This window comes from Tetrahymena thermophila, assembly GCF_000189635.1.
Source record: "Tetrahymena thermophila SB210 genomic scaffold scf_8254406, whole genome shotgun sequence".
NCBI classification, from domain to species: Eukaryota; Ciliophora; class Oligohymenophorea; order Hymenostomatida; family Tetrahymenidae; genus Tetrahymena; species Tetrahymena thermophila.
The window spans coordinates 178,414-466,771 of NW_002476188.1; the positions used below are offsets into that span (position 1 = coordinate 178,414).

A 288,358-nucleotide genomic window follows, 5' to 3' on the forward strand; every position below is an offset into this window, starting at 1 on the left:
AAAATCAATATTCCTATATATCTATCAATTAATAAGTAAATGAATGGAAGAAAGGTTATCAAATATTTACTTTTTGATATTATCTAAGAAATTTTTGAATTGAAAATTAATTAATTAATTTGTATAAATAGGCTTTGCTAATATAAAAATATTCAATTACATTTTATATTATTATAATATTCTCATTATTTTTTAAAGATAAATTCATTCTTATTATAGACTGATTACAAATGAATAGTAGCAGCAGCAACTAGAAAAATGTTATAAATTTTACAGTGCAAGTTTAGCAAAATAAAAATAGATAGTCTTTAGCTGCTTCTCCATTGCCATCAATCCGAAAAAATAAAAATGAAAATGATAATACCAATAATTAATTCCCAACATAGACGTTGAATAAATCAGTGCAGAACTCGCCTGCAAGAGCTGTAAATAAAAGAAGCAACAGCAGCTAAGCGAAAGAATAAAATCAAAATGGAATAATGTTTGTAAACTAGCAACATCAATTGCATAGGTACCAGCAATACTTTCAATAAGATAATAATAAAAAGGTGAACAGTTATTAAAATTCAAATAGAATAGCCAAATAGCTATTTCAGAATGATAGCGGAAAAAACATAGATAATGATCAGCATAACATAACTTATATTAATTTAAATACTACTTGCAGCACAAATAAAAATCAAATCACTCCAGCTGCTGCTAGCAATTAAAAATACCGAAATTCGTCTTAGAATAATTCAATAATTAATTTTTTTAAAGAAGCACATCCTATCCACCTTTAATCTAACTACAATTCTACACACCAAAATAATACTTTTGTAAATCACACTGCAGGAGGTAATCCGAATACTAACCGAAACAGTAATATAAAAGGCAGTAACTTGATAAATTAAAATAAAGAATATGAATTTTATCTAAATGGATGCAATAACAACATTAATTTTTAATAAGACGATAATCTCTTTTATATTCAACCTGAATTGGATGAATAAGGAAGAATCCTCTAATCAAATTCAAAAGAATCTTTATTAGATCCAGAATTATTTGTAACAAATGAAGTTTCAACAGAAACAAAATCTCAGATAACAAACTCAAGTATACAACATGATAAAACTATTATAAATGACAGCTCTCCAAAGGATGAGCTACTAAAACAGGAAGCATAAAACTAATAGAATAATCAAAAAGATGAAAGTAAACTTAAGAATCCATAGTAGGTTAAATACTTGGCTGAAATACAAACAAACTAAATCCTTCTTGATAACTTCAACAGCAACAACTGTAGTAATTAAAAAATTAACAGCACTACTAATCGTATAAATACTAGATCCTCTTCATCTTAGGCAGAGTGTGTGCCTTAACAACTCCAAGTGCTAGAAGGATAAAAAAAGAAATCTTTAAACCAATTAACACAGTAGCATCACCATCAAAATGCATTTAATTCTTTAACAAGTAGCAGAAACAGCAACAATAACAACTAATTCAATAATAAATAAATTTCATATAAATAATAACCTTATATAGATTTTTTATAAAACCCTAGATTTGAGTAACAATACCTTAAAAATGAGAATAACATAAGATAAATTATAAAAAACTCTCTTGTAGGAGGAGGAGATAATGTTTAATAATAACAATAATAATAAAACAGAAATATAAAAAAGTTTAAAATTGAGAGGAAGAGTATGAATTCTAATTATAACAACCTAAGCGATTATATTGAAAATAGTAATATATAGACTTTATAGGATTAGCCTCCATAGTAGTTTGAGGAAATATCATGCAGTATGCCAATTTAAACAGTTAAAAAAGTAAAATCTCCTAACAATTATTTGAGTATCACTCAATAGTCTATCAATTCTGATTCATTTAAAACAGGATTTACTCCTTCTGAATTATAAACAAATGGTAGATCTTCAGTCAACGCAGTTTACTATTAAAGATAGTGCAATTCCGTCAACAGGTCTTCTGTAAGAAACTCTTCTACAACAAAAGCAAGATTTCCATCCAGAGCAGCATCTCCATAAAGTCATTCATTTTCTTCAACAAGACCCAACTCGAATACAGACAAAGCTTTTTAAAAGATGTTTAGAAGGTAATTTATTTGTAAAAAATAATAATTTCCTAATTAATAAATCTATTAATAGGAGAAACCCAGAACATATTTCAATAAATAGCAATAACTTATTTGAAGAAAATAGTGATTCAACAGCAAGATCCCTAAACGTTAAACTGCTTTCTATTTTCAAACAATATGTAATATAATAATTGTTAATTCAAGATTATTATTATTTTTAGATGTTCACAAATTATTGAAATACTTTTTAAAACTTTTTTAGTTATGAATAAAAATAAAAATTATTAGCTAAAATTTTAATTCTAAGATCTTTCTTTCAAAAAAAATTAAAAAAATTAAATTGTGAAAAAATATGTTAATTTAATCAAAAAATTAATAAAAACATTGGCAAATCAATACAATGATATATTTGGTTTTTTTTAATTCTTACTAGAGTATTTTATGATTAAATTAGTGAATAAAAATATTTTTTTAACTTTAAAAAAATGAAAAAAATATTTTATTATTGATAGCCAACTTTTAAAAATTAGTAAAAATAAATTAAAATTTAAAAAATATCTATTTTTTAAGTAAAATTAACAATATTTATTTTGTTATTTTAATCAGAATAGTTAAGATATAAATAAAGTTTTAGTTAGCAAAAAAAGTTTTGAAAAATATTTGCAAACATTTGATCCAGAAAAAGATGAAAGTAGCAAGATGATGCAAAGCACAATAATAGAGTATTTCTAGAAATGGTCAGATAAAATAAATAATTCAGTTATTTATTTGAAGAATCAGTTAGAATCTTTTTGGAATGAAAACAGTGATTTCCAACAGAGGCAATAAATTTTAAAAAGAATGCCAATAAAGACCTAAAAATACTATGATGATTGCAAAGAGTTATGTGAATCAGCTCAATTATTCTATTTTAAGACTGATTAAAAAGAAACAATTGCACAAATCGTATAAAAGTGTTAACACTCTTTAGATATTATTAATTTGCTCAACACTTTACCTAAGCTTTATTAAGAAACAGAATCTTTTTTTATTAATCCAGAGCAGTAAAACAATGGCTAAAAACATTCATTTGAGTAGCTTCATGAACAAACTTAATTTATTCTCACAACAATGAGATCTTCTATTTAAAGTGATGAGTTTCTTAGTAAATTATCTTTTATTAAATTTATGCAGAATTTAAATGTTATTTTCCAAAAACAGCAAACATATCTAAGTAAATTGTTCTCCTTTAAGAGTAAAGTTAATTTGCTTGGGAGACCTATATGAAATACAAATAATGGAAGCATGATCTTCAAAGCCTCCTCTCTCAAAATCCTGCTAATCAAATTGGAAAAGTAGATAATTCTTTAGTGTTAGTATAGATTAAATCAAACTTAGAGTTAATCAACTAAAGTTAATTTTTATTTGAACATTTAGGCACCATTTCTAACTCAGATGTAAATAAAATTATTCTTCAATTTTTTATAAGTTCTTATTTTTAAAAATATTTTGATCAATCAACTCAGATAATAATTTTGTAAAGATTGTCATTGTTGAGAATTTAAAAAAATTTATAGATCTTTTTTAATCAATTTGTTTCTTGTTCATTAAAAAAAATTTTTTTGCTAAAATAAATTGAATTATAACAAGAAAAAATTAATGTTTAATAAAAATATTAAAGCAACTTCCTGAGGCTGTGAAAGACCTAGCTTTTAAATTTATGTATGAGCATGAAGAGGAAAGAAAAAAAGCAATTGTTAATATAAAACTCATATTTTAGGAAGTCATAACTACTTTTGAGGAGTTTTTGAGCGAGAAAATTCATCTGGATATTTAAGCCTGAGTATTTCAAGAAGGCAATGATTTCATCAACCAAACATTAGAAATTTTAAAAGACAATTAACCTGAAAGCTGCAAAAAAGACGAAGCTCTTTCAGATTTTTTTATCAATATTTAAAAGGCTAATATAACATTTAAAACCATGAAGGATGATATAGATGAAATGCATAAAATATTACCAAAATAAATTATTCTTTGTGATGAATAGCATGATAAAAAGAGACTTCAAAAACTTATCGATGAATGTGAGGTTTTTCAAAACAATTATAACAGCTTAATTGATAGACTTGCTGAGATGAAATCTAGTCTTAATACCTCTAATACTATTTTTAGTAAGAGCAAATAACTTCATAGCACATCTACTTAGCAAATAGGAGAAGTAAAAACTCTTGCAGGATCTTCAACTAGCGGATCATAAAATTAGTTATTATAATCCTAGCAATAAGCATAAAATCAAAAGGATACTTTGGTTAATGGATCTTCATCTTAAGTTTCAGTAACAAGCCCATAGAATAGAAAATTCTTGAAAAAACATAAAGATAAAGATTAAAAAAAAGAAGAAATAACATAAACTGAAAACAAAAGGGATTTGAAAAAGAATTAACAAAAAAAAGAAATGAGTGCTGAAAAAAACACTTCAAACAAATAAAAAAATAATAAAACCACTCTTTAATAGCAAAGTATCCAAAAAATATCAACAAAATCATCTGGTGAAGAAGCAGAGCTTAACAAAACCTTTGCATCTTAAGTAATAAATTTAAAGGGTAAGGAAAAAATAAATCTTTAAATTAGATATCTAAAAGATATTTATGAATTAGTCGTCATGCTTGTCAAGAGTAACTTCAACAAATTAGAAATATTTTAATCTAAACCCCCTGTTTTAGATGAATTTGATGATTTTGTAAAATTCAGAAAAATTATTGAAATGGACCGACATATAATATCACTTGTTGATTCAGAGAAGCATAAATGCTCTACACTAGGAAGTGATATTGTTCTGTCAACTTATATCAAAGAAATTAAATTATCTTAGGAACTTATCACATACACTCCTTAATTTTTGAAAGTTTTAGGGGATTTGATTCAAACATACCAAGAGTGCTTGACTCCTGATTTAGAAGCATATGTCACTTCTTATAATGAATTTGCTAAACTAACACTTAATGCTAAGAGTATTCAACTATTAAGGAATCTTTTTTACAATTTACTCTGCTTTATTGTGAAAAAGGAAATCATTTACATTAAAATACCTTTCTTCATAGAGAAAATAGAAAGAGCATTCAATCAAATTACAAATGACAGATTTTTTTTCATTAGTCTTAACGAAGAACAAAAAGAAATACAAGAAGACTTACAGTAAATTAACATAATAATCACTACATTCTAAGATAAAGAAGAAAAATACAATTAAATCACATACACTCTTTAGAGATTACAGCTGATTTATCGAAGAATCAAAGATTATCACACTATCTTTTTTAACAGCAACTCCGTTCTCCCAAGTTATAGCGAGTTCCATCCTTTTTTAAGAAAGCTCTACGACCACATATTCAAAGGAGGAGACGAAGAGCCATTGATCCAAGAATCATCTCTATTAATTAAAATGCTTGAAAGTGGAAATTATAAGTTAGAAAATGATTTTCACAACGTCAGCGAAAAGCCTAGGTTTATTCCTGTGTTAGAAAAAATGAATGATATAACAGAGAATCTCATATATATGCTAAAGACTATAAACTAATCAAGGGAAAGTATTAATTTTTTTAGTTTACTATAAGTGCTACACACAATTGGGGAGTATTTTTTGATAAAAAAAGAACCAGTTGTTCTAGTAAGAGACTCTAAGAATTTAATTGTATTTATATAACCTTTAATTAGAAAAGTAATATCTGATTTTTAGACTCAGTTACACTAAAATTCTTAAAAAGTTTAAACTGATTTTTGGAAAAGTTAGAAATAATCAATGGTGATTTAGCAACAACATGAAACAATATTGAATAACTAAAGCAAGAACTTTAATACATCAATGGTAGCTACATTAAACTAATCTCAGAGTATTTAGCACATGGATGAAATCATCAAATAAAAATCAGATATTTTGTAATAGAGCTAGATCATGGAAGATGAAAATTAATTTGTACTACAAAAAACATCACCGCTAGTACTTTAAATATAGAAAAGTCTTCTCTTCAATGAATACTTTGGTCTTTCTAAAAATACTAATCGAAACAGGTAATCATCAGAATAATTCTAGAACCAGAATGATAGTGATGAGTCAGAGTAAGAAAGGGAGTAAAAGTAAGACATAATTGATTTTGACTATTCAAAAGAAATGGAATGGTTTGAATATATGGAATAAATGGATGAATCTCGGATTATTACAGACGAAGGAGAAATAAACATGATCTAAACATGTGTTTCATTTGTCTACACTAGAAAGCAGCAAGCAGTGATAATTCTGATTCCCCAATCTCCTTTTTCTTAGTTCAACTATGAAATAGCAGATATTGATACTAATTAAATTATTTTTAATGGTTTTATTTAAAACAATAATCCCCTTTCTATACCTCTTCCAATCAGCTCGCCCTATGGCTTGTTTAGCTTGAGATTATTTAAAAAGTATTAAGAAGATAATTAAAATAACTTGTAAAATAACGCTTCAATTGCTTGCTAAAATATCTCAAATAACAAAAATAATAACAATTAAAATGATAATCTATCAAGATCACTTTACATAAAAACCATAACAAACAATAATGCTACAAACTCATTAGAATCTAATTATGCTCAATTCAATAGTTTAGAAACTAGCTAGTATTAATTTACTCGTTTTGAGCAAGATCAAGCTTTACTTGTAAAAAGTATGCTAGTAAATAAATACAACTTGTTTGAATTCCCACTGAGCTTTAAGCCATAAGAAAAATACGCAATTTTAATTCAAAGAAAAGCCAAAACTTCTGTTTAATATTTCATTTAAAACTCTAATCATGAAAAAACTAACATTAAATAGATAGAGTTTATTCAGATAATACCTGATAAACTTTAAAGCAATGCAAATTAAACAAATAAAAATAAAAACTCTCATATAAAAATAGAATAATAATAAAATTAAAAAGATATTATACTGGATGATTAGACTATAAAAAGCTAAAATGAGGATTTAAATGAGTAGTTGACTACAGATTTAATCATTGTAAAATAAGCATAATTTGAAGATTTTGAATTTATTTTAGAGTTATCTAACATCTAGTAAGTTTAAGATTTGGCTCTTCCTTCAATATACATTTACAAAAAGCAATAAGAAGCAAATACACCAGATCCTATGCCAATAATAATTTAGAATAATGTAAAGAATATCTAAAAAAGTATAAATGAAGATTAAAATAGTAATTTTGGGTGGAGAATAGCTTCTATTCAAAAGGAAGAAGTAAAAATAATTAACTCCTTTATTCCATGAATAAAAGAATAATTTATTTATTAAATTAATTAATCATTTTTATAATTTATTTTGTAAAAAAAATATATATTTATAATATTTATTTTTCAACGCTTTTGTTTTACTATTATTGTAACTAAAATGCTAAAAAAAATTTTAATCCAATTATTTTTATTATACTGTATATTATTCATTTTTGAGGCTGATAAAAGCACCTATTTTTTTATTTTTTACAAAATTATTTTTACAAAAATTTTTAAAATTCTTGTTTGATTTATGCTTTAAACACTAAATAGTTACAATATCTATTAGGATTATTATATCACTTGCAATAAAAATCACTTTACGAATAAAATAAATTGTAAATAATTTTAGTTTGAGTTTGTAAATACTTTGATACATTAATTTTGACTATCTTTTGTTCTAATGCGGAAATTTCTAAAATCTTTTTCCCCTGTATGATATATTTTTTTCTTTTGAGATTGTAAAACAATTTAGAATCATTTAATAATACTTTTTATTATAATTTATAAAATTTAAAAATTAAGATATATTTAGATATAAAAATGTGATATTTTAAATTCTTATTCAAAGCATGAACTTAAAATGAATTATTAATAATATAAATTCAGTCTTATTGCTAATTATTCCCTTCTTACTTACTAAAGTTTGGAATTAGAGGAAATTAAATTAATTTGGTAATATATGAGAAAGTTTGAAAAATACAATTTGATAAATATATTAAAGTTTAAGACTGACATTGCCAAAATTAATAAAATTACGGATTATTTATATTTGATTATATTCAAAATCATATTTAAGGAAATTAATTATCTCTAAATTAGTGAATTGTAATAGTAAATTTATACAATTTACATTGAGCAAAAATTAGTAAATTTGTGCTATTTTTTAATTCAATTTCATAAAGGAAATCAAAATTATTTTCTAAATTCTGTAAAATAAATACTTAAAATTTATATTAATTAGATTTATTTTAATCTATGATAAAGTAAAGTGCTAAAATAATTAAGCTGATGAATTATATTTTTCTAGAAACTTACTTGATAAAATCTGTTTTTGGAAATAAATAATTCTTTTTCTGAAGGTATTCTATAATAAATTAGGAGCGCCTACCAAAGAATTTATATAGAAGAAAAGAAAAATGATCAATGAAATATTATTTTTTAAAAATCGACAGAAAGAATCAAATCAAAATTAATGAAATAGAAAGAATTTTTAACTGAAAATTAAGCAATTCTTTTAATAGTATTATTACCAATTTTGTATGAAATATTCCTTTTGAATAAAAATAAATTAATAGCTATTTTTAGCATGCGAAATATTATTAATATTTGTTGACTCTTATTGTTAACTTTCAAAAAAAGTAAAAAATACTACTCTATTTTACAAAGCATGATTGTGAGTATATGTTATTTTAATATAACACCTCCTACTGAAAAGAATTTATTAGATATTAATTAATTTACATAAAATCTTTATTAATTGTAATTTATTGATTAAAATTTTCACTGCCAATGTAATTTATCTGATATTGTTTGTTACTAATTTATCTTACTAGCAAGCACCTTTCTATTATTTGCTACATATTTTCAAATTTGCACAATATAAAAGCTATCAACCTTATCTATGTTTTTGTCATTCTTCATGCATATTTCACTTACATTTTTTCTTTCATTTTCTTAATTATTTTCAATTTTTTTCTTACAAAAATTATCAATATTTAAAATATTAATTTTATCATTTACAAAAAAATTTTTTATGTAAAAAAAAATATGTGGCGAGATATTTTTTGGAAGTCAAATTGCGTTAAAAATTTTTATAAATTTTAATAGAAAGTAAAAATAATTAATTTTTGGTTGAAAATTTTTGTAAATTAGACGATATCTTCTTAATTTACAATGAAAAAAATAAGCTTAGTTACAACGCTATTTTACTCGTGTAATTAATTTTGGCTGCATTATTCAAATCCACAATTTGCTTCATTAAAACAGGCTTTCTTAAAAGATTACTTTTTACAATTAACAACCGCAAGTCAAACAAAAATGATGGATTAAAATTTTTCACCTTTTTGAAGGAAGATTCTTGTTGAATAAAATAAATATATTTGATTATGTTAAAGCTTACCTTAGATTGTGTAACCAACTTGAATACAAAGCAGTAGAAATCAGCTATTACTCAGACTTATTCGTATAGTAATTAATTTTTTTCGTGAATTTGTAAGCAAATAAAAATTTTTTAGAGAAAACGAATAGATAGATAAATCTTTTTGATAAATCAAATAGACTAATTTTTTATCTTGTGAAATCTTCAAAAAGAAGGAGGGGGATAATTACTAGAAAAATAATTTAAATACCTAAAAAAAAATTTAATAAAAAAAAAAAGATAAAAATAAAAAGTTAAGTCGATGAAATTAGTTAACTCGGAATACCAGATCTTTAACTAAGATGATACAAGTTAAACAATTGATAATCTTAGGTAGTTCTACTCCCTTGAGAGAACAATTTGTTTTGAAAAAATGTTTGTAGATGAACCTACTCATTACAAATTATTTAAAGCAATTGATTTTTTACTAAGGATAGCAATTATTATTTACGTTAGTGTGAATCAATTGGAAGATCCTATAAGTTTAGGCTTAGGTATAGTAGCAGCAATTTAAACTGGATTAAATATTGCGATCAATTACTATTACTACTAGGCATACTAATAAACTATGTTCTTAGGTTAGAACTCATTTACTAAAACCATTTTGAACATAGTTTCTTCACTTATATAAGTTGACTGGGTGCTATTCACAAACCAGTGCAAATTCAATTAAAAGGGCTAGCATGACGTTACTAATTATGATTATTCAACTGTATAGTGGGTTTATATTAAAAGATTAGCTATAGCTGCAAGAATTCACTTGATAACATATTGCTTTTTTTACTTTTCTTCTAGCATCAACAATTTCTCTTATGTTGTCTTCTCTCTTTCTTTTGTGTTGATGATATACTATAACCATTTGAATTCAAATAAATTTATTTCATCTTCTCTATAATCCCAACAACCTAAATTAGATTAAATTATCACAAACATAGAACTCATTATATAATTTCTCTAGTCTCTTCTCTTTACAATTTACATTGGTGCTGCATCTCTAGCCTGGGTAGCAGTTTTCCTTCCTTCTACAACTGTCCTTTTTTCCTTCCTTTCATTCATTGATTCAAGGTTCAAGTTCGAGCCCTTCACAATTGGAGTTATTGAGTACATTTTCTTAGGATCTAACACCTGTCACTTGATGCCTATCTTAAAGAATGACTTCTCCATGGCCCAAATTCATATTAGCGGCGTTTTGAAGTTATTCTTTTTAAGCATATTTTGTATCGCTTAGGCATCTATATAAGGATTGATAATTTCTTAAGGCAGAGACAAAATGCCAGAAGGCGCTTTCGAATTATAGGTGGCGTTGGTTTCAATAATAAATCCTATTATGCTGATTAAATCTACTAAAGTAGTAATGCATTTTTTCTAGTAGATCACCATTTAAACTAATTCATTTAAAGATATTTCTCCAAATTAATTTAAAAACTAACCTAAACAAGTAGTTTACTATCAAAATAATAAAATTTTATCACCTGAAGATTTGAATGTTTTCGAACAGCTAATTAACAAGGACGTTAGAGAGTACTATATCTTCATAAACAACTCTTTCTGCATCTAAACCTATCATAGACATGCTTAAATCACTGTATCTAGCATGAAAGATCCCAAAGACAACGAAAATTTAAACATAATATGCCTCAGTCTTCTAAACAAAGCCAAAAGTTTAACCATTAAGTTGAATATGAACCCCTTAAGTCACCAACATAAAGATATAGACAGATTCTTTATTTTTTTACTAAAAAATATGATGAATCCAAGTGAATCAATAATCTCATTTGATCAAACGCTATTAATCAATTTCATTATTGAGGGTAACAAAACAAAAAAATTAATTAATATTGATGAAATCTTCAACTATCCAAAAAAATCAATTCTTGAATTTATTGTTTTCGAAAAATATCAAATGCCTTTCCTGCTTAATAATCATCATTAAATTTACTACGACCTCTTTGAGGAAATGTGATGAAATAATAATCCTTGTAAAGTAAGTAACTTCACAAATTTAAAGGTTAAAATATAAAAACTGTAAACAAAAGCAAGCTTGATAAAAAAATGTAAATTATTTACGCAATAAAAAATACTAAAATAAACCACAAAATTAAGATATCTTACATCATATTAAATATAAAATAAATAAATAATAATTATTATCTTACTTCTATTTAATTAATTAATTTATTAAACCAACAAATAAAAAATATTTCCTACTCATTTTCTTGTATATATTAATTTAAAGCAAGTAATATTTATATTTACATATAAGTATTCTTTTAGTTATTTATTATCCAAAAAAAAAAAATTATTTACTCTTTTCGAACGAACACCTTTTGTTTCAAATTTTTAATTTTAAATTCTTCTGCACTTACTTATTTTATTAATAAGATTACTAAAAATTTTTAAAGTTGAATTCTCACCACTTCCCGTAAATAAATATTTTTAAATTAAATTAAAAATCTTTAATCCATCGATGTAATTTCAAAAGAGCTTTACAACAAATCATCCTGAGTTATCTAATCACTTTACACATTAAAATTAATTGAATATATTCTAATTTTTTATAGTTCATTACTTATGTAAAAAATATATATATTTCTCTACTTGAAAATCATTAAAAATATTTTTACATCTTTAAGTTACTTATCAATTAAAAATCCTTTATATTGAATTATCCTAATTATTTAGTACATATTTTAAATTTATTATCCTTGTTTTTTTAAATTTCTAATTTTAAAAATTGAAATTTTAAATTCTGCTAATATATAATTAGTGTTAATAGAAATATTTATTTTATATAGTTTATACAGTACAATTTAAAAATTTTCATATGAGCTTATATAAAATAAAATTAATAATGAATTTTTTATTTTTATATTTAAGATTAATTTTTTTTATAAAGTTTAAAAATAATTTTTTTGTTTATTTAATTATTAAATTTAAATAAAATTAGAAATTTTCTAAAAGGAATTAATAAATATTCTATAACAAATTAGAATAAAAAAATAAGAGTTGAATTTTCTATGATATTTTTGCATTTAATGAGTCCAACGAACTCATAATTTTAATGATTCTCGCTTTTTAGACTTAATCAATCATCAGATTGGCAATATCTAATCTGATAAATATTTATAATTATAGAGACAGTATTTTAGTGAACCATTTGTCATTTTCTTTAACTTGTTTGATTGATTAATTTTTTATATAAAAAACACTTTACTTAACAAATTATTATTTGCAGTCATTCATGATTTAGAATAAATTTAAAAGAAGATTTAAAGATAAGCGAAAAATAAATTAATATATTAGTAAAAATTTAATAAGAAATTCTATCCTAAGCATTAATTAGTAAGATTATAGAAACCAAAATTTAAGAAAGCCAATAGGGAGATAGAATATCAAAATATATAGGTTAAATCATAAAAAGAGAGAAAAATGAGCTATTCATATTTGTTTAAATATATTATTATAGGAGATTCTAGTATAAATATCATTTTTTATCAAAAATTTGAGTTAACCAAATATTCTTTCATTATTTAATTCAGGTGTTGGAAAGTCTGCCATTTTGCTTCAATTTATGGAGGGTAAATTTAAGGCTGAGCATGATACAACTATAGGAGTTGAGTTTGGTTCTAAAATTATATAAGTTAAAGGGAAAAATGTCAAATTGTAAGTTTGGGATACTGTAAAACGATATTTTTATAAAAAATATTCAATATCGCTCATAAAGAATTATTTTTTTATTTGATAAATAAAGGCTGGATAAGAGTCATTTAAGTCAATAACTAGATCATATTATAGAGGTTCAATTTGTGCTTTCCTCGTTTATGATGTAACAAATCGTGAAAGCTTCACAAATATTTAAAAGTGGTTAGAAGAGACTCAAAATTATGCAAATGATAAAATTACTCTAGTGTTAGTTGGTAACAAGATTGATCTTGCAAATAAAAGGCAAGTTTCTTATGACGAAGGACACGAATTTGCACAAAAATAAGAAATTCAATTTGTTGAAACTTCAGCTAAAATGGGATAAAATATTGATCAGGTAATGATTTAGCCCTTAAAAAATAATTTTAGAATATAAATAGTTCCTAAGAAAATTTTTTCATTCATTCAACACAAGATTTTTTTACGTTATTGAACTCATTAGGATTACTTTATTTATATCAATATCCAAAGAACTTAGAATAAATAAAATGATTGATTGATATATTTAATCGATATAAAGCCATTTATATTCTTAGCCGTCTAAAATTCAAAGGATGAATGCAAGAAAAATAAAAATTAAAAAATAACTACTTGAAAATTTAAAATCAAATAAATTTTTTCTACTTTTTCACATATTTTAATTTGAGTGTACTTTATCTGTTAAAATCTAATTCTATTAATTTTAAAATCTATTCCTTTTAATACAAAAATATATTTATTTTAACTATAAAATTTTGAATTAAAACAGACAATAGAGTACTTCAAATTTTCTAAAATTATTTTTTAATAAATAAATAAATTTACTTTTTATCTCAAAGTCAATCTTTTTAACTAATAATTCTAAACCAACTTATTAGATGGTAAATTAGAAGTTGTAGTGATTAATTTAAAGCCTAAAAATGAATATTGATATCATTAATCTTTTATTAATTTATAGGTTTTCAGAAAAAGTACAGAAGATATCTTGTAAAAAATAGAAAATAGATAGGTAGATGCTACAAATGAAGTAATATTTAGATCTCATAAATTAATTTACTTATAAGTTTTATTTTAAAATATTTATAGTCTCTTGGAATAAAGATAGGACCATAATTAACAGAAAAAATGGTTTCAGATACAAAAAAAACTAAAAAAGAATGTTGCTGATATAAATAAAATCAATTAATATTATTTTATTAACATATGTATATATCATTTAATATTGTAACAAATAATTGTTAATTAATTTTTCTGCTAATCAATCAATCTATTTACTTTTTGATTGCTTTTTTGCTTATTGGATTTTCTTAAATAATACTTTAATCTAAAGCAAAACAAATTTATAGAAAATCTCAATCAAAATTTTCATCTTAAAACGCTTTTTCTTTTTTTACAACATTTAATACTGTTTTTAGCTTTGTTATTTTTTAAGAATAAAAACGTTTTTAAAGACAAACATGAATTCAATTAATCCATTTTAGAAATATCTCACCAAATTAAAAGTAATTTTTTTTTAAAACTTTTATTTGATTATTTGATTATTTTTAAAAAATTCATTTCTACTACTGCAAATAATTAATTATAAGCTATTATTGCTTTTGGCTATTACTATATTTTTATATAATAAGCTATTTTTAGGTTTTTAAATGAATAATATTTGCAGAAGAAATATAATTGATAAATTAATATTTGTAGACTATTTGTGGAAAATAAATGTTTTAATTGTTGATAAAGATATTGAATTAACTAACATACGAGCATAATAATTATATATATATATAATGAAAAATAAATAGATAGATAGATTCTCTAAAAAATTATGTTTGGAATGGAATAGCTTGTTTGTTTATTATACTAAAAATTTAATGTATGTATGAATGAATGAATGTAATTATGAATTATTTAAATTAATTAGTTTTTTTATTAAGTTGATAAAGCTTTCTATTATATTTTGTTTAATTGTCCATTGATTTTTTTATTGGTTTATAATTTTTATCCAAATATTCATTTAACAATTGCTATGATAATGTAGAGAGCAATGCCTACCACGATTAAGAAGAAAATAATATTGAGCTTATAATTACGCCATTTCATAATTGATTCCAAGTCTTTTGCTTAACTTTAAAGCTGTTTTGATTAGAGCTACATTTTTTCACTTTTTTATAATGCGGTGTCAGCGTGATCCATATTGTTAATAGCTATGTTAATATTTTCTTTCATGGCTGACTAAGTAGCATCTATTTTACCCTAGATTTATTTCAACTTATCAACTCCGTCTGAATTGTAATGAATTAAAAGATTTTCAGCAGTGTTCTTGCCATGCATTTTTAAAACTGTATCTACCTCTTCACCATAATTATCGCTTATCTTTAAAAAGTGCTTTTTCAACTCCTAGATCATTTCGTAAGCATATCTCTCAGGGTAATCGAGAGTGCAAATAGTCAAATAAATAATATCTTAACTGTCGCACATGCAAAACCATTGGTATTGACCTCCTGTATTTTCTAAAGTAATTTTTTATCTCTCATTTGCAACAAGCCTTATTTCCTTTAGCTTTTTAATTACATACTCGCTCTATTCAATAATGCTCTTTTCTTAAGATCTTTCGTTAGATGCAATGTGTAAAATCTTGCCTGAATCAAAACGTCCATATATAAAGGCCTTTATTTTTCCCATTTCTACTCAATATATTTTATTATCTTATTTATTTATTTTATTTTGTGATATTTATTAATATTTTTTCTGTTAAAGCAATAAATCGCTTGCTACTCTTCTTTTACTATGATTTTATAATTTAAATGTTTTTTCAATAAATAATTCATATAAATAATAATGTATGCACAACTATTTATATTATCAAGTAATAAAACAAACAAATAAACATATTAGATACAGTACCAAATAACAAATAAAAATTTCATTTAATAAATTAACAAATAAATAAATTAATTGGTTTGTTTTTGATTAATCGCTAATTGATTTGCATGCATAATTAATAGAGTTACTTGCTGTGCTTATTATTATCTCTATATAGAATCTTGAAAATAGATAAACAAATATTTATTATCTAACAAATTATTATTACCTAAGATTTAAATTTTTGAAATAAATAAGTCTTCTATTTTCAAGGCAAACACAATAAGAATTAAGATTAACTTAAAAGTTAAATGGCTGGTTAATAAAGTTAATTTAATAAAAAAAGATACAAAAAGATGAAAATTAGAGAATATGAAATCCATATTTAATTTCCTTTTGAATTTAAAGTAATTGAGCTATTTATTTATGATAAGCCTTTATTTAAAATACCATAAATAGAAAGTTTGTCTATAAGATATTTTTTTGATAATCACAACTGATTAAGTAATTATTAATGTAAAAAGAGAAATAGTTAGATCAAAAAAATTAACTAAATATATTTTATTAAAACTCAGTGTCATATAATCAAAAAATATAATTCTCCTTCCTTAATTTAAATAATTTATTTATTGATTGATATTCTAATTAAAATTAGGATATTAATTTTAAAAATATTACTGATATTTCTAAAAATCGAAATTAATCATTAAAAATGTAAATTATTTCATATTTTAATTTTTTGATGCATATATTAATAAGTTGATCAAGTATTTATTATTTTGCATATATTTATTAGTTATTTTTTAATTAGATAAACTTATTAATAATACATAAATAGACTAGCAGTTTGCAAAAAATTTAAAAACAAGATTTAAAAATAATATATTATTAACTAAAATAATTTTTATTTAAATGCTAAGCTTGAAAATGATGAAATAAATAAATAAATAAAATATTTATTTTTATAATTTAAGAAACACTTTTAGCAGCTTAATCTTAAAATAATTGGACTAAAATTAATTTTTGAATGATATGTATATTTGAAATAAAAATGGATAAAACGATCTTGCAATGCTTATTGATATTTAATAAGACTTTAAATATAACAAAAATATTTTTCTTAAAATTTGTTTATATTTTATCAAGGATAATATTTAATATGTAAATCAGCTAATAGTAATACATTTATGAATAATCAAATCATTTATTTGTTTACTTAATTAATTAATTTGATTGAAATTTTAATCAACTAAATAAAATACACATAAAAATTATTTTTATTTTGTTAATCGGAAAGATTTGCTTTTTTAGCTAAAATATATTGAAGCCAACATGAAAATTTTAAAAATTTATAAAGTTTTTCATATTAATTTTACACTTATTTCATCAACAGTGCTTTTTTTCCAATAAATTCTAATTTAATTTATTTGAAAAAAATTATTATTTTATTTTAAATTTAAATAATTAAAAAAGAAATTATTTATCTTAATATCTAAAAGATTTTGACCACTTGAAATGTAAATTTTCCTTTTAATAATTTAATGCTATTGTTTCTAATTATTGCTACTAAAAAAAATACCTATGAAATAAATATTGTTATAAATATAGATTTTGAATTAAACTCTTCTTTATAACTAACTATATAAATAAATAAATTCACACTAACTCACTCTTTCATTTATACTCAAATAATTCTAAATATCTATTTTCAATATATGAGAAATTCTTTGTTTTTAGAGCTCTTTGGGCTTCAAGCTCGTCTTCGAATGTAACGAGAGCTGATCCACTAAATTTGCCAGTATGAGAGCAAAGAAGATGTATTTCTCTTTCATTGATGTCAAATCCTTTGAAGAACTCTAAAATCTTTTATTTAGTTACACTGAAAGGCATTCCCATAACCATGAGAGTTGATTTTCTTTTCTCTTGTGGAATATTTGGCATGTTATCTTTACTATAAACAGGAGCAGAATTAACAAAGTTATGTGCCATATAATTTTCGAATTCCTTAACTGTGGCTAAGAAAACTTCTATAAATCTGTTGTGAATTTTTTCCATATGAAAATTAAGAGCTTTATGAGCATCATCCTTGTTTTAAAATATTACAAAACACTCTCCTCCAGGTCTGCCACCAAGAATAGCTCTCTTAATACCTAATCAAATCAAACATAATATTTTAACAAAAAAAAGAAAAAATGAGTAAAGTATATTTATTTACCTCCTTGTAAAATAGTTAATCCTTTAAAGAATTTTTTAATATCTTCTTCAGTACAAGAGTAGGGTAAGCCTCTAATTCTTACTACTCCTGCTCCTTCAGTGACTATTTTATTGAGATCAAATTGAGTTTCATTTGGTAGCTCATCATCTTGATTTCTCTTTTCTGGGAATTAAGAAATTTTAGCTCTATTAAATTCATTTTCTGTAGTTTCGAAAATCTCAACAAATCTTCCTTCAACCTTATTTAAATTGTAGCACAAAGCTTCTTGTTTATCTAGCTAGCTGTAAACTCTTACATATGCTTCTCCAGAGAATTTACCTTCGCTATCATAAAGAAAAGCAATATCCTCTTTATAAATCCTAATATTTTTAAGTAATTCGTAGATTTCAGGTTCTCTTGCAGAGTAAGGAAGGCCTCTTATGCGAATAAAATGTTATTGTGAAAGGTTTTTAAATGGTTCAGGGCTTCTGCCTCTGACATAATTATTTTTTGACTTCTTTTCTCTTGATTGAATATATCTAGTCTTAGAGTCCTAATTGTCTAACACAACTTGATAAGAGTTATTGATCAATTTCTATTTATAATAAATAAAAAATATTAGCAATTATTGATGAAATAAATTTCTGCTCTTCTTGATATTATTTGAATTTGAAAATTGATCATTTTCTAATCATAAACAAGAAGGGCAATTATGTTGTTTTCAAGTCAAGTCAAGAATATAATTTTAATAAATTTAAAATGTTGTTTTAAAAATTTAAATTACAGGATGATTGAAGACATATCCGCTTCTTACAAGCATATTTACTAATCTTACTATGTTGCTCATTTCAAATTACCCTATAGATTAGTCTAAAAGTGGTTTTTCTTGGAGATTAGTGTATGTTAACATTTCATGTAGTGTTTTGATAGATATGGCATGAGAGAAATTCTTTTTGAATTCATTTCTTATGTCAAAATAAGTGAAAAAGTGGGAAGCAAGTTTCATTTGATTAAATTAAGCTTCTCTGGGTAAGATTCTAGTCATGAGAGCATCTCCGTAAGTGACTATGCAGAAACTCTTGTTTTAGCGTGTGAAATTAGTATATGTGTAATCATTAAACTCCTAAATAAGCTTGCTAAATAGCAATGCACCATCGAACTTGCTAAGAGTGATTTTATTTTTGGTAAGAGTCTCATTATTAACTAAGAAATCTTCTCCCTTGATGAATCTTTAGAACTATTCAGTGACGATTTACTTTTTAGTATCGTAAATGCACCAATTAAACTCTATCATCCTTCCAAGCTACTCAGTAGAATCATTATCTTCTTGGAGTTAATTTTAAAGATTGTTGCTTGTGCTCTATTTCTATTCCTCCTAATTGTTTCTCTCCAATTCTTTTGTTTAACCTGATGTTAATACTATTAAATAATCAAAACCTTGATTCATTTTATTTATTTAAAACTAATTATTATTCTTAAATTTCTAATTTCTAAATTTTTGTGAGAGATCTGCTTTTGGTATTGTCTAATTAATTAAACTAATTTTGATGTTTTTTATAATTTCAAAATTTAATTTTTTTTCAAAATTTTGCGGATACATGATTAAGTTTAATTATCTTCTCATCTTTTAATATAAAAAAGATATGTATATAAACATCAAGTTGCTTTATTAATTAAGAATAGCTTTAGCATTTTTTATAAAGAATTTAACTAATTGCTAATGATTCTAAGCTTTAATAATGCAGATTGTTCCCTCCATCTTATATTTTGATATTTCTGCATATAAATATATGCATCAATATTATATATTAAGTATATTGTTAAATATAAAATAAATAGTATTTGCTTGCTTTATAAAAATATTATTACAAATTATTCTGAGCTTAATAAAGTAAACACTCCATTTTATTTTATGATAATTTGATGTATAAAATATACATTAAGTTGTCTTAAAATTAAATAAAAATAAAAAGAATAAATGGTATAAATATTTATTGCAAAGAATTTAATTGCTAATTCTTTTATTCAAGTTAAAAAATGCAAACTCTCGTTCAAAGAATAGATAGAATTTGTGTGTTTTTCATATTGATTATTTTAAATAATTAGCTTAGTAATTTAAAAATAAATTAGAAAAAAGATAGTTAATAAATAAATATATTTGCATATGTAATATATTTAATTTAATAAGTATTTGGAAATATCTTATAATTTTTCAATATAAAAATACATTTTTTATAAGAATTTAATTAATTGCTAAGGATTCTAAATTTTAATAATGCAAATTAATTGTCCCCTCCATCTTATATTTTGATATTTCTACACAAAAATATATGCATCAATATAATATATAAGGTGTATTGTTAAATATAAAATAAATAGCATTTGCTTACTTTTTAAAAATATTATTGCAAATTATTCTGAGCTTTAATAAAATAAACATAATTTGATGTATAAAATATACATTAAGCTTTCTTAAAATTAAATAAATAGTATTAATATTTTTTGCAAAGAATTTAATTGCTAATTATTTTATTCTAGTTATAAAATTCAAAATCTAGTGTGTTTTTTCATATTGATTTTTTTAAATAATTAGTTTACTAATTTAAAAATAAATTATTGAAAAGATAGTTAATAAATAAATAGTTTAAACATATTTGCATATGTAATATATTTAATAAAATAAGTATTTAGAATTATCTTATAAGTATAAAAAAGATATTTGTTTACAAATGATAAATTAATTTAACTGATAATTCAATAAAAATAAAAAAGATAAACAGCATTAGCATTTTTTAATCAAGAATTTAATTTCAAATTATTATTTTTAATTAAGAATGCAAATCTCTTCAAACCAATTTATTATTAGAAGAAGTGTTTGTGTTTTTGCATATTGATTATTTGAAATAATAAATCAATTTAATCATAAAAATGAATTAAATATTTTCAATAATAAATAAATAAATCAATGAGACGTAGTTTGTTTGCAATTAATTTTGTTTTCTTTAAAAATAAATTTAATGATTCTTATTTTAATTAAAAATTTATTTAATTGTTTTATTAATCAAGCTTAATAAGTTGCAATAAAATTTTGCAAATAATTATATAAATAATTTTTCTCAACCAAAATAATTTTTCTGTAAAAAACTAATTGATAAATAGAAATTCTATTATTATGAAGTAAAAAAGCATAAAGATGATTTTGCTTATTTATTTCAAGCATATTTAATAGCAAATTTGTAGAGAATTATTTAATGATTTGTTATAATTTATTAAGTAAAGTAGATTGATTGGATATACATCAAATAATATTTATTTTTTATAAATCAATTTATTAATAACATTTTATTAAATTAATTTAATAATATGAATATCTCATTAAACGAATTCATCACCAAGACTCATTCTTGAAATTCTAGCATTTTTGTTTTTTGGATCATAGTCTTTAGCTTAACCGAAAAGGATAAGAATCCAAGCTAACAAGCCAGATGCACAAGGAATAACAACTGTAACAAGACGGATAAAAGTAGGATTGTTATTCTTATAATAACTACTTTCAGTAATAGCAAATAAAACAATACCTGTCATAAGCTTATCTAGGAAACTGTAAGCACCAAACACAAAAGCACCTCCAGCACCTCTAAGACCAATGACTTCACTAATTAAATTAATAGCAGTATTTAATTGAAGGGCTTGTGCTGCACCAACAACTAAGGCTAAAGGATAAATTAAGTTCTTTAAGAAAGAATTATCAGCTTGCAAGAAGCCCATAGGAATCAAAGAAGCAAGCATCAATACAACTCCTAAAGTGTAAGTTTTCTTTCTTCCAATTTTTTGATATAGCAAATTAAGAATAGAAGAAGCACCGACTGAAGAAATGTACAACAAAAGAGGAACCAAGGCCAAAGAAAATGTCATTTTAACTTCATCATCTTCTTATACCTCTCCATTAATTTAAATAACATAATACAAATAAAAGTTCATCATTGTAGTTACAACATTGCAGAACAAACGAGCTAACATAAAGACTAATCCGTATTAATAGAATTGCTTTTCCTTGAACCATTGCCTTTAATTTATAAGAAATTAATTAATAATCTGATAATAAATTATGCTTATTAAATTAATAAGTCTGAAAATTTCTTAGCTCATTATATTAATTTCATTAAAATGAATTTTAATTTAATCAAAAGAAAGGAAAAAATGAATAATTGATTATGTAATGTTTAAATTTAATCTAAGTTAAATTTTATTTATTTAACTACATCCTTTTCTAAAGAGTGTAATGAAAATAACTGATTATTTCTGCATTAAAGAAGATTTTTGTTACTTTTTTAAAAAAGATCTAAGCAGCATTCTCAATAAATTAATATTAAAAATAACCTAAAAAAAGTAGGAATCTTTCAATTTATTTTTAGATCAAAATTTTTAATAAAATTAATCACATAAAAACCTATTTTTTTTGGAGAAATTTGAATCTTATTATCTTTATCAAAGTGATAGTATTTAAAAACTATTAACAAATTTTTTTTAGAATCAAACAAAATGAATTTATTTGTTTTCTATTTATTTTCAATTTAATTTCTCACAGTGAAAGACTTAACTATGAAATAAAACTAATTATTTAATTATAATGATGATGATAATGATGATTTTAAAAATTATTTTAGTTTTATTAATTTATTTCCATTATAAATCTAGCAATTTATTTATTTATTTATTTTTAATATGAGAATTAATTTCAGTTTTTAAATTGATGAATTTTTCTAAACTAATTAATTAATTATATCAAAAAAGAGAAATTTAAAAAATAAAATTTATATTTTTACTTCCAATTAACGATGCTTTCAGACAAAGAACCTACTCTGCTTCCTCTGAGAACAGATGCTTTAACTTTTACTTGGCCATTATTTTATTAATTTTCATCTTCTTCGTCGTCTTCAAATTTATTATATCCTTCTTATTGATCTTTGTTAAAGATAACATCATCTATTTTATTACCATACTTATCGAAAACTTCTGCCTCTTCTACTTAACTTGTATCAATTTAATCATTTTCTTCTTCACTTTTCATTTTATTTTCTTAGCTTCCTTTAATTTAATTTTCTATGACTTCTTTTGTCTTTGAATTCAATACGACACTTTATTCGCTTTCATGATGAGATGAAGCTTAATTGATTTTTTCTTACTTGGTTTTACCACCATCTTCTAAAAGTAGAGACTACCTCTTATCTCCTTCTCTAAGCTTCAAAACATGTTTAATATTTTTAACAGCTTCATCACAGGCCTTGGTAAGAGGGACTTCTTTTACTGTTAATAAAAAGATAACTGTGCAAACAGAGCCAATAACTGCAACGATAAGGCCTAAAGCTTAAAATTGCTATTCACTAGTGTCAATTATTTAGAACAAAAGTAAAGCAATTAAGAGTAAAAGCATTTATGCAATAAAAGTAAAAGTATTTCTGCGAGCATTGAGAGTATCTCTATTAACTCTAGAACAAGTCATTGAAGGAACAAGTGAAATATGAGCAATATAACCAAAAGCCCATGTAAAATTAAATATAGAGGGGAAGAATATATAGAAAAAATTTCTAAAGTTATCATTATCCATAGGCAAAAAGGTGTTTAAAATTGGGTAGCACCACATAGGAACGAATGTGAGCAGCACAAAAATATATGATAAAATATACCATGGAATACGCTTTCCAATACGTGTATTGTATTTATCTGACAGAATACCAGCAGAAGGAGTACCTAATGCATCGAAGATCTGTCCAAATAACATTGAGTATGAACTATTTTCAAATTTCAATACTTTTGAAAAGTAAAAGAGCAGGAAGCTATTTATATATAAAAACAGTTGAAATGAATGAATAAAATTCAACAATCAATGGCTTTTTTATTTTTTTTATATTTTTGAATATTCTTTTAGCTCTTTAAAAATAAATAATCATTTTGCTTTCATCTTTTTTAAATTTAAAAATAATTAATTATTACTTGAACCAAGCTGATGCGCAAAGATCGTTAAAAACATGACCTACAGAGTAACCCCAATAAACCTTTGGAGTTAATCCATCGAAAATCATTCTTTGGCTCTTTTATGGTTATTCATTTTCGTTTTAAGGATCAATAAGTGATTCTTCAATTTTGTTACCTTATCCCATTTTTTATTACTTTTGTATCTAAAAAATTTACTTGCGTATCTTTATTATAAAATTTAATTAATTATAAATAAAGGAACCTTCAAAAGAAATATAAATATGCAAACATACAAACACTATTAATAATGATTAAATGAGTAGAATTTATGGGAATTAAGCTGATTTATATCAATCTTGCTTATATTTTTTTAATGATAAAAAAAAGTAATTAATTTATATATTATTAAGTGATCGAATATTAACAGATAATAACTTTATTACGTATTTAATTCTTTTATTACTCTGAAACATATCATATGGTAATACAATAACAGCTTTATAGATTCAAATTTAGAAGACTTAATCCATTTTACTCTATCATTGAATATTTTTATAAATATAATAATTTGTTTACAGTTATTTACTTTATCTCCCTCATTAAAATAACTACAAAACTATTTATTTAGATATTTTTACTTAAGATATTAAATAGAAATTAAATTTATATAATTTAAGTAAGTAAATTTGAAAATTTAAGAAGTAACTTAGAATTTTCTTGCATAAATAACAAGGTTGAATTTCACCATACATTTATTTAATTGTTGTATAGAATTGTAAAATAAAATGAACACTTATTTTATAAAAAATTAAATTTGAGTAAATTATTTCAATTTAACATATCTTACGAAAGTTAAGTAAAATCAAAAAATTTACAGTTTATATAATTCTTTTACTATGAATATACAAAAAAAAGTAAGAAATGCTTTCTCTTACTCATTGTTTTGAGTATTGAAATTAAATATTTGCATTTAATATGTAATTTAAATAAGTTTAGCTTCAAAATTTTAACAAAATATTTTCCCTATTAAAATTCAAAACAAAGTTAAAAATAACATTCTTTTATTTTTTCTTTAGAAAGTATTTATCCTTTAATACTTAGATTTTTAGTTTATTACTGATATTAGAGGAAGTATTAATATTTAGTTAGTCAGTCAGTCAATCAGTCTGTTTTCAAAGATTAAATGATTCTAAATTTTTTTATTTCTAATAATTTTTTATCAAAAAATATTATGATTCAAAATATGAATTATATACTCAATTTGTTACATCATAAGTTTTTCTGGAATTATTCTAAATAAAAACAGTACTTGCGATATATATAATTTCTAAGATTTAAAATTCATATTAGAATTTTCAAATGTGAATCAATATTAGCAAACAAAAGTTATTTTTACTAGAATTACATTTTATTTATTTATTTTTCTCCTTATTCTTAAATAAAATTCATTTATGCTTTCAATCAAATATTTATAAATAGATTCAAATAATTGTGTTTATTTATCAAATTTAAAAATAAATAGATTAAAAATAGTTAATTATTTTAACTTGATAACATTATTTTCTTGTTATTTTTATATTATATCAATTTTAATTACTTATATTCTTAGAATACATTTATGTTTAATAAATTATCTACTTAAATCAAAAACTAACAATATAATCCATTATTTTAAATATATATTCATCATATCTATCTTATTTATCTCTTTACTAAATAATTATGAATTTAATTAATTCATTTTTTTATTAAAATATAGAGTAATATATATTGTATGTTAAAATTTGTTTTATATATTTAAAAATGTTTCAATAAAATGCAATATTAAAGTATTAATATAAATAAATATACATATCATTAATTTTATATTTATACTTAATTTTGTTATATATATCTAAGGTAAAAGTATTAGAGGTGTTTGTTTGTTTAAACCTTTTAATCTTAAAAAATATCTCACTAGCAGCTTAAAAAGTTATTTTTGATTTTTGAAACTCATATTCATTATAAATTAAATAATATTTTAAAATGAACCATATCACTACATAAAAACTATAATAATAATTATTAATTGGTAAAAAATAAAATTAAATATTAATATAATAATAGCCAAATATTTGATTGTAGTGATAATAACATATATTAAATAAAATAAATAAGTTAAATACAAATTTTATTAATTTGGTTGAAGATAAATTTATATTTTAAAATAATTTTCAATATTTTTTGCAAATTGTAAATTAAAAGCTTAAAATGTAATTTATCATAAAAAAATAATCCTTTTAATAGAAATTAATAGAATATTTCTTATTTTTAATATAATTAAATTTATTTAAAACTAAGCTTACTATTGTTATAATTTTTATTCAATTTTTAGAACAAACAATTCTAGTTAAGCAAAATAAATAAATTTGATTCAGCTTATTATGAATATTAAAAATAATTTATACTCTGACTATTTTGGTTCTTATTCTCTTAGTATATTAAAATCACATACTAGTTAATTACTTTTACTCTTTAAATAAAATTTTAAATCTTTCTTTAAAAAACAAAAACAAAAATTTTAATTGTAAAATATTAAAATCAGTTAAATTTGCACTTATTTTTTCATAATTTTTTAATTGAAAAATCAATAATTATATTTTTTTAGCTTGTTTGTTTGTTTGTTTGTTTGTTTGTTTGTTTTTGCTTATGTGGTTTATAAAATTTTTATTGTATTCAAAAAAGCTGCTTTAATGTTTTTACGATTATTAAAATTTCATTTTCATCCTAATCATTGAATTATTAGTAAATAATTGAAGTGGCAAAATCTGTAGACTAGGTGATGATGGTAGAGAAATAAGATAATTACTTAATTTTTATTGGGATAAAAACTAATTTAGAAAGTTGTGGATTTAATGTATTCTGTGATTACTAAAAAAATACTTAATTTATAATGTATATTATTAATTATTGGTTATGGATTTAATTATTAAATTTATAATTGAAAATTGCCTTGCCTCTTTTTTAATTTATTGTTACATCTTCTAAAATATATCTTCATACCTTAATTAATAAAATCTGTCATAAAATTAATAATTTATCTCAAAAGGGCTTTTAAATATAAGTATTATTTACTTGTTATTTCTGAGAGTAAATCAATGAAATCAGGTTCTGAAGAGGAAAAAAAGCCTAATGGCTAAGGAATTTAAAAGATTTTAATTTAGGATATATTTATAGATGGTTCCAATACTAGTTTAAGCAAAGGAAGCAAGCCAAAGACTTATTTAGACAAGTTTAAAGATCAATTCTAAGAAACGTTTGATTAATTTAGTAGCAGTAAATTTAGGAGAGGTAGTCATTTAGTTAGCAGCAATTTAAATTATGGTCTTTAGCATAATAACGAAAAAACTTAGACTTTCAACAAATGCGATTCAATTATTTATCCTAGCTTTACTAGGGGAAGGAGCTAGTCTTTTAACTAAAAAAAGGAGTAGTTTGTAGATAATAAATATATTTTAGATTTATAAAAACAAGAGGATTAAGAAATACTCAAAAATACCTTGTAACTCAAAAATTAAATGTCTGAGTTCCAGATTGATATGCTCAAGAGGACGTTTGCAAATCTGAAAATATTTATAGATCTAGAAAAGTAGATGAAGAAAGATGAATATATAAAAATGATTCAAAATTTTGGGTTTTTGAAGCTCCAAAAGGGATCAGTAGTTTTTGAGTTTGGAGATTTAGGAGAGAAGTATTTCATTATATTGAAGGGTAGTGTTTACGTGCTGTTAAAAACGAATTATGGTGAAACAGTAAGAAAAATGAAGCCCATAGATGACGAATAAAATATCCTAGAAAAAAGTAGAAAGGTGGAATCTGAGAATAAATCTGGTAATCTTAGTCCATTCGGCAGAAAAAACACAATTGAATAAATTCAATCAGGAGATTAGAAATTACATGCTGAACTTTTTACAAAGAGGAGTAAGTCCACGATGGCTGACTTCGAAATAGATTCAGAGCCAGATTTAGAGTGTAAAGGAATTACTTTGAAATAAGAAATTAAATAAAAATACCCTCATTTCAGTATTGTTGCTAGTCATTACGAAGGAGAAGGATTTGGGGAGTACTCGCTTATAAAAAATATAAGAAGAACGGCTACAATAATAACATCGTAAGATACAGTTTTTGCAACAGTGGATAAAAATGAGTACAACGAAATTATGAAAGATCATATAGAAACTATTTTTTAAAAGAAAATTTAATTTTTGAGGTCATTTAAAATATTCGAATCCTAAGAAAAGAAATTATCGAATTTAGTTATGTGCTTTCAGAGTATTTTTTACCAGCGTGGAGATATAATTTATAAAGAATAAGATGATTCAAATAGTATGTATTTCATTTAAAGTGGAGAAGTTGAAATATCGATGTATGAATCAAACCTAAAAACCTAAAAATAAGCTGAAAATGAAGAGGAGGAGCTTGATGATTAAACAATTCAGATGAACAGATTATTTTTAGTTTCTTCCCAAAAGCTAAAGAGAATTAAAAAAAGAGTTACTCTCGCTATACTTAACGATAAGAGTTATTTTGGTGAGGAAGAAATTGTATAAAAGTAAAAGAAAAGAAAAACTTAAGCAAAAGTAATTTCTGCTGAGTTTTCAGGATTAAAAATCAGTCTAAAAAACTTTTTATTACTTTGCAGATTCACTGACGTAATGAAAAAATTACGCTTAAACTATAGAATGAAACAGGAGTGGAGAGATTCTTATCATGTAAACTGTGTAGAGACTATACAAAAACTTAATTCCAGCAATTTCTCTTCAATCTCACCTCCTAGATAAGAGGAAGCTCATTTCTCATAAGTAAAATTAGAAAGTCCACAAAAAACTACTAACAATGTAAGCTTTAGCTTTAATTCAAATAGTAAAAATTAATTCAAGACTCAATAATCTCCAATACTTAAAGGGAATAAATTTGGAGTTTCGTAAGAACTTATCCTTTAATAAAAAAAGTAATCAGGGTAAAATTAAAATAATTAGCATGATAATTAATAACAACATGATTAAAACTCAAGTTTTCTCCTTAAAAAAATTAATAAAAACACAATTCATCTAACAGATGAATTTAATAAAAGTTAGGTAAATATCAATTCGATTCCTAAAGACAATATAAATTCAAATGATAATGGTAACTTAATCAATCTTTAAAGCTTTCTAGGAAATTAAGAATAAATATCAATTTTTGGGCATCTATCATCAGTTAGCAATAAATTTAATTTCTCACAGTCACTTTCTCCAGATTAAAAAGCGAAAAATTAGGTGACTTCTGATTAAAAATAAGAAAGTTTTTTGTAATCCGATCTCAATAAATCCACCTAATTTTAGTCAACATGCTTTAGTCCTATCTAAAGAAGTCATATAAACTCTCTTGTTTCTAATAATGCAAAAAAAAGTAGTAATTTTAAGATAAAACAACCACTTTCTCTTCTTTCTTCTTATGATACAAACTAAGTAAATTATTTTTTCTCTCACCATAAAAATTTATCACTTTTGAAAATTTAACTTTGGGGATTTTTTTCTTTCCCTATTTTTTAAGATGTTTTTTGAATAAATAAAAGTATTTTAAAGCTTAAATGATATTTAATTTGAATTTAAAGTTGTTTTTTAAATAATAAAATTATAAAATTATGAGTTTATATAATTAAATTAATTTTATATAAATTACATATTAAGTTATTTTAATTGTATAAATAGAAGAACTTTAAATTGAATTTGCAACAATTTGGACACAGTAGACCGATAACTCCTCATCAATAAGAAGATAGAGGTGAGAACTAAATATCTTTTAATAGCTAAGATAATCAAGAAACTACTAAATTAAAAGATAGATTCTTAGATAAAAATTATTAAGCCAGCGAATTTGAAAAACTAAAAACTATGCCCTCTCGTGAATTGGTTTCTATTAGTAACGAAGATAAAATACCTTTTAGAAATGAAAATAATATGAAATATTTTAATTCCTTAAATTAGTCATTTTATAATAGCAGTAACATCATTTCTCCTTAAAAGAATTAAAAGTAGATCAGGGCTTATTCAACTGGGAAAAAGAATAATATTTCTATGAATTTAAGTGATTGTAATTAATAAAACCTCTAAAAAATATTTTAAACAAGTAACAGACTTTAAACATCTCCATCTAACAATACTGAATCAGAAGATATTTAGGAGGAGACGCGTGTTTAGTAAATGAATTAAGGCTTTTCTTATTACAAATATTTATAGTAAAATGAAGAAGGTCCTATAGGTAAGAAAGATAGAAAAAAGAAGGACCCAATTTCAAGTAGTGATAAGATAGATGAATAATTTCTTCTTTAGAAATATACATAAAAATTTGACAATACACAAGATATTTCAAGTCAATTATTTGGAGTATAATTATAGAATAACTCTCACTTAGTATATAATTACCAAAAGATACACCAAAAATTGATGGTTAATTCAAATCTCATTAAATCTAATGAAAAGGGCAGGAGAATGATGTAATATTACAACGACGTTTAGAAATGTCAGACAGGCACTTTTAAAAAATTTATTAGTCCATTCATTTTCTATAAAGAAAGAAATAAAGAAGTCTCAATATTATAAAATGATTATAAAAGGTTAGATGAAAGAAAATCATCTCTCAACAGGACAACCGACTCTGCATTTAAATAAAACAAGCTTAGGAACAAAAGCATGGATGCATCTTTAGAAGGAATCAAAAGCGATTAATTAAATATATCTTTAAATTAACAATATCCAGTGTAATAAAATAATGAAAAAACTGATTATAAAATGATCTTTTTAAGGAAAAAAGTAAAGAATTATGATAATAAAGAGTAAATTACTGATCAAAATAACCTAGTTTTGAGAATTTCGCCATTAAAAATTTAATCATAATAAAATAATTAAGTGAAATCATAATAAAATAATTAAGTGAAATCATAATAAACCAAATAAGTTTAATCCATCTAAAAACATTCTTAATAATGAATTATAAATAATTCGGCATTAAAAAAGCTTACTCAAAATTTAAAAAAAAAGAGTATTTTGTAAAAAAAATGTAAATATATTATCAAGAATATATAAAATAAGTAATTTAATAATATTGAAAATCAATTAAATTTATATTAATTCTATATTAAAATAATTTTATAACTTATTATTGGATATCAAATAAAGTAAATCGAGCTTTTTATCATGAAAAAAACTTTCTTTTTACTATGATAAAGCAACAATGTTTGATTTTATTCTGAAAGCTGTAATAAAATAATAAAAAATAGCTATTTAATTAATTTATAAAATATTTTCTAAGATAAAAATTAAAGAATTAAAATAACAGTTAATTTTTATTTAATTGAGCATTTTGCCAAAATAAAGTTAGTCATAGTAAAATATCAATTAATTTTAACTCTATAAAATTATATATATAAACAAATAAAATCAAAAAAACTTTATTTAGATGTATGTATGGTATAAAAAGCTTGTATTAGAAATTTATTTTTAATTATTAGGTAATAAGCAAAGATATAATTACAGTGATCTGTAAATTACAACCAAATTTACTTTAATTTTCTATTTATAGTAAAATAATTAAATGATCTTAATAAATTAAAAGTAAATAAATATAGCCTTAGAAATGAAGATTACCTCACTACTATGAATTACTTTTATCTTATTAATAGTAAAATAAAATTTTAAGTAAAGTATCTCAAAACAAGAAAGAATAAACCACATTTTTTTAAAATATGGAATTAATTTTTGTAAGTAAATTACTCACTTTGATTACATTCTCTTAAACTGTAAAATTAAACACCACAACTGGAAAAAATAAGATTGTTTACTCTACTATTCTTACTATGTAATCATTACCAAAATTAAAAATAAAAAGTAAGTTAAAGTCTTTAAAATATTAAAATAAGTAAAAGAATTAAATTAATTTAAATCAGCAAATTTTTAATAAAAACCTAATAAGCACCTCTTCTTACTTTACTTTTTGACAAAAGTAATACAAATTATAATTTTTCTTTATTATTTATATTTGCATATCCTTTATTTTCTTATTAAAATTTTTATTAGATTTAATTCTTTCTTTTGTGAATACATAATTCAAAAAAATATTAATCTATTAATTTAATTTATCATAAAAATTATTTCAGTAAATTTTTTTAAATACAGTTTTTTTTTTAGTTAATTAACAAAATTTAGTTAAAAATACACTTTTTTAAAAAAATTCACTTGTTATAATGAATTATTAAATATTTATTTCTCTCACAAATATTCACATTCGATTATTAACATTACCAATTACTTTTCAAAAATACTGAAGATAAATATTTTTTTTTTTTTTAAGTTAAAAAATAGATTACACAAGTACTAAACGCATTAAAATTTATTAATGCTGAGTAAATAAATTTATAAAATACTAATAACAAAATTTGAAAAGGCGCTCAATAAATATTTTTACTATGGAATATTAAATATTTATATTTTTACACTCAATTCATTTTTTAAAAAGCTTAAATGACGTAAAATGAGATTTATAGAAAAATAGAAGAAATGAAAGATTGAAATTAGATAATTTTATAGATAATTGAGAATAAAACACCTAGCTATTTATGTACTAAATAGATTAGAGTGTGTCATGATTTGGATTATCTGATTTGACAAGACGTAGGAAGTGTTAAATTTTTCTTTTAATTTTCTATAAAAGATAAATTTGTATATCTCTTTATAAACTTTAAATTTTCTCAAATGAGGCAATTTTTAACTAATTCTGAGAAGCAATTTTTGATTTTCTTTTAGATTTTTATTTAAAATAGTAAAATTTTAATTTAATTACTCAAAAATATCTTTAAATTCTGATGAAAAAGCATCATATATTTTCTATTTATGAGAAGTCTTATTTAATAAAAATTATTGAGTTAATTAAAATGTTGTAAAAACAGGAATATTTATGTCTAATTCCAATAACTATTTTGAATCAGAATGAAGTAGTTTTTTTATTTTTTTGATATCAGTATCTATCTATCTTATATCTCTCTATTAATAATCAATTTTGTATGATAAGGTATTTGAATTTCAGAAAATTTTGATAAGTAAAATATCCATAAATCTTTTTTTCCTTAGAAGTAATACGATGAAAATTTAACCTTTTCTAATTAATTAAAACCATCAAAAACCAAAAGAAATGCAATCAAAAATAGAATGAATCCTTCTTTCATAATTAATTATTACTCGCAAAAATTAATTAAATTAGCTTCTAAAAATCAAGCAATAAAAACCTAAAAAATTAAGATTAATGGCCATATCAAGCCCTTTCGCAAAGTTGCCCTTTAAAACAAAAGGCTATATTACCCTAGCAGGAGGTTTCTTAATTCACTTCATTTTAGGTACTTTCTACTTATGGGGTAATATGGGTTCATATATTGCCTCTTACCTTTAAAATGATGGCCAAGATTATACAAATAATGATGTAGGAGCTGTTTTTCCATTTATGATGCTTGCAATTAACATTGGTATTCTTTTCGGTGTCACAATTGCAAAAAAAATAGGATTTAGATTGCTCTGTCTCATATGTTCCTTTTTCATAGGCGTAGGTATTTTTACCAGTTCCTTCGCTCTCAAAAACTTTGCCCTTTTTACATTCCTTTATGGTTTCGTTTTTGGTGTCTTCAATGGTTTAGCTTACATGCTTCCCTTTAACTTATGTTATACGTAATTAATTATATTCACTATTGTATTCTTTAAATTACATTCATAAAATAAGATAACTTTTCAATTTTTAAAAGAACTCGAAAAAGCATAGGAATATTACTTTATATTAACACATTTTTAAGCCATACAAATAAATAAATTGGATAAATTAATTTTTAAGTGATTTTAAATTTTCAATAACTCCTATCAGCTTTAATATCACATCGAATTTTCAAAAAAAAAAAAACAATTGCTTATTCATAGGTTCAAATTTAGATTTACTTATATATTTATTTAGTTAGCTAATAAGTATGTTCCTTGATTCAATCATTCAAAAAAATAATTTAGAGCAAATATAATTTAATCTACATTCATAATGATTGAATTTATCTTTATATTTATTAGAATTAATAAAAGATCAATTAATTTTATCAAGCAATAAATAAATAAATAATTTATTATGAATATTTGACATTTCAAATAGAAAAATAAATAAAATTTTATTTAGAAAAAATAATTTATTTATTAATTTATATTATTTATAAAAATTAATTAGATACTTCCCTGAAAAAAAGGGTATAGTTAGTGGTGTAATTGCAGGCGCTTTTGGTTTAGGTGCAGCTGTGTGGATTTGGTTAGTTAATGGATTAATAAATCCTGATAATATAGATCCTATACATACTGATCCTAATGATAGCGATTCACCTAAATACTATCCTGCAAGTGTAACTGACAACCTTCCAAGGTCTATCAGAATATTTGCTATAGTTTATTTTTCTATTGCAACATTTGGTTCATTGTTGATTGAAGAGCCTACAAAAGAAGAATTATAGCAAATTGAAGAAGAGTAAAATGCATAATTTGAGAAACTTATTGATGGATATGAATAGCATAAAGAAGTTGAGTGCGAGAATCTTAAGGATGGACTTAAAACTCGTTTGATTTACATTACATTTGGCTTGGCAGCTATGTATGCCAGCTTCGGAGCTATGTTAGTTGCTAATTATAAAAACTATGGTCTATATTTAAATTTTTCTTCCAGCTTTTTAAGTATTGTATCAACAGTTGGAAGTATTTCTAATGGTTTATCAAGATTTTTCTGGGGTGCTGTGTATCAAAAAGTACCTTTCAAATGGATTGCTATCCTCAATCTTTCATTATAGTGTGTTATTAGTTTTACATTGAGATGGGCTTCATAGGTAGAGGCTGTTTACTTAATATACATTACTTTTATGTACTTCTTATATGGAGGTTGGTATGCTGTATTACCAGCCACTATTACCAAAATTTATGGCAAAAAAATTGGAAATATAATTTATGGTGTCACTTTTTCAGGTTTTACTATTGCAGGTTTCTTCTAGTTCTTTGTCGTAACTAAAGTTCAAACAGCTATTGGTTGGGGAAATATGTTCTGGGTCTTTACTGGTGTCTAACTACTTGCAATTATCTTTACATTTTTTGTAAAATTCGAAATTAATTGGAAGGAAAGATACGCTGCTCTTAGATAAAAAGACGAAGAATTCGAGTATTCTTCAAAATCTTTAGACACAAAATGAAAGCTTGGTTTTAATTATAAATTATAATAGATTTGGTATGATTATTTATTGTATTAAATTTACCTTTTACTAAATACTTATTTTTATGTTATTTTATATCTGTAATAAAGTTTCAAACTATTTTCAAATTTAATAAATAAATAAATAAAAAAGTTGCAAAATACCTTCATTTTTTCATTCAAAAAATCAAAATCTATTATTTCTTGTTATAGATTTAATTGTGGATAGTTAGAAATGGCTTTAATTTACTAAGCATATAAACGAAGCAATATATAAATTATTTATTACTATTGTTGAAAATAGCTTCGGTTTTTTTTACGTAAAAACCCAAACAACTTTTGAAAAAAATTTGAATAATGATTTGATTTTCGAAAGGAATTAATTGAAAATAATTTTTTTTATTTTTGCTAATTTTGCTATTTTAGGAATAAAATCAATTTATTTTATTCAAATAGTTATTTTTTTATGTTCAAATTTTTAAATAAAATAAAAATTTTATTCATTTTCATCCTTATTCATTATGAATAAACAGATAAAAATAAAAATTAGATGTGCTATTCACTGAGCAAATTTTAATAAAATTTATATTTAAATATAAAAAATATTTAAAAATTGAGCATTAATTAATGAGAATTTACAATATTACATATATCTAAAAAATATTGAACTATTCATTTAAATATAACTACCCTTTACAACTTTCTCATAATTCTAGGTGCTATTTATTTTTTGAATTAAAGATTGAATTTGAAAAAATACAATTATTTTATATTTTTGATGAGATCAATAAATTAATTTAATGCTTAAATTCTTCCATTATCTTAGTTGATATTCTCTTCTTCTTCATCATCAAAAATAAGATCAATATCCAAAATTTTAATAAATAATAGACCTTCTAAGCACTATCCTAGATAAGTTATTTAGCTAAAATTAATTTAATTAGAATATCCTATCTTAATTTAAAGCTAAGTTAGCTACTTGTTATACTTTATTCCTTCACATATTGATTAAAATCCTTAGTTAAGAATATTGTTGGATTCTAGAACAAGTTTTAATTTTTTCAAAATTCCATTCTCTTTTATACCTTTTGCTATGCCTTAAGCTCCTTTGGATTATATATTATTATCACATATTATGCACTCTAAAATTTCAAGCTTTTTTAAGCTTAAAAAACAATTTCCTAAAGCTAAAGCTCCTTGTATAAATATGTAATTATCATTTCCTATCTAAATATGAAGTTAAATTAAATTGTAAAGTTTGCTAATACTTTCTAACAAGGATTTAGAACCTTCTTATCCAATTTCATTATATTCAATAATTACTTACAATTTTGTTAAATTGAGTAAATTTTTTAATCCAAATCCCAAACCTATTGCTCCACTTGACTTAATATTGTTAAAGCTTCTAATTATCACTGATAAATCTACTAAATTACTTAAATGAGCTAATCCCTTTCCTAATTCGATTGCTCCTTCTTCTCTTATAAAGTTAAATTCTATTGATATATGAAGTCTTTTAAGCTTTTATAAATAAAGAAAACTTTTAGCTATAAATTCCATGCCTTCTGAATAAATTTGATTTCCACTCTTTAAATCTATACTTAAATCTTCTAAACTAGTAAAAAGCTGCAAACCATCTGATATTATTTTAGACCCGTGCACTCCTATTTTCTTTTGATAGCCAATCTTAAAGGACAAAGACTTTTGATAAGAAAAGCAATCTATCGAGTTCTTCAAATTACTTGAATTTTGTTCCTCACTTAAAAGTTAATAAAATTTTTAAAAGCTTTAAATCATTTTAATTCAAAATGTGTTTTAATTTTGAAAAACAATTCCTTCTGTTTTAAATATAAAATGTTTTAGATCAGTTTCTTTTTTAATATTAATTTTTTCTGTAAATTTATATTTATTCATTTATAAATAAATTATTTCAATTTTAAAACATCAAGCTTTATTGAAGTATTTTTAATACTCTTTAAAAATAATTTTATTCACAAATGGAATTTAAATTTAATATTGAAAATTATTATTTTAACTTTTTAAAAAAAAAAATTCAATTTTAACAATGAAAGTGAATCATAAATAATTAAATTCTAAAATTAAACCTTAACAACTAAAATTAATGTGATATGATGAGAATTATCTAGCAGAACCTACACAATAAATAGATACTTTGAATGTTTTTTATTGATCCTAAAAAATAAAAATTATCAACTGGATTAAAATTTTTCTTTTGTGTTAATGATTGATTGATGATCTGCAAGAAAGTATAAACTTAAAATCCTTAATTATGATAAAGTAAAAATATTGTTAATAATAAATATCTAATTGAAAAAAAATAAAATCACTTAAAATAAAATTAAGTATTTATTTTTAAATATTTTTATTAAAAATTATATTAAGAGATTTATTTTGAGAGATTTTTATTTAATTTTCATCATTTTATTAAATTTAAGAAGAGTTAATGAAATTTATTTATTGTTTTAAGAAAATATTTTAAAAATTTATTATCTTTAAAGATTTTAATTCTTTTAAATAATTTGGAAAAATATTTAGAATTTCAAGTTTTGAAAAATTGAAATAAAATATATTTGTATTTAATTATTTAAATTAGTTTAATAAAATAAAGAGTTATTTCAACAAAAAAAATTGCTAAATAAACAATAAAAAACAAAATTTTTTGATATCTTTGTGAATTATGTAAATATCAAAGCCATTTAATAGCATAAATATGTATTTATTTACAATTTATAATTCATAAATAATGAAAATATGAAATTTAAAATGAGTAAATTATTCAAAGTAACTATGTAAGATTTGTTTACTTATTCTTTTATAAGAATAATAATATTTCCAAAATTAGATTTTGAATATTAAAAATCTATCTATACAAAGGAAGTATTTGATGATAATAAATAGATATTTAAACATTTTGATTAACATATGTGTGCATTAATTAACTAGTTTCGGAAATTATAAGAAATCAAAAAAGAAAATTACTAGAAACTATCTTGATATCTTTTGAAAGAAAATCTAGAAGTAAATTATGGAGCTAGTTAGCTAAGGTTTAGCAACTAAATATTTTTGTATTTTTATGGCAATATCATAACAACATGCAATTATCTAATATTCAGACTAAAATTTTTGTGAAAAATGTAACAAAAATAAAAGAGGATTAATTATAAATTGCTATTATCAAATTTATTTTGTTTATATTTTATTTTGTTTCTTTTTTGTATTTTAATATCTAGAAGAATCCTTTAAGAGATAAATGAGTGGTATAACAAAATTATGTAAATTTGTAAGCCAAAATATATGAATGTTCTACTTTAACAGGATTTTTTATAATATTTTAGTTTTGTTTTAAATTTTACGACAACTTAGTTATACTGCATTGTAAAATAATCGATGCAAGCTAAATATTGCTAAGTTTAAATTACATTCTCGAATACGTCATAGGAAAAGTAAAATCTATGTAATCAGACAGGAAGGTTAAAATATTAGTTAAGTCAATGCAATTAATAAATAATCTGTACTACAAATAGTAAAATTATGTCATTTAATTATAATAAAGAATATCTTAATACGTAATTCAATCGGATTGATGGATATTTTCACCAAAATTTTATTCTATTTATTGCTTTAAAGGATTAACTTGGCATCGAACGCTTTGATAAATAATATTATATTTTATAAAAAATACAAAAACTTAACTAACTATTTAATATGGTCTCTCTCAGTATTCCTAATCCTTTAAATAAACTTTCTTTTAAGACGAGAGGCTATATTGCTTTGGCCTCTTCTTTTTTTTAGCACCTCATCCTTGGCTCTTATTATGTATGGGGAGGTATTCTTACTTATGTCACTTCTAGTCTAAGACACGATGGCTAATCATACACAAAGTAAGATGTTGCAATGCTTGCTCCTTTTGTGACTCTTTCTCTTAACATAGGTACTCCTTTTGGACCTATTTTAGCAAATAAAATAGGATTCAGACCTCTCATGTTCATTAATTCTACTTTGATGGGGTTAAGTGTGATTGCGAGTTCATACTTTGTCAACAATTTTCCTGCTTTCGTTATATTATACGGAGTCTTATTTGGTTTACTTTCAGGTGCTCTATATATGGTTCCTTTCAACACATGTTACTTGTAAAAAATATAATTTTTAAATTTTAATTTTTTCATATAAAATCTTAAATTATAGGTACTACCCAAACAGAAAAGGTCTAGTAGGAGGAGTTATTACAGCAGGATATGCTCTTGGATCAACTGCTTTGATATGGGTTATGTTTGCATTGATTAACCCAGAAAACGAGAAACCATCAGTCAAAATAGATGGTGATACTTATTTCAGTGCAGAAATTTGTGATAGACTTCCTTTCGCATTAAGAATTTTAGGAATAATTTAAATTTTCAGTTTCTACATAAGCACTCTTTTTCACCAAAGACCAAGTAAAGAAGAAATTTAGGGAATCATGAATTAATCAAGTCCTAGTACAGCTCCTTACTTATAACCTAAATACTCTGTAGCAACTTAAAATGGATTACCTACTTAAAATTAACTTAATAAACAAGAATCTGAAGCTACCAAATTAAATCAATTACAAACAGAAGTTAATCCTACTAGCAATATTATTTCTACAGATATCCTTTAGGAATAATAATTGGTTATTCCTGAATCCTATTATGAATATGATACAATAAAAGAGTGTTTAAAAACTAAATTTATATATATGAGCATATTCTTGGCAGCCATGTTTACAGTCTACGGGTCAATAATTACTTCCAATTATAAAATTTTAGGTGAAAAATCATCTTACAGTGACTCTTTTTTAAATGCCGCAGGCACAACTGGATGTGTAGTTAACTGCATTTCAAGAATCTTTTGGGGTAATCTTTTTGAAAAATATACTCTTCGCAGAATAGCTACTGTAAATCTTTCTTTCTAGATTTTGTTGAGTGTTACTTTCTATTGGTGCTCAAAAGTAGAACCTTTATTTTTCATATAAATTATTCTAGCTTTCTTTGCTTTGGGAGGCTGGCTATCTATGCTACCTGCTTAGATCGTTAGAGTTTATGGAAGAAAAATAGGAACAACAATTTATAGCGTAACATTTGTTGGATTCTCAATTGCGTCCTTTTCAGCTTTCTTTATCTTAAAATCTGCCTCCAAATCAGTAGGATTCGCGTATATGTTTTATATTTTCACAGGAATATAGACATTAGCTTTAATTATAGTTTAATTTATTGATTTTAACGTTAAATACAGGAAAAAACAATTAAGTTAAGAAATATTAAACTAGTTTTAATAAAAATAAAAAGAAGTAAAAATATGAAATTTAAACTGAATTTAAATATATTTATTTCTTTATTTATTTTGGTTGTTTACATTTCATCTATTTATCTAAATGCTAAATAAAGCATTTAATAATTAATTTATTAATAAAATATATAATAATGTTTAACGAGGGTTACAAAATAAATATATATAAAATGTATTGCTCATAAAAATATATTTTGAGTAAATATTTTATAATTACTTTTTTCTAGTATCAGGTTGGAAGCCTGTTTTAAAACCTTTATTTTATTTCTTTTAAATTTTTTTATTTATTAAATAATATTTATTGTCCTACTAAATATATTTATTTATTTCTTACTCACATAATATTTATCAGAGAATAGCTGCATAAATTTAAAATTGATTATAAAAAAACAGATAGATTTAAATACTTTTGAGTACTAACGCAAGATGTTAGGTATGAAACATGTAAAATAATTGAAAAATATAATTTGAAATCGTTTAATTTTATAAAATAATAATTTAGCTTATTAATTTTAAATTTTAATATCAAAAATTTAATTTACAAATTGCAATAATAATTAAAAGTAAATTAATTTTCATAATATTTAAAATTTAATTTAGATTTCTCTTGATATGCAAATCATTCAAAAGTATTCACAATTTTATCGATGCAAATTATAATTAATTTATCATAAATGTATACTAATTCTTTTAAAAATATTTTTATAGAAAAAGTTGTCTAATCAAATTTCAAGCATAAAAAATATAGGGGAATAAGTTTTTAAATCATTTTAATAAAAATAGATGCTTAAGAAATATATTTAGTATTTTAAAATAATATAATAAATATTTTCGAACTATTTTAAGTAGACAATTTTACCTTAATTTACTCAAGATATCTAATAAAAAATAAATTTAATTATTTTTTACTCTTTTATATTGATTATTCAGCTTTTAAATAAAAAAAGGAGATAATAAATGTTTTTGAATGATTTCTAACATATGAAAGAAATATAATTAATTTTAATTCTATGATCAAAAAAATATTTTTTTGTTATTTGATTTAAATGTATTAATGAATTATATTTCATATTTCAATTAGGCTTTAATAAATTCTTAATTAATGTTATTCAAATATTTAAATTACATATGAAGCGTTTGAAAATTATTTTAATTTATTTTAAGATATTATTACATTTTATAATAAAAATGGTAAGTATTAAACATTTTTAATTCGTTTTTAGAAAGTTATTTAAAAATAAACTTCAATAATTTTCAAATTAGGATAATGTACTTAGAATGTGGTCATAAACTTTTTTAATATTAAAAATAATCTGTAATAAAAATTTTTGATATTTTTCACTCTAATACAATTTGTTTTTTGTGTTAGAAATAGAAATCAAAAATGGTTTTTATGATTTTTAATAGAAGACGCTGGAAAAATACCGTTATAAATCAGGTAGTAATATTTGCTTTTGAGTTATTTTCATTAAAATTTACTAAATTAATATTTTATATCTTTTATAAATTCAATTATATTTTTGAAGGTTTTTGTATGAAAAAATATAATAATATTTCTTATTAAACATATGAAGGAATCTATTAACAATTTTAAATAAATTTCATTCAAAAATACTCATTACCTTTATTTATTGAGTAAAATAAATTTAATTTAAATTACATTTAAAAATGTTTAGAATTATTTTTCTTTTAAAAAATATTAAAAAGTTAAAAATTTTGAAAAGTTATTTTTTAAAAGATGTTTTTAAATTATCTTTTATATTTAAAATAAGTAATATTAAATATATTTTAAGTTGTTTTTATTCAAAATATTGATAGATTATTTTATATGTTATAAATAGAAGTAGTAAATATTATTTCATTACTTGAATTAAAAGATGCTAATGATATCTTTATATTTAAAGTATGAAATAATAATCTATTTTTAATGAATTTCATTATTAGATACTCCTCAATCAATTAATTTTTTTTAAGATAGGGAACTGTAAAATTTGTGAATAAATTTAATAAGAAAACTATTATGCATTATCTTTTGCACTGTGTGCATTAAATATATTTGAATAAACTCTATGAGATTATGCTCATAAATTATATTTTGTAAAAATGAAAATATGATGCTACTTTCATATTCTTATAGTAAAATTTAAGCAAAATATTACAGTAACTAAATAAAAATAAGACAAGTATATGCATTATTTAATAAAATAAAACAAGTAAATTAGAATTAAAACAAACAATTTAATATTTAAAAAATATTCTTTTTTAAAGTACTATCATTCATTTATTAAGGTCGCAAATAAATAATCTAGTTTTAAAGAATATTCTTTCTTTTAATTTGAAAAAACCTAAATTTAATACAAAAGTTTTTTCATTTAATAGATCTATAAAATAAGATTTAAAATATTTAAAAATATTAAATCTAAAATCAACATCCATTTACTGATATATTTTTCCCTTCTTTCCCTTAATTTATTTATTGATTGTTGATTCATATTTAAATTAAAATTTTGGAAAAAAATGTACACTTTTAATGAATGTGTATTAACAATAATTGAAATGCTAAAGAAGGATATCTTTCATACTTACTAATCAAGTATATATACATGAATAAAATGAACCTATTATGGTTAAGCTGATCACTATTTGAGGTAATAATAGAAAATTTTTTTTTTTAGTAAAGCATTTTATAAAATTTACTTTTCTGATTTGGTTTTTGTAAAAACAATAATGGTCTTTAGCAAATTTTTTTTGTTTATACTATTTTTTGAACAGAAATGTAAATAACTATGATTATATTTGTGTGTTTAAGAGCAAAAATAATAGCAGAAATAAACACAAGCGTTTGAATTTAAAACTATTTTTTACAGGTGAAAATTTAAAAAAAGTAAAAGATGATCGATTTTTGGTTGTTCTGATAAGTGTTATTATTGTTAGATGATTAGTTACTATTCTTATTAAATTTGTGTATAATTTGGATAATTCTGTAGCTTACAGAGTGAAAACTGATATATTTAATAAATTTGAAATCTGATAAAATCAACTATTTTGAATATCCCTTAAATTTTTTAAAGACCATGTAATCTAAAAATAATAAATATACTTTGTTAATCAAATGAAATTGGAGGCATTAATGTATTTTTATGAATTTAAAATTTGTAATTAAAAAGAAATGTATGAAATTGGTTTATAGTTTATAATTTTGGAGAAGTAAATTGAGCAATATTTAAGTGTAATTATAAATTATAAACAACAGGATAGCCAGAATTATAAAAAGAAAACTCTTGAAAATTCTTAGCTATAATAGCTTTAAAGAAGTAATAAATATTTTTTATAATAGCTTTATTGTCAGGAAAAGCAAAAAATTTGAATTCTAATTTATTATATTATAAAATTCTTTTCTAACGCACTAAAATATCGTCAGTATTTTAGTTTTATTCTAAAAGGTGACTTCCAAAGGTTAATAATGTTGTAATTAAACAAGTTAGAAAAAAAATAATAATTCTTTTTGATTATGCGAAGAAGTCACAAGCTGTATGTGTGTAAATCATTTGAAACTTAGATGCAAAAATTGACTTAATTTGAATAAAAAGTCTTTGCACCGTTAACAACCAGATATTATTTCTTTTCTATGCTTTTTATTAATTGGATATAGTTTTGAGTTGCTATTGGCATCATTTAAAGAAAAATGACTTTTGAAATAAATTAATATGAATGATTCCCAAGAAATTCCAATATTAATTGGATGAAAATGAGATTATGTGGCGCGCGAAGCTGTGGAATTATTTACTCATAAAAAAAAATGCAATTAAAATAACTAATAATAGAAATGAAAATGACTAATCAAAAAATCTTTTGAGTGGGTGGCAGCAATAAATAAATAAATAAATAAATGATGAAGACTTCTAGTAGGAAAAAGATAATAAGTTTTGATTATGTTTTATTAAGAAGTAGAAATATTCAAAATCAAATAGTATAATTAAGAATTTTTAATTAAATATAAGGACAATCTGTTAATAATTACTAGAAGAATACTACCGACTTGATGATAGACTTAAATATAGTCATATCAATCTAACTATCTAGCTAAAAAAGTATATAAATGATTCATTAGAACCTTTTCATTTTCCTTAATTATTAAAAACATAGATTTTAGCAGGCTTAACTCTTAGTTATACTCTTGTTTTATGCCGAATATTACTAAATATTAATTGGAGTGTTACTGAATTCATGTTCTTTATATTGTATTCCATGCAGGCTCAGGTACACATTTCAATCTTATAAAAATTAACTTTTTAAATACAATGAATTAAATTATTATTTTTGTAAGCCCGAAAAATTATATTTAGTTAAGAAAACCATCTAATTATGCTCTTCGATTAATTCATGTTCTTCGAGTTATTTGAAAACCAACGAAGCATGTTGACGTCAGGATATTCATAAATAGGCTATTTGCGACTTACAAATAATTAACTTACAACGCTTAAACATTGGTTTTATAAATAAGGGTCAAAACTTACAAAATAGCCATCCAATTAGCTAGATGTTTTTTAAAAAATAAATTTACTCAAACAAAGTGCTTATTTATCAACAAGCAGAGCAGGTATGCAACAGTTAAGTGAAAAAAGCCGGATTAGAACGAATTTTGTAAAATGTTATATTTTTAAAAAGCATTTTTATATTTTTTGGATTTTTTACTATTTTTAGTAAAGGCAAATTACCTAAAGACTAGCTGATTAATTTTTGACTATTACAAATAAGTGATTAATTAGATCAATCAGAATGATCAAAAGTAAAAAGTAATCGCATTAATTAAAATCACCAAAATAAGATTTTTGAGCTTTTATAAAAATCCTGGTTAATCAAATCTAAAGAACATATATTCTTTTCTAACTAACTAACTACCTACAAAATCTTAAATCAAAGTTTGCTGAATATAATTAGAGTTTAAATCAACCTAATTAATTTTTTTCTTTAAATTCTGTCTACAAAATCATTTAGATCATATAAATTAAATAATCAAAAACAATTACTTTAATTATAAAAAAAATAAAAACAATGGCATTTGAAAATCCCTTAAGAAAGCTTTCTTTCGAGACTAGAGGCTGGATAACTTTGGCTTCTGGTTTTGCTCTCCACTTCGTTTTAGGTACCTTTTACCTTTGGGGAAGTATCAGTACTTATACTACTTCTTATCTCCGTCAAGATGGTTAAAACTACACAAAAGAAACTGTAGGAGCTGTTTTCCCTTTCACTTTCCTTGCATTAAATATAGGTACTCCTTTCGGTGTTTACTTAGCTAGAAAAATAGGATTTAACTTGCAAATTTTCATAGGAAGCATCCTTATTGGACTCTCTACAATTGCTAGTTCTTTTGTCGTCCACATCTTCCCCTTGTTTGTCCTATTTTACGGATTTATCTTTGGAATTCTAAACGGATTACTCTATATGTTACCATTCAACTCTTGCTACTTGTAAATTTTTATAAAAAACTTTTACATTAAAGCGATTTTTCTAAAAATTTTATCCCTCTAAATGAAAGTTTAATTTTATTGCTTACGCTTTAGCACAATTTAAAGTTAAAAATTTAATAGAATAAAAATCATTAGGATTAAGATTTTTCTATTAATTAATTAATTAAATTGAAATGCATCACACAAATAGATAGATAGCTTATTCCCACTAGGCAAAATTAATTAGATAATTTCAAATTAGTTAATTACTGCATATAAAAATTAATCTAATGAATCCCTATCCCATAGCAGCAATAGATAAATAAATAAATATAAGATTTCAATTATCGCTTTTATATTTAAAAAACTTTCAAATTTTATAATGATTATAATCTTTTTAAAATAGATATATGCCTCATAGAAAAGGTCTCGTTAGCGGTGTAATTGTCGGAGGATTTGGATTTGGATCAACTGCATTTATCTGGTTAATTTATTCTATAGTCAATCCCAACAACGAAAAACCCACTGACTTGATTGATGGAGTTAAGTATTTTTCAAAAGACGTTTGTGATAGATTCCCTGAATCTTTAAGAGTTTTAGGCTTAGTTCAAATTGCAATTGGTGTCATAAGTTGTTTTATTCACATTAGACCTACCGAAGAAGAATTAAAGCTTTAAGAAGAAAAGTTGAAAGTGAAAACATTAGAAAAAGCCAATGAACTTGAATTCTGTGAACTCAAAAATTAAAAAACAGAAAGCAATAATTCAGAAAAGCAAGAATAAGAAAAGGTAGCTTCATCTGATTTAGAAAAAGGAGGCTGCTCAACTGAATAAGAAGCTTTATAGGTACATACTAGTGCTATAAACAAAGATGCTCGTCCTCATTTCGAATTTTAAGTTGAGCTTACTCAAAACGATCCCAAAATAAATGATTAATAAAAAGATAAGGTTGAAGATAAGAAAAAGAAAGTTGAAATCTATCACGAATTCCAAACTTTTAAAGATGGTATGCATACTAAATATATTTACATCTCAATCGCATTGGCTTTGATGTTCACAGTTTATGGAAGTATGATTGTTTCAAATTATAAATTGTATGGTGAATACAACAGTTATGATGATAACTTCCTCAGTACAGTAGGTACAGTTGGTAGTATATTCAATGGTTTGTCTAGATTATTTTGGGGAGGTATTATGGAAAAACTCAAAATTGAATAGATTATCATTATTAACATAACATTTTAAATGGTAGTAAGTTTTACCTTCCGTTGGGCTGCATAGTATGCTGCTTTGTATTTAATCTATATCGTTTTGTCCTATTTCCTCTACGGTGGCTGGTTCTCCATATTCCCAACTCTTTCAGCAAGAATTTTTGGTAAAAAGATAGGAACTTAAATTTATGGTATTACCTTCTTGGGTTTTTCTTGCGCTTCTTTCATTTAATACTTCGTCGTCATGGAAGTTTAAAAAGCTATCGGCTGGGGAAACACTTTTTGGGTTTTTACTGCCGTATAATTGATCGCTTTAATAATTGCATAATTCGTCAGATTTAATGCTGAGCCTCCAATTAAAAAAGAGGAAGTTAAATAAATCGAAAATTAGACTGAATAAATATAAGCTTGAAAGATTAATAATTTATTTTAAGAATGATTAAATTAATCTTAAAATGCATTAGAAATACTGATAAATTTTATTAAAATAACTAAAAGAAAGACTATCTTTCTTCTAAAAAATCAATTAAATATATTATTATTACATACATACACACTATCACTTTTACAATTATTTTTCTGTTTTAATATTCCTACTAAATTGTAACCATCTTATTATTAATGTTATATTATTACATAATCTCATTTGTACAAATTAGTTTGCTATGTTTTTATTTCATTCATTATTCATTTCAAAATTTAAATAAACTAATAAATACCTCATTTTTATTTTCTTTCTATTTATTTATTATCAGCTCTACAAGTTTATTGATTAATGCATGTAATTTTGAATAGAAAATATTTGCAGTTTTTATTCTATTTTGTAATTAGCTGATAAAATACCAGTATAAATAATTTGAAATTGTAAAATAGTATTTATATGAAAATAATTTAACAGTAATTGTTTTTGTTTGTTTATAATAACTTTACAGATGAAAAATGAAGCAGCAAAAATTTTGTAAGATTTATCACTGCTAAAAGTTTTCATTGAATTAAAAATAGTTTTCATTATTTAAATTGAAGCATTTTGCTTGTTATGTTTACAATAGCATTTAATACTTATAAGCACATTATAAAGAAAATATCTCGGTTAATTATTGTTACTATAAAATAATGTAAATTCTTAATGTATTTCAATACATTTTTACTAAATTATGTTTTTTTAATTTATTTAATATTAATTTAAGAATATATTAACAGTACACTAAAAACCTAATCAGCTTACTTGTTAAAAGAACCAAATTACAATTTATTACTCTTCTTATTTAATAATTCATTTTGCAAAAAGAACAATTTTTATAAAACTAAAAAGCCAAAATCTTTTCCATATTGGTTTAAGAATCTAAAATATTTACATATGATGAGCGAAAATGTTTAAATTAGTATTACATATTACATATAAAACTTATTAAAAAATATAATATTGTTTCCCATAATTTAATACATTATCTAATTTTGAAAATTAACAATCGAGAAATAATAATTTTTAATATTACATAATGGAAATAAAACATCTTTTTCTTTAATTAAAATATTAATTATTACAAAGATCAATGTCACACTCTAAATTAAAAGATTTGATAGATGAAATTTTTTTAAATAAATATTTTACTGTTTTTTTTTTTTTTGCATATTTAATAATCTCAAATAAATAGTATTTTTTTGTATTGGTATATTATATTGTTTTGATTTATTATATACATAATTAAATTACTAATGAATTTTAAATGGAATTACTTAATTAATTTCTTGCTGGTTTTCAAAAAAAAGGAAATTTATTTTAAGAAACAATTTTAAATATGGTATTATCATCATTCATTCATTATTTTTTAGAGTTTGTTTTTATTTTTAGTAATGAAAGGTTATTTGCAATATCCAAATTATAGCGTGAAATTTTACAAGAAGAGATTTAAAATATCAGTATTTTTCACACAAAATTATCCTTCTTGAAAATAATGAAATAAATGTAAATTTAGAACAATAACAATTTGATTAGGAATTTATCAAGTATAAGTTGCATATTAAAAATTCGTCAGTTTTTAGATTGATTATTGAATTGTGATTAATTAAATAATCATACAAATAATATAGTCATTTAATATATATTGAAATTAAAAGTGATGCAAAAAGCAACTAAATCTCATACTGGTTTATAATTTATAAAATTTTAATTTATAATTTATAAATACATTTAATCCTTTTTAATAATTGCTCAATAAAATTACAATAATAAAAGTTTTTGGAGAACAAATATTGTTTTAGATATGAAAATGAGTCAATAAACTAGGAATTTCGTATAAAGTTTAAAAAATACACTCAAAAATTGAAGTTTTGGATTATTTTTAGTTGTGATAATTGAAACTAATTTAAAAGTTATTAATTAGAATAAATGATGAAGTCTTCTAGTAAGAATATTAATCAAAATTTAATTTATAAGCAAACAAAGATTTAAGAGTAAAGTCCATTCTAAAAACTCAAGGATAATTTTTTAAGTATTACTAGAAATGCACTTGTTATTTCTCCATAATTATAATCCTAAAATGGAAAATTAATTTTATAATTGCTATTAATAGATTTCATTTTTACTTCAAACCTTATTTAATTTGATCCTTCGATTTACGATAAAAAGACTTCTTATTTGCTTCCAAAATTCATTATAAAAAAATAATTTATTTTTAAAGGTTTTTAATGGAGAAGGATTTATTTTTTTAATTTGCATGAATTATTGAAATCTAAAATTTAATTGTCTTTTAATATAAATTTCAATAATTGCTACTATTTTTAAAAAATAGCCAAATTATGAAGCTCGTTAATACTTGAAATTAATCTGATTTGAGTCTAAAAAATACCTTTTGATTTAGTCAGACAATAGTTAATATTCAAGCTAAACAAACTAGCTTACAGAAAATGAACTAAATATCAAAACAGTTTAAGCATAGAATTTTAACAAACAAATGAATTTTCTTTTCATTCTAATAATCACTCAGTAGACAATATCATGATGGAAAGCTTTGGTTAATGACTTCTATACGTATGTATTATAATCAAAAATAAAAAGGAATATTTTAATGATACAAAATGTAAGGTAAAAAATACATCTGTAGTGGCCAAAGGAATCGATTATTATTTTTTACTTCTAATTTGTAAAGTTATCAAACAATTATCAGAAAAAATAAGAATCTATTTAAAAATATTAATTTATTAGGTCTTACCCCTTATTATATATATACATTATGTATGTACTTAATCAACATATTTAAAAAACTTTATTTTTTTCAAATTTTCTCATGATTATGTTATAAGCAACTAAATTGAATTTTTTTCTAATACTATTTTTATATAAATTTCCATTTGATTTTGCTATAAATACTTTTTTCTATTTACATATTTAGGTATAATTAATAAATAAAAAAAACAATAAACATCATTATTTAAAAATGGCTATTAAAAACCCTTTACGTAAACTTTCCTTTGAGACTAAGGGATGGATCACACTTTTCTCAGGATTTTGTTTGCACTTTGTTCTAGGTACTTTCTATCTATGGGGAAGTATTAGCACATACACAGCTTCTTATCTATAGTAGAACGGATAAAACTATAATGCAGAAACTGTTGGTGCTGTATTTCCTTTCACCTATCTTTCATTGAATTTAGGAACTCCTATAGGTGTTTACTTTGCTTCGAAAATTGGATTTAATCCTTTCATCTTTATAGGTAGCATTCTTATTGGAATTTGCACTATTGTTAGCTCTTATGTGATAGACATATTCCCTCTTTTTGTTCTATTTTATGGAGTCCTCTTTGGGTTTATCAGCGGCTTGCTTTATATGCTTCCTTTTAATTCATGCTACTTGTAAAAAGCTATTATTTTTTGAAAAATACTACAAAATAAAATTGAAATAATTTAGCAATTTCTTTATTTAATTACAAATTAATTTAATTATCTAGAAAAAATTTTTTTAATCCTTAATAAGATAATGAAAAATTTATTAATAAATATTAAACAATGCTAAATTGTTCATAAAATTATTCAAAGAGCATTTATTTTATTTCAGTTTTATGTTTCCAAAAATAATTGTTTTTATTATTTTATTAATTAGATATATGCCTCATAGGAAAGGTTTAGTTAGCGGAGTCATAGTTGGTGGTTTTGGGTTTGGGTCAACTGCGTTCATCTGGCTGATATATTCTATAGTTAATCCTCACAATGCTAAGGCAACAGACTTAATCAATGGTGCTAAATACTTTTCTAAAGATATCACTGACTAATTCCCTGATTCACTTAGGGTTTTGGGTATTGTTTAAATTTTTATTGGAATATTTAGCAGCTTCCTTCACATAAGACCTACATAAGAAGAATTAAAATAATAAGAAGAAAAAAATAAGATCAGAGCAATAAACTAAAACTGCATAGAAGAACTTCAATAGCAATAATTTATACTTATCAAGGCTTAAAGCTCTATTGAAACTCAAACAAATTAGAACAATTAAAATCAAGCTATTACTGAAATGAGAGGTACAGCAACTGAATCTGAGATTTTAAGAACAGGAACTATTCCATAAGAAAAAAATAATTGCTAAGCTTTTGAATAAAACTTAGATTAATAAAAAATTGTTGATAATTAATCATAATTAGCAGCTTAAAAAGGTGCTAAAAAAAATCAAAATGAAGAAGTTTATCACGAATTTTAAACCATGAAAGAAGGATTAATGACTAAATTTATATATATCACTGTTGCTTTGGCTTTGATGTACACTATTTTCGGAATTTTGATCATTTCAAATTACAAGGTTTATGGTGAATATTAGAATTATACTGACAATTTTTTGAGTACAGTTGGTACTGTAGGAAGTGTCTTTAACGGTTTGGGAAGATTCTTCTGGGGAAGTCTTATGGAAAAACTAACGATTCGATAAATTATTATCATCAACCTCATTTTTTAGATCATAGTAAGTTTCACCTTTAGTTGGGCAGCTCAAAATGCTGCTTTGTACTTAATTTATGTTGTCTTAGCTTACTTCCTTTACGGAGGTTGGTTCTCTATTTTCCCTACTTTGGTTGCTAGAGTGTATGGCAAAAAGATAGGAACTTAAATTTATGGAATTACTTTTTTTGGTTACACAATTGCTTCTTTCCTTTAATACTTTGTTCTTATAGAAATCAAAAATGCTGCTGGTTGGAGAGCTACTTTCTGGATCTTCACTGGTATCTAAATATTTGCTATTATCATTTCTCAATTTGTAAAATTCAATTCTGTTCCACCATAAAAATAAAAGGAGTTCATATAAGCTGAAATTGAAAAATAAAAAAGTAACGAAATAATGTAATTACCTTGATTTAGTCATGACAGTTGACTGTATTTAATTGATATAACTTTAATACAAAATATTCTTATTACTACTTTAAAAAAAATCAAAATTAAAATACCAAATAAAATATAAAATCATAAAATAAATTTATAAATATATGTAGAGCAAATCCTTGTAATTCATTCATTCATTCATTCATTCATTCTTATATATATTTATTTTTGCTTACAAAAACCTTATTAAAAAACTTCATAATCAATTCAAAGTAATCTTTTATAGCATTTATTTTTAAATTACCTATTTATAAACTGATATTGCAAATATTTATTTATATTTAAGCTTAAAATATAAAATCACAGAGAGTACCATGAATGAGGAGGAAAAATGATGTTAAAATCTATGCAAATTGTCTATTTTAAAGTTTTGCAAAGCATTATAAAACAAAAAAGAAAAGAAATTGTTAACATTTTTCCTAATTTTATTTTCTTGGTGAATGATACACACATACATATCAACCAACAATATTTTGTAAATTCTCAAATGTTAGACCCAAGGAATCTAAAAATTTTTAGATAATTTTATTGATTATTATAAATATAATAACCATTCATAAAATACTTTAAATTTAATATTTTAAATTATTTAAAAATTTACTTTTTTTATTTTCATTTAATTTCATAAACTACTAACTATTTATTGAAACTAATACTTTAAAAAGATTGTAGCAAAGACACATATGTTAAGAAGCAGTTTATTTACTCTTCCTATATCGTTAACTAAATTTTTATGAAAGCTAAAAAGCTAACTTATTTTTTATTTAAATAATCTTTTAAACATTTTTAAATTTTCTTCTTTGTTTAAACTTTTTTCTATCGATTCAGACATCAATGCTTTTAATTGTTATAGTTATTTCTTATAAATATTTTCTAACTAATAAGTTCAACATTATAATTATATCTATAAAATTTGTAAGAAAAAAATAAATAAAATAAAATTCTATCAAAAACAAAAATTCAGTAATATAATATGATTGTAAAACCCTTTTTGTAGTATTTTTTTTAGTGAAAAAATAGATAATTGGTTCTATTTTTCTTTAAATAGAGCTTGATCCTCCGATAGGAAATATTAATTTATTTTAGTATTGTTCTATAATTAATAAGCAGAAGCTAAAAAAAGTTAATAAATGGATAAAAGTATGCATTGATATCAAAAAAAGGAACAATTTTAAAATTATAAGAATAAAATAAAAATCAATAAAAGTAAAATATTTTATTTAAGAACATAAATTATTGAGAAAAAAAAAATTGTTTTTTTTGTAAATTTGAAAGTAGAAGAATAAACACTATAGAACCAAAAAAACTCGTATTTGCTTTGAAAATAAAATGAATGTAAATTAAGTAATAACTAATATACATAGTAAAAAAAACACAAACATTTAGTTAATTTTGTTTAATTGAAGAAATAAAAAGTAGATTTTAAGTTTATTTTAAAATTATTATTCTTTTATTTTCAAAAATGTTTTAAACTAAAAAAAATTTAGTTGTTATTCGTTTGTATACTATCCTGTATCTACTGGGTAATTATTAAAAAATTAATGTTCTAAGGAATAAATTAATATTGATAGATAAATTTTTATACGAAGGTATGGATGAGCCTTATTTAGAAAAAGCTTTGGAATGGATTTATTTGTTCTAAAATTTAATTAAAGATAAGTAACTATCCTTTAACACCTTTATTTGTAAATATTTAATAAAATTTATTATAAAATGATTCCTATTAATCCATCCCATAACGATGCATATAATCCTTGTAACATGTTTTGTTTTTATTAACTGGATCTATTCCATTAGTTGTTCAAATTTTATTTAAAATATAAAAGCAAAAACGTAGGAGTCTCATACAAAAAATTATGCTAATATAACAAAATTTACAACCCTCATTAATTGAATGATATCAACAAAAGTATAAGGATAATTTTAAAAGATTAACAAAAAAATACCAAAAAATATATCATGTAAATTTTACAGTTAAGCTATTATAAACTATCTTAATTTTTTATAGTTTATACTAGAATCTTATAATAAATCAGTAGCAACGCTATAGTAATAATAATTGGTATATAATTTTTACACTCTTTTAGTAGATCTATTTTTATATTTAAAAAAGCGAGTAGTTTGGAAAATTTAATAACAGAAGTGTAAAAAATGTAAAAAACTATTTATATTGTCTTTACTTCATACAAATTATGAAATAAAACTTAGATAAAATATAATATTTTAAGGTAAACAAAAATGAATTTTTATGTTAAAAAATTGAAGGTATTCAATCTATTTTTTAAGTTTAAGTAAACTTTAAATTTAAAAAAATAGGAATATTTAAAAGGAATTCCTAAAAAAAGAAATCAAAGGATAGCTAAAAATTTTAATTTAATGCTTTAAATATTCTGTCTCTACCAATTAATATAATTCTGGGAGAAATTTAGATAAAATTTTTACAAAATTTGTCATTTAATAAATTAATGTTTTTTATTTAGACTATTCTATAAACTTTGAATGTAGTTTGAGTTTACGTTCTATAACAATAAAAACTTAAAAATTGTTATCTACTCAAATAATATTGATGTGATAACCATTTTATCTTATTATTAAGATCGTGGTAGACCTTATCATCATTTTTAGATAAGAAAACAAGAACATATTTACAAATAAAAATGTGTTTGAAATCTGATACAACATTTTTAGAAATGAAAATTAATTAATTGTGTATTCCAAAAAAATCAATTAATTTGTTAAGCTGATATACAAATTTTAGTACTGTTTATCAAAAATGTACACTGGATCAAAACCAATTTTGAAAAATATAGGAGGGAAATTAATTGTAAAATAGTTCACGCATACCTAATTATAAAATAAACTTCAAAAGCGTTAAGAATAAAAATTGTGAAAGTAAATTAACAGAAATTTAGTAAGTATTAATAGCAATACTTTTAGAATGCCTATTTTTTTTAAATTTAATGTAAGGGCAAATTTTAAGTGAAACAAGCATGCATTAATAATTTATTATATTATTTTATTTTAAAACTCTCAATGATGATGTATTAAAAATTAATAGGTAGATGATAAATCAAATAACAACATCTATTAGATAATAACGAATTGGAATCTTGAGCAAAAATAATTTGACTCTCATAACTTTTTTTAAACATAACGAACAACTAGTATACATTCTATGCTGATTGATGAAACCAGATAGCTGCCATTTCTTATTATTGTTTAGTAATATTGTGCTATTTAAGCATGTCAAGATATCGAAAATATACAGTAATAGTGTGTATTAATTTTAAATTTAAAAGAAAATGAATAATAACTTCTTTAATAAAAATAATAATACTTAATTTATATAATTGTAAAAATAGGCTCAATCTGCTAGTGCTTTTAAACACTTTTCAGTTTATTTAATACAATAAAATGAATAAATAAGAGTTACAGAACATTTTAAAATTTAATAGAAAATTTTTAGCTTAATTTCTGGTTTTTAAATACTAATAAATGAATGAAGTATTTAGCCCTTTATTTAAGATGGTTATGCATAATATCTTTATTTACTTTTGTTCGAGTAAGAAGACTCTTGAAAATACTGGCGAAATTAATGGGCATATTCAATCTAAAAGTTTATATTTAGCACCAATCTTTTATTCTGATTAAATTTTACATTTAAATCCTATTGAGTAAATTATTTTTGTAATTAATTTTAAACAAGAACGTACAAAAATTTTACTTAAAATAAATATTTAGAATAAAAACAAATAAACCTCTTTGCATTCAAATCAATTAAGATGGTGCAGTTTAAGAGTCCATTTAGAAATCTCCCTTATTAATAAAGAGGGTATTTAACATTAGCATCAGGCTTTCTTTTGCATTTTATCTTAGGTACATTCTATATGTGGGGTAGTATCAGTACTTACATTGCTTCTTATTTGCAGCATGATGGATAGGATATTTCAAAAGAAGTTGTCGGCGCAGTATTTCCTTTTACTTTCTTAGCTATTAACATTGGAACACCCCTCGGACCTGCTTTAGCCAAGAAGATTGGTTTCAGATTGTTTCTCTAAATCTGCTGTACCTTACTTGGACTTATTGTAATCATAAGCTCCTTTTTTATAGCTAAATTTTATTTATTCGTCTTCCTCTATGGCTTTTGCTTCGGTCTCCTCACTGGTTTGATGTACATGGTGCCTTTTGTATCAGGATACTTGTAAAATATTTAAATTTTTTTCTATCTATTTTCAAACACACTGATTGCTTTTTTACCCTAAAAGAAGTGTTTCAAACAAACTGAATAAAAAAAAAGTATAATTTTTAAACCTACTTTTAATCATATAAAAATGTACGATTTAGTTTATTTATATAACTATTGAATAAGTGATAAGCTAATTTATGAGAGAGCACAATAAAATATAAGCTTTTTTATTAACATCATTTTTAGCTTCGATGCCAGCTAGATCATTCAAAATTTACATTTGAATATTTTTTAATTATAAATAAACCTCTACCTTAAGTTTTCTGTTTAAAACGCTTTTTTTAATTTCTTTATTTATATTTTTTGATAATATCATGCATAGCAATCAATCAATCAATCAAACAAATAAATTAAATTAAATTGTATCTTTCTAATATCTTACTTAATTATTTATATAGATACTTCCCAAAAAAGAAAGGCCTAGTTAGTGGTATTATTACAGGGGGTTTTGGTTTTGGAGCATGTGTCTTTATTTGGGTTATGTATGGTTTAATCAATCCTAATAACGAGAAAGCTACCTTCCCAATAAATGGTTAAAAATATTTCTCCTAAGATGTATGCGATAGACTGCCTAACGCTATAAGAATTTTAGGAATAATTTAAATCATTGGTATTTCACTTTCAAATCTATTGCATGAAAGACCTTAGCCAGAAGAAATTATTGAACACGAAAAGCTAGAATGCGAAATGTCTCATCAATAAGTACACCATTCAGAATCAAATTCTCCACCTCTTGGTTCTGCAGGTATCAATATCAACATGCACACTGATTAGCTCCATATAGATTAACATCACTCCCATGATAACCACGATCATCATGGAATTAACGATGATCACCATCATGATGAACACCCTATTAACAAAGATTCTATGAAATCAGATCATCCTAGCTCATAGAATCCAGAAAACGGAGCAACAATAATAAAACCTTCATCTTCATCAGGATAAATGAGTGAACAATAATTGTAAGTAACAAAATATGATGGAGAGGAATATTTTGAATTTTAGAGCTTAAAGGATGGATTAAAAACACCTTTTATTTATTTGTCTGTTTTATTGAATCTCATTTATGTTGCATATGGAGCTATGACTGTCTCTAATTATAAACTCTATGGCGAAGACTTAGGCTATTAAGATAACTTTTTAAGTGCTGCAGGTACAGCTGGAAGTGTTTTCAATGGTATTTCAAGAATGTTTTGGGGCAGTCTAATGGAAAAGTTCAAAGTTAAATAAATTATATTTGCTAACCTTACCTTACAAATAATTGTGAGTATTACTTATCAATATGCTGCTTAAATTTAAGGATTATTCATTCTATATGTTATCTTGGGTTACTTTGTCTATGGAGGTTGGTACTCAGTTATGCCAACTCTCATTACTAGAATTTATGGTAAGAAAATTGGAACTACAATATTTGGTGTCACTTATATTGGTTATACACTCGCATCATTTACTTAATTCTTTTTAGTAGCTCTAGTCTAATAGGCTATAGGTTGGGGAAAAATGTTCTTTGTATTTACAGGTATTCAAGGCTTAGCTGTTATTCTTACTTGTGTCATAAAATTTAAAGCTATCCCTCCTCAAGCTAAATATCAAGCTCAGTAAAGGCAATAAGTAAAATGAAAGTGAAACTAACTAAACTATTTTAGGCTATTTAGTCACAATTTATGTTTTTTTCAAAACAGATCTCTTCTTTGTTTTCTTATATATCTATTAAATTGGTTTCTTAAATTTAAATATCTACTTTTTAATGTAATTGAATGTATTTTAATAGCTTTAGTAACTATCTTAATTATCTTCAAATTATTAATATAGTATTTATTTATAATCTCTTTAACACCGATTATACATACATATATACATACATAAAAAATAATTTAATTAATGATATTTATATATAGTCTTAATTTATATCAATCTTTATCATCTTTCAATCAAATTTTTAATATTAGCCTTTTTTAAAAATTAAAAATGAATTTTTTATTTATTTTCTCTTTATAAATTTTTTTTTCGAAAATTTTTAAATAAAAATTAAAAATATTCAATAATAAACTGCTTTAATTTTTTTAAATGTTTAAGTTTTAAAAAAATTATTTAAAATATTTTAAATTGATTAATATTTATAAGAAGAATTAAACTAATAAAAACAGCTAATAAATAATATATTTTATTCTCAAATAAAAAGAGTTTCTTAATTAATTAATTAGCTATTTCAATTCCTCATTTTTTTTTCAACCTTAAAAAAATAAAATCAATCAATATTAAATAATAACTTTCAATTTCCAAAAATTATACAAACATTTGAAAATAAAAATATATGATAATAAAATTATTTAAAGTAAATAATAAATATATTTAAATATTCAATTTTTTTCAGAAGTTATTTTTTAAGAATTTATATGATGAGTACTGTAAATTTTAAATTATTATTATTTTAAAAAAAAATGCCTGCGGAGGGGATCGAACCCTCGGCCTCGAGATTATGAGACTCGCGCTCTAACCAACTGAGCTACACGGGCTTAGTACTGTTTATTTTTGTGTTGTAAATATAGATTAAAATGAATTTAAAATTTAATATTGTTTCTACCTATAAATAAATAAATCAGTTTGTAAGTATAATGAGAAATTAAATAAATAAAATAAATTCTACTCATTGATAACATAATTTACTTTTATAATTAGCTGTTTGGAATGTGCTATTCAAAATTTATTTTAAAGTAAAAATAAGATTATAATTTATTTATTATTCTATTTTTGAAGATAAAATTTAATAAGAATTAATTATTGAGAATTATGGAAGCAATTAACAAATTAGACTTTAGATCAAAAGGGAAGCTTGGAGTTTTAGGAGGATTCTTAATACATTCTGTGTTAGGATCTATGTATATTTGGTCTAACTTGTGCGAATATGTTTCTGCTTATTATGTTTAGTAATAGCACCAAGACTTAACAACAAAATAGGCAAATATTGTATTTCCAATTTCTCTTTTATTCTCCCCATTAGGGATATTTTTTGGTGTTCGTTTTGCTGATAAGTATGGTCAAAAAAAGGTAGCATTTTTGAGCGCTCTAGGAATAAGTCTTAGTGTTATTTTAAGTTCATTCGCTACTAAATACTGGGTATTTGTGATCTTTTATGGGATAACTAACGGTATTTCCATGGGATTTATTTACATGATTCCACTTGATAATGCTCAAAAGTTTTTTCCAAATAGAAAAGGAACTGTTTATGGAGTTATCATATGTGGCTACGGGTTAGGATCTTTAATGTTTAATTGGGTATTATATTATCTCATAAACCCTTCAAACATCAAAGCAGAGTGGAATGAAGCGTATTAAGAGTATATGTATCCTCCATAAGTTAGCGTTAATCTGCCTCATGCTCTACTAGGGTTGGGTTTAATGTATTTCGTTATAGCTTCGATAGGGTCATTATTAATTATCAAACCCTCTCAAAGAGATTTATTAGAAATCCAAGCAAGCATGGTTAGCCTGCAAAGTCTAGAATAAAATGCTAATTAATTCAAAGAAGTTGCTTTTGAAGTAGCTAGTCCTGACAATAAATGTGACGAAAAAAACTCTGAAAAAAATAAAAATTAATAGTTTTAAGAATAAAAAAAAAATAATTAATAGAGTATTTAGAACGAAGTAACGGTTATCACTTGGTAAGCTGGACCAAGCACTTAAAAAAATGATTAAAAAATTGAAAAAATGAGATAGGATTAATTATAAAATTTAGGTGCAAATGAATGTAGTAGTTTATCTGTAGCTTTGAAACAGAAAGAACTTTATGTATCCTTAATACTAGGTTGCATAGGTGTATGCTATGGCCTTGTGATAGCCTCAAATTACAAAAGCTATGGTCTAAATTATCACAACGATGACAAATACTATTACTATATTTCCACAATAAGCTCATTTGCCAACGGCTCTTCAAGATTTTTTTGGGGATATATGATGGATAAAATAAGGATAAAGCGCTTAATTATATTAAATTTGTTAACACAAATATTAATTAATATAACTTTGCCTTAAATTGTGTAAAGCTAATTATTATATGCTTTCTGTATAATATGTGCTTTCTTCTGTTATTGTGGATGGTATGTTATAATGCCCACTCATTGCTATCGATTGTTCGGATCAAAGATAGCATCCCAAGTTTATGGTGTGCTTTACATGGGATTTCCTTTATCAGGAATGATTCAGTAAGCTGTAGTTTTAAATTTTAGTTGGCAAAATATTTTTATAATTATTTTTGGCATCTAAGCTTTTGGGCTTATGATAGTAAATGCATTTTCACTAAACATAAATTGGAGAGAGTTGGCATTATTGGAAAGTATCAAAGAATCCTGCCAAAAAAATACTGAAAACGCTCTAGAAGCTAGAACAAGCTCTTAATCAACATAAAAAGATGAATAAACAAATAAAATTTAAAAAGGATTTATCCAAAAAAACGACTACCAAATAATGGATTATGAAATATGAAACAAATAAGGAAAATACTAAAACTAAAATCAATTAGGAATTTATCAAATCAATAAATTTCACTTAATAAAAGAAATAAAATTAATTAATAAATATAAAATTCATTCTCATTATTTTAAAATAAAGTAACGTTGGATGAAAACAGGTTCAATACCATTTAGGTTATTTTTTAATAATTTATTTATAAATTTTATTTTTTAGGTGTTAAAAAATTAATTTACTTAGATTCATAATTTGAGAGATTATATAAAAAATGTTTTCTTGGAAATATTATTCAAATTTAGTGTATGTAAATATATATGAATGAGTTTATTTATTCCTAAAATATTTTAAATTAAGATAAATTAATTCTTGTGACTTTGGTTGGTATTTGTATCAAAAAAATAAATAAATAAATAAATAAATAAATAAATAAATAAATAAATAAATAAATAAAATATAAACCTAGCTTTTTTGTTTACTTTTAAATTAATTTGTGTAAAATTAATTTTATTAAATTTTGAGTTGAAATAAGTAAAAAACAGTAAATTATAATTTAAAAATAACATAAAATTAAATAAACATTTTACAAAAATTTAAGACAAAATGATTAACAAATTAAATAGTACAAATAAATTTTTTACAGAAAACAATAAATAATTATAATTTTTTTTTTTCAAAATAGATTTCTGAAATTAAAATAAAAATTTTGTTAACTTATAAATTATTTTAAGCGGAAAAACGAAGTCATCTGAATGACACCATGGTTTATTTAGCATATTAGGTATATGTAGATTTTTGTTTAACTTTTTTAGTTTTTCTATTTATCTTGAGATAGTATTAGTACCATCTTTTCAGGACATTTTACAAATTATAGTATTAGAAGTAATGGGTAAAGTCTTACTGTTGGTCAATTTTCCAAATATAAGAATCTTTGTCCATCTCTAAGTATTAACCTGACTCTACTCTCTATTAATAAATCATTTAATTAAACATCATTGTGTTTCCTTGTCTCATATATGTTTAAGGGCCGTCCTTTTTCCCAGCTTCATGCAGATGTAAAAGAGAAGCACCTTATTTATCGTTTTTTTGTGCATAAAGCTAGCTTGTTGGATCTAGAGAAGAATGATAATGTTTACTTTCTGACTTTTTGATGTCCATTTTTCCATAAGCTGACTAAATATTGTGCTAACTATCAGACTTTTACCTGCCATTATTATTGTTCGAACCTCTCCTTATATTTTAATTTGTTGAAATAAGTTTGCTAGAATGTGGAATATTCCTATCAGAATGACTTTCCCTGCCCATACCAAATTGATTTCTATTTAAATTATCATCTGAGTGATAAAGTTAAGGCGATAAAGGTGCTCTATCATTTTGTATAGGTGCAGGTGACTAAAATGTTGCTATTGTTTATTTAATAATAAATTTAATTTTTATAATGAATTTAATAAAAAGTTTTTTTACTTTTTTTAGTTTATTTTTTTTTGTCATCTCTTTTGGAGAAAGCCTTTTAATTTAATAATTTTATTTTAATAAATTTAATTCAAATACTGATAAGTTTTTAGAGTATTTTTTTATAATCGAGAACTTTTTATTTTTAGAGTTTTGAATCTAAATAAAAAATTATTTCAAAAAAACTTACAAAATTATTTTTAATTTATTCATTTAAGCTGTAATTTTTTTTTTTTTGAAAATAAAGGATAAAAAGCTAGTTTGGATTTATTATGAAACGAAAATGAAAATATTTAATTAACTGATTTATCAATTAAATATGGTAAAACAATCCAAATATAAAGAGAAACTAGATATATTTACCTTTTTTGCTCTTGGAGGAGAGTTTATAATATGGTTATCATAGTCTATTTCTTCGTCTTCTTTTATAGCATTAGATCCAAAAAATGTTTCTATTACTTAATTCTATAATTGATCGCCATAGATTTGATTTGGAGCTACTGAAAAAGTTTCTAATGGAGTATTCGCTCCAGCTGGATTTGTTTTGGACTCTCTTCTTTTTAGACTTTTTTACAGTTTTAAAGAGTTTGCACTCTCCATAACATACTCAGAATTTGTGTTATTACCATTATTTTTATGACTAAGACCCATTTTATAATTAATACTTGTTTCGTCATCTGAGTTTTACTTTTCTTCAATTGACTGATTGTTAACTTCATATTTTTTACTGTACATGTCTTGCTGACTCATTTATTATTCATAATAGGATGATTGAGTTTGTTCTGTGTAATCTTCACAGTTGGAAGATCCAAAATCATTCATTTCTTAATATTGTAGAATATGATAAGCTAAGTTCCTCTGTAGAGATACTGAATTAGTGCTCCTTAAAGGATTTCTATGGTGGCCTTTGCTTCTTTCTTAGTCAGTATTTCTTAAGTGTCTAAATATAATATACGGATTTAGCTTATCAAACTAAACTTTGTTACACTCAGAAAAAGTATGTTCTTAACTTTTACATACATAACAAATAATCTTCTTACCAATCTTAGTATTTTTATCTAAATAAACTTTATCTTTCAGTTCCATAAACTTTTCGAAATCTTCTTTGTTTTCCTTTATAATGTTGAGGAATAAACTTCTTTAAATTTTAATCACATGGGTATATTTCTTAGACATAATATTAGCAATTTTATCTGTTCCTGTTATAAAACTATGCAATCCAAATGTCTCCCCATCTTTGAGAGTCACAAGGTCTTTTTTATTTTGGACATTTTTTTTCATGTTTATATTAACCTCAGATCTAATATCATAATAAATACATTTGAAAATTAGATAGAATATCATCTAAAAATATACTTAATATAATTATTTGAAAGTAGTTTTTATGCATCGTCGTTTTCTTATCCTCTGACAATACCTTATGCTCCTCTTTCAATGTATAATACAACTTTTTAAAATAATAACTTTTTAATCAATGTTTTATCTATAAAAATAAGTAAGCAATATACCACTTCCTTTGATAATTAAGTAAATATTATCATTAAGGGTCTCTGCATCACAATTAAATATAATCTGATTAGGTGCATAGACTTCCTCTTCCATAATTGAGTAAAGTTTTACCATAGTATCTTCACTGAATAAATCATAAAAAATTGGGAACATCTTTGCTAGTTTCTAGTTAGATTAAACTAAGAGTTCAGATTACATTTACTCAGGTAGTTTATTAATAATTTCTTTTTCTTAACCAACTTTATCTTTACTTTGTTACTAATAATAGTTAAGTAAACTTAAATTAGCTCTCCTTCTAAGACTCCTTTTTATAAAATTATGTAAATAACATTTTGCAATTAAATTTTTTAAATTAATTGTTCATAAAAAAAACTAATCTTGAATAATATTCTTAAAATTTAAGCTATTTATTTCTAAAATATATTATACTTTTTATCTTAAAAGATAACAATTATAATTTTTTAAAAATTGGGATTTCTTGTTTAACATTTTTTAGACTTTGCTTACTTATTCTTTTCATTTTAAAGCATTTAGGAAAATCTTATTTGTTTGAGTAAGTTAAGCATTTATTTAACATTTTTTATTTTTTTAAATAATATATAAATGATTGATTACAGGTCAATTTTTTTTCTTTTCATAAACTAGTTTAGAATGTTGAGATCTTTTTTATATTCTTCATTTTATTTGTCAATTTCGTTGAGAATTTCACCAATTGAATTTAGTAGATAAACAAATAGAAGGCTGGAAAGTAACATTATGGTTGATGAGTAAGCTAATTCAAGTAAAGTAACAGGCTTTTCTTGGGAATTGTGCACTATTTAAGAAAAAGACCAGTAAAGAGCTTCTAAATAGTAAGTCTACCAAGGAAGAGTAGCATTTGCATCTCCGAGATGCTATTAATTAATATTTTAAATCCAGCATTCATCATCTTCCATAAAATGCTCTTCAATAAGTCCAAGACTATACCAAGAGCATGCAATAATGTGCCCGAATATAACAACTTACATACAGAGTTTAAATAGAGTAAGTATATAGGGTCTTTATAGGACTTGTAGAATGTAAAATTCTAGTTTCTAAAGAATAATCATCATACCTTTTATCTTAAGCAATAGAGGTAAATGGAGCAAAATATTTACTAAGTTATTTGGGGATTTGTTTCCTTCAAAAAGAATAGGAATAATTTCAAAAAAGAAGTATTCTTTGAGGTAAATTTTCATAATAACCTTTCTATCTGTAACAAATTTATTGTCATGATAGCAAGATGTATTCATCTAAATCAGCATTTCTGAAATCCAACAAAATGTAGCTATTGAATTAAAAATATTGTAATAAGAGCCAAAGTGAGCCTCGAAGAACACTTCTACTGACATAATAAATAAATAAAAGCAGTTATAAGCTACAATTATGGTGTTGATAATTAATTTGATAGGATTTTCAGGGTTTATCAAAGGAATTTTATCTATTCTCAAGCATCTTAGAATTAAAAGAATAAATTCAATTAAAATATTAAAAAAGAAAGAAAAGTTCAATTTTCTCTTCATTAAAAACTATAAGTCATCACTAAGATCATTAATATACATTCTTATATTAGAATCTAGATATCTTACTTTACCACTGAAAGTTTTGGTTTCTAAAAACTTTCTCATTTTAGGGAGGATAAAAGTAACCATTCTTATCTAAGTCTAAAATTTTTTTGTTGTTTCATTCTTTTTTACCATATATCTAGTGTTATCATCTCCTCCATTTCTATTAAATGATAAAAAATTTAAAAATAACGAAAAATTAAAAATTATTTCTTAAAAATATTCATTTTTTAAATTAAATTTGGAAAAACCTTTTTATTTTTAACTAAATTAACAGTTCACTATTTTTAAACAATCAAAACATATCTCTATCACTAATTAAAATTTATTTGATTTTAAGAAATAACTTTAAAATTGCAAATATTCAATTATTTCTATAGAGTAAATTATTATATACTAATAACCATTCATTCATATTAGTAATAACTATTAATAGTAGAGAGTTCACTCGAAAAAAAAAATAAACTTTTAAGCAAATATTTTAAGCTAAGCTACTGCAAGACAAAGTTTTCTTACATATATTTTTAGAAGGGAAATTTCATAGCTGAAAAGTAGAAATATCTAATTTATCCTAATGTCAATTTTATTGTAAAAATGCTTACAGGTTTTTATTTTTGAAAATGTCTTCGTTTAAAGGAGTTGCGCCTAAATGCATAGAACTATCGTTGTGGGCATTATTTTTTGTATCTCCATTAATTATTCCAAGGTTTTTAATCTTGAACAAATTGGTATTATTCGATCTACTACGCAAAAATGACATAGAAACATTTGATTTCTATGTATTTGGGTTGTCTAAAAATTTTAATCCTCCTAACATATCTTTATCTGTATTCTATTTCTTATCTAAATTGATGGTGTTAATTGAAATTTTATCATCAATATGCATTGAACTTCCTATATCTTGCTTTTACGACTTTTACATATCAAGAGACTTTATGAATGAGCTATCTCCTCCCTGATTTTGATGAAAGTGGTAGCTATGTTTACTTGAATCTGCATTTTCATCATATCTTTCACTATTATCTACAGAGAATGGAGTATCTTTTCTCATATTCATCATATTTAGTTCTTTGTGCTCGCTAATGTTAAACACCATACTTTTGTTCTAACGCTCAGCAAACTCACTCTTTTTACTAGAGTTCATATCTTATAGAGACGTGTTTATTAAATTTAAAATTTCAGAAAAACGTTTGTTTTTCTACTCTCCTACTATTTAATATTAACAAAAAACTAGTTAAAGTGATATTCTTATTTAATCTATCTATCTTTTAATTCACTTAAAATTTATAAAAGTTATTTACAGTCTATAAATAATATTTTCAAGACAAGCATAAATCTAAAAATATTATAAATCCCACTCTACTTTTAATAATAAATTTATTATTTGTCACTAAAAAATTACAGATTTTTTCAAGTAACAATTTCGTTTAAACGATAAAAAAGCTATTACCTAGCTGATAATAATAATTTATTTTGATTTAATTCTAATAATTAAATAAAATTACAAAACAAAATTCACTTTTGGAGTATATTTTCAAAAATTTGGTATCGATTTATTTACTCATCTTCAAAGACCTTACAAATAAATAAATAATTATAAGTATAATTTAAAAAAAATTTATTTATTTCTATTTGTTTTTATCTAACCAGGATTAACTTTAGTAATAAAAATATGCTGTTAAATCACAAAAACAAACGAAAAAAATGAATTTTTTTACAATAAAAAGCCTCAAAAAAGATAAAGTATTGCAAATATATATTTAAGAACAATACAAATTGATTAAAAATTAAGCACTATTTATTCATAATTTTCATTACACAAACCTTCCTAGCTAATTATAAATTAAATTTATTTCTTAATGAAATAAATATACACTTGCTGAAATGAATAAATTTAAGTAATATTTTATTTCATGATATATTTTATCATTTTAAAGTATCTGAATTTTTTAGGGTGGCTATAAATAGATTATGGAGTTTGGCTACATCTATGATAATTATAGCCAGCGTTGAAATTTGAGTTTGTATTTTCAATAGTGGAGATTTTTAAGAAAAAAAATAATTTGGAGGTGAGTCTTAATTATTGAAGAATTAAAGTATATTGTGATTTATTATATTATGAATCTTAAATTGTAAAATTAAATTCTTTGGTTATAGTAGTATAAGAAAGTAATATCTAATTTATAATGATATATATGATTTTAAATATTTAATAAATGAGGTTACAAATTTATATTTATTAATTCATAAACTGATTATGCAATTTATTGAATATTAGCTTATCAATAATATTTATTATTATAAATGAATACTTAATCAAAAGCATGAGCGATTTATTTTATTTTACAAATTTATTATTTACAAAAATTATTATTAAAATAAGTAAGCACGTTTTAATTAAATAAATGCTTACTTATTTTTGTTTACAAAATTCATTTTAATACTATTTATCAATTTAAATCATTTTCACTTGTTTTTATAATGCGATCATCTTATGGCAGCTAATTAATTGACATGCTAGATTACTAGCGAGATCTTTGCTTTGATTCTAATTGAATTCCAGAGGGCCTTAGTAACTTAATTCCAGAAATGGCTTTTAGCTTAGTTTTAGTTGTTCTTAAAGTTTTTTTTCTTTTACCATTTCTAACATATAAATTATTATTAAATCTCCTAATTACATTGATATAATTGTAATAGACATAATAATTTTGAAATTCGTGTACTTTATCAATCTTCCACTCAAAATACTCATCAGTTTATAGGTTTTCTTAAGTTTGCTATTGTTGCTAGCTATAAAATTTTTTAATAAAGTTTGCATCTAAAAATCTAATCGAATGACGATGCCTTCCGTGAGTATTCATAGTGTTAATATTAGAAGTTTTGAGGAATTGATTGTTTGATGCTTCATCTTTTTCTTTTTCATTATTTATTATTAAGATAGATTTTCTAGGAGCCAAAGCAGGTGTAGCCCCGGCTAGTTCATAAAAAACAGAAGGTGATTGAGGAGATCTTTCCTTAAAAGTGTTAACATTTGATTTGGTTTTTTCATAAATGCTATCCAATTTAGATTAAGGAGTAAAATCTACTTTTTATGATTCAGTTTACCCTTTTGGAGAAATTACATCTTGTTCACTGCTTAATTTATAAAGTGAGCTTTTTTTGACATTATTTGTCATATTGTGATGCGACTTAGTCCTTGATCTAAAGAAATTACTTATCTCTTCATCTCCTATGTACTCTGATGCAAATTCTTTTTCAGTCTATTTTATTTTAATAAAAATATATTTTAAAATGATTTTTAAATTAAATCTAATTCACTTTATTCAATAAAATTTTTTAATTAAAATTAGAATTCAAATTTACTTGTTTTGTTGTTTGTTATTTTATGTTATATGGATCTTCTAAGTTTTCTGACTATAGAGAAGTGATATCGAAGGACTTTAAGGCACTTAAACTATATTTTTTTTTTATTATTGACTTAATCATTTTTTCATCTTGAACATTTTAAATTTAATCTTTTAATGATGATTAAGATTTTTAATCATTATCTTCTTAATCATCGCTTTATGACTCAGAAGATGAACTTTGTGAATTCTAAATAGGGTTTCCTTATGAATCAAAAGAAATATCGTGATCACTATCTATTAGACTATTATCTTCAGCATAATTTTTAGCTTTATCTTCAATACTTCTTTTATTTTAGAAGCAATTAAGCTTTTTTAGCTTTCTTTGTAAAACATTGTTATTTCGTATTTAATTTGGACTATAGTTAAAGTGATGAAAAATATATATATTTTATTTGTCAAAGAAAGTTTTGTTGCAAAAATCGACCATGTGATCTTAACTATGACAACCAGCGCAAGTCAAATCTTTTATCACTTTATAATTTTTATCATAAAGTATCTTATCTTTTATTTCCATAAATTTTTCATAGTCAGCCTTATTTTCTTTGATCACAGTAAGAAAGTTATTTCTATTTATTTTTATGATTTAGGAAAATTTATTACTCTGCGCACTTATATTTTTATCAATTCCAGTAATAAAGTTGAACAAACCAAATGAATCTCCGTTTTTCAAAATTTGCAGTGTCTTTTTAAGCTTATGAATACTATTCTCTGGTTATTGCTACTTCTTGTTGAAATATCTTTTTAAAATAAATTTATTAAATTTACACAAATAATAATAATTATTATTTATATTCAAAATCTCAATTTCAATATAAAAAGTTAAATATTTAGTTTGAAATTTCCAATAATATTTTAATGTTATAAGCTAATTATTTTTAAAATTTTAAAAATCAAGGCAAAGATTTTTTTTTTTAATTATAAAATTAAGTACATTGAAGTAGACTGAAAATTTATTGGCTGTCCAGATGTTTAGATTTCTTCTCTCTCTACAAAAAGGGTAACTATAAATAATAAATTAATTTGAGTTTCATTCATTTAATTATGATTTTGTTAAAATACCTTAGCCTTGCTAAATCAAAAATATGCTGTCTTCATGCCCTTAATATTAACTAAATATCATTTAATTAGGTGCATAAATGACTTCTTCCATAATATTATATAATTTAGATATTGTTTCTTGTGAAAAGGTTTAGTAAAACAATGGAAATTGCTTTAGAAGCTTATGGTTAGAAGAGTAAATAAGTTCATTTTAGATGTATGGACTCAATTTAGAGATAGTTTCTTTTTCTTAAATTATTTTGTCTCTTGATTATTAATGGTAATACTTGAGAAGATTTGAATTCACTCTTCTTCTTAGACTTCTATTTATTATTATAAAATGTTTTATTATAAAATTATTTTGATTTTTATAAAATGTATTACAAATCTATGTTTCTTCTCTTCATATATGAGTTTAAGATGTTAAGGTCTTTTTTATATTCTTCTTGCTACTTTGAAATGTCTGCTAGAATATTTCCAATAGAATTCAACATAAAACCAAATATAATGCTCGTAAGCAACATAATTAAGCATGAGTAAATCTATTCAATATCATTACTCGGTTTTTCTGACAAGTTGTGCATCATTATTGCAAAGGACCAATACAAACATTCTATATAAATTACATGCCATTCCGCTGATTGAAACTGAGCAACCCATGTGTTTTGCTCTCCTAATACATGTACCTCAAAGCTAGATATTATATTTCTAGTACAAGCAATAATATGTCCAAGGATTATAATATTCCCACACAGTTTAAGTAGGAATAAGATATAATGCTTTTCTAACATTTATAGTGCATAAAACTCAATTTTTTTTAGGATAATCATAATTCCCTTAATTTTCAGAAGCAGTGGCAAGTGCAACATAATATTTATTGGGATAGAATCCGAACTTCTCCCTTCAAAAAGTAGGGGAAGAATTTCAAAAAAAATATACTCTTTAAAATAAATTTATAATATTAGTTTGCGATCTTTGGTAAATGTATTGTTATAATATGTAGCTGTGTTCATTTGTAAAAGCATTTCTGTTATCCAAGCACCTAAAGCAATAGAATGGAATATATTAGCATAAGGAAAATGGGCTGAAAAACAAACTTCGATAGAAGTAATGAATAAAAAGAAACAATTATAAGTTACAATTATAGTATTTATTGCTAATTTGATCATGTTTTCAGGATCAAAAAGAGGTATTTTATCAAGCCGAAGTAATACACATATTTTTTCAATTATTGAAAGAAAGCATTCCAACATTTTAGCAAAATAATTTTTTGAGTAGCCTTTTCTCTTATTAAAATCACTTTAATCATCAATCAAGTCTCTTATTCTTTCATTCAAAAATCTAGTTCTGCCAAGATATGTTTTTGTTTCTAAAAATTTTCTCATTTTTGGTAAAATTTAGATGATAAGTTTGAATGATCCTTTGATTGTTTTTTTAATTTCACCTTTTTTTGAATAATCAATGTTTCTGTTTGTCATTTCTCCACTATTTTACCTATTTGATATGAGTAAATAAATATTGAGATTAAATAATTGAAGGTTTTAATTAGGAGTCAATAAATAAACACAATCTTTAAGATATTTTTAGACTCTAAAATAATCAATTCAGTAATTTATTATTGCAAAAATAATTCTTAAATGATAATTTGAGTAAGATTCTTAATAATGATTTTATTGTTATGTGGAAAATTATATTATGAGCTATTTAAATATGCTAATTCATTAATTCTAAATTATTTAGTTTAATATAGAAAAAGTGTAAATCTTTAAAAAAAATATGTATATAAGTGATTGCTAGACTTTTCAAAATTTGATAAATTGGATGGCTAATTATAAAGTATTCACTAAATTTATTGTAAATTTGATAATTTTTGTTTTTACAATTAATGATTGTAAACTAAATTTTTTTTAATAGTTTTTAGTTAATTTACCTCTCCCTTCTGTTTTAATATTTATCAGCTTCAATTAACTATATTTGCTTTTCTAATCCTAAAGTATTTCCATTCATGTTAGAAGATGCTTCGAAAATTGAATTTCTTATTGTACCTTTTTACATCAAATCTCCGTTAATCGTATTTTCGTCCAGCAACTTATTATCAACTGAATTATAATTTGAATTTTTAAACATTACAGATTTGAGCCCAGCATCTTCTTTCATACTCTATTAGCCTGTTTGATGAGTACCATTGATGTTGTTAGCACTTGATATATAATAAGCTTACAGCTATTCTAAATCATCAATTTCATGAGGACTTAAAATCTCTCTTTAGTAATTTCCATTTCTACTATCTAAGTTGAAAATAGGATTTTTTTAAAAATCTAAATGCTCAAATTCTACTATCGATTCTGTTTTTAAATTTATCTTTTTAAGATCCTCATGATCCTATTTATTGAAATTGAGTTTAGATCTATTAACTCGAATCATTCTATCAGATATTGGAGGCTCATACATTTAAGTTTAAATATTTTTATTACTACCTTTAGTAGTAAGGGCTCGTTTATTATTCATATCCTTTTCATTATATTTACCATTCTTCTAATCTCGCTTAACCTCCTTTTAATTTTTTTATCTATCCATTAATTATGCTTTTGAATACTGTTAATAGCTATTAAATTAAAATTGTAGTCAATATATATAATATATTAATAAAGGTCTTTTTATCTTTTACTTAAAATTAATTAAAAATAAGGAAATTCAGTATTTTATTTTTTCTATTGTAACAAAACCCATTCACCTTCACCATTACTATTATAAAAATAAAGCAAAACCTTTAATAATTAAGTCCTTTCACAGGTTATATATCACAACTACAGCATATTATTATTTACTAGTTTATTTTACACAAAAAACTATTTTTTTTCAATCTATTTAAACTTAGCTACTTACTTATAATTTAAATTTTATTACAAACCGAAAAATACTTATTTATTTTCAAAATAAAATTACCGAAAATAACTCACAAATAAAATGTTATAAGATAAAGAGATAAAAACTTAGGGTTTTTAAATGTTTTAAATATAAAAAAATATGGTTTTGAAGAAACCATTATATTCTTAATAGTTGAATATTTTTTAGCAGCGAGTGGAGCTCAAAATATTATAATTAATCACTAAATTAAAGATATATTGTTAATAAATTCTTTATATTTTCTAATTATTTTAATTAAATCAAAGAATGTCAAATAGTCTTTCTCCAAGCAAACAGTCTACAAAAAGTACTCCCTTACAAATCACCAAAAAGGATGATATGAAGTAGATATTTAAAAATTAGGTAGACAGGTAAATTTCAAATAAAAGAAATCAAATAATATGCGAATTATTAAATCATTTTACAATAAAGTCTAAAAATAATTAGACAAACTTTAGGAGAAGTTTAACAATTAAATAAAGTGAGTCAATTAAAATACAAACAAGTAAAAGAAAATTATGAGCTACAATTACCTAATCTCAAGAAAATAAGAAAGGATCTTGATGTTATTCATAAATCAATTGTGAAAGTATTAGTAATTGAAGAAAGAATAGAATAAATTAAGCAGGTTAGAGAGGAATAATCTAAAATTGAGCAATAACCAATACAATAAAATATCTAAGCTTAAAATATTTAAGCTGAAGAAAATATATAATAAATATGAAGAATTCCATAAATTACATGATGATAATTTAATAAATACAACCATTAAATTTAAAAATTGAAATATTTAGGGTAAAATAAGGAGCCCTGCGCTGAACCACTAATTTTATAATATATTAGAACTTAAAGTATTACTTATTTGTTTAAAACAGTAAATTATTATCAACACAAACATTTAAATTTTAAGCTAAATACTATTAAAATAAATTTTATAAATGATTTCATTTTGCATCTTTCTCTTATTCTTATTCTCCATCTTCTTCTTCATCATCATTTTCATCTCCAAATATTGATTAAAATAACTAAATTGGAGGCTTTTCTTTAATAATTTCTTTTTAATCCAATTCCATTTCTTCAATGATTTTTTTGTTTTCTTAAATTTCTGAGTCTCTTTATTACTTTTTATCTAAGTAGGATTTTGAAACATCGTACATAAAATTATTTTCTTCAAACTTATTTTCCTTTTTATTGATTAATTACATTAATTATATATCTAATAAATAATAATAACTTACTTTTTTATTATTTTTTCCTCGAGTGTCTTACTCGAAATCTTCATCTAAGTCCATATCATTTTCATCTTTATATGAGATCAAACCATATTTATTTGATTTAAATTCAGTAGGTAGTCCAAAAGACTGAATACTTTTTGATTCCTATACAAATGCTTTTGTTTGTAAGATATTTTCTCTATCTTATAGTTATTTAAATTCTTCCATTTTCTTATCAAAATACTCTTTATCTTTGTATGGTGGAACTACACCAAATCTTTTACAGAGAAGTTTATCAGGAAAAAACGGTTTAGTTGTACGAAAATTCTTTATTTCATCCAATTTTTTTTAAAGGTCATCAATTTTATCCATGACAGTTTTTTTCTAGTTTGGATTTTTCTCTTGGATTTCATTGTATAATTTTTAAAATTCCTTTTGTTCAGCCTTCATATCTTTGTAGCTCATAAGCTTCATTCATAATTTTAAAAGTTAATATAAAATGTCGAATTAATTATTTAAACTGTTTACTTAAGCCACTTGAATAAAAATCCCTTTTCCTTCTTTTTCTTGCACCCAAGATTAGTAACGTTGTTGTTTTAAAGCATCCCAAGATTTATAAGTTTAGTGCTGGCTTTCTTTAGTGTCTTGCTCATCTTCCTCTTTTGCTTTTACAAACTTCTTTGTCTCAATTTATTCCTTTATTTTATCTTTATAAAATAATTATTTAAAATTTGAGATCCTAATAAAGTTCTTACCCATTTCTTGTTAGCCTTCGAGTATTGCCTATCTTTGCTCTGCATTCAACTTTTAAATTTTTTTCTTTTATTTTTAGAATTCTATCATTTTTCCACCACTCTTAATATACTCCTGCATCTTTTTATATGGATTATAGCTCTCAGGAACGATTATCTTATTTTATCTAAAAAAAAATTAAAATAATAATAGAAATAAAAAGAAAAAAATACTTCAATTATATTTGCAAAGGTTAAGAATCTTTTATAAACAGTAAGTTTAGTCCTTTCATTTTCATATATGAATGTTTCAGCATTTTCTGTGAGTCACCTTATGATTTGATTACTTCCTAATTTTCATCTAGAAATTTCAAATTATTTTATTTAAGCAAGAACATGTAAATTAAATAATTACATTCAATAGCTTTTTTAGATTGATTGGCAAAAACATCATCTTCATCATCATCATCGTAATTGTAATCACTCTTAAAATCAGTATAAATTCTATTAGACTATTTCTTTTTTTCTTACTCTTCTTCTATCTCTTCTTAAGTCAAATATGATCTCTTCATAATCCTATTAAAATCTTCTTCTGCAAACTCATCAATATCGCTTTTCTCTAATATAAAAAAAATAGTCAGTCGATTTACAAAATTTTAATTTATGAACTATCTTCAAATCTGAAAAAAAATGATTCTCATATTTTATTTAGTATAAAGATATAATAAAATTATTTAATTTACTTTTATCCTTTATTTGTTTTAATTAATTTGAGTTGTTCATATAATTTAAATAAAGAGATTTATTATTGAATTCATTTTAGGTGTATAAAACAATAAAATTTGTAATATATTTATTTATTCTTGCTATAATTTTAATAATTACCTTTGCTATCTTTGAAACCAAAGCCATGAAAGTTAGTTTTTATTTTATAGTTTTCCATATTGTCAAAAGTCTGCTTTGAATTATTTTGAGTGAAGTCTTCATCATTTTTATCAAAGTCATCTATATTAATTTCTTCATCTTCTTAATAATCTTAATCACTTTGCTATATTTTTTGTTCTTAAATTTGCTTTATAATTGCTTCTTTTTTCTTTCTCCTAAACTAAATATTATTTAATATCTCCCATCCTATTGTCTTTCTCTATTCTACTAGAAGTTCAGAAGGTACTTCCCCAAAAAAGCTTTTCAAAATAATTTATTAGACAAATGAGATTTGTTGAGTTTTGAGTGATAAAATTTACATACTTTTCTCCAAATTGCTTGGTTTGCATTTTTTCAAATTAATTACTGAAAGTATCATAGTCTTACTTGGTAGTCAAATTTGCTCCTATTACATGGGTTCCCTTTATTATTTATAATAAGTAATTCAAGATTATTTTATTATTAATTTTACCAAGTCTTCTTCATCCATGTAATCTTATATTGACTGAGCATTATTGTTATTATTAGCTATTTTTAGTTTAATTAAATGAATATTTTTTTATTTCTACTTCTGAAGTTTGAAAGTTACCTCTGTTTTATCTTGAAGAAAAGAATGTCTTAGGTACAAAACCTTATTCAGACCCAACTGTTCCTTTATAACCCGCTGAAAATCCTCCTTTAAATAGTTAAAAAGTTAAAATTTAAGATCTTAATTCAAATAAAATACCTGTAAATGCACCATGAAACCTTTTATGTCCTTTTTCATTAACAGCCTTTTGAAAATATATTATTAATAATTAAATCTCCATTAATTTTTAATAATTAAAACCTTTTAATTGTAAAAATTTTATTTTTATTTAATTTCTTCTTCTTCAAATCGTGTTCCAATTAGTATTTTATCCATTTTTTAGAATATATGAATAATGTTAATTTATATTAAATAATTAAATTTTTTATGAATGATTTGATTGCTTGATTTACAAAATAAAAAAAAATATTGATTAGATATTTACTATTAGAAAGATATTGCATATAATCATAAACATATATACATTTAGTGTCTAAATATCAATAAGCTAATTTAAAAATAATTTTAATCAAATCTTAAATTTTTTTATATCAAACAAAATATTCAAAAATAAAAGTGAAATTTAAATTAAAATATTTTTTTCATATTTAAATCAAAATTAAAATGGATTTTCAGATAAATATTCTTATTTTAAAAAAACTATATTTTTATTTATAAATAATAATTTAAAAATCATACTTACGTCTATTTAATTATGTATTATTATTCATTATAGGATGTATAAAATGAATCTAATAATATTTTTTATTTTCTTTTAGATTTATTCAAATGTGAATTTCAGTAGATTTCTTTGATTAAATGAAATATTAACATTTATTCTCATCACATTTTTTTCAATCATAAATTAAACCTTTAATAAACTAGATTGAAATAAGTCTAAATTTATTAATTTAAAAAGAAAAAGTAGATTTTGTTAATTTAACAAAAGTTGAATAAGTTTTACATTTATAATGAGAAAATAAGTAAAACGAAAAGTAAAATTATTTTTTATTTTTGAATATAAAAAAGTAATAGTATGTATTTAATAAAAATAAATTAAAGCAGGATAATCAAAACGAAGAAAATTTAAACATATGTGGAAGGATATGCATGCTTAATTAATTAACTAACTATTAATTCAAAACAAAAAAGGAATTATTTATATGAATATGTATCTAAATGAGTTAATTTTGATATAAAATTTAAATAAAATCAATAATTAAATATATTTAGAAAAATTAACACTAGATAAACAGATCGATTGAATTTATCTTCGTGAAAATAGAATGAGGCAAAAAAAGGCTTAAATCTTAGCTGTTTTAGTTATCGCCTTGGCAATAACTTAAATTGAAGCTAAATATGCCCATAATGTTGGTGTAACTGATTGGACTAGTAAAAATATAGGTGTTATTAGCTAAGCAATTATAGATAGATCATCTATTTACTTCCTTGGCAAATCTGGATTGTTTGGACATATGAGCAGAGAAACAGGTTTGAATAATTAGTTAAGTCAATACATAAATTTAATTTACATTAATAAAAACTTTATAGGTTAAATACAAGTTAGTCATGGTATTGATGATGAAAGAATTATCTCCTGGAAGAGTTAAGATGAAGAATGTAAAATAAATTATTAAAAATTGTATTTAAAAAATGGCGTAGCAACTTCATTTAATTTTACCTATCAAAAGATAATGAAAAGATTTTAGTTTAAGATAAGTCTGGTATTTTCGCATATAATGTTGTTAAATCTAAATTCGATTAAATCAATGTAGAAAAGTAAGTTATTCAAAATATTTAGTCTCTATGACATATTTATTTGATTCCTTTATAAAGCAACATAGCAAAGATGCTTGATCATTCTTTTATTAGTCAATCAACTTTATTGGTACTTACACAAAAAGAGCTTATGCTTGTCTCCAAATCAAGTGCTGAAACACTTTTGTAGGCCTCTGAGTAATAATTTTTAATATAAATTCTTCTTTCATTTAAAAAACTAAACTGATTTTATTTTTTAATTATGTAGAAATTAAGCTTTTATTAAGTTAATCAAATCCTCTTAAAATCACTATGTTTTAATCCTAAGTAACAACAACAAGCAAGTTTGTGTTCAAACTATTTTAAAGGATGACCTCCTTAACAAAAAAATATCAATGCTCTCAAATGAAAAGCAGAAGTGTTGGGAATAATCTTCTGAAGATTTGAAGCCATAAGATCTTGAAAATATTTTAATCAGCGCTAATTATGTTATTTTCAAATCTTAAGCTTACTATTTCAAAGCTAGCAAATTCATTTCAATTCCAGAATTGCAAAAGGAAGTAAATAATAGTTTTTTTGAGTTTGTTTCTTAAGTTTAATAAATTTAATTTTTTAAGGATAAAATTCATTTAGATTACAAGACAGGAGTCTTTGTTATTACAAGAGATAATTAAGCAAGTTTTTATGTTTTAGAAGAGGATTCATTCTATTTAATCTACAAGTTCGATGAATAGGGACTCTTCACTTTTTCATTCGATCATCAAATAGCTAACAAGAAAACTTTTACTTTTATGGCTTACATGCAAAACAACAATTCATGCAAGTTACTCCAAATAAATTTAGAAAATCCAAAGATGTAAAAGCAAGCTGTTTTGATAACTGAATTCAACAACAAAGTCGCTGAATCACAACCTTCTAAAGTAAAATTAAACATAAAATTTCATATAAAATTAAATTATCTTTTATGAATAGTTTTGGTTGAAATCTAAGGATGGACAAGAATTGTTAGTTTAAAATAAAGACTTAAGAACTTATTACTTAGTTTTAGTAAATAATTCAAATTGTTAACAATTATAATTAAATAAATAAATTAATTTAAAAAAAACAGTCAAGCGTTTAACCTGAAGTACCAGGAAGTGGAGAAAAGTGGTTCAGAGAAGATGGATTGGCTCTTTTAGATGGTCTAATTATGATCGATTACAATTAGGTTGAAAATAAAAAAGTTAATTCTTATTACGAATCACTTGGTAAAATTAAAAATTATTTTATTTCAAATTAATAATATTTTTGTTTTAATTTACTAGATAAGAATGGAGTTAACAATCCTATCTTTTTAATTCCTAATTTATTGAAGAGATTTACTTCAGAAATATAAAGTGCTATTACTTATTTCAAATAGAACTCTTCTTCTATCTTGAATTTCTTCTAAAAGCTTATCAATGTAAGAAGTATTTAGGATATAAGTGCCTTAAACAAGGTAAGATTTTGAAAATTTCAAGTAAAAAAATTATTTAACAATTTTAAAACAGCTTATCACTTCAGATGATGAGTATGATGTCACATATGGACTTAAGAAAGTAGTTATAGCTGTTAATAAGAACAGGACTATATATTCTATTGATTCTAAGACTGGAGAAGTTATCTGGAAGTAATACTATACATTATTGAATCAAAAACATTAAATTAATTATTATTATTATTATTTAGGACATCCTTCATTGCCAAATATGTCACTCCCGACTATAACTTCCATGGATTCTTTTAGATTGAAAATAGAAACGGTGATACTATTTCTGAATAGACTTGCTTTATTTACCACTCCCCAGTCACAACTAAGCTTTTCATTTTTACGTAAATTAAATATTTTATTCAAACAAATGCTTACATTTTATGTTTACAAATAGCGCTGATCCCTTAACTGGAAACTTAAACTACGTTGGTAGACATTTAATGAAGTAAGTAAAGAACATTTTCAAGATTCACATCAACACTCCTAAAGTATAACAAGCAATAGCTATCATTGATTAAGATTTTAATATTTATGGATATCCTTCAGAAGTTGCCAACCCTTTAGCTGAAGATGCTCATGATAACATCTTTTACTTACATGATAAAGAAACTAATATCATCAATGGATTCAAATATAATAAGGGAAAATTCTTCAAGATTTGGAATTATTCTCTCTCATCTAAAGTAAATAATTAATAAATGATAAATTCTAAAATAAATTTAAACTTTAAAAGGAATAATTGGTTGATATCCAAAGCTCTAACAAAGAATAAAATCATCCAAAAATTGCATTGTTTGATGATACTAAAGTCATTCTCAAGCATATTGATTACAGTAATATTGCCATATTGACAAAGAAAGAATCATCAGATTCAGTTAATGGAAACGGAATTTTAACTTTGACAATCCTCAACTGCAAAACTGGACGTTAAATTTACAGCTAATACGAAAAAAGTGTTAATTTGAAATACCCTATTAATTTAATTTACGATGAAAACGGTGTTTTTGTCAGCTATTACAACCCTGTTTACTCTATCTTCCAAATTTGGACTGTCGAACTCTTCTCTAAAAAGATGGAAAATAACTTCGTCTCTATGTAAGAAAATGTTTATTTCAAATAAAATGAATAATTTTTTATTTTAATAATTGAACTAAAGGTTACAAAATTATTACTTTTCAGAAAGTGGAGCTAAGTATGAAGATTTTAACTATTTGAATGAAAATATGGACATCATAGCCCTTGAATAAAAATATGGCTATAGTTTAGGTATCAAGAAGATGGCTGTGGTAACTACTAAGTTAAGCTTAACAAAGCGTAATTTAATGATTATCACTCCCAATAATCAAATTCATTCATTGGATCGTGACATCCTTTCAACACGTAGAGCAGTTAAATTACCCAAAGATAATCAGTTGCAAAATGCTTTCTCATTTGAAAGTACTACTTTACCTCCTTACAATTATATGGTCCCAATTGATAGATTGAGTATCATATCTTATCATGCAAATGTAAACATAATTTAAGTCAATGAACTTTAATTAAATTTATTTAAATCTAAAATCAACAGTTAAATGATATCAAAGAAATATATTTCTCTGGCTCTAATTTAGAATCCACAATTCTCTTCGTAGCCTATGGCAACGACGTCTTTATGAGTTCAATTGCTCCAGATAGAGTAAAAATTCAATTTCATTTAAAATAATATTCATTAAAATAAATAATTAAAAGACATACGATATGATCAATGAAGATTTCAACTACATTTTGGTTACCCTTTCAATAATTATTTGTTTTGTGGGTGTTTTCATTGCTAAAAAATATGCATCCTAATCCAATCTCCACAGATTGTTTGAAAACAAGGAAATAGTAACACCTATGTGAAGAAAATTTTATTTAAAAATATAAAGACATAAATATTTCTATTTATTTACTCATTACATGATTTTATGTAATTATTAAGCAAGGAAGCTTTAACATTTTTTTTATAAAATGAATTGCAATTTATTTTAAAAAATTATTTATTTATCTGAATAAAAGTTATTTATATTATTAATAATTAATTAAAAATTTCATTTTATAAATTAACCTTTTGTTTATTTAATTGTTTAGTAGCTATTACAATAGTTATTCTATTACTACAATTTAATTTGATACAAAATAGCTCTAACTTTTACTTTAAAATTTGTGCTTACAATAACCTCTTTAACCTAACAAATATACTAAAATAAAAGAAAAGAATAATAAATAGTTAATCGATTGATTGATATATTATTTGTCTTTCTATCATAAACAATTTTTTCTATATAAAGACTAAGAGTAATTAATATATTTATTTAACTACATTCTTCTTTTTATTGCAAAACTTCAAACAAAATTTACAAAAGTAGATTTCAGTAATTGAAAAGTAGAACAAATTAATTAAATATAATATTTTTAACAATTTTTTTTGTTTAGATTATGAAAATGAACTAGTTAAGCTTTTTAAATGATAAAGAATACCAATATGCTTTCCGTAAAGAAGTAGAAAGTCTTAATGGTTCAAATATAAATATGATTTAAAATGAGTTTACTGAAGTAGGTAAAGGAATGAAATATAAAATGGAAAAATAAGTTATTGATAATGAATTTTGTAAAATATGCTTCAAAAGAGATTCCTTGGTCGTTTCAGATAATTCTCTATATGAAAAACATTAATTTGGTGATTAATTCAAACAAGATAAAAGTTAAATTAGACCTTAAGATGCAAGCGCTTTAAGTTCACAAAATATTGAGAGAATGAATAACCAAAGTAACACAGTATACATAAATGATAATTTATAATTGAGAGAAGTAGAAGCATCTAACTAAATTGAATTAATGAATAATACTTTTTCTTTATTGAAGAAACCATTCAATGATAAATTAGACAACAAATAAAATGAAAATATATTTCACCATGCTTATAATAAACAAGACTAAGAAACAACTATTAGGCCAAAAAATATATCAGATTAAATTAGCTAAAACTCACCTCTTTTAAAAAAATAATAAAGCAAAAAAATGCATTAATAAATAAGCAATCATACAGCTCTTAATGAATCAAGCAATCGCTATTAGAATCCAAATACTCTTCAATGCCCTGATTCTTCGATAATTCAAAAAATTAATTTTGAAAACATTGAGGGTTAAGATAGACATAATAGCGAGCAGGGTTAATAAAAAAAGAAAGTCCCAACTTTTCAGTAAATAACTTAATATTTCTCAAAATTGTTTAAAAAGATTAGTATTAAGAACATATATTAATTTAATATAAAATAATAAATCAAATTTTTTTTTAATAAAATAATTAATCATTTCTTTTGTTTATTAAAGCTCAATTTAAAATGAATTTATTTTTAAAAATGTTAACAATTTTTTAAATTTTCTAACTCTGTATTAACACTCCCTCACACAAAAAAACATTTTTTTAATTGGCTAAATTCTTTAAGAATGAATTTATTTAATTTTTAAGAAATTCTATTTATATCGATAAAAATATTAATTTAATCTTTTCTTTATATAATATTGATCATAAATATGAAAAATATGCATATTTTTTTCAGATATAATTTATCTTTGATTTTTAAGAATAAATTTATTTAATGGGCTGATTATATTTTGCAAATATACTAATCTATCTAATTAATTTACAATACCCTTTTTTAGATATATTGTTAAAATTTATCAATTTTTAAAAATGATATTTTAGTAACATTAAAAAAATTTTTTTATAAATAATTTGCTTAGTTGCAATACTCAAAATCTAACAAAAAATTAATTGCTTTATATAGAAATTTAATCTCTAGTTTTCTTTTTAAATAATAAAAAATGTATTGATTAAGTCTAAAAATTAATGATTTGATGACAATAAACAAATCAACTTCAATTATATTCAATACATTTTTATTTAAAATAAATAAATTTTATAGATTTAAAAGTGAATTTTTCCCCCTAATAATTAATTAAATGAATTATTGATGGATTGAGTTTATACATTTTCTATAGAGTTAAATGAATTTTTATTAAATTAATTTAACTATTGATACTTAATGAATTAATTTAATTTTTAAAATGAGTATTATTATTTAATAATAATTTTATTTATTTTTAAAGAAAAAGTAATGGCAAGATTAAAAAGAATTTTAAATCTGAAAATTTTGTTCGAATGAAATCAGAAATGTTCAAACTGTTTACCTTCATTAAACCAAAGATAAAAAAATTTTTGTTTAATAGGACTATGCTAGGTAGGACTAAATAACTAACTCCCTAAGTTCGTTAACACATAAATGATTATTCAGACTTCACCACTGAAATAGATAAGAGAAATGTTGCTCTTTCTTTTTTGCTTTATTTATTAAATCTATTAGAAATTTTATGCTATAAGCTCAGATTGAATAAAATACCTCTTTTTGACCCAGAAAATATTTTTAAAATTATATTTAACACAATTATTGTCACCTACAATTGGTTTTATATAATTCTTGTTTCTTTGCAAATTTTTTTTGGCGCATACAGCTAATATGACTCTATCTTTACTTACATAGCTGAAGTAGCTTGGATATCTGAAATGTTTGTTTAGATGAATACTGCATGCTACTACAAAAATCAATTTACTAATGACAGAAAAGTAATTATGAAAATATATTTGCAGGAATATTTCTTTTTTGAAGTTATTCCGTTGATATTTTAGTAAAAGACTTCAAGCAATAAATATGTCTATTTTTTACTTAGATTACCATTGCTTTTGAAGTTAAAAGGAATGATGATTATTGTAAAAAAACTAGAATTTTATATATTATTGTCCATTAAGAAACATTATTTACTTCAGCTCTTTAACCTTATAGTTGAAACTCTTCTATTGGGTCATCTTATAGCTTGTATTTGGAACTCAGTTGCTGAGTTTCAAATTGCTGTTTTAGATGTTTAAAATACTTGGAAACAGAACAATAGGATAGATACTACTCATTGGTATAATGTGTATATTGAGTGTATGTACTATGCATTTGCTACTATGATGACAGTTGGAACAAGCCCGACCACAATTATGGAAAAGTCTTTCACAGCCTTATTTATGCTAGTTTGTTCAATGCAATTAGCCTTTATCATCAGTACTATAGACTAAATTTTAAGTGAAATCAATAAATCCTAGAAAGAATATAAGGGAGACTTGAATGTCTTGAATCAATATATGAGAAGAAAAAAGATAGATTTGTAAAAAATTATTTTTATACTTAATCTTCAAAAAAATAAAATTCTCATTTTCATAATTTTCTAAATTTTTTAAATCTTTAAAATTATTTCTCAAATTTATTAATTTTTTTATTGAATCAATTAAGATAAATTGCTTTTTTGTTTAAAATATATAATAAACAATTAAAATTTTGTTTATCTAATTAGATATTTATTTATTTAACTAAAAAATTATTGGTTTATATTTTATTCATTTTAAAATAACAAATAAAAGGAGTTTACAAAGGAGAGTGAATCTACATCTCAAAAAATAATATTAGTAATAAAGTAGGGATAAAATTTTAATAGAGAAAAAGGCGCTCTCTAAGCTCAGCATGTATATGCAAAATGAATTAATTGTGCAATCAAATAAGAAAATTTTAAAAGAGTTTTCTTTTTTCTATAATCTCTTCACAGAGGGCACTCTTTCTAAAATTTATACAATAATGGAGGAAGTTGTTTATGCACCTTTTCAAATTATTTATGGATAAAAATCATATGAAGATGAATCAAAAAGTATTTACTTTATTTTGAAGGGGTCCAGTAAATATTTTAAATTTAAAATATATTTCAAATTATTCGTTTTAAATCAAACAAGGATAAAGATTCCCATTCATTTTTTTTATTATTTTTATTAATTTTCGTTAAAACAAAAAAAAAATTAGCAAGAGAATAAAAGCATAAATTATCATTTAAAAATAACCTTAATTCACTGTGAACAAGGTTATATTAGAATAATTTTTGCAATTTTGGATAAAAATTATATTGATTATTATTTTTGAATTATTTAAAAATTTATTTTACTTTCATTTTTTTTAATAATTCTTATATTATTTTTTTAATTATTAATCAAACGAATAAAAATGAAATAGTTTCTTTGTTTGTTGAGAGTAATGGATATGATAATTAAAAGAAACTGATCTTCTTAGATACTTTGTAAGATTTTTTTTTAAATATAGTCTTATTGATTGGAAATTTTATTGATTAGGTAAGGAAAATAAAAGGCTTTTATGAGCTCAGAATTTTAAAAAGGAAATAAGAAAAAATTAATAACTCTTAAGTAAGGATAGTGCTTTGGGATTTATGGTTTTTTCACTGGAGTAGAGAGATTCGTTAATGCCTACAGCAATAACTTTTCAACAATTATTAAAATAGATAGGAAAAAAATGATTGAAATTCTAAAAGAAAATCAGAGAGATTATGAAAAATTTATGGAAATAAAAGATAAAATATATTTTGATTAGAATTACAAAGATTTGAATTTAGAATGTTTTGTATGTAAAAGCACAGAACACTTATTTGACAAATGTGATAGAACTCATTTTCATAAACAGAATCCAATAATTTTCTACAGATTTAACTATAGCACTGCACAAAAAAGAAAATTCTAATAAAGAAAATCTATAAAAAAAAAAAATATAATGCTGTCTATACCACTTCATTCAGAAAAAATACAGAAATTAAGAGAAGAATATAGCTTGCAAGATGATGAAGATGATGACGAAGACTACGATGAAGAAATGAACTAGTATTATACTTATGAAGAAGATGATGATGACGAGGATTTAGATTTAGAAAATGATCCAAATTCTATTTAGCAAGACAATTTCTCCATACAGCAGCATCTTTAGAATGAAGATTCGGAACTTTATGCAAAACATAATCCTGTTTCCCCTACATCTAACATTCATTCAAATATGTAATGTAATTTTCATTCAAATATGAATTAGAGTAACTTGGATTAATAAGATGAGGATAACCAATAAGAAAAAAATAAAGCTTAATCAGATATTGATGATGTTTTAGATAAAGAAATGAAAAACGAAAGATAAATTTCTAACTCATCCTCATAGGATTTATAATCAATCAGCCGCTCCGAAGAAAGAAATTTTGATTAGGATCAGTTGGAACCTAAAAGTAAAAAATCTTTGCACTATTTAAACAAAAAAGATAAATCTGAAATTTAAGATTTAGCAGAAAAAGTTAAATCTTAAGAAAGTGCTATTCTAGTTACAAAAGTGAGATCAAGTTTGAGAAATGTAAAATAATTCAAAATCATTTTTGTAAATTTATTTTTTCATTTTACATGAAGGATTGTTCATAAATCGATCAAGAAGACACATCGTAGTAGATTGGATAAAAGAAAGTTGTAAAAATAAAAAATCCCCCTTAATCAAAAAGACGGTAATCTGTGTAAAGGACTTTACAATCACTTGATAAGTATGCAGAGTAATAAATTGATGAGCTGTCAAATGTAGCTTAAATTTAAACAATTACAACATTTGCATAAAATCCAAAGATACCGATAAATAATGAGATGGAACCTTAGACGACATAGTCGAGGAGATAGTCTATTTAATAGAGTTTATAATAAAAAATTAAATATGAAAAATCCTAAACTAAAACAATTAAAAGAGCTAGCGTTAGATATAACAATAACAGAGTTTCTATTGTCAGAAATGCTACTTTAAGTAATGCATAAAACTAGTAAATACTTTTTAAGAAAATAGGATCTCACTTTTCAGCTGTCGCTTAAATGCCAGGAGACGAAGTGCCCTTTTATTGGAAGATGGATAACCTTAAAGATTATGTAGCTTACTATCCTGAATATAATAGCAATTTTGTCATTAAAAGAGTACAGATGTTCTAGTCTTCATAGATTAGAAAAAAATTAAGGTTGTAAAAAAAGCTAGCACACTCATTATAAACAGCAAACTTAACTAGACTGAAATCAAATTAATTTTCTCCAAGAAGATAAGGCTAGGCCATATTGCAGTAAAATTAATCTAGTTAAATTCATCATTAATAATCTTAGTAGCACTCTTAAATTATTTAAAATCAGTAAATCCCTTCTACATTGCAATAAAAAACCTTAACTCGAGCTTCCTAATTTGAAAGTGAAATTTGAAATCATTTTTATAATTTATGTAAATAAATAAAAAAAATATGCTATTTTTACATTAACACTAAATTCTTTTGTAAAATTTATAAAATTAAAGTTTCTAATTATAATTTAAATATTTATATACATAAAATTATCATTCAGAAATTAAATAAATAATACATAAATATATTCATAAAACTGAAAAAAATTATGGTTTAATAACATATTTTTTTTTTTGAAAAATACAATTGAAAAATAGTTAACCACAGATTTAAATAATAAAAAGAAAATAATAGAGCATACACCATAATTCCAATAATCAGTTAACATAAGGACTTAATAAATTAATGAGCATAATTATTATTCATAAGACCATATTTGATAAAAAAAATTTTTTTTTATCAACTGGCCTTAATTAATGAGAATGCATGGTATATTTTATATATTCTTATTGTTATAATATATTATTTATTTTAAATATATTTTATGGAATTCAGTTCAATTAATGCTTTCTTAAATAATCTAAGATTAATTCACATAGTTGAAAGCGTTCCATAAAGTTATTTTTATCTCTTTATTGTTCATAGGTTAGTCAGTATAGTTTATTGCATTTTATTGTGTTATGCATTTATATTACTCACACATAATAATATATAAATTAAAAAAAAAAAAAAGCTGAAAATCAGGTTTAATTCAATTAATTGATATTTGATTAAGCTTATTTCTGATTTAAAAAATTTAAATTAATAATTAAAAAACAGTTTGAATTTTAATTTGAAGACTTTTTCAAAATATTTTGATCAAAAAACTAAATTAATTTAAAGACTTTACGTTTAAAGTAATAAATATGAACAAAAAAGGTTTATTTTAAGATTCTATTTAGTTGCTCAAAACATTATTTATTTTCGAAGATGTAGGAATTAAATTGAAGTATAAAAATTTAGTTTTTCGAATTATATTTTAGCCATTAAAATAGTTCGATTTGTTTATATAAACTTATTAATAAAAAAATAAAAGTATAAAATGTAATATTCAAAACAAATTTAATGAATCTAAATTAAATTATGAAATAATGAAATGAAAATAATAGTTTTTATTTGGGTTTAAAAATACTGAACTAATGATAATCAAACATGTATTATTATTAACATTTATATAGATATAGCGTCTTAAAGATAAAATATGTTCGATTCTAGTTAATATATCACAAAAAGTTTAGAAGATTATTGTTAGAAACATAAATTATGTTTATAATCATAAAGTTTTAAATATTATCGATTTAATAAAATTTTTTAAAAAATAATTAATTGATCGTTCAGTACTATTTTAAAAGATATTTAAGATATAAATTGGATTGGTTATATAAATTGTGAAGATACTATTTTTTAGCTGAACTAGTACTGGACAAATTAAATAAAATTTATATATATTTTTTTAATTAAATGATATTTTATAGTAAGAAGAAAAATAATTAATTAGTTTTAATAATACTTTGTTTGATTGTTCGATTTCAAGTAAAGTTAATTAAAATAAAATGTATTTTTAAATGTACTTTACCTTTTTGAGATAGAAATCATGAATTCATTTAGATTCCTTTGTGCTTACAAGAATATTTTGATTACTGCGTATTATTTTGAATTTTTTAAAGATTTTAACTATTTACGATTTAATTTTTTATGGCTAATAATTTAGTAACTACAACTACTATATATAACTAGCTAATAAATATCTATGTGATTGTTTTTAATTTTGATTATTTTTGTATTTGATTATTGGTAGTAGCTATGAAAATCTGTGGGGTAAGAAGAAAAATAATAATGATAACAATAATAATAATAATAATAATAGCTATTAGATTATTAATACATAAAGAAAAATAATCAATTAATTTATTAATTATTGGCAATAGATTTGAAAGCTGAAATAAAAGATAGAAATAGTTTGTATTGCTAAATTACTGAATATCTAAATATTTCATCTAGATGAAGTTCTTTAATAAAGATTAGCATTCAGATGATTGTTTTAAAGACAGCACGAAACCGAATAATAATAATAATGCTTTTTATAACGATTAAGATTTTAGTATGTCCAGTTTGGATAATTAGTTTGGACTTGATTAGCATAAAAAATAGGGGATGAATTTTATCAATGAAGAAAATGAGAAAGTTAGGCAGATGAGAAAAAATTCAGTAGGTTAATCGATTTTGAACTTTGACTCCATGCTTAATTAAGATAAAATATCAAATACACCATAAAGCATGAGAGATTAAAATGGGGATATGCACATAAAGAAAAATATTCATAATATCAGAACAAAAATAAATTAGGATTATTCTTCAATCTAAAGGGACGGAGCAACTAAACTAATTAATAAGTAATAAAATAGGTAAAAAATTCTCTAAAATTTAATTGCGATAGATTAAACAGATTTCAATGGCAATAACAATATTACCTACCTTTAAAACAGTTAGTTGGATTTGAATCCCTAAAGTAAAAAGGACCTCACTGTAGTTTAGAATGGCGAAGAGCTAAACAATTATGATAGAAATATACTGGCCCCAGTTGATTCTTAATAAATGATTATGTCTAAAAGAAAAAGTTTTGATACCTAAAGATCTAAATAAATTAATGGAGCTGGCTTGGATAATGCCGAGTCTGTAGTAAAGATAAATAGCAGGTACGATAACGACTCATAAAAGCGATTCGAATAAGGATTGCTCCGTAGCATAAATCATAACGACACAAATCCTGCCTTAGACTAGCAGTAATACATTTTGTAATATAGGTTTAGTTTACAATATGTTTTATTAACTACTAATTTCTTTATTGAATTAATGATCCAATCAGTTTAGATATTTTTTGTACTGCAGTAATCTAAACAAGTAAATCAATCAATTTTCACTATTAATTTTTTATCTAGTAAATGAATAGCTCTCTTTATAAAATTTACATTGCTTGTTATTATTATCAATTGTTTGATTACTCGATTTTGATAAATTTAATAAAATTTCTTTTCCTCAAAAATAATTTAATGATTTTAATTTATTTTATATTTTGCTTCAAAGACCCTAAGATAGTTATTCAAAAATGTCTTAATTTTATTAATTTGAATCACTAAAATTGAATTTTTATAAAAATCTCCTCTATTGAATTAAATTTTTATTAAAATCTCCTTTTTTGAATTAAATTTATTCTTTTTAACTTAATTAGTAAAGAGAGACCTAGAGATGGTACTATAGTTGCATCAGGACACAGAGCTTAGCCTTCCTTTAAGTTTTTTATGACGATAAAGCCTAAAATTAAGAGATTTTTATAAACAAAAACAGTGGTTGGAAGAACCAGAGTCCTTAACGATACAATAAGAAAATATATTGGCGATTTAAGTGACTTTGGTTTTGTTTTAAAGTAGAAAAATTCATTGAGTAAATTTTTAACTTTGATGTTGCTTTGGCTGGAGAGATTGTTTGTCTTTTTAAAGTTTAATAGATTACCTCTTTTTGATCCTGAAAGCAAAATTAAAATTATACTAAACTCATTGATAGTCACTTATAACTGCTTTTATATTTTTATAATTTCTATTGTTTTAATATTTGATGCTGAATTGGGTCATATAGAGCATCATTTGACGTATGTAGCGATGGCAGCTTGGATTACTGAAATGCTTGTTGAAATGAACACTGCTTGCTACCACAATAATTAATTTATTACTGATAGAAAAATAATCATTCAAATATATGCAAAAGAGTATTTTTTTTTTGAAATTTTGCCGCTGATATTTGAAGGAAAATCTTCAGACAATACGCTATATAATGTGCTATTGCATCTGCCTTTGCTTTTAAAATTGAAAGGAATGTCAATTATATTATCAAAGTTGGAGTTTTACATCTTACAAATACTAGAAAGACACTATATCTTTTAATTATGTAAATTAATTATGTAAATGCTTCTTTATGGGCATTTAGTAGCCTGTTGCTGGTATTTAATAGTTAAAATAGAAGGTAGTTTTTTGAAATCCATAACATGGCTTGATGCATCTGAAATTGATCATAATGAATGGTGGGAAAAGTACATAATTGCATAGTATTGGGCATTTTCTGTTATGATGAATGTAACCACAAAACCCACCACTCCCCTTGAGCTTGCATTTACTAGTTTTGTAATGCTCATTTCTTGTATTGCATTTGGTTATCTTTTAAGCACAGTAGCTGAAGTTATAGCAGATCTTAATAAATAGCAGGAGGAATACAAAAGAGATCTCAATACTCTAAATTCTTATATGAAAAGAAAAAAAGTCGATTTGTAATTAAATTTTTAGCGCTTTTACTTGATACTTTTTTTAAGAGAAATTAAATAGCTTTTTATAGATACTTAACATTACTTATTTATTTTCTTTCTTTCTTTTTGCTTTGAAATATCAATTTTTTTTAATTAACTCAAGGAGCGTGAAAAGAAGAGTCAATATCAATTTGAAAACTTACTACTAATAAAAGAGTAAAGATAATCTGTAAGTTGAAAAGGAGGCTTTAAATAAATTAAGTAGTGAAATGTTGCAAGAATTAAATTAACAATCAAGCTCAAGGATTATTAAATAGTTCCAATTTTTTTCTAAAATATTTTCAGAGTAAACCACATCAAAATTGTATTCCATAATGGAAGAAGAAGTCTATGCTCCTCAATAAATCGTCTTCACAAAAAATCTTTAAACTGTGGATTAGCATTATTTGTATCTTATCATTAAGGGTGAAGGTAGATTTTTAAATTACTTTGATTTAATTTTTAAATTTATCAATTTTTAATAAAAAAGTTGTAATCTCAATTGAAAATTTCATCGCCCCGAATGAATTAGAAGATCAATCTCAAATTTTCAATGAAGAAGATGAAGATGAGGATGAAGACCCCGAAGATTACTTTAACTTAGAACAAAATTAAAAGATATAACCTTGCATAGTTAGGTATTTAAAATTCTTCCAATATAAATTATATTTTAATTTTGCATTAAATGTATTATAATCATTTTATTAATTTTAAAAATATGATACTAAAAGAAAGTATCAGAATAACTAATTATACTTAATTAATTATTAATTCATTCACTTATTCATTCATTAATCTTGGTTTTATAAAAATAAAAATTTAAAAAAGGAAAAATAAAACAATGGAAGACAAAGGAGGAGTGAAAAAGAAAATGGTTCACTTAAAGTAAGGCAATATTTTTGGAGCTTACTCATTTTTCACAGGAAACGATAGATATATTGATGTTTAATGCAAACAATATACAAATCTTATAAAAATAAGCAGAGATAACTTTATCAGTATATTAAAAGAAAATAAAAAAGACTATGAAAGATTCTGTGAAATCAGAGATAAAATGACTTTCAGTAGATAAGTTGATGATATTCCAGATTAATATTGCTTTATTTGCAACTAAAAAGACCACTTATTTGATAAGTGCTGTTTTGGTCATTTCAACAAAGAAAATATGTTCATATACTACAAGTATAATTATAGTAGCACATAGGAAAGAACTTCAATTGCTAATAGGACTGGATAAAAGCTCAACTCTCTTAAGTTAGTTGTAGATATAAATAAAGAAGTTACTGACTTTAGACTTTAGAAGGGAATGCAATATTATACATCTGATGATGAAGAGTAAGAATCTCTAGCTAGATCTCAATCTGTTTATTCTCAAAAGTCTGACTCAAACACTAAAATGAAAAAATCAAAAAACATCAGCAGATTCCATCAAGAAGATGAAAATTCTAAACTAGTCTATTCATAATATCATACCTAAAGCCCTTCACAGTCCAAACTTTACCCTTCATCTGATGTTGAAATAATAGTCCCAGATTAAGAAGGAGGTAGAAAAACAATAAGTTAAAAGCAAGTAAAAAAATATTAATTTTATTTTTTAATAGAAGAATATAAAAAATAAAGATACAAATTAAAACTAATTTTATATAAAATTTTTATTTAAACAGACTCTAGACATAGACGACTAAAGCTTAATTAATGAAGAGAGTCAAATTCCTTTAAGATCTCCAAATATTTAAAAAAGATCAAGTATTGTAAGAGCTACCAAACCTAGAAGATCTTTTGTTAAATTCGATAATTAATCAACTAATGCAGCAACTGGAGTTAATCAAAACAACAATATAGTATAAATCCCTAGCACCATTTCTGCTAACAATACAAATAGTATTAATACTGCTGCTAGAGGTAACGCAGGAGGTTAAGGAGTTCCAATAAATGACTAATCATCAAATAATATCGGAAACAGAAGAAAATTATCATACCTTAATCTAGCTTCGCCTATGATGGGAGCTGAATATGACAATTTGACTGCTTAAGAGCTCATGTAAAAAAGAAAAAGTTTTAACTAGCAAACAAATTATTAAACCTTTGGAACTAATTAAAGCATAGGAAATAATTAAAACTAAATTATCAATAATACTGGTAATAATAGTAACTTAAATAACAACTTAAATTAAAATAACAATCCAAATAATTTTTATAGTCCATTCAATAATCCACCATACTCTAATTTCCACTAAAATAGGAATTAGACCATAATTCTTAACAACTAAACCTAGTAAGAAGTAGATTAATGTGCTTAAACTCAATTTACAAAGCTGTCTAATAACAATAATAACAATAATAACCCAAAAAGTATGAATAATTTGAATTTTAGAAAAACCCTTACAATGCTACCTCATTAAATGTTGGATGAATAACAATTTGTTTGGGGTTTTGATAAATAAAAAGACTACTAGTCCTATTTCCCTTACTACAATTTAACTAATGTAGTAAAAAGGGTTAATAATTATTGGACTAAGACTATTAAGCTTAGAAAATTAAAGTAATCAGGAAAAAAAATTACAGAAATAAGCTTAAAAAAGAAAAAAGTGTAGCAACCAGCTTCCAACGCTAACTTTAATGGAAAATAACCTTCAATGCAATCTATTTCCAGGAAAAAATCTTATAATATAGATATTTAAAAACAGAAGAATGACGGATTTAATCTTAACTTAGTACAAATAGATGTAAATAATAGATCTGAAAGAGCTGGTTCTAATGTTAATATAACTACAAAAGATGATAAAATTTTATAAGATTTCTTCAAACTGTAAGGAGGAAATTGATTTTAAATTAATTAAATTTTCTGTTTTAAAACATAATCTTAAAAAAATAAAAAATATTGAAATAAATTAGTTTTCTATTATTTATGTAAAAATAATAACACTCTATTTTCTCATAATTATAAATTTAATTACATAAAAATTTTTCATTACATTTCCTAATTAAAGTTAAAAATAAAAATGAATTATATATTTTTAAAGGGGTTAATAAAATGAGATTTAGGGTATGCAAAAATAAAATATTAAGATTATTAAAATTTTTTAATTTGGAAAATAATTGATTTACTCATTAAAATAAATAGTGTAAATAAGTGATAGTAATTAGTATTCTTAAATGTATTAAAGATATTAATTATCTAAGATAGATTTTAATCTTAATAATTTATCAAAATTGTAATGGGTAAAATAAACATGAAAATTAATTAGTTTGAGATTTCGAGAAGAATGAAATAAATAAGTAAACTCTATAAATAATTTATGGATACGAGTTGAATGTAGACTAATAAAAAATTGATTTTAGTTAATTAATAAGTAGGGTTTTTGAATATACGATTTTGTATCATAAAACAATCTTTATTTAATGTATTAATTTTAATTATATTTCTTTAATATTTTCAAACTAATTCTTAAAAAAATCGCAAAAAAAAAGCTATTTACTAAAGATAGCTGCAATAATAATAGTTATAAAAAAGAATTATTACAAGAAGCTTATCAGCGCAGGAAATTCAAGAGTGTAGAGAATCCTCTCATTTTTTTTATTAAAAGTTTCATGAAAAAATTAGATAATTATAAAGCTCAAAATTAACATAATAAATTGCGTAATTAGAATAATAATAATGGTAAGTTGATTAATAACAGCAGTTCTGGCTTTTAAAATTATGAAGAATCTCTCGATGATGGTTAGCATAGGTTTCAGTAAATTGCATTAAATAATACAAATGATCACTTCGATTTAGATCGAGTTAACCTGAGATAAGAGTCAACATTAAGAACTGAAATAGTTCATGATTCAGTGGAAGAAGGCCCTTAATATATCTAAATCGATTTAAATGGAAGTAGCAATAATAATAAAAATTTATAAGTTCAGCAAAAAGATGATAAATAATCAAATCAGCAAATGATTCTTTCGACATTTAACGATTATCATTAGTAGTTCCAAACTAACCAGAACATAAATTAAAATACACAGTAAACAACTTTAGTAGATATTAATTTAAATGACTAAGAGTAGTAAGAAAGGAAGTAATAACTTCTTTCTAAAAAAGCTGATAACCAATCTCATAATATAAAAAAAGAGGTAACCTTATTGAATAAATTTAAAATAATTTTATGTAAAATATCTAAAATTAATTAATTTTAGGGAACTGGAGAATTCAAAATTTAAGTAAGTTCTAACTAAAAATATTTGTAATCAAATGCTCATAGTTATTCTCAATATGATGAAAACTCTAATGTTAATAATTAAAACTATGAATTTGAAAGAAATTAGAAACATTAAGTCACGTAAAATAGATATATCAATTTATAAAATACCATAAAATAATTTCGAATATTTATAGAAGGAAATATAATTTCTGTAATCCATAAAGTTTGCAAAATATTCCAGACAATTCCTTAGGAGAACAAAGATCAAACAGAGGAGTGGTTAAGTAACTTTCAAAATTAACTTTAATTAATTTTAATGCATTTTTATTCTTTTATCAATAAAAAAACTCTTTAGAAGCTTTTTTTATTTATTTATCAAATCAAAAGAGAAAAAAAGAAATAATTAAATTTTGATCAGCTTTTCTTATTTTATTTTATTTTCTTCAAAGCTATTTTTGTTTTTGGTGTAACTAGTTTCTTATTTATTCTTACAGTAAATTTTCTATCTTTTTGATATTTCAAACTTGCTTGAAAATCTAATTTTTTAATTTATTTTTAGCAAAAAGCGTATCTGGCATCAACAAAAAAGCTTATTTAAATTTTACTTTTGAAGAATTCAAAAATATTATTTTATACTTTTTTATTTCAATAAATTCAAATAATTTGAAATTATTTTTTTTAATAAAATTATTTGCAAGATTGTCTCATATTAATAAATTAAATATTATTTTTAGCAATATTAAGAGTAGGTAAAGGATCAGCAACGTTACTTTAAGCTACTTTGATAGAATTAAGATCATGGCTCAAATAAAACCAAAAATAAAAAAATTCTTTGATAATAAGACAATATTTGGTATGACAAATCAACTAAATAATGTTATTAGGAACTATATTAACGATTCCAGTGATTATCATGTAGACAAAAAAATAGGATCTAACTTCGTAATTAGCATGTTTAAAAATTTTCTCTACAAATTATATCTTTTTTCTTAATTATACAAATTACCGCTTTTCGATCCTGAAAGTAGAATTAAGGTTATCTTTAACTCTATAATTGTAACATATAACTGCTTTTACTTATTTATTATATCTCTTAAAGTATTCTTTTAGGCTGATTTTGGTCATAATGGAGAAATCTTCCATATTGTTGCCATAACAGCTTGGGTTATTGAAATGGTTATGGAAATGAACACAGCTATGTACCATAATCACTTGTTTGTCACAGATAGGAAAATAATTATGAAGATTTATTTTAAAGAATATTTTTTCTATGAAATTTTACCTCTAATTTTCGAAGGAAGAAGCTCTGATAATATATATATGAACATATTTCTTCACCTCCCTCTTCTTTTAAAAATCAAGGGAATGATGATAAATTTAGAGAAGCTCGAGTTTTATATTTTATAGCTAATAAACAAACAGCATTTCTTTTTATTATTTAAATTAATTATGTAAATGCTATTATTAGGCCACATTGTTGCATGTCTTTGGAATTGTGTAGCCTATATTGAAGTAAATATTTTAAGCAAAGAATATACTTGGTATTAAGCTAGTCGTATTATTGATGGTGATTGGTGGAAAACATATCTTTATGCATAATATTGGGCATTTACAACTATGAAAAACATAGGGACAACCCCTAATACAGAGGCTGAATTAGTTTTCACTTCTATTTGTATGATTTTATCATGCATTGCTTTTGGTTATCTGTTAAATGCAATAGGAAATATTATTCAGGATATGGCTTAAAAAGACGAAAATTATAAAAAAGACCTAAGTATACTCAATTCCTACATGAAAAGAAGAGAAATTAACTTGTAATTTTTAATTTATTTTTAAATAAATTTTATGAATATTTTTAATTGGTTAGAGGTTTGAAAAGAAGGGCAAATATTGAACTTAAAAAATTCTATGAGCATCAAAGCAAAGAGTAATTCTCAACTGAAAAAGAAATAATTGGCAAACTTAACTAAAATATGTCCAATGAAATTTAAGTTCAATCTTCCAAAAAAATTTTATAAAACTTTCCCTTTTTTTACAAGCTCTTCTCTGATTAAACAATCATGAAATTGTATGGAATCATGGAAGAAGTTATTTTAGCACCTTCTTAAATAGTCTTTGATCAGAACAATTACATAGATGAGAGTTACAGTGTTTATCTAATTGTCTAGGGAAGTGGTAATTCATAAAATAATTTTTTTATTTAATATTGAAAAAAAAAGAAAGAAATTTATTAATTTATGTATAATTAATTAAAAAATCTAAAATATTAGTGCTGTACTATGCAGAAACGTTAGCTGAGCATGAGGAGGAAAACTACAATCTATAGACTTTACCTACAATTTATTAGTAATAAATAATTTTAGTAAAGACAATTTATTTATATCAAAATTAATTTTAATTTAGAGAGAAGTCTATGAAGGATTTAAAATAAGCAATTTAACCAATTCCAAATAGACACAATCATCACTACAAAAAAAAGGTGAAAGTGCTAACTAAAGGATAGAGTTTTGGAATTGTAGGCTTTTTTACTGGTAAATAAAGAGTTCTTAATGTTTAAAGTAATGGTTATTCCACAGTTATGAAAATAGAGAGAAATAAATTTTTACAAATTCTAGAAGAAAACAAAAATGATTATGAAAAATTCATGGAAGTTAAAGACAAACTATTATTTGAGGGTGTTTTTGAAGATTTAAATTTATTTTGCTACATATGCAATAGTAGGGAGCATTTAAGTAATGCATGCAATAAAGTTCATTTTGATAAAAAGAATTAGCATATAATTTATAGATTTAACCATAGTGCTTTTTAGTAAAGGAAAATATGTGAACGACAAAGGCTAAAAACAAAATAAACTCTTTTTGAAAGGTCTCACGTATCCAAGGCAGTAGAAAATATCAGAGAAGAATATAGTTTTTTAGATCTTACATAAAATATTGATGAAGCTGAATAAGAATCTTTTTATGAATCAAGTTAGCGACTAGGTGATACCTCTCCTAATAATCAACCTCCACGCTCATTTTCAGCAAATTAGTAAGAAGAGATAAATAGCAGTAATAATATTCAGCAGCTAATAAATAATAATCAAAGTGTAAACAACAATGAATATCAATCTAAAACAAAAATAATAAGTAATGATGAAGAAAATAATCAATTTGAACAGTGTGAAAGTGAATTGATTTAAGCTGTAAACACTTAAATGAATTAGGCTAGATTATCCACATACCAAAATTAAGACACTACTAATGATTTAAAAATGAAGTAAAATGAAAATCTCAAGGTTTTACGTCCAACTAAAGTAAATATAATTTTTTTGTCAAAGAGGGATTTATTTTCTTGAAATTGTTTTATTTTGAGTTTCTTAAATTTTAATTATTTATAAAAATAAAATTTTACTGAATTAAAATAAAAAGATCCCTCTTAAATATAAAAAAATATTTTTTATTTAATATCTTTAAAAAATAAAATTTAGTTTTCTGAGAGAGATGCTATTTGTACTGATAGAGAAAATATTTCAGAAGAAGGGAATAATGATATCTTTGATTAATCTAGACGACTTTCTTAACTGCATAAAGAACATTTAATAAGTAGCTAGAAAAAAATAAATGGATCACCTAGAAAGAAGAAAACAAGCTCATTAATTTTCGAGGATTCTTTAATCCTTGGAGAATAAAAGAAAACACATCAGCAAAAGGATTCATTAAATAATTTTGTAAAAAATATAGTTTCTTCAATTCAAGAACAGCTTATTTATGGTGGTAGCACACAAATGGTTACATTCTAGAATTAGTAAAATAAAATTTAGTTTTCTGATATGGTGTCATTATCAGATAATAAGCAAGAATAGGATAATAAGTACAGAGTTGCTAAAAAAAGCAAGCATTATGCTAACAATAATAATAGCAATAAAATGTTAGATCAGATCAATTACAAAACTTAGCAAACTATGGGTAATGGGATTTAGCAAAATATTTATGGAAATAATAATAATATTCCAAATGGATAAATTTTCAACTAATTTGAAAAGATGAAAACATTAGGAATGAATCTGAATCGAATTGGAACAAACTAATCATTTAGAAATTTGTTATTTTTACAGCATCAGTAAGCAATTTAGGAATAGCAGAGCTTTATTTACAATTTAGATGTTATGAAAAATTATTCTTTTTATTTCCCCCAATATAATAGTTAAGAAGTAATAAAAAGACATAATGCTGCTTTGTTCAAACTCTAAAAGAAAAGAAAAATTGAGAAAAAAAGATAAAAAACCTAAATAGATTTAAGAAAATTAAAAAATAAAAATTCAAATAGAATAGATGCGTTTAATATTAGTTGATTAAATTAACAATATTCAAAAATGTTAAATAATTATAACAAGGCTAAAAATATATTATTAAATTTTAATTTGTAATTATTAAGTAGAATTAAATAATTATTTATTCATTTGTATAGGATGGTATTAAAAATGTATTAAATACATAGTTCTATCTTTTATAGCTTTAACATTAATTCTTCTTTGAGTGACTTATTTGATCGAAAACCACTACTTTTACTTAACTATTTATTTGTGTTTTGTATAATTTTAAGATTAATTTAGATCACAAACTATAGTTTAGGTTATTAAAGTCTTTAAATATTATGAATAAATTAAATTTATTAATTTTGTATCAGTAAAATCTACAAATATTTTGTTTATAAATCAATGGATTCTTATGTATAAAAATTTCACTTAAAATTATCTGTTCTAGATTCTATTTAGCTTACATTTAATTGATAAGTGTATCTTTAGCATTTTAAGCGTATTAATTTATACTATACATAACATTTACAATATCATTTATTAAATAATTATTCAATTTAATTATTTTCTAACGAGGAAAGTCTATGCAATTTTACAAAGAGTGAAATGAATTTTAGATAAATAACGAGACAGTAAGATAAATACTATAATGGATTAAACTTGGATTGAAAACGAAGTGGTAATGAAAATATATGATTTTTCTAAAATAAAAGAAACAAGATCCAGTCAAATAGTAAATAATAGAGACTCTCGATTATGGGTTGAAATTTAATTATCAATAAAAAAGAAATACATTATTGAATTTACCTATCAATTTACTTGGTGGTAAATAATTTTTTCAAGTCTTAAGCTGATTTATAATTAAAATAATTAATTAAATAATAAGTACTTTTCATTCACTTATTTACTAAAATGGCTTATAGAGGTAGTTAAAATGAAGTTAATTCGGATTTGAATGTATCTAGGTCATTCAATAACAAAAGCTACTTATAAAGCTCTAAATTCGATGAATCTATAATCTCATAAAATGACATAAAGTAGGCTAGATAGATTGAAGAAACGTTTGCTTATAATGAAGAAGAAGATAATTTTGATCCAAAGAGATAATAGTTTAACTTTAGAATCAACAATAGAGAAGATTTAAGTAGAGTTAATAAACGAAAAGATACTGAAATGCAATCAGTAGACCTAGCTAATTCTGTTTCAAATAGATAATTAGGCGAAATTGAAAAATCGCCTGCAACAAAAATTAAAAACTATTTATTCATAGAAGAAAGTATGAAATAACTATAAATTTAGAATAGTGCTTCTTAAAAAAATAAGAAAAAAGAAGGCATATTGTAATCTGAAGAAGACGAACATATTTTGAACAAAGGATCAAGCAATCCATAATTAAATAATAAAACGACATAGGATTTGACTAATTAGCCTTCATACAATGTCGTGCTTCTTGATGGAGTGCCATACTTAAAATAGCAATCATCAAATCAAAGACCTTTGGAACCAGCTAAAAATGATTTAGAAAGTTTTTAAAATAGCAATAATAATCTAAAAATTGGAAACAGTTTTCGCAAAAATCTTAACAGCGATATTTCATTAAATGAAAAATCCCCTATTAATTTTGAGAGTTAAAATTTCGATACATTGAATAAGAATATGAAAGCAAGTAATAATATACTTGTTCCGCCTTAAAAAATTAACGAATCTTTTTTGGGTAGTGCTTGTTAAGACACCTTTAGACCTGGAAATAGCTAATAAATCTGCAATACACATACAATATCTAAATCAAAAGCAGTCCTTATGTAAATTTCTATTTATTCTTAAAATTATTAGTTTTTGTTTTTTAAAAAAGATATAAAACAATTTTAATAAATGTTTTGATTCAAAATAAAATAATTATTTTATAGTTTTTAAAGCAAAATTTTTAAAAAATCGAGTAAGAAATTTCTTATATTTAGTATTGAGACTAAACAAAGAGATAATTAGATAATAGGTAGTTATTGCAAAGTGTAAATTTTAGTAATATCAAAAAACAAGCAATCAATTTTTTACTCTTTTTTTGATTTACACTTTCTTTCCTTTTTTCTACAATAACAACCTTTTTTGGATTAAATTTTTTATGTTACATTCGTATGTGTGATAACAAAATAATAATAAAATAGGCAAGACCACTCAAAGCCTGGAAATAAAAAGGATTTAAATGCTCTGCTTCAGAACTCAAGGAAAATAAAACTCATCTCAAAAATAAAACAGAAATTCTGTGCTTACTTATAAAATCACACTCTTTAAGGGAGAACTAAAATATTAGATAGCAACATTAGAAATATGATAAGCGATGATTGCGATTATGGTTACAATAGATATAAAAAGAAAAAATAGATTCATTCACTATTCATAGTAGTTCTAGAGTTTATAATCGAGAAACTTATCTATTTAACACGGTTGGAAAAATTGCCTTTATTTGATCCAGAAAATCCAGTAAAGATTATTTTTAATTCTATCATTGTAGCATATAATTGCTTTTTCCTTTACTGGATGAGTATTGAAGTATTTTTTGAGGCCCATGTTGGTGACATTAATGAAATACTTGGTTATACTGCCTAAGCCTGTTGGATAACTGAAATGCTTTTATAAATGAACACTTGTCTCTATCATGATAACGAATATATTACCGACAGGAAAGAAATTATGGTTATATACGTCCAGGAGTATCTATTTTTTGAAATTTTACCACTTATTTTCGAAGGAAGAAAGTCTGATAATATCGCTGTCGATATTCTTTTGCATCTTCCTCTCCTATTAAAATTGAAAGGAATGACTATTATCCTCGAAAAATTAGAGTTTTATGTACTTTAGATATTAAAAAATCATTATTTTCTCTAGTTGTTTAAATTAATTATGCTGTTATTTATTATCGCTCATTTTGAAGCTTGCCTTTACAATGTGCTTGGTGAAATCGAAATACATTTTATGCACAAAGAAAAGAATTGGATTGACATGAACCCCATTCGTGATGGGCATTGGTGGAATTCTTATCTAACATCACTTTTCTGGGCTTTTAGTGTGATGATGAACACCTCAACATCACCTACTACTGATGTAGAGATTATTTTCACCTGTCTTTGTATGCTCTTTTCATGCGTGTTTTTTGGATACACTCTGAATATGATTGGTAACATCTTGATGGATATTCAAAGATAATAAAAAGAGTATAAAAAAGATCTGAATATACTAAATCAATTTATGAAAAGAAAAGATGCCAGCTTGTAAAAATTATTTAAAATTTTGAGGATTTTTTATAAAATTTAAAGTATTTTACAGCGATATTAAAACTAAAAATACTTTTTTTTTATATATCAAACAAATTTTGTATTTTTACATGAATTTTTATTTAATTTTAATCATCTTTAACTTATAGGAGCTACAGGAGAAAAGCAAATATAAGTCTTTAAGATTTTTACGCTCACAACAGGGAGAAAATTTAAGCTGAAAAAGAAATATTGGCTAAATTAAACCCTAATTTGGTTAAAGAAATTTTGATTGCTGCTAACAAGAATGTAATTTCGAATTATACATTGTTTACAGAATAATTCACTGAGGAGATTCTCGATAAAATATACATAAACTTGGAAGAAGAAACCTATGCCCCAAGATAAGTTATCATAAGTTCTCACAATGTTAACGAAGAGGAACAATGTATTTACTTCATAGTTAATGGAAAAGGTAATTAATTTGTTTCTTTTAATTTTTATTTACATTTATTTGATTTTATTTATAATTTACAGTTTAGATATTTGAAGTTATGGATAAAAAAGAAATACAAACAGTTTCGAAAATAATGAATAAAACAAAAGAAATAGAGAAATACGCAACTAAACACAGGATTACAACATAAAAGAGCATGGGAGAACTACATCATAATGAAAGGATGTTCAAAGAAACCAAAGATAATTATGAAATAAAGACCAAAAAATTTAAAAAGATTATAAATATTCTTACTAAAGGATAAGCCTTTGGCGAATATGGATTTTTTACAGGCATGGGTAATGACTACATGGCCTAGAGCCAAAATTTTACAACCGTTATGAAAATTAAAAGAAGTAAATTTCTTGAAATACTACAAGGACATCCTCAGGAATATGAAAGATATTGCGAAATTAGAGATAAAATTCTCAATGAAAGAGAAGATAACATGTTCTATTGTTATTTATGTGATGGTAATGATCATAAAACGATGGAATGCAATAAAGTATTTTTTGATAAGTATTATTCAAACTTCTTCTTCTAGTAAAATTACTCGAGACCATAGTTAAGAGCTAAAGATTGGATAAGAAATGGGTAATTAATGAATAGAAAGAGATAAAGATACCATAATACTCTTGTAAAAATGAAAAATTTATAGAATTGTATTGATAAAATATAAGAAGATGATCATCTTCGTGATATTTTAGAAAAATACTACGAGGAGATTGAATAATTACACTAATCTGATTCTGACTTGGAAGAAGATGATGAAGATGATGAGTATGGAGAATTAAACCATACAGATTCACTGAGTCTTGATAAAACTTTTAACAGCTTTGATAATCGCAATGAAGAAAACCAATCTTAAATGACAATTAAATCAACTAAATCTGGTGCAAAAAGAAAATCTATTTTAAACAATAATAATCTAAGAGATGATTCTATGAATGAAGATAAAGTTGAATCTCTTGTTTATAAATAAATACCTGTAAATACTTAAAATTATAACAATAATAATGCATAAATATATTTAAATAATGAAATAACTTCAATAAATATTAACTAAATTAATAACAATCTCACATACAATGATGTGCAAGACTCTCCAATTACCAAGAAAAGACATCTTTCAGTAAATACATTTTATTTTCTTATCAATATAAATTAATGAAATATATTAATTTTTATTAGGCACTGTATGCTGAAGATAAAAACTTTCTTGATCAAGATTCTAAAAATCAAATGGGCGAATTTTATTAAAATAATAATTTGCCATCACGTTCCATGTTAAACAACAATAACAATATAAGAAAGCTATCAGCTGCAAAAAAAAGTACATTTTTAAGTGAATCACTAAGTTATAACACAAAAGAATTCGAGGATCATTTCAATAGGACTCAGGATATGTTAAATCAATAAAATTCCTCAGTAAATGATTAACAAAAGGAAATTTATGAAATTTTAAATGCAACTAATTCAAAACTAAAATATATAACTGATAAGTATCGCAATCTCTTTAACCATTATGTAAATGCTAAGAGACAGCTAAAAACTATGAGAGTCGATAGTCCAAGGAATAAAACTGTAAATTAACAAAAGTATAATCACTTATAAACCATGGCTTTTGATTTAAATGAAAGCTAGATGATGGTTGAGTCTCAAGAGAAAAACTAATAGCAACCCTAATCATAATTTACACCATAATAACAAGCTATGAAATCTAAATTTTAAGAAGAAGCCTCTTCAAACGCTTTCCCTTTAAGCTAGCAAAACGCTATCAATAAAGAATCTCTTCGCGATATTGATAAAGTCACTTAAAGATATCCTCCTCATAAGGAGACTATTATTATGAATGCTGCTTCTCTTCAGTAGAATTTTATTTGGACTTTTGATAAGAGTAAAAATTATTTTAAATATTTCCCTGAAAGTAATCTAGAAAAGATGATTAGAAAAACAAATATCTAAATTCAAAAGAATTTAAAGAAAAAAAATATTAGGAAAAAAGAAACCACTAACCATCAGAAAATTAAACAGTTTAATTCTATAAAGAGTGATGGAAAGTAAAATTCTAGTCTTTTAAATAGCAAGTAGGCTAAAATTGATGAAAGTAAAAAATCTAAAAATGATCAAAACCATTAATCGATATTCCAAACTCAAAAATAAAAAGATAGAAATATGCGAGTAAAAGATACAAGCAAATGATTAGGATTAATTTAATTGTTTTCTCCTAATTCAAATATTTATAAAATAAATAAATTAAATTATACTTCTATTAAAAAGCTTTAATTAAATATTCTTTATAAAAAAATAAAAATACCAAATTTATATTTTATAATTTGCAAAATTTTACTACTAATTTTGGTCTTTATTATTAGATATTTTTCTTTTCATTTATCCAAAAATTATAGTATTTACATTTATTTAATTTAAAATCTATTTATTTTTATAGATTATTCTATTAACCATATTTAAATAAAAGATAAACCATATAAATTGGCATTTTTTTATTAAATAATAAAATTTATTTTTGAATAAAAAGGAATTTTCTTAATAAAAAGGAAGAAAAAAATATTTATATTTTATTAATGTAAATAATTAATAGACAAAGCAAGTAGAATTAAATTACCTATTCTAAGTGTAAGAAAAGGTGTAGCATTTAAGCATTGCTTTAGTTTTTATAAAATTAAGTAATCTGAAAAATAAATAATTGCTAATTTTGAGAAAATATATGAAGAATTTATTCTTCATACATTCTTTGAAAACTCCTGATTGGATATTTTAAAAGCTGAAGTAAATTTTACTTAAATGCATTTAAAAACAAATTTAGAAGAAAATACATTACTTTAAAATAAGCTAAGTAATCTGAAAAATAAATGATTGTTAATTTTGAGAAAATATATGAAGAATTTATTCTTCATACATTCTTTGAAAACTCCTGATTGGATATTATAAAAGCTGAAGTAAATTTTACGTAAATGCATTTAAAAACAAATTTAGAAGAAAATACATTACTTTTAAATTTAGTTTGGCTTTACTATTAAATTTATGCAAGAATTTGAAAATTATTTACAAATTAGTAAACATATTTACTAACTTTCAATTTCCATTACAAAAAATAGTAAATAGAACTTTAAAAATAATGTAATTAATAATTAATTTTGAGGTTTTCAATTTAAGTTAGTTAATAATCATTGAAATTAATTATTAGTAATCTTATTATTAATCTTAATATAAGTAAAAATGATAGGGGATTAGCTTTCAAGTTCTCTAAGATAATTTAATTAGACCTTTCTCGATTCGATAAAGCAAACAGGAGAACAGCTGGATAAATCAATTGCAAATAATGATCAGCTTGTTCCTGAGTCATTCTAGCAATAAAGATAGTATTATATAAGCTAGGATGCTTAAGATTTGTAAAATCTATGTTACAAGAGAGAAGCTACAATAAATTCAGAGGAGAATGAGTAAAACTAAAAAAGAAATAAAAATGAGTAAAATATAATACTAGATATCTCAAGTATAGAAGAAAGAAATAACTATAATTATGACAACAAAAATTATAAAAATAAAAAAAAAAGCTATTTCAAATAAATAGAAACCATTTTAGAAAATAATAACGCTACTCCATAAATTGATGTTGATTATTAAGAGCAATATAATAAAGAGTATGTTCCAAAAACATCTCTCAGAAAGGGAATAAATTTTTCGAATACGTAAATAATTAATGAAAGCGCTTCTGAGTAATGCAACATGACGTTTTCTTAGCAGAAAATCTAAAAAGATGGATTTAAGTATTAAAAAAAAGATAACTAAAATGCATTGATTTAAGATGATAGAAAATTACAAATCTTACAAAAGTAATACTTTTTCTTTAGTTAGATTAAATCACATATATTTAATAAATTATCTTAATCAATCAATTAATCTTAAAAATTAATTTAACTTTTTTTTTACTTACTTGATTCGCTTTAATTACAATTAAAATAATTTAATCATTTTTTTTCTCATCATTGACACTATGCTTATTTCTAATCTAATCTAATCAAATCTATTTTATTCTTTTTTTACTTTTTTTGTTTCATTTAAATATTTTTTTTAGAAAAAAGGTCAGTGGAAATGTAAATATCTTGGGACTATAAAAACCGAAATAATTAAACGATGTAATCTAAAAATTTTCTTACAAAGTCAAATAGTTTTTCACGAAGAGGACTTTAAAAGGGAGAGAGAAGTTGCTTTCATCTAAAATAAGATAACAAATTTTGGATTTATCAGATTTTTTTACTGCAGATAATGAGTGCACTTACCATCCTTCGCTTTTAAATAAAAAGATACAAATATTTATATATTTATTTAAGATATTCAGGATAGATAAAATACCTGTTTTCAATCCAGAAAGCTTATTACTGCGTATCTATAATCTGGTGGTTGCTATTTATAATTGCTTTTTCTTATTTATTATAACTTTAAATGTATTTTTTAAATCAGATTTAGGATAAATTTTTACTCTTTTAGCTAAATTTACAAATGTAATTTGGATTTTTTAAGGTGTAATCTAGCTGAATACTGCTATATATTATGATTATAAATATTCTGAATGCAGAAAAACCATTTTTAAAGAATATTTTAAATCGTATTTCTTCTTTGAAGTAGCTCCTATAGTTTTCTTAAATATGTAAGACTAAACTGCTACAAAATAAACTATTTTCGATTTAATGCTGCTATTGAAGTTAAAAACAATTTTAAACACATTTATGCAATTATAGTTTAGCTTTATATAAAAGTAAATAAATTAATTGATTTGTAAGATCTTACTTTTGGTATTAAAATTGATACTACTAGCCCACATATTTGCTTGCTTTTGGAGTTCGATATGCTATTATGAAATCCAATAAAGTGACTCTTAAAATGTTTGGTCAATTCAATAAAACTACTTTGAATAAGATTGGAAAAATAGATATGTTTCGGCATTATACTGGGCCTTTACAATTTTGGCCAATAATTAAATTTTTATGCCCAGCAGTCAAATAGAAATGCTCTATACTTCCTTTAGCATTCTTATTTCATACATTGTATATGCATACTCAATATCATCTATTATCAACATAATTAATGATTACATTAAATCAAACAAAGAATTCCAAAAGGATTTAAATGCTTTGAACAAATTTATGAAGAGAAAAAATATCCAACTGTAAAAAATTAATCAATTATTTATTAATTTATTATTTAACTGTTTTTTTAATGATTTATTTTTAACCTAAAATGTTATTTTTATTCTTAATATTTATAATTTTATAAACTTTTAAAACTTTTTCAAGAGGACTTAAAAGAAGAGCTATTGCATAATTAAGAGAGCATCATGAAACTTAATAAAAAGTTGATCATTTTGAAGAGCGACAATCAATCTTAAAATTAAAGGAAAACTTGAGAGAAGAATTACTGATTTCTGCTAACTCATAAATAATCAATAAATTTTCTTTTTTATCAACTATCTTCTCCTAAGATTGCCTAAATTAAATATAAAACTAGCTCATAGAAGTTTTATTTATGCCTAATTAGATAATTTATGACTATTCTTTGAGAAATGATGATTAATATATATATTTTATCATAGAAGGAAAAGGTATAATTTATTTTCTAAATAAATAAAATTGTTTTGTTTAAGTCTTTTAATTAATTTTTACATTTTATAGTAAAATTAATTGAATCATAAATATAAGACTATGACTCTTAAGATAGATATGAAGATATAAGTGGATTTGAACAGTCATATGCTTATCTTAACTTTGATATAAATCAACCAAATCATTTGAATTTTAGGTAAAAATTAAAATAATTTTAAATTTCATATTTTATGTAAATATCGTCGATTCTTTTCATTATTCCCCAGTGGTTGAATTTTTTATTTTTTATATCTTTAAATGGATTTTAATAAGACAAAAATATGGAGGTTATCTCTTTATAAAAACATTTTCATTTAAATTTTTATTAAATTTAATTAACATTAATAGGAATAATTAAGATTTTTCCCATAATCATAAGATAGAAGATAGTGAAAAAGGAAGAATAATTAAAGAAGGGGAATGCTTTGGAATGTTTGGATTTTTTACTGGGTTTGAGCAAATAAAAAAAGCTTAAAGTATAGGACATACTTCTATTTTAAAAATTGGTAGATCTACAGTGCTAAAAATAATTAAAAAAGAATAAAAAAATTATGAAATTTTTAAGTAAATTGGTGATTAAATATTTTTTGAGAAAAATCTATCATGCCTTGGTATTAAATGTGTAAATTGTAACTCAATAGATCATGATTCGAATGAGTGTGTTTACACACGTTTTGATAAGCTAAATCCTTACATAATTTACAAGTATAATCATTCTCCTTAGCAAGAGAGAGATACTGATTTTAAAAGAAATGTAAAAAATAAAACAAAAACTTATACACTAAAATTAAATACATTCGTTCATTAAAATTCGAATTAATTTAGAATGGAAAACAATTAAGAAAGAATATTTGAGCAAACTCATAAATCAGCTACTTCCATTTAAGATATTCTATAATCAAACAACAACAACAATAATAATAATAGTAGCAATGTTAAAAGAAACTCATAGTCTGAATAACTAGGTAATATTCTAAGTTCAAAACTAAATGAAGATAAAGATAATGCAGAAGAGGAAATACATAATGAATACTTAAACTTCAAAAAAGATTCTACATACTCAAGTTAATCATAAAATTAAAGAGAAGAGTTAAGAGAATAAACGCTTTCCTTCTACTTAAAAACAAATTATGACGCAGTATCACCAATAGAGTTTAATAGGAACTATTCCAACCATGTAAAAACGCAAGAAGTAAATACTTTATTCTCGTTATTGATTATCTAAATTATTTTTGTCTTTTATTTATACCTAAGCCCTTACAGTAAGGATCTTCTTTTGGAGGGATTGAATACACAGGCGAAGATTAATCAAGATACTCTATAGAAAAGAAGATCAAAAAAAATGTTGCCTCAAATATGTCTTAAAAGCTTATTCTAGAAAAATCATCAATTTACAATTAATTACTGCCAAAATCAAAATCACAAATGCAATTAGCCAATGAATTTTCATAAAAGCAAAAAACGCAAGGCTCTAAAGATTATGGTTTTAATTCAAAAACTGTTTCTCTTCTCTTACCACTCTCAAATATCATAAAAAATGTAAATCATATAAATTAAGAGTAATATGAGGGTGGTCCAATCTAAATTAACAACTAGCAAACTGATTTATTATTTTCAAACGAAACAGATACTATTCGGAAGTTCGATTACTACTTTAGATAATATAATTTTTAGAATGTTATAAATAGATTTAACTAGTAGCAAACCTAAAAATCTAAAAAAAACAATCTAAAATCTCCTCTTGCTCTAAAAAGCTTAAAAAACGCTTCAATAATAAATTGAAAAATAACTTGTATATTAAAAATTAATAAATTTAAATAAAAAGTTCTCTTTAAAATTAAAATTATTTCATCAAATATTTTTTGATCTTTAATAAATCTTTGCTTTTAAAATTTATTTTTTATTAAATTAAAAAATTCTTAATTACATAAAACCTATTTTTTTACAATTTTATAATTTATTTTATTTTAATTAGCTTTAATTATTGAAAATTTTGAATTTTTTCATCACATATTTAGTTAATTATTTTATTTATAACTTTAAGTTAAATATTTTTTTTTTTATTTCTTTAATTTAAAATATTTAAATAATTTTACTTAATTACAATAATAAGGTATTTATTTATTTATTTATTTATTTTAATAATGATGTAATTAACCAAATTATTTTTAAAACTCTTTTCTTTTTTGAAAAAGATAATTATTATTTAATTTTAAGTTATTTTTATTAAATTTTTAAATAAAAAATGTTTATATTAACAAAATAATTTAAATTAATTCTTACTTAAATTTATTTATTATATGAAATTAAAATTAAATTACCGTCAATCCTCTAAGTTAAGGTGCCGAAAATAAAAAATAAAATAAAAATTTGTACACCTTAACCATAACCTTAAATTAAAAGCACCTTTACATAAAGAGCACCTTAACTTTAAGAATCAACGGTAATAGATTTTAGGTTTAAGGAATATATATTAGTTTATTCTATTTATTTTTGTCACTTTAAATGATTAGTTATACTTTATAATAATTATTTTTTCAAACAGTTTAAAATTCATTTCATAATCTATTTGGTTAATATTTTTGATATATAATTGCCAAAAATACAGTTATCTTAAAACTGAATGTATCTATCTGAGTTATATTTAGTGTATAAGTGAATTAGTTTTATGATGCAAAATCAACTAAATGTTTATATTTTAAAACAATTTTAGTAAAATAACTATTTTAAAAAAATATTTTTATTTATATTTTACATGTATATTTAAATTTTTTTAAGCTTTTTAAATTATAAATCCCATATTAAATTTACTTGGTTTGTTTGAAAATTAAATTAATAAGCGCATTTAAAAAACAAATTATTACTGATTTCAATTATTATTTTCTTGATGATATTTATCTAAGCTTACACTTTATCACTCATATTCATAACATCTCAAAGATTTCTAAACCAAAAATTTGAAATCATTAAATCATTGATTCTTAGATTTTGCAAATAAAAAGAACCTAAACTCCTTCGCAATTAATACAGATTTTTTATTATTTTTTTAAATATAATTATTTATGTTAATCATTCTTATTGAATATTTTTGTGTAATAAAGTACATAGAATTTACAAATCAGGTAAAAAATATAAAAAATTTATAGAAAGTTTATTTTTTGTTAATAAAAAAAATAGAAAGCAAAATATTAATTAAAAGACTTTGAAATTTATAATTAATTATTTATCAAGTCATAATTTTTTTATTTATATTAAAACAAAATTATAGGAATTAATAAGTCATAAAATAATTTGGGTTAAAAATTAATCTTAAAAATAATAAATAATACTGTACTGGGTGGGTTTCTATCTTAATAACCTTTTGATAAATTTATATTTTTCTTATTTAAAGAAACAATTTAATTAAATGAATTTATTTATTTATTTTCAATAATTTATTCTATATTGTTACTATCTTTAATTCGAATTCCTTATAATTTACCTAATTAAATGCCATTATAATAATCTTCTAAAATATTATTTTTTAATTAATTTTCCATATGATTCAAGCATATACAAACATTATAAATTATGAAATATCAATTAAAATAAAATTATAATTCAACTGATTAATAATATTATTGTTTAAATATTTATTACACTCTTATTTTTTTATCTGAATAAATTAAATCAAATTATCTTATAATTCAATAAAAATATTCAAAATGTTTAATTAGTAAGAAAAATTATTTGATTAAATGTTCTTTCTCATTTGAAAATAAATCAAAGTAAGTAAGTGGTTCTCACTCATAGTTTTTAATTAAATTACTTTAAAATGTGATAATGGTATTTGGTTTACTTTTAATACTAGAAATCATTCATTTATAAATAAATAAATGAATTTATTTTTTTTGTTTTTATACATTAATGTATGTACGTACATATTTTTTACAAAAAATTTAATCTAAATCAATAATAAAGAAAGTAGGTGTTAAGATCATCGATTAGTTTGGTTGATTTGCAAAACTTTTTTTTTTCTAAGAAAACAAAATTAATTAATTGATTAATATTTTAAGTTTTAAGGTAGTTTGTATATTATTCATTTTACGCCATAGCAATAAAATAAAGTAATATGAATAAGCCTTTAAATGCATAAAACGGTATCGATAGTAGCAATATAAGCATTAATAACAAAGTTAATACTACTAAGAAGGATTAAAGTGAAGATTAACTTAACTATTCCGCTCCTTTAGATTAACTTTTTCATAAGTAGAGACATTATATCCAGTCAGATGAAGTTTAAGCACTGTAGAGCATACATTTAAAAAAAGAGAGTTTTTTGAGCGAAAGTGATGCAGAAATTTTATCTTATAAGGGATCAAAAGAATTTCAAACTAGCAATCTTGTAATATAAATTTCACTTTAGTAGATGCCATTTTTATGATTAATTTAATTTGCAATCTAAAATTAAATGAGTATATTTATCTAATACATTGTTTCTTCTTAATTTAATAGGTATTATAAAATGGTGGTCATAATAATGGCTCATCTATAATTGAAGTTCAAAATAATACTAATAATAATACTCCTAATAATAATCATTATGAAATAAAAGCACCTATTTAGTTTTAAAACTTACCTTAGAAGATGTTATTTGATAAGAAAAGATAAAAAAGTATCTTGCGTAATGGAGATGATAAATTAAATTTTTCTTTCGATATCGATTAAAACTCTATAGTTAATTCTCCTAACCCGACACACATAAAAAGTAAATATGACAAATCTCCAGAAAAGTTAACAACCTTTAAAAACCTACAAATAAACGAAGATCCATTGGAGTAATTAAATATTTTTACATAATCTTTTGATATTGATTAATGAATCTATCTTTCAATTTTACTATTAAAAACTTTACAGTTAATAAAAAACAAACAAACTATTAAAGTGAGATTTCACAGTTTATAATAAAATTATTAGCAACCTTACAATAAATAATGTATCAAATTAAATGTGTAAAATAAGTAAATAAATAAATAAATAATTATGCTATGGTTCTAATGAATTTTCAGTAAACATTGAAAAATAAATAAATCTACAAATAATCAAGGTGTTTGTAAAATTACATGCATAAGTTGTCCTCTTTAAAATGAAACAGATTCAAATAAATATTAATTCATTCATATTAAAGTTTGATTAAGATATTTTAAATCCTATAAATAGAATTTGGAAAGCTATTAAAGATATTGATAAATAATTAAAAAAATTGTTAAATCTAGCCAAAAAATTTAAGAAAATAAATATCTAATTTTCACTTTATTATTTATTTTCTACTTTTAAAATAGAATTTAAAATTTCAATTATTTTAAAATAAATAGAAATATCACATAAGTCCAAAATTTAATTTTATTGAAAGACAAATGAATTACTTCTTAATAATTTATTTGATTTTAAATTTTATTTATTTACTTAAATGTTTTTTCTAATAAAAAGTGAAAGTGGTTAAGAATTTTTGAAGGCTGTTGCAGGATTTGGAAATATTTTTAGATTTTATGGAATTATTCAACCTAAGATAAAGAGATTTTTTTATACAAAAACGTATGCTGGTAAGTTAAGACATCTAACTTTACCAGTAAGACGGACTGTAAATGATTCTGCTGATTATGTTCATTAAGAGACGAATAGATCATGCATTAGATAATTTGTCTTTAATGTGATTTCATTTATTGAAAAAGTTTGCTACTTTCTGAAGCTGAATAAAATTCCTATTATAAATCCTGAGAATAAATTGAAAATATTATTTAACACTATCATAGTCACTTATAACTGCTTTTATTTATTTTTGCGTTCTTTATAAATTTTTTTTCATGCTGATTTAGGAGATTATTCTCATTACTTTCACTATGCTGCAGAAGCTGCTTGGGTTACTGAAATGCTTGTTTAGTTAAACACTTCTATGTATTATCATAATCATTTCACGAAAGATAGAAAAATTATTTTCTAAATTTATTGTTCAGAATATTTTTTTTTTGAGGTTCTTCCTTTGATATTTGATGGAAAGACTTCAGAATATAAGCTGCTCGAAATATTTTTCCTTTTGACTCTTCTTTTGAAAATAAAAGGAATTATGATTATATTAAAGAATTTAGAATTTTATATTCTTTAAATTCTTGATAACCACTCATTTTTCTAGCTCTTAAAGTTGATCTTATAAATGATACTCTTCGGTCATGTCTTAGCTTGTGCTTAAAGTGTTATCATTTCTTATGAAATTAACTACAATAACAATGACTCTTATTGGTAAACCTAATATGAGTATAACTATAAAGATTGGATTACGTTGTACCTCCAATCACTATATTGGTCTTTCACCATTGTCATGAGTATGCAATATAATCCTCCATAGTCAGACCTAGAGATAGTTTTTACTTGTATTTGTATGCTAGTTTCTTGTGCTGGATTCGGTTATCTCATTAATTCTATAGGAAGTATTTTAGGTGAAATAAACAAAGAGTAAGAAGATTACAAGAAAGATCTCAATATCTTAAATTAATTTATGAAAAGAAAAAAAATAGAAATGTAACATTTATTTTTGAAAACTTGATTAAAAAATTAAACAAAAAGAATTGAATTATTTGAAACTGAATTTGGTTTTTTTTATATTATTAGAAGCTTGATGAGAAGAGCCAATATTTAGCTGAAAAAGTATTATGAATAGCAAAAGAGAGTTAGGTATAACCAAGAAAATGAAACTTTAGTGAAATTAAATGAATATATGATGAAAGAATTGTTAATCTCTTCAAATTTAAAAATAATTAAGAGATATCCATTATTTAATTTGTTTACCTAACAAACTTTGTTTAAAATTTGTACAAAAATGCAAGAAAAGCTATACGCACCTAGCTAGATTATATTTGATAGAAAAGTAGAGGAGAAAGATGATTATTTTCTTTATCTCCTCGTAAATGGGTCAGGTATATTTTTAAATTAATTAATTAATATTTTAAAAATATTTATAAATCTAAAAAAATAAAAGTTATGATTGAAGACAAATTTAAGTTGAATGTTAACGAAGATAAAAAAGATCAAAACAAATACTACTTCATTGATGACAACAAGTAAGATTTCTTTATATTAAATGAATAAAGAAATATATAAATAAAAAATTAGAACCTTTTATGACCAAGCAGAGGAGGAAGAAGAAAAGGAACACAATGAAAAGGTTGTTGGGAGGAAGCTTCAAAAAGGAGAATTTTTCGGTGTCACTGGTTTTTTCACAGGGAAAGAAGTTATGTCTAAGGCTATCAGCTAAGATTTCTCTACTGTTATGATAATCAGTAAGTCTGATTTTGAAAAAATACTGCAGGAAGAAAAGAAAGATTTTGAAAAATTTAAAGAAGTAGCTGATAAAATTTAATTATATCATGACTATAGTGATTTAAGAGCACATTGTGATTACTGCTAAAGCAAGTTCCACTATACTGATTAATGCAGCAAGGTTTATTTTGACAAAGACCCTTATTTTGTTATCAAAAAAATGAATTTTAGCCAAACACAACAAAGAAAACAGGCTGTGAGAGAGTCAACCAAATTCAACTCTATTGTTAATATTCTGTTTGTTAAGAATTCTACTTTAGATTATAAAGTTAGAAATTAAGATGATTTAACAGATTTTTTAAGTGAATACACATAATCTGATCAAGATTATTCAGATAATGAATTAGATGACTAAGTCGAGACAATTAGAGATACATAAAAATAAAAAACTTATATCCATAAAGAGGAAAGCAGAGTACAAAATGATGGATTATTTGATGATAGAGATTATAAACAAGAACTAATAAAAACAGAATCTAAATTTGTAAGCATTATTCCTTTATTAATCCTTTATTTATAAAAAATAAAACAGTATTTTTTTAAATTTATTCAAATTCCTCCTTCTACAATGAAAAAAAACTTGGTTATAATTTTTAGAGATTTGTTTAAAGGAAAAAACAATTAATTTTTAAGACAAAATAAATATTTATTAAAAAATAACTTTTAACTTATAGGATATAGGACAGAATTATATGGATGGAATAAATCCTATTGTGTTGCAATAAGGTTAAGTTCCACCAAATAATCACTCAGAAGATGACAGCATATATTATGATTAAAAATAAAACTACAAAAATTATATTGGATCTGAAAAAGATGCAATCAATAAAGAATTGGAAATGCAGTAAGATAGAGGAAGCTACCAAACTATTCAAAACACAATTCCAAACTCAATGAAGAGAGGTTCAATAGATGGAACAATATTCAATAATAGATCTTAAGTTTAGACAATTAGTGTAGGAAAAAACGAATATCTTTTAAAGCAGCTTTTAAATGGAGTTTAAGATTTAATTTCTTAATTAAATACAAGAGGAAGTTCTAAGAGAAAACAATCAACTAATGTTAGTAATATTGGCAGTAACTTAGAAATTTCATCAAAGATATAAAATATTCCTAGTAACTTGAAAAATCCTGGTATAGATAACTTTAAGCCAGCTAAATAGAGTAACTTCGATGAATATACTCACTCCATATCAAGAAAATCGATAATGAGACATACATTTAGAAGTACATCGTATGTAACAAGTAAAAAAGATAGATCTTAACCATAATAAGATTATTACAAGGAAATGTCATTCAAAAGTAAGCTTTAATCGAATCAATTCAGCTATGAAAATAACTTTATTTGGGATATTGACAGAATGTAAGACTACGAAAACTATTTTCCTCATCAAAACGCTAGTGAAATATTAAAAAAGTTTACAAATTACTAAACTAAATCCAATAAAAAGAGAAAATCAAAAAGACAAAAAGGTAATGGACAGTCTATAAAAAGGACATAAACATAAAATACCAAAAACAAAGATAGACAGTCTCTAAAAATATTCCTTTGATGTTTAATTTATTTATTAAATTTGTTATATTTTATATTTGTTGATTAATTCGAAAATGTTTAAAAAAGTATTTATTCTTTAAAATGATAAAACTTTTTCTTAAAATTTAATTTATATTTAAGGAATTATTAATTATCTTTATTTAATTATTTAGTAGAAAGGGTAGCAAGCAAAAAAAACAAAATAAATCACTGCTACTCTAACTTACTTTTTCTATTTAAAATAATTAATAATGATAGATTATTTTAAATTTAATAAAACTTTTTTTTTTAAATTAATTTAAATCCACAAAAAGAATTAAAATTTTTAGGATTCGTCTCTAACTAAATTATAATAGAAAGTTTTTATAATAAATGATAAAATATTTATTGAGTTTAAAGTTTTAAAAATAGAGATATTTTTCAATTATTTACCAAAAGAATTTTATTCAATGAATTTATGTTTGATATTAAGTATATTATTTATATTATTAGAAAAGAACACTCAATTATTGAATCTATTATAAAGAAAAATTAATTAACTGATCATATTTTAATTAATTTAATTACTAGGAATTAAGAAAGCTAATTATTTTTGTTAAGATTATTAGTCGATATAATTATTTCTACTAGATAAATATTAGGACTTATAATAGTTTTACAATAAATTTAAACAGATTTGTCTATTAAGCTTGTTCACAAAACGTTCAGATGATAACTAACGATGAAAACAATCAAGTAATTAATAGCAGTAGACTTTTTAATGAGCATAATATCACGCAAAGTGGAATCTTTAGTTCAGAAGACATGTAGAATAATTACATGATATTTAAGAATCAAAAAAAATATTTTTAATCCTAAGAAGTGTCAGATATCAAATCCATAAACAAAAAGCCAGAAACAAATACTAATATCTTTGAAAACTATGTAATATTTATTGGATTTTACTATATTTTTGACTCAGTCTTACTACAATATTAAATTTATAAAATCTTGTAAAATTTGGTTATTAGGATGATACAAGAGATAAGTTTTTTAAAAGAGTCTATAGTAATGATGAAGTACTAGAAAGTTGCTTAGAATAAAACGAATAGCACAAAAAAGATTCTTAGAATGACAGTAATTTTGAATAAAGCAATTAAAAATAGTAATTAAGAGCGAAAATAAAATAAGTGAGGTCATCTGTATCAAGTAGTAGTAATAGTATTAGCATTAGTGAAGAAGAAAATGACTTTTATGAAAAAACTAACAATAATAATTGCAAAATCGATTAGCAAGACTAAGCTATTTAAGCAAAATAATTAGAACATATGATTAAAAACAAGAAAGCTGATATTAGGTATCTTAATTTAAATACCTTTAGACTATTTTTAAAACTTATTTCATTTTTTAACATATTAAAAGCCTTGAATAAGAACAATTCATTAGAGAATTAGGGAAGATAAAGAACTTTTTTAAAATATACAAGTAAGTAATCAATGAATTAATTAATTAATATATCAATATATTCTATTTTTATAAATGATAACAAATAAAAATGAAATATGTATCAAATCAAATGCTTTTTATTGCTTTGCTGACCACTCAACCTACTGAAAAATTTATTTTAAAATATTTAATTAATTGGTCTAGATATTTTTTCATATTTGACTCTGTTTCAATCATATTAATTACTTTTAATATTTAAAAAAATCAAGTTTCGTACTTCCTAAAATAAAAAAGTTTTTTTTCCTTAAAACTATTAATGGAAAAACAAAAAAACTAACAGTTCAAATGAGAAGAATAATAGGAGATAAATCTGACTAATATTTAAATGAAAACAAGGGATTTATAGCATTTTTATCTAAGAGATTATTACTTTTACTAGAAAAGATAAGTAGATACCTCTTTTTAAACAAAATTCCTATATTTAATCCTGAAAATATATTCAAAATCATTTTTAACATCATGACAGTGACTTATAGTTGCTTTTATTTATTTATAACGAGTTTGAAGATATTCTTCGTCTCTACTTTCGGAGTATATGATGAATATTTGCACTTGGCTGCTGAAATAGTATGGGTTTTAGAAATGATCGTTTAAATGAATACTGCTATGTATTACAAAAATTAATTTACAAAAGATAGAAGATTAATTATGAAGACTTATTTGGAGGAATATTTATTTTTTGAAATACTGCCTCTTGTTTTTGATAATTTTTCTTCCAGTAATCCTATCCTTCATGTATGCTACAAGCTACCATTACTTCTCAAAATGAAAGGAATCTTGCAAAATATAAAATATATTGAATTTTACATTTTGTAGAAGCTTGAAAATCATACAGTCTTGTTTCTTTTTAAATTAATATTTGCATTACTACTATTTGCCCATTTAGTATCATGCTCTTTTTCAAGCTTGAATGCCATATCCATTACTTTTTATAACGAGTAAACAGACTGGACTACTATTCAATAAGACTTTTTAAGAAGAGGCGATTGGTTTGAACATTATCTGTGGGCTGTAAATTGGTCACTAAATATTATGTTTAGTAACTACAACAAATAGCCTTAGTCTAAATTAGAAATAGGTTTTACCTGTATTTGTATGATAGTCTCTTGTATAGGATTTGGGTATATTGTCTCATCTATAGGATCAGTTCTAAGTGAAATTGATAAAGAATAAAATGAGTATAAGCAAGACCTAAATATTTTAAACTTATTCATGAAAAGAAAACAAATAGATATGTAATTTTTTTTATTTAACTTATTTTAAGTTTGAAAAAATTTGGTTATCTATCTATTTATCTATGTAAAAAAGTTGAACAATTTTAATATTAATATTAGATCTTTAGTCAGAAGAGTTAACATTCACTTAAAAAAATACTACGATTAAAAGAGAAAAGTTAACTATGTGGAAGAAAGTAAAACTCTTTAGAAACTAAGTGATTATATGTCTAAGGAATTACAAATTGCAGCAAACATTAAAATATTAAGACGCTTTCCAATGTTTGATAATATATTTTCTGATCAAACAATTTATAAGATTTGTACCATAATGAAAGAAAAGCTATACTATCCAAATCAAGTCATTTTTGATTTAAAAAACTAACAGCAAAATAATCTGTATTTGATTGTCAAAGGAGTTGGTAAATTTATATTTTTTTATTTCATGCAAATTGATTTAATCTTTTTAAATGTTTATATAGTTTAAGTTGAGCATCCTGCAAACATGAATTATAAAAGCATAGAAGAAAACGAATCAACAGCGTCATCTATTAATTAAAAAACATAGTACGTTCTTAATTATTCCCAATTTTAAATATATATAAAATTTTAATTTGCTTATTCAAATCCACAATAATTAAATAAAGACCAATTTAATTAAACATCCTTTGATTTTTTTTTTTTAATTTCAATATTTCCAAAAAAATGGCCTATTTGCTCAAACTCACTTTAATATTTATTTCCGAGGGTTAAAGTCTCTAATAAATATAATTTCAAAATATAAATTGGTTCTATTATTTCTATTTTCAAAAAAATAATAATTGATTGATAACTGAAAAAAAGAAATATTAATTAAATTTGATTTTTTAAAATATTTTTTTTGTTTTAAAATAGATTTTATTTGAAAATTATTAATTAAAACATAATTTTTATAAGCTAAAATTAAACTCTAAGCGAAGAAAAGAAGGTTAGATATGGTTTGATGTTAAAAAAAGATTAGTGTTTTGGATAATATGGATTTTTTACTGGTTGTGAATAAATTACTCTTGCTACAAGCACCAAATTTACTACTCTTATAACTATTAATAGAGATGATTTATTTACAATAATAAAAGAAAATAAAAATGAATTTGAAAAATTTATGGAGATTAAAGACAAAATGGCACTTCAAGGTAATTTAATTAACTTAATGATACCTTGCTTATGCTGCCAACAATTTTCTCATGATTCAAATTTTTGTCCTTATACACATAAAGTAAAAGATCCTTACTATTAATGTGTAGGAGTATACTAAAATTTGTAGCAAGTCAGATCTGAATTTCCATGTAGAAGAAAAAAGTAGAAAATAAAAAATATATAATAGTAAGCTATGATACATGAGAAAGCCTATCAGTTTGTGATTGATTATGGCTTGTTTGAATTTTTAGATAATTAAACTGATGATAAAGAATATCTAGATGAAGAAGACAGCAAAATTGATAGCCTAGATGAAGCAGAGTTAGTAATGAATAGAAGAGATCTAAGACTTAAATCAAACTTTTTTAACCAAAAAGTACCAAAAAATAAAAAAGAATAAAATTCTAGTGAAAAAAGAGATGATGAGAGTAGCAGTGAAGAAGCAACTGAACAATCTTAGAAAGTAAAATATTACCTTATTTAAATAATAACAAATATTTATGAAAAAATATTAAAATAAATGAATAAAATAATTTTCTTATTTTAAAAATTACTTAATAGGATTTGTATCCAGAAAAATAATAGACAACTGAAAAAAATAATCCTAACAGCAAAACATATTTTTAAGATGAAGATACATCCAAAGACAAGCGTTCAAGTTTTGTATTAAGATCACCTATCTCAAATTTTGATAATGAAACCAATGAATATAACAATGAAAGTGAGCACAAATCAGTGAGTTTTAAACATTTAAAAAGGTGTTCTATTGAAAAAGATTATACATACCAGAATAGTGTGATAAATCCATTTAGTATATTAAAAAATAATGAAACAATTGCTAAAAATCTTTGCTCTAATCTTTATCAAAATATTTTTTCTATGCTAAATAAGGCAATCCCTAGAATGTTAAATAAATTACCATAACAAAATTCTATTCACAAGCAGAGTTTTGATAATACCAAAAATGAAGATAATATTGTAAAACTTAACTCTTTTGAAGAAGTTATTTAAAATAGATAGTAAAGGAAAATTAATTTTCGAGAAAATAATAACCAAAATCCTTTATGCAGTAACCATAGCAATATAAATTGTTGTTAAAAAGATTCAACTCTTAATCCTTCACAAACTTAACACAATATTAAAATAACAAAATACAAACATCAAAATTCTAAACTTTAAAATTCTAAATACTCTTAAGATAATTAGTTTACTTTTAAAGACGTATTAGACTAGATGTTCATTAATGGAATGGATAGGATGTGTTCATTTATTAACTTTTTCCCTTAGAATAATTATAACTAAGTATTAAGTCAGTTCTAAAAATATTAGGTTAAATTGCTCGAAAAGATAAAATTTAATGTAAAAAAAAGAAAAGTTATCTTGAAAAGGCTAAACTCAAAGAGTAAATTTGGAATTTAAAAAAAATGAGCTTAATTTTATAAATAATTAGCTTTAGTATTCGATCTGTTTTTTTTCATGTGTATATTAATTATTAAAAAATCCTAAATTTAATTTTAATTTTATAAGAAAGAATAAGTAATATTTAAAGTTAATGATTAGAATGATTTAACAAAATTATGTTAAAATTATTTTATTAATTCTTTGCAATTTCTTAAAGTAAGTAGATATTTTATTTATTTATTAAGTCATAAATTGTAAAAATATTGATTAAAATTATATTAATAGTAAAATTAAGTTAAAGTAAAATGTATTAAATGATAAATATGTAACGAAATTAAGAAATAAATGTTTGAATTTATTTAATTTACTTTTTTTCAGAAGTATAAAAACATCAATCAATCTAATTAAAATTTATTTATATTTTTTAGCTAAATATACATGATAATTATGAATAAATGAATATCTAAATTTTGATTTTAATGATATTTTAAATTTGTATATTTAAAGTCAATAATTAGAATATATTAAAAATAATTATTTAAAAAGAATAACCTTTTTGCTGCATTTGTAATATTTATCCCAGTAATTAAATTATTCAAACAGTTATTAATAACACAAAAAATATTTATTAAAATAATATTAAAATGAAAAATAAATCAATTAATAGTGAAATAGATGATTTATGAAGGAAAAAAAGAAAGAATATGATTAAACTATTTTGAATATATAAAAATAATTTTTTTATAATAAGTTAATTTAATTAAAAACAATATTTATATAGAGGATATTTAAATCAAACTAAATTTTTATTAAAAATTGATATTAGATTTTAATCACTTTCTTTTTAAGGCTTTGTCTTCATAAAAATGTACTATGAGATCACTATATCTTTTTAATAAATCGTCAGAGAAAATAAAACTGGGTATAATTTTAATGCCTTATTGCTACTTCCACTAAACTAGATACTAAAACTTAGATGTTTTATAGACAGCTTTAGATATTTCTAAAGGAATGTGTTCTTCAAGATTTCCTAAAATTTCAGGTAAGTGTTTTACCTTATCTTGTGGTTTATCTTATTCCTTTTTGTTTGAATTTGAATTTAAATAATTAAAAATTTTAAAAAATTACATTTTATTCATCAATATCATCCTAACTTTATTCTTCTTTCTTTCTTTTTTTATTGAGACTAGTGTTCTTTTATTATTATTATATAGCATCGTGGTCTTCTTTACTTTCTTTTTATTCTAAGTGCTTGATATCTTATTTTTCTTCATTCTATTATTTCTTTTCTTTCTATACATCTTTACCTTCTTCTTCCTCCTCTATTTGTTTACTATTTTATTATTATTACTATTCCTCTTCTTCTTCTCCTCTTTTCTTGGTGCTTTGCTTTTCCTCATCTACGTCTTCTTATTTAACAACAACTTTGTTTTCTTGTTCTTCATTCTACTCTCCATCATCATCTTTTTTACCCTTCATTGAAGAAATAGAAATATTATGGTGATCTTCTACATCTCTTTTTAAATGAGATCCTTCATCTTACTTTACTTTCTCTGCCTATTTCTCTTTGCTAATAGATATAGGGCTTTTTACTTCTTTTTTTTATATCTTTCCACCGCTTAATTATTGCTTTTTAGATTCACTCCCTTCTTGCAAAGCACTCGAGCTTTCAAGATTTTCAGAATTTTCTTTTTTTCCTTTATCTTTTAAGGTTTTCAAAAAATTCTCAACAAGTTGCTTTACATTTGACAAATTAGATTTGGGTTCCCAAGTTAGCTCTTCGTACCCTTCCCATTTTACTAAAAATAGATCTCTATTCTTTATCTTTTTATAATCTAATATTTTTTCTACAATGTAGAATTCCTCCTCTTCCTCTTCTTCTTCATCTTCGCTTTCATATTTCTTTTTGTTAATAGCCTTCTCTTTCTTCTCAGCCTTATCTTTACTACCTTGTTATTTACCATTTATTTTGGTGTTTTTCTTTGAATTTGCTGTTGTTGTTGTGTCACTCATTTTAATTAATCTTTTTCAGAAATTTATAGTTAGCTTTATAATTACTTTTCTGATATTTACAAAATAAAATAATAATGTCTTTTCGAATTTTAATCAAAAGGCAAACAGATAAACATACTATTAAATTAAATTAATTATAAATAAATAAATCATTTGGCTATATTTTGATTAATATCTAAAAATTAATTATATTTTCTTTAATCAAATTAAATTTGCGCTTATAATTCTAAAAAAGTGAGCCTTTTTGATGAAATATATTCATTTTCCCTCCAAAATACTAAAAAGATATTATTTTTAATTATTCTAAATATATCATTTTTAAAAATAATTGTTTGTTTACAATAAGCACCGTAAAATATTTATCAAATTAGTCATTTTTTAGAAAATTTTACTTTTCAAAATTAAAATTTAGAGATTCCATACATATCACTAAATTTTTATATAGCATTTCGGTATAATAAAACAGTTTTACAGTATATAAACAAACAATAAAAAAAAAAAATTAACACATTATGAAATAAATTTGATTGCTCTGTTGCTAAGGGAAAATTTGATAAAAAATAACTAAAATCAGTGTAAAAAATATAAATGTATGAGATTTAGATTTAATTTAAAATATGTTGAATTTATTAAATAGATTAAATATTCAATATAGAAAAAATGTAAATTTAATCAGAATATTATTATTAATAATATTAATGTTATTAAAATATTGAAATTATTCATTATATGTGAGTAGCTTTTATCTTCTGAATTCACATTTAATAAAATTACATTCTCAATATTATTTGATTCTAAAGGAGTAATCTTTAATTGGAAATCATGCTTAGGTCTACCTTGTGGAAAGTTGATACCTATATTATCTCTTATTTAAAGCACAATTTATTTTTTATTCAAGCAATACACTATTATCTTGTCTTCGGTTTCTTCTTCTATATGTGAAACTTAAACAGAATATATTTTAGGATCAATTTCTGAAATTTTCAGGTGGCTTTATATTAAATAGTATGAAGTATTCTAATAGCTTTCAATAGAATAAAGTGCCACTGTCATATCAAAGCTATCACTTATCAACAAGGTATGCTTCTTTCCTTTGAAACCTGCTTTCAGAAGCTAAAATGAGTCTCTGTAATAATATGCGCCTGCACTACTTAGTATCAAATCTGAACTCTTATCTAAGGAAAAAGTTACATCGAAAATGTAAGAATCTGCAAATTTTATCCAAAATTTATTATCTGAATATTGGATAATAGATAATATTTTATCAGTCTACTCAACCTTAAAATAAGATAAAAGGTCTTTCAAGTTTTTATAATAATACTTTATATTATTGCTGTTACTGAAATTTACCACATTTATAATTCCATCGCAATAAAATGTAAGCTGTAATTTTAGCTAGTTTATTACGTTATAGCTTATTACATTTATTTGAGAAGGAGGGTAATTTGTGCTCATTTTTAGCATTTTTAAATTTTTTTTCATTTTAATTTAATATGCATTATTTGTTTCAGAATTTATCATCCATATCTATTCATCAATTGTTATTATCTTGGAATAGTCTTATAATTTATTGCGATTTAATGGATAAAGAGAGAAGTTATCAATGCTATATTAAAATATTTAGCAATCTAATATTTATATTTTATTAATCGAACCATCACTTCCCAAGTTTAATTAGGCATTCTAAATTTACATGTATTCTTAACCAATTATGTAGACGTTGACAGAAAAGGATGTTGCTTCTATTTACTTGTAAGAAGCTGAGTCATATAGAACTACTTCATAATCAGAGAAATTTTTTTCAAGAACTAACAAATTATTTCCATAAATTAGTTTATCTTTCATCAGAATCACTTTTAAACCATAAAAAAGTGTAAAAGCATTATAATCAATTTAATTTATTTTTGATTAAATTCTATTTAAAATTGTAGCATAACTTGAATCTAATAGTTTCCAACCCAAAATGCATGAATTAATGATTTGCTAATCATCAAAAAATAGAGTTGTCCCATTTTCAATTTTTTCATCTTAAATTTGTGTTCTCAGCTTCTAAATTTAGTCAGAATTTTAATCAACAAATCCGTTTTTAGTAGAAGCATCTCTGATAATTTAAAAATTAACATTTAGCTCTTCTTGATTTTTAAATTTAAATTGCAATTGACTCTATAATATCAGCGAATTTTCGTACACTTATTCATTATGGTATAGGCTATATTCTAAGGAATTCTCTTTAAAGATCACAGAGCATTTTGTGATAGGAGATATTAAACAAAAGGCTTTTGAATTAAATATAGCTTTTATAGAATAGTGATTTCCTTCATTTAAATCAAGCATTGAATAAAATTAATTTTAAGAAAATACATTATTTACTTTGTAGAGATAAAATAAATTATTATCCGTTTTCAATATCAAGTACTCTACTTCTTCTCTAATAGGAATGAATGAAAAACTATTAACAGGAATTGTTGCAAGAGATCTAAGAAAACAAGGTTTATTTGAATTGAAATCTAGATACGAATATTGGGCTACTAGCTTTTATTCTGCATTTTAAACTACAATAAAAAATGTTGAGCTAAACAAGATAATTTCTTACGAGTTATCTGTTGAGAGTTGAGGAATTTCGATTAAATTCTGAGCAAAAGAATTTAATAAATAATTATAAACTGCTATGCTTTAATCATTCTTAATGTATAAATAACTTCTAATACAAATTAGCTACTGATAATCTGAGGCATCGAAATTAAGAACACTCTACTTTACAAAGTTTACAGTTGATTATCTAATTTCAAAATTATATTAAGTGATTTCTTTATCACATTTGATAAAAATAACTCCATTAGACAAGTCAGATGCAAATTAAAAATCTGTGCATTTTGTTGTTATCTTCTAAAAAGTTAATGTTTAACCTTTCTAGACAGGAAAGTAGATACCAGAAGAATCTTTTAAAGTAAATACACCTTGATTATCTATTTTTTCAATAGGAGAATTAAATTTCTATTAAGCCTCATAGGTTAATACTTTTCCAAAATTAGCTGTTTAATTAGCAAATGGTGTCATAGCATAGATTTTATATTAGCTTTCATTCTCTTTTTCAACTATTATTGAAGAGAATAGGCCATCAGTCTTATACTATGCTTAGATGTTTGATATTGATAACTATTCATTCTCAGACATTACAGAAGTCTAAGTAAGTGCAATACTTGCGAACATTTTCTTTTCTTAAAAGTCTGATTCTGCTAATAGATAACTTCCTTCAAAATAGCCATCAATTTAAACATAGTTTTTAGAATTCTTATTTTATTTGAGTTGAATGCTGATTAGATTATTCTTAATCTGAACATGACTAGAGCCAGATACATTTACATTAATTGTAATTTTCTTAAAGTATTACTTTTAGTATTAATAAACAGTTAAATCTAAAACCTAGTTTGAATCACCTATAAGCATTATTGAAGGGTTTTAGACTCTGAAAGGGGTAAAGATTTAAACTGATGGTTTATCATCTAGGTTTACCTTGATTATTACATTCTTTATAAACTTGTAAACATCGCTAATCATACCATCAAATTAGTAAATTTATTAGTTCTTTTAAATATTATAAACGAATGTATACATAAATGGCATTTTATTTAAATTGTCAAAGATAAGTATATCATCATCAATCAAGATAGATTTTTTAATACTTTAATTTATATAGCCAGTTTTGAATATCTCCAAACCACCTTCATTCCCAAATTTATTCCATCTTAACTTGTAAAAGGAAGTAGAAGAAATGTATCTAAAGGTTACAAAAAAATAATCTTTAAAGCTTTAGATACTATTTAGATTTCCATTTTTTATTCCAGAAAATTAACTTGCTATTAGCTTTTAAGTTTAAAAATTTACTGAAAAAATGTAAAAATGATTTTTTTAATCTTGAATAACCATAGTGCCACTATTTGCAAAATCAACTTAAATTTGAATATGTTTGCTTAACATTTTGAATTGATCCACTAAAATCAACTTATTCAAACCTATGTTATATGATAATAAGCTAACACTAGCAGTAGATCTATTAGCACATAACAAGTATACGATATTTTCATTAAATTAAACAGCTACAAATTCATCGAGAGGCAAGTGTGGTAGTTCTCTTGTTACTAGCTCTTAGTTCACATAAGTAAATTATAGAAGTTTTTAATTAATATTCGATATGATAAAACCAGAAACAGAATTATAAAAACAAGCTTTGATAATTCTTTCATTTTATTTTGTTGATCCTATTACTAGATTAGCTAATTCAGTTCTTTTAGGAATACCAGAAATCAGCTGAAGATTAGAATAAATAACAATTATTTATTCCATATGAAATCCAAACCCAAGAAGGTATTTACTATCTTCTGTGTCTTAGAAAGAGCACAGAGCTTCGAATTCGCGACCTTCAAATTTATCGTTAAAATATACTAAAGGGTTTTAAATTTATTGAGGGGAAAGAAGTGAAGGAAAATCAAAAAACCCAGCTGTGAAATCATAATAATCACCTAAATTCAACAAATATCTCTCATTTTTTTGTAAGTAAATAGTATGCTGGGTTATTTATTAGCATCTAGCAAACCCAAGAATTGTAATCAAAATTAACAGAGGTACTATCCTTGAAGGAAGTTTCATTTAAATTGATTTTTAGTTGATTTATTTTTATTTATAAATATTGTTAGTAGTAGCTATTATTTGAAATTATGCCATATATAAATTTGGTTTTTTCGAATCGAAAAAGATTTTTTAAGAAAAAGAAACTATAATAATAAATCTCAAATTAAAAATAAATTTATAAAAGATTTTCATAAGTAGGATCAGTCATTTATTAGATAGTATTTTTGATTCCGGTATTTTAATTTATGATATTTAATACCTTACTATTTCATAAATAAGTTTGACTGATCAGCGCCTTATTAGATATTAAAAAAAATTACTTATAAAAATAAAAAATCTATTTTAAAAATTTTATTAATATTAAAAACTAACTTATTAAAGTAACTTAAATTTAAATCACTAGATTTTAAATAGGTGTGATATTATATTTCTTTTCAAAATGATTTATTTTAAATTTACATGATATTTTATTTACGACTAAAACCATTTTGAATTCTCCTTCAAAAATATAATATCATTTAATTAATTAATTTACTCAAAACTCAAAGAATCCATAGATAAAATAATTTTTCTTTTTACTTAAGATTTAAGCATACACTTTATGAAGAATTTATATTATTTTAAAATAAATAAATAATAGTTTTTGTTTTTGAATATTATTAAGAATTATTTTTAAGTAATTTTTATTGCGTCTAAAACAACAATACCTGTCTTAATATATTTATACTTAAATTACTTATAATAATCATAAATAAATAGATATGACCTAAATAACATAGACGTAGGTAAATAAAATATGATTTAAGAGAAAAAATTTTACTTCTCGCATTGCGTAATTTGAGTTAATTATACTAAAAATAGTAAATTTTTTAAGATTTTTAGTAAAAAGATGACGATCTTTCTATTAATAAATTTTTTGAAATATTAAATTAAGCATAAATTGTCAAATAAATAAAAGTATTTAAAAATAATCATCTATTTTAAATTCAATAATCTATTCATAGTGAAAATAAAAATCTAAAAATTCTATGATTTATACCAAAGCCAACATACTCAGTTTGCAATAATTCAAATATGTAAAGAGAAAACAATAAAATTTGAAGTAAAATTTATTTATCTAGTTTTTGGAATTAAAATTATTTACTAGTAAAAATCGAATGTTCTTAAAACACTATCATGTATCATTCTATTTTTGAAATCTGAAATTATTAAAATAAGTAATTTAAATTTCAAAATTTTTAATTATTGTAAGAAATTAATTTTAAAATGTTAATAGGAAAACAACTAATATTTTATGAATAAACTCTTTATCAACTTTAATGTTTTCACATATTTATTTTTTATAAGATGTACTTTAATCTGTAAAATAGCATAAAATAATTTATTTCCTCAATCCAATTTATATATGACTAATTGAACCATATACACAATTTATTAAGCACTATCAGATAAATTGTTCAAACTGTAATAACTAAAAAGACTAATCAAATAAATTACCTCAATTTTTTAATTTTTTTTTTTTTTTGCATATTAGGTAGCTTACTTCTATTTAAGTGAGTAACAATTTACAAAAAATAAAGTTAAATTCAAATAATAGTGTTTCCTTACTTAAATTTATAGCAGAATATAATTCTTTTTATAATTTTTTTTAATTTCCTTTAAATATAATTTTTCCTTTTTATTATTTTTTAAATACTGTAACATACCATCAAAAAGCTATTTTGTGAGGCATACACTTTTAGAAATCATCTATTACTTAATATTATTTATTTTTAGGAGGGAAAAATTGGTAATTAAGAATTGAAAAGAGAAAATACAATAAATATGTTTGACTATTTTTAGTAATTATTAAATTCAACTAGATTTTAAACATCTTATGTTGATTAAGAGTTTGTATTATTGAAGTATAAAAAAACCATAGCTTAAACAAATTAAATTAAGAGTATTTTATTCTTCTAGTTAAAAGTGTTATTGTATGAATTTTATTAGCATGTTGAGTTTAAATTTGATTGAGTGGAGTAGTTTACTATGAAAAGAGTGGAATGATTTAATTATTTTATAGATTATTTAATGAATATGAGGATGATTCAATGAGTGGCTGATGTATTAAACATATGGAAAATTAATAACTGATTCATAGTCATTCATTGTAGTAATCAAAATGCTAATAATGATGCTAAAAATTATAATTTCAAAAGAATGAATATAAGTTTAGTACTATCAATTAAATTACAGTAATGTGATAGTAATCAAATTAAAAATTGTGGAAATCAATAATTAATGTATTCGTAGATATTTTATTAAATTTTATTATAATTAACACCATAAATAAGTTAACATCTTATCTTAATTGTCAATGCCATTAAATTATTGTATGAGTTTATTTTATCTTAAACTATAAAAGATTCGCTGGCTGAACAAATATTTAATATTTATTAAATTTACATACTTTTACTGATAACAAATAAATATTAAAAAAATATGAATTTTTAATTAGACGAAAGATAACAATTATAATCATCTTAAGTCATAAGTTAAGCTAAAATGGGTATTTAAGCAAACTTAAATAAGATTTATCAATAGCTCAGAGGAGGACAAGATGAGCTCAAGCATCTAATTAGATCAGTTACATTTTTTCGCAAAGGAGAAGATCAAATGTTATAAGCTAAGTACTATTAAAAAATAGAAGAATGTATCAAATACCATTTTGTACCAAAGGATAGCTTTCTTTTCCATCACGAGTAGTAGAGTGATTATTTCTACATCATTCTAAAAGGTAAATGTTCTGTGCTTATTCCAAAGAAGCAAAGTGAAATAAAGTAGGAGATCTCATATTTGAAAGAAATGTCAAATATCTAAGCAGCCATTAGGTAATGCTAAGATGAAAAAGAGTTCTACACAGCCGGAATCTATCAATAAAAACAGAATCAAGTATAAAAAAAGCTTGATGAACTGAGATCAGAGCAATTAATTACAATTGTCAAAGAGCAGAGCAGGTCGATTTAAGAAATTTACTTATCACAAGTTAATAAAAACATTTGTAAATACAAAGTAGCACTAACTCTGTATCAAGGTAAGCTAAAGTTATTTCTTATTTATTCAATACTGCAAATTGAGAATGTAATATTAATTAATTTTAATAATCACCTTTCTCAACATACTATTTAATTAAAACCCAAATTTAAGTCTTAACTCAAAATGATAAGATAGATTTTTATACATTTTTTATTGAAAGCCACTTGATTAAATTTTTTGTAAATATTTTTATTCATAGATTAATTTAATTGTTCACAATAAATTAACAGGTGACTATTTCGGCGAGTCAGCATTCAGTGCAATGCCTAAAAGAAATGGTTCCATTTTCGTTAATGAAGACACCCATTTTGCCTTACTGAATAGAGAGGACTTTCTAAGAATATTTTAGAATGAAATTATTAATTAAAGTGTCTCCAAATAGCAGCTAACAAAACTATTTCCGCATTTGCATAGCAAGAAGATTGATATTTTAAATAGCTTTGTCGAGGAAATAGAAATGATAAAAAATCAAGTAGTATTTAGCTAAAGCTAGAGAAGTGATGGCTTCATTTATATTGTTTAGAAAGGAGAATTCGAAGTTAGATTCAATAAGACATAGTCATAATCTGTAATTAAAAATATATCAGATAATTTAATCGAAGAGTAGCTATTCAAATACAATAAATAACTTGAGATTCCTCTTTTATCTCTGATAGAAGGTAAATAGATATTTTTAATTTTTATTTTCCATCATTCATTTCCAAAGCTAAATTTGATCTTCAAGTGAGAAAAATAAAATTAATTGTTAATTTATAATTAACATTTTTTTTCTATTTTTATTTTTAATAAAATAAATAAATCCAAAATTATTCATAGCTATTATTAGCTTTTAAATTTTTGAGCATTTCTTATTGTTCTATCTAAAGTGACCTTTCTAATACTATCAAAATTAATTTAATATCGTCTGTTTAAAATACTTCTAAAACAATTAAAATTTCAAAAATTTTTAGATGAACTTAAAAATGCTTAAAGCAATTAAATAATTTTTTATTTTAAATTCAAAAAGACCCCAAAATGTGTTTTAAATCCATTTTTTATTTTTCAGATAAATGTGTTAGTTATTTTTTTAAATTTAAATAATTTAAAATGGTTCTAAAGCAACTAATAATTATCGTAATTACTAGTAAAATTACTAAATCTCAAATAGTTCTATAGCAGGGTTTGCAATTTTAAAATACCTTTTTGACTAACTATTACATGGTTTAAAAACTATCTTCTATTTCTTAGCATTTTTAGTTCGATTTTTAATAAATTGTCATTAAAAAAATAATTTAAAATTGTAACTAAAAAAATTAAATTTTTTAAAATAAAAAAAATAATTTTTACTGACTTGAAGTGATTAAAAATCTTTTTTTTGTAATTTATTAAATTAAATTTCTAAAAATAGGAGAAATATTTGGTATTGAAGATTTAAACAGTGAATACAAGTCTTTTTCTGTTATATGCTCTTCAGTTAAGGGGAATTTGTTTCGCTTCCGTATGGCTTTACTATAATAATTAGAAGATTTTGAATCTATCAAGATAATAAAGTAACTTGGATAGTAAAGATATGAAAGAATTCAAAAAAAAATAGAATAATAAATTATTTAAAAATTCAACATATTATCTATACAGAAAATTGACAACTTTAGAGATTCTTTCACTCAGACTAAAAGCTAATTAAGCATGCTCAAAAAAATGGAAAGATGCAACACATCAATTTCCCCATAGCAAAAATTAATAACTAAAAATCAAATAAATAAGTCATTCGTCAACATCTAAGAACTAAAACAAAGTGATTTCTTAGAATAAAACAGTATATCCTTATCAACAAATTAAAACTCTTTGGAGGACTAGGATTTAGTGGATGAAATGTCACATTTTAAGTAATAGCCATCCAGATTTGATATCTCGATGAAAATTAGAGCTTAAAAGTTTAAAAGATTAAGCATCCGCAAAGAAACAGATGCTTAACAAAAAGGACAAACAGAATCAAAATCACCTGAAATGAAAAGTTTAAACACTATTAATAGTTAAAATTAATTTAACAATAGTAACAATACCCTCTTATCAGATTACTTATTTAATGTACCTATCAACCTCAAAAAAGATAGTTCAATAGATAATGAATCTCCTGAATAGAAAATCTTAAGATCAGACGTGTTAAGGGGAAGTTAAAAGTCTAGGACTATGATAAATGCTTCTTAGACTATTTCCCCTCTCAGAATAACCAGTGTATAATTCGTAAGAGATGGAAGCTAATGTTCAGAAATGTATGTTAGCAAATCTTAATTAAAATCTCCATCATTAACTCCAATTAAGAATACTTAACAAGCTGCTTCATAACAGTCATACAATGATTAATAAGAATTTCTTTTAACTACTCCAAAAAGAGTTCATCCGAAACAAATTTTACAATAGTTGAAAGTTAAACCTATGCATAAAAATCATTTTTCTATTTTCTCTAAAGACTACTTTGATGAAATGTGTGAGAAATCAGATCTTAAACCTTCTCTTAATCCAGTCATGATAAAAAAAAGAGCAAAACAAGAACTCTAGTAGAAATCTATTTACAGAGGAATAAAGTAAACTAATTTCTTAAGGTCAAGTTCAAATAATGCAAAAGATCTGATTAATAAGACCTTACTTTCACCTGATAAAATCCAGAAACAATAATTAGAAAACAATAGAGTGAGATCTATTTCTTCATCGATGACAATTGGAAATAATGAGATTAAAACAAACAGGCTAAACGAATCAATTACTTTAAGTATGCCTAAAAGCCGCAAGTAAATTACAAACTACAGACTTCAAATGATTGATTATAATAGAAAGCAAAAAATTTAAAACTATGATTTCCCTAACCTCTTGCAAAACTAGGCTCTAACTAATTATTTCAACTAGAGTCTTTATCCATCATATTTACCCTGTAATTGCAACCAATCTGCTTATTATCAAAACTTCAGTCCAAGTAAAATACCTAAAAGCAGCAACACTCCAATTAACACACTTTATGAAAATAGAAGTTTTACTATTTTACAAGAGTGAACACATGCATAAAATAAATAAACAATCTAATTAATTAAACAATATTAATTAATTCTTACAAATATTTGCTAAATTACATTACTTACTACGATATATTAAAATGATATTTTATTTATATTAATTAATTTATATTTACTGATTTACTTTCTATATAAAAATGGGTTTCCAAATTTATAAAATTTGTTAAAAAAAATTCTTTTCAAATCAAATTTTTTAATTTTATTATTTAAATTTTACATTTTCACTTCTCTCATTTTAATTAATTTAAGTAGTTGATAATTTTATTAATTTAAGAAATATATTGACTTTGAAGCAATCTACTTGCATCCAAATTATTTATGATGAAACTAATAAGTCTATAAACTTTATCTTTATATTCTTGTTCTCCTGACCTCTATTTGATTGAAATATATCTTTGGATTTTTCATGCATGATTGAATTATTACTACAATTAAAAAAGTTCTTCATTTATTTTATATATATGCAAGTGAATTGCTTTCAAGCTCTTTATATTAGTTGTTAATTTAAGAAATATATATTAGTTAGTTGATAATTTTACTAATTAATTTATTCCAGATTTAAATATAAATAAAATTAATGAAAATTAAAATAAAATATTCTATGTGTAATTATTTATAATATGATAAAATACTTTCTAATTAAGTTCAAAAAATTAAAATTAAACTATTAAGAGACATAATATATATTAATTTTAATTTAATAACTATTAACCTTAAATTTTATGTTTATTTCTAAATAGACATTCGAAAGTAAAATTTGTGAAAAAAAATGTATCATACATATTATCTATACAAATATAAATATCTTTGAGAATAAATAATATTTATTAATTTATTTGTTCTTATAATATAGATTAACTTTTTTCCCATTTTGATCAATTAAATTGTTGACTATTTTTGTAAATTTCATATAAATTCAATCGAAAATTTTGTACATAAATAGAAAGGTCCAGTCTTAATTTTAGGGTTATTCGGAGTCATGTATCTTTTTTTAAATGAGGCTTGTTTACCAAAATTTATTTGAAATTTTCTTGGATATAAAAAATATTATAATCAAATTTCTTATGCAATAATTAGTAAAATAAGGATACCTCAAAAAAATATATTAAAAATATAATCTTGATTAAGATTAATCAAATAGAAAAGACTTTAATATATCTATAAATGAGTAACTTAGTCAAAATTTTTAAAAAGAGTCAAAGTGATTGGAGCGAAAAGGATAAGACTCTCTTAGGAAATTATTTAAAGCAATTAAAACAATTCAACTTAAATTAGTAAAGTGAATTGACAGAATAGAAAATACAATAATGCATTAATGAGATGGAATATTAGAGTTACTAAAAAGATGAATTTATTTATCATTCTTATGACTATTGCGATTATATTTACATATTACTAGATGGAACTGCTAGCCAATTAGTAAGTAAGAGTGAATTAGAAATTGAAATGGAAAAGGGCATACTAATGTAAATATAACAATTAGAATAGATGCTACAGCGTAAATAGTAAATAGGTCAATCTGAAAGTGATAAAGCTGATTTGTACATATAAAAGATTAATGATCTTAACAATCAATTAGAACAAGACAATAGATTCAACTTGTCAAGGCGTTTAAAATAGATTTTTGCTAAATCCTCACTTGCTTACTGCTAGAATGAATCGTACTATTTTGACAGCAATTTTAGTAATATTTGCTTATTTAAAGAATAAAGCCAAATAAATTCAGGTAATATTTATCTTTATAATAATTTGCATTGCTTTTTGTTATAGTTTCTATTAAAAACTGACTTGCGACTCACTCATCGTTTGTCATCTACTAAATTATTTTTTTGAAATTTTGTTTGCTAAATAAGTAAAGCAATTTATGATTAAAAAAATATCTTAGTTTACAGAAAATTTACATAGATTTTAAAATTAGTAATTAATTTACATGATTTTAATTTATTATTGATTGATTGATTGATCTCTCATAAACATAATTAATCTTTTCACACAAGTTTAATATTATATTTTTGATGGTTATTAATAAACACGTGATTGTTATTTCAAGTAAATTAAATCTTATGGCTATTTTTTTCAAGCTTTCTTTCTAATTACATCTATTAACCAACCAGGAATTTAATTATTCTAATATTTAGTTTAATATTATTACTTTGATTTATTTACTTACTTATCCCATTTTACATCAATTAAAGGAAATTTGATTGGAGAATATACTGAGGAATCATTAAGAAATCAGTCTATTTTAACTAGCTCAGTGTGCCATTTTTTGAAATTAAAAGCTAGTGTTTACTATAAAATTTATAAAAAAGAAATAGTTCAGCAATAAAAAGTGAAATAATTTTTGAAGAAATTAGGTCTAAATCAAATAAACTAATCTGAAATAGAGTAGATAAGCTTTAATATTGAAAGAATTAAAGTGAAGAAGGATTAAATTATTTTCAAGCAAGGAGACAAAGCTAAATAGATTATATTCCTTGTTTAAAAAGGCTCATTTGAACTAAAATTTTATCTTAATAAATCAATATTAGAAGAGTCCCCTTCTTCTGAGATTGGAAAAACTCTAGAAATAGATGCTGATAATAACAAAAACATTTAAAACTAAAATTCAACTACATAAACTCATCATAATGGAATTAATTTATTTAAAATCAACAAATCAAACATAAGTTGCTAAGAATACAAATTATTTTAAGTTGGTGAAGGTATTTATTTATCATTAAATATTAAAATTATTTATTATCTATTGATATATAAATGAATTCTTTTTATTTATAAACTCAAAGGAGAGATATTTGGATGTGAGGAACTTCAAAATAATTTTAGAAATATTTCTGTTATAAGCAAAGAAAGTAAAGGAGTGCTTTATAAAATAAAAATAAAACAACTTAAAGAATTGCAAGATAAAAGGATTATCGAAAAGATTTATCAATATGGGTAAAACAGAATGGAAAGGATAAACAGGAGAATTCAAGAGCTTTATTCTTATGAATAAAAATAACAATCTCCTTTAAAGCAGATCAACAAATATTATTCGTCTTGCTCATCCTCGCCTTCAAACAGCCATTTTCTGACAAACCAGCTTTTAGAACAGCAACAAAAATCTCCTATGAGCAGTATAAATTTATTATTTTGTTTTGCGATATCATGATAATTTTAGTAGCTTTTTATTAATTAATTTTCAATTATTGATTTACAATTTTCTATTCTTTTGTTTAATTTTAAAATAAATAAAAGCCAAATTTAATTTTTTGCATGATTAATAACATATCATGATTAAATTTTTTTCCTAAATTTGCATGATAATTACATTTTGTTTTTCAAATTTACTTTATAATAATCTTAAAAATCGATTTCATTTACAATATTTAAATTATATTTAGATACATAGACAGATAGTACTCTCTTAATAGGCTAAATTACAGAAAATATTGAAGATGAAAATGATAACTTTGAATTAGGCTCTAATCGTATGAAAAGCATTTAGCTGTTAAGATCTCACAGATTTTAGAAATAAAATAAAAATGCTGTTACTCCTTTGTCTACGAATATGTAAACTAATTATTCCAGTAGAAGAGCTTTATCTATGATAGACTCAACTCTGTTAAAGTCTTAAAATACTTTCTGCATAAGCCCTATTACTTAAAAGAATGTAGACTGTAGCTCAAATAATGGCTCAACCTCAACAAACTTTAATAGTGTAAAGACATCAAAAAATAAATTATATATTATTGGTAATCAACAACAGCTCAAAAATTAATAATTTTCTGATTTTGTATAACTTCATTAACTTTAAGAGAAATAAGATATTTCAAATTATCAATCATATTAAGAAGGAGTTGAAATTGGATCTTAGCTAGCATTTTCGTCTTAGCCAACTTCTCCCACACACTCTAAGAGTATAGAGAAGAAGATTAATTAATATAAAAAGCAAAACAGTTAACTTAAAAACGTTATGAATCCTCCTTAATTTTTCCATAAAAGTAAATCCTTTCTTTAAACTTAAAATCAAATAAAAATTTAGAGGTAAAAGAGTCAAACAAAAACAACTCTCTTCGTAAATCATTCTCAAAATTTAATTGACTCTAAAGCATCTCAGTATGACAGTTTAAATACAAACAATCAGGCTTCTATCATTTAAGATAACTAAATTTAACAGTCTATATTGTATTCTAAAATGCTTAAATCAAGATTGATACACTTTTTGAACAACTAGTCATAGATGTAAAAGAAAAAGCAGACAGATAAAGAAAATTCAAATTCTCAACAAAAAATGATAAAATAACAATAGCTCTCTCTAAACAGACTAAAGCATAAAAACGTCAATAACTTTTCTTACTTGCAATTATAAGAGCTAAATAAACAAAAGAAGCAAATGCAATTATAAAAAACTCCTTGCTCACTGAACTCTTTGCCAGAAGAAAATAGTAATAATATGAGTTCAAACAATATTATTTAAGAAGCTTGTACCATGAAAGATTTAGGCTGCTCTTTCACTGCTAATAACTCTCCTAAACATAAAAATAGTAACAGTAAAGGAATCGTGTATTATTAATTTTAATATTAATAACCTCTCGTAAAGTAAAGAGCTTATTCAATTAATGCTTATAAACAGATTAAAGAAAGTAGAATATCTTTAACTAATTCCCCATAAAAAAATATTCATACAAAAACCATTTATCAGAGTCAAAGTAATTCTAAATACCTAGATATTTCTTCAAGCAATAAAAATAACTTAGTTTCTTTCTAAGAAACTGATACAAAATTTAAATAAACTCAATCATTCAATAATTTTATGGCTGACACTACACTAAATGAAAATTCCAAAACCTAAGGTTTAAATTCAACGAATTACAATTTTTTTGAACCTTAAGCTTTAACTTTAATTAACACTCTCAAAGAATAAGACAAACCACTTTTCAATTTAGAATTTAAATAAAATAGAAACGCTTACTAGCCTAAATATAAAACTTAAAATAACTTTTATATTGGAAAGAACTTTAACAATTCTTCTATTAACCAATCTAATGCAGCTTCAAAAAAAATAAATAACCTATAACAGCAACAAATGCAGTATCTGGAAATATCTCCAATAAAAATCAGAAATACCTTTAGAGGAAATACTTCCTAAGAGCACAACACCTAAAAAGATTTTAAAAAGACTTCTACAGATCCAGGAAATAGAAGTAAAAATAAAATGAAATAAATAACAAACTAAAATATATAATAATCATAACCATAGTGTTTCAACTGAATAGAATATATGTAATAAATTAAATATCAAATTCATACCAACTTATAATAAATATTTAATTTAAATTGTAGAGTAAAAAATTATTTCATAAATCTTTAAAAAAATTAAATATAAATCTTATTAAAATTATAATAATTTAAAACATTTTTCTTTTAATTAAATATAAATAATTGAAAATATTTAAATTAATTTTATTTTTAAATTTTGAGAATCTTTTTCTTGCTTTAAATGGAAGCAAATAAATTATTTTTGACTAAAAAACTCTCATTAAATTTAAATTCAGCATAAAAAATTTCAAGTAATTTTTATAGCAGATATTTTTTTTACCATTACACCTTCAGAAGCATAATCGTTCTTGATTATTGGTTAAGTGGAGCTACTCTCTTATAAGAAGGAAGAGGAAATAATTGTTAGAGTTTATTTAGCGACCAAACATTTTATTCTAGAAAGATTTTAATCTTCGATAAATCTCAATTTCTAATTTATCAAGTTAAAGAAAATAGAATCTCTTATTATTCCTATTAAATTTACAGCAAAATATATAATAAAATACTTAAATAAATAAATCCTTTTTATTTTATATTGAAATAAATTATTCATTTTTTCAATCTATTAAAGAATGAGAATTTAGCAATAAGGAATTCTACAAATTATATTATTTTAATTTATGTAATTAATTTTAAGTAAATTATAATTTTTCCTAACAAAAATCTAGATAAAAAGAAGATATTTTCTTAATTATTGATTCTAGTATTAATTCGAATCATAATTATTTCTAAAGAAATGCTATGGAATTTTTAATTAAATTAGAAATTTGTTTATAAATCTGTATCCTTAATTATACTTATTTATTAATATATTCCCAATTTTAACAAAATAAGGGATTTTTTTATTTGGTTTCTAGAGTATTTTAATTGGTAAATGCAATTACCTAAATTAAAATTGTAAAAAAGAATATTTTTTATTTTTTTCTTCTTTAATAAAATTAATTTATATCATATTAAAAGAATTTTGAAAGTTGGCTGTCTAATTTTTCTTTATTTTTATAATAAAAATGGTTATTTTAAATGTAATTTATTTAGATTTATATTGAAGATATTATTAAAAAGCTGAATTATTCTAAAGAATTTTTCATAATAAAATAAAGATTTGTTCTATTTTTTATATTATGTTTTTTTATGAATGTCTAATTCTAGAAGAAATATCTGTCTTAATTTTATCAGAATTGCTGATATCCACTTTTGATTATTGTGTTTAAATATAATTAATAATACTAAAAACTGTCTTTAAGAGTTAAAGTAAATTTAAAAGAAAAAAGTCATGGATATCCTTTAAAACCAATTAAAAAGCAAATTCCAAAATGTGATTTGCTAATAATGCCATAGTTTGTTAAGCGTGTGCTTAGATGTTTTCTGCAAATCTCAAAGAATATTTTGCAATACATGCTTAGAACAAAAGCAAGATTTAGATTTAGAAAATAATAAATAGACATAAGGATTATTCAAACCTTATCTTGAACAAAACTCCCATAAAAAGCATGAATAATAGGTATTTTTCATAGCTTAATTGTTAGATATGTAGAAGAAGGAAACAATAAAATTCTAATCACACTAGCTAGATGAAACTCCAGTTATTTAATAGTAAAAGGAAATTTACTTAAATCTGATGAATGAAATTGATAATTTTGAAAAATAAGTTTCTCACGAATTAAAGTTAGTAAGGTCGAACATAAATGAAAAGTACAACTTAATTAGCTCTTCTTTTGATTAGTATGTTTAAATTGATATAGATCAAATAAAAAATATCTTGCTGCAGTATAGAGAGGAGTATTAAGTTGCATTTGAGCAAAAGGTTTAAGAATATGTCAAAAATCTCATGCACCCTATTCATCTTAACTTTGCAGTATTTAAGAGCAATTTAGATAATGTAAAGGAGACAGCATTGAATCACATTAAAACTATTGCAAATTAAGTAAAGCTGTAAAATAAAGTAGATGTTATTGATTTGTTGGAAGAAAAATGGAATAGCTCTATTCACGATATGACATGCTACAAAAACTGCTTTGTCCTTAGCGGTGAAGCCCTTAGATTATACACACCCAGTAGCAATATAAATAAATTGTAAAAGTCATTTGATTTTAATATCAATGATACCATTCGTTGTGTTTAAGTAAGCAGAGACGGATCCATTTTAGCTGCAGGTGGAAATGGAAAGTTAATTCTATTTAATACAGAAAATATGTAAATAATTTTTAATCAAGTAAACAGCGCTTCTTCTATCTAATACTATTCAGTAGACATTTCACCTGATAATAAATTCTTTGCCTTTAGTGTTAAGAATAAAAAAACAAGCAATCAAGTTTTCATATTTGATATCTCTAATGTTCACTCTGATCCAAAGTTCAAGTAAGTGCTAGTAGATCACAACAGTTTAATTTTAACCACTAAATTTACTAACGACGGTAAATTCTTAGTTTCATCTGGGTGTGATTACAAGATAATAATATATGCATTCGATGAATAAGCAAAAGGTAAATAAATTTAATTAACTTTTACCAATATAATTATTTTATCTAATTTATTATTTCTAAGAATTTAAAAAGGTTCAAGTTTTGAGAGATAATGATGATATAGTCAACGAAGTATCTCTAAGCTAAGATTCTAAAACTCTGGTTAGTGTTTCAAGTGATGGAAAGTGCTTTATTTACTAAAGAAGAGACGATGAAGCTTAAAAACAAGAAGAAGATGAAGAAATTTTAAAGAAAATTTAAATGTAAAAAGATTTAGAAAGACTTAATTAAGTTCAGTACACAAATACGATTGAAGAAGAAAAACAATAAGATCTTCAATAAAATTAAATTTCAAATAATTTATTAATGAATAAAATTCACTCAAATCCATTCTTAGCTTAATCACTGATTGAAGATAAAAACTACATTAAATACAGACATGAAAATAACAAAGCTTAAGTAGAATAGGCTATTTAGAAGTCTAAGGATGAAAACATTGTCTATGAAAATTTTGAAGATATATTTGAGTTAAAGGGTTGCTTCTAAATGGTTGGTAAAAAATCAATAAGTAGCGTTGACATCAATAAATCTGGAAATTTTATGGCACTAAGCACTGGAGAAGATGTTCTTCTATACGACATTTCTTAGAAGAGTAATCCTCGTCTTCTTAGCTGTATAACAAGCCAATCAATAGCTGTCATAAATAAAGTTAAATTTTCTTAATATGAAAATTCAATATACACTTGCGATTAATCAGGAAATTTCTACAATTTTAAGTTTTGAAGTTATTGTAAAAGTGTAATAAAATTTAAAAAACATTAAACTAATTCTTTTGATTTTTAAGATAATAAATTAGTTCATAGATTAATTGATTTAATGATTGATCTTATTTGTATTTTAATTTGTGCTTCTATATTAGTAATTATGTGAAAATTTCTATATATTACTCATAATTAAACTTTAAAAAAATATAAATTTCACTTATCTTTAATTTTTTTATATTAAATACCATAAAACCTTTTAGTTTTTTTCTTTAACCATCGAGGTTAGGTAAACAGACATAAAAAATTTTATTTAATACCCCACTTTAATTAAATTTAAAATAAACTTCTTTTATTTCTTAAGTTTTACAGTAACTTTTCTACTCAACTTTATTATAAATCAATTATTAGTAATATTTATTTGATGTTTGCAAAAGAAAATATGTTCTAATTAAATTTACTTACATTTTTTTTAAAAATACTAAGAATATTAAATTTTTATATGAATATAAAAACAGATTCATCTAATTTTAGGAAGAATAATTAATTATTGCTATAATTAAAATTGAATAAAAAATATTAGAAATTTTATGAAAAGGTTTATTATTTTTACCTAGTTAGATTAAATAAACAAATAATAAAAAATAAATTTAACTAAAAGAAAATATTAGATAGATATATATGTATATATGTTATTGGAATAAGAATATTTATTTAATATTAAGAAATTTAAAATAAATTTAACGATATTTTTGTTTATAATTTGGTTATTTATTTATTTTTTAATGTTTTTAATTTTTCAACACATATTATAAATTGTGTTTATCTCAATTTCTTTGTTAATTTATTATTAAATAGCTTTTTGTGGTTCTGTATTTTCACTTTTAGCTTAAACGCTAATGCTAGATTTTTTTAACTAGTTTGATATTAGTATACACAATAAAGCAATAAGATATTATAGTATAGAATATTAAATGAGACCTATTTTAGAATGTGTAATCAGAGTAGGATTAAGAAGGTATTGATCAGAAAAAATTTAAGAAAATGAGATCATTATAATAAGAAGTTGTAAAACTCCTGACAAAGTGTATATACCAAAATTATTCAGATTTATATGCCAAAGGCTAGAAATCGATTTATGATCACTTGAATCTTCTTTATTATTTGTTTAGGTTTTGTTATTATTAGGTTATATTTGCTCAATTTTTTATTATTCCTCTGATGAAATATTAATTTTATTTTGATCTTCAGCTTTTTGGGTGTAGGTTTGTGATTCTAAATCTAACATAACCTCCTTTAATTCAATTAATATTTCTTCTTAAGTTTATGCTTTTTATTTTATCTGAGTTTAATGCTTAACAAATCTGACAATAAATTGTTAGATTTGTTAGAATGAGTCTTTTTCGGTTAGAATCATTAAGATGTATGATGGAAGATAGAATATCAAGCAGCAAACTAGCTAATCATTATTATTGAGAGGCTTCCTCATATCGATGAGAATGTTTAAGAAATAGATAAAAATAATGTTAGTGATGAAGAATTTGTTAAAGGAAAGAGTGAGGGAAATAGACTCATACAATTAAATTATTATGACAATAAGGAAAGTGGAACATCCAAATATGAGATATTAGCCTATTTCTTCTTAAGTGCTATCAGTAAAATTAAACATGTATTGGGTTATTATAAGCACAACGAAGCAGAGCTTGTCAGAGTACTTTATCTTTTAGTTTTTTACAACAATTAAAATTAATAAGGCATCTATAAAAGGTGAATCAATATTAAAGGTAACTAATCTAAATGCGCCCACAAAAAATATAACTATTGCAATAAGGATTTGCTTTTTGCTTTAGAAGTCCTTATAGGCTGTACCATATCTCAAACGGAGAAAAAGGTGGAGCCAAAAACCAACTGTAGCTAGTCCTTCTGTAGTTATTTTGTTGGAAGCGAAGTAAAGAGCGGTGATATTCAAAAAGAGTTTTGGAAGATCAAGCTTCTATCTTAAGTATATCACTTCAAATAAAAATAGGCATGAAAATACTGCAACACATATAAAAGCTACTGATTCATTAATTGTTTTGGCACTGTAGAGGTAGAAAACGTAGTAACCAAGGACGGTAAGTGGCAGTATTACAGATAATTATTTAGTTAGATAAGCTATTTTTTCCTTTTAATTGTCGTAAAGATTGGTCATTTATTTAAAAAATTGACGCAAAGCGAATAAAAAGGTGGATGCGTAAATGAAGATGTAAGCTATTGTCAAACCGGTTGTAATTGATTTGTCACCACTAAGCAAATGATAAAGATAATCTTACAAGTCAATAATAAGAGCAAAATGAGCCTTTAGCAAGCTTTAAGCTGACTAAAGCTTTTGCTCCAAATTATTTATTTCTTCTTTAGCTTATTGAATTTATAAAGAGTTCATTTTATTCTCTTCTTTTTAAAGTATTTTTACTTTTTCATCATATAATTTACTAATTTCATCATTTTCTTTTATTAATGTGTTTACAGTATTTTGATTGGATAATATTTACTAGTATTTTTTATCAATTTTTTTAAGACTCTCCTAAGTAAAAAAATCATAATCCTCTTAAAGCTAGTTCAGCAAAGTTATCTATTGTAGCAAGTTTTAATAGCTATTTTCAAATAATTGCATCACAATCTTATTTTAAAGATGGTCATCATCATTTTAAAGGGTTTTTGGCATTAATTGCAAGATGTTTCTACCATTATTAGAGGCTGGAATTTCAAAACCCAATAAAAATGATAAAGTACTAGCAATGCTTTGATCTTAAATATAATCTGATGGATTGCGATCATAAAAGGTGTAATTTCTTTTCTAATTAGTTTTATTTTAGTTAGAATTGAAAATATGGTAATTATTTAAATTAGCTTCACTATCATCCTCACCATCTTCGCTAATTTAGATTCTATTAAGTTAAGATTATCTAATTAGCTTATTTCTTTGTTCAGCAGAGTCTATTTCATCCATCAAATAACTTTAATCAAACCCTTACTTAGAATAAGCAAATAAGAATGATTCACCTTTTCCAAGTGTATTCTTACTCTCTTCGGCAGATTATTTATTTTAATTTGAATTCTCTCCCATTACAATTAAGAGTGTATCGTTGCTGATCTTCTAAATAGTGCTTTAAAGTAAATCGTTCAGATTGTGGTAAATATTGAATACTTGGACAGATTTTTCATCGAATAATTTTTTTATCTTTGCGAGAGTATCATCGTAAGCTTTATTAATAATTATCAAAATAAATTTCAATAAAATATTTATTATTTTTGTTGATCAAATAAAATCATTTATCTAATTGCTTTATAAAGACTCTTTTAAATATAATTATAATTAATCGTTTATAATTTCCTCATAATTTAGAGTGGTTTTAATTTTTTAAATAATGGAGAAAATAAATGTGAATTTTGGTTAGAATATTAGTTCCTTTTTTCAAATTTTTAAATAAGTTCGTTTTTTAAATTTTAAAGGTGGAGTTAATTTATGAATTTGAGTAGAGTAGAGCTGTCCTTTTTTTAAGTACTTGAATGGTTAAATTGAAATAAAAAACAGGGTAAAAATTAATACCCGGATCCTTGTTTAATTTAAGTAAGAAAAAGGAAAGCTTTCTAAATCAGTTTACCTTACTTGAAATTAGATTTAAAAAAAAAACAAAGTGGATAAAAGAGAAAGAGAGAAACAAAAAAGTGTTTTCTTTCAAAAGGAATAAATTGATTATTAATTTTTCTTAAAAAATAAAACTGGGTAAATTTTCAATCTTAATAATATTATTAAGATTGCATTTAAAAATATATGTTATTTTTCCCCCCCTTTTTCACTCAATTTTCTTCCATTTAAAATTAGTCCTTAAAAAAATTGATAAATGCTTAAAATAAAAAGTAAAAATAGTAATTACCTAATATAACATCTTATTTTCCATCTATCATCATATTTAAGATTGCTTGTATGTTTTTCGTGTTGTTCACATAACTAGTTGAATTTTTTCTAAGCTTGGATATATTATTTTATGAATTCAATCTATCTTCATATTTATCAGTATAAAATCTTTTCGATAACAAAATTTTTCTATCATTCAAAGAAAAACCTTAAAAAGAATCTTAGATGATTGAGTTTCCTTCAGTAAAATTAACATTTTTTAGTGCGAGAATTTAGTCTATTATAGATTTTTTTTAAAAATATTCATCAAGATCTTTAAAGTAAGAAAGAGGATCTGCAACTTATATATCATATATCAGTTAACTTATTTCAGATCCTGTCATTAAATGCTAAATTCTATTGAATTAGTCCTCGATGACTCCATTGACTTGAACCCTCTTATAGAAGGAGTTTTAGGGCTCGCTTCTTAAATATTGATTAAGTGCTCTTAAAAAAGGAGAATTGGCTCTATGAGTAGTATTAAAAACACTTTAGGCTGGCAAAAGAGGGTCAATATCATCTGAAGTAGCTCCATATAAATAGAGAAAATAAACTTTCTTAAATTCCCCAGCTATTCCAGAACTATTTTTCATAGCGATGTTACTTCCATCATGCAAATCTCTTGGAAAAATGCTTTCCTAAAGGTCTACTTGAAGCTAAATATTATTCCAAAAAATATGAAATATGCTATTTTTTGAGGATACTTAAATGCTTACATTCTCTTTTGCAATACTTTTAATCATTAAAATAACCAGTAAAAATAATAAAATGTTTCTGATCTATATGCTGCTCATAATCTCAGATAAAGATGTTTATATTTAGCTATTATATTGTGATTATTATAATTCAATCCTTATGTAAATTATTCTGAAAAATAATAATTATTTATTGATCTTTGAATAAGCTTTTGTATGTCCAGTTTATTTTGAATTTATTTAATACTTATTTTACTCAAGATATTAATTACTTGTTATATTAATTAATTTCAATAAAAAGGTGAGTGAGTTATTAGGTATGTATGTATGCTTGCTTTAAGAGAGTAGAAAATTAATCCATCCTAAGTAAATTATTAAATAATTTATTTATTTTCAGTTAATTAATTTTCTTAAACAAATTCTTACTCCATTCAAAATTTAAATAGAAAGAATATTATTTTGATTAATTTACAAGCCTTGTATCATTGACTCAGTCTTTATGATATCATAAAATTTTCTTTGATGTTTATTAATACAAATATCATTTATTAATTAATGCAAAATAACCATCATTTTTTTACCTGAATTCTAAAATTTAAGAATAAGAAGAGCGCCTATAGTTAAGTAAGAAAACTAAAATAAAAAATTTAAGCATTCTTTGATATATTTAATATTTTTATAAACTTTATTGAAAAATAAATTAAACAAAAATGTAATAGCATTAGATATTCATTTTTAAATTATAATAATTTTAGAAGAAATTTTGTTTCATCTGTACTTTAATTTCTTTAATCAATTATTTGATTGGAAATTAAATATTTCTTTAAATACTTCTTCAAAGGTGAGCATCCAAAATATTATATAAAATTTAATAAATGTAAAAAGTAGAAGATAAATAAATGTGCTTTATTCCCACACAAACTAAAATAATGAAGTAATTTCTGATATTCTAAAGTACTTTAAAATATTTTTTAAATTAGATGCTAATATTCTGGATATAAATTAATAATAATTATGGGTTGATAAATTTATTTGAAATAATATCATCATTAAAAACTTAATTTTATTGCATTTTCCATAATATTATTGTATAGAAAAAAAAAATTCAAAATTTTCTCTATCATTAATTGATAGATAACTTAAGTAATATGATGACATTTACTTTTATTTTCTGATTAATTTACTTTCCCAATCAGATAAATAAAAATGATAAATTCAAAACAAAGATATTTATACTATACATCTTTAATAATAAGATAATCTTTGTAACTTTAAAATACCACTTCATAATTAAAGAAAATATTAATAAAATTTAAATTCATCAGTAAAATATTTATTTCATTTTTATTTATATAAAATATTAAGTATTTTAGAAGAGTCAAAATACATTTTATTTAGTATTTATCAAATATTATATTTATTTTTGAAAAATCTTTGCACTCATTTTTACAAATTTCAAATTAAATTTATGTCTTACATGATTTTTTACAATTACTTGTGCGCGCATGTAATAGACATCAAAATAGTAAATTAAAAAGTGTATAGACAAACCAAAAAATAGAAAGGTAGAGTTGTTAAATTTATCTATTTGAAATACTTAAATAAAAAATTACAAATCTTATCTTATAATGTGTTGTGCTCATAGGATAAAATATCTATATGGATTTCTTACCAACTTTAAAGATCATACATAATCAAATTTACTTAGAAACTCTTTTTAAATTATTGATACAAAAAATATAACCAAATTTCCACAAAATAAACAAATTTATATTAAAATAAAAAATATTTTTTTTAAATTTAAAATTTATTGTTAAAATTTACAATTTTTAAAAAGTTTTAAATCAATTTATATTAAAATTTTATAAAAAGATGATGAATACACCAATTTAATTTAAGCAAATATTTTATTTAATTTAATAAAAACAAATAATAGTCTAGATTCTATTTATTTAAAAAAGAAAATTTTTGAATAAACCTGCTAGATATTTATGCATGAATTAAAAAATAAAGTAAATAATCTATAGAAATTACTTTAATTTCAGGTAGTATTTTTTTAATTTTTGATTTTTGTTATTTATTATTCTATCTTTTTAAAAAAAGTAAACAGCTCTTTATAAAAAATTTTATCAAATACAAAAAATAATAATATAAAAAAGGTGACATAAATAGAGAAAAATGCAAGACTAAAAGGCTGTTGAAGAACAAAAATTCTGTAGCTACATATTTAATTTAATTTTAAATAAAGGAGGTGTCAAAATGCACATGTCAATAGCTGATATTACTAAAGAAATGCAAGCTTTAGATCCTAAAGATAGTGTAAATCACTTCAGAAAAAGATTTGGAAATATGGATTAATGCTTAAGAGAAATTTAAAATCCTTTCTATACCATAGACAACCACATAGTAATTACATTCAAACCTCACGATTAGATTATCTAACTACACTCCTAAGGCCACATCAATGAGGAAGATTTCAAGCTATATGAGAAAGTATATCAAGAAAATGAAAAAAAAAAACTAGAAGATCATAAATGAAAGACCTTCTCCGAGATTAATATTATATATATTAAATAATAAATTTATAATAGATTTTTATATTTTTCAAAAATTATTTCTCAATTAATTAATATCTAATTATCAAAATGTATTTTATCTATTGTTAACATGATAATTTAAAACATTTTTATTTTCAATAATTCTACTTTATTAAAATAATAAAATTAATAAAAGTAAATCTTATTAATTCTTTTACGTTTCTGATAATTCAAATGCTAAAATATAATTTATATTTAAATATTATTTTTAAAAATCATTTTACTCTAAAACTTAAACCTTGCAATACTATTTATAGTTTAAAAATAGATGTCCTAATTACTGCAGCTGATAAAAAATATTATGCTACCCTAAAATTTATGATTCTAATTAATATAGAATAAATACTGACATTACTTAGATTTTAAAAATTAAAATAATATTTTTTTACCAAAAAATACTATAATCTAAATTTAAAAATTTAATAGAAAAATCATAAATAAAGATTGATATAAATTAAAATTATTAATATTATTAATTAAATTCTATAATAAAATTATTTATTTTTATATAAATAATATTCAAATGCATCAGCCATTCAAAAAAATAGTGATCTCAATTCACTAAATTTTTGAATGAGATTTTGACTATAATTTAATTATGAATTTATAATATTATTTTTTGTATTGAAATTCAAAAAACACCAATAAAATAATTTTTAAGTTTAAAAAATTAATTTATTCATTTCTTTTTTTTATATATTAGCATAAATTGTTAGCAATATTAAAAATTACATTTCCTATTTTAATATTTTAATTGCTTAATAATATTAAAATGCGAAAAATAAATGACTTATTTTTAAATTTGCTTGATTTTTATTTTTCTAAAATAAAAATTAAAAAATAAATAATAAAAAAATTCAATGATAAAAAAATAAAATATTTTGATTAATGCTACTAAAATAAATGGCAGTTTGCGTTTAAAAAATATTTTTTACTTATTTCAGCTTTTTGAATCTGTTTTATAATTTTTATGACATTAGATATCATTTTGTGGTCAAAACGCATGCAAGATCATTTATGTCTAAATAGTTTTGTAATTAAAATTCTTTAAAATAATCAATAATTAATTTATCAGAAATACAAACAAATATTAGCTTAAGTATCTAAGTGTTAATAAAAATAATATTTATGTAGGGTAAAAGAGCTCCAGGAGAATAGAAATTTTTGACATACATTTTTAGACTTATTCTTAAAAAGGGAGGCCTAAGAATGCTGATGGTTACAGGAGATATAACCAAAGATATGTAGACTTTAGATGCAAAAGACGATATCAATCTTCATAGAAAAAGGTATGGAAATATGGATTAATGTCTAAAGGATATCAAGAATCCATTCTATATAATTGATAGCATGGTAATAAAGTTTAAGCCCTATAATGAAATAGTTTCCCTTCATCAACAAGGTCATATTCTAGACGAAGACTTCAAGTATTATGAGCAAGTGTATGCAGAAAACGAGCTGAAGAGAATTCAAGTTCTTAAGATAAATGGATTAAATGAATGTATAAATTGTGGTTAAGAATACAAAATGATAGTGAATTAAGACAGATCTTGCGAAGCCACCTAAGATAAGCACTAGCCTAAACATAAATATTGATTTTTAGTATATTTCTAATTTAATTTTTATAACTTAAATTTGTTAAAATATAAGAACTATTTGTTTGTTTCATATTTTTTAGCAGGCAAAATAAAATTATTACTTCCAAAACATCTTAATGATAATAAAATCTTCATTCCTCTTTTAATAGCTAGTTGATTTATTTTAATATTTTTTAACCTATAAAATAAAATAATTTTTATCTACATTTATATGAATTAATTGATTTAATTGCTTTATTTCCTTTCAAAATTTTTAATTAAAATACACACATATTCAAATAAAAATCAATAGCAAGTATTTGATTGAATTAAAATGAAAAATATTTTTTATTCCAAATAAATTAATAATATTTTTTTAGATTTTGTTGTTTATAACATCATAAAGTAGTTAGTTAATTGAATATTTATTTTCTCTAAATAAATATTCACATTTTAAATAAATAAATGAAAGAATGAATAAGAGATTTAATTTATTAGTTTAATTATTTATTACTGTCAGCTCTCTTTGATTAGGTGTCAGTCTCTCTTTAAAGTGGATTTTATTTTAAAAAAGGCTTAATTTAAATTAACATTATGGAAGAAAAAAAATTTTTAATCTTCAAAAGAGAGCAAAGATGGTAGTTAATTTATTTATTTTATAATTAATTAATTTGTTTATTAGTTAGTTAATTTAGTGAATGAATTATGAAAGTAACTAAGGTTCAGTCAGACAGATAAATATTATAAATTAAGCAAATACAAAAATTTTTGGTAATTAATATTATTATTTTGGCTGGAGATGTCCAATAAATTTTTTTTAAGTGATTGATAATTTTTTGGTCATCTATATTTGTTTGTTTTAATATTTGGCATTTCATATTCATCATCATAATATGGATTTCCTTCCCTTTTATGCTTATGGCAAATCAAGGAACATGAACACACACAACCTATTATTGATATAATTAATACTGCCAAGCCTCCGTTTGCTAATGATAGTAAACTTGTATCTAAGAAGTTTAAAAGTTCTAGTTTACAGTCTTTGGTTGGTTGACCTTTGTAAGAATTACTAAAATAATAAATAGGCTATTTACTGCAGAATCCTGAACAGTCAAAGCTTGTTTCTACATAACCTAGTAATTTAGTTAAATCAGAAAGATTTCCTATATCACTTGGGATAGTAAAATCAATTGATTAATTAAATGTGGGACAATCTTAGCTTTTAACTTTACCTTGAGTCTCGCTCCAATTCCATGAACTAATTGTATTAGGATTCAAGTAGCTTTGTTTAACCTAACACATACAATCCTTTGAGCAGAATACAGTCTATGCTTTTTCATAGACCTTACGACTGTATATTAAAAAATCTTTTTTCTAACAGTTTGTGTCATCTTTAGAATCTTAAACAATTTAGTAAGCACCTGCAGAAACTCCAAAAACAATAGCAGAGCAGGCAACAACAATGCAAAGGCATACAATATATATTCCAAGTAGGCAATTATTTCTTTTTTTCCATGCAAGTAAACCTAAAGCGCCTACTAACAATAAGATAAAGCCTAAGCCAAGCATTATACCAAACGAAGCAGCTATGAAATTAGCAGAATCAGAAGTAACTTTTTTGTTTTGACCTAGTAAAACGCCACCAAATATAATTGCAAATACTCCTAAAATGCACATGATGCATGCTGAGATTTCAGTAATTCTCCTTAAGGTACTAAAAGAGATGCAAATACACATTTATAATTATAATAAAAGCTAATTTATTTATAATGTGATTAGAAAAGAATTTTAAAGTTTTTTTAAATAAAAAAATACATTTAGAGTAATTTAAACATTCTATCATTTAAAGTTTTAATATATAATAGATTCTGATAGATATTAATCAATTTTCATATCAAAAACACAAGATTTATTTCTTTTGATTTTTTGTAATTAATCTCAAAATCTGATAAATTATATCATCTCGATCAAAATAAATATATAAATTTATAAATTAACCAGAATTAAACAAATTTATTTACTTTTACATTAATTTTTTTAATCCAAATACATCAAAATAAAATTAGATTAATTTTTTTTAATTCTGTCATATAAAATACTATTTGAAAAAAAGCTTAAAATGGTAGCTAAGTAATCAGAATAATATAAAAAAATTGATTGTTTTTTTACAGACGTATGATCGACCACTTATATATTTTTTCAAAATTGAACTTTTTTTCAAATAAATTTATTTATTTATCTACAAAAAACCAAGTAAAATTTAATGATAAATAATTACAAATAATTAATTAATAAATAAATACATATTTACATTAAAATAAAACCAAATATTAAGAGATTTATTTTTTTATTTTTTTTCTATTCTTTCATCTAACAATAAATTTATTAAAATCTGAATCATTTTATTGAATTTTTTTACCATTCTTCCAAATTCCTTGAACAGTTATGCCTTTAGAGTTAGTGTACAAGCCTGCACCATCTTATACACCATTTTCCCAATGTCCTACATATTTTCTTCCATCACTCCATATAAATGTTCCAAAACCATGCTTTTTACCATTTTTATATTCACCTTCGTATTTTGAGCCATCTATTTTGAAATATGTGCAAGCACCATTTGCTTGATCTTTTACCCAGCTACCTGATAAAGTAGAACCATCAAAATATTTAAATGTTCCACTTCCTTACTTAACACCGTTTTAAAACTCTCCTTCAAATATATCCCCATTAGGATAATATTAAATGCCATTACCATTAGGTAAATCATTGCTCCACTAACCTTTATTTTCAGAATTTAAAGCTAATTATTAAGAAAAAAAATATTTTTATTGATACCTTCATATCTTTTTCCTCCAAACTAATAAAGAACCCCATAACCTTACTTTTTATTACCTTCGAACTAGCCTTCATACCTTTTTATATTAAACAAATTACAGAAATTGTATTTTTTTCTACATTTTCTTATTTTAACTGAAATTTAAATTTCAATTTTTATCAATTAGAATAGACTGAAATTACAAAATTTAAACTTGACCATTAAATATGAAAAAGAAAAAAATTATATGTAGACTTATTAATTTCTTAATAGCATTCAAATTGAATTCAAATAATCTACTTTTTGGTTTGTTACTTACTTTAACAAAATATTAAATGAATATGATAATATGAATGAATGAAATTATTACACTATGTCATTCCTACAAACTAATCGACCATTTCCATGCTTTAAATTAGATTTCCATTGTCCTTCGTAGTAGGTTTAGTCTTTTTTAGAATATTCAATTCCATTTCCTTCCCTCATAAAATTTACCCAGTCACCTATGTAAACATTTTCTGATTTGATGTTTTGCTGCATTCCCAAATTTATTGATTTAGGTTTGACATTTTCAAATTTGTATGGACCAAATTTTTTTAATGCTCTGGTAACATGCTGCATTTAAGAGCACCATTGAGGTAACTCTTCTAATCTTTTATGACCAGGAATACCTTTTTCAACCATGTGGTTATTGTTACTGTTAATGACTAATAAACTTTTTGCTGTCCTATTAATGAATTTTTGTAAGGGAGATTAAGAATTTCTATTAGCAGATGTTGTTTATTCCTAAGTACCTTTTTTATCAGGAGTACTGAATTGGTTTACTTTTCTACTTGACACATTTTAAGGCGTAGTTGATCTAGCTTGGGTAGCAACAATATTGTTGGAAGTCAACTTTAAAAGTAGATCATACAAGAGATTATTAGATTACTCTAAACAGTCTTTAAAAATATCTTACAAATCAACATAATAATCATAAACTATATCATCTAATTCTGATAATTACTTTTTCCTACAATTATCATTTATAGTTTGATGTTCAAGAAACTTTTCAGGCGATTTCTAGAAATTAAATAACTTTAAAAAATCTTTATTTGTTAGTGAAAAATAATCTTTTTATTGTAATTTTTATAGCTTTTCTAAGTAATAATTGTATTCTTCATCATAAGAAGAAATATATGAAAGTATATTCTTCTCTTTATCTTCAACAAGCTTTTGAATTTGTAGGAAAGTGCTATCCAAATGTTTTTTGATCTCTTAATAAAGCTAGTTCTATCTTTGCATACACAAATACAATAATTCCTTGTGATTAATTTTGTTAGCATCTTTCTCTTTTTTATCTTGTTCTTACTCTGATTTTCCAAGAATCTTGCTAGATTGCAAAATCTTATACCTATATTCCTACAGCCTCATTAGCTAATGTATATGTTTAGAATGCAATTTATTGCAAAAGCCACAGCATAATCTATACTATGCCTCACAGTAAGGATCCACACAAACCATAATAATCTTTTCTCCATCATGTTCTTTTATCTAACATTTAATTTATATATCATTTAAAATATCTTATTTATCTGTTTCATCTATTTGATCAATTTATTCCTTTCTTTTTTATTAATTTATCTTTTGATCTCTTTGTTACTAAACTTAGCTCTTATTATCTTTATCTTGTGTTTTATCTAAATTTAATTTCTTATTGCTTTTATTCTCATTAACCACCTGTCCATTTTAATTCCCTTCTTTCATTTGTTTCTGAGTCTTATTTTAGTTATTGTTTTCTATTCTTGGACTAAAAGTGTATAAGTTTTACATATTTGTATTCTGTAAGTTTTTACATTATAAATCTGAGTCACTACTCTTCTTTCTTTCTAAGTTTTCTGATTAGCTGTTATATTCAGAAACGACTAGTTCATTGCTTAGTCTGTAATTATAAAGAGGCATTCTATTTTTGTTTTCATTATTAGGATATTTCTCATCTAAAGGACAAGTTCTCATTTTTATAAGCTTTTAGAATTAATTATCATATTCCTCATACTGATTTTGATTTTGGTATTATCTTTGCTATCCTTGTTACTTATTTAAAAAGGGGAACTACTTATTATTATCTTAGTCAAATGTGCTTATTTAATTATTCTCTAATTAATCTTAAGAAACATGCACTCTTTCAGTGACACTATCCACATTCCTAATAGAATCTCTTGCATAAAGTTATGACTGGCTTATTAAAGTGATGCCTCCACTACCTCTTCTTTATTGATCTTCTAGCATGTCATCATACTCTTATGAAACATTCTTAAATTAAAATGGTGAATAAATTCTATCAGAATTTCCATAATTGTAATAATTCTAACTGTTTTTCGAACCGTTATAGTAATCATTTTACTATTTACTCATTTACTAATTTTATTATTTATTTCTATGCGGCGATTGGTCACCAAACGAAATATTTTCATCATCTTCTTCAAGCACATCTGTATGATTTACTGATTTTCCTGCATAATTATTTTCATTCTAATTTTAACCCTAAAAATCAGCTTTTTAATTGTTTGGATTGTTATTATGACTATTTATGCTTGAGTTTGATAAAGGATTTGGTACACTATTTGTGTTGCATTCAATAACGAGTTTATCGCCATGAATATATTTGTTTGTCCCATATTCAGCAAACTAATAACTTTGCTAATAATTCTCTTTGATAAATTAATTTTATTTATTTTTACTTTCGTTTGCCATTTATTAACTGTAAATTTATTCCTCATGAGGTGATAAAGAATTTACTCCCATATTTGTTTGTTCAATTTATTGATTCATTTCTTACTCGTGATTATACATTCCTGTGAACTATTCATTATTTTAATAAACATCTTTTTCAGAATCGAATTGTTTGATTTTTAAAGAGTCCAAGCTAAACCTGCGACTGTCTTCACCTTTTTCCATTTATCTCTTTTCAATTTGGTTCTTTTATCTCAGAATTACCTTTTAATTTATAATGATAAATTCAAAAGCAAATCAATTATAATTAGACCTATTTTGCAGTTAAATTATTTTTATTCAATCAAAAAAGTGATTTCCTACCAAACAAACAACATATACAATTTCATTAAATATTAATTTGCTAAATATTTTATTGTGCATGAATTCAACCCTTTTATCCTTATTCTAAAAAATAATCAATTAAATCCAAAATAAACATCAACATATTTAGATATTATTTGATAATTTTAAATATTCTTAATTACAATTAAATTAAAATAATTATTTTATTTTAAAAAAAAGAATTTATATTAAATATTTTTAGATATAATTCTTAATCTTTTATAAAGCAATTTTTTGAATTAAGCTTTGATATATAATTAATTAATTAATTCTTAATAAAATAAAAAAATTATTATTTTCAAAAGTAAAATAAAATAATTTTAAAATAAAACGATTATATTTTTTATTTTTGAAATAGGATTATTTTTTTCTAAATATTTTGGTTTATATTTTTCCATTTTTTTTCTTTTGAAGAAGATATAATAAATAATTTATCTTTTAGTTAATAAATATTAATTATTATTCATTTATTTTTTATATCAAATTTTATTTCTAGAATTTGACTTTATGAAAAAGTTATTAAGAAATAATAATAGATACATTTTCTAGAATTATTAATTCAAAATGTATGTGATATTATATTAATTATTAATTTAACGATGTATCTATTATATTATTTATCATTCTTCCTAACTTATTTGCATTTATCATAACATAAAACAATACTTTATTGCTAAATTTTTTATTTTTTTTAAATTGTAACTTTTAACTCACAATTCTCATTTGGAAAAAATGAAGCTTATAAAATGTATTTATTAAAAACATATAAAAATAATTAAAATATTTTTTACAACAAATCATAATGTTATTTAAATTAGTCTCAAATTTTAATATCTTATCTTAAGTTTTAAAAATTTGGAGCAATATTAGGAAGAAAAAAGCTTTATTTTGCATACAATTTTATTAAAATCTTGATAGTAAAATTATTTTGAAAAATTTCTACTTAGTTAATATGATGTTTATTGTAGTAAAATTTTTATTTTAGAAAATATTTTTCTTATAAATTTAATAATTTTGAATGAAGAATAGCTTTAAATCGTCTTAATATTTTATCAAATCTATTTTTATTTTTTATAAATAAAAGTGGTATATATAACTATCTAACTACATAATTTTTAACTTATTTAGTGAATTACCCATAATTAATGCTTGATAAATAGTAGAGAGATAGGTAAATGAAGTAGAATTTTTATAACCTTAGATTCTACTGTGTACTTTAAAGCTATTTTAGTAAGTAAATAAGTATATTTTCTTTAATTTTATTTAGCATATTTTATTCAGGTTTTTTTACTACTTAAGCTTTTAATAGAGTTAAGCAAGTAAATAGCTTCAATCTTAAATTCCTCTTTAAAATTATTTAAAATATTAATGCTTTATTTGTATTTAAAAACATCTAATTTTACTCATCTTCACCAAAGAGGTCGTCTTCTCCAAAGATGTCATCTACTTCCTTTTATTCTTTTTTATCTTCATCACTTTCATCTTCTCCTTCTCCGTAGAATTAATCTTCTTCGTAATTGTCTTCAATATATTAATCTTCATCTTCTAATTTGAAGTCTTCTGGTAAATTATCCCTATCTATACCTTCCTTTTTCCTAAAATTCAACAAAAATGGTTAATGATTTGAATGAAAATTATGTATGCAATTTAAGCTAGTCATATTTGATTTTAACATCAATAAATGATAGACTTTATCACAAAATATATTCAAAATCTTCAAAATGAATATATAAAGTTTTTTTATTTTAAAAGATAACAAATTGATATAATTACCATTTTGCTAACTCATCACTTGTCCAACAAAATCCGCATTCTTTGCATATATATTAAATTACAATATTTTTTTCTTCCTTTCCTGCTTTGTAGTAATAAACTACTTCTGAGTCTATTTTGCAATTTCTGCAATACATTTATTTTCTTGGCATAGAAGGATCTTAACCCAATGCTCTATTTTTAATATCTGCAGCCTCTGATTGGAGAATTTATGTCTTTTTAATAACTTGGTCATCTCTCACTCCTTTTAAATTGATGACACATCTTCTTTCACCGCAACTAGAGCAACTGAAAATCATTACATTTTATTCTTATGTGCTGGCACGCTAAGGAATACATAGCTTGCCGCAGTCTTTACAAAATCTAAAACCATTACAGTTTTCTACTTCACTTTCTCCTGACATTTGCTTTGTGATATTAATTTAACTAACTAAAAATTCTATTTAAGCTAAGTGCTATATTTATTTACAAATAATTGTATTGAATTATAAATTAATTAATTAAGTAATTAATATTGCTTTTTATAGATACTCCTTTATAAATATTTAGTTATTTATGTTTATATGAATGACTTTCTTTTTTGTATGATATTTAAATCTAATTATGAATTTCTAAGATATGATTTAGCTTGCTGCTTTTTATTCAATTAAACAAAATCTATCATTTATTTATTTAATTATTTCACACATTTATTTCCTAATTAATAAAATTAACAAAAACCCGCTATTTTTATTCTATTAAAGATGTGTCTAGATAGATATATAAAATAAATAAATACTCATTTTCCAGCTACTTTTCAGTTAATTTCTTATAAAAATTTGTAATTCAAACAGTATTTATAATTTATATAAAATGTTCTTTAGATAAATTATTATTATAAATTAAGCAATAAAATATATTTAATTTATTTTACACAAAAAAATATCAAAAAATAAACACTCAATTGAAAATTTGAAAATAATTCTTTTTTTAAATATCTTGTTATTAATTAAAAGTTTAAGAAAACCATTTAATTTTATTAATAGTGATAGTAGTATTTAGTAGGTATATTTAAATTATATATTTTATATTCATTAATATTTAATTAAATTTATTTTATAATTTATTCAATTTTTGACTAATTTTTGACTCTAAGTTATTCATTTAATCAAATGAAAACGTAATTTTTTACTTTTCAAATTTATTTTTTTCAATCTTTCAAATCTTTTGCAGTTTTTTTATTAAATACTTTCAATATAATGGTGATAAATAAGCATCATTTGCTTTTGTTAATCTTTTAATCTGCAAAAACTATATAAAATCATTATTTGCTATATCTTGGTTAAATAATACCTTAAACCTTAAAACCTTTTTTAATTGTTTTGTTAAGAAAATTGATAAAAGTAGTTTTTTTATATTGATTGAATGATTTATATTAAAATTCAAATCTATTTATTTATCTTATCTCCTATCTAATAATGAATAGTGTAATAATATCTTATTGAATCTACATATTAAATAATGTGAGGATAATGCTATTATAGCTTTTTATACAATGCTACAATTCCTAATAAAAGATCTGTGATTTTAAAAACAACTTCTCCATACTAAGTTAAAATTTGTTTTGAATACATTATTTTTGAATTTTGTTTTAATAATCTTTAAATTTTTTCAAATTAATTGTAATCAAAAGTGCAAATAAACCAAAGTAAATCTTTTTTTTAATTCACTGCATCATGCAAGATACTTAGCTTATTCATGTTTTCTCCCAGAAATAATTTGCTATAATACCTTTTTCTCATAGCTTGCATTCTTGAATTGTCTTCATATACTTGTATAGCATTTGTTGCTATATTTGTATTGAGTAAACCAGAGTTACTGCTATTAAATATTTTACCTGAATAGTTGCTACATGTGTTGTCATTAATTCTATTGCTTTTTTTTTCTATTTAATTTATCATGTTTTGTAAGCCTAATGATTCTCCACTTAAATTATGATGATTGATTTTCTTTTATTTTTATTGAAATAAAATGTTGTTAAAAGTATATATTTTGTTTTGATAAAGAAAGAGGCGGAAACACTCAAGAGTTATTTTTAAGCAAGGAGGCTGAAAACTTAAAAACAAAGGCTGCTACAACTATTGTATCGAAAAACTACACATTGGTCCAAATAATTAATAAATATCTTATGTTTTTGAATTTAATACTTTGTATATCATTTAAATATCATATTTTTTCTTTATTTCTTCAGACTTTTAAGTATCTATCAATAATTAATTTCTGTGTCTCTCTTAAATCACATTTAAGGCATATTTATTCCACGATTTACTTACTTGTCTTGTAAAGCTTAAGTCAGCAACACTCAGGAATCGTGTTATCATATTCCACAGCTCTAAATTCATCTCAACAGGTTTACTTTCTACTAATTTATTCCACACATACTTCTAAGATGGTGAGCTGCAAGTACTTGCTGATTTTTAATTGTAGTAGGATTATCTATCTTTAATTACAACTATACAATTCTTGCCTGTTTCTTTTGTTTATTACTTGCTTTTCATATCAGAGGAAGATTATTTCTTCTAATTTGCACTCCTCAATCTAGCAGAGTACATTCTATCTTTTCTCTCTGTCTATAATCCTTAAATATTTTCCATGTCAAATTCTTTTTATTTTAACTCAGATATAAATCCTGGTATTTCTTCTTTTGCTTTTGCTATCAAAAAAGGGTTTATCCTATTTATTCTGCTCTTGATGTTTGCAATATTCTTTTCTACTTCATTACAAACCTTTTAAGAGACAACATCACTTCTACTTTTATCATACGAAGAATGTATAATTCTACTGCGCTTAGGCTCATCTTTAATACATTCTAACTGAGATAAAGCAGACTAATTTTTAGCTCTTGTAGGGCTATTAGCTGTAGAAGAAAAATAAATTCTTGTATCTAGTTTTTCGATGCTACTTTAATTTGAAGCTTCTATCCTTTATATTTTTTGATTAGTTTTTTATTGTCTCACTATTTATCTTTCAAATTATGTATCATACTTTCTAGTCAAGCTATGGCTGTAATCGTTATTTCCATTTGAATGAATAGTATTTACTTTTGAGGTATTGCCATCAAATTCTTCATTTTTTAATATGTAAATGCTATTCTATATGTTTTAAAACTAGTTTTTTAAATCACATTATTCTACAAATTCATAATAATTAGATTTAAACATGTTTTCATTTAAATTTTCATATTAGTTTAAAGCAGATCCTTTATTTCTCTGTGGAGTTGTCTAACTAATTTAACCACGAAAGAAACTTAAAAGAGAGTTTTTTCTAATATTTTTATTAATTTAATCAGTTGTAGAACTATTTTTTTACTCATTTAAGTTCTATTCTTGAAGCATGTAATGATTTTATAGATTATTTTTGATTTTATCAGAGTTTATTTGTTGGACATGTGACTCACTTAAATTTAAAAAAGAATTAAAATTTAATATCTAGTTACTTTTATTGATATTTTCATTCTTTCTTTCAGTTAAAGATTATTCTATTAATTGCAGCTGCTAATCTTGCTGCTTTCTAATATCTTCAAGGTAGATTAATATATTATCTTATTTTTATTTAAATAACTGAATTTGATTATTCTTTTAAACAGATTTTGGAGTCAATAAATGCCTTTAATTCAGTACATTTAAAGGAGATATTTCCTCTTCTTCAGATGAAGAAGAAGTCAATTCATTTTTAATTTTATTAAGATTTAATTTTATCTCTTCTTAACTCTCTTTTTATTCTTGTTAAACTTAAATTTGATGATTTTTATAATATGAATTTTAAAAGGAGCTATTAATATCTGTCTTATTTTCATTACTTATAGAATTTAATTAATCATTTTTATTCTCTGAAAGGAATTATTCCTTTTTACTATCTGAATTTACTTTTTCTTTTTTATAGTCAGAGTGTGCTTAGATTTAATATTTCTGAGGGCTGTATCTTATTTATTATAGTTTTTTAGTATTTTGTATCCTTTATAAAATTTAATTTTTCTTTTATTTCTAAATATGTTGAAAAGGTGAGAGTTAAGTAGGTTATTATGCTTATTGATATTTTTAACTAAAATTGTGCTATTCATTGATTAAATAATTAGTTTGTTATATGAGCTTATCTTAAAAAAATGTCTTATTTTAATATTACTAAATGTTTTGTAATTAATTATCATCTGAATTGTTATTATTTTTTTAATTGTTGATTACTAACAAATTTTGAAATAGTTAATCACCATCATCATTGATATTTCTTTGTTTTCTATAACTATTATTTGCACTTTTAGTTCTTTATGATTTTTCAGTAGTACTAATTGCACTAGTAGTACTTTAAAGCTACTTAAATTATATTTGTGATGAAACTTCTTAAAATATTTAATGCTGGTGGTATTTCTAATCTTGATTTTCAATTCCTTATTTTTCACTCTCTAAAATTTCATTATTTTTTATAATAACATCTTAGAAATCTTCCTTTTGCTCCTTTAAAAATCCTAATTATTAGTAAAGGCACTATCTAAAAGATTATTATTCATTATAAACATTTTGCATCTTTTGTGGACTTTGTGAATTGGAAGAGTCAAAAACTAAAATAGGTATCTGCATATTACTCCTGTTTTATAATTCTTTAGATCCTTCCTCTAGATTAGCAGGAGTATTCGCTCTAACTACTTTACAGTTTTTCATTCTCTTATAGAAGATAGCTGGGCTGTTTAGAGGCATCATGTTTCGCAAGTAGCAAGATTAAAATTTTATTTCTTGTTGCTGCTCCTTTTCAATTTTTTAATTTTTTGGGCTTTTTTGTAAATTTGAACCAAGCACATCTTTAGAAAAGAGTTGAACTTTGTCTTATTTTTGATCTTAAAATTTGTAATATTTTATTGGCAAAGAACTCCCAATCATAAGTTTTTCTTTGCTGTTTCTATGAGATTAAATACTTTTACTATCTGGTAAATTTATATATTCTCTTGATGAGTTAATCAAAGAATGCTGCAAAAGGCTTTTTGAGTAACTATCATCAGCTTTATTATCCTAAAGATCAAAGATATGGAAATTTTAATTTACAAAAATCTAATCTTTTATGGGAGTTTAATGATTAAAATTCTTAGATTTATGTCCCATTTATTGTTTCAACTATATTGTTTTAATTCCTTTTCGCGGAGCTGATTATGACTAAGCTCTCCTTTTATATAAACCTTAGTCAATTAAAAGATTATAATTATGATTGTTCATTTTAATAGTCTTTATTTGGAAATATAACAAAACTCTTTGTATATATTTTGATTTATTTTATTAATTTGTTTGCTTATATCTAATTAGAATATAACCATTAATTTATTCAATTTATCTAAGTATTCATATATTAAATATCTTCGAGTCTATGTTAACTATCATCTAATTTTGCCAAATTATATAATAAATAAATTTTGATCATTAATTATTAAGCAATAAATATGATTAAAAACTTCAATCATATTAATAAATAAATAAATATTTACAGACTTTAATCTTTAAGTTTGTATAATTCAATTAATTACAAGTAAAATTAAATTGCTCTATTTGATGCTAAATAGCTTTTATTAAATAAAAAATAAGCAATTATCAATTAATTTCATAAATTAAAAATTAAAAAATAAACTTTTGATAGTATTTAAAATTTTTTGAAACAAAATATTTGTATTTATTAATATTTTAGTCATGATTTAAAATAATAATAAGAATTTCCAGCCAGATGACACAGACTTAGATATGATATATAATTAAGAATCAAAAAATAAAATGATTAATCTTTTATTTAATAATAAAATAATGAGACAAAATAATCTTTTTGATAAATTTATTAAATATAATTTTTAAAAATCCAATCAAAATAATTTAAAAATTAAATGTGATTCTTTTTAGATAGTTTTCGTTATCTTTTTATAAAAAAATTTTTTAGAGATTTAAAATTATGTTATTTATTTATTTTGATTTTATTGAGTATGATTATATTTTTTTTCTAAAAAAATTAAATATGATAGTTTAAAATTTTATATTTTAAGTAAGTTAAATATTAAGCAAAAATAATTTTTTACTTTATTAAGCTGAAATGATTTAAAAAATTAATTTTTGTTATTTTTATTTGACATTTAAACACATTTTTAAAAATGGAATTTTATATAATTAATAATACTTCATCAATTTATATAAACAAATTTTATATTTTTATTTATTTATTTTTTAATAGTTCATTGTTCACTGAAGGTAAGTAACTTCTTGACTAAAGGTTGTTAGAATGTTGAGTTAGTACTTACACATGAGCTATTTCTGTATAAGCAGCTATTAGATAATAAGCAAGAAGTCTTATTTAATCTTTGGCATTAATCAATATTTTGGGTATTATTTCTTGTTTGGTTTTTATTGCCAATATTCTATTCTAAAGTATAATTAAAGTTATGGGTATGATTTCTTCCAGAAGTGCTGTTACCTAATGTTAAGTTAAATGATAAGGTTTCATTGCTTGTACTATTTCTTTAGTCAGTGCTGTTATGGAAGGTATGGTTTCTGTGTCCAGTACTATTATGGTGAGTATGATTACCAGTAGTGTTATGGAAAGTGTGATTTCTATTTCCAGTGCTGTTATGGTGAGTATGGTTACCAGTTGTATTATGGAAATTATGGTTTCTATTCCAAGTACTGTTATGATGAGTGTGATTTCCAGTGGTGTTATGGAAAGTGTGATTTCTATTTCCAGTGCTGTTATGGTGAGTATGGTTACCAGTTGTATTATGGAAAGTATGGTTTCTATTCCAAGTACTGTTATGATGAGTGTGATTTCCAGTGGTGTTATGGAAAGTGTGATTTCTATTTCCAGTGCTGTTATGGTGAGTATGGTTACCAGTGGTATTATGGAAAGTATGGTTTCTATTCCAAGTACTGTTATGATGAGTGTGATTTCCAGTGGTGTTATGGAAAGTGTGATTTCTATTTCCAGTGCTGTTATGGTGAGTATGGTTACCTGTGGTATTATGGAAAGTATGGTTTCTATTCCAAGTACTGTTATGGTGAGTGTGATTTCCAGTAGTGTTATGGAAAGTGTGATTTCTGTGACCAGTACTGTTATGAGAAGTGTGGTTAGTGCTATTTTGATAAATCTAGAAACTCTTCAATTTATATGAAATAGTTGAATTAGTTGAGTTTGTTGAATTATTTATCTAGAGAACTGGGACAAAATCAAATCTAGTTGAGTTCACTGTACCATTAGAGGGAATTGTGTAATTAGAGGTTGAATTTGTTAAAATAGTAAAGTTAACAGGAACTGTAGAGTTGGTAGGAACAGTAGAGTTGGTGGGAATTGTAGAGTTTGTAGGAATAGTAGAGTTGGTAGGTACTGTAGAGTTGGTGGGAACTGTAGAGTTGGTAGGAACTGTAGAATTAGTGGGAACAGTAGAGTTTGTAGGAACTGTAGAGTTAGTGGGAACAGTAGAGTTGGTAGGTACTGTAGAGTTGGTGGGAACTGTAGAGTTGGTAGGAACTGTAGAGTTAGTGGGAACAGTAGAGTTGGTAGGTACAGTGGAGTTGGTAGGAACAGTAGAGTTTGTAGGAACAGTAGAGTTGGTAGGAACTGTAGAATTAGTGGGAACAGTAGAGTTGGTAGGTACTGTGGAGTTGGTAGGAACAGTAGAGTTTGTAGGAACAGTAGAGTTGGTAGGAACTGTAGAATTAGTGGGAACAGTAGAGTTGGTAGGTACTGTAGAGTTAGTGGGAACAGTAGAGTTGGTGGGAACAGTAGAGTTAGTAGGAACTGTAGAATTTGAAGTTGAATTAGAAGGAATTGTACTGTTAGTAGTGCTATTTGTTGAATCAGTGAAATTCATGAATATATCTTCGAAGATAGGTTGAGGTTCAATTACATTTTCGACGAAATTACAGACTTAATTAACAAAATTCCATTTACATGATTTTTGATTTTAACATTCATTTGAACTAATTTATATTTACATAAATAAATAAATATTTATAAAATTAAATATCAGAAAAATAAAAATATTTATGATAAGCATGATGAATAATAGCTAAGTTTAATTAGATATAAAAATATAGTAATTATTTAGTTTATGAAAAGTATATATGATATTTTAGTTTTTCATAAAGAAAAAAATGTCTAAAGGACAGCGAGAAAATTTTGATAAATTTAAAAAAATAAAATGAATGAGTATCTTTACGTTTTCAAAAGAGAACATGCAATTTTGTGGTCAAAATTCAAAGGAGAGTTTTTAGATAACAACTAACCGATCATGCTAGTCATAGTGGATTCCCAGGCGCTGACTGCAGCTACCAAGGCAAAAAGAGCGACGATTATTTTCATTGACTTTTATTTTTACTTATAATATTTTTTAATTAATATTTTTTTATAGAAAAAGTGAAAGCTTCTTTTGAATTTAATACCAATAAGCAAGCAAACTATCTAGAGAAAGAATAAAAGAGATGATTTTGTAAAATTAAAAAGAACTAATTAATTTATTGTTAGGCGTAATAAGATTTGATAAAAAATTTAATAATTAAATCCTATACGCATATAGTTTTATTAATATTATATATTATAATGTAAATTGGATAATAATTGATAATCCGTCAGCAGCAAATGAGCAAATAAAAACCCGAATTAAATTCAGTTTTCAAAATAAATTTGGTAAACATAATTAATTGTATTTCAGTCTTATTCAAAAAACTTTTTATATTAAATTAAAATTCTGTCCTTCAGTTAATTCTTTTGATTTAGAAGTGAAGTTTGTTTTTAAATTCAATTTATTCGGTTTTAATCAGTTTTTTCGTAAATGAATTTTATTTTTTAATGTTTGTTTTTTAAAAACATTACTTTTATAAATTTCTTTGGCTATTTAATAGCTTTTGAAATTAATTTGATTGCTCACTTTCTATTATTTTTTCAATAACTAAATAATATTGACAATAGGCAGAGATTAGGTGCCTTATAAATCAGATTGTCTAGGTGAATTCCAACCTAAATTTTCAAATTACAACTATTTGCATCAACTTATACAGCTTAAAATTTATAAAGCGTTTTCCATTTAATACTCACATTAGATAAAATACATGCCTTTTTCATAGAAATTTAGCTTTAAAACAATAAATATTTAGGCTAAAATTATTAGATTTCTAATAAAGAATAATTTGGCCACATATCAAAAAAAATGCCTGATCTAATTAGAAATTGAATCTATAACACAAGTATTATTTTTATATCAAAAACAAGAGTAAATTTATGAATGGGTTTAATTAAGAAAAATGGGTTAGATTTTTTTGATAAAGGAATCGCATTATTTTTAAATAAAAGAATAGGTGCTATATCGATTTAATTAAACTGAGTAACAAATTTATTTGATGTATTCAATGTTGAATAAAACCTTGTAATTATTTTTAAATTAATTTGTTTTATAATAATCAAATAAGTTTAGACATAATATTGAATTTCATTAAATTTTAATTTATAAATTTTAATAATTAAATAGTTTTTAGAATAATTTTATTTTTTTCTAATGAAAAAAGAATTCTTGTAATTATTTTAAAAATAAAATCAAGGTTTAAAATATTTTTAGAAATAAATGAATATTTTCAGAATAATATTTTTCTTTTCATAAGAAATATTCAATTCAAGAGATTTCTTTTATAAAAAGAAAAATCTTATCGAAGTGATAGATTATTTACTGAAATAAATTGATAATAATAGAAATTAACACCAGTAAGATCTTAATTTCTGTTGAGTGTAAATAAATTTTTATTACCTATTAAGCAATATTTTAAATCTTATGAGATACTTATCTATCTAGATATTTAGGAAGTATTATAAAAATTAAATAATTTGTTAGAATAGCGTTGCTGTTTATATCTTTTTTGTTTCTTTTACAAATAAATAATGTGCAAATTTTCAAATTATTGTTTATTTATAATTTATAAAAGATAAAAATATTTTCAATTTACTATTTTATATCTCTTTATCTTTGTTTTTTTTAGAAAAAATATTTAATTATTAGCTGAATTCATAAATATAAAGCGATATTTGAAATAGTTACTATTTAATGGGTATCTAGAAGAGAAATTAACAGAAGTAAATTTTTTATAAAAGAGATTCAATATAAAAACTTTCTAATGGCTCCTTCCTTTATTAATTTCAAATCATCCAAAATTTTTTCAAATTAAAAATCATATTTATAAAAAATATAATTAAAATTTCTTCAAATCTTTAGAGAGCCTTTATAAATATGCATTGCAAAGAAGAGAAAAATTCTTGTTAAAATTAGTTTTATTAAAAAATAAATTAAATTTAAGTAAATTATCTTATTTCATAACCTAAATTTTTTTTCTTTCTATTTTATAGATTTACTTTTTATCATTTTTTAATATGAAAAATTTATTAAAATATTTTTTTCCAGATTATTAGCATAAAAATAATCGAGTAGAAAATTTAAAAATATTATTGAAAGAATGAAATAGTCTTTTAGACTATTTAAATCTATTTTTAAAAAATACTAAAGATATTTAAAAAAGGATAAATAATATATATTATTAAATTTATTTTAAGGTCTTTTTTTATATTTCAGGTATTTTCTAAATTCTTCGAATTGAGTTTCCATTTATAAATTTTTTAAAAAGCGATTTCATTTATTAAAAACAAAAAAAACAAGAATCATTTTATTTTAAAAAAGTTATAAATATTAGATTAACAGTTATCATTTAATGTGAATAAAAAAACTTTATTATATAAAATATTGAATATTGGTATTTACAAATGGATTTTGAAATATTTTCATAAATTTGTCAAATTAAGTAAGAAGGTAAAACAAACAAACATATAAATTTTTTATAATTTTAACAAAACAACAATAAAATTATTTAATGCCTTTTATGTAAGACTATCCCATTTAAGTGAATTTATAATATCTTTTTTTAAAATAAATATTTTGTTTAATTATTCTTATACTCAATCCTATTCGTTTAATTTACACATAATAGAAGGGAGTAAAATATTAATGTATTTGGATTTTAAACAGTTATAATGACAACATAATCATTTTTAAGATCAGAGTTAGTTATATATGAAAAGACCCTACTTTATTTATATTTAGTAGTAAGCAGTTATATGCTTAATATTTTCTTTTATAAAAAAATGCAAATCCATAATTCATCTGTCAAAATTTTTAAATACCGATGTTTTCTTTTTTAATCATTTTTAAATTATGTAATTTATTGTATTTGATAATAAAAAAACTAGTTTTTATAAAAAAAGGATCTTTTCTTTTAACAAAAAACAATACATTAAATTTTTTTTTGAGTTCCCAAGCTCATATAGTTAAAGCATAAAATCATAATTACTTAATAATTTTACTAGTTTTATTTAATATGAGCACTTATTGTTTTTAGTTTATGTTGCATCATAGTTATAAATTTTTTATTTGTGATACGCAATATTGTTAACTTTATTAAGTAAAAAATCTAAATTATTCATTATAATGTATAGAGTATTTTTACATTTTATAAATATATGATAAAATAGAAATAATTTATTGACCTATTTCAATAATATCTCATCAAATTTTATATTCTTTCACATACTCACTCATCACATTATACAAATCATTAAACATTATATACTGTTTTTTATTAATTTTAAATAAATCAGATATTGAATTCTTTGCAAAATACAAATATTAAAGTGTTTCATAATTTTTTATTTTAAGTTATAAAAGAAAAATAAAAAACTTAATATTTTACTAAAACAATTTAACAAATTTAACTAGAATTATCTTTTAAAATTAATCAAATTTAAGCATTCTAAATTTAAAATATGTTATTTATAATTTTAAAGTAATTTAGAAAAATAAATTTTCCATTTTTAGATATTTTAATGAAGCCTGAATCAAGCAGTTTTTAAAATGAGATTTTAAAAATAATTCACATCGTTGTATAATTAACAAATAAACCAATTATATTTTTAAAGATTAACAAATAAAAGTAATTTTAGTTGTAAAAAAGAGATATTTATTGAAAAGTAAATTTTTATTAATATAAAATAAGTATTAATTTCATATGAAATATGACAGACTCTTTGTATAAAATAAAATAAATTTAATGTGTATTATTTATAACATTAAAATATGGAAATATTAATTAAATTATTAGTTTTCTATATATTTTTTATAATTTTGTTTTAATTAAATATTGTTTTATATTCAAAAATATTGAATTATTTATTATATTTATTTTATTGTTATTATTTATTGAATTTAGGATACAAATAAAAGTAAATATTTTTTTATAAAATCCCTTTGATAGCAAAAATCATTTTTGTTTTTCAAAGTTATTCATTCAATCTTCTGATAAAAATGATTAAGTTCACTAAGTTTTTATTTGCACAATTCTAATTTATAATCTATCAGAAAATTAATTAATTAGCTATCCTTTATTATTTTAGATTTAGTCTAAAACAATATATTTATGTTTTAAATAAAATATATTTTTTTACTACTGATAACTTAACTTACCAAAGTAAAAATAATATATTTTACTTAAATTATTAGAATATTCTAGGGATTAAATTGTGGTTAGTTGATTTACATTAGAATTACATATTGTTTTAATTAATTAGTAGTCAAATAATTCACATTTATTTAGAGGTTTTCTAGAATTCGAAATAAATAATTAATTGATAATTTTAAATTGATTTAAACTAGTTATTATTTTATTATATTTTGGCGATTGAGCGATTGTATTGAGTTACATTATAAATTATTCTTTTTCTCTATTTTAATTACCCTCATCTACAGAAGATTGCAGGAGTGCATTTGCTTTTTTTAGAAGAACCTGAGTTCTTTTATTTTGATGACAGATTCTTTTATTTCTAAGAAACCTTTAAATCCCAGTTATTTATCATTGGAGAACTGAACTCAAGCATTTTCTTTATTTAAAAAAAATTATTTAAAAATCATTACCAAATATTTTTGATATTTCAAATTATTTTCACTCAATAAAATAAGAAAATAAATTGTTAAATTTCTAGAATAAAATTATTTTTGCTAAAAATTAAAAAAACTTGATTATTTTGTGATAAATTTGTTAATAGCATAATTCCGCTTTGCTTGATTAACAAATTTAGAGGATATCAAAACAAAATTTTCAAGTTTAAAAGAAATTTTTCAGTTAAAAATTTGAATTAATTAATTTCAAAGACAATAATTAGACAACTAAAAGATATTTAAGAGAAACAAAAAAATAGATTAATTACCTTGATTCCTTAATAGTTTTTCTTGGAAGAGGAAATAGAAGAAGAAGTTATATCTCTCAGAGGAGTTCTATTTGTAGAAGATTGCTAGACTTATTGATTCCTAAAAGTATGATTGGTCTATGATGCGCTCTATAGCAGAGTTTATTAATAGATACTGTTGTTGTTTGAGTTTATAGAATTATTAATATTATTAATGCTGTTAAAATTAACATTTTTATTGCCTTCATCGTTATTATTTTCGTATAAATTTGAAAGGTTTTAAAATCCGTTTGTGGAATCAGAATACTGTGTTGTGTTTGGCTCAAAATCAACAATTGTTTCGAGCTAGTTTTTGAATTTTACAACATGTTCGCTTTATTCTGATTAATTATTTTAAGTTCCTACTTCTTTTGTGTTATGTTGTCTATAAATAATGGATTTTTCTTTGCTTTCGTTTGATGAAATTTAAGAAGCTAGATTAAAATCGAATTCTGTATTTTTTTGAGAGTAAAATACTTCGTCTTAATCCATTTACAGACATTCAAGAGATTGTTTGTGGTGGTTTTCGTTTGAGGGTGTCATCAAGTTTTACTCAAATACATTTTATCTTTTATTATTATGAGCACTCTTTTGATTGAAGCATTAGTGAATTTAATCATTTTCTTCAATATCAAATGCATCTTCATTCACATCAGCTTCCTTTTAAGAGAAAGCTTTTTGATAGTGGAATGGTGAAACTTCTTCTTTTTGTTGGCACTTGTTTTTTAAATCAGCATGCTAACTTTCACCTTCATTGTCATTCTCTTCTTGGATCTCGCTCTTTAATTAATCTTCTTCTGACAATTACCTGCTCACAAAATTGTTATTCATCTCTAGAACTTCGAATTATTAATGAGCCATTACTGGATTTTCTAGAGGGTCTCTATTCTCTTTGTCTTCATCCTCCATTGATTCACCGAAGTTTTCTTCAGTAATGTAAATATTGTCAAGAGAACTCTCAAAGCCAAACCTAGCTGCTATAGGTACTGCACAAGGGAATTGGCTAGTAATATTTCCTTAAAGACCATATTACTGAAGTTTGGAGGAAGTGCTTGTCTTTGTGAAACAATCCTAGAGAGTTTCATACAAAGAGTTACCGAGTACATCGAATTCTATGTCATAAGGAGACATCTTTTCTTTGTTCAAATGACTTTAATTATAGCTGAAGACAGCAGTGTTATTTACTAAGTTGTTGCTACAAGAAGAAGTCTTAACTTAAAACTATTAGTTTTATTGCAATGAAAGCTCTTATTCATCACAGATGAATTGATCTTCTTCGTCTAAACTTTTGTAATTGGAGTAATTTGAGTTAGAATTAGAAAACGTGTGAGAATTGTTGTTGCTCTCTACAGTGGATTTAAGGTGAGTGTTTCTGTTCTTCAATGCCACTATTTTCTTTTAAGGAGTCCTATGAAAATCGTTCTAAAAAGCATCATACACTTGCTAGAAGCTGAGACCGATAGTGTCTTCTCTGCTCATATTTGATTTGGTTTGTTGGTCAATTATTTGTTTTTTACCTAATTGAATTATCTATTGTTTTTTTTCTTTTATTTGAATTAATTACTAAAATTTGCTCTGATAATTAATTATTTTATCAGCCAATTTCAATTATTAAATCTATTGATTGATTCAAAGATAAATATCAGTTTAAAGTAAATTAAATAATCTTACACATTCTTTAAAGACCTCTATTAAAAACATAGTAGCCTGCCTTAATCAAAATATATAAAAATTGATTTATTTATTTATTAAAATTAATAATAACATTCATAATTTTTATTCATCTAGAAGATTTTGAACGTAACTTTCTATTTGAATTTGAATAAAACACAATAGATCCAATTTTTTCACTTTACATAGAAGTATTTGTTTATTTAACCGTCCAAAACATTCAAATTCAAAATTTTAAGAAAAGCAAATTGTTTGTGATTTTTCCCCCGCAAAATATCAATCATTCGCCTTTATTATTGCTTCATTCCAACGCGATATTTACAGATAAAATACTAGAAATTAACATTTTATGAAAGAAATAAATAAAACAGCTAAAATATTTTACAATTAAAACTAATAATTTTTATTTTTAATTTTTTATTTAATATTAAATTAAAAAAATTAGTCATTTCTTTCTAGTATTTGTCTACATAAAACATAATTTCTGTCTAGAATTAATTAGTGAAAACAACCCTTTTTTATTTGTCTAGCTAGTAATTTAAATTCAATTAAAAACATTTAGGATTTGTTTAAACAGATGAATTTATATTATGTTAACTGTTAATACTAATTATTTACTCTATTAGTATGCAGACAAAACTATTTTCTCTAAATAAATGAATAGTCTTATTACATAAATTAATATAAAAATAGTATTTATAAATTTAAATATTGAGTAAAAATTGATAGATTTTCTGATGAATTATAATTTAATTTAAAATAATCAATTGCAAAATATATTTAGAATAAATAGAGTAAAAACAAATTTATTGTCAAAAAAAGATTTTTTTTAACAACAACAACAAAAACTGGTTAAATTAATAAAAATTAAGTTTGCCTTTTTTTATATGCTTCTCATTATATTTTATATAAGATAATGTGAACTATCTAAATTTAAAAGTATATATATATTTTTCTATTTTCAAAAATTGTTTAAAAATTTATGTTAAAATATCTAAGAAACTAGTAAAAATTATTGTTAATAAAATATGTGAAAATAAACAGTGAATAAAATATAAATATTAGGTTTATGTACAGTAAAAATATATAAATGATATAAAATATAATTACTCAAATTATTGTTTTTTATAATTTTTTTTTCAAAATTTATTGTTTAATCTATTGCTAGGTGATACTGTATAATTCATTAACTCTTTAATTGGAAATTGTTTTAAAGATTATTATTTTTAGTGAAGGGAAAATTTATTTTAAGTGCCAAAATCGCTAAATTGATTTTAATTGTAATGATTATTGGAAGATAGAGATTATTAGCTATGATGTGATTAGATATATGATTACAGCTCATCACCTTCAGTCTTGTTTGATGGACGATAAGAATCTCTTTTAATCATTTTTTATTCTAACTCTTTGACTAAATTAGAAGTGGCTTCTAACTGCTATTGTAGTTCAGCATTTCTCTAATTTATTAAATTGAATTGCTTTGATTAGAATTACAAAGAGTTTTATGATGGGGTTCTGTCATGGCGAACTTTGAAAGAATACTCGCTACTCTAAAAGTTAGGATGTTAATTTTCTTTATTCGCATGAGTGGAATTCTAATTTAAATTCAATGATGGCTAAGATTAGAATTATAAAACTAGCTTTTCTAAGTATTGGTTTTTGTTAACCAAAGATTGCATGTTGCATTTTAAAGTACTCAATTCTGTTGTAAGCTATTGATTTTTTACTTTAAGACTTATCAAATTACTTTCATTTTAGCTACTTTCTAGACTTGCTTTAGAGTTATTTTAAGCTTAGATTTATTGATTATCAATTTAATCAATTAATTGTTTAATTTGCAAATCTTTCTCTTTAATTTTGTTCTCTAAATAAGAAACTTTGAGTAAACTTGAAGGCTAATTAGATTTTTATAATTGGGCTATATGATTCTATTAATTGCTAATCTCTTCTTATAATATATCTACTTGATTCAGTATTTCATCTCTCATGAGCTAGAGTCCTTCCACAATGCAGCTAAAGTTATCTTCTTTGGATTTAATTTCTCCTAAGAGGTTTTCTACTTATTCTCTCAACTACTCGTTTTCTTGCTTTATTTCCACATTTTCCATTTCATAATATTTATTTGTTCTTTAAAGATCTTCTTAATTATGAGTTAAATTTTTTAATTCTATTTGCAACTTATTGCATTCATGTTACAAACAGGCAAATTTATTGCATAAATCTTAATTATTGCTTTTTATCTTTTTGATTTCCTCTTCTTTGTCATGAATGGCTTTTTTGATGCTTATTTGATATTCGCTCTATTTAGGCTGTGAAAATTTATCACTAGCTGCTGTATGTCTATTTGATTAACTTTCAACTAAGTTGAAATATTCTTATAAAATTTTGTCAATACATGAGTTAAGAATTTATTTAAGTTGGTTTGATTGATTAAAGCATTACTAAATGCTTTCTACTTAATTCTATTAAACAACTACTTCCCCATATTTATATTCAGATTGTTACTCAGAATCTTAGTAGTATTAATTTTAAACAGTGTTTAGATTATTATTGTCATAATTATTACACAATTATTCATTATTTTAGATATATACCTGTTAAGAAGTTGTGTCATATTGATAGAAGAATTGCTAAATATCTTAAACTGCAGGAGCTTGACATAATTTGTTGATGCTTTCATTCATAGAATTCATAAGCAACTGAATACATTAGTCTTATTCATCTAATCTCTAGTTTAAGCACTGCTTTTCATATTCCAAATCAGATATTTCCTATTTCAATTCGATATTTTGATATGCGATATTGTCATAATCTTCTTTTTCTATTTTTATCATTTGGGAGACCTTTTGTTTCATTAATTCTGCTTGTTCTTCTTCTTCTTTTTTCCTTTAGAGATATTCTAATTTTTATTTCTGCACTATTTATTTGCGTTTTTTTCTTTCTTATTGAACTAAAGTTTGAGTTGCTTAAAAGAAAGCATTTCTTAACAATTGAGTGGAATCTCCAAAAAAACTCTTTGTATTGTTTATTTATTCTTTAATACCTTGAATATCATTGGTATATTTATTGATCAAAAACTCGCAATTAGCTCCATTACTAATTAAAGATGGTGCAGCCTAATTATCTTAGTTTAGCTTAATATGCTGAGATTTACGCAGATCTTCAATCAGAGAGCTGATAGATTTCAATAAAATGGTTCTAAGCTAAGTATCTTCACAAATTAATTCTAAATCTTGTTATTTCTTATCCATCATAACAATTCTAATATACTACTGCTCAGTAAAAGGCGAAGGTAGTTTCCTACCTGCTTCAAGTTTTGTCTGAACTTCTCTAATATTTTTAATGAACACAAGCTGCTTTTTTTCAGGGAAATTATCTTTAGTAGATTTCCAGCAAAAAGCTTCAAGAGAAGGTGAGTAGAAAAATATTCTAAGATTAGCTTTCTTTTTGTTTGCACGGGACACCTTAAAGACAGGAGTTCCCTTAAGAAGCTTATGCAAATCTTAATATTTTTACTCCATCTTTCCAGTGAGATTGTAACAAATCTCAAATTATGCTTCCAAATCAGTAATTCTGTCTTCCATTTATTTGAAAGTAGTTTCTACTTTACCAAGTACAGTTTTATCTACATCAAACATTTTCTCCCAATTTCTTATTTCTTCTAAAATCTATTCATCACATAAACTCTAATTAGTAGACAGTCTCATGGTAGTACCAGATTTACGATTAGAAAATATACCACCTTTGAGGCTATTGTAATTATTATTTTCTTTGTTCACACTATCACTAAATTTGTTAAGATTTCTATTAATTTTTATAGGAGTCACAGATTATGATATTTCTTCTACTTAAATAGGATCATCTTCTAGAATTCTTTGACTCCTTTCGAACTCTTAGTTTATAATTTTAATATTCTAATTGAATTCGTTATTTTGTTCTCTTTCCTCACCTTACTTTTATGAGCTGTTACTGTTTTCCTCTATAAAATTTTTTTTTAGATAACTAATTTGCTGCTAATCAATAGGAATAATTTGGCTTATTTGTGACTCATTAAAAGCTACCCTTTTACTCTTTCTCATTACTTATGGGGTTTCAGAAAGCTCAGATTTTACAGGACTTGAAAATGAATTAGATTCATTGTATCCTGGTTTTTGAGCTTAATTATTCAGTTGCTTTGGTCCTATTGGATTGCTTGGGGCATATTAGTAAGAAACATTATGAGATTGAATATCATAATATTGCTTTATCTGGCTTAAATCTATCTTTTAGTTTTTGTTGAGTTTTTATCTGAGCATACTAGCTATTGAATTGCTGCTATTAGCATTTGTTTTGTCATTTTTTGGCTCATTCTATTAATTTAATACTGATCCATAGTCCTTGTTTTAGATAGAGTTCATTTTGATCAGCCACCTTTTATTTTATTTATTTCTTCAGTTCTTTTTTATTATTTTTTTTTTAAGTTAATTTTAAACACAAAATATCCTTTAATTAATTAATTTACAATCAAATAATTTTTTATCTTAATTAATATATCGTTTTTAACTACTAGTTTATTAAAGGTATATTGAGTTAATGAGTGAGTGAATACCTACTTGAATGCATAAATTTTATTCTAAGATTCTTCTTATTTTGAATTTAAATTTTAATTTCTTTCTTATTTCACATTTTAACACTCACAAATATCTATCTGGATTATAATTATATTTATTGTTTGTTTGTTTGTTTGTTTGTTATTTTAACGTATTAAAATTTTTTGACTGTCACTATTATTTTATTTCTTCAATTTTTAATAGATATTAATGGTAATCTACGCAAACAAAGCAAACCACTTTTCTATTTTTTTTGTCTAATAATATTATAATTAATATTTAAACAATGATTTAATTTCAGTAAGACTATTTTTAAAATTATTTAATTCATCATAAAAAATTTAAATATTTTAAATTTCTTTAATTTCTTTTATTAATAAAATTATTCATATAAACTTAAAAAAAATAGTTAATGTATATTTTTAAATAGTTAATATTAAATAAAAATTATTTTAAAGGTTTAATTAAGATTCTAGAAATGTTTTATTTGCTAAATATACAAACATTTTTTTACCTTCCTTAATGTGGGTTTATGTTATTTGTTTTATTTATTTATATTATTTTTACTATTATTTCATTTAGTATTTTGCATTTTATCTTAATTATTAGCTTAATTTTTCTATTTTTTATCAAAATTAGTTGAAATAATCCACCAAATTTGATAGGTTTATTGAATTATTGAACCAAAGTTTTGAGGGAAAACCATATTTAAAGCCAATGAACTTAAAAAACTCTAATTAAAAAAAATTCAACTAAATGTTAATTTAAATTAATATATTTTCTTTTTAAAAATGGCAGACTAATTAATTAATAAGATTTTACAAAATATTTATTTTGTGATCATAAAAATAAATAAGACAAATTGATTTACAATCAAGAATAATTTATATTTTAAAGAAGAATTATTTTATTAAGCTTGAAGCATGTTGAGATTGATTGATAGGATAATAAGAATGCTTTATCTTAATTATATAATATAAATAATAATAAATATAAAGAAATAAATTTAATGAATATTTTTTATATAGATCAAAAGATCTTTTAAAATATTAACTAACTAACTAGCAATCAATCACTTGATCGATCAGTGAATTATGTTTTTTATAGTTTAAGTTTATCTCTTTGATGACATTGGTGTATACATATCTTACCTTTGATTTTGGGTAGTCATATTTTATATATAGGGATCTTTAGGAACTAAATTAAATATTTCTTATCCATATAATTTATCCTCGAGTTGTCTTACTCTCCTGAGTTAGGTTTCTATTTCGCTTTCTAGCTAGTTTTTATCTCTAGTTAATTTGGCTATTTCTTTATTTAATGAAAATTATTCTGTTTTGTGCTTTACAAAATCTTCCTGAATCTCTGCAGCTATTTTTTAAGAAGTTTTCTTAGCTTCGTTTTTAAAATCATCAACATCCTTTTCATATTTTTGTTTCATCTCCTCTATTTCTTTTCTTAATTCATCTTTCAATTAATTGTATTCATCTCTAAATTTCACTGCTGCTTTATAATGGTTCTATTTATTTATTAATTAATAAAAATTCAAAGGCTATTTAATATTTCAGTAAAATTTATTAAATTCTTTTAAATCTCTTTTCTAAAAATATTTAAAGTCATCTTAATCTTTTATTCTTTGATAAATAAAATAAAAGTCTTCAGTAGTTATTTATCTATTTATGAATATTAAAAAATTGTTTCACTTTTAAGGGAGCAGATTAATAGATAATGGCTTATTAATATTGTTTGAAAATAAATGACTATTTTAGGTATTTTAAATAATAACCAACAGCATTTGTTAAAATCGTATTGGATGGAAAGATAACTTACTTGTTTTAAAACTGCAAATTAAAAAATATTAGTTAATTATTATTTTATTATCCTATTTTCTTTTATTTATTTTTGTATTGATTCTAATTTTATGTATGTACGTATGAATGAATAGCTAATTAATTAATTACCTCAATAAGTGGAAAGTTGTGAGGAAATCCATTTAAAAAAGCAATTGAAGAATTAGGATTTTCTAGTTTGTTAATGTCTGTCTGAAATTAAAATTGATAATCTTCGTTTATTTAATTTTCATTTAAGACAGGCATGTCGTTTGGAAATAGTGGCTTTGTTTCTTACATAAAGTTTTCAAAGAATTATTTCTAGGTTTCATTAAAATTGTTAGTATCGTAATCATCAGAGTAATTAGGTGATTATTCATCTGCAAGTTATTATTTTTGATAAGCGTTTGAAGGATGATGGGTTGAAAATCTCTCAGCTTAGGTAGAATAATAGGCTGTAGCTTGAGGAGTTTAGGAAGATTAAAATTAAGAATAAGTCATATATCCAAAATTAGATAAATGCTATAATGGTGATTCCATGCTTAATCTTCCTCCTACTTTATTTAAATTTTTGACAGAATAGCTGCTATGGCGATGCTGAGGTAATTTAGCAAATCCTTAACCAACATTATGAACATATAAACGTAAAGATTATCTTGAAGGATTTCTGGATTCCATTGGAGACATCATCTAATTTCTAGGTGATATCTATTAATCAATTTAGGGAAAATCAATGTTAATTTTGCTGGTTGCATCTTTTTATTCTTCTATCTCCTTAGGAGTATTCAAATTATGTGAATTTGGAATTCCTCCTCCCAACTTGTTGTTAGGTAGGTTTTCTATTTTTATTTAAAATGAAAAAATTTTTTAAAGCCAAACCTTAAAGTAGTAAGTAAGTTGTTTATTTACCTTCTGTATGCTAGCGTTTTATGAATGGTAGAGTTCTAATTAAAATAGATTAGCGCTATTTACTCTAATCTTATTCCTACTACTAATTACGCTAAAAAATTTCAAATCCTTTATTTAGCACTTGGCTTCCTTTATGATTTGCCATGCTTTTGTTTGTTTACTATGATTATCTCTTCATATTTTTATATGCAATAACAGCTTCAAACTAAATGCTTAGCTAAAATCTACTTCAACCTTAAAATTTTTATATAAATTTGTTGAATTTGTTCAATTTTTTTATTTGGTATGTTTAATAAAATAAATGATATTCAATTTATGACAAAATTTAGTTTGCTAATTTATTAATATACAATCTAATTTATAACTTAGTATATATGTATGTATGTATGCATGCGAGGTAGTTTATTAATCCTCAAACTAAGAATTTATAAAAAATATGCAGACTAAGTACTTTGTTAAAAAGTATAAGAGCTGATTTCTAATGGTTATTACAACAATCAATACATTCAAGAGCAAACATATATTATATGTTTTACATGTTTATTTATCAATATTAACTAAGTCTATTATTTAAAAATCTCATAATCAAATTTTTTATTTATTATAAAGCAATAATAACTGCCAAAAATTTTTTTAATTTATTATTCACAATACATATCTCATTAAAATTATAGTTTCTCAAATTACAATTTTGTTTAATTTTATAATTAAAATAAAAAATAAATAAGTTTTAAATTAATTAATTTTCTCATATTTCTTTAATATTTTCAATAAAGTATTTGATTTGATGACAATAAGTAAACTATAATCAATCTTATTTACAATTAGCTGAATTAATCAATTTAATATTTAAGATTATTCCAAGATAAATATAAGAATGAAAATTATTAACAAAAAATTTATACTTGATATCTGACATTATTTTCATTTATAACAATTTTTTTACATTCTTAAGCTTTTATTATAATATAAATTTTTAAAAAAATACCTTAATTTTATACAGTAAAAAAGAAATTTTAAAGATATAAACATTAATTAATTCATATCAACAATTTATACCTTCTTTAGCAAATAATAATAGAAATCAGTATATCTTTGTTAGTAATTCATTATCATATAAATTAAAAAAAAAATACCTTAATTTTATACAGTAAAAAAGAAATTTTAAAGATATAAACATTAATTAATTCATATCAACAATTTATACCTTCTTTAGCAAATAATAATAGAAATCAGTATATCTTTGTTCGTAATTCAATTTTTTTTTAATCTTGATTTGATAGGAGAGGAATAGTATTTATATAAAATATAATTAAATAATAAATTGATTGCTTTATCTCATTTTAACCTTTCAATTTCAGCTTTTAACTTTTGAATATCTTCATTATTAGGATTTAAATCATCTGCAAAAGAAATGTGCTCAAAAGCTTCATCATATTTTTTAAGTTATTTTTAAGTTATTGCCATATAATAATATGGCAAATAACTACAACTAGGGTTATTGTCTATTGCTCTTTAAAATAGATCTTCTGCAATAAAAAATTCTTGATTTTCTAGATAAGCTTGTCCAAGAGCTAGTGATATTTCTATTTTTTCTTCTACTTCTTAAGCTTCATTTAAAAATTAAATAGCAGTGCCTATTCTATTCTTTTTAAGGAATGCATAACCTAAATTATAAGGAGCGAACCAATCATATGGATCTGCCTTTTACCCTTCTCTGCTGTAATAAATAGCAAAATCATGCTATTTGATACAGTTGTGTGCAAAAGCCCAATAACTAAAAAATGTATTATTTGAAGGATTTTTTTCTTCAATCTCCTTAAAAATTTCGATTGCCTCTTAGAATTTATTAAGTTCACACATAAACTTAGCTTTTTCTGAAGTAACTACATCAATTTTTGGATTTTTTATCTCCAATTCTTCAAAATACTTTAAACCTTCTTCGAATTTTTGGCTGGATCTAAATGACTCGCCTAGTAATAAATAAGGTTGAATTTGATTCGGATTTTGTTCTATAGCTTTTTTTAAGCTATCTATTGCATCTTTATAGCTGTCCTATTACATGAAATACTTAGCCTTTTTAAGATTTAGATCAAAATCTCCTTCCCCTTATCTTAATTCCTCATCACTTACATAAACATTTTCAATAACTCTTTTGTAGGATTTTATTTACTAAGTTTAGGTTTTAGGTATACCTCTTTACATAGAAGGGAAACCAATTTGATTTGGTTCTTGATTTTAGATATTTTAGAAAATCTATTATGTATTTGGAAGCATATTTGTTTATTCCTTTTCTTTGAAATATGTTATTTGCTTAAAAATAATAATTAGTTTTTTAATTTATGTTGGTTTAGATATTTCACTCAAAAGCTTTTTTTAGTTTAGTATACTTCAGATTTTTTTAGTTATTTTATTCTAATAACTATTTTACAAAAAAATAAGTAAATAAGTAAGTAAGTCGTTGCTAAGTGAATTTATGAGGCTGAAAAAAAAACAATGATTTCTAAATATTAAATATGGAATAAATTTTATTCTTATTTTAATTTTAATAGCACAAAAAATTCTAAATATGTGTGTCTAAAATTGTAAAAAAAAGAGTCTAAAAATCCTAATAAATTTGAAACAAAATCACACAAATAGTTCATTTAAAAAATATTTTACTTAAAAAAAAAATAATTCAATAAAATTCGATATTTGTTTTCCAAAGTTAAATTATTTTTTTTAATTGATTATTATATATATAGCACGCTAGGACACTGCCTTTTTCAAGGCTACATACATGAACAATAACTGAATATTTTAATTTTATTTATTTAGTAGTTTTTTATTTCTTTCATGTAATTATTATTATAAATATTTTTATTAAAAAAATAATATAAAATTTATGAATACATAAAATTAATAATAAATAATTTATGTATCAAATTCATAAAATAAAAATTTAAAAGCATTGTATAATGTTTTTTTAAAGAGAAATTGAAAAAATTTAATTATCTACTAGCTCAAAATTTATTATTTTTAAATTAAGAACAAAAATCAAAACAATTCCACAATTTTATTTTTCAATAAATTTTATTTAGTGTTTAAAGAAATTAATTATATTTTTAACCTGATTTGATAAAATAAAATTTAAGATAAAATTTGAATACGAATATATAATATATATATATAAATATATAATTATGTGAATAAGAATAAAGAAATAGATTGCTTGATTATATTGAATAAATAGGATTTTGGGATTTAAGTATAAATGTATTTGAATATTTTTTGATTATCAAGTAGTTATTTATTTACTTGTTTATTTCATCTTTTTTAGAAGAGAAATTTTTAACACTTTAATTTGATGCATAACTTTTTATTTTGTGTTACTGTATTGCTAGATCAATTTTCAAAAATTTCTTTTATGTTATTTTTTTAAATTACTTTTGCTTATCAAATTGGCTAATAAGAAATTTTATGATTGTCAGTCAATTACATGCAAATCAAAAGTTAATTCCTTAGGGTTCATTGTCATATGGTCTTTAATACTTTTTTCATAAGCATACAACATAAGTTAGACTGTTCTCAGGTGGGCTTGCTTTTTCATTTATATTTCTATTTGTTGTTGAACTATTTGAGACATTTTATATTTTTCCATTATAACTAAAATTTGGTTTTTTAAAAGCAAGAAGTCTTTTTCATAATTACTTTTTTGAAGATTTGTATTGCAAACATTTAATGACTCATCTACTCTACCAAGAGCTTATAAGCATAGAATCTTGATTTTGATCGCAATTTATAGAGCTCTCTTGTTGCTCTCATTTAGTGTAGCCTAAGATTCAATAATTCTATTGCAGTAATGTAGAGATTTTTCTAACTCATTTTGAATGTAGTATATTATAGCAAAAGAAGAAAGAGGAACCCAAGAATGAGGTTTTAATTCCATAGCTTTTTCAAAGCATGAACGGGCGTTATCAAAATCGTATCTTGTCATAAATATTTAGCCTTTTTTGATGTTAGCACCATAGCAATTGGGAAGCATTTTGAGATATTTATTGCACTCAACAATTGAAGACTAGGATTGATAGTTTGATGAAATTATATGAAATGCTTAAAAGCATTTTTTATCCTCCTTGTTAATTTTATGGGCTATTAACTCAAGTTGCTTTACCTCTTGCTACAAGTTTGGTGGTTTTTCTAATATGTCATCGTATAGAGGATCAAAAAATTTAATTTTGCACTACTCTAATAATAGCATGGCTTCGTTGTTTGATGGATCTACTTTTATGCATTGCTAGTAGAACTCAGAAGCATTTTTTCTAGAGTCTTTGATCAACTAGATATTTCCAAGATAGAAGTAAGGATGAGAGAAAGTAGGATATCTGAGGATAAGCCCATTTAAAATATCTTCCCCTTTGCTATAATCCTCTAATTAAATAAGACAAATAGCGTATACTAACTAAGAAAAGAAGAAATTTTTTGGAGTTTATAACTATTTGCAAGAAGCCATAATACGGCTGAAGTCTTCAAAGTTTTTTGGATAAAGTCTATACATCAAATCAGGTAAATTTTTGTAAATACTTTTTATTCCTTTGTAGGTTTTCATTTTCTCGTAATGCTTGATTTCATCTAATTTCAATAGCATTTCTTTTACTTCTAATGCTTAGTCAACACCAAAGCTACAACCTATTCCTTAACCCATTATTTTTTGTGATTAAAATTTTTTAAAGTCTGATTAATCGCTTTTAATTTAATATTAATTAATAATACGAACTAGTTATTAATTATTTTTTTATTAAAAACTTAGACTATAAAAATTAATTTCTTTTCTATTTTTCCAAATAATAAATAATTGGTTTTTTGTTCTATTTATAAACTTGTTGATAACTCTGGCTAAAACTAGCTTTCTTCTACTTATTTTCCTACCATTTTTAAAGCATAATGTACTAGATTACTCAATATATTACAACCTTGATATTTTTAAATTTTAAATTAATTTTATACATCTATGAATCAAAACAAATAAACTAAATATGATATTTTGCTTTTATGATAGTTGCTTTCAGTTAGTTGAGAGGATTTTAAATTTTATTGGGTTAACAGAAAATTTATTTATTTTGTAATCACCTTAAAAATTTAAATCTGCAGCAATAAATGTTTGTTTTACAATTTTTAATGGACGCAAATTATAATGAATGAATAATTTATTTATATATTTTTTAAATATTGTAAATTCAATTGTAAATAGTTTTAAAACCTGTAATTAAAATATTTGTTTGGATTATTTTAGGTTCAATTTTTATTTAGTATTTTTTTCTATTTGATTTTATACTCTATTCTATACATTAATTTATTTCATCCATAAAATTCATAAAATTGAAAATTAATCCTCAATTGTGATTAAATTTGAAACAAACAATATATATAAACACAAAATATCTACTCTTTTTTCTTTTAATTTTTTATATTTGAAATAATCTATCTATATATCTATACATAAGACTTTTTTTCGTTTAAAATAGAAAGATAAAATTTAATAAAACGTGATTAAATAACTTATACAAAAATAAAAAGGAAAATTTAGTATAAATTTAAATCTAATTCTTTTTCCACTTTAAAAAGCAAAATAATTTGTCTTCAAAACCATTTAAATATAAATTCCCTTTTATAAGTTTGTATTGATTTTTCATTTTATGAAAACAAATTTTATTTTTTGCAAATAAACTTTTTAGAAAAAAGTATTTTTGAAAGTTGTTTTAAAAATATTTAAATTAAAAAGGGTAAAAAGTGTTCAAAGTTAAATAAGAAATGAATTATGAATCATTCAATTTATCTATTTCACTGTAATTCATATTATCTTTTATTGTAAATTGTAATTAAATGTATCATTAAATTTAATAAAATCAGAAGAAAATAATTTAATTTCATTTTTTTATCACAAATTAATATTTTTAAGTTTGCAAAATAATTAAAAAATAAATAATTTTAACAAATAAAATACTTGCTTTTTTAATAAAAATTCTGATGGATAAAAGCATATCAAATGAAAGTTATTTTAATTTTTAAATAGAATAGATTGATTGAAGTAAAATTTAATTAATTATTTTTTTTAGTGCATTTTGAAAGTACATAATCATTAAAATAGAGGTTATAAACATTAAAATTATTATGAGCTGTGTTTAGATAAATCATAATTTATTTTGCCAATTTTAAGTGTTTAAAAATAATCTAGAACTATTTATTATTGAATTATCAGGTTTATTTTCAATTCATAAAATTTCTTCTATTCAATTATTTCTTTAAGTATTTTTTGATTAGCTTGTTGGGTGTTAAAATGAAATACTTTGTAAGTTTTTTTAGTTAAGACAAATAAATATGCTAGACTAAAGATAAAGATAAGGAATGAATGCATTAAAAAGTAATTGGTATTGGCATTTGTATTAATTTTAATATTAGTTTGAACGCAAGCAATTTATTAATTAATTTATTTAATATTTATCTTATATTGTTGATACAGAAAATAATTAATAAATTGATTGACTAATAATTTATCTTCATATTTTTTTTTGCGTATAAATAATTTGATAGATAGAATAAAATTTAGAAAAAAAAGAGGAGTTATATACACATAAAAATAAATAACAAATCAAACAAGATAATTACGAAATTATTAAAATTTTGTATTAAAATCAGAATAATCTTTGAGGTTTAGGAAATGGCTGACTATATAACTGATATTAAAAACAAAGATAACAAAATTTCTATTTTGTAAAATTTAGTTGAAAAGAATGATGGTCATGTAACACGATTAAAGAGCATGATTGAACAACTTAAAAAGGTATTTAACATAGCATTTTTCAATTCAAAATACTTAGCTTTTTTGGTTGTGTTTGTTTATATTCAACTTTTGCATTATAAGCTTACTAATATTTTTGTTTGCGTTAAGACTCTCTCTTCAATTAGTATAAGCAAGTAGCACAAAAAATAGCAATTTTCTATCAAAATGATAGCAAAATATTTGGAATTCTTTAACTTCATATTTCGAACCACTTTTAAATTATAAAAAGCAATTAAAGTTCGAATAGGAGAAGAACAATGAAATGGCAAAAGACATGAATAAGCTTAGAGAAACCATTTAATAATAAAATCTTAAAATAAGAGAGTTATAGGAATCTCTATTTAAAAGCAAGGAAAGTGAAAGGTAACTTCAAATAAAAATCAAAGATCTTCAAAGCAATAGTCCTTTGAAGAATACAAAGGGAAGTTCGACAACGACAGCTGCTCAATCAAAAAATAGTGATAAATAACACAACGAATAGATTTATAATATAAAAAGTATGATTGATCTAACCAAGCTAGAAGAATCTGAACTCAAGCATCAAGAATATGAAAGAAATTATTAAGAGAGTATACTTCAAAATAAAAGCAGTATGATTAAACTTTTTATTTTGTTTTAATCCTATTTGATTTACATCTGTTTATTATATGCTTTCCTTTTTAAATTATAACCTGTTCTTTAAAACATTAAACTGTCAATAATTAATTCACTTTTATCTGTCTCCCTCATTAACTTTTTTTAAATATTTAGCAAATGATCAATCAAATTCACCTTTATAAAGGTCAGTAGAAAGAAGCTAAATTGCATAAAACGATGAAATAAGTTGGTAAAATTCAGAAAAAAGAAGAAGAAATAACAATTTAAAAGTCGATTCTTCAGTGCTTAAAAACTCAAGTTTTCTTGAATCACCTAAAATACAAAGGACTATGTTAAGCGTAGTGGAAGAAGATCTTTCAAATATCATGAAATCAGCCCAATATCAAAAGGAATTAGGTAATAAAAATAGAGGATATCTTGTATAAACTTGTATGTTAAGGAGTATAAGAATTTGCTTTAAAATAAAGTATCTTAAAAATATTTCTATCGTAGAACAGATAGAAAAAAACTAGTAAAATGAATGAACACATTATAGATTTAAAATAGTATTTTAATTTGTAATCAAAGAGATAAAGCAAACAACAGGTTCATTGATTGATTCCCATTCAAGATTAATAACAAAATATTAAAAATACTTAGTAAAATTAATAAATACGTTAGGTGCAAAATACTTAAATAACTTTGAAAAATACTTTGAATTTTAATTAATTAATTAAATTTAATCATAAAGTTATTAAAATTCATTAGATATTTTAATAAAATAGCACAATTAAAACAATACTTTTTATCTTGTTTTTAAAGTATTATCGAAATAAATGAACACTCTTTTTGCATAAATTGATTTTATTCATTATTAATTGAAAAATAAATAAACAATTAATCTATGCACTTCCTTATTTTTTTCATTACTATGTTATAATCTTTTGTCCATATAAGTTTATCACTATTAAAATGATATTAAATTTATTTTAATTACTTTATTATTACAGATCCTGCCTTATTGAAGACTATAGCTAAAAGTATTGTTGCAATTAAATACACAAGCAAAGTTATGGAAAGTAGCACATGCTCTATTCCATGTGTTTCAGAATAAGGAGATGAGTGTAATGAAATGCATATTGACAAGAATTATAATGCTGATAGAATTTTAACAAATGAAGATAAGAATAGCTTATTTCACATAAAACTTAATGAGGTAAATATTTTTGCAATTTTTTGCTAAGATTTTATTGAAAATTATCTCATCAAGTCTGAATTTAGAATGTTTAATTTGATTTAGTTTAAATTCTATTTGTTCAAGATTTCATAGCAAGCATAATTTCTGTTGCTTTCTGATATTTTTTAAATCAAATAAGCCTGATTTTATCAATAAATTAATTAATCGATGATTTTTTGTAATGATTTTCTTTTGTTTATATTAACTTCCTAAAAAAAATACCTGTTTTCGCTATAAATGTATTTAATTGTTAAGAATTCTAAGGAAGTTGTTTATGTTTAGGAAATTTAAGATGACTAAATATCCCTAATTGCACAATTTGCTCCTGTAACAAAAAAATAAATAAAACAATTTAAATCTAAAGAATCACTTTCTATAAATAGCATCAAAAATATTTAAATTTCATGAATGAATGAATTTATTTGCTATTAATAGGTTGAGTAAGACGAGCTAAACTCTATTGAAGTTAGAAAGAAAAAATCTTCAAGTATGTCAGATAAAGCATCAAGGAGAATTAGCTTTTAACCTAAAGGGATACATTATCATAATCATCATGGTAATTTAAAATCGAATAATAGCTAGTTAACTCCTACCAGCTAGAAAGTTTCATCAAATGGTATTATTAACACTAATTAATCAGACAATTAGTAGCAAAGCACTCGCTAAAAGGGATCTTCTACTCCTAGAATAGATACTTTTGATAATTAAAAGCAATAAGAAAGCTAAACAAGTTTAGGAAGTTAAAATCAGACATCACAAAATGGGGCAGGCAGCTTGAGAAACAATTAAATTTAAGATGAAGATATTATAGAAATTAAAGAAAGTATGGTTTCAGGAGTTTATAGTGAAAGTACATCGGGAAGCAATTCTCCCAAATGCTCAGAAGACGCTGATATGTATTAACCATTTAGTCATTTTTTTGTTTTGGGATGTGATAAAGATGATGTGAAAGAATTTGATAAAATGGGAGTTGATAGAGTCTTACTACCAGGAAAGCTTCTTTATAATTACTCAGATAGAGTTAGCAAATCCAAGAATGACCCTTTCGAGTAAAATCCAAATTCAAATTCAATAAATACATAAAAATATTAATTTAAACAGAATAGTGAAAAAGCAAGTTTCAGAATATGCATTTCCTTATGGGTTAGAAGTTAAGAAAATAGATGGTGATATGGGTTAAATTAAATAGATAATTATTCCTCCAACAAAGCATGGTATGAATGATAAATTTTTCTTTTTTAAAATGCGCAGCCAAGAGAATTTTAAGCAAGTCTAAGTAGAAAAACAAAAGAATGACTTATTGAAGATTGTAAACCCTAATAAAGTTCTTTTCTTTACCTGCCTGTAGATTCGAGATTTCATCGAAATTGTATGAATAATAAATTACATTTTTTGTTTTATTAACAATTATTTGTAATTAAATTAAGACCAGCGATGACGATACTTAAAAGAAAAGCTATTGGAGGGTTCAAAAGATATTTTGCTTTGTAAGTTACTTCCCATTCTATGACCTATTAAGCCGTTTGCTTTAAATCGTTCAAGACTCGATTAAGGTGGAACGACAATTCGTCATGCTGAATGCAGATAATTTTACTGAGCTAGATAAAATAGATAGCGACTCAGTTCAATTACATATCAGTAAAAATATAGAATAATATTTATAACAATGGTAAAGAACAGAGCTTAGAATACTAGGAAAGGAGTATAAATTTAGCATGGATTAGCAAGGATTCTTTCAATACAATTTACCCAGCCATCCTGACTTCCGTAAAAAATCGCTTAGCTGGAGTTTGATTGGCCCTATCAGTTGTCTATCTTTTCAAAATTTCCTTTTCATTCTATTTGCAATTTTGTAGGAATAGCATATTATTTTTGTAAGCACAAATCTTTGTCTTTTGACAAAAGCAATGTAAATAATTTTTAATTCATTAATTTTTGTTTAAATTTGTTTCAATAAAGTCCAATTTTCAATTTGAAATTTAAAAAAACTAGCTTTAAGATTAAAATGTTTTTATCTTAAAAATTGTAAATAATAATTAAATAAATAAATGAATGAAAAATTAGAATTAAGTTGATAATAAAAATTAAATTATTTTTTTATTTAAATAAGTGCATGCTTTGAAGCTTTAATTATGCCTTTTTAATGGCCCTATCCTATTGTTTACACTCTCCCTGAAAATCTAATGGGATTACTGGGATCACCTTAACCTATAATTCTGGGTATTAACAGAAGTGGAAGATATGTTCTCAGCTAGGATTTAGTTGAGAGTAATCCTGATCATATTTTTGTGCTTTTAGATGAAGGTACTATCCTAACAAATAACAACAACTATGTGAAGCAATATTAAAAAAATCCTCCTTCTCTTTCATTAAAATAATAATTAGCTGAAGACTACTCTCGTGTTGGACTCAGCTTAAATGATGCTCTAAAAGTATATAATTAAGCTTAATATTAATAATTTAATAGCAGCGAGCAATACAAAAGATCGTTCCCAATCCCTAAATTCCATGTAAAGAATGATGAAATAGTTGTTCTAGAAAATATAATGTAGACATGCTTTAATATATTTTAATAAAAAATAATTTCTTTGCTCCCAAAGCAACCTATATATGACAGTGATGAATAGGTAATTTACTAATTTATAAATTCATTCTTAATCAAATTATAAACATATATTCATTTTTTTTAATATCAATAAAGCTATTAGATTATGATAAAATTAAGAGTATAATTCTCTAGCAGTCTAGCGAAGAAGATAAACTTTTCCTAAACAATTTTTGTTCATAAAGTAGCTAAATTTTCCTCTACTTTTGTGAAGATTTTTACAATCTTGTTGAAGACAATAATATGAAAGAACATTGATATTTTAATTAGAAAAAATACCATAATTTATAGAATCTATTTTAAAAAAGGAATAAGAGTAAAAACCAAATTAATAACAACAACAAAAACATTTTAAAATAAGTTAAAAAATAATAATAATAATAATAATAACAACAATAATACATTATTTATCAATAAAAATTAGATAAGAAGAGTACTTGATTGATTGAATTATAAAAATAAAATTTTATGATTATAAATTATTAGCTTTATAAATAATTAAATTATGAAATTACAATCACAAATTTCAAGTAAAATAAAAAAACATACAATTTTACTATTTAATTTATAACATTTTAAGTAAAAAATATATTTATTTATTTATGTAAACACATATAAAAATGAATTGAATTTATCAATGAAAGAAAACAAAGCAATTTACATTTACTTTAATTGTGAGAGATATGATATAAAATATTTTATATAAATAAAAATAAATATATAAATTTTAATTGACTTGGCTTCCTTTTTAAAATAAAAAATAAATAAAGGAAAATAAGAAAAGCTGTCTGTCTGATACTAATTCCTTCTAAATAAATCGAATGGGTGGAAATTAATAAAAATAAAATTTTTTTATTCTGAAATAAGAATTTTGTTTCTCTTTTGCTCACGATTATTGTTAATAATTAAATAATATTAATAACCTTTTCATATTTAAGAATTATATAAAACAAACATTTGTTCCATTAAAAATTTAAAAAAAGGAAAATAAGAAAAGTTGTCAGATACTACTTCCTTCTAAAATTAATTGAATGGGTGAAAATTAATAAAAATAAAATTTTTTTATTCTGAAATAAGAATTTTGTTTCTCTTTTGCTCACGATTATTGTTAATAATTAAATAATATTAATAACCTTTTCATATTTAAGAATTATATAAAACAAACATTTGTTCCATTAAAAATTTAAAAAAAGGAAAATAAGAAAAGTTGTCTGATACTACTTCCTTCTAAAATTAATTGAATGGGTGAAAATTAATAAAAATTAAATTTTTTTATTCTGAAATAAGAATTTTGTTTCTCTTTTGCTCACAATTATTGTTAATAATTAAATAATATTAATAACCTTTTCATATTTAAGAATTAAATAAAACGAACATTGTTCCATTAAAAATTTACATATTAATATTAATAATGAGTCATTTTGAAATAGCAATTACAAAATAATAACTCTTATTTGCTTTAAATTGTTTCTAATTTATTATTGTTATAATTATGAATTAATAATAATTTATTAATTTGAAAGTAGGAAACCAACCAAAAAGTGAAAGTAGAAGTAATAATTTAAGTAAAAAACTAACAATAAAAGAAAAATAAATGGTTAATTATTTTAGAAGAATTTTAACAAAGCTAGATATTTTTGGCTCGAATGTCGGTTTAAACTACAACAAAAATAATATGTTTTAGACCTCCATCGGAGGGGTTTTAAGCATATTCTTTTGTGCTTTAGTAAGCATATTTTTTTGGAACAATGTAAGATTTACATAATTTAAATAGACATTTTATATTAAACTTTATCATATTTATAAAATAAATAGATCATAGAATTTTTGAGAAAAAGTAAGTTTGTTTTGATTTAGATAATATATGGAATGAATTTGATTTAAACTATACTCTTTATAATAAATAGCATAAGTCACATCATCAACCACACAACAATATTCGCCAAATCCTGATCCTATAGTAGTTAATGCTTAAAATTTCATGTTCGCTGTGAAAATTTAATAAGACAATTTCGTAAAAAATCCAGTACTCAACATCACTCTTGAAACAAGAGATTATTAAAATTACGATAACGGAACTACAATAAAGCTTAAAGTAATAAGAAATAACTCTAATAGTATTTATTTTATTAAGAGCTCATTTTAAAAAGATAATAAACATCAATATTAATATTTTTTTTTCAAAAGAACTACTTTTTATTTAATTTATTTTTATATTTTAAATAAATGAAAAAAGTACAAATAATACTTGGAACCATGCACCCAATAACATTTTGCTTAATTACCCTCTTATGGAACAAATTGGACTGAAGTTTTTATAAAATATCAATTCAATGACTATTTATGCCCACTGTAAATAAAAAATGTGATATAAATAAATTTTTAAGTATCAATATTAAATTTTTAGATTAAATTACAATTTTACTGTTGGAGGAGACTACAATAGCCCTCATTTCTTCCATTGGAAATTTAGTGTTGGGAAATGTTTTAATTCTACTAATCCTAATGCCACATGGTAACCAACTTGTTAATCAACTGATGCTATAAATAATCTTTTTGCTACAGATTAAAATGTGAGATTTCTTTTGTATACAAGTAACTATATAATAAATCCAAAGAACAGTGAAGGTTATGTTTCTAGTTTTGTAGAAGACTCTCTCATATTTTCAGTATAAAAAGAAGTGGTAATTAAATATTTGCCCACAATAATTATCAATACATAAAACATTTCTAACTAACTAATTAATTAATTAATTAAAGGCATACACAACAGCAGATATATTTTTTACATAAAATACAATTAATACTGATTAAAGCCTTATCCCATTTAAAGATATATAAACTGAGTAATATCTACGCTACTCATTCGGAAATCTCAGATAGCAGTATGTCATAGGATATTAGCCCGTGGTCTATGGAGATTTTTATATCAGAAAAGATTGTATGTCCTACATTCATAATAGGTCTTTCACAAAAATAAGTGAAATTTTGTCTTATATCGGAGGATTTACTTAAGTTTTCATATTATTTACTGCAATAATAGGTAAATTACTTAATTACTTACTTACTTTCTTTAACCTTTGCCTCAAATAATACATATACTTTATAATAATTTTTATTAATTCTTTTTTTTCAATAAAATTTATAAATGAAAAGCTTTTGTTTTGTTGTTGTTATTTTATGATACATTTTTATTCTTATTTTTTGATGATTTTTGTGATTTAAAAAATTTTTACATTTTATAATTTTGTTTACAAACAATAATAGTCAACTATTACAACGATTATATGTACTCTATATCATTGGCTAATAAACTATATGATTTTGAGTTCAGCAATTAAAATGATAGTAAAAGCAAAGATAAGAAAAGTAATCCAAAACCTCTCACTTCTATTTCAAAAAAAGATGAGATATTAAACAGGTATAAGCAAAATAAATTAGATAAAATTGTTGAAGAAAACGATAATGTTATTGTATCTAAATAAGAGCTACCCATTATATAAAAACAAGAAAAAAATTAAAAAATAGTGGAGTAATAAAAAGTAAACAATAATTAAATTTAGATTGATATGTTAAAATTAGAAGATACTTAGAAAGTAAATCATGATGGTTTAAAGGAATAAAATAATCGAAAAAGTAAAAAGAAAAAGGTCACAACAAGAGAAGATGATGGTTTAATATCTCTAGATAAGTTAAAATTCATTTTAAATGAGAGATAGCAAAATCAATCAAAAAATTAGGAAAAAAATCAACTTTTAAGCAAAGGGAATGAAATTTAAAATATCAATAGTGAGATTGATATAAAAAGTCAATATACAAATCAATTTTATGAGAATATGAAAAGAGATAGTCAATAAGTGGAATAAAAAGATGTGATGAACGAAAGTATTACACCTGAATCGCCTCTTAAAAAAATAAAATAAAATAAAAAACAACATCAACAAACAGAATTAATTTAAAAAGCATCGAATAAAGCAGCTGAGGAAAATGAATAAAAGTCTGAGTTTTCCTAAGGAATAGATAGCCAAAGAAATTAAAATTATTTGATGAATTAAGAACTTACTGAGCTGACAGAATAAAGAAGTAAACAAAATTCAATTATGCCATAGGGAAATAAGGATCTGAATTCTCCTAGTCAAACTCCTAGGTAAAACTAAGAATAAAAAAAGCTTTTGGAAAATCTAGGAATTAGAGATAAGAAGCACTTCTTAACAAAAGAATTCGAATATCTTGTTAAAAGGCAGAAGAGTATTACTATGACTTTTAAATTTTTCCTTTACAAAATATCTTTTGGAAGATTTTTCAGGACAGAGCAAGTACTACTTTTAGACAAAGCAGAAAAGTAAATGAAAAAAGATCTAGATGTTTTCATGATATTAAATAGGATTAAAGAGCTAGAAAAATTCAAAGCACTATTTTTAGATAGGAACCAAGAAATACTTTTTAATTTCTTCCCAAAACCCATTATTTCGATTACAAGTATGTCTAACATGCCATCTAGAGCAGAAATGACTGATTTATTCAACTAAATTTCCAAGCAAGAAGCTAAAAAAAAGAACATGACTAACACAATGAAGAAATTAAAACTTAAATTTAAAACTGCTTTACTAGTAACAAGGGCAGTCCAAATTCTTAAAAGACCTTTACATAAAAAAGTTACTTAGTTTGATACGATTTCTGCCTACAGAAAACTATTCGATGCCTACGAAAGCTTGAGATCCTCAAACTAGAATATTTCGTAAAATAAATTTCATCAAATTATTATTAAAATTTATAATCAAATATTTGAAAGTTTAATTATAATTTACAATAAAATATAGTTTTAATACTAAGCTAATAACCTTACTGGGTGAAGAGATGAACAAGATTCTTGAAATAGCAAATTTGTAAATTTTGCAAAATATAAATTTAAAACTTAAGTATTTCTTTTTAACAATAGGATTGAAGTTAAGAACGATAAAAGGATAAAAGAAAGCTCATTTAATAAATTAAATTAAGAAATCCCCAATAGTCCTAAGCTAGGTTAATCATAATTAAGTAGCTTTTTCCATAAAAATGAAACATATAGAGCCAATAATTCTTTCCAATTAAAACCTGAAGAATATATTAATTCGGGAGAAAATCTTTTTAGCAGATAAAACTATAATTCTGAGTTATAATCAGTAGAAAAGATCAATTTTAAAAAGAATTCATCTTAGAATTGAAAATAAATCAATATATTTGAGTGTTAAATAAATTATAACTATTTTATTTGTATAAAAAATTATATATGTTCATTAAAGCATATCAAATAAATTGTCTTTAATTCTTTGAAATAATCATTTCTTTAAATAAATTTTTGATAAATTTATTAAGAATTGTACTATTTTTGAGATACATTTCTTAAATTTGTTTGTTCATTTTTAATAAAAGTTGAATGCTTTTCAAACATAACAATTAATATATTAAAAAGCAATCTACGAAAAAAATAATTACAAACAGTAATTAAAAATAAAAAAAATTGACCATAAACTAATTATATTTTAAATCCTTTTCAGATTTTTATGATGATTTAAAAATAATTTTAAAATTTTATATTTATTTATTTGTACCTATTACTTTTGTCTGTAGTTAAAGGTATTATGGCTATCTAAAAATTTTAAATATATAAAAATTAATTATTTTATTTGATTATTATAACCTCAATACTATTTCTACAATATTTAATTTATTATTAACCCATTAAATGATAGATAAAAATTTTTTTATTTTTTAGAAAAAGACAATTTTAATTTACAATCAGTAATTTAGAAAAAATATTAACTCAAAAAAGATAAATTAGTAAAGATAATGATTTTTAGTCGTTTTAGCTTTATAAAAATATATTTAACTATTTTTAAAAGAATAAGAGGCTGATTAACTTTTGTAAAATTAAATTTTTGATGAAGTTATTTTCTTATCAAACAAACGAATTATTTTTAAAAGATATTAGAAACTATTCTAAAATATTGATTCTTTTTTATTATAAGATTATATACTTTTGTGAAAAAAATAAAATAAGATTAATATATAATTACTTATTACCTATTTAAATAAATTTTGAAAATATCTTTATTCAGATTTCTGAATTTTATTTTATTTTCAAATTACAAGCTTTGATTAGAATCAAATTTAATAAATGATGTAATAATCAATGAAGTATTAGTTGAAAAATTTAAATTATTTTTACTGTTTTTTTTAAATTTAATGTTTTTTGTATCAAATAAATACAAAAAAGTTAGAATAACCTATGAAAATATTACAAATAAAAAATAATTTATTTAACTAATTGATATTAGTAAATATTTATTTTTAAAGGATATTTTTTTTTGTCTTTAAAGTTTAAAGCATGAATTTGAGTCATTAAACGTAAATTGGTATAATAAAAATATTAATTTAATCAGTGGATTTTTGCTTAACAGCTCAAAGTTGAGAGATAAACATGAATCTTTGCTTTTAATTTTAGGGGAGTCTTTAATTTAATTAAAAGGTCTTTTTTTTTCCTAGTGAAATCTGCTAGAAAGATGATCTGTTTATAAAAAAAGATATATTTGCATTTTTTAAATTTATTTTTAAAAACAAATATAAAACACCACACAATCTATCTAAAATTTGAATATTTGCTTCATTTTAAATTTTATCTCATTTAATTTGACTAAATTTTAATATCCAATATTAAAATGCATATTAAAATTAGTTTTCTAATTTATTTGTAACCTTGGCATGGTAAACGATTTGATATCTGATTAATTACTTTTATTGATTGCTGGAGATATTTAAAGGCGTTACTACTTAGTATTTTTATTGAATATAAAAAATTAGAATTGATTGCGAATATGAAAGTTAATTTCTTCTAGATATTAGCTAATTAATGCAATTAGTAATTCTAATTATTTTAAGAGTTAATTTAAGCATTTTGTCAAAAAATAATAATTGATTTTGTAGAAGATTTAAATAATTATTTAGTAAACATCTCTAACATAAAAAGAAAGTAGAAACATGACAAACTTTGTAAAAAGAATTCTTACAAAGCTTGATATATTTGGCTCTAATGTAGGCTTAAACTATAATAAGAATAATATGTTCTAAACATCAATAGGAGGCATTTTGAGTATCTGCTTTTGTGTGCTTATTGGAGTTTTTTTTTGGAGCAATGTAATTTTTTATAGCTCAATTTAATGTAATTTTAAACAAAATCATTTTATATACAATAGATTTTAGCTTTTTTGAGAAAAGGTAACCATTTTGAGTTAAAATTTGAGCATTTTAATTGAAAAAAACTAAAATTTTTAATATTTTTCAAATTTATTGATGAATAAATAGATCAAGTGTTTTCAAATACTGTCAAAACATATTGGACCAACCCTTCACCAATAAATCTGAATGCAAACAAATTCATGTTTGCAGTTAAAATTTAATAAACTAATTTCATTGGTTAGCCTTATCTAAATATCAGTTTACAAACTAGAGATTACGAAAACTTTGAAAATGGAACCCAAATCTAAAACAAAGTAATTAATTAATTGATGATTATTATTTTTTATATTATTTTACTTTTTCTCTGATATATTATTAATTCATAAATACTAATTAAAGAATCAAATAAAAATGTAATCTAAATGCTTATTGTACATTCAAATATTAATATTTAGTTTAATCAGTTTTTGGAACCTTGTACCCTTGAGCATTTCTCTCAACTCCCATCTCATGGAATAAATTGGACAGAAACTTTCTTTAAAATAAATTTTACAGATTTTTTGTGCCCTTAGTAAATCAATAAACAATTAAATATTTTATTTATTAAACATATTAACATAATTATATTTATAGATTAAATTACAACTTCACTCTTGGAGGAAATTATAATAGTCCTAATTTCTATCATTGGAAAATTACTGTAAGTAAATGTTAAAATAATAGCTTGCCAGATGCACTATGGAAACCAAAATGTGCTCCTTAAGACATAATTAATAATTACTTTTAGCAGAACTAAAATGTGAGGCTTTAAATTTATACAACCAATTTTATAATGAATCCTTTGCAAAGTACAGACTATGTCACAAGTTTTATAGAGGACTCTATTATATTTTCTATTTAATAAAATGTTGTAATAAATTGCTTTTTTCTCTCTTCTAATTATTCTTACATTTTTTGATTTACATTTATTAAATTGATATTTAAATTGGGATTATTTCTATTTTTATAATTTTTAAACCTTTTCTCAATATAAAAATTTTTAAGGCTTATACTACTGCAGATATATTTTTCACAGAATCAACTGTTTCAACTGATTAGAGTCTGATTCCTTTTAAAGATATTCAAAATGAATAATATTTGACATATTCTTTTGGTAACCTTAGATAATAGTATGTAATTGGCAACTAATCTACAGTTTTTGGAGATTTTTATATTAGAAAAGACAATATGGCTTACACATATAATAGGTATTTTTTGAAAGTTGGTGATATACTTTCATACATAGGAGGATTTACTCAAGTATTCATTTTAGTAACTGCTATTATTGGTAAAAAATTTTTATTTCATTTTAAAAATTCTTTTATAAATTTCCAAAAAAAATTTGTTTTCATTTTCTATTTTTATAATCTAATTCTTAACTTTTATGACTTAAATAAATAGTAAACTATTATAATGATTACATGTATTCTATTTCATTGGCTAATAAAATTTATGATTTTGAATTTGAGCTTGATAAGGATGCTGAAATTGACAAAAACAAGAAATAAAATAATCGGGGAACTATTAAAGGCTTAAAAGATAAAAAATCTGCTTTTTATGGAAAATCAAAAATGGGTCAAGTGTAAGTAATAGAAGAAAAATAAGAAAATGAAGTGGATATTTCTGATACTTCTTCAATAAAAAATCATCATAACTAAAATAAAGAACTAAAACCAGATATAGATAAGTTTAAACAAATATAAACATAGGCTAATAGTGAGTAGATTAAAATAGAGATTCCTACTGTAAATGCCAAACAAGATAAACCAAATAATGAAATTTTTTAAGACAGAAAGAAGAAGAACAAAAAAATCACAAAAAGAGAAGATGATGGGCTCCTGCCCTTAGATAAACTTAAGCAAATAATTGAATAGAGAGCTAATTATATTTCATCTAAATAAAGTTAAAAAATAAAGGAAGAGGATGAAGTTAGTATTTGCTAAAATGATATAAAAGAAAGCTAAATTGTAGAATAAAGAAACAAACAATACACTCATCAATTTTTTGAGAATGTTGTAAAGAGTGATTTTCAACAGTTAGAATAAAAAGATAATGTTATGAATGAAAGTGTGATTCCTGAATCACCTAATCCATAAGATGTAAAATAAAAAAAGAATATATTTTCAAATGACTGCATAAAAGCTGATGATATTCAAAAACCTAATGAAAAATAAAAAACTTAAGATGAAATTTAGTTATAAAGCTAGAAAATAATTTAGGAAGCCAACACAAATCAGTAAGATAATACATATTTAAAGTAACAGTAAAGTTGGTAAAAAATTTATAGCACCAATTAAATCAACCATATAAATCCTCTCTCTTCTTAATCAATTAATTCTCCTTAGAATAATTAGAATAAGTAGCTCTTTGATGGACTAGGCTTTAGAAATAAGTAACAGTTCTTAAAAAAAGAATTTGAATTCCTACTTAAGCGATAGAGGGGAATCACAATGACTCTAAAATTCTTTTTGTACAAATTGTCTTGTGAAAAATTTTTCAAAACGGAATAAGTTTTGCTTCTTGATAAGGCAGAAAAATAGCTTAAGAACGATCTTGATATATTTATGATTCTTAACAGAATAAAGGAATTGGAGAAATTCAAATCCTTGTTTTTAGATAGAAATCAAGAAATTCTGTTCAACTTCTTCCCTAAACCTATTATTTCTATTAAAAATAGCAATAGCATACTTTCATATGCAGAAATGACAGAACTTATGAAGGAATAAAAATATTAAAGATAAAAATCAATCAAAGTAAACACAACATATATGAAAAAAATGAAGCTTAAATTTAAAACAGCTTTGCTAGTTACTAAAGCTATTTAGTTATTTAAAAGACCACTTAATAGAAAAATTGATAAATTTGATTCTTTAAATGCTTACTAAAAGCTTTATGATGCTTACGAATAAGTAAGATCACAGGGCATAAATAATAAGTAAGTAGATTCAAATTGATAATTCAAATATTTATATTAATGGTTTTAAAAAAAGGATTAATACAAAACTAATTGAACTGCTTGGCGAGGAAATGAACAAAATTCTTAACATAGCTAGCTTGTAAAGAATAAAAACACATTTCATATACTTAATTTTAATATTTAAAATAAATAGGCTTGAGGTCAAGAATTTTAAAAAACCAGAAACTCAGACTTTAATTTAAGAAAATTTTAACTTACCAATGAATTCTAACAGTATGAGATAATTATTTCCACAAGTTTCACCTAGAATAGATTCTTATAGAAGCTACTCATTTTAACAAAAGTAAGGTGAACAATTTCTTTCAGCTGAATGTTTGAATGAAAACAAATAATATCTTATTTATAACTACCCTTCATAAGAATGAACAAATTCAAAATTTAATTAGAAAAATGATCATACAATAAATTAATTCATTTAGATGTATATATTCACACAATCACACATAACTAGTCATATTTTTAATAATCAGACATAGACAGAGGGAAAATTTTTATACTAATTTTATGTTTTGTATTTTATGATAACTTATATGGGAATATATAATATAATAAATATATAATTATAAATATCTGTTCCAAAATTTAAAACTTTAATATAAAAATTATTTTTAATCCATATTTTGATTTGTTTTTACAGTTTAAAAGCTTGTATTTGAGTTATTAAAGTAAGTTGGTTTTAAAAGAATATTAATTTAATCTGATCAAAGTTGAGTTATAAATGTGAATCTTTGTTTTTAATTTTAGAAAAGTCTTTAATTTAATTAATAGGTATTTTTTCCTAGTAAAATCTGCTAAACTCTCTTTTATATCAACCATCACTAAAATTAAAAAAATATTTATGTTTAGAAAATTTTTGATTAAAATATTCTATAAAACTAACTATCAGTTTTTAATATTTATTGACAAAAATAATTATTATTTTTTGTGAAGTAAACAAAAGCTAAAAATAAATAAAATATCTTACTTTTATAATTTGTAATTATTGTTAGAGAAAAGGTGTAAATTAATTAATGGTTTAAGTGTAATTTACTAGATAAAGCGACAAAATATATGAATAATAGAAAATAAAAAACTTTTTAATTCTTTTATTAATAAATAAATGAGAATCTATAGTAAAAAATGTTAGAAATGGGAATAAAGTTAGCAACTTTTTTAACATGAAATAATTTAAATAGAATTTATAAATAAACTAATAAATCTAAAGAAAAATATATATCTTTATTCATGATTTAAGTGTAATTTGATAAGAAAAAGTGATAAATTATATGAAGAATAGAAAATAATAAACTTTTTAATTCTTTTATTAATAAATAAATCAGAATCTATTGTAAAAATAATAGATATGGGAATATAGTTAACAACTGTTTTAATATGAAATAATTTTAAAAATATATTTAAATAAGCCAATAAATTTAAAGAAAAATTAATTTTTATATCCATTAATATATATTTAATGGCATTTTTTGCTGTAAAAGTAAGTATAATATCTCTAAAATTAATTAGAAAAACCAGAATGTTAATTAATGAATTTAGGATTATCAAATAATATCAAATTAATCTTATTAAAATTACAAAAAATAAATTGTTTACCCCAAATGTTCTATTTAAGCATAAGTATGTAAAATTTATGTTATTTTTAGATATATTTTGATAAAATAAAAATCTTTTTTGAAATGTTTCAATCTTTTAATTTAATTCAACAGCTTTTTTGAAAAAAATATGTTCTTTAAACTTAAAAAATAATTTTAAGCATAAATAAATATTTTTTGAAATTATTAGATATTAAATTGGCATTGATAATATAATAATTATTCTTTTAATATTATAGTTGATTTTTAGATCAATAGAGCAGAGATATAATCTAATTTAGTCTAATAGTTTAACAAAGGATATTTTTTTAATTTTTGATAATATTTTTGTTATCTTCTAAATTTAGAATGAGTCTTGGTATCTTTTACAAACTCAAATAATTTAAATAGATAGCTAGCTATTTTTTTAAAGTATCTCCTTAAATATTCAAAAATAAAACATAATCAGTCTTAGCTTTTCATGATTTATGTTGTTTATTTTTCAAAGCCAATCAATTTTAAATAAATTTTTTATCTCCAATGTCAACAAATAATAGAATTAATAGAAAAGATTATTTTTTATATCTTAAATAAATTCAAGGGCTTACTGATTAATTTTAATTTAATTGTTCTTCTTCTTCTAATCTTTAGTTATCCAAAATAAATGTATGAAGAATTAAAGCTTTTATTGCTTATGATTATTATTAATTGTTTTAAATTTTTTAAATATAAAATAAAATAAATTTTTAAATCAAAGGAAAATAAATTTAATTCAAAAAACCATTCCATTTTTTTACTCCAAAATATAAAAACTATTTTTTTAGACTCATAAAAATATAAATTAATGATTTTTAATTCTGATTGAAAAATTGAAGGTATTTTTATATTTTTCTTGTTTTACAAATTTTTTCTAGTATTTAGATCAATATATAATTTTTCATTATTTTTACTGTACAATTTCAGTAAAATTTGATAAGAAGTTAATTAAAAAATAGGAAATTAATTACACAATTTTATTAAAATTTTAATCTTTTTATTGTATGATTTCTAGATCATAAATTTGATTGTAATCTCTTTTCAGGCTATATGAATTTATTAATTTCATAAAGTAATAAACAGTCAGCGCTTATACTTGAATGTAATTTATTCAAGAGACTGAATTTTCTAACCATTTAAATAACTACATTTTAAGGCAAATACTTCTTAAGCTATTCATATAAATTTATGCAAATAAAAAATATAACCTCCATCAGATTATATCGTATGATAGAATTAAAAGCATAATGCTAAATAAATAAATTCAAAATATGTTTATTTTTTTGAAAGTAAATTAGTGGCTGAATTTATGATATAGAAAATATAATTTATTTTACAAAGTAAGAAACAAATTAGAATTGTTTATTAAAAAAATGCTTGTTATTGTCAAATGGCAGAAAAGGCTATAAATTAGATATTATTTCATTAACTTATTTTAATTTTTAAGATGAAATAATTATTAAACATTGTTAAATCTTCTAAATTTTGACACAAATTAAAAAGAAATCACCTAAAAAAGTTGAAGAATAATAAAATTAAAAAAATTAAAAATATTAAAAATTAAAGAAAGAAATGGATTTTTCAAAATTAGATATCTTCGGATCTCAAATAGGATTTAATTTTTAAAAAGATAATGTCTTCAAAACTGCTTTTGGTGGATTTATGAGCTTAGGCTTTATTGCCTTTGTGTCTATTTTCTTTTGGAATTAAGTAAAATATTGATTTTATTCTCATTTATTCAAAAAGCTCTATATTTATTTATCTATAGAAATATTTTCTCTTTGTATAACATTAATTGAAAGGATTTTTAATGTATTTTCTAAAAATAATAGATATTAGATTTCTTCAATAAAAGTAAAATTCACTTATAAAAGTTATATTTGCATGCCTATTAGATGATATTCAATATTTTAATAAATGATTAGATAATGTTACATTCACCACTAGTAAAGACTGGACAACTCATCCTTAAACAGTGAACGTGAGTAGTCACCAGTTTATGTTTGCAGTAAAATTAGATATGCCTAACTTCTTATAAAATCCACTTTTCAACATAACATGGGAGAAAAGAAATTACATCACTTATGATAATGGAACCTTAATCAAAAATATTGTAACATTTTATTTAAAAATTATTAGCTTTTCAAAGCTAATGTAAAAAAAATATATTTATAAATTAAGTAATCAATGTAATTTGAACCATGTAGACCTGACCATTGGAATGGATTACCCGCATATGGAATAGATTGGGATCAAGCATTCTAATAAGGAGGTCTTTCTACTTATTTATGCCCAAGGTATAAGAAATAAATAAATTGACTCATTAATAAAAATTTAGTATTTGTTGCTAATTGTATAATTGTAAACTAATTATTTAATTACAATAGAATATAAGATATTATATCTTTTGGAGGTACATATAGCTCTCCGCCTTATGATTTTATAAAAGTTTAAGTCTCTCCGTGCACTAACAATACTGACCCAAATAGATTTTGGCAACCAAATTGCCAAACCTAAAGTTAGGTTTATAAGTTCTTTAACAAGACACAAAGTGTGACCATAATGTTTAGAATGGTTAACTATGTTGTAAATCCTAACGATCCCAAAAATCCAATTAAGAGCTATATCGATGATACTCTTTTCTTTCCTGTTTAGGCAGGCACTGTAATATTATTTAAATATTGATTTGTTTCATACTAAATAAAAATATTACTTTGATATAATCGCCTACTTATTTTTATCGAGCTTTATAGAAAATTCACTTAGATTTTCTCCTTGCTCTCCCAATCAAAATAATTTATTTGCAAATTACAAAAATTGGTTTTGATAAAAACTTTTACTGAAAAAAAATTGATTTGATAGAAAGAAAAAAGAAAATTTTTTAAAAATGTAAATTTCTTGCAAAAACCACAAAAATAAATCTTTCATAAGAATTATCGACCAACATTAATAAAAAAGAAAATAAATAAATTAAATTTCATGTTTGTTTATTACTGAATGAATTCAGCAAATTAATTTTTTATTTTCTCAATAAAATACAATTTATCTGAATTCAAAATAATATTTTAATAATTTATTAGGCTTACTAAACAGCTAATATTTATTTGACTGAAAACACTTTAAAAACGGATTAGAGTATAATGCCATTTTAAAATATTGAAACTAATTAATTATTGGTTTACAATGGAGGAAATTTTCGTCTTTAATATGTTATTGGCAATACAAATCAAATTGTTGCAGATTTTTATTTCCTCAAAGATCCTATTTCATATACACATAATAGATAATTCACGAAAGTAAGCTAAATAGCATCGTATATTGGGGGTTTTTGCTAGACGTTTATTTTGGTTGCTGCTATTGTAGGTAAATGATTGAAAAAATAAATTTCTATAAACTTACATTTTTTTTTAATTAACTTACAATTAGTGCATCAGTATAACAGCTATGTGTGTGCTATTAAAATTGCTAATTAATTATATGATTTTGATTTAGGGGGTTAATATTATTATAAACCTCGAGATAAATAGATTAGTTTTTAGAGGGATAATTTTAAAGCAATTGATTTAGAAAAATCCCATTTACCCTAAAATACTGTTCGATTCCCTAATTAAACTATTTAGAAAGAAAATGACTAAGAATTGAATGATATACAAGTGCTAAGATAAGAATCAACATAACCTTAAAGATTGATCTCTCATAAAAAGTAACTCTCCATTTTGAGTAAGCCTAAAACGAGAGAAGAAGGAGGACTGCTCTCTTTAGATTAAATTTAAAAGATTGTAGAAGGAAATAGTGTAAATATTAACAAAAATCTTATTCTAAATTAAAATATAAGCCAAAACACGCAAGAGTCTTAATAGTTAATAATTACATAAAACAAACAAGCTGGAACGCTCTTAACATAGCTTGAATAAAAGTAAGAGTCACAAAAAAATTTAGATTAAATTTCCATACCTTAAGATATTATGTAATAAGAAGATAAACAATAGATCATTTCAGAAAAGATAAATTAATCTAAGAAATAGCAAATTGATTATAAAAAAAAAATAGAGTAAATTAGTGTAATTGATGATTCTGTTTAACCAGAAACTCCAATATAAAATTAATAAATACAATTTAGTTCGAGTCATAATAATTAGTAAGCTGAATCAACTCTCTAAGTAAAACTAGATGTAAATTTTGATGATTATGCTAAAAGACTAAATAACTCGATGATTTAGCTTGATTTTACTAAAACAACTACTACTCTTCCATTAAAATAAAAAGAAAGTTAATATTCTAAATAAATTGCATAGAGCTCCACCAATATTGTTTAAAATGACAAAAAACAGTTAACTCAATCAAAATTTAATAATTCTGTTAAATAGATGAGCTAAAGTAAAACAACAACAACAATTGTAGATTTTAAAAATTAACAAGAGTTTCTTGATGAAAAATAATTCCTAAAATAAGAGTTCGAATTCCTAGCTACAAGAGATAAAAGTATTAAGCTTTCAGTAAAGTATTTTATATATAAACTATCTTGTGGAAAGTTCTTCAAAACTAAAGAAACCTAATTAATTGACAAAGCTTAATATCAAATGTCTTAGGATTTGGATATATTTATGATTTTAAATGGAATAAAAGAAGTCCAAAAGCTGAAAGGATTACTTTTAACATAAGAAGAATAGATATTATTTAATTTCTTCCCTAAGCCAGTGATAAGTATAAATGAAAAAGAAGAATTACCTTCAAGAATATAGCTTGAGCAAAAAAAGAGGTAAATTAGTCAATCAATCTAAGTGGAATCTAAAAAAGAAAATGAGTAACTTCAAAATCACTCTAAAAAGCTTAAATTGAATTTAAAAATTGCATCTATTGTTAAAAAAGCTACTACAAAATTTAAATAACCTCTACTAAATAAGAAATAAAAAAATTAAAAATACGATGTTGATGCTTATCAAAAGCTATATCAAGCTTACAAAGCTATCTCAAAAAATAAAAAAAGAGAGTAATTTTATTAAAATATTTAATATTTTATACAATTTTTTTTTAACATTTAGAATGGATGACAAGCTTATTTAACAATTAGGAGATGAAATCAACAAAATATTCTAAATTTCAAACCAGTAAATATTAATTTATCTTTATTTTTTGATAATTCATCTCAAAATTTCTTTTTCTTTTTTAGAATTGAAAAAAATAAAGAAAGATATTTGTCCAAGATTCAAAATTCTAAAAAATAACTGATAAATACTGAGAACTAAAATTTATTGAGCCCTGCCAAAAAATAAGGAGTAGATGGATAAAATTGTTTGAATATATAGTAATTAAATAGTTAGTCAGAAAATAAATCTAATGTTAACAGTTTTAATGGGTACTTAGAATCAAATAGACCTTTTAGATAGAAATTATTTGAGAAAGCAAATTAAAAGCAGTAAAACATAAAAAATCCACAAGCAGAAGAAAATAATGATCATGCTTTGATAGTATTTGATGATCCTTCATAAGACTAGTAAACAATTAACAACAGCCACAATAGGCATTTTTCATAAAATTGATAATAAATACAAAAAATCTAATTACTATATTTAACATTTGATAGTGTAAATAAATAAAAAACTAATAAAAGCTATTAAAAACTATTTATCTTTTAATATAAAATAAGTAATACTTATAATAATTTAATATTACATAATATTTATATGGTGTATTTTACTTGTTTTCAGAGTATAAAAATATATTTTAAGTTGTTCTGATTGGATTAGTTATTATGTTTGTATGAAATTATTTCATATTTTTAATAAATTTAAGTATTACTTTTTTGTTTTGTTTTGAGAACCAAAAATTAGTGAATGTTTTTTTAAAGATTGTTATTTCATTTTATTTGTATTATATTTTAAAAATATATATTACAGTAAAGATTCATATATTAACTCAATTTCAGTTAAGACACCTTACTTACCGGCCCTAATTAAACTACATTTTCAAATTTTTAAAAACCGGCCTTAATATATTGCGACCTTAATATATGAACCTTTACGTATATATGATTTTTTTTAAATAACTTTTATTTTTAAAATTTTTTTTCTGTCATGAATAAAGAATTTATTCATATTCAATTTTTTTATTAACTAACTTAACAAAATCTTACTTTAATAATTTTTTTTGAGGGGAGGCTGGCTGTTTTTGAAGGATCCCATTCGCTTATCACTTAAAAATAACTAATCAATTTTCATCATTTGTAACTTTATTTAAGCTTTTCTTATTTAAAATGAATGAAGAAGTTGATTTTCATAACTAATAACGATGGTAATCAAGCCAATGATAACTAGTAATCTCAAAGCACAAAAAAATATTTTTGCTTTAAAACTCATGGTTTAAATTATTTCTAAATCACATTTCTTCAAGATATAAATATTCCAGATAAAAATCAATTATCTAAAACAATTCTTATAAAAGCATAGACATTATCTTGAAATAGTAATTATCAAAAATTATAAAAATATTTAATAGCTCAGAGTTAGGATATTTAAATTAACTGCATTATCATCAATTTACCCTTATAAAATTTTAAAACTTTAATTAAGCTAATAAATAAAGCTTATTTATTCAATTACTGAAAATAAAATTTTAATTTTAGCATTTTCAAAATTAGATGTTTTATTAGAATTAAAATATCATAAATTAAAATAAGAAGATAGATAGATAGATAGATAGAAAGAAAGAAGGTTTATTAGTAAATTAATATATATTTAGTAATTGAATAGAAAAAGCTACAAATTATATAATAGATTATTGAGTGAAACAAATTAAAATTACGATGAATTATCTGTAAATAAGGAAATTTTAGAAAGCTTTAATAATAATTATTTTAATTAATTTATTAAACTTATTTTAAAATACATTTAAATTTAATAGGTATTTGAGTTGCTTATTTATATTAAGAAACATTATTTATTCTGTGAAATGCTTTAATGTTTATAAATTAGATTAAAGTTAATTCAAAATAAAATATTGTTATAAATATTAAGTTTATTAAGCAATTATAACATTTTTAGTTATAAATATTATTTAAAATAAGTTATTATATTGCTTTAAAAAAATTAGATTAATGTTTTATATTGTGTAATTTTATCCATTTATTATTTTGAAGTAAAATTCATTTTGTATCATATGTAGCATTCATTTATTTTTATTATTAACTATGTTTGGTATTTGTGTTTTTTTTTTTGATTTCTTTATAACGGAATTTTCATTCATTAGAATTTAAATTGTTAGTAAAAATAAATTCTTGATGATGAAAAAGAGTATTGAAAAAAGCCTGAGATAAGCAATAGATAAATAAATAATTGTTAAGAATCAAGTAGATGTTTTTAAATTGTTTTCTTTGATGATCTAATTAAAAATTTTGTTTTTTTTTTTGTTAACAAAAAGAAGTTAGTTTAATTTTTTCTCACTCTTTTATGTTTGTATTAATTTAGCTAAATCTTCTAGACCTTGGCTCTTACTTTTCTTGAGGTTTACTTTGCCTGCTAAGAGAGTTTCCAGGTTTTTAAATTGGAGGGAGCTATACTTTTTTGTTTGCATTCCCATTTTGGATTGAATTCCATGGTTGGTTTTCTTTATTGTCTGCAAGAATTTTTTACTGAAGTAGAAATGCTGATAAGGGATATGGATTGAAATATTCTTCGTATTTTTTAAGTTGATCATACAAAAAGATAAACCATTATGTTTACTTTTCAAAATGCTTTGAGTGGTTGGTTTCCTCATCATACAAAATTTCCATATTTGAATATTATTTCAGAGTTTAGTTGAAAATTTAGTTAATTTCATTAGAATAGTTAGCGCTGTATCTTTTTTTTAATACCTACTATTTAAAATCTAAAGCACAGAGACATCCAATAAGATAATGTCCTTACTCGTGACTTAACAGATAATCAGTTTACTTTCTCACCCAAGATTTATTTGATATCTTCACGCTGACATTAATGCTTCTAACCTTGAAATCTAAGTATCTGTTTTTATTATTTTATCTTTACTCAACTTAATAATTATAGTTTATAAACCAATAAATATGAGCCCAAAAAGACATTTCAGGATCAGCTTTTCCTGGGAAATCGCTCCACTGAACCTTTTTAATTTGAATCCCTGCTATTCTTGTTGGCAAATACTCATTTAATCTAATTTCGTACTGCTTTTATTCACTACTGGTTTCTGTCTATATTTCTACAGAGCCTGAAGAGACGGTGCAACAACAACGGTAGCTTTATAAATTATGTTAAGACTGCAAAATTTATTAATGTGACTAACATGGTTAAGTAGGTATAGAAGAAGATGAATTTTCATTATTCAATCTCTCTGTAGAGAGCTAATTCAGCTAAAGACAAGAAATCTACTTCTAATCTTTATCTACTTTCCTTAAATCTTACTTTTTATTAATATTTTCTATTTTGTTTTCCTAAAGCATCCCTTTAAAAATAATGTTTTTGCTAGTTATTTTTTATTTGATAAGTAATCTCTACTTGCTTATTTTTTAAAAAGGATACGTTAAAGAAATTGCTATATTAATATTAATCTAAATAAATAAATAAAAAAACATGTTAATTTTTCAAAGATAAATTGTTCTAAAAATAAAATTTTATAAAGCCAAATCAAAAACAAACATACAATAACTTTTAAAAATAGTTTTTAAGTTAGTGAGTTAGTTACAACTTTTTAGATAGTTTTTTTTTTAAGTTTTCTTTCTACTTTTTAATTTATAAGTTTTTCTTCTACTATTTTCTTTCAATTAACAAAAAATTATTAATCAAGATTAAATTAACTCATAAAAAAATATTTAAATTAAGCATAAAAATGATTTTTAAATAATTAAATTAGTTTTAATTAATATATTCTAATTAAATTAATATAAATTACTAATAAGCTTATAATAATTTTTATTTCTCTGTCTAAAATAATAAATAATCAATCTATTTGCAAAAATAATATAAGGCCATAATTATTATATAGAGTTTTTAAATATGCTTTTTATCAAGAAAAAATAAATATTTGTTAGAATATTTAACCCAAATTCATAAGTTAGTAGATTTTAAAATCGTTTATATAACTCATACAAAATTTATAATGTATTTAAATAAAATTAAAAATGAAATATTTAAACAATTTGAGTTTGAAAACTAGTTCGATTTCATTTTAAATATTTTATTTGTTAAATACCTTAATGTTAGAAAAATTTTGTATTTTCTACTAAAAAATTTATGTTTTAAAATATAAATTAATAATATTTTTTTGGATTTTTCTGAACTGCCACTCTTGATTTTTGTAAAATTTTATGTAATTTTGATGAGAGTATTAAATCTTTAATATAATACTAGTACTAATAAATATATCAATCAACCTTAAATAATCAGTATAAGGAATTAATACTTATTTATTTTTATTATTGATTTTTTTTAGATGATCAAAATATAAAATCAAAATTAATTTATAGAGATAAAATACTGAAAACGTACAACATAATTAAATATATTTTTGTTGTGTTATAATGAATATATATATTTTTGTTTATTTCTTTGTTAAAATTTATTACATATTTAAGATATCGTATCAAAAATTGTTATAATTGTTATTATTAGGGTTGCTAATTTCAGATTTGGTAGGTTATTCAGCTGGAGTAAGGTCACTACTGTTTTCTCCTTCTTCTTCATTTTAATCTACTATTTTTAGACCAGATTCGTGCTAAGCATCTACCTTAGTTCTATTTAACTCTACTTTTAAGAATTTAAGAATGACTAAGCAGATGAAAAACATGGACATGTTACAAACTTATACAACCGTTACAGTTGCCTTAGTGTCATCTCCTAATATTGCTGAGTAAATATTACCAAAAGCGAATCCAAGTAAGTGAGAAGATCCTAAAAGAATTCCACTTGAAACAGATTCTGAAACTGGATATGCTATCTCAGAGGCCAATTCGAGGAAAATAGGAAAAGCCTACAAAGAAACTAATCCTATGATCATATAAGGAACGAGTACCATTACCTTATTTTCAACAGGCAGAAAAACGAGAGTTAAACCAAATCCAGTAATTGATCCTTTTAATTTAATTAAATATTTTTTTAATTTTAAGAGTTTTTTGAATCATTAGAGATTTTATTTACCTATTATAGCAATCAAAATGTAGAGTCTAAACCTAGGTTTAATTCTGAACAATTTTCCTCCAATTGCTGAGCCTATGATTCCTGAAATAACTATTCCAACACCAGCAAAACTAACTGTATCACTTCCATAACCGTAAGGTTTAAAAATAAAAGACATGGTTACACCAGTAGCTAGGAAATTACCACAAAATAGGCCATAACAAATTAAAGTAAGTAAGTAATTTTTACTTTTCAATAAAAGTTTAATAGAAGGTCCCATATCCTCTCTTTTTTATTCAGCAGTAAAGCTAGGAGGAGTTGGAGGCTTTTCTTTAAAAATAATACAACCAACAATTGCAATTACTGTTACCACAATAGCTTATATTTTCATTAGTGAAAATATATTTGATCTACCTTCTTTATAGCCATTTAACTTATCAGCCTATTCATCATAATCTTTCATCCATAGTCCTGGCAGCAAGCTACTAATTAGCATTACAACCATAGTTAGAACCATCAATATTTAAGTGATCATTTATCTTTAATTTAATTTAAATTATCATTTTTGTAAGAGAATATTTTATAAGAGAAAGCTAAAGTAAAAAGGATTATTTATTTTTTGGGAAATTAGTTTAAAAATTAGGATTTTAGTGAAATAAAATATAATAGTAATATATGGTTTTAGACATATTAAAGCATGAATCTAGTTTGAGTTGAGGTGTTTAAATTGAATAAAGGATTTAGTTACACTTCGTCATAAATATGATGATGTATTTAATTTAATTAAGTTCTAGATTTTTGTAATTAAAAACTAATAATAGAAGAAATTATATCTAATAGTTCTTCCGTTAAGCTATATAAAATTTTTTATATCTAATAATAAACAATTTACAGGCTACTTTAATATTATCATAAAACCTTATCATTTTTGCAAATAAATTTGCATGAATATTCATTTTTAATACTTAAGAATATTATAATTTTCTAAAAATAGATGCTTTTTTATTAAAGACTTTGATTTTCATCTTTTATGAATTTAAGACTTAAGCATAACTAACTATAAATAATAATGGAAATAATTAAAATACCTTTTATCAGTCCTGAACCAAACTAAAGAGAGCTTAGTAACCATGTTTTGAGTGAAAGGAAATCCTAAACCCATCAATATGTGTGCTAAAAGAGTATAGTAATAATTAACATTAACTAAAAGTCTAATCCAAACACTTATTAATATGATAATTGCTGCTATATAAACACTTGCTCGCATTCCAAATTTCTCAAGCACAAAACTTACAGGGAAAGTGACTGGCAAGAAGAGAATATTTTGCATTAAGGAGTTAAGATTAACTACCAGAGGTGGAACATCATAAATATCAGATACGTTTGCACTAATTGGATTAAATACATTAAGTGTAAATAAATAAGAGCTAGCTACCAAAATAAATCCAATCAAAGTTATGATTCTTTATGGATATTCACGGTATTCTGGTTCTGAGAAAACACTTTGCTGTTTGCTATCTAATAAGATTTCTTCTTTGGAATCTAAAATATCCTCCTCTGATTTTTAATTAGTGCTCATAATCTCTATAAATCTATTAATTTTTTTGATAAATTAATATATTATTAAAACGTTGATTTTTATAGAATAAATACTAACTTTACCACAAAATTTATTAATTAATTACTACTTGAATCAATGAAGAAAAAGAAATTTGATGGAAAAATTGTTAATTTATTATAAAATATTACATCGATTTTTCTAATTGAATATACCACTTTGTATCTCATAATGAAAATATTATAAAATTCAAATAAATTAGCTTACTCCTATAAATTATTTAAAATTTTATAATTTAATCAGTTAAGAAATTAGGAAATGCTTTATTTTAAACATTTAGTTATTACAATTTATAACTTATTTAATATTTAATAGTGCAAAAATAAAAATGAGTGCTATGAACTTTTTCATTTGAAAATGTTCATTTTATTTATCCATTAGATAAAACAAAGCTAAAATTTCAATCAGAAATATAATTTTTGAATTATTAATTTTCATATAAAAAATAGTAAATAGCTAAACAAAAATATATAAATAAATAAATCAATTATATACAATATCTAAAGTTCAACTTTTTTATATCAGAAAATGCTGCTCTGTTTTGAATTTTAATTTTAAGATAATTAAGAAAGACTTTAAAATTATTCGAAATACGTAAAAAAGTCAGATTTTTATAGTAATTTACACTGCAATCAATTCATTCTGCTTGTAGATAAAAAATTTAATTAGTACATTAATTAGAAGAACATCAGTCATTAATCAGAGCTGGTAAGCATTTTGATAATCTCAAATTTTCTGGTAAATTTTTTGCTTTTGAATTGTAAAGATATTATGTAAGAAAATTTAATTAAATAAGTAAATAAAAAATGTTCAAACTCTAATTTTTAAAAGAATTGAATTATGACTAATATTTAATATTAGAATTATTACACTATTAAAAAGTAAAATGTATTTATAATATACATTATCTACTCTCATTTTTATTTTTGAAAAATTTTAATTTTTCTAAAATATAAAATTAGATTAAATTATGCTTTAAAAATACTTAATCAGAATGTAATTTTTTATGAGTTTACAATTAATAATTTATTTGATTTGATTTTAAGTTTAACTAAAATATTTTTTAATACTTTTTTATTTAAAAAGGTTTTTCTTATCAATTTAAAAAATATACACTTTTCTTAGTTCTTTTTTATAAATTTCTAAAAAAATAAAATCTTAATAGCTACCTTTGAATTAAAACTAAGTATGTAGTATATATACCTTTCTTGACTCTATCTATCTATATTTGTATTTATAATATTATTAAAGAACTTTACTAACTGAATAAATGTTCAAAATAAATTCTTAAATTAATCACAGAATTAAAATTTAGCTTGAATATATTCTTTTACTAAACATTTTCATACAAAGGTATATACAAATAATACGTCAAAAAAATAATGAATTTGAGTAAACACACTGAATATTTTTTATAATCTTATTAATAGAAAAGCTTCTCTACTAGTAAAATGTTATTAAGAATATATCCTTTTTATAGAATACCATTAAACTTTCTTTTGTCTATTTAAAATTTAAAATATTTTATCAATAATTTTGATTGATGATAGTTTTTTATATATTCAATAATAAAAATAAATAAATAAACTAATTAAATAATATTTCCTTTTTAAAAGTAGAAAATAATAAGAATTTACCTTGAATAAATACACTTATTTGATAACACTCAATAATTAACAATTTTTCCAAGATAAAACTTTAGGAATCGAAAAAATAAATTCAAAAGATTTTGAAAACAAATTTATTGATTTTATAAAAATAAACTTAGTACGATGGAATAAAATGAATAGTTAATATTTTTTTTAAAACTAAGAATTTTTTCAGGTACCAAATTATGTATCATCAAAAAAATAATTACCTAATATTTTAATTTTTTAGAGATATATTTTACTCATCTATTTCAAACCATTATTTCCAAACGATTTTAATGAAAAAAATAAAAAAATTTTTATCAAAACCATCAATAAAGTAAGGATAAGTAATAAAAAATTAAGTTTGATAAATTTATTTCATAGAGGATAATAGAAATCTCTTTATAGAAATGATATTTCAACTCTACATTCCTCTAGTATAAAGAATAATAATATAGAATTTTATAATTATCTTAAAAATATAAATAAATAAAAGTAAAATAATTGAAATTAAAAGAGTAGCTTAACAACGAAATTTGAAAGGAGCTATTGATACTATTTTCATAAGTATATACATTTCCATATAAAAAATTGTATTTTTTTTTGAGATAATGCTTAAAGTATTGTGTTTTCTTCAATATTTATTTTTTATCATTAAATAAAACTATTAAAAATAACATTATTAATATATTATTATTTAATTTATATAAAAATATTATTAACTCTAGCATTTATATTCTAGAAATAACAATATGATAATTAGAAGACAATATTCTGTAATATTCTTTCGAAAATGAAACAATAACCTATTCACTTGAAGAATACACAAAATATGTTGAATAAAAAAATATGGATTATTTTCAAAAAAAGTATATAAATCTTTGGAAAAATAAATGAAAGAAATATAATAAGTAGAAGAAAGTTAAGTTTCATAATCTATCCAATATTCATTAAGATATTCAATAAACTGTTAAATTAGTTAAAAAATTAATTTAATCTCAAATTTCTAATTTAATATAATCACCAAGCTGAATTTCTTTTAAATTCTAATAATAAAAGTCATTAAGTGGTAAATCTACTTCATCCTCTTAAAATAATTTAATTTAAGATGATCAACTAATAGAATTGAATTAAAATTAAAAAAGCATTTCAAAAATTTGTTCACTAACTACTGTATATGAATCTAAATAAAATGACAAGACAAGTTGTTTAAATAAAAAAAATAAGTAAAAATTTAATCAAAAGCTGAATTAGAAGAAGTAAGATTTATAATAAATATTCAAAACTTATTAAGAAGTAGAAATATTGGTGATTGAAAAGTTAAATCAATAAAATTTTTAAATAAATTAATTTAATCATTTTTTATAATCTAAGAATAGATTACAACTTCAATTATTAATGAATACTGAAAATTTAATTTTTTTTTTTTTAGAAAAAGCTGTATTACTTAAATCTATTTTAATTTAATTTATGAGGATTTAGAGTCATGATATTTTTAAAGCTGATGAAAAACGATATCGTAAATATGCTATTTATTTTTTTATAAGTGGTTTTTTCTATTCATTTTTGTTAAAATCAATCAAATCAATTCATTCTAATTATGTAAAAAAGATGAAAACCAAATTATTTTAGTTATTATATTGAACTGATATTTCATTCATTTTTTTGAATGAAAATTAAAATGGTTCTCTCAGTTTGCTTTTAAATTAAAATTTTTTTATTATTTAACTATTCTCTAAATCAATAAAATGTTATTTTTTAATAGCTTCTTTAACATAATTTTTACTTAGAATAATGAAATTGTTGACCTTTACATAATTACAAGAAATATGTAGATTAAAAATTATAATTTACAAGGACCATGTTCTCAATATTATTTATTGCCTTATATAATTTAAATATTTAGATGAAACATAATAATTATAAATATATCTATAGAACTTTAAGTAATTAATTATAATGAGTGAATCTTATGGTTGAAAAAATTTTAATGGACTCGATTTGGATTTTTAAAGTTATTGATAGATGAGATTATAAATTAATTATTAATGTCCATTTAAATTTCACAAAATATGCCAGCTAGTTTTTTATTTTGAATATTGTGTGTAATAGACTATTTAATTCACTAAAAATTCTTTAATTAATAAAAAGAATAAGAGTGAATGTAAAATAATAAGTTCAGTTAACTTAAATAATTTTATGTAACAAGTACGAAGATACTATTATGATTTAGTGAACTAGCTGGTTTACCTTAAAATACATAAAATATTTGCTTATCAAAATCACAAAATACAAATTTAATATAAAATAATAAAATGGATATATGACTTGCGATTGAAGATAATTTAAGCTTTTATAAGTTGACTGATACATTTTAATATCATAAAAAGTAATTTATTAAGGAAAGTTGTAAATTAATGCTACATACAAAAAATAAAGTTTAGGATTTTATGAAACACCATTGGTTTTTTTTACTTGAATGAATTATAAAACAATTTAGAGTGAAAATATTCATTATCAATTAGAGAAATGTCCTATTTAGATATGAAATCCTAGTTAAAAAATCTTGTTTTTATCAATTTTTTAAAAAGCAAAAAAAAAACTTAATAAACATAAGCTTAATTAAACAAACTAATAAATTAAAGAGGAACAAAAAAAGATGCCAAGTATAACTAAAAAAATATTATCAAATTGTGATGTTTTAGGTTCCCCAATAGGCCTTAATTTCTAAAAAAGAAATATTTATAGAACACCTTTCGGAGCATTTATTAGTATTGTGTTTGCCGTTTTTATGGGGTTGTTTTTCTGGAATACAGTAATTAAATTATCTTTAAATTCTACATGAATATATTTATAAATGGCTGTGTATTTAGCCTTTTATTTTATATTATACACAATAATTAATTTTTAATCTAATTCTATAAAATAGATAACTCAATTTCTTTCTAAGGGTAATATATCAATCTTTATTTCAGCATTGTTGAAAGTAAAATGATCAGCTAATATATCTTAAAATATTGAAAATAAATAATTTAGATGTAGTTAAAGTAGCAATGAGTAAGACTTATAGTACTAACCCTAGTCAAATTTAAATAAGTCCTACAGGTTTGATGTTTGCAGTAAAAGTTGACTCTCCAGATTTTATTAATCGTCCTATTTTTAATATCACATTTGAAAGGAGAGATTATGTTAATCATCCAGATGGAAGTTTAGATAGAAATCGTGTAATAAATTATAAATTTTAAGCTTTTTATATTATATTATATTATGTTTAATTAGACATTGCTCTAATTAAATATGTAAATACTCCAAATATTTTGAAAATTAATGTATTCCTAATTATTTGTAGTATCCTATGTATTTGGAGCCATGCACTCTCGATCATTGGACATAACTTCCTAGCTACAATATTAATTGGACAGATCAATTTATCAAAGCAAACTTAAGTTCTTATTTATGCCCAAGGTAATATAAAAACCATTCGTTATATTTTTTTTCCTTCTCTCTTTAGAATTTATAAAATATATTTTAATATAAAAAAACACTTTTAAATAACTGAAAAATAAATATTGAAATTAGCAATATAAATGATTCTCATAAATTAATAAATTTTATTTGTTACGAATCGTCAAAAATATTTAAAGGCTTTGCATTGCATTCAGAATGTTACTTTTGAAATTAAAAATCGAAATATAGGAAAATATACACTTATTTTTGAGAAATGTGTGTAACTATTACGCCCTTTTTATTTTGAATAGTTTTTTCGTTAAATATATGAAAATCAAAAAATAATTCTTGATTGATTTTAAAACAAAAACTTTAATAATTTACTTATTTTTGATTAAACAATACTCTAATTTAATGTATTTTAGAAGACCATCGATTATAATAAATAAGACTATTTAATTAAGAAAAATGATTTTTTATAATATAAATTAAAAAATAAATAGAAAAGATGATATAATAGAAATAGAAGGTATCTTTTCAAGTGAGCATTTTAAACATATAAAGATAGGGATCACAGATTGCAAGAACAATACTCCTTTAAACAATCCTTGGAGACCAGTTTGTGCCTCTCCATAGTTTATAAAGAGTTATTTTGATGCAAATAAAAATGTGAGAGTTGTAATGTAGGTTGTTAACTACATTATAAATCCTCCTGACCCAGTAAACTATATAACATCTTTTCTTGACAATTAATTGTTTTTCACAGTTAATCCTTAAGTAAATAATTTCATTTTTCTTCAATCAATTGCAATCTATCATAGAAATAATTATACAGATTTTCCATAATTTCATTGTTGAAATGAAAGTAATTAAACATGTTAGTTATGTTATCCTAAACTAAAAAATATAAATTGTATAAAAAACATGAATATGATTTAATCTAAAATCTATTTAGTCAATATATTTTTAAAAAATAAATAAATTTTATTAATTGGATAACTAAGGGAAGGAAAACGAGCTTACATATAAGGTTTTCTTAACATTTTCATTACAAATTATTTTTTCATCATACATTATTATAACAGAAAAAAAAAATTTTTTTTTTCAAATCAATATGTTTAAAAATAATGAGTTTGTAATTTATTAAAATAAATATATTTAGAGCTACTAAACAGCAGATATTTACTTTAATTAATATGAATTCATCACAGATAATAGTATAATGCCATACAAATAAATAGAAACTAAAAAACTGCCTGTTTTAGAAAATGGAAATTTTAGAGCCTAGCAGTTCTTATATACTCAAACCTCTTATGGGGATTTCTTTTTTAGAAGGGATCCAGTAACATATACATTAAATAGACAATTCTAAAAAATTAGTGAAGTTATTTCTTACATAGGAGGTTTTTCTTAAATATTTTTGAGCATTTCAGCTGTTTTAGGTAATTAATTTTAATTGTTTTATATAATTGAAATTTAAGGTTTTTTTATAAAATTTTATAAAGTATGCTTTTACAATGATTACATTTATTCTGTTAAACTGGCTAATAAGCTTTATAATTTTGAAGTTTAGGCAAAAGATAATTAAAATACAATACTATAATAATAGCACATAAGTTAAAATATGTACACTCATGAGTCTTCACCGACAATTAAAAAAGGTATTAATAGCAAGAACAATAATTAACATCAAGAGTAAATAAATTTAATGGCATATTAAAAACAATAATTTGAAAATACAAGACAATCATTTTAGATAATTTAAAAGAGCAATAACAGCATAAAAGATAATAATTGTATAATTGAAAGTTAAAAATATATTGATGAATTGAACAATAAAAATTTTAAATAAAGTAGTACTCAAAAGAATGATAATTTATAATTAAATTAGTATGATAATTCATCTAGATATTTATCATGCTAAGTTGAGAATCATGATGAAAAGCTTAATGAAAATAAATTAATTTAATTCAAAGAAGATACTGACAGTTAAAGAGATAATTAGCATTAAGAACCTATATAAAATGCTAACATTTTAAATTTAGAATAGTCATAAGGATCTTATATTCCAGACGAGGGCAACTAAGCATATGTATAAATATAATTTGATAAGAGTTAAGCTTTTATTAAAGAATTAAATTTGAAAAACCTAAGCGAATTCAAATAATAGAATTAGTTAAATCAATCAGATTATAAATAAAAAAATTTAAAAAATGTAAATTTAGAAGAATAGTAATTAGGTATAAATGAATAAGCTAATAAAAATGTAAAATAATATACTTAACATATAATTTCTCCAGCTTCGGAGTAAAATATTTAAATTCTCTTACATTCTGAAATAAACACCGAAAGAATAAAGTTTGAACCTGAAATAGAAAACATGATCATTGAAGATGGAACAAATAACATTTATAAAAAAGTAAATAGTAAATAGGATCAAAATAAACCTGGTTTTTCCATCTAAAATAATCAGCAGAATACATATCTGACAGTTGAAAATAATACTTTTAAACAGACACCATTTAAATCTGATAATAACCTTCGCAAACCTTAATTATTTGATTAATATATACTTCCTGCTCAAAAATCATATTCTAGTTAAAAAATACTAAATAAATAGGTTGAAATTAACACATCTAAAAATTATGTTAAGTAAAAGATCGAAAATTCTCAGGCATTTACAGATAGACAAACTTATTTAAAGAATAAATTTTCTTAAATTCTTAAAAGAGAAGAAAATCTAGATATGACTTATAAATTTTTCATATACAAATTAACATGCAAAAAGTTCTGCAAAACAAAGTAAGTCATGCTAGTAGAAAAGGCTCATAAACTGATTAGAAAGGACCTTGATGTTTCTGTAATATTATACAAATTAAAGGAATTAGAAAAATTTAAAAAACTATTTTTAAATGAGCAGCAGGAAGTATTATTTAATTTTTTCCCTAAACCAATTATAAGCTCAGATGTATAAAAAGAATTACCTTCTCGATTAAATATTTAAGAAAGCTAAAAAGATGAAAAAAAATATTTAAAAAACTTTATAAACAACATAAAAAAATCTAATTTCAATAAAAAAGTATAAAAAACATTTAATATAAATGAAAGAGTAGCTACTAAAGTTTCATTTGCTCTATAAAAGCTTAAAAAACCTATAAAAAATGCTAATTAAATATTTTAATATGACTAAATGAGTGCTTATTAGACGCTTTATCAAGCCTATATAGCCATCTTGCACAAAAAAGAAATCACTGAGTAAACATAAAATTACTTAATTCACTTTCTTATTATTAAATTAATAAATTTAATTTTGTTTTAATATAAAATAAAATCAATTTAATAACTTTTAAATAAATATAAAATTTTTTTAAAAATAGATTTGATAAGAAGCTTATCTTTTTATTAGGTTAAGAAATGAATGGTATTTTTGAAGAATCAGAAAAGTAAATTATTAATTATTTTTCGTTTTTTAGATTAATTTTGTTTAAATAACTAAAGAATCATAGAAAAACCAACAATAATATCAAATAGTAGATTGTTGCAAGCAAATGCAGCAGATAATTAATTTACTAAAAATGATGTGAATTTGATAAAAAAGATGAGTTAATGAAAAAAATATATTTAAATTGAAAAATAAATTAATTAATGATAAAAATATTTCTTAAATAAAAAGTTATTTATTAATTATTAAAAATAAGTTTTCTTTGGTAAAAAGATAGTTGCTTAAACTGCTATGTAATTTATTTACATTTATAATATTAAAATCTATAAATTAGCCAAATAATAATAATAATTAACTTTTAATGATAGAGTTCGACAAATTATAAACATATAAAAATGACTTCAAACAGTAAAAGAGTGAGTTTTATTTCTTTTTTAAATAATAAATTAATAAAATAAAATATTTAAATAATATGTATTAAATTTATTTTCCTTGTTTATAATAAAAATTACTAATTAAGATAGTTAAAAGAAGTAATTTTTTTTTTAATTCTCATTTATGGTTGATCTAAATAAATTTTTACCCTTTTGTAGAAATAATTTCATTTTATTAAAATAAAAAGTAAATTCTAAAAATATTTTATGAACAGAAATTTAAATCAAAAATTCTAAATTAATTTAAATTAAACAAATATAAAGTTTACTTATTTATTTTATAATCATTAAATTAGGTTTAAAAATAAAGCTAGTACTTCTTTAATTATTTAGATAGAATCATAAATATTTAAAAAAAAATTGTTTAGCCTGATTAAGCTAAACATTAGCAATTTTATCAAGTAAATAATTAGAATGAGTATTTTGATTTCAAAAAATTAGATGTAAACAAATTATGTGAGTTAGCTTGTTAAAAATTTAATAATTAATTATTGCTTTTAAACATAAATACTAAATGATATTCTTTATGTAGAGTTAGTTTGTGGCGGTAAATAATTATATTCATAATTTGAATTTATAAAAAACGAATTTGAAAATTGTGCAAAAATAATTTGTTTTTAAATCAATATTAAATAAATTAATGCTAAATAATAATTAGAAACTAATACTCAACATAGATATTTCACAAAAGTAGATATAATAAAAAAGGTTAGCAACTTTATTTTAAAAATATTAAGTTTAAAAAATTAAAAGATTAACTGTTAATAGATCTAAATGATGGTTAGGCAATAAAATAACTAGAATACACAGAGTTAAAGCAATATCACAACCAGTGTTAGTCAATATACATCAGAAGATTCCTAAAATTCTTAGGTTCAAAGAGAAAACAGGAATAAAATAATCTTAAAGTATGATGAAAACATTGCCAAAATAGTTGCTTTGGGCATGGAAGAAAAGCTCATAAAAAATTAATTGGGAAAAATAGATATATCAGATGCACTTGTCAAAGTGAGTAGTAATGTTAACATTTTTAGTGTTAAGTAGAGTGCTAATTTTTTGTTTGCAATATCTAAATTGATAAATTATGGATATCTCTCGCTAAATTAGGAATTAAAAGATTTCTTTGCAAGATTTAAAGATTAGATTATGAAGTAGTAGTAGCAGTAATAGTAAAAAGAAAAGTAACATAGATCTAGCAGAAAAAATTAGACTAAAAAAAGACTCAGAGACGCAGCAAAGGAGATAGCTGATAACTTAAGCAACAGCATTGATGAAAGATCTAACACTTCTATTTAGTAACCTAGACATATTTCTACAGAAGAGAGACTGAATATGCAAGAATAGAATCTGATATCACCTCTCGCTATGATGATTAATTAAAGATCTGATTTAGATTCAGATAATGAAAATTCAAATACAGGTTTTAGCGATAATTTACCTGATCCTAATTAACAAAGACTTATGATGCTTGGAGAGGTAAAAATAAAATATATTTTTTTTATTTAAACTCAAAAAAATCCTTTAAGAACATTCATTTATTATTAAATAAAATCCATGCTTAGTAAATTATTTTTATTAATTAAAAGGATAATTTAGCTGGGATAGAATTTGATGGGGGACTTGGCATGGATACAGGTTTTGATTATGATGGATTTTAGTATGATTTTAGTGAACAAGATAGTTAAAGCTAAGGATTCAATAAGGTTAATGGAAATGCTATAAATATCTCCCAAGAATTAAATTAAGTTGGCGACATCTCTGAAAGATATATAAGAAAAATTACCAATTATGCCAATTAACAATCTTCAAAAAAGAAAAAAAAAACTAAACAAAAATAATAGGGACATAACAAAGAAGGCGAGCATGCAATTCTTAATGAAACAGTAGATATGGATAATTAAGAGTTTTCAAAAGCTATGGATGAAAAATTAAATTAGTTCTATAGTAGCTAATCATAAAGAGTTAATAAAAATATATCACATATTTCAGATATATCTAGATTATCGACCACATTATAATAGCCATCAATATTATCACAAAATTTTAATATCTATGAAGAATCAATCAGCGAAGCACCTTTCTAATAAATTAATATATCGAATTATTTAAATGCTTCCACCCTAGTTGACTAACCAATTTTGAATCTTACTAAGAAATTTGATGAAGCAATAAGCCTAAAAGAAAATGATAATAATGTGCTCCTTTCTGAAGAACTTATTTCTAAATTAGAAAAAGCAATGCAAAATATAAATATTGATTTAGTAAAATAAGACTAAGGTGGAGTGGATATGATGGATTTTAACTAGGATAACTAAGGCGGCTACATGGATTATCCTGATGATTTTGGTAGCTTAGATTAATATAATCAATAAAAAGAAGAATAAGATGGAGAACTAGAAATTCCTGTTCAAATACCAGAAATATAAAAATCTAAGCTAGAAAAAGATAAAAAAATTGATGAAATTGATAGTTTATAAGACTTTGATATTACTCCTCTTGATAAAAAAATTCTTACAGAAGAGGAATAAAGAGTTCTTCAGTAATATGACAAATTATTCACAAAATTAAGAGATATCCTAGACAAAGAACCAACTGCTGAGTTTAACGATGTTTATTAATCATTCAAAAACTAAAAGAGTAAAGCAGAGCTCTTCTACGATATTTTGGAGTTATAAAAGCTTGGTCAGATTTCTGTTTCTTAAAACGATAATATTCATTTTTCACCAATACAAATTCTTATCAAATGAGAATTTCTATATATATTTTGACTATTATTTAATAGTTAACTACAAACCTAACTAATATTTATTCTAAATTTTAATGGAGTTAAATAAATTAACATTTTCTAATACATATTCTGTAAAAAATTAATATGTTTCCTGTTTAAGATAGCTATGGCTTAGATTCACATATAATAAAAAAGAAAAAAAATTACTATTTTATTAAAGTAGATATTTTCATAAAAATTAATTATTTTCTTAGGTTAATTATTTATTATCACCAACATGCATGCTATGCTATTTACAAACTTTATAATTTTTTATTTAAATTTGAGAGATAAACCTATTTATAAATACTAAAAGCAAATAAAATTTTATTTAAAAATGATAATTAATAATCAACAAGTCAAATACAGAATTAGTAAGACGACAAAGAGTAAGAAATTGCAGAAGAAAATGATTTTGAATAAGATAAATCTAGTAATTTGATGCCGTATTTTAAACTTTTTCTAAAAAATAATTATTATTTAATAAAATTTTCAAAATTTATTAAAATAAATTTATATGAAACAAAAATGAGCATAATTGATAAATAGTAAGTAATATATTTGTTTATTTATTTTTGTTAAAATCACTATTTTCTAAATTAATTTATTTGTTAGTTTAAAGATTTTTTATTAATTTATTAATTTGGTGTAAGCATGAATTCGATGTGTGGTTAAGATAGGGGAAGTTATTTTTGTATTATTGGTGGTAATTTTTTAGAGAAGAGGAAAAATAAATGAACTATTTTTACAATATTATCAGAATCAATTATTTTAGTTATTATTTTCACCAAACTACTTATCTGCATAGAGGACATGTGTGATGATTAACGAGCCATACTTGTAAACAGTCTGAGTGATATAAATGCTTGCATTATAAGTGAATAACTTTCTCTTAAAGCTAAATTTATAATTAACATATAGAGCATGTAAATTCTTATTTTTCGACTGATTCAGAATCATCACCAAATACAACAAAATCTTTCTATTTAATTAAATCAGAAGCAACTTCACTTCTGATACTGTTTCTTTAGTTATTATTGTTGTTTGTTTGATTTTGATTAAATGTTTCGTTTAGAGTAGAGTTATTTTGCGATTATGAAGATATTGAAAACCTTGATTAACTATTGATCATCTAGAGATACTACTACAAAGCCATATATTCATTTGGTCTAATCTGGCTTTAAGCGAGTATCCTATTTACAATTGTATTTTTCATTCTTCTTTTTAAAGTGTAAATTAAAAGTAGATTGTTGTAAAAGCCTAATATGAGTTCAGCAAAGAGGATTATAATGCAAGCAATAATTTAGTTGGGAATCGCAACATATTCAGTAAATGTTTTATATCTTTCTTGCAATTGATTATAAGCAAAGTTGCTGATCAGAAAGAATAAAATAAATAGATTATCTATAAAAAATATAGAACAAAATGTGATCATTAAAATTTTTGGTTTTTATGAGTTGAAAAAATCATAATTGTGGCGGATCAGCCTGAATCTTATAGCTTACTAGATAAATTAAACCAAATAAAAAGTCAACTAATTTATGTAAATAGGTATTATTTTAGGCGAGGCATATCCTAATGTTGTTTCTGAGCTACCTGAGATGTGGATGACAAAGACAACTCCAAAGAATAAAAAGCAAATAAAATACAATAGCTAAATTCCATAATGAATCTGTCTTTCCTTTTTGTTCTACCTCAGATATTCTATAGTCAAAGACTCTCTAAAGTTATCTCTCGACTAGATATTACTATTATTTGCGCTATTAGTGATATTTTGTGGGTTTGTGATCAATTAATTCTACAATGAGCCTTGATTTTCTTAATCCATTTATGAATATTATTTACTTCTTTTTTAGTTAAATTAAATTTGAATTTATTCATTAATAATCAAATATAAGTAAGTGAATTTAGAATGAATTAATGATAATATTATTATGTAATAATCGCTAGCTGTTTTTATTGTTTAATTTGATGAAGAAAATATCTAATGATATTCCTTCTTTTGTTTAAATACTTTTTTTCTTTTTATTTATATCTTTAGCGTTTGGAGGATTTGTAAGCTAAATATAAAGTACTAAGTTTCTTATAAAGCTAACTATATTTCTAATCTATTTTTTATTTATTTACATTTCCTAAAAAATTTTTAGATTTTCTTTTCCTCTCAAAAAGAAATCATTTAATTAAGTTTTTAATTAACATTTTTAGCCTTTTTAAATGCTGTTACTATCAGCCTCAATTAAATTTTCTAGCTGTAATTAACATAAGTTTTGAATATTATTCTAATAATAATAATAATTTACAGATAAATATTTTTCTATGTTTAAATTTAATTTATTTTAAATATTTCATTAAGTATAAAAGTAGTTAATAAACATACGCACTAAAAGATTGTTAACTCTTTAGCTCTTTATTCATTCTTAATTCAACTTTTTAAATTAATCTAATTAATTTATAATTGTGAAAAATTTCTTATTTTTAAATAATTAATTAAAACCTCTTAAAATACAAAAAAATTCTAAACTAATTTTTAGTTTTTTTTAAATCTTTTTTAGTAAAAACTTACCGTTTGACAATATTTTATTTTTAAATAAGCTTTTTAAATATAAATCAGCTGCTATAAGTATTAAATATAGATTTAAATTCGAGGATTATTTTAACTAAATTAAATAATAAAAATAAATCAAGTTAATTGTTTCAAAAAGGTTTATTTATTCTCTACATATTTTGTTAGTTGCATATTTTAATTTGAATAAATCTTAATTAAGCATTTAGATTAAAATATTTTAACTAAAAACAAACAAAAAGTAATACAAAATAATGTATTTATTTTTTATCATAATTTAAATCTGATTAATTTAATTATTTTTTTCAAATAATTAGAATATCATTTAATTAGAAATTTAATTTAAGATACATTTTTGAATTAATTAACAAAAAAAAAATATTAATGTATAATTATTTTAAATTATTTTGTATTTTTATATTCGAATTGATTTAATTGATTATTAATATTAATGATTTAAAGATATTTTTGAAATATATATATAAAAAAAAATAGTATTTTAATTTAGCAGTAAAAATACAAAACTTTATTTTTATCAAGCAAAATTATGTTCTTAAATATTTTAATTTAGAGTTAATGTTCAATTTATAATATGTGCTAGATTTTTTGAATTACTTAAAATTATAAAATTTTAACCTAATTTTTTATTCAAAAAACGTTAAAGATATATTAAAAAGAAAATTTTATATATTTAAAAAATTAAATCATTTTTTAGCTAATCTATAAATGTTAAAAATACATTTTTTAAATGGTTTATTTTATTTACTTATCCAAATTATTTACTTATTTTGTTTGTTATTAATCAAATAGATTATTTAAGTTATTAAGGTTAATTTCATATCAGTAAATACATTTAAAAAAACAATTAAAATAGACAAAGATTTCTACTGATAACTAAGTAATTCGCACCAAATTTATGTTTTCATCATAAGTCAAGTATTGATTTTTCTGTTTTTTTGAAAGATTGATTTCACAAACAATCTTAAAAATATAAGATTATATTTTTTTTATACTTTTTTTATTACTTATGTCAGTCAAATTAAATATATAAGATTGACAAACTATAAAAGATTTATAAGATACAAACTATATTTTATATTCAAGATAAAATAATTTAAAAGATTGTATTTGTTTGAATAGAATTTAAAGTATTTACTTATTTTTAAGTTTGTAAGTTTTTTATATTTGTTAAAAGAATAAGGAAGGTAATAAATTTACCGCTTTTTAAAAACATCCTGATTTATTAATTTGTTATGTTTTTATGGTAAAATTTAAGGAATTAGAAAAAAAAATATAATTTTTTTCAGATGATTTTTAAAAGAAAGTATATAACTTATAAAAGTTCAGATCTTGTTTCAAGCAATCAAGGACTGATTTGAATATTTATTTTGTAGTAGACAAATGTATTAATCAAATAGAGTTGTTTTAAGTTGTGCCCATGTATTTTATAGATCATTGCAAATTAATAAGAACCAGTAACGATTGAAATTTTTTATTTTCTGTAAATGAAATAACTGAATCATTAATTTTAATAATTTTAAGTTTTTTTTGAAATTTTTTTATTTTTCTAGATTGATTACAAGGTATTAATTAATTTCCATCTAATGTATTTTTAAAATTATGGTAAATAATTGACAACAATATCAAATTATTTTTATGTTATAAATTATTCAAAAGTGTTTGTTTATATATGATTGATAACATACAATATTTTTAATAATTTATGAATGAATAGTCACGTAAAAAACGTAATATTAATTTTCTAATCTTTCTATTGATAACAAATAAAATCAAATAGACAGAAAAATTAATAGTAAGTTAATTTGTTTCTTCTATTTTTTATTTTCAAAAATTTATGTTAAATATAATATATTCATTTTAAGCTTTACATAAACTATTTGAAAAAATAAAAATAAATAATTGTTATTACTGATCATATTTTTTATTTTTTAGTAACAGCAATATGATGTGATGTACATATGCTTTTCGTAAAATAGACAATAACTCCTTCAGATGTAATTTTAAATTTATTAGAAAAATATGATATGTTAAAAAGCAATTTTGCTATTATTTAGCTTAAATTTTATAAATTTTTTATTTTGTTTTGGATAAAAGAATATCTATCTCTGTTTTATGAAATTGTTGCAATATGTATATATTTATTCAAATGGAATAATATGATATAAAAAATGTATTTTGTTTTGAATACTTTTTAGTAAAATAAGTGTATTATTTAAACAATATTAATTAATATAGATTATCTAGGAAAAATAATAAGTCATATGTTCAATTATTTATTTACATTCAACATTTATAATATAAATAAAAGAGTCCGTCAGCAAATAAGCCTATCCAGCAACTGCAATCTGCAAGAACATCACATGGAGGACATAATGAGGGGTCATCTGAGCAATTGAAAAATCCATCATCACCAGAATCATTGGAGTTAGATCCATTAGAATTAGAATTATTAGGGTCACTGCTGGAAGAACCAGAATTATTAGCACCACTACTGGAAGAACTAGAACTATTAGCACCACTGCTGGAAGAACCAGAATTATTAGGGTCACTGCTGGAAGAACCAGAACTATTAGCACCACTGCTGGAAGAACCAGAATTATTAGCACCACTACTGGAAGAACCAGAACTATTAGCACCACTGCTGGAAGAACCAGAATTATTAGGGTCACTGCTGGAAGAACCAGAACTATTAGCACCACTGCTGGAAGAACCAGAATTATTAGGGTCACTGCTGGAAGAACCAGAATTATTAGCACCACTACTGGAAGAACCAGAACTATTAGCACCACTGCTGGAAGAACCAGAATTATTAGGGTCACTGCTGGAAGAACCAGAATTATTAGGGTCACTGCTGGAAGAACCAGAATTATTAGCACCACTACTGGAAGAACCAGAACTATTAGCACCACTGCTGGAAGAACCAGAATTATTAGGATCACTACTAGAAGAACCAGAACTATTAGCACCACTGCTGGAAGAACCAGAATTATTAGGATCAGAACCAGCATCTTGTAAGTTTCTAAGATTTTTTGAAGCAGCTATGGTAATCATAGCTAATAAAAGTAAAATTGTAATTTTCTTATTCATTTATTTAATTTAATGTAATTTTTTTTTTTATTATTGTGTATTTTAAACAATTTATTATAAAGATTTGAATTTGTAAATTAATAATTTGAGTAGAAGATTTCGTTTATTAACACTGAATAATTAAAAACATAATTTTAACAAGTAATTAAGTAACAAAAAAACTCTATGAATCAAAATTTATAAATTTTTTCAGTTATTTTGTTTTTCCATGGCTGATCCAGTTTTTGGCAATTAAATTAATTAGCGTTAGTTGAAAGTAATAATAGAAACATAATTGCTCAAAATTTAAATTATAAATTAGTTGCAAAGCATTTAGTTTTTCTCTGGTTAATTCATATGCAAATATAGAAGGGGAGATTTATTCATTTAAGAAAATTATTCCTTTACCATATTGATTAATTAATTAATTTATTTTTATTTTTATACTTGCTATTAAAGCAAAATCTTTTGTTAAAGAATTTAAATATATTTTTTATTGGATAATCATTGTTGATGAAGCAAATTTTATGTTATCTATCTTAAATCATTAAATCAAAATAAAATAAATAAATATGTAAACAAAAAAAATATTTAATTATTACATAAATAGATTCAACTGTTTAGATTTAATTAAATCACTCCATTTATTCTTCTTAATTATCTCTAGCAATCAAATTTCCATGCGCACTGCTTATTGAAGGGTTCAAAAAGACATTTGATGTAATTGGGAGTCTTGAATTATATTTTATACTTAGCTAAGGAATATTTTAGTGTAGCTACTTATAGTGATTAGATTTAGATGATGTCGCATTATTTATATGATCGTGCTGTGTGAATATTTATTTTTTTATGACAAATATCTTGAATTCTCTTATTATATAAGAATTCTTGTCAAATATTCTAATTAAATACTAACCTACATCAGATGCCATTGGTTATCCTCCGATTATAATAGATCCATTTATAATTTCAAGTGCGTTCATCCATTAAGGAAGCCCATAATTTTAAGTCTAAGGGCATTATTTAAATCCTATATCTCTAAAACATCTATAACTCCCCCATTTTTATTGAAATGCTTTTTTTATTAATTAAAAGAATTAAATGATTTCATTCAAATTTTAAATGTATTTTCTTACACCTGTTTCTTACTTTTTATAGTATCTAAATAGACTAAATTTTAGTTTTTTCCTTATAAATAGTTTCTCCAAAGCTTCTTTACTTCCATCTCCTCTTCTATTGATAAAAAAAGTTCATTTAATAGTTTAATTAGTAGAAATTTTACTCTTTTTTCTTCGAAGCCATAAGCAGTCGATATTAACGACTCTTTAATAATAATAAGCAAATTTTAAATTTTAAAAGGGAAAATATGCTAAATTATCTAAATAGTTTTGCTAAATACAAATTCATTAACAGTGATGACCGGAATCGAACATTCAGAAACATCATCTAAATCTGATGCAATATTTGTATATGCTTTATACCAATCTAAATTATTAAAATTACTAACAGCCATAGCTTTTATTTTTTCAAATATCAACTACAAATCTTAATCTAAGCTTATGCAATACTTAACAAAAAATCCTAAATATTTTAACAAGCATTTAATAAATAAAATAGCTCTCTTTTAAACAAAAATATTTAAAAGTACACTCTATATATATAAAAATTCAATTTCTATCCTAATTAAAAATGTTTGAATATACTAATCTAAAATATTTAACATGAAATTCTTTTAACAAAAAGTTTTGCTGTTATATCAAATAAATTATTTATTTACCTTAGAGGATTTTAGAAATCTTAGTAGAAGTGTTGATAATATCTTCAGAATTGACTCTTTAACCTAGCGATAAATCAGGTTGATTATTATTTATTTGATCGAAGAAAATAGACATCTATTTCAATATAAAATTGTAGTCAATCTCTCCATTTTCTACAAAGTATCTAAAATTTTATTCTTAATCTTCTTTATTATGCTTTTTTTTATATCTTTCTTATTGAGATTCTTTTAATGCAGGATCTTCAGTAACTCCCAAATTTTCTTGATTTGGTTACAGCGAGCTTTAATCAAATTGATTTCTCTTTAGTAAGCTCTTAGGATTAATATTTTCAACTTGAATCATGTTTATTTTATTAGTTGATAAACTTTTGCTTTCGTTACTTTCATCCTTTATACTTTTCAACTTTTATAATTCTTACTTTAAAATTTCTATTTCTATTTTTTTCTTATATTGCTCCCATATAATTTTTGCTACTCTAAACATCTCATCTCGGAGTATAATTTGCTTAGTATATTCTTTTCCTTTAAACATTTATAAATTTGTTAATTAAAAATGATAAAAATAATAAATCAATTTTATTTATTTATTACCTATTTCTATTGTTTCTGTAGAATAACAGAAATTTTGAGTAAAAAAAAGATTGTAAAAGCTAGATTTAAACTAAAGTAAGATTAAAAGCGCAACTATAGGAACAAGAATAACTAAAAATATTTTTAGAAACAAGCTACTATTGTCTTTTTTAACAGTAAATGTAAAACTATCTACAATAAATGAATAGCTATCAGTTGCATTCACTTAAATGGTGATACTTTATCCAACTTATTCAAGACCAGGCTATCCTGAAAGAGAGTTTGTTGTTTTATCAAATATTAACCAATATTTTTTTGAAAGCTGTAAAACCTAGTCATCAATCAATAAATTGACATTATATTATGTCTTTTATTGGCTTAAATTAATAAAGATACTATCGCTTATTTGAAATTTAAAATACTCATTTACAGGAATTGCTCCATCAGAATATTATTAATTAAATTCACATTATAAATTACATGTTTTGCTTACTTATATATTTTCTAAAATTTTCAAAAAAGATACTTCTTAAAAAGAGTAAGTTTCTTCAAATTAGTAATTTATTTGATCATTAGCACTGATAGTTACCTAAATATTAAAAAATATATTTTAAATTTTAACATATTTACTTTCAGTAATTTCTTTTAGATTTAAAAAATAAAATTTAAAAAATTAACTAAATATAAAATCAATATTATTTGAGATAATACTATATTGTTAATTTCCAAATAAAATTAAAAATCTTCAAATTTAAATGAAAAAAAAAAATAATTTAAATAGAATTAAAATATTTATTTAGATTTTTAACTTAAAAATATTAAGAATGAGGTATATTTTATTTATTTTTTGTAAATTTTAAAATTAATTTGATTAATTTAAATATATTTGTGTATGTTCTTAATTACATTAATGTCTTATGTACGAAAGAAGTTTTAAATATAAAAGCCTTAGGCTACCAACTAATTGACTTGGCAAGTCTCTCCTTAAAGCATGATTGTGGATGAGTCCTGAGATAGCGAAATTAATGCTCCTTTATACTTGATATCAACAAATCTAGCAAAATTAGGGTCTACAGAAATATACATTTACAGAGAAGAAGATTAGCTTAAGATTATATTTGTGGAATCAGAAACATTTAAAACAAGAGAACTATCAGTAGTAAAATAAATTGGATAATTAATAACCTTCATCTTGAGTATCTAATTGATGTACTACTACTCTTTATTATTTTTATGGTAGAATTCATTTAAAATTAATTTGAAATATTTTTTTAAATGAAATATATTAGAAATAATTATTCGATTTAAAATTTATTACATGCATCAGTACCATTAAAACCTTATAAACTGAATTGTGTATAAGGATTAAAATATTCAGTTATAAAGCCTACATTATCAATTATACCTTATGATTAGCAGAGTTTTTTTATATATGCAGATAATTTCTGATTAATATTATTTTCCTAACTAACAAAATCTAAATCTTGAATTTCTTATAAAACTAATAAAATAATTTAATGATTGGTGCGTCCCAAAACTCCATTTATATTTGTGTTTAATGACTCTTTAGTAATCTAATTTTGAAAAAAATTTAAAAAATTGATAATTAATTCATAAATTAAATATTTAATAGATTACTTTCAGTTATAACTCTTAAGCAGCTTATTTAAATGAAATCCAAGAAGGTAAATTATCTTTATTATAATTCTCATAGTAATAGCAAGATTTTATAAAGAGTTTATGGTCAGAAAATAAAGGAGTTATTAGAAACAAAACATCCATTCCAACAAGCAATATATCGTCCATGTGAAGAGTTTGTACATAGATCTTGCCATCACTGCCAACTTAAGTTTAAAATATTTCAGTTTGCAGAATTATTTTACTTTTCAAAGGTATTATTAGATTCTATTTTGTTAAAAAGTTTATCAAATCTTTTATAAAAGATTTTCAAATTGTGTTTTTAAATAATTTTTATAAATTTATTTTTTTTAATTTTGCTTTATTAACATAATTTAAATTATTCAAGCAAGATAAGAGCGAATAATTTAATTATTATTAAATAAATTAATTTTTTATTGGTTTATTGTTGATTATTTGATAAATGTTAAACAATTTTATCAAAATTACTCCTGTTCGACCCATTAAATATGCGATAGATTGATCATCATTCAGGCAAACATCATATGCAATATCTTCTGAAAGGTATTAATACTTCTGTATTAGTAAAGGTTATCTATTCAATTATTATATATACATATAACTTCACCAAGTAAATGAATTTACCCTATCTAAGTAATGTCTACGAGTGCTAGCTATCCCTTCTCTTAAAGTGTAACTAAAATAAAATTATCGTTAAAAATAGATCTAATATGAAGACATTAACCATCTATTTTTACTTCTCCTAAAATTTAAATTTAGTTGATATCTGAAATATCAACTAAAAGGGATAATGAATTTAATTGCTTAATATGAATGACTAAATAAGTAAGTAATTTACATATCTTTATTCCTTTAAATCCATTAGAAAGTATTAAGAAATTCTCATTTTAAGTGAATATTATTGATTCAGCACCCAATGTAATAAATCTGTTTTTAATCTATGGTGTATAAATATTAGTAACATCTATTAATATCAAGCCATATGATCTTACAGCTGCAAATATGTACTAGCTATTTTATGTAATAAGAGCATCTTCGCAAGTTCCAATAATTTAGTAGTCTTAAGGCACAAAATTAGAAATAAGAGTCATATTAGATAAATTTGTTGAGTTTATTATTAGTATTCCTCTCCTACCCGATGCCACAACTAGAATGGTTTCATTTTAATTTAGGTAGATAGAATCAGAATCATTATCAGTAAATCCAAATGTAGAGTTAAAAATAACCTAAGGATTTTTCAAATCCAGATAGTCTACTACTGCCACTCCTTAATTAGAAAGGCCAAGAATTAAATGTCTTTAATCTTTTAATACCTTTAAACCATTTACCCCTGTTTATTTACTTTATTAATTCTTAAATATTGATGAGAGTTGTTATAAACCAAATCCACTCCCTGATATCTGAAGTGCTAAATTTCCTTCTCTACTTCTTGCTCTGTTGTAATAATTAAGATATTTTTATTTATATAGAAATATAACTCAAAAAGTACTAAATTTATATTCATGGTATAAAAACAAATCATTTTAAAAATTTTAGATGGTCATGTTAATATATCCTTCAAATGTATAGAAAGTGGATATCAATATACCAATTAGTTACTATTTTTTCTTTACTTTTTAATAATTGGAACTTTCTATTCCCAACTTTAATGAAATGTAAATGTTTTATCATTACAAAATTAATAATTATAAATCAGTCAAAATCTTGATTATTATAAATTCATTTTTTAACTCAAAAAAATGATAAAGATTGTTTAAATAAATTAAAAATATTTATTATCAAATAAAAAACTAAAGCTAGAATTATTTAAATTTTCTTTGAAAAAATGGATTTCATAATTTAAAAATAAATAAATATTATAAAAAACCTTTAAAGTGTTTAATAAAAATTAATATTAAAAATGTTCTCCAAAATTAAAAAAAGTTAAAAATAAATATTTGAATTACTAAAACAGTGTGTTATTGCTAAATGCACATCTCCAAGACCAATTATCTGTTATATTAAATAAAGTGTTTGGATAAAAGAAAGCTTGGTGGTCATTAAGAATATTTGGCTTTTATAGATTAAAATTAGGCTCTTGTTTTTTGAAAGCTAAAAGACTTTAACCATTGGAATAAAATACGTATTTACTATCTTAGCTTAATTCTATCTTTAGTGCTAATCCATTAATACTTATTTATTGAAAAATAACAAAATTAAATGGGTCACTCAAAGAAATAATTAATAATCCTGTGGATCTAACCCCTAAAAATAAATAAGGAATGGAGAATGAGTATGAATTAATTAGCATTGAAGTAGTTTCTGCTGCAAAATCAATTTAATTTAGTATTTTTAACTAAGAACAATCTTAAGTCAACCAAAACTGCTACAAATCTACCTAAAATAGCCCACTCAACTCTTGTAAGACATACATATACTTATCTTAAAATATTATTACATCGTAAGCGCTTGACCAGCTAAATTAGGCAGAGCACAAATATTCTAACTTAATTAAATTTTTATAAACATTAATAATTTTTTTAATACTTTTATTAATTTATTTACTGATGGATAATTATTTTTGTTCGATTAGCTTATTTTTTAGTTAATTTTATAAATCGAGACTCCCTTTTCATCATTAGCAGCAAATAAAAACGTTTCATTCTTCGCTAATTGAACAGAGAAAAATGCTTATTGATTAATTATTTGCTGTGGTAAAGATTATAACAAATTAGGTTAAAGCACGTTTGATACATCGTAAATTTACAGCTAATAGAATCCAGCAACAAATAAAATTGATTCATTGCTAGAAAATACAAATTTATAAACAAATTAAGTTGTAGCTATTGATATCTTGAATTTTATATGACTCTTATCTTTAAAATCAAAAATTAAAATTGTACTATTGTCTAAACCCACCTATTTTTAAATTAAAAATTTAACTGTAATTTATTTATTTTTATTTTATAGATAACAATTAATTTTTCAACTTTTATAAAGACTATTTTCATTTATTTTTTGTATTAATGCTGGTAGTTAATTAATATTTGTTAAATAAGTTGTTTATTTATTTATTATAATTAAGAAAAATATTTTTAACAACAAATTATTTTGCTAAATCACCTTAAATATTTAAGCAATTTCTTTTAAAAATTTAAAGGTAATGAACAAATTTTATTTTAGAATGAAAATTGATTACAATAAATTGATTTTTTAATATTGAGAATAATATACTTATCAAATAAAAAGGAAATTTATTTAATTTTTACCCAGAGTAATGATTCATTTTAAGTCAAACAAAGAGCAGTAACTTACTAACTGTAGCTATAAAACCAAATTGGTAGGAAATTGGTTATGTTCTATGTATTAATAAGAGCCACTCCACAATTTGTAATACCAATAATTATCAAGTTTTAATTTTCAACATTTTATAACTAAATGATATTATTTATGAGCGCAATTTAATTGCTTGGACATAAGCTATCCAGTTAAAATAAACTATAAGGGATTTAAGAATACAGGGGTAAGTTTTATTATAAATTTGAAATATTAGTTTAAGACCCTATTAGAAAGTCCTTTTGTCTATTCATTTAGCTTTGTTCTATTTAAGATATAACAATAATTTAACATATTTGAAGATAATTAAACCAAAAAGAAATACATAATAAGTAATGTTTTTCAGCAATTTTTGAAGTAGATTATTAGACTAAAGCAAATAGTAATATTATTGAAAATATATAGAAAACTATCATTCTTATTTATAGGATATGAGAGTCGTAGTTATGCTCTTTGATTTAGCAAATTAAGTTTATTATTATGTGAATTCGTAATAAAAATAAGATTAAAATTTTAATATTTTATCTTCTACTTTTATTTTATTTGTTTCATACAATTAAGTATTAATTATTTAGTTAAAAGTCCTAACTTCTTATATCAACTAATTGCCCAATTAAAAAACAAAAATACAGAACCAGTAAAATAAATTCAAAACTAATATAAAGCCTAAAAAGTTAGTGAAAAAACTATCTAAAACAATTTCTATTTTAAAAAGAAATTAAAAAGCAAAGAAAAACTTCATTTATAATTTTTGAGAAATTCATAAACAACTATTGTAATTAATATAAAAATATTAAATATCTAGATGTAAATTAAAAATACTTAATAATATAATTAAGTTATTCTTTAATATTAAAACGATAACAATATAATTTTCGTTTAGTAAACCATACCATATTATCAAAAAATTATTTTGTAATTTGAATAAAAAAATTTAAATTAATATTATTGAAATGCATTAGAAAATAATATGGTAAAGCTTATGGATAATTAATATTATTTATAATTTTTGAGAAATTTATAAACAACTAAAACAATAAAAGAAATGTAATTAATATAAAAATATTAAATTTCTAGATGTAAATTTAAAATACTTAATAATACAATTAAGTTATTCTTTAATATTAAAACGATAACAATATAATTTTCGTTTAGTAAACCATACCATATTATCAAAAAATTATTTTGTAATTTGAATAAAAAAATTTAAATTAATATTATTGAAATGCATTAGAAAATAATATGGTAAAGCTTATGGATAATTAATATTATTTATAATTTTTGAGAAATTTATAAACAACTAAAACAATAAAAGAAATGTAATTAATATAAAAATATTAAATTTTTAGATGTAAATTTAAAATACTTAATCATACAATTAAGTTATTCTTTAATATTAAAAGGATAAAAATATAATTTTCATTTAGTAAACAACACCACATTATCAAAAAATTCTTTTGTAACTTGAATAATATAATTTACATTAATATTATTGAAATGCATTATAAAATAATATGGTAAACATTATGGATTTATTAATATTGTAAAAATATTAATAACTTGTATTACCTTTATTAAATAATTGATAATTATTTTAGGAGATTTTATAATATTAATTTAAATGATCAATATAAAAAAAATAATTAATTATATTTAAAATCCTCAACGTTGATAATAAGTAATGCATAAATGAAAAAAAATATAAATTATTGGTTTTTACATTTAAGTAGAAGTTAATAAAAATAATTAAATTATCATCTAATTATAATATTAAAAGATTAAACAAAATCTATATATTTATATATTCTTTAAATTATCATACAAATACTTATAAAAGAATAGTAATGCTATTTACTCAAAGCAATTTATACATGAATATTCTTCCAATTCCAGAAACTTTCATTAAAAAGCTTTCATGAGGATCTTTTACTTTTAAGTAAGTGTAACCATTCTTCTTATAGAGACCTTAAGCAGGCTTATTTGTTGATATAGCTTTGAGAGCAATAAATTACTTACCATTTGACTTGGCTTCTTATTCTATTAACTTAGAAAGTTGAGAAGCAATTCCTCTTCCTTTATATTTATCACTTACTGACACTCTAGTTAGAGAAACACCTTAGCTGGGAATTTAATTAGGGACTTCAAAATCAACACTATCTTCATAAGAAGTCATTCCTATTACCTCATCTGTATCTTCTCTAATCGCTAAATATAATCTATTTTTCTCTACTGTATAGTATTCTTTCATTTTTGGATAAATTGCTTCAACAAAGCTTTATTTAAGAAACTTCCAAGCTTCTTTTTCCATTTCTTTAGGGATAATGTAAAAGACCAGCAAATGAACAAATACAATATAGACAATCACAGAGTTGAAAAAACTGAGGAAAGAAGAGGTCAAACTTGCAAATGATAAGAAACTAACTATAACAAATGCTAAAACTTTTAGTATACCATGTCTCTTAACTGGACAAAGCAACAGTTCATAACCTTAAACTTTAGCTGTAGTCAAAAAGTTTGACAAATATAGATCTAGGATTTGTTTATTATACTTATCTTCCTCATACTTTTTGTACTTAATATTGAATTATTCTATTTAACTAGCCATTTTATTATTAAATAAAAACTAACTTTTACTTTTTTTAAATGTAAATTTTTATGTTTTGTAATTAATTAATTTATTAATTAATAAATTAATTACTATATAAATTTTAATAAATGTCTTTAAAAATATTTGATAATATTAGATAAAGATACAGATAGTTTTTTTCACAATTATAAACTCATTTATATATGTATGAATTAATCAATCAATACTAGTAATAATTCCTTCAAATCAAAAATAAAAAAATTTTGGTATCTTTTACAAGTTTATTAATGGATATGCTTAAATTAATTGATTCTCTTGCTTTTCAAATAAAATTATTTATTTTTATACATGAATATCCAGAAATCATAAGTAGAATTATATATAGTTAATTAATCATGTAAATTATATACGTTTCAATACATTATTAGTAGGAAGAAATATTAATTATAATTATAATTTAGATAATCTTAATCTTTTTATTCAATTTTTTATAAAAAATTAAAATGTGTTTACTCAATCCTTTTACATCTATATTTGAGTATTTGATAAGATTTTTTCTAAAATAATTGGTTGTATTAATTTTTGTGTTTTCACTAAAAATTTGAGTGAGTGGAAATTCAATGAATAAAAATAATATTTAAATAATAAATATTTTGTAGAAGTTTTTGAAGCGAACGAAATAAATTAAATAAAATTTATATTCTGGAAATATAGATTATAGTCTATCATGTTCTGTGATTCAAAAATGAGACAGACATTTTTTGTTTAAAACATCATAAATTGTATATTTTATATGCACTGTACATTTGATATATTAGCACACCCCTTTATTCTGTTTAATATCATTCATAAGGGTCTTAATATTTTTCAAAAATATTTAATAATTTTATTGTGAAAAAATATTAAGCAGTTTTTATATTATATAAAAATGAAATTTAAAAATTGAAAATTCAATAATATTTTTATTAATTTTAATTAGGGAAATGTATTATTTTAAATATTTATCATATCAAGATTAATCAAAAACTATTTTTGTTCATTATGAGTATTCTTGTTTTGTTATAATAAAAAGAGGATAAACAAAATAAAAATAAATTATTTTTTCAAAATACTTTATATTAATTAAGTTAGATTTTTTTATTTAATTTTCAAGTTTTATTTTTAATTTAATATTGTTTTAATTTTTATATCATAATAATATAATTTAATATTTTTTTAATTTATATATCATAATAATATAACTTAAATATTCATATTAATTTTAAATAATTTTAAATAGTTGAAGTGTTAAATAAAAAATAAATAATTTAGTTTTAAATAATTAAATAAACTTTTATCTTTTTTATATTCTACTTCAACTTTCATGAGATATCAATCATTAAAAAAAGTAAATAAATTCATGCTATTAAATTTCTTAAAAGTTTGAACTATCCATTTTTATTAGTCAATCACAATAGCTAATCTAAGACAAATATAGTTATTATAAAAAATACTAATAAAATTAATAAATCTATTAATATCAAATAAGTTGAATATAAGCAAAATCTATAATAAAGATTGTATAATAAAATATATAGATAATTAAAAAATGATTGATATAATTTCCAATTTATTGAATTGAAAACTTTAACAAAGATGAAGCACTGATTTTATCATATTAGCATTATAATTTAGGTTGTTTTAAAATAAAAAAGTAGTGCATGAATTAATTTTTTATTATTTTATGACAAAGTCAAGCTTTGGAATCTAATTTGATGAGTTTTCAAACTAAAAACGAAAATAATTTTTGACATGGTTTAAAATTTTCAATATTTAAAATATAAAAATTACACAAATATATATTATATTTTTAAAATAATATTTCAAATACTATGCCTTTTTATTTTATGTGTTTTTGAAAAAATGACTTCAGATTAAATTCTTTCTAATTTAAATCCTATATTTTCCTTGTCAGAAAAACTAAATGAAGTAAAATTTAATGAACGTAAACATTGTTTGATAAAAAGACAAAAAATAAGTCTGATTCTTAACAAAAATAATAGAAAGTCATATTAATTAGTTATACTAAAATGAATGAATAAATAAATTAATGAAAAAAATTGTAAAAAATAATTTGCTTATTAAATAGAAAGAGTTAATAGAAAGAATACACAGAATAATCAATAATATATATACATATTTAGATACATTCACAATAGACTTAACTAATTAATTAAATAATTAATCATTCATACATATATAATATAATATAGATAATCAAAATCTTATTATAAATATAATATAACATTGAAATTTAGATAGTCTTCATTCAAAATTGAATATAATATATTTATATATACAATTACTCGTAATCAAGACAATATAAAAGGAAAAATATATTTGTTAAAAAAAAATATTTTAACTTGTAAAATAAAATCAAATAGTTATTAACTCAAGTATATCTACTGATATTTAGACAAACAACATCTTTAGCAATTTAAGTTTAGTTTGAAATATTATTTAAATGAGCAATCAATAAGACATACTCAATAATAATTGTGAATCTGAGGAAGTATTTAGTAAATCTGATGACTTTAATCACTTTGGAGATTAAGATTTCTCAAATTTAAATAGAGAAGATTACCCACCATAGTTTTACGCTTAGAGAATAAGCTAAGAAGGTGATTAAGCAATTAATGATTTCATAAGAGGAGACATTGGATACGATTAAAATTAATTTTTAACATAATATAATTATAGTGACCAATATAATAATAATTATGCTGCAAGCGAAGTTAATCCCGACAACTAGAAGAATATTCTATCAGGCCAAAACAACACAATTCAATAAAATCAATAATATGTTTAAGCCCAGTAATTTGTACCTCAAAATAACAAAAATTCTTCATACACAGCTTCAACTTGTGATTATATGTCTTCTGATTATTGTAATTAATCTTAAAGCGAATCTTCTCACAGTAACTACTAAGCAAATTCTTTTAGGCCTACTAATAGCCTACCTTAAAACTAAAAGAATCAATACTATCAATTTAACTCTAACTCGCACTAAAGTTAGCATTAAAATGCAACTAATATTAATCAAGTTAATTATGGTTCTTCTCCTGAACATTTCAGTGAAAATTCTACATAAGGACATACTCCATACTATGTTACTGAATACAATTCTAAGTAAAACTAAATCTATTATTATTATTATTGAGTTAAATTACAAACAAAAATTGTAGAAATTACAAAAGAGTTTATTGAAATTGTTTGAAATATTAACAAATTTGCTTAAATATTTAAGAAGTTATTACAAAATTTAACTAAATTGTAATTAATTTTATTGAAATTTTCAATAAACGAATAGAAAATATTAAAAAAAAGCAATTATTTTTTTTATGGTTTTTTATAGCAAAAATAGATTTAAAAACATAAATAATTTTCTCAATATAAAAATGCTCCTATTAATAAAATTATATAATAAAAGTTAAAATAGCAATGGGATTGATGACGAAGATGCTGAATAAGAAGAAGGAATTGACAAAAACAGCCTTAATTAGACAGGTTTGAAGATAAAAAAAAATATTGCAAAGAAAAAATATGAGCCTCTTTATGATAATAATTAAGTTTATAGATACGAAGACGACCCACTTGAATACAAAAAAGCTAGAAAGTAAATTATAATTTTATTTTTAAATATTTTACTAGACAATTGAAACATTATTATAGATTTTTAACTATTTTTCTAATTTGAAAGCATCTAATTCAACTAATGCCCTGATAAAGCCTGATATTTATTTGATTTAATATTTATATTTAATAGGAGAATACAAAATAGACAAAGTGCTAGGAAAGTGCGTAGTATCAAGAAAAACTAGACTGAAAACTTAGAAATGAATGTCGATTAGCTAAAATAAGAAAACTAAGATTTAAAAGTATAAGTTGCTAACCTTTCTGCTTAAAACAAAAGACTGCTAGATGAAGTAGAATACTTCAGAAGAATGTATGGAAACATAATTTAAAACTACCACTAAGAAAATAACAATTCTAATGAAATTAATGGAAATGAAGATAAAAATGGTTAGGAGTATACTACAAAAATAATTAGAAATAACCGAAATCATGAAGGTATGCTTCCAACCACTAGAGAAAGAATTAATGTAAAAACACCTTATGGTTAAAACTAGCAATTATTCATATTAGTAGTTATTAGTTGCATTTTGGTGATGTCGTATTCTTCTACCTCATACGAAAATCAAATATAATCCAAGGTAAATGCTTTCTTGAGCATTAGCGAAATCAAGAATATCACCAAAACTGTTTAGTTAGAGAGTGAAATAAAACAAATAGTTTAAGATACAGTATTTTATGATTCGTGGAAAATTATTGGTTGGACTTTAGCGATTATAGCATACCTCACTTACGCTACCTTAACAATATATAAAAATTTTAAATCCAAATTTTATTTTAATAAAAATAAACAAAAAGATAATTGATTGAATGAAATTAAAGTAAAAATCAAAAAAAAAAAAATCCTTTTATTATTACCTACTATTTTAAAATTTATTTATTATCAATTTATTAATATAATAACACATATCAAATGCTATTATTATTTAAATATAATATTTTATGAATATACATACCATCCATATCTGTCTGTAAATTATTCAAATTAAAATAATTAAAAAAACTATCTCCCACATTTTAATTTATTTATTTAACATTCAATAAAATACATTTTCATTCTAATTTGTTCATTATAATAAATTTGATATTTTAAGTCATTCTTTAAAGTGTTTTTAATTTATTAAAAATATTTTAAATTTTAATAAGAAGTAAATATTAAATTACAATAGTAATTATAAAAAGATATTAAAATAGTACAAATAAATTTATTTTGGCAAATAGCTGAATAAAAGTGACTATTAAGCTTATTTAAATGCTTAAACAAAAATTAATAAATTATTTCAATTATTTTTTCAAATTTTGATATAAATTTGAAATTAAAATTGATTTTAAACGATTTTTGTAATCACTTTTTTAAAACAACAAGCCTTAAAGACTTAAAGATATTATACTTTTTTCTATTTAGAGTGGTTTGCTTGATTGGCTCTTTTCTTTTGTATAAAAAAAGATAAAAAAAATGAATTTTTAAATTTAAGATATTTACTTATCGCTAGAAAATTTGAATTATAAGTAATAAAGGCTTTTTAATAGGCTGAAGTTCTAATTGATGAAATTCAAGTCAATCGTAGATAATTAACTATTCCTATAAATTAAAAATTAAATTACAATGTCAAGTTTGTTTTAAGTTTTACGTAAAATTCAGCTTCAATGAATTTAATTCTAAACCTTAAGTTATTAGCTTAGTAAGTTCTCTCAAAGTAATTGAGCTTATTGAATTACCACTATATATAATAATATTTTATACAAATTAACTAAACAAAATTTACTTTTGATAGCTAATTTTATTTAGTCTAAAATCAAAAATAAATTTAATAATAAATAAATAATTTTTTTATTTGTACTAAAATGCAAAAATGTGATAAAATAAACTAGTTTTTACCTAATATCTAAGCTTAAAAACTTTAATTTTGAGCATTTAGATATGTAAAATATCAAATCTTTAATGTCTTAATCTTGCAGTTGGTTTTGTCTAGTATTAAATAATAAACTTTTAAGCTAAAAGAGTTAATTACTACATTTATTATAGTTATCAAAAATTAAATTATTTGAGCTTTTAATTTATTTATCTATTAGTAAAAAACCATATTTTAAATAATAAAAATAATTTTTTATGCATACTGTAACTCTATTGTTAGCTATTTAATACTTGGTAAACGATTTAGACTCTACCCGAGATATTTTAAAGAGCTACCTATTCCTTCATTGTTTCTATAAAAACATTTCTTAATTAAATTTATGTATTTCATCAAATTTAATTCAAAAATACCCAAGAATTAATGTTAATAATTCCAATTTTTGAAGTTAAACAATTTGTTTTGATAACTTAGTCAATTCTTCAGATCCAAGTTAGTTAAGTCTATTTTTACATCAATATAAAATAAAAAAATAATAAACAATATATTATAAATCTTCTTAATTTAAAAACAAAAAATATTTTTATAGTAAAATTATATTAATTTAATTAAAATTTAACACTGAAAATAAAAGGGTTAGAGATTAATTTTATTTAAGGTTAAGCAGTATTCAAAATGTAATTTATGAGATACGTTTATAAAAATTAATTTAAATATTACTTTAATTAAAGGTATAGAATTTATAGATTTTCAAATAAACACACTTCTTTTAAAAGTTTAAAAAACCCTCTTTTTCCAATATTTCCATTTCTAAAATTATAAAAATTACTTAGCTGCTATCTTTTCTATCTAAAATAAAAGATATTGAATACTAAATTGATATTTTTAAACATAGAAGTGATTGGCACTGCCAAAATTCTTTAGCTAAAAGCGATTCATTTCCATTTTGAAGAGGAATTTCACTTTAAATAAATAAATAAAATATATTAAATGATTATATTTTTTTAAAAGAAAAATAACTCTTAAATAAATGTATATGATTGCAGATTCAAGCAAGTGGCTTCATAAACAAACTATTACACATATTCATCCTTATAACTAATTCTAAACTCCTTTTATTCTCTTAAAATAAAATAAATAAATATTTATATTTTTTAGCTTATTTACGTAAAATCTAATTGAAGATTTTTCAGATTTCTACATTGAGATATGAGCTGTTTAAATGAAGTAGATCCTCTTTCAGATATTTAATTTTAACTTTATAAATTTTAAAGAAATTAAAAAAAAATTCAACAAAATATGCATGTTAATTTACCTAAAATCTAAATTCAATAGCTCTAAACAATATGATTTTGAAATTCCTTTACCTAAAATTTCTATTTGCTTATCAGTTATACATCCTTTACTAAATTTACAAATAAATTTAAAATTGTTAAATTTATGAATAATTTAAACCTGAAATCGACTTTTAAATTTTATACAGTCCATCTAGAAATCTCTTTACTTATATTAACAAAAGCTCTATCCTTAAACTAGTTGTGTCTATTTAAAAATTTCATTTAATTTTCGAAACCAAATATAAAATTTACTTAAGGAATAGTGTTAAATTATTTAGATTCTAGCACTTTGATATTTCTGAACTGAGCTTAGAAATTCCTTCATCTTATATGAAGTTATTTATACTAATACAAGTTTAATCTTAATTAATTAAAATTTTCAAAATAAAGAAGCAAAAGCATACTTTAAATTAAGAATAAGTGTTGTTAGACTTTACAACTAAGATAAATATTATGCAATTGACAACAAACCTTAATCACCAATTTAATTTTGGCTATAAATTACATTTATTTATTTAAATTTTAAATTGTATATTTAAGTAAAAAAATTACCTAAGATTGATATTTAAATATTGAAGTTTTTAAAATTTTGGGATTTCTCTCATAACTTCTTAAGCTCCATGCTATTAAATGAAATTGTAGCTTTTTGATTAATTAAATTTTCATAATTGTAAATCAATTTAATTATTATAAAATGCTAGTAAGTAAGTTAGAGCTTTAAATCATATTGAGAAATATTAAATTATATTTTTAAGCAAATATTTACAAATATTTAAATTAATTATTTTATTTTAAATAAAATTATTTTGAATATAGTGTTTTATTACCAAAAATCAAGAGTTAAATATGTAAGCAAAAGACATTGAGTCATTCCTTACAATAGTTATTAAATTCCTTCAGAGTTAATTTTATTAAAGCTTTATAATTATAATAGTATTTGTGAATATAAAAAAATAAAAATATATGTTAACCTAATATCTATACTTAACTTAGTTAAGTTTGCACATTTTGATATTTCAGCTCCCAAGCTCATTAGCCCTTCATTATTTATTTTATTCCTCCTAATTTAGCTTGATTTTAGTTTTATATCAAAAAAGTAAAAATTACTTAAAATTAAGATTTAGCTAGTCTATTAGATGGATGCTTTAGCAGTTATACTTTGATATTAAAAAAGTAATTATTTTCAAGCATTTATTAAAAAAATCAACTTACTTTGCTTAAAAATTTAAAATCATTCCTTTTTTAAGAGGTTTGTTTTAACTAAGCAGTATTTCCCATTGTAAATTATAAAGAATAATAATTATTATAAATAATTTATTAAATGAATTTATTATACTAAAGTGGGATCCTTAAATTATCAAAAGTAAAAATATAAAATTCAAATACATTAACTTCTCTCCTTTAAGACCTCTTGTATTAAGTTAAAACTTCGAAAATAGGTACCTAACACTAAGAATTGTTATTCTTTTCTTTCTGTTGGGACCTTAAAAGAGTTTGTTTGTTGTGTTTAGATATCATTTTATAGAAGAAATTATTAGTTAATTTGAAAAATATATTTATTACAAAGTGAAGATATAAACATAATTAATATAATATAATTAATAAATTGGATATTTATGAAAAATTTATTATCACAATCTTATTGTGTTTGGGTTAATATTAGCACTTATGTTATTTGAAGGAGGGATATTGATTTAATTATCATAATCATTTTATTGTGCTTATTAGCCGTTTTATTCTAATATTTTCAAATCTTTTTCAAACTTAGCATCTTCTTTTGTTCTCTTAAGATCGATTTTCATTATTTTTACTAAGACTAAGGATGCAGCAAAAACACCCATATAGCAAATTAGCACAACCATACACATTCCTCTGTTTTCACCATCTAATAGAGTTGTGTAGATTCCACCGAATATAAATCCACATATCTAAGAGCTTCCTTACAGTAATCCACTTGACATTTCCTCAGGTACTGGATAAGCTTGCTCAGAAGCTAGTTCTAAAAATATAGGGAAAGCTTGCAAAGAACTTAAACCAATTATAACATATGGTAATAGGATCAAGTATACTTTCTCAGTAGGCAGCATTGCCATAGTTAAACCATACCCAATAATAGATCCTATTTATAAAAGTATAAGTTTAATATGTTAATAAGAAATAAATATAATATTTTAATTAATTTTTCAAATAAATAAAAATTACCTATTAAACCAATGAAAAGATATAATTTAAAATTAGGTTTATCTCTAAACATTTTGCCTCCAATACCACTACCAATCATTCCAGAAAAAACAATAACAATACCTGCGTAACTAGTTATGTCTGAACCAAAGCCAAAAGGTTTGAATATAAATGATATAGTTACACCACCAGCCATAAAAGATCCACTAAAAAATCCAAATGCTAGGAAATTAATAAGATATTATTTATTCTTAAATAAAGATTTAACAGATTATTTAAATGTGTCTCTTTTAGTTTCTGCAGTAAAGGAAGGAGGAGTAGGAGGCTTTTCTCTGAACATTAACAATCCAGGTATAGCGAGGGCAGAAGTAAGGTAAGCTTGAACTTTCATAAGCAAAAGTATTTTATCTTTTCCATCCTTGTATCCATCTAATTCATCTTAGTCTTCATTATAGTCCTTCATCCACAAGCCAGGCATTAAACTACCTCCCAAAATTGTAACTAAAGTTGTAACCATGACTATTTGAGTGATCATTTATCTATTTAAAATTATTTTTTAATTTTTGTTGATCAAATTATTTCTAGAAAAAGAGTTTATAAAATAATTTTCTTCAATTTCTTTGAATCATTAAAAAAGTTAAAAAAATAAATAAATTAATTTGGATTTTTTCATTTGAAGATAAAAATGCTAAATTTTATAAGAAAATAAATAAATAAATGAATTTATTAAAAAACAAACTTAAATTACCTTTTTTCAGTTCTAAACCAGACTAATCCTATTTTAGTAACTAAATTTTAATTAAAAGGATAACCAATTGCAAGAATAATATGAGCTCCTAAAACTATGAAATAATTTGTATTGATCAAAGTTCTAATCCACACAGCAACTAACATTAGGGTTGTAGATACCCACACACTAACTGTGAGTCCGAATTTTTCGATGAAGTAACCTATTGGAAAGGATAGAGGTAGATGCAATAAATGAAGAATAAGCATGTTCATAGCTACTACAATAGGAGGTACTCCATAAATATCTGCAACGATAGCGCTTATAGGATTGAAAACAGAAGTTGAGAGAGAATAAGTAGTTGTAATCAAAAGAAATCCAACCAAAACTACAAAGCGATAAGGATATTCTTTATATTCTTCCTATTAAACAGATGGAAGTCTATACGCATTGTCCTCTTGAATACTTCCCTTAGGATCTACAATTAAGTGATTCTATTTTTAAGTAATAGTGGAAGCTATTGATTAATTGGGATTCATTAAAAAAGGTTATTTGTTTTATTGAGCTAACTCGTCTGAGTTACCTTTTTATTCTTCTGGATTAGTCGTTTTTTAAAATTGCTAAATAATATTTTTTTTGAATCAAATGTCAGAAATAATTTTAGATAGAGAGTAGAATCCTATACTAAATATGTACTTTATTTTTGCTTTTTAACTAGCCTTTTATAAGATTGAGAAAATATAGTAAAAGCTTCGTTTGATTGTTGTGATTTTAAGTTTTTGTTTGTTAAAAATTATTTACATTAATAAGTGAAGGTAGATATATAGATTTAAAGAGTTTGATATTTTTGATTGCAATAAGTGATTGAAATAGATTCAAAAGGAATGTAAGATTTTATCAGCAAGCTTTAGTTGGACAAAATCAAATTTTAATTAAAAGCAAGTAACTTCTTCATTTTTTTGAAAATTTTCAGGTATATTTTATTCCTTTAATTAAGTAAGTGGGGTCAAATTCAATTTTTAATCAGGCTTTTAATTTGATAATTAAAAATTCTTTTTTGCAGCGACCTAATAATTTTTGTCTTTTCTAAAATTCAATTATTCAATTTTAAATATATTTTTTATTACTATGTAAAAAGAGTGTATATTCTAAACAATTTCTTATTTACAGCATCAAATAAGACGATTTTATAATAATATTTTAAATCTTTCTATTTTAAGATTTTTAAATTATATACAGATTTTATCCAATTTTAGAAGTTTTAAATACTTCTTTATAATTTCGATAATAAAATAAACTAAAATAACTCAAGTGAAATTAACCTATAATCTTTTAAAAAAATTATTTATCAATTTAAAGCTTTTTGCAAGCTTAATTGAAAAATTATATCATAATTCATAAGACTTTGCAAATGTATTTTTGATAAACTTACTTTTTGTTTGTTTGCCAATAATTATCAGATCTTATACGAATTCACTTGATGTTGTACATTTTTATTAATTGAAAAAAATTTTAAAGTAATTGATCAAATTTTTATACTAAAAATAGTTTAAAAATTAAGAACTTACAGTATTTTACTATTTTATTAAATAAATAACTCACTTTTAATTACTCTAAATCAAAATAAAAATGTTTTGCTATAATTTAAATGAGAAATAAAAGTTTAAAGTTTTAAATTAATATCGCTTTTTTGAACAATATTGTTTTTAAATTCTATTTAATATAATTTTTTATCGTTAGCATTTTAAAATTATTAATTTATAAAACTTTAAATAAATTAGTTTATTATTTACTTAGAATTAGCTTTGCTTTTTGCAAAAAAAAAATGTTTATTCTATCATTTTTAATTTTAAAAATTGTTTATTTAGCTTTTTAAAGTATCAAAAATTTTTGATTTAAATTTTTATTATCATTTGTTTGGTATTTTAAACAAATGAAATTAAATGCTAAAAATTGACAATAAACTCACTTTAAAATTTAAAAAAGAATATTTTTAAATTTTTAACTACTATTTTTTATTGTCGAATTCTTAATAACACCATAAGAGACTTAATTATCTATTTATAATTTAAAAAAAGAGATGACTAATTTGATTATTAAATAAATAATTATTCTTAAATTGTTAAATAGTTAAAATAAAATTTTTAGAGTATTTATTTGCTTTGATTTTTTTAAATTTTTTATTCATATAAAATATTTTTATTAAACCACTTAATATTCTTTTTATATAATTATAACAATTTTAAAATAATATGGGTATAATTATTAACGTTCGTTCTTGGCTCAGATTAACTAAAATTTAATACAAACAGAAGGTATTTTGAAAATAAGTTTGCTTTTGATTATTAAAATTTTCTCTTTATGAATTTTCTTATTTCAAATAATAACATAAATGATTTTTAAAATGATGAGGAAAATAGAAATAAATTTTACAAAATAAAATATAAATTTAATGATAGATTTTTGATATAATTTTGTAAATTAAATACAAAATAATAAAGATGATAGTATGCAAAAAATTAGTATCTTCATTTGAAGATTCAAATTATAAACAATATTTGAAGGAGAAGAAGATATTAACTAATTAATATTTAATTTAATTATGAAGATATTAATGAATGAATGATTAGAGAAGAAATTATTATTTATTTGTAAAATATTTTTTGTAGTATATTAATTATTATTTTTGAGTGATTTAGATTAATTATTGTTTTTTTGAATATTATTTTAATTATTATTTATTGGTCATCCATATTAATTATTATTGTTTCTATCTTAAAAATAAACTCAAAATGTCTTTGATAAAAACAAGAAAAGAATACAATCAACCCCACCAAACAGGACGAGAATATTAAGGATTGTAGTCGATTGAAACACTCTGCATCGAATTTCCGCTGTAGTTGTTATAGGGATTTTTAGAATTTTAATATAAATTAGCTATTCTTGCATAACTATTGATTTGATTTATAGAATTAACTCTGTTTCTTAGTGGATTAATGGAGTTCACTGGATTTGAATACCCTGTATCCTTTTTAGAAATTACAGATATAGTTGGAGAGTTTATTGACCTTGGTTGTTAATCATATCTATTATATTTTTAGGAGTAATCTTCATTGTAGTTACCACTTGAACCATTTTAATTAATTCGCTTTTTTGGCTGTATTTCCTGCAAGTAATTTCTGGAATCACTAACTATGGATGAAGAATTTTCATATCTGTTGCTACCTATTCTAGAATAAATATCATTTTAGCTACCTATAATATTGCTATTATTTTGTTATGCCTGTAACTAGCTGTTACTTATAGGTTCTAATATTTTTTATTATTATGATCTGGGAATTAAAGGTAAAACAACATCTTTTCCTTCCTACTCCAACATTAGTTGCTATTACTATTATAGGTATTAATGCTATTTATGGTTGGTTACAGATTATATCCTATTCATTTTTACAGACATATTCCTATTGTGGTTACGCTCCTTGCGTTGTATTTCTCCATCATATGAATTATTTAATATCTCTTTATCATATTAAGGCTTTGGGAGCTTTTCCTTAAGCTAACGAGGGTTTTTAGGCATTTTGATTGTGTTTAAAAGGTCTTCTGGGCTAAGGGTGTTTTCCTTATCTTATTACTCTTCAGGAGATTCTGCTAAAAATTAGGTATTACGCTTAAGAAGTACATTGTTTAAAAGCTAAGTAACAGAAGGACGTTATACACTACTAACCTAAAGGCATAATGCAATAAACTTCTACAAATCATTAGAATATCTTTATGGAATTCTCTCAAATATACCTTTCTATACTTTTTTATACAATCCTTCCATATCTTTAGCTCTAAATGGTGGATTAAGAGCTGCTAATTCGTATAAAATGCATCCAAATGACCAAATATCGCTTGAACTGTCATATGGTTCATCTCTCTAAAATAAAAAATATAGTTATTAATTTATTTGTATATTTAATTATTTTTCATCATAAAAAATAAGAGGATTTTTTTATTCTAGAATTAATTTATGATTAAATTTCTATTCAGTATATTTAAAAATTTCTTATGAATTAATTGATCTATGCTACCCTCAAAAATAAACTCTTTAAAATTTATCTTGCTTGATTTTAAAATTATAAATTTTTTTATATGTGCGTTGCTTCTCTTTAGTCCAAACAAATTAAGGAATTAATTAGCTTTTAGATTTGATAATGAGTTAAAATTTATAATTTTTTTTGTATTTGTTATTCTATAAAGGCAGCAATAATATATAACATTTCATTCATGAACGATTAAATCAAAGATTGACTGAAAAAAGAAACGCAATTAAGATAATATCTTAAAGAATCTCTTAAAATTTAAAAATTCTATTTTTAATAGCAAATTGAATGGAACGTAAAAAATAGAATCAAAGATTAAATAAGAGTTATTTTTGACAAAGTAGTTAATAAATCAATAGGAATTTGTTGTTTGTTTGTTAACTTGTTCTTTAATTCTATTTATCAAAACTATTACTAATTATTGCACTAAGATGTAAAATGAAATGTACCATCATTCATTTGGTAAGATAACCTTTCATTTATTTGCTTAATATATTTCCATTTTTTTTTTGAATGTTATTGGCTTGATAAAAATTAAAAACATACCAATCCTCTTCAAATATTTAAATCATGATTTGTATAAATTATTTTTTAAACTAAATTACCCAAACTTCAGGTGATGCGTAATAAGGAGTACCAGTTTAAGTGTATACTAGTCCTCTTTTGGCGACTTTTGAGACATTGAGATCACCAATTTTGTATTCATCTTGCTTGGAAATAAAGACATTTGCACACTTGAGGTCTCTGTGAAGAATCTTTTTGGAGTGCATAGCTTTCAAACCTCTTAACATATGCAACGCTACTGTCCAAATTTCTTCTTCTGGAACAAAGCTATTTCTTTTTTTTGCACTATCAATTTTTTTAGAAAGATCACCGTTGACGGCTAACTCCATAACAATGCAAAGTGAGTGAGAAGATTCATCAAAAAAGGCATCCTTATATGCAATCATGTTTGGATGAGCTATACTTGCTAATATTCTTATCTCATTAAGAGCGTTATCTTTCTCTTTTTCGCTTAAACCAGATAATTTAACCTTTTTGAGGGCGTATTCTTAGTTATCTGAGATCCTTCTTACTTTATGGACACTTGAGTAAGAGCCCTCACCTATCTTCTATAAATTCACAAAATCTTTCAAGGACATTTATTTACTTATATTACTTGCTTTAAATTAATCTATATTAAAATTATTATTAGTAAATTGACTTTGATTTTAACTAAAAAATGAATAGTTTCTTCAATTATTGCTATCAAAAAGATATTTTACATTTAAATATGATTCAGGTGTTAGCTTTTTTAGTTTTTTTGTTGCTTCAAATATGTTTATTGCTATTAAACTATAAAGAAATTAATGATTGATCCTCTCTTAGTTATTAATATTGATTATCCTTAGATTATCTTTTTATAAACTTATGTATTTATTATTGAAATTATCAATTTTTTTTTATATTAAAATTTTTCACTGATATTAATTATCCACTCATTCAATTCATTCATGTATGACTGCTTGTATACATAACATATTACTCTAAATAATTAAATTCGTAGTAGCCTTTCAAATTTTATATCAAAAAACAATATTTTAAATCATCCAAACAAAGTAAAATTGAATTTTAAAACAAACATAATCAAATTATAATTTTTTTTTCTTTCTAACGTGATTATTTCTTATATGTTATCTATTATTTGCCAATAAATCTATTTTTTATTTACCAATTCTCAAAACAAAATCACTTTAATTAAATTAATAGGACAAATCTCTATTATTTAGTTTAATTTTTTGATACTTTAGCTGTTATACAAATTATCTTTTAGATCAATCAACAGTAACAAAATTATAATTTTTTTATTGTCTCTTTTTATTTTTATTTATCAATCCTTTAAATTTAAAGCTTTCTATTCCAAAATACTATAGTTTATGTTTATGTTTATTAAACCTTAATAGTAATAATTAAGCAACTATTAAAATGTTTTTTATTTTAATAAACTTCCTTAAAATATTAATTTATAGCACTTCCAGTATTTATTAAATTCTTATGGATGTGCAAAAGTAAGAATTTAATTCCTGTATTTGTTATACATTAGATTAATTAAATACTTTTTATGATGAAATATTTATTTTATGATTTTTTATTATTACTAAATATGTGAGAATTTCAGATATTAAATTTTTAATATATAATATATTTTTATTTTATAATATTATATGCTTACTTCTTTTAAAAGAAAATTTTAATTATTTAATAAGATTTTATTTAAATTAGAATAAATTGTGAAAAATTCTTAATAAGAAGAGGAATCTTAGTAGCTTTTTAACATATTGAGAGAGAAATAACTCTTCTAAAAATTTTATTATTATTGGATTATTTTTATAAAATAATTAGAATTGAATCTAAATGATCTTTTTTTATTTAAAATTATATAGATTTTATGATAAAATAGAATGAAATTTATAGTATAAATTAAGTGAATTTATTTGTAGTTAAGATTTAATTGTTTTTAAATAGTAAATACAAATAAATTATCTTTTAAATTATTTAAATAATTTATTAAGTAAATAATAAAACTTTATTGACATTTTATTTTATTAATAGTTTTTTAAAAGAGAATATTTAGAGTGTAAAATAAACAATATAAAATTTGATAAAATAATTTAATAATATAATAATAAATTTATTAAAAATAAATATTTATTTTGATAGAAAAGTAAGAAAATACTTCATCCCAAATTTACAAGCCAAAAGTTATTAGAGTAATGTTCATACATTAGTGGGAAATTTCTATATCTTTAAGTCTCTCTCTAATTAAAAATATACTCAGCAAGCTTATTTTAATCATAAAAATACCTAACAGCAATTTATCCTTCTACAAATTAGTTTTATTATGTGTGATATTCCTATATAGACTCCTGTTGATTTAGCTTTAAAACAAGGAGTTCTATTTAGAGTTCTTGCAATTCTTTAACCATGCTTTTAAACATGAAGTTTATTTGGCAAATATTTTACTCATCTGTAATGTAAATGATATATTTTTTTCTCAAAGAACGTCTTACATCAGATGTATCTTAATCTTTTTCAATATATTTTTTAGATTTTTAGTGAATTTTTTTGTATTTCTAATTTAATTCATTATTTTAACAAAAAAAAGATGAAATACCTTTTCTTACTCCTTAATGAAAAAATTAATCTGGTTAAATTTATTGCTAATTATCTTAATTTTAAAAAATTCTTTTTTATCTCTCAATACTTTTTGAAAAATATTATGTGTGATATTTGTTTATTAAGTTTTTTTAATTATTTTAATCACTATTGTTTTCAATGAATTAGGTTTTGCTTCTTATCAATTAAAACTTTTATTTGCTTTAAATAGAAATATCAATTATTTTTTTTTATGAAACTTCTTCTGTTTGAGCTTATCTTGACTAAATTTAATTCTATTCAATTGCATCTGGTTTTTACTTAAAAGTTTATCTTCTTTAATTTTTTTGATAGAGATTGAAATCAAAAGAATTATCATCATGAATTAAATAATTTGTTTTTTTTAATTCTTCCTAGCTTATATCTAATTGGGATTCAGGTTATTTTTTTATATTTTAATTATGGATTATTTTTGAAGCTTTTATCCCTGATTTATTTACATTTTGTTCTATTTAATTTAAATTTGATTTAACACCTGTCAGATTTAAGTTTGATTAATCATTTTGATCTATTAAATTAATATTAGATTTTATATCTGTCAAATTTAAGTTAGACTATGGATCGTACAGCTCGTTCCCGTTTAGATTATTTTTTATTTATGGAGATGTCTAATAAAATTGAGGACTTAAATTTCTTTAGATCTAAGAAAAGCTCAATTCATCATCAGTTTATTTATTTTTGATATCTAAGCTATTTTAAGTTTTGCTATTTATGCTTGTTTTTTATTCCTTCTACAAATCTTCATAAATATTAAAATTAGAGTAGCTATTCATTTAATAATTATTGCGGGCATCAAGAATTTTATTGTATTTACTGATCTTTTAATCTAATTCTTGAGGACTTTCTTCTCCTAGGTTGGTTGTGTATTTTATTTCTGATAATTAAGAGCAATCTAAATTTATTTTTTCAATATCTTACTTCGATTTTATGTAAGAATATTGCTAAGTACCAGCTAAAAACTACCTAATATTTTAGTTTTCCAAATCCTATAAACTGCAGGGACCGTTTTTTTATTGAGCTTCGCTTTCGAAGGTTACAAATCTATTATTCGTAAATTGATCATAATCATTAACCAGGTGACTTTCATTAAATAAATCTATCTATTGTTGTTTATTATTGAATAAGCTAATTTCTAACTATTTTGTTTGATCTTGTTTTTATTCTCTATTTGTTTAAGAACGGTCTAAATTAGTAAAAGATTTTGCTCCCTTTTATTTTGTTTTGTTGAAATAATTTAGTTATAAAATATTTCTATCTTACATTTTTAATGCATCTTTGTTATAATTAGATTTTTCATCATTTTTGTATTAATCATTTAAATCTAATATGTTATTAAAGTTATTATCAAATAAGCAGGAGGAACTTAGTAAGTTAAATTATTGGGGGATATATGAGTTTAAGTGATCTAAATATTACTTTTAAGCCGATTTAATCTGCTAAATTGAAACCATAGAGATAATTTCATCAAAGGTTATCATTTAATTTTTACTTTATTAGCATATAAGACCAAATTAATCATTATTAGAAATATTTAGAATTTCATTCAAAAGGACATCAATTAGTATTCTAGTTTTTTTGAGTTAGCTTGTAATTTTACATGTTGAAATAACTCCAATAGAAAAGTCAATTTTAAAATCATAAATAATCTTCATTTATTATATTGGCTGAATCAATTTAGGTATTTTAAATGAAATCTTGTAAAGCATACTAAGCAAATAATATCTGAGTTATCTTGATACAAATTTTGTTTCTTCAAAATAATCAGTCATTATACCTATTGCTTCTTAAAAATTCCTTTCTGATTAGAAAATAAGACTTTAGGTATAAATTAGAAAACCACACAGTAGATCTGGAGTATACTCATACTTAGCTATTGAGTCTAAATCCAAAATCATTTGAAGTTATGATATTTTTATAGGTAAGTTATTTAAATTTATTTGCTGATTGATGTTCTTGATGTCTTCATTTACTTCACTTTTTTAGCTATCATAATTATGCTTGTTACTTAGTTAAATCGTTATGCTATTACTTAAATTGCTTAATTCTTTGGTTAAATTTTACTTTTTATTTATTTGTATGCTATTGTTTTTGCTAGGTTAGTCTTATATTTGTTGGCTTTCATTTTAATCTTTGTTGTTATTGAAGGAGTAATTTAATTCTTAATTATCGTTTCGGTAATTAGCATTGTTAAAATTTATTTGTTTATTATTTGGGATTTATTGATTTATTCCAGTTGTGCTGTAGACAGAATGCTATTGGAATCTGATATTATTTTAAATTGTTAATCTTGGAGCATCTCTTGTACTTAAAGAGTTGTTTTTTGCAATTTTTTATTCATACATATTAGTTTTGGAAATAGCTGAGTTTTAGAAAACCCCGTTGTTAACTTGTTGACTTTGGAATTCGTTTTGATAAAAGCTTGAACGATTATTTGAATAGACTGTGTTATTTTTAGATATTTACTTTTCCAAAACTGGGATATTTTCTAATTAATTGTTGTCTATTGAATTAATTTTTTTATTTTTTGAATCTTAATTATTTTATAAATCAGGGAATTATTGATGATATCTATTTTCTTAAACTGATAAAGGCTAAAGTTTTTAATCATTATTTTAAATAGAATTAACTCTGGTATTTATCTGATTTTTTGTTGAGTTAATCTATATAGTTGTATTCTACCTTCTATTTTCAGGGGAATGCGAACTCCTTTAGTGAGATTTCTATTGCTAATAATATTACCTTTTACTCATATTTTCCAATTTAGGATGTATTTATTGATTCATTAAATAATTGTCCTTATTGTAGAGGTATTTCAGTCCATTATAATACTGATCAAGTACATAATACACATTCGAATAAATATCTGTATATTCAAATTTGTTAAATTTCCATTATCTTACATTAAAAAATTATTTCTAATATTTCTTTTTGTGTAATAATTCTTCTAAGCTCTCTTATGAAAAGATACTAGATAATTAATTATTATTATGATCATTCAATTTTTAATTATTTTTTTATTCCTATTTATTATCATTTATGTATTAATCGTTAAATTAAAATAAGGTCTCTCTATTTATTTTTTGTAAAAATGTCATATTTTTCTTTATTTTTTTTTGATGACCTTGATAAACTTAATTTTTGAATGTATTTTATCTTTAATCTTTCTAAAAAATTTCTATCTTATCAAGAATATTATTAGAAATATCATAGAATATATTTAAATTTTCTTTTTGTTTCTCTTTAGATAGTGAGACGTCATTTATCAAAATGAGAAAGGAAATATAATAAAAATTAACAATAAATGTGCATTCCTTCTTGTTATTCAAGTATTTCCTATTTATTTCAAGCAATTCTTCAAAATAGCAAGAAATTCCATCCCAAATGTACTCTTTGTTGAAATTGTAAAAAAGAAAATATTGTAAAAGAGCTTTGGTCAGATTAAATTTTCTATTAAATAGATTCCAAAATAGTTCCTCTTTATCTTCATGAACTTCTTTTTTTTCAGTTTTTTCTGATTTATAATTATTATTGAAACTTGATGGGAAGTATGTGCTTTTTTGCCTATTATTTTTAGTCGGTAAAAAACTGTTATTTTGTTGGTTTTTTGAGTCAAACGAGTCATTTTAAATTTTCTACTTCACCACCTAAGGTTAATTAAATTCATTTTTAACTTTGTTTTTTTAACATGAAGATTCGTACAAATTGCTATGACTATTCAGCTAATTGCTATTCACATTTTAAGTTTCGACTTTCAAAAAGTTGTTTTCAAAATTTAACTTATTTTAATCATTATTATCATGCTTTTGTGTCCATGCTTCTAATTCATTTTTTGATTTAACGTGCTACTGAACGGATTTGATAGTCTAAATACTTTTTCTCTAGGTCACACTGTTTCTTTTATTATTTTAATTCAATATTTAACTAAATTTATCATTTGAATTTTTGTAGAAAAACTTGGAAATTTTATCTAGAACTCTACATAAAATAGATTAATTTTTCTTTTCAGATTAATTTCCTTTAATTAAAGTATTTTGGGTTTTTAAGTTGTATTTTTTCTTCTCTTTTTTGCTCATACTTTCCTCGTAAAAGGATAATTCATAATTAGAGCAAATAATAGCTTTTTAATAACATTCAACTGCCTCCTTAAATCTTCTATTATTAAGGTGAATATTTCCCATATTATTGTGCAATACTCCAAGAGCTCGATAATTATTAAACCTATTAAAGTGGTAGGCTTACTAATTCAGCTTAAGCAAAGTTGAGCAACCTTCATCATTTACATCAAAAAAATTTTATAAGGTAAAATTAAGAGTCTGAAATAAACTTTGAAAACTCATAAATAGAATTTTCATGTCTTCTGCATGAAAAAAAAATTCTTTTTTCTTTTTATAATTACTATGGTTACTTTATGAGTCCATTTCATCTAAATTTTCATTCCTCTCATAATCTTCTTCTTATTCATCATCTTAATTTTGAGACGACATCTCTCTATCAAGGTGAAATATTTGATCTAATTAGAACATCTGCATGACCTTTGGATTAAGTTTCTTTTCATCGAATTTAATCATTTCCAATATTTTAGTTAAATGTTCTATAGGTGTGTCAATTAAGTTCCCTAAAAAGCAAGAGTAGTAAGCAAATACAAACAAAAATATAGTAAAAACACAATAAATTATTATACTTATAGGTAATAGCTACTGATCTAATTCATTAGTTAGCTCAATTTATTTTTTTGTAAGTAAATTTTTTTATAATATTTCTATAAATAAATAAACGTTTTTTATTTTATATTTAATTGTTCCGTCTTATTTTGATTTATCATTTGCCATATAACTGTCTTGAGGTCTTGATTGAGGATAAATTATTGATTTATCCACAGATCTAATAACATTTAAGATTACATAATATTCATTTTATTAATATTGGTATTCGAATGTTTTTTAGAATTAACTTTCATCAAAAAGCTCAGTCAAAGTAATTTAATCTTTCAATTCTGAATGAAAAATTAGATACCTTGACTTAATTTCATTTATCAAATTATTTAAGAAATCAGCCTAAACTTAATTTAAATAATCTTCCATTCCATGAACTTAGCTTAAATTTCCAGAATTCAGAAAGTAATTTGTTTAATTTTACAATCCTGAATGGTAGACTAATCCATAAGTTTCTGGATTAACTGTTATAAAAGTAGATTGACTCATTAAATATTCATTGAAAAAGTTAAATACTTGCAATAAATTTATTGTTAAACACAAAACAGACTAAATTTATTTATTATACAAATTTCTTTTGCAAAGGACGCTAGCAAAATAGGGGTATTTTTAATCATCATAGAATAACAAAGGAGGGAAAACCTTTAAAAAGGGATCATTAAATGTCTATTTATACCAAAATTGACACCTGGTATCAGGCTTGTAAATTCCAGGCTCGCAGCTTTGATCTTAATTAAGTTAACTATAAGTTGTATTTGTACTAGTTTAATAAAGCATTCCATCTAATTAAAATCCAAATATGATATCTTAAAATTTTATTTTTTAATCATTTCCTTATCTCTATTAATTATTTTCGAATTGTATTGACTTTATGAGTGGATCTAGATGTGTTATGTCTTTTAATTATTATCTAGATTTTTAGTTTAAGTATTACAGTTAAGTAATATTCTTGTGGTTCCTATTTATTTTAATATATAAAATTAGAAAAAATAAAACATATTGCTATAAAATAAATTTTAATTTTATTCAACTTGAATCATATTTTCTTAAATAATCCTTTTTTTTTATTTCTTTTTGATTAGATTATAAACTCTATTTATACTTTTATAATCAGCCACTATTAAATTAGTTATTGGTTAATTTTGCTGTATTTGTATTAAAAAAATAGACTTTTATACTTTAATTATTGTAAACAAAAAATTGAAATTTAGCTAACATACTCTGCAAGTAATTTGCATATTTGCACAATCAAAAGCAAAATAAAGGAATAAATAAATAAACAAATAATATTAATGAATACAAACAGCTTACCAACTGGAGGTGAGTATTTTGTTTTATAGATATAATTTGATTGTTTCTAAATTTTCTAAATCTCTAAAAGTTCTTTGAATGTTTAGTAAGGCTGGTCTGTATCTACCATCAAAAATTTCCTACCCATCAAGTGTTTTCTTATAAAAAGCTAACATAAGATTTATTTCCCAATACTTTTACTATATTTGATTGTTAAACTGTGTTATAATTGCACCATTTTACTTCTTTGAGAACATTTTTTACTACTAATAAAGGTTGTTGCCAAACTCTTGTATGAGGGAGTCACTAAATTGCTTTAAAATATATCTAGATAGGATAGTGAAGATAATTTATATTAACATGGGAATAAAAGTAATCATAAAAATCTGAAAAAAAGTCCTTCTGAATAATGAAATATCTCGATTCATCCTGCTTTAAGTTATTTAATTTGATTCCTGGCTTATTTATTATTACATTATAAAACCTGCTTTCTAATCTTCACTTAATCCTCTATCTAGCTCCTTTTCAAAGCATTATTACATTATATTTATTCAAAATTTAGCGAATATATAAAAACTAAATAATACTTATTTAAATTTTTTTACCTTTAATTCTTTTGATTACCCTAAAAACAATCAATGATCACTTCAACTATAGTAATCAGCTGTATACATCTTATCTATCCTTCTTCATACTAAACTATTACTATTATTTTTTTAAATAGATATCAATTTTTTTGTCACCAATGCTCTACTATTTCCTAATATTATAAATTACTCAAGCCATGTGTGAGCTAGAGATAATTTTGCTTTACAATTCTATTTTATTGATTAATTTACTTACTGTAAATTCCTTTAAACACTACCTCTATATAAATATTCTATATTTAATTTATTGCTAAACACTAAGGCTCTCTACCATTTATATAATCTGGAGGGGATTACAGGCCTCTATTAATGTGGATTGATAGTTTATTTTTTCTATTCATTAAATATCAACCAAAATAAAGATAAATACTTATATAGAAATTGATTGAAATAAAGAAATTTAGCTTACTTACTTACAAACAATCTAATCGATTTTTAAGAGCCTTCATATTTTATCATTGCATAATAAACTTGAACATATCAAAAAAATTTTCAGTAGCTAAATCTAACGAAAATATTCTAGCTTTTAAAAATCAATAACCAAATTTTTTAAATAAAATTTTATTTAAAATTTATAAAAATAAATAAAATATTTTCAAAGATATGAAATCTCATTATGAATATTCGACAACACAAGAATTTTAATTATTAATACTTATTTTTTTCATCTTAAATGAGTAATCAATCTTTTTATGAAAAATATTTTATTTATTTTTTCAAAGTTTTTTTAAAAAATAAATTTAATTTAATATTTTAGTTTTATTTTGGAAATTTAAAAAAAAAAATAAAAAAATAAAAAGCTCCGAGACCGGGAATTGAACCCGGGTCTCCTGCGTGACAGGCAGGAATACTAACCACTATACTATCTCGGATTTTACAAAACTTTATACTTTTTATCATTAGATTAATTATGATAAGCTTTTTAGCAAGGATATGCATTGTCTTAATATTTTGAAATGTAAGATTTAAGTGTAAGTAAATCAAATCGTTAATAAAAATATTAAAATCTTTTTTTATATTTGCTTATACAATATTATTGTCAATTATTTATTTATCTAGCCAATTATCATTAACTAGAATTTAATAGATTTTTTAGTATATAAATTCATTGTTTTTATTATATTTCTTAATATTAAATTTATAAATTTTTATTTGATAGAAGAAATAGTTTAACAGAATGATAGGCACACATCATTGTAAAAATACTATAAAGAACTATTAAAAACTGCTAAATATTTAAGTGAAAATATTTTTTTGCTCATCCAATCTTGGTAACTTTTAGAAATATTAAATATTTTTAATGTTTAGCTCTAAATAAACCTATTATACACTATTATCATCTTTAATTATTATTTGAGTGCAAATTATGAGGCAATTATATCATTTATAGTCAAGAATTTAACTCAATTTTATTATAATAAATCTAATTATATTGTAAAACGTTTTAAAAATATTAATAATCACTGTTCAAAACTAGCAATAAAACGGTGAAAGGAATTTAAAAAACATAATTAATAGACTCATTAGGGAAAATTAATTTCTGAATCAATCTTTTTTTAAATTGATTATTTGATTGGTATCTTTAAGTAATTAAAAAATTAAAAAATAAATAAATAAAAAAGAATCTTATAAGAATAAAGAAAAAATGAAATTAATTTAATAAAGTTTAGACAGTTAGATTAATAATTTAATGTAAGAAATGTATTATCAAATTTAATTTGATAAAAATTAGTAATCCTCCATAATATCTTAATGCTAAAGATAGAACTTATTGAATTCAATCAACAAAAAAGAAATATCAAGATCGATAAGATTATTTAATAGTAATACAGAGTCTTCTAGAAAAGGTTTTAAACTTTTGGGAGGTGGTGGTTGTTGCAGCAAAAATAATGAGCCTTAATTTGGAAATATAGGCATAAATTTTGAGGAAGTAAAAGAGAATAAAAAATAAAATGAAATAGATCCTAAATTCAACAAGTTTTATAAAAGTTAAGTAGAAAACTTATCACATATTTAATCTATAGTTGAAAAGAATGAACAAGTCTCTGAGATCATCAAGGTTTGTGAAAGTGGTCTTATTAGATCAAAAGATCTATTTACTATTAATGTTCACATGTACAGGGCAAGTGCTATTTAAATCTTTAACCTGTGTTTATAGTATATTATTACAGGAGCTTAGAGCATAGATAAAGATGACTAAAATCTAATATTCAAAAAATTAGACGCGTTTATTCAGCATGTTAAATAAAACGTTGAATTATTTCCATGCTAAGATTTAGAATTCATTTACTAATTCTTAATGGATATTAATCAAGAAGATTTTGATTATAGCAATGAAAGTCAAAAGCAACTTTAAATTGTGTCATAGTTTGTCACAATTAATATTTAAAAAAGAGGCAAACTGACTTTTCCATTGTTAGTGAATGATTCATCCCAAATAAATAATAATTAAGGATAGGATTTAATTCAATTTTTACAAGATATAGCTTTTAAGTAGTCAGATAGCTTAGAGAATATTTGGTAAATTGTTGATAGGGCTCATTAGAAGGTAAAATCATTTACTAAAGACGCAATTGTTAGATAAATAGTAGCTATTTGGGCTTTAAAAGTTAGTAAATTAGGACAAAATAGCACTGACAGTCAGGATCTCTTATTTTTCATTAACCAATTTATTGAATTGTCTATGAATGGTAAATCAAGCTACTTAGTTCTCTATATTCTAACTCAGGTCAATTATATTTTAGAGAAAAATATTTAAAATGCTTAATTTACTAAAGATTTAATCTAATATTTTCTAGTTGACTAAAAATTTAGCTATTTCATTCAATTGCTTAAACAGGAGTCTGATAAAAAATAAACAGCTACTGAAAGTTTCCTTCTCTTTTTCAAATTTACTGTGACAGATATAACTTACAGATTCCTTTCTAATTAAATCTTGTTGAACATCTACAATTCTGTTATCTAAGAGCTGCTCAATTAAAATGATTAGCTACTTATCCATCTAATATATTCCTATGCAACTGAAAAAAATGAAAGGGTGAAACTTTTATTTTAGGCTAACAAAAAATTCGTCAATTATGTTAAGAAGATGACTTCCTCAGATACAAAAAACATAGCAGAAATAGTCATGAGTTATTAAAAGAAGAGAAAAGAGGAATTTTAAAAAAATAAATTATCTAAATAAGAAATAGAATAAATAGAAGACAATATCAAAGATGAGAGTGATTTTATTGAAAAAATCACACTTAAATTGATAGAAAAGTGGGAATTAGAAGCAAGGCAAAGACTAGAAAAGAACATATCTCAAAAAGATGATATATTGCTAGAGGTTTAAGATCTTTATATTGATTAGAATATTGAATATCTAACAGGAAATGACATATTTAATGAAAAAGATAAAAAAGTAGAATTTTCTTTAGATAAGGATAATAAGCAAAACAAATTGAATGCTGTAGATCTTATAATGAAGTACTTTTTGCTTCCAAATTAATTAGAAGCTTAAAACTAAAACAATCCTTAAACTTAAGCAAATAAGTGCAAAATTATAGGTATTTTAGCAGAAGGAGGTACTGGAAAGTCTATGCTTTTTAAAAGAGTAGAAACCCTCCTCATGAAAGATAAAAACTAAAATTTCTATACATCTAATGAAAAGTTGAATTACATAACACTGTTAGTTAAGTGCAATAACCTAGACTCAAAAAATCCTTCTTTAGATGACTATTTGATCAGTTAAGGTTTAGATCAGAATTAGATAAAATAATTGAAGAAAATGCAAAGAAATAAGCTTATTTTGTTAGACGGTTATGATGAATATACAGGAAATTATTTTAAGGTGTATTAAAAGCTTGGCTTGTAAGACTGGACGAATACTCTTGTAATTGTTTCATCAAGAATCGAAAAGTTTTCACAGTCAGATGCAGTTGCTTACTTTAGCATTGAAGACCAATATGGATCTAGGGATAATAACTCCTATTGTATTGCAAAACTTAAAGAATTTGAAAGAAAGGATATTGATGAGTACTGCAAAAAGTTTTATTAGAAACAAAGCAATTTAAATTAATAAATTGAGCTTAAAGAAGGATAGTTTTTAAATATGATGAAATCATGTTTAAATAGTTAGCAACTAGAAAATTTACTCCTTCTACCAATAAATTTGTATTTGTTTACGAGAATGGTCATTAACAAACAAGAATAGGAATTAGAAGATCTAATCAAGGATATTTAAGATTAAATTTAAATCTAAGATATTTTCTTTGCTGAATAATTTAACAGAGAATCTCTTGATTTTATGGTTTAAATAAATGAGAATTTATCTAATAAATAGTTAAAAGAATAAATCAATTCGTCTTATTTTTAATATTTCTAAACATTGGCTTTGTAAATGTTCTTAAATAAGAGTTTTAAATCAAACTTTTTACAATTGAATAGAGAAGAGGTAGTGTTTGAACTAAATGATTAGATTAAAAAAATGCTAAAAAAAGAAGATTAGCAGAAATTAAAGGATAAAATATAGAATTATGTGAATACTAAAATAATTACTAAAGTCAAAGACTTATAGGAGGAATAAGAAGAAGAGTAATAAGCCTTTAGCTAAAAAATCCTTGAATTTAAGCATAAATCTCTTTTTGAATATTTTGTTGCCAAAGCTTTTAAATATGATTTTGATGTGCACAAAGAAGATATTCATAAAATGAGTTTATAGGAGTTATCTAAATTTAAAATAAATTAAAAAATTATTATGAACCCAGGAATAAACTAATCTGAGCAGCAGATACTAGTAAAGCTTTATAAATTGTTAAAAAAAGATATTGACTCTGACTATTTTAGAACAAGCTATCAATCAGAGGATATTTCATAAAATAATAGATACATTTAATATCTTAGAAAATCAAGCATATCTAAACCTTCAGATGTGAGCTAAATAGATATCGGAGCTTCAAACCTTCTCTCAGCTTTGTTTGTAAGTAAATACGCTTATGAAGGTCTCAAGTTAACCAAGTGCTCCTTTTCTTAAGCCTACATTCCATATCATAAAAGTGATGATATAGTTTTCGACTCATGTAATTTCAACAATGCCTATTTAGAATCATAAAATTTAGGCAGTTTCGAAACATGCTTCATGAATAACTCAATGTTTTAATCATTTAAAAAAGAATTCGATCTTGGGGATATGTACTTATCTAATGGGGTTGAATTCTATTAAAATAGTTTAATTTCTATTTCAAGAAGTGGATTTATCAATAGTTTTTCAATTGAAAATAGTGAAATTTTATAATAAAAAAGAATCTCATGTTTACCTTTATAGAAAATTTTGCTATAAAAAGATAAATTAATTGCAGCAAGCTAAACTTGTTTATTTGAAATAAATCCAGTTAATTTGGAAGTATTTAATTCAACTGGCTTTATTGATAAAATAGAAAGATTACAAGCTTAAGAAAATTTATGTTTAGTCACCCTATCAAATGAAGAGAATTTCATAGGAAATTTTTAAACAGGATTTAAGCAATTAGATTTACAAGGAAAGAATCCTATTTTTTCAAAGAATTAAATAATCACCAATAATTAAAATTAATTATTTATTTATGACCTCTAAAATTATTAATTGCAAAAATAAATTAATATTGACAGTTTTGAAAAAGCTATTTCAAGTATGGATGGAAAGACGCTAATTCTAATCTAAGATAAAACATTCCAAGTTTGGAAGTCCGAAGCAGGTGATTTAAAATTAATTAGAAATGTGGAAGGACATACTTAAAAAATTCTTTCTTTTGAATTCTCCTAAAACAGCAAATTCTTTGTTTCTTGCTCATCAGCTGAATATATAATATGGGATATATCTAAGGACTTTGAAATAATCAAGTAAAAAGAATAAAAAGGTATCTAAAATGTTAAATTCTCATCCGACAACAAGTATTTAGCAATTTCATTAGCTTTAAAGCAGATAATAATGAGTATTGAAAATAATTTTAGTGAATTGAACAATATAAAAGGTCATGAAGGTATAATTCCTATTCTTAATTTTTCTCATAATGATAAATATTTAGCTACTTGCTCATCTGATAAAACTTTTAAAATCTGGGATACCTCATAAAATTACAAATTAATTAAATCAATTTAAGGACATTAATAACCTATAAAGTCAATAATTTTTTCTCCCAACGATAAACTACTGGTTACAATTGATGATAATACATGTAAAATCTGGAACTTTGAAAAAGAAATGTAACTTATACAAGAATAAGTTTTTGAAGATAATATTGACTCAGTTGCATTCTCTCCAGATGGAGCTTTATTAGTGATAGCCACTATAGGAATTTATGAATTAAACTGCAACATTTATAAAACAGAAAAACTCGATCTGTTACATAAAAAGCTCACATAGGAATGCGATTAAGAAGGTGGACTATCAAATTTTTTTAAATAAAATTAAAATTTAATTATAAACTAATTTCAATTTCTTTATTTTTAATCAGACCAATCACTTTTCAGTCTATTTTAACTTAGTTTAAAAAGTTTTTATACAGAATATTTTCGTCAATTAAGGAACAGTTTAATTTATTTTGGACTTTTTTGAGTGGTATTTCAATTAAGGACTAAATTTTTAAAAGAATTTTGATTTGATTTTGTACTTAATTAACGAGAAACTACTCTAATTAAAAAACTTGCCAACTTATTTTTATTTTTAGAATTTTTTTAAAAATTATCTTTTGATAGAAATTATTTTTAATTTATAAAATTTTATTTATTTTGAAAATTCTTTTGAATTTAGATGAAAAATTTTTTATCATTTCTTGATTTAATTTAAAATATTCTCTAAAATTTATAGATGCTAGTGTTGACCATCTAAAGGTAGCCTTTTCTTATGACGGAAGATACTTAGCTGCTTCATCTGCTTACTCACCATGTGCAGTTTTTGATGTTAAAAATGATTTTTAGATTTTAGATGGAATTCAAATTGATGGAGGGAATGCTTCATCATTAGCTTTTTCACCTGATGGAAAATATTTAGCTGTAGGTCAAGGAGAAGAAGATTGTTTAATTTTGAAAGTTTAATAAAATTTCGAATTGCTAAAAATTGTACAAAATTCTAATGCTTCCAATCTTTCTTTTTCTGCTGATAGTCGCTACTTAATTACAGCATCTCAAAATATAAACTGTAAGATTTGGAGCGTAGAAAAGGATTTCGAAATGATTAATAAAATTGATCTCAAAGTTAGAAATGGTACATTTAAGTCTGATAATAAATACTTTGCAACTTCTTGTTCAGACGGAACATTTTAAATTTGGAATATTAGTGTAAGATTCGAAAGAATAAATTCTATCTAAGGTCATGTAGGAAAAATTTATTAAGCGGTATTTTCTCCTGATAATAAATATTTAGCTACTGCTTCTAGTGACATGACATGCAAAATTTGGAATGTTGAAAACAGCTTTGAGCTATTATACACCTTAATAGGCCATTAACAAGAAGTATACTCAGTTTCATTTTCATCTGATGGATAACTTCTTGCTACAGCTTCTGATGATAAAGTTTACAATATTTGGAATGTAAAAAATAGCTTTTAACTGATTTAAACTTTATAGAATACTAAAAATGAAGATCTTGACGCCATTTCTTAACTACAAGAAAGAAAAGTTATTTATTTAAATACGAGTGATAAGAGTATTAAAATACCTTAACAGGGAGAACCAACGAGAAAACCATATAATATATTTGGAAAGGGTTTTTTTATCAATACATTTTAACATTAAACTAATGATTTTTCAAAAAACTCTAAATATTTTGCCACTAAATCAGCACATGAATTAGTTATATATAATAGAGATAATAACTTTGAAATATATAGAGTTATATTTATATATGGAGGAATGTTGGAGTAGTTTGCTTTCTCAGCTAATAGTAAATATTTTGCAGTTGCAACTAGCTACCTTGATATAATAATATGGGATCTATCCAATAACTTCTCATTAGTAAAAAAATTATCAGATAATTTGCTTAGGTTCTTAAAAATTGACTTCTCTAATGATGGACAGTTTTTTATTTCAGCATTTGAAGATGGATCTCTCAAACTATGGAATCCTTAAAAAGACTTTGAGCCTATTACTACGATCAAAGGTATTTATTTATTTATTTGTTTATTTATCAATTCATTCATTTATTTATTATTATTTGCATTTTAAATATAAATTTATAAATTTCTTTAAATTAAAGCACATGACAAGCTACTTTCTTGCCTAACATTCACTTCAGACTCAAAATATTTATTCACAGTATCTTAAGATAAAACTTGTAAAATTTGGGATACCTAAAATGGCTTTTCTCTTATTAATACAATTAACAACCGTAGTATACCTATGTAATTTGTATCTTCGTCAAATAATGGAGTGTATCTTGCAACTTCAGATTTATAATCATGCAAGATTTGGAACATTTTAAAAGGAATCGAGTAAACAAAGGCCTTAAAAAGTAAAGATAAAATTGAAAACAAACAACTTGAAAGTTGTTTTAGATTGTAATATGAAGTTTGAAAGTTTTTATTATGAAAATTTTAAATTAATTTACAATAGAAACTATAAATAGTTTAAATACAAATTAATTATTATATGAAATAATTATTAAATCAAACATTATTTATATTTTTACTATGTAACTTTGATTTTATCTGATATGTGTTTCATGACAAAGATTTATAAAAAATAAATAAAAAAAAGAATAACTAAAAAATATTTTAAGTTTAATTTCAATTATTTCAGCATTTTTAATAAAATTTTTTATTTTTAACAATTTAAAATGATATAAAATATTTCATGAAATCATTTTTTATTTGCTAATTCTTTCATAGACTAGATTATAAATTAATTTTATTAATTTTTTATAAATTTAGAAAAAGTGATCTTTTCTTACATAAATTATTTCCAACTGTTCATAACAAACATGTTTTTATACAAAAAATTTCTTTGATAAAATCTTCTATATTGATTTGTAGGAATTACAATTTGTTTTAGTGATCTCTGAAATTTTAAAACTGTAACTAAGATCAATAATTTCTAATAGTTAAATTTATATATTTACAGAAAATTTTATTAATTTACTAATTAGCCTCTTATCAATGAATTTTAAATCTTTCATTTATATCTTTTATTAAATAGGTCTCATTTGCTTTCATTCTTATTTATTTTGAATTATCTATAAATATTTTAAAACAAAAAGAATAAAAAAATAAAAGTTGATGTAAAAAAAAATTAACTTTATCTAAATAGCTTTGACTTTGATTATTCTCTCAATTTCATTGAGACAAGTTTTTTCTACTCCTCTTTGGTCAGTTGAAAAGGCAAATGATTGGTATAATAAAATAGGATGGAGAGTAGGATGTAATTTTATTCCTTCCACTGCTGTCAATTAGCTTGAAATGTGGTAGGAAGAAACTTTTGATCCTTAAACTATTTAAAAGGAACTTTAACTAGCAAACAGCATTGGCTTTAATACAGTTAGAGTATTTTTGCATTATCTAGCTTGGGGAGAAGATAAAACTGGCTTTAAAAGTAGGATGAACACATTCTTAAATATTACTGAGTAATTTAACATAAAAACAATTTTTGTTTTATTTGATGATTGTTGGAAGAATGATCCTCACATTGGCTAACAACCAGCTCCTATACCAGGTGTTCATAATAGTTAGTGGGTTTAATGTCCAGGAACATCTCAGCCGGTTTATGGCAGTTACAAGGAGTATGTTTAAGATATACTTAATGAATTTGCTGATGACAATAGAGTTTTATTCTGGGATTTGTATAATGAGCCTGGTAATTCTAACCATAATGAAAGCAGATTGAGTTTATTACAAGATGTATTTAAATACGCTAGAGAAGTGAATATCTCACAACCAGTTACTGCTGGAATTTGGAATTTCTTTAAAAAGTTGAATTCCTTTTAAATAGAAAATTCTGATATTATTACTTTCCATTTGTATTCTTTACCTCAAGTACTTGAGATTGAAATCAAAAACCTTAAAAAGCATGGCAGACCTATCATTTGTACAGAATATATGGCCAGAACTATTGGATCTACTTTTAAAAATTCATTACCAATCTTTAAAAAGCATAATGTTGGTGCTATAAATTGGGGGTTAGTTTTTGGTAAAACATAAACTGTTTTTCCTTGGAAATCACCAGAAGGAGCTCCTATCCCTAAAGTTTGGTTCCATGATATCTTTTGGAAAAATTCAACTTGCTTCTCATAGGATGAATGCTCATTTATCAAAAATATTACTTCTAATTAGTATACAGAAACAGTATGAAGACAGAAAAATATATATTTATAAAGTAGATTATTTATTTTTAAAATTTGTAGAAACTAATTGAAAAAAATGACTTATATCTATTTATTTTTATACTTTTAATTAAAATAAAATTAATTTTATTTTTTCAAATTTAAATTTTTTTTATTTTAATAAATATTTTTTTTTATCTTGCATTAACTCTCAAATATAATTTTCTAAAGTTAATTGGAGGTAAATTTTAAGTAAATTGAACATAAATCTAAAATTCTGGTATGGGATTATAAAAATTTTGCTATAAACAATGAGTATCACATTTATTTTTTTTATAAATTTTAAAAAAATTAATGTTATTTATGAATTTAATTAAACAAAACAATTTTTCAGAAAAATTAAAAAATTTTTTTTGTTAGTTTTTTATATTTTTACTCTATATACCTTCAATACATAATCTATTGTAAATACTAATAGTTGATTTATAATATCTATGGCAGACACAAGGAGTGAAAAACCTTTAAATTATACAGTACCTATAAATTACAGAGAATTTATTTATGGCCATAAATACTGACTGGATCTGCTTTCGAAAATTTACTGTAATCTTAAAAAGCTGCAATATTTGTGCAATAAATTAGGAATTTTTTTTGGTAAAAGATAAAATGTTTTCCCTTGAAATCAAAAAAGCAACTAATATTCCTAAAATTTAGCTCATGAAATTTTTGGAAAAATTCAACTTATTACTCAAAGAAAAAATATTATTTATCAAAAGTATTTCATCAAATAAGTATTAAAACTAAAACAGTTTAAAAAAATAAATAAAGTGAAAAAATCAAAAAAATAAATAAATAAAGGAAAAATATTTTAATATTTTTTATTAATAAAAAGATTTGGCTTAAACTTTTTAAAATTTAGTTAAAAAAAAGCAATTCTTCTTTAAGCCAACTTAAATATATTTATTTTTGTGAAGTCTGTAATAATTGTTTGATTGATTGACACAATTTGCGTCATTTGCTTATTAAATTATGTGCATTTCACATTTAAAAATGTGTAAACTATTAACATCTAAATATTATATAAAATCAATAGCGTTTTAAACAAGATTATTTATTTAATCAATTTTGTTTTTAATTAGAAAGCGAAAAATATTTGAATAGAAATACTTAAAAATAAATGAGAAAATTTGTTAAAAATTTAAATACCTTTATAGTTATTTTCTCTATTTTCTTATTCACAGTACATTCAACTCCTCTTTGGTCTGCTGAGAAAGCTAACAGTTGGTATAAAAGTATTGGATGGAGAGTAGGATGCAATTTTATTCCATCAACAGCTGTTAATTAGCTTGAAATGTGGCAAGCTGAATCTTTTGACCCAACTACAATAGAAAAGGAATTGTCATAAGCTAGTAGTATTGGATTTAATACTATAAGAGTATTTTTGCACTACTTAGCTTGGGGAGAAGATAAAAGTGGTTTTAAATAGAGAATGCATACATTCTTAAATATTACTGAGCAGTTCAATATCAAAACAACTTTTGTTTTGTTTGATGACTGCTGGAATAATGACCCTCACGTTGGTTAACAACCAGCTCCTATTCCTGGTGTTCATAATAGTCAATGGGTTTAATGTCCTGGAGTTTCTTAGCCAGTTTATGGTGATTATTAGGAGTATGTTTAGGATATTCTTACTGAATTTGCTGAGGACACAAGAGTTCTATTTTGGGATTTATACAATGAGCCAGGAAACTCGAATTACAACGACAGCAGATTGAGCTTGTTAAAGGATGTATTTAGCTATGCTAGGCAAGTTAATATCAGCTAACCTATAACATCTGGATTGTGGTATGATAACTAGAAATTAAATGATTTCTAAAAACATAATTCTGATATTATAACTTTCCATAAGTATTCTGAGCCTAGCGCACTCGAATTAAAAATTTTAGAATTGAAGTTACTGGGAAGACCAATTATATGCACAGAATATATGGCTAGAACTATAGGATCAACTTTCTAAAATTCTTTACCAATTTTCAAAAAGCATAACGTTGGAGCTATTAACTGGGGATTAGTTTTTGGCAAAACTTAAACAGTTTTTCCTTGGGGATCTCCTGAAGGTGCTCCTGTCCCTTAAGTTTGGTTCCACGACATATTTTGGTAAAATTCTACTTGCTTTTCTCAAGAAGAATGCTAATTTATAAAAAATATTACATCCTAGTCTTAGGCTTATGTTTATTGAGATAAAAATATATAAGTTAATAAATAAATAATTTTTAAAATAATATGACATAAAATATAAATATAAAAAGTTATAATTATTTGTACGAGAATCTTTATAAATTTATAAATAAAAGAAGATTTATTTTTTGATTTTTGAATAGATTCATTTATTACTCATTTTAAAATACAAATATAAAGAAATCAGGTTTTTACATTATTCTTCAATATTATTCATAAATTAAAGGAAATTATCTAAATTTATATGTTTCTCTCTAATTGTAAAGGTATTCTGCTATCTTATTTTCATCATAAAAATATCTCACAACGATTTGATCTTTAAAATAATGCTAGGAAACCTTTTATTCTTGTAAAGATGACAGTTTGTTGAGCTATAAAATAAGAAGCTCTATACCTAAGCTGTTTAACTCTTAGCACATTAATTCAAATTTTTTGTCTTTGCAATCTATATCATCTTGTAAGATGTAAACAAAATATTTTTTATTCATTAATCTCTACACATATGAAACGTGTTACTTTTCATCAACAAATTTCTTTGATTTTACACATTTTTTTTACATATAATATTACTAAAAATCAAAAGAAAATAAAGAAACTATTGCTTTTTTAACTCCTTCATGAAATCTCAAATTATTAATATTTTTTTTATCCTTTTGTGTATCTTTGAAATGAAAATCATTTTTTAATTACTTAGTCTACTCGTATAATCCATATTCTTTGTTAAAATTTGTAATGTTATTTATTTTATAAATATTTTCAGATATTTCTTACTAGACTAAGTTCTTGAATTGATTACTAGTTATTTAGTTTTCTCTAATTTAGTCTTTTATATTCGTAAATTGATTTTATTTAGTTAATTTTGGTCCTATTTTATTTTAGTTTTATAAAAAATTATTATTTAAATTATTGTAATTATCCTGATAAAATTAATTAGATTTATTTGATTGTTAATTTGAACTGCTAGTTTCATCTTTAATTTCTAAATACTTAAAATTAATTGGACTAGCATCATATGATTAATAATCTTAATATGTTATTAATTCAAATTCTTTTTTAAAATCTGTTTTTTCTGTAATTAAATATTAATCGCTTTAATTTTTTGTGTTTAATAAAAAACTTTGTAAATTATTATTTAGAATCTAATTTTTATTTTTTTAATTATCATCCAAGTAATTCAGGTTATTTTGGCTTCCATTATTGTATTAATTTTACAATTAATTTGATTTTTAAAATCTTAGATTATTTTCATTTTTTTAAAAATTTTAATCTTAAGAATTGTTATTTACTTAAGAGAAGTTAATTTAGCTTTTGTTTTAGAAATTGTTTTATTAAGATTTATTTGTAAAATATTCATTTTATAAAGGAAGAAATTAATTTATTAAATTCTAATATTACTTCCATAACTACTTTATTCTTAACATTTAACTAAAAGCAATCACTTCACTAAAATAATTATCTGATTAAATTAGGCAAAACTAATCTAAGTCGGATGTAAGAATTTCTTTCATAATTAAATCAATTAATTTTCTTGATTTATATTAAAAGTTTGGGTTTTAGCATCCAGAAATTACAACAATTGAAAATGTGATCTTAAAATCATATATCACCTTTAGTTCTAATATCGGTTTCTTAAGTAAGGGAATGCTACTTCCGATTTTAAATAGAAAATCCAAGAGATGATACCTTACCTGTCTTTGAACAAACTTTAGATTTTCAAGATAATCTGTCATAATTTATAGTCCTTAAATAATTTTTTTTTCATGCAGGAGGATAATCGTTTGTGAAAACATTAACAGGCCACACATAATATCTGGTGTGTAAATAAATCTTGATAGATGGTATAAATCATATTCCATATAAAGTTAGGATAACTTTATACTTTTCAAGAATTAACTTTAAGATTTTAATTACTCATTATTCTTTGTGAATTATTTCTATTTAATTGTTTTATTACTTTGTAAGGTGTTACTATTGTTATTATTATTTTATTACTATTGATATTATTTTTAATGAAATTCTTTTGTAGTATTACCTTCAATGTAGAAGCTCTTTTATTAGTTATTATTTTTATTTAGATAAGTACCTGTGTTATCTTTATCATCAAGACTTTGCTCTTTTAATTATGTTAGATTAAATTATTAAGTACTACTTACTAAGCTATTTTAAGAATTCTAATAATATTAATTGAAAGATACTTCTATTTTGTTATAAAATGAGTTTTTACTTGTTTAAATTTGAATTTTATCTGCACTTTAGGCTTGCCAATAATTTTTATTAAAACTTATCTATTTCATAAGATCATAATATCTCTCTAAATTAATGTAAATATTTTCAAAATTATCCAAATAAGATTATTGTAAATTATTTTTCTTTTAATCAGATTATAAAGAAATTACTTTTTAAGAATATAATTTTTACTAAATATCAAATGACTAATTTTTATGTTTTGTTTAATTAATTTGTAATTTATTTTTTTCTTAATTAAGATCATTTATTTGGAAGAAGTCACATTACATACAATTCTATTTTTCTCTTTAATCATTTTATTTTTTTTAAAAGTCGCTTTCAAATATTATTGTTTAGTGCTAAAAAAAGGAATCCTTTGTTTATCTCTTTAAATTTTAGACTCCTTAAATGTCCATCAATAAGAGAAAATTATTTGTTATTTATTAATATTATTTGAAACTTTAAATGATCCTTTGCTTCGCTAATTATATCTCTCCAGTTAGAGAGAGAAAGTTGGTATAATAAAAATTTACAATAAAAGTAAGTTAGCTTTAATTATTTAAGTATTTTCTATTAATTTCTAGCAGTTCTTCGAAATGCTTAATTATCCCATCAGATAGAAATTGATTCAATTAATGCTTATTAGTATAAGTTATTAATGCTTTGGTAAAATTAAACTTTCGATTAAATAACTTCCAGTATAATTCATACTTATTTTTTATTTTCTATTTAAAATACTTTTTAAATTAATTTTCATTTTGAATATGTTGCTTACTTCTGTCAAATGAACTACTTTACACATCTGATTGCTTTTCTTATTTATTTTTTTATGATTAAGATAACTTTAAATTGGTAAAAGTTACATTAGCTTAATTTTAAAAATCCTATTAATTGCTTACATTTTTAGATTTTACAGAGGTCTACAAAATTTTTTTGTAAATTGATCCAATTATGTTATATTTACTAGTTTCAACACTTTAGTCTATGTTATTATTATTATTTATTTGATTAGTTTAACTTGATTAAATTTTATTCATTTTTTTATTAGACTATTCTAGTTTACTTAACTTATGAAATTAGGTTACATTTGATTGAAAGGTTTTATCATATTCTTTAGTATAAAATTGTGTTTATTCTACTTTGTTTTCTTGCTAGTCTTATTCTATATTTAGCTTGCTAAAATTTTTAGTTTAAGCAGTATTTCTTTTAGTTCGAAGGTTTATATTGTTAGTGTTATCTTTTTTTTGCTTTTCCTTATAAAACTAAAGCTCATAATTAGAAGAAATTATAGACTATTAGTAACATTCCATAGCTTCTATATATCTTTCATTATTGAAATGAATATTTCCCATATTATTGTACAATACACCAAGGGCACGAATATTAGAAAATTTACTAAAGTGCTCCACTTATTAATTAAATTGCAGTAATGTTGAGCAACCGTTATCGTTTTGTTCATAATAGTTTTAAAGAGTAAAATTTAAAGTCTTAAATAAATTCTAAAAAGTCATAAACAAGGTTTTAGTCTCTTTAGTTGAGAAAAGGTTTTCAATATTCATTTATGAAATCTAACTTTTTTCAATATCAAAATTTTATGTAAATTCTTAATGGACAGGAGTATTTTCTATATATTAGCCTTCGTCTTAATATCTTTTTAAAGCAGATTTACTATCTTCTAGAGAAAACTATTTCAAAATTTGTGTTAAGTGCTCTATAGGATAGTCAATTAGCCTCTACATAAAAAATGAGTAATAAAGTAAAACAACCGATGAAATTATTATTATAAATAAAATTAGATAAATAGATAAATTAAAGTAGAAGTTGTTTTATTTTAGTTTTTCGCATAATTATTATTCAGAGTTTTAATATTAGCTTTTAGATAGGGTATCTATCAATAAATAAGCTGTTTGAATAGAATACTGAGCAGTTTATGAATCTATTTATATTTTGTCAACAACTTTTATATAATTTACAATCACATAATATTCATCTCCTTCTATCTAAAGCACAATATTTTATTAGCTTTAATTTAATGTTTCATATAAATCTATCTAATTTTTTATTTCTTTAGTTGAAATTTTATTTTATTTTAAAATTGAAATTATTTTATTTATTTCGTTAATTTAAGCAGTATCTAAATTTTGAATTACACAGTAAGTGATGTTCCTCATACAAGATTCATTTGAAAGATAGTTTTTCTTATCCAAAAAATACGAATTATAAATAATATTTTTCAGATCTGCATCGAATATTGACTAAGAAAATGAAAAAGTAGTTTTGAACTAAAAAAAATTGTAAAACTGCTAAAGATCAATCGATTAACAAATAACAAAAAAATTATTATTTTCAAGTTCATTTCTTTTGCATAAGAAAATAGCTTAATAAGGTAAATCTGAGCTATTATAATATTAAACAGGTGGGAATATTTTCAAATCTAGTTATTATGCTGTATCACTAAACCAATTCAAACATCTTACATCTGGATAATACGCTACAGAAGAGCAATTTACTTCATCTTACTATTTTGTGTAACTAGTATTTGTGCTAGTTTAATAAAGAAGCCCATTTGATGAAAAACCATAAAATATCTCTTCAAATTAAATCTCCTAATTATTCTAATTTGAGTTAATTAAATTATTTTAAAATTCTATAGGTTTCATGATTGTGTTCACATATGTAATTTTTTTCAGTTATTACATCGAAAACTAATTCAATTCTTATAAAGTGTTATCATTAATATCATTCCTATTATATATAATTAATAATAATTAAATTTGTTTCTATTTATTTATTGCTAAATATATACTTATATATTTACATTCAATTTATTAAATAGACAATTATAAACTAAAATATTTAAATTTTAAAACAAAATAATTACCAACTTGAGGCAAATATCTTATTTTTTTAGTATATTTTTATTGTATTTGTATCTTCTAAGTTATTGAAAGTCCTCTAAATATTAAGCAAGATAGGCACATATTTATTGTTTAGAGAAACATTTCCTTTCTCTACCTTCTAAAAAAATTTTGCCATTAAATTGATTTCCCATTACTTCTACTAAAGCTAGCTATTTAGCTATATCAAAACTGCTAAATTTTGATTTTGGCGAAGATTAAATTG

The 288,358-nt window shown here is 22.7% G+C and overlaps 71 protein-coding genes across 71 annotated transcripts; 37 read left to right on the top strand and 34 right to left on the bottom strand. All coding sequences in view use genetic code 6, as the record gives it.

Moving 5' to 3' along the window:
• Nucleotides 1-230: 230 nt before the first annotated feature.
• On the top strand, nt 231-3,899 carry TTHERM_000245159 (hypothetical protein; the record flags this gene model as incomplete). Its single annotated transcript, XM_012799926.1, has 5 exons — nt 231-2,095; nt 2,148-2,256; nt 2,684-3,221; nt 3,278-3,513; nt 3,738-3,899. 5 exons carry the CDS (start codon nt 231-233, stop codon nt 3,897-3,899), a joined length of 2,910 nt encoding a protein of 969 aa, XP_012655380.1.
• A 138-nt stretch (nt 3,900-4,037) lies between these two features.
• Nucleotides 4,038-7,349, top strand: TTHERM_00245160 (hypothetical protein; the record flags this gene model as incomplete). The annotated part of the gene is made up of 1 exon (XM_001023746.2): nt 4,038-7,349. One exon carries the CDS (start codon nt 4,038-4,040, stop codon nt 7,347-7,349), a length of 3,312 nt encoding a protein of 1,103 aa, XP_001023746.2.
• Nucleotides 7,350-9,753: 2,404 nt separating this feature from the next.
• On the top strand, nt 9,754-11,454 carry TTHERM_00245170 (transmembrane protein, putative; the record flags this gene model as incomplete). Its single annotated transcript, XM_001023747.2, has 1 exon — nt 9,754-11,454. One exon carries the CDS (start codon nt 9,754-9,756, stop codon nt 11,452-11,454), a length of 1,701 nt encoding a protein of 566 aa, XP_001023747.2.
• A 1,466-nt stretch (nt 11,455-12,920) lies between these two features.
• On the top strand, nt 12,921-14,339 carry TTHERM_00245180 (small guanosine triphosphatase family Ras-related in brain (Rab) family protein; the record flags this gene model as incomplete). The annotated part of the gene is made up of 5 exons (XM_001023748.3): nt 12,921-12,966; nt 13,031-13,170; nt 13,243-13,530; nt 14,131-14,199; nt 14,259-14,339. 5 exons carry the CDS (start codon nt 12,921-12,923, stop codon nt 14,337-14,339), a joined length of 624 nt encoding a protein of 207 aa, XP_001023748.1.
• An 837-nt stretch (nt 14,340-15,176) lies between these two features.
• TTHERM_00245190 (synaptobrevin) lies at nt 15,177-15,848 on the bottom strand (the record flags this gene model as incomplete). The annotated part of the gene is made up of 1 exon (XM_001023749.3): nt 15,177-15,848. One exon carries the CDS (start codon nt 15,846-15,848, stop codon nt 15,177-15,179), a length of 672 nt encoding a protein of 223 aa, XP_001023749.1.
• A 1,854-nt stretch (nt 15,849-17,702) lies between these two features.
• On the bottom strand, nt 17,703-19,669 carry TTHERM_00245200 (RNA recognition motif 1 in heterogeneous nuclear ribonucleoprotein hnRNP protein; the record flags this gene model as incomplete). The annotated part of the gene is made up of 3 exons (XM_001023750.3): nt 17,703-18,178; nt 18,244-18,817; nt 19,007-19,669. The coding sequence occupies 3 exons, from the start codon at nt 19,667-19,669 to the stop codon at nt 17,703-17,705; spliced, it is 1,713 nt and encodes a 570-aa protein (XP_001023750.1).
• Nucleotides 19,670-21,594: 1,925 nt separating this feature from the next.
• On the bottom strand, nt 21,595-24,383 carry TTHERM_00245210 (MFS transporter; the record flags this gene model as incomplete). The annotated part of the gene is made up of 3 exons (XM_001023751.1): nt 21,595-22,288; nt 23,049-24,059; nt 24,217-24,383. The coding sequence occupies 3 exons, from the start codon at nt 24,381-24,383 to the stop codon at nt 21,595-21,597; spliced, it is 1,872 nt and encodes a 623-aa protein (XP_001023751.1).
• A 2,892-nt stretch (nt 24,384-27,275) lies between these two features.
• Nucleotides 27,276-31,208, top strand: TTHERM_00245220 (cyclic nucleotide-binding domain protein; the record flags this gene model as incomplete). Its single annotated transcript, XM_001023752.2, has 2 exons — nt 27,276-29,687; nt 29,931-31,208. The coding sequence occupies exons 1-2, from the start codon at nt 27,336-27,338 to the stop codon at nt 31,206-31,208; spliced, it is 3,630 nt and encodes a 1,209-aa protein (XP_001023752.1). The 5' UTR covers nt 27,276-27,335.
• Nucleotides 31,209-33,516: 2,308 nt separating this feature from the next.
• TTHERM_00245230 (MFS transporter) lies at nt 33,517-35,467 on the top strand (the record flags this gene model as incomplete). Its single annotated transcript, XM_001023753.3, has 2 exons — nt 33,517-33,932; nt 34,468-35,467. The coding sequence occupies 2 exons, from the start codon at nt 33,517-33,519 to the stop codon at nt 35,465-35,467; spliced, it is 1,416 nt and encodes a 471-aa protein (XP_001023753.1).
• Nucleotides 35,468-36,138: 671 nt separating this feature from the next.
• TTHERM_00245240 (kinase domain protein) lies at nt 36,139-37,263 on the bottom strand (the record flags this gene model as incomplete). The annotated part of the gene is made up of 1 exon (XM_001023754.1): nt 36,139-37,263. The coding sequence occupies one exon, from the start codon at nt 37,261-37,263 to the stop codon at nt 36,139-36,141; it is 1,125 nt and encodes a 374-aa protein (XP_001023754.1).
• Nucleotides 37,264-39,192: 1,929 nt separating this feature from the next.
• On the top strand, nt 39,193-40,804 carry TTHERM_00245250 (MFS transporter; the record flags this gene model as incomplete). Its single annotated transcript, XM_001023755.3, has 2 exons — nt 39,193-39,617; nt 39,673-40,804. The coding sequence occupies 2 exons, from the start codon at nt 39,193-39,195 to the stop codon at nt 40,802-40,804; spliced, it is 1,557 nt and encodes a 518-aa protein (XP_001023755.2).
• A 3,698-nt stretch (nt 40,805-44,502) lies between these two features.
• On the top strand, nt 44,503-44,721 carry TTHERM_00245260 (hypothetical protein; the record flags this gene model as incomplete). The annotated part of the gene is made up of 1 exon (XM_001023756.2): nt 44,503-44,721. One exon carries the CDS (start codon nt 44,503-44,505, stop codon nt 44,719-44,721), a length of 219 nt encoding a protein of 72 aa, XP_001023756.2.
• A 169-nt stretch (nt 44,722-44,890) lies between these two features.
• Nucleotides 44,891-45,552, top strand: TTHERM_000245269 (transmembrane protein, putative; the record flags this gene model as incomplete). The annotated part of the gene is made up of 2 exons (XM_012799927.1): nt 44,891-45,051; nt 45,138-45,552. 2 exons carry the CDS (start codon nt 44,891-44,893, stop codon nt 45,550-45,552), a joined length of 576 nt encoding a protein of 191 aa, XP_012655381.1.
• A 294-nt stretch (nt 45,553-45,846) lies between these two features.
• Nucleotides 45,847-47,863, top strand: TTHERM_00245270 (MFS transporter; the record flags this gene model as incomplete). The annotated part of the gene is made up of 2 exons (XM_001023757.3): nt 45,847-46,262; nt 46,648-47,863. 2 exons carry the CDS (start codon nt 45,847-45,849, stop codon nt 47,861-47,863), a joined length of 1,632 nt encoding a protein of 543 aa, XP_001023757.1.
• A 3,025-nt stretch (nt 47,864-50,888) lies between these two features.
• On the top strand, nt 50,889-52,788 carry TTHERM_00245280 (MFS transporter; the record flags this gene model as incomplete). The annotated part of the gene is made up of 2 exons (XM_001023758.1): nt 50,889-51,304; nt 51,552-52,788. The coding sequence occupies 2 exons, from the start codon at nt 50,889-50,891 to the stop codon at nt 52,786-52,788; spliced, it is 1,653 nt and encodes a 550-aa protein (XP_001023758.1).
• Nucleotides 52,789-56,492: 3,704 nt separating this feature from the next.
• TTHERM_000245289 (MFS transporter) lies at nt 56,493-58,874 on the top strand. The gene is made up of 2 exons (XM_012799928.1): nt 56,493-57,015; nt 57,459-58,874. The coding sequence occupies exons 1-2, from the start codon at nt 56,597-56,599 to the stop codon at nt 58,681-58,683; spliced, it is 1,644 nt and encodes a 547-aa protein (XP_012655382.1). The 5' UTR covers nt 56,493-56,596; the 3' UTR covers nt 58,684-58,874.
• Nucleotides 58,875-59,853: 979 nt separating this feature from the next.
• Nucleotides 59,854-61,545, top strand: TTHERM_00245290 (MFS transporter; the record flags this gene model as incomplete). The annotated part of the gene is made up of 1 exon (XM_001023759.3): nt 59,854-61,545. One exon carries the CDS (start codon nt 59,854-59,856, stop codon nt 61,543-61,545), a length of 1,692 nt encoding a protein of 563 aa, XP_001023759.3.
• Nucleotides 61,546-62,271: 726 nt separating this feature from the next.
• Nucleotides 62,272-67,215, bottom strand: TTHERM_00245310 (histone acetyltransferase family protein; the record flags this gene model as incomplete). The annotated part of the gene is made up of 7 exons (XM_001023760.3): nt 62,272-62,930; nt 62,992-63,034; nt 63,343-64,279; nt 64,336-64,426; nt 64,488-64,792; nt 65,104-66,234; nt 66,674-67,215. The coding sequence occupies 7 exons, from the start codon at nt 67,213-67,215 to the stop codon at nt 62,272-62,274; spliced, it is 3,708 nt and encodes a 1,235-aa protein (XP_001023760.3).
• Nucleotides 67,216-68,521: 1,306 nt separating this feature from the next.
• On the bottom strand, nt 68,522-73,093 carry TTHERM_00245320 (cyclic nucleotide-binding domain protein; the record flags this gene model as incomplete). The annotated part of the gene is made up of 6 exons (XM_001023761.2): nt 68,522-69,331; nt 69,435-70,215; nt 70,410-70,479; nt 70,538-70,839; nt 70,901-72,010; nt 72,447-73,093. The coding sequence occupies 6 exons, from the start codon at nt 73,091-73,093 to the stop codon at nt 68,522-68,524; spliced, it is 3,720 nt and encodes a 1,239-aa protein (XP_001023761.2).
• A 597-nt stretch (nt 73,094-73,690) lies between these two features.
• TTHERM_00245340 (hypothetical protein) lies at nt 73,691-74,147 on the top strand (the record flags this gene model as incomplete). The annotated part of the gene is made up of 2 exons (XM_001023763.1): nt 73,691-73,794; nt 73,856-74,147. 2 exons carry the CDS (start codon nt 73,691-73,693, stop codon nt 74,145-74,147), a joined length of 396 nt encoding a protein of 131 aa, XP_001023763.1.
• Nucleotides 74,148-74,367: 220 nt separating this feature from the next.
• On the bottom strand, nt 74,368-77,247 carry TTHERM_00245350 (hypothetical protein; the record flags this gene model as incomplete). The annotated part of the gene is made up of 12 exons (XM_001023764.3): nt 77,122-77,247; nt 77,020-77,065; nt 76,882-76,968; nt 76,765-76,820; nt 76,617-76,714; nt 76,254-76,552; nt 75,784-75,987; nt 75,603-75,729; nt 75,393-75,556; nt 75,166-75,344; nt 74,662-75,105; nt 74,368-74,607 (listed from the first exon to the last, which is right to left on the bottom strand). The coding sequence occupies exons 1-12, from the start codon at nt 77,194-77,196 to the stop codon at nt 74,368-74,370; spliced, it is 2,019 nt and encodes a 672-aa protein (XP_001023764.3). The 5' UTR covers nt 77,197-77,247.
• Nucleotides 77,248-78,146: 899 nt separating this feature from the next.
• TTHERM_00245360 (transmembrane protein, putative) lies at nt 78,147-82,009 on the top strand (the record flags this gene model as incomplete). Its single annotated transcript, XM_001023765.3, has 16 exons — nt 78,147-78,351; nt 78,412-78,480; nt 78,552-78,639; nt 78,697-78,816; nt 78,887-79,178; nt 79,236-79,538; nt 79,591-79,665; nt 79,727-79,865; nt 79,923-80,095; nt 80,148-80,266; nt 80,326-80,469; nt 80,523-80,811; nt 80,862-81,223; nt 81,285-81,636; nt 81,696-81,803; nt 81,857-82,009. 16 exons carry the CDS (start codon nt 78,147-78,149, stop codon nt 82,007-82,009), a joined length of 2,991 nt encoding a protein of 996 aa, XP_001023765.2.
• Nucleotides 82,010-82,591: 582 nt separating this feature from the next.
• TTHERM_00245370 (cyclic nucleotide-binding domain protein) lies at nt 82,592-88,283 on the top strand (the record flags this gene model as incomplete). The annotated part of the gene is made up of 7 exons (XM_001023766.2): nt 82,592-83,349; nt 84,260-84,773; nt 84,975-85,357; nt 85,611-85,918; nt 86,248-86,311; nt 86,364-87,414; nt 87,468-88,283. 7 exons carry the CDS (start codon nt 82,592-82,594, stop codon nt 88,281-88,283), a joined length of 3,894 nt encoding a protein of 1,297 aa, XP_001023766.2.
• A 1,958-nt stretch (nt 88,284-90,241) lies between these two features.
• On the top strand, nt 90,242-95,398 carry TTHERM_000245379 (cyclic nucleotide-binding domain protein; the record flags this gene model as incomplete). The annotated part of the gene is made up of 7 exons (XM_012799929.1): nt 90,242-90,645; nt 90,727-91,023; nt 91,470-92,558; nt 92,698-93,005; nt 93,064-93,211; nt 93,402-94,143; nt 94,238-95,398. The coding sequence occupies 7 exons, from the start codon at nt 90,242-90,244 to the stop codon at nt 95,396-95,398; spliced, it is 4,149 nt and encodes a 1,382-aa protein (XP_012655383.1).
• A 766-nt stretch (nt 95,399-96,164) lies between these two features.
• TTHERM_00245380 (cyclic nucleotide-binding domain protein) lies at nt 96,165-101,096 on the top strand (the record flags this gene model as incomplete). Its single annotated transcript, XM_001023767.2, has 8 exons — nt 96,165-96,692; nt 96,756-96,898; nt 96,955-97,044; nt 97,495-98,577; nt 98,631-98,938; nt 99,034-99,109; nt 99,167-100,058; nt 100,233-101,096. The coding sequence occupies 8 exons, from the start codon at nt 96,165-96,167 to the stop codon at nt 101,094-101,096; spliced, it is 3,984 nt and encodes a 1,327-aa protein (XP_001023767.2).
• Nucleotides 101,097-101,972: 876 nt separating this feature from the next.
• On the top strand, nt 101,973-107,006 carry TTHERM_000245389 (cyclic nucleotide-binding domain protein; the record flags this gene model as incomplete). Its single annotated transcript, XM_012799930.1, has 5 exons — nt 101,973-102,862; nt 103,223-104,326; nt 104,479-104,783; nt 104,846-105,936; nt 105,996-107,006. The coding sequence occupies 5 exons, from the start codon at nt 101,973-101,975 to the stop codon at nt 107,004-107,006; spliced, it is 4,401 nt and encodes a 1,466-aa protein (XP_012655384.1).
• A 1,038-nt stretch (nt 107,007-108,044) lies between these two features.
• Nucleotides 108,045-112,249, top strand: TTHERM_00245390 (cyclic nucleotide-binding domain protein; the record flags this gene model as incomplete). Its single annotated transcript, XM_001023768.2, has 8 exons — nt 108,045-108,661; nt 108,904-108,964; nt 109,160-109,211; nt 109,350-109,995; nt 110,123-110,427; nt 110,498-110,624; nt 110,816-111,659; nt 111,722-112,249. The coding sequence occupies 8 exons, from the start codon at nt 108,045-108,047 to the stop codon at nt 112,247-112,249; spliced, it is 3,180 nt and encodes a 1,059-aa protein (XP_001023768.2).
• A 2,329-nt stretch (nt 112,250-114,578) lies between these two features.
• On the top strand, nt 114,579-119,373 carry TTHERM_00245400 (cyclic nucleotide-binding domain protein; the record flags this gene model as incomplete). Its single annotated transcript, XM_001023769.2, has 7 exons — nt 114,579-114,851; nt 114,962-115,284; nt 115,937-117,022; nt 117,113-117,417; nt 117,480-117,561; nt 117,614-118,304; nt 118,495-119,373. The coding sequence occupies 7 exons, from the start codon at nt 114,579-114,581 to the stop codon at nt 119,371-119,373; spliced, it is 3,639 nt and encodes a 1,212-aa protein (XP_001023769.2).
• Nucleotides 119,374-120,062: 689 nt separating this feature from the next.
• TTHERM_000245409 (cyclic nucleotide-binding domain protein) lies at nt 120,063-124,657 on the top strand (the record flags this gene model as incomplete). The annotated part of the gene is made up of 8 exons (XM_012799931.1): nt 120,063-120,278; nt 120,365-120,690; nt 120,756-120,818; nt 121,049-122,074; nt 122,174-122,475; nt 122,536-122,620; nt 122,990-123,692; nt 123,791-124,657. The coding sequence occupies 8 exons, from the start codon at nt 120,063-120,065 to the stop codon at nt 124,655-124,657; spliced, it is 3,588 nt and encodes a 1,195-aa protein (XP_012655385.1).
• Nucleotides 124,658-125,463: 806 nt separating this feature from the next.
• Nucleotides 125,464-126,643, bottom strand: TTHERM_00245410 (heterochromatin protein; the record flags this gene model as incomplete). Its single annotated transcript, XM_001023770.3, has 2 exons — nt 125,464-125,709; nt 125,759-126,643. 2 exons carry the CDS (start codon nt 126,641-126,643, stop codon nt 125,464-125,466), a joined length of 1,131 nt encoding a protein of 376 aa, XP_001023770.1.
• A 672-nt stretch (nt 126,644-127,315) lies between these two features.
• TTHERM_00245420 (hypothetical protein) lies at nt 127,316-131,290 on the bottom strand (the record flags this gene model as incomplete). Its single annotated transcript, XM_001023771.2, has 1 exon — nt 127,316-131,290. The coding sequence occupies one exon, from the start codon at nt 131,288-131,290 to the stop codon at nt 127,316-127,318; it is 3,975 nt and encodes a 1,324-aa protein (XP_001023771.2).
• A 2,439-nt stretch (nt 131,291-133,729) lies between these two features.
• Nucleotides 133,730-137,374, top strand: TTHERM_00245430 (cyclic nucleotide-binding domain protein; the record flags this gene model as incomplete). Its single annotated transcript, XM_001023772.2, has 3 exons — nt 133,730-134,345; nt 134,578-135,006; nt 135,735-137,374. The coding sequence occupies exons 1-3, from the start codon at nt 133,754-133,756 to the stop codon at nt 137,372-137,374; spliced, it is 2,661 nt and encodes an 886-aa protein (XP_001023772.2). The 5' UTR covers nt 133,730-133,753.
• Nucleotides 137,375-138,558: 1,184 nt separating this feature from the next.
• Nucleotides 138,559-142,648, top strand: TTHERM_00245440 (cyclic nucleotide-binding domain protein; the record flags this gene model as incomplete). The annotated part of the gene is made up of 4 exons (XM_001023773.2): nt 138,559-139,120; nt 139,590-140,099; nt 140,181-140,510; nt 140,778-142,648. 4 exons carry the CDS (start codon nt 138,559-138,561, stop codon nt 142,646-142,648), a joined length of 3,273 nt encoding a protein of 1,090 aa, XP_001023773.2.
• Nucleotides 142,649-143,968: 1,320 nt separating this feature from the next.
• TTHERM_000245449 (cyclic nucleotide-binding domain protein) lies at nt 143,969-145,940 on the top strand (the record flags this gene model as incomplete). Its single annotated transcript, XM_012799932.1, has 2 exons — nt 143,969-145,178; nt 145,240-145,940. The coding sequence occupies 2 exons, from the start codon at nt 143,969-143,971 to the stop codon at nt 145,938-145,940; spliced, it is 1,911 nt and encodes a 636-aa protein (XP_012655386.1).
• A 564-nt stretch (nt 145,941-146,504) lies between these two features.
• Nucleotides 146,505-150,803, bottom strand: TTHERM_00245450 (transmembrane protein, putative). The gene is made up of 3 exons (XM_001023774.2): nt 150,572-150,803; nt 149,836-150,511; nt 146,505-149,161 (listed from the first exon to the last, which is right to left on the bottom strand). Exons 1-3 carry the CDS (start codon nt 150,647-150,649, stop codon nt 146,718-146,720), a joined length of 3,198 nt encoding a protein of 1,065 aa, XP_001023774.2. The 5' UTR covers nt 150,650-150,803; the 3' UTR covers nt 146,505-146,717.
• Nucleotides 150,804-152,728: 1,925 nt separating this feature from the next.
• On the top strand, nt 152,729-153,088 carry TTHERM_00245460 (hypothetical protein; the record flags this gene model as incomplete). The annotated part of the gene is made up of 1 exon (XM_001023775.1): nt 152,729-153,088. The coding sequence occupies one exon, from the start codon at nt 152,729-152,731 to the stop codon at nt 153,086-153,088; it is 360 nt and encodes a 119-aa protein (XP_001023775.1).
• A 1,053-nt stretch (nt 153,089-154,141) lies between these two features.
• Nucleotides 154,142-154,873, top strand: TTHERM_00245470 (hypothetical protein). The gene has a single exon (XM_001023776.3). It carries the CDS (start codon nt 154,165-154,167, stop codon nt 154,741-154,743), a length of 579 nt encoding a protein of 192 aa, XP_001023776.2. The 5' UTR covers nt 154,142-154,164; the 3' UTR covers nt 154,744-154,873.
• Nucleotides 154,874-155,564: 691 nt separating this feature from the next.
• TTHERM_00245480 (tetraspanin family protein) lies at nt 155,565-156,461 on the bottom strand (the record flags this gene model as incomplete). Its single annotated transcript, XM_001023777.3, has 1 exon — nt 155,565-156,461. One exon carries the CDS (start codon nt 156,459-156,461, stop codon nt 155,565-155,567), a length of 897 nt encoding a protein of 298 aa, XP_001023777.1.
• A 629-nt stretch (nt 156,462-157,090) lies between these two features.
• Nucleotides 157,091-160,503, bottom strand: TTHERM_00245490 (MORN motif protein; the record flags this gene model as incomplete). The annotated part of the gene is made up of 3 exons (XM_001023778.3): nt 157,910-160,503; nt 157,560-157,636; nt 157,091-157,503 (listed from the first exon to the last, which is right to left on the bottom strand). Exons 1-3 carry the CDS (start codon nt 160,474-160,476, stop codon nt 157,091-157,093), a joined length of 3,057 nt encoding a protein of 1,018 aa, XP_001023778.2. The 5' UTR covers nt 160,477-160,503.
• A 1,165-nt stretch (nt 160,504-161,668) lies between these two features.
• Nucleotides 161,669-163,108, bottom strand: TTHERM_000245499 (F-box protein, putative). Its single transcript, XM_012799933.1, has 3 exons — nt 162,409-163,108; nt 162,039-162,230; nt 161,669-161,980 (listed from the first exon to the last, which is right to left on the bottom strand). Exons 1-3 carry the CDS (start codon nt 163,095-163,097, stop codon nt 161,965-161,967), a joined length of 897 nt encoding a protein of 298 aa, XP_012655387.1. The 5' UTR covers nt 163,098-163,108; the 3' UTR covers nt 161,669-161,964.
• A 721-nt stretch (nt 163,109-163,829) lies between these two features.
• Nucleotides 163,830-167,537, bottom strand: TTHERM_00245500 (F-box protein; the record flags this gene model as incomplete). Its single annotated transcript, XM_001023779.2, has 1 exon — nt 163,830-167,537. One exon carries the CDS (start codon nt 167,535-167,537, stop codon nt 163,830-163,832), a length of 3,708 nt encoding a protein of 1,235 aa, XP_001023779.2.
• A 1,106-nt stretch (nt 167,538-168,643) lies between these two features.
• Nucleotides 168,644-170,763, bottom strand: TTHERM_00245510 (hypothetical protein; the record flags this gene model as incomplete). Its single annotated transcript, XM_001023780.1, has 2 exons — nt 168,644-170,381; nt 170,621-170,763. The coding sequence occupies 2 exons, from the start codon at nt 170,761-170,763 to the stop codon at nt 168,644-168,646; spliced, it is 1,881 nt and encodes a 626-aa protein (XP_001023780.1).
• Nucleotides 170,764-175,227: 4,464 nt separating this feature from the next.
• Nucleotides 175,228-177,192, bottom strand: TTHERM_00245520 (hypothetical protein; the record flags this gene model as incomplete). Its single annotated transcript, XM_001023781.3, has 2 exons — nt 175,228-175,368; nt 175,696-177,192. The coding sequence occupies 2 exons, from the start codon at nt 177,190-177,192 to the stop codon at nt 175,228-175,230; spliced, it is 1,638 nt and encodes a 545-aa protein (XP_001023781.3).
• Nucleotides 177,193-178,523: 1,331 nt separating this feature from the next.
• On the bottom strand, nt 178,524-181,781 carry TTHERM_00245530 (hypothetical protein; the record flags this gene model as incomplete). The annotated part of the gene is made up of 1 exon (XM_001023782.3): nt 178,524-181,781. The coding sequence occupies one exon, from the start codon at nt 181,779-181,781 to the stop codon at nt 178,524-178,526; it is 3,258 nt and encodes a 1,085-aa protein (XP_001023782.1).
• Nucleotides 181,782-183,057: 1,276 nt separating this feature from the next.
• On the bottom strand, nt 183,058-184,889 carry TTHERM_00245540 (hypothetical protein; the record flags this gene model as incomplete). Its single annotated transcript, XM_001023783.1, has 3 exons — nt 183,058-183,492; nt 183,935-184,641; nt 184,712-184,889. The coding sequence occupies 3 exons, from the start codon at nt 184,887-184,889 to the stop codon at nt 183,058-183,060; spliced, it is 1,320 nt and encodes a 439-aa protein (XP_001023783.1).
• Nucleotides 184,890-186,049: 1,160 nt separating this feature from the next.
• On the bottom strand, nt 186,050-186,988 carry TTHERM_00245550 (tetratricopeptide repeat protein; the record flags this gene model as incomplete). Its single annotated transcript, XM_001023784.1, has 1 exon — nt 186,050-186,988. The coding sequence occupies one exon, from the start codon at nt 186,986-186,988 to the stop codon at nt 186,050-186,052; it is 939 nt and encodes a 312-aa protein (XP_001023784.1).
• A 1,189-nt stretch (nt 186,989-188,177) lies between these two features.
• On the bottom strand, nt 188,178-189,395 carry TTHERM_00245560 (tetratricopeptide repeat protein; the record flags this gene model as incomplete). The annotated part of the gene is made up of 1 exon (XM_001023785.1): nt 188,178-189,395. One exon carries the CDS (start codon nt 189,393-189,395, stop codon nt 188,178-188,180), a length of 1,218 nt encoding a protein of 405 aa, XP_001023785.1.
• Nucleotides 189,396-191,408: 2,013 nt separating this feature from the next.
• TTHERM_00245570 (DENN (AEX-3) domain protein) lies at nt 191,409-196,207 on the top strand (the record flags this gene model as incomplete). The annotated part of the gene is made up of 9 exons (XM_001023786.2): nt 191,409-191,531; nt 191,761-192,121; nt 192,282-192,524; nt 193,118-193,323; nt 193,780-194,393; nt 194,446-194,713; nt 194,772-195,253; nt 195,455-195,971; nt 196,046-196,207. 9 exons carry the CDS (start codon nt 191,409-191,411, stop codon nt 196,205-196,207), a joined length of 2,976 nt encoding a protein of 991 aa, XP_001023786.2.
• Nucleotides 196,208-197,543: 1,336 nt separating this feature from the next.
• Nucleotides 197,544-201,153, top strand: TTHERM_00245580 (transmembrane protein, putative; the record flags this gene model as incomplete). Its single annotated transcript, XM_001023787.2, has 9 exons — nt 197,544-197,699; nt 197,765-197,786; nt 197,857-198,044; nt 198,186-198,301; nt 198,357-198,633; nt 198,710-198,992; nt 199,217-200,687; nt 200,770-200,835; nt 200,889-201,153. The coding sequence occupies 9 exons, from the start codon at nt 197,544-197,546 to the stop codon at nt 201,151-201,153; spliced, it is 2,844 nt and encodes a 947-aa protein (XP_001023787.2).
• A 1,813-nt stretch (nt 201,154-202,966) lies between these two features.
• Nucleotides 202,967-206,545, top strand: TTHERM_00245590 (transmembrane protein, putative; the record flags this gene model as incomplete). The annotated part of the gene is made up of 9 exons (XM_001023788.2): nt 202,967-203,122; nt 203,182-203,203; nt 203,291-203,478; nt 203,620-203,735; nt 203,798-204,074; nt 204,209-204,491; nt 204,605-206,138; nt 206,194-206,259; nt 206,314-206,545. 9 exons carry the CDS (start codon nt 202,967-202,969, stop codon nt 206,543-206,545), a joined length of 2,874 nt encoding a protein of 957 aa, XP_001023788.2.
• Nucleotides 206,546-208,800: 2,255 nt separating this feature from the next.
• Nucleotides 208,801-208,998, bottom strand: TTHERM_00245600 (hypothetical protein; the record flags this gene model as incomplete). Its single annotated transcript, XM_001023789.1, has 1 exon — nt 208,801-208,998. The coding sequence occupies one exon, from the start codon at nt 208,996-208,998 to the stop codon at nt 208,801-208,803; it is 198 nt and encodes a 65-aa protein (XP_001023789.1).
• A 262-nt stretch (nt 208,999-209,260) lies between these two features.
• On the top strand, nt 209,261-213,324 carry TTHERM_00245610 (transmembrane protein, putative; the record flags this gene model as incomplete). Its single annotated transcript, XM_001023790.2, has 9 exons — nt 209,261-209,494; nt 209,617-209,638; nt 209,710-209,897; nt 209,966-210,081; nt 210,172-210,448; nt 210,865-211,147; nt 211,211-212,774; nt 212,827-212,892; nt 212,955-213,324. Exons 1-9 carry the CDS (start codon nt 209,357-209,359, stop codon nt 213,322-213,324), a joined length of 3,024 nt encoding a protein of 1,007 aa, XP_001023790.2. The 5' UTR covers nt 209,261-209,356.
• A 1,895-nt stretch (nt 213,325-215,219) lies between these two features.
• On the bottom strand, nt 215,220-216,233 carry TTHERM_00245620 (secreted protein; the record flags this gene model as incomplete). The annotated part of the gene is made up of 1 exon (XM_001023791.1): nt 215,220-216,233. One exon carries the CDS (start codon nt 216,231-216,233, stop codon nt 215,220-215,222), a length of 1,014 nt encoding a protein of 337 aa, XP_001023791.1.
• A 1,139-nt stretch (nt 216,234-217,372) lies between these two features.
• Nucleotides 217,373-219,484, bottom strand: TTHERM_00245630 (MFS transporter; the record flags this gene model as incomplete). Its single annotated transcript, XM_001023792.3, has 3 exons — nt 217,373-217,860; nt 217,927-218,444; nt 218,994-219,484. The coding sequence occupies 3 exons, from the start codon at nt 219,482-219,484 to the stop codon at nt 217,373-217,375; spliced, it is 1,497 nt and encodes a 498-aa protein (XP_001023792.2).
• A 4,329-nt stretch (nt 219,485-223,813) lies between these two features.
• TTHERM_00245650 (transmembrane protein, putative) lies at nt 223,814-228,180 on the top strand (the record flags this gene model as incomplete). The annotated part of the gene is made up of 8 exons (XM_001023794.3): nt 223,814-223,969; nt 224,084-224,105; nt 224,191-224,378; nt 224,504-224,619; nt 225,105-225,378; nt 225,764-226,043; nt 226,107-227,856; nt 227,979-228,180. The coding sequence occupies 8 exons, from the start codon at nt 223,814-223,816 to the stop codon at nt 228,178-228,180; spliced, it is 2,988 nt and encodes a 995-aa protein (XP_001023794.3).
• Nucleotides 228,181-229,056: 876 nt separating this feature from the next.
• Nucleotides 229,057-231,224, top strand: TTHERM_00245660 (hypothetical protein; the record flags this gene model as incomplete). The annotated part of the gene is made up of 2 exons (XM_001023795.3): nt 229,057-229,953; nt 230,064-231,224. The coding sequence occupies exons 1-2, from the start codon at nt 229,252-229,254 to the stop codon at nt 231,222-231,224; spliced, it is 1,863 nt and encodes a 620-aa protein (XP_001023795.2). The 5' UTR covers nt 229,057-229,251.
• An 804-nt stretch (nt 231,225-232,028) lies between these two features.
• Nucleotides 232,029-232,460, bottom strand: TTHERM_00245670 (C3HC4 type (RING finger) zinc finger protein; the record flags this gene model as incomplete). Its single annotated transcript, XM_001023796.2, has 1 exon — nt 232,029-232,460. The coding sequence occupies one exon, from the start codon at nt 232,458-232,460 to the stop codon at nt 232,029-232,031; it is 432 nt and encodes a 143-aa protein (XP_001023796.2).
• A 3,651-nt stretch (nt 232,461-236,111) lies between these two features.
• On the bottom strand, nt 236,112-236,915 carry TTHERM_00245680 (hypothetical protein; the record flags this gene model as incomplete). The annotated part of the gene is made up of 1 exon (XM_001023797.1): nt 236,112-236,915. One exon carries the CDS (start codon nt 236,913-236,915, stop codon nt 236,112-236,114), a length of 804 nt encoding a protein of 267 aa, XP_001023797.1.
• Nucleotides 236,916-236,941: 26 nt separating this feature from the next.
• On the bottom strand, nt 236,942-243,079 carry TTHERM_00245690 (transmembrane protein, putative). The gene is made up of 13 exons (XM_001023798.2): nt 242,847-243,079; nt 241,739-242,334; nt 241,525-241,678; nt 241,369-241,474; nt 240,880-241,146; nt 240,560-240,815; nt 240,148-240,461; nt 239,263-239,830; nt 238,672-239,193; nt 238,177-238,475; nt 238,031-238,127; nt 237,497-237,969; nt 236,942-237,432 (listed from the first exon to the last, which is right to left on the bottom strand). Exons 2-12 carry the CDS (start codon nt 241,989-241,991, stop codon nt 237,530-237,532), a joined length of 3,276 nt encoding a protein of 1,091 aa, XP_001023798.2. The 5' UTR covers nt 241,992-242,334; nt 242,847-243,079; the 3' UTR covers nt 236,942-237,432; nt 237,497-237,529.
• Nucleotides 243,080-243,291: 212 nt separating this feature from the next.
• On the bottom strand, nt 243,292-244,165 carry TTHERM_000245699 (transmembrane protein, putative; the record flags this gene model as incomplete). The annotated part of the gene is made up of 3 exons (XM_012799934.1): nt 243,292-243,385; nt 243,445-243,798; nt 244,149-244,165. 3 exons carry the CDS (start codon nt 244,163-244,165, stop codon nt 243,292-243,294), a joined length of 465 nt encoding a protein of 154 aa, XP_012655388.1.
• A 1,905-nt stretch (nt 244,166-246,070) lies between these two features.
• Nucleotides 246,071-246,820, bottom strand: TTHERM_00245700 (GNAT family acetyltransferase; the record flags this gene model as incomplete). The annotated part of the gene is made up of 1 exon (XM_001023799.3): nt 246,071-246,820. One exon carries the CDS (start codon nt 246,818-246,820, stop codon nt 246,071-246,073), a length of 750 nt encoding a protein of 249 aa, XP_001023799.1.
• A 2,485-nt stretch (nt 246,821-249,305) lies between these two features.
• TTHERM_00245720 (bZIP transcription factor) lies at nt 249,306-251,280 on the top strand (the record flags this gene model as incomplete). Its single annotated transcript, XM_001023801.2, has 3 exons — nt 249,306-249,970; nt 250,272-250,457; nt 250,608-251,280. 3 exons carry the CDS (start codon nt 249,306-249,308, stop codon nt 251,278-251,280), a joined length of 1,524 nt encoding a protein of 507 aa, XP_001023801.2.
• A 517-nt stretch (nt 251,281-251,797) lies between these two features.
• Nucleotides 251,798-254,959, bottom strand: TTHERM_000245729 (kinase domain protein). The gene is made up of 19 exons (XM_012799935.1): nt 254,877-254,959; nt 254,772-254,821; nt 254,636-254,725; nt 254,492-254,581; nt 254,217-254,306; nt 254,069-254,158; nt 253,917-254,009; nt 253,783-253,869; nt 253,643-253,732; nt 253,495-253,584; nt 253,348-253,449; nt 253,200-253,289; nt 253,048-253,137; nt 252,741-252,830; nt 252,593-252,682; nt 252,354-252,443; nt 252,106-252,195; nt 251,958-252,056; nt 251,798-251,904 (listed from the first exon to the last, which is right to left on the bottom strand). Exons 1-19 carry the CDS (start codon nt 254,940-254,942, stop codon nt 251,820-251,822), a joined length of 1,662 nt encoding a protein of 553 aa, XP_012655389.1. The 5' UTR covers nt 254,943-254,959; the 3' UTR covers nt 251,798-251,819.
• A 336-nt stretch (nt 254,960-255,295) lies between these two features.
• On the bottom strand, nt 255,296-257,111 carry TTHERM_00245730 (MFS transporter; the record flags this gene model as incomplete). The annotated part of the gene is made up of 3 exons (XM_001023802.2): nt 255,296-255,783; nt 255,867-256,384; nt 256,594-257,111. 3 exons carry the CDS (start codon nt 257,109-257,111, stop codon nt 255,296-255,298), a joined length of 1,524 nt encoding a protein of 507 aa, XP_001023802.2.
• A 2,285-nt stretch (nt 257,112-259,396) lies between these two features.
• On the bottom strand, nt 259,397-261,799 carry TTHERM_00245740 (plant dual-specificity MAP kinase kinase family domain protein; the record flags this gene model as incomplete). Its single annotated transcript, XM_001023803.3, has 2 exons — nt 259,397-260,491; nt 261,263-261,799. 2 exons carry the CDS (start codon nt 261,797-261,799, stop codon nt 259,397-259,399), a joined length of 1,632 nt encoding a protein of 543 aa, XP_001023803.1.
• Nucleotides 261,800-263,374: 1,575 nt separating this feature from the next.
• TTHERM_00245750 (tetratricopeptide repeat protein) lies at nt 263,375-270,396 on the bottom strand (the record flags this gene model as incomplete). The annotated part of the gene is made up of 2 exons (XM_001023804.2): nt 263,375-269,522; nt 269,876-270,396. The coding sequence occupies 2 exons, from the start codon at nt 270,394-270,396 to the stop codon at nt 263,375-263,377; spliced, it is 6,669 nt and encodes a 2,222-aa protein (XP_001023804.2).
• Nucleotides 270,397-272,036: 1,640 nt separating this feature from the next.
• Nucleotides 272,037-279,193, top strand: TTHERM_00245770 (WD domain, G-beta repeat protein). The gene is made up of 3 exons (XM_001023805.2): nt 272,037-276,899; nt 277,328-278,617; nt 278,714-279,193. Exons 1-3 carry the CDS (start codon nt 272,147-272,149, stop codon nt 279,028-279,030), a joined length of 6,360 nt encoding a protein of 2,119 aa, XP_001023805.2. The 5' UTR covers nt 272,037-272,146; the 3' UTR covers nt 279,031-279,193.
• Nucleotides 279,194-279,731: 538 nt separating this feature from the next.
• TTHERM_000245779 (glycoside hydrolase family 5 protein) lies at nt 279,732-280,799 on the top strand (the record flags this gene model as incomplete). Its single annotated transcript, XM_012799936.1, has 1 exon — nt 279,732-280,799. The coding sequence occupies one exon, from the start codon at nt 279,732-279,734 to the stop codon at nt 280,797-280,799; it is 1,068 nt and encodes a 355-aa protein (XP_012655390.1).
• Nucleotides 280,800-281,948: 1,149 nt separating this feature from the next.
• Nucleotides 281,949-283,010, top strand: TTHERM_00245780 (glycoside hydrolase family 5 protein; the record flags this gene model as incomplete). The annotated part of the gene is made up of 1 exon (XM_001023806.1): nt 281,949-283,010. The coding sequence occupies one exon, from the start codon at nt 281,949-281,951 to the stop codon at nt 283,008-283,010; it is 1,062 nt and encodes a 353-aa protein (XP_001023806.1).
• A 202-nt stretch (nt 283,011-283,212) lies between these two features.
• On the bottom strand, nt 283,213-283,569 carry TTHERM_00245790 (hypothetical protein; the record flags this gene model as incomplete). The annotated part of the gene is made up of 1 exon (XM_001023807.1): nt 283,213-283,569. One exon carries the CDS (start codon nt 283,567-283,569, stop codon nt 283,213-283,215), a length of 357 nt encoding a protein of 118 aa, XP_001023807.1.
• A 1,036-nt stretch (nt 283,570-284,605) lies between these two features.
• Nucleotides 284,606-288,271, bottom strand: TTHERM_00245800 (tetratricopeptide repeat protein; the record flags this gene model as incomplete). The annotated part of the gene is made up of 7 exons (XM_001023808.2): nt 284,606-284,712; nt 284,921-284,977; nt 285,042-285,638; nt 286,011-286,077; nt 286,135-286,968; nt 287,209-287,980; nt 288,117-288,271. The coding sequence occupies 7 exons, from the start codon at nt 288,269-288,271 to the stop codon at nt 284,606-284,608; spliced, it is 2,589 nt and encodes an 862-aa protein (XP_001023808.2).
• Nucleotides 288,272-288,358: the final 87 nt, after the last annotated feature.